Source organism: Rana temporaria, chromosome 1 (assembly GCF_905171775.1).
Source record: "Rana temporaria chromosome 1, aRanTem1.1, whole genome shotgun sequence".
Classification (NCBI taxonomy): Eukaryota; Metazoa; Chordata; class Amphibia; order Anura; family Ranidae; genus Rana; species Rana temporaria.
Window position 1 is genome coordinate 183,485,335 of NC_053489.1, and position 243,793 is coordinate 183,729,127.

The 243,793-nt window shown below is 43.2% G+C and overlaps 2 protein-coding genes across 3 annotated transcripts; one reads left to right on the forward strand and one right to left on the reverse strand.

Moving 5' to 3' along the window:
- Positions 1-5,292: 5,292 nt before the first annotated feature.
- On the forward strand, positions 5,293-45,258 carry VPS37B (VPS37B subunit of ESCRT-I). 2 transcript variants are annotated; one of them, XM_040347321.1, is made up of 4 exons: positions 5,293-5,640; positions 33,919-34,090; positions 36,287-36,369; positions 43,435-45,258. In XM_040347321.1, exons 1-4 carry the CDS (start codon positions 5,536-5,538, stop codon positions 43,933-43,935), a joined length of 861 nt encoding a protein of 286 aa, XP_040203255.1. In that variant the 5' UTR covers positions 5,293-5,535; the 3' UTR covers positions 43,936-45,258. The 2 variants fall into 2 exon arrangements, with proteins under 2 accessions (XP_040203255.1, XP_040203256.1); XM_040347322.1 differs by lacking the exon at positions 5,293-5,640 and adding an exon at positions 23,297-23,323.
- An 18,758-nt stretch (positions 45,259-64,016) lies between these two features.
- HIP1R (huntingtin interacting protein 1 related) lies at positions 64,017-243,578 on the reverse strand. Its single transcript, XM_040347324.1, has 32 exons — positions 243,329-243,578; positions 172,490-172,553; positions 169,066-169,208; positions 161,760-161,816; positions 161,130-161,210; positions 160,969-161,045; positions 156,837-156,898; positions 150,748-150,888; positions 149,372-149,429; positions 146,844-146,919; positions 145,959-146,105; positions 143,100-143,161; positions 142,916-142,988; positions 138,393-138,576; positions 136,068-136,156; positions 131,389-131,505; positions 125,818-125,919; positions 117,589-117,783; positions 115,419-115,566; positions 105,806-105,892; positions 104,804-104,911; positions 104,584-104,720; positions 103,805-103,915; positions 87,549-87,607; positions 83,437-83,467; positions 76,138-76,200; positions 70,703-70,803; positions 70,487-70,592; positions 68,907-69,030; positions 68,771-68,832; positions 68,149-68,343; positions 64,017-65,891 (listed from the first exon to the last, which is right to left on the reverse strand). Exons 1-32 carry the CDS (start codon positions 243,416-243,418, stop codon positions 65,844-65,846), a joined length of 3,198 nt encoding a protein of 1,065 aa, XP_040203258.1. The 5' UTR covers positions 243,419-243,578; the 3' UTR covers positions 64,017-65,843.
- Positions 243,579-243,793: the final 215 nt, after the last annotated feature.

Here is a 243,793-nt window from a genome sequence, read left to right on the forward strand (position 1 = left end):
CGTGTAGGAATAATAGCAGAGATATATTTGTTTAGATGTGTTTGAGTTTTCGCCCCCATCTTAACAGCACTGCCCATCATTACAAAATACACCCCCTTCTGTAGGCATCCGCCCCTTACACGTGCCCATCATTAAAAAAAATCCGCTCCTTGCAGACTTGCATCCGCCCCTTGCAGACTTGCACGAGCATAGAGAGTGTGTGGCACAAAGTCGGCTATTGTGTGCAGGTGCCGTCTACAGCTGATCATAAATTCCGATGTTCGGCGGCTTTCAGCGGCTCCGTACTGCGCATACAATGCGCATGCGCAGTTCCGGGCGGGCATTTCTCGACAGGGGACATTTCTCGACAGGACACCGGCCATAGATGGTGTGATTTTCTTTGCTGCAACACACAGTAATTATTGATAGCAACTATAGGCTGACAGGCTGATCGATCAAACAACTATGGGTACATTCAGCCTGGCCATACATGGTTTTAATCTCGACCACTTCCTGCTGAACCGGCCGAGATTGGAACTACCTATGGCTGGCTTAAAGCCAGCTTCATGTAAATAAAATAAAAGATCCACTCTTATAGTGGGGTCCCCTGCACTGCAAGGGTTAAACGCGTGTTATGTCCAGAGCATTGCTGAACAGGTTGTATTACGTATCTGTATTTTTGCTCCAGCACTCTCCTCCTCTGGGAAAAGAAAAATCGCGCTAACCACACCAATTGTAATCGAAATAAATAAATATGTGAAAAGGCAGCAAAAAACGTGACAAAGCACCAGTATATATGGAAAAGAAAATTTTGCGCCAATCTAGTTAATAACATTCAAGTCCATTGTGAACAACACAAATAAATAAATAAAAAGTCCAAAAATTAGTGAAGTTCTTGTGACAAACAACACCCGGTGCACCGATATTGATAGTGAGCCACCACCACACGGACAGAGGCTTACCAGATGGTAGGTAAATAAAAGCGTTGTTAAACAATCCACAGCAGGATATCCAGATAGCATGGACACGCACAGGTTGGGATCAGGGATACAGCTCATCCACGGAGGGATGTGGTTGAATCAGCACAGACAAAAACCTCTAAGACCTTTCCAGGGAGCTCAGCAGCATGTCATGTAGAAAAGAAAGCCGCACATGGTGTAATACGTCCAACGTTGTTTATTTAAAACAGGTTAAAATCTACTTACATCCATAAAATGTAACAGCAGCATAAAAGAGATGCCGGCCGGCATGGATAGGAGCCCTTCCTCCTCGTACAAACGCGATGACGTCACTGCACGCCGTACCCAGACGCGTTTTGTTATACGATAACTTTTTCAATGGAAAAGTTATCATATAACGAAACGCGTCTGGGTACGGCGTGCAGTGACGTCATCCCGTTTGTACGAGGAGGAAGGGCTCCTATCCATGCCGGCCGGCATCTCTTTTATACTCTCCTCCTCTGCCCAAAGCTCCAGTCTGTGGTCAGAGACTTGGTGTCATTATGTACAATATAGGGACATTGACCCAGTATTGTATATTTAGGAGGCTGGATGAAGTGCAACTGGCGCAACGTACATCTTTCAGAGGAGCTGCCAGGAACCAATCGCAGTACTGGAGGAAGCCTTATAGTTATTAACCACTTGATCACTGGGCACGTAAACCCCCTTAATAACCAGACCAATTTTCAGCTTTCGGTGCTCTCACAATTTGAATGACAATTACTCAGTCATACAACATTGTACCCAAATGAAATTTTCGTCCTTTTTTTCACACAAATAGAGCTTACTTTTGGTGGTATTTAATCACCGTTGGGTTTTTTATTTTTTGCGCTATAAGAGAAAAAAGACTGAAAATTCTGTAAAAAAAAAAAAAAAAATTTCTTTATTTCTGTTATAAAATTTAGCAAATTTCTTATTTTTTCTTCATTCTTTTGCATAAATATGAAAGATGAAGTTACACCGAGTAAATAGATACCCAACATGTCACCCTTCAAAATTGCACACGCTCGTGGAATGGCGCCAAACTTTGCTACTTAAAAATCCCCATAGGTGACGTTGCAGGGTATTGTGGGGTATTGCAGAGTATTGTGGGGTATTGCAGAGTAGTGTGGGGTATTGCAGAGTAGTGTGGGGTATTGCAGAGTATTGCACAGTATGGGTATGGAGTATTTCACAGTATGGGGCAGGGATAGCTGAGCTGGGATAGATGGCTGGCTGGATCTGTGACTGCATGTGTCACAGATCCAGCCCACAGCACTCGTGCTGCATTTGTTCTCTCCCCCCCCCCTCTCCTCTCACACTATACCGTTCGGTACAGAGAGGGGAGGGAGGAACCGGCGTCATCACATGACGCCGGTTTGTTTACAAGTGATCGCTCCGTCATTGGACCGAGCGATCATGTGGTAAACCGCCGCTATCAGCAGCGATTTACCGTGATCCGTGATGCCGGACCCGGCGGTCACGGACATTCCCATGTGCGGGGGCGCGCGATTCTGGGAGGACGTCCATGGACGTCGTCCCAGAGTTAAGCAACCACCTTGTAGATGTATATCGTCTATAGGGCGGTTGGTAACTGGTTAATACCAGGGGTAGGTAATCCAGGGCATATCCAATTGTCTCCTGGGGAATCAGGAGGATTTTTTTCCCCTGCTGAAGCAAATTGGATCATGCTTTAGGCTCCATTCACACTTGTGTGACTTGTCATGTGACTTCGGATAGCAAAGTCACATGACAAGTCGCAGACCATTCTTTTCAACAGTTTTCTTTCAAATTTGAAAAGGTGCTGGTGTCTTGTCGAGCTGGTTCCTCCATCGATATGGTTCCTGCCCCGACTGCGCAGGCGCAGTAGGAGGCCACGGAAATCTCTGAGCCTCAACAGCTGATTGTCAGCTTAGACGAGCTTGCTCCCCCTGCCTGATGCCTGCTTATACACGGCGCTCTATAGTACACGGCGCTCTAAACAGCAAGGGACGGATGTGATATTGAGCAGTGCTTTTTTGATTGGTTATCCACGCTGCTCTATACAGCAAGGGGCGGATGTGAGACGTCTATTTTATTTGAGAAAAAACATCTCCCAAAAAAAGGACTGCTCAGTATCACATCCGCCCCCTTGCTATAAAGAGCGGCGTGGATAACCAATCAAAAAAACACTGGTCAATATCACATCCGCCCCTTGCTGTAAAGAGCGGCGTGGATAACCAATCAAAAAACCACTGGTCATTAATACAATCCGCCCCTTTCTGTAAAGAGCGGCGTGGATAATCATGTAAAAAAACACTGATCAATATCACATCCACCCCTTGCTGGCCCTTGCTGTGTAGAGCGGCGTGTACTATAGAGTGTATAATCAGCCATCGGGAGCGAGCGCGTCTACAGCTGACGAACAGCTGTTCCCGCTCTGAGTTTTCCGTCGGCTTGGATAGCGCCTGCGCATACTCTGGAAGGAACCATATCGATGGTAGGAACCAGCTCGTCAGAACAACGGCACTACTTTGGTGCGACTTTTAGATCAGAAAATTTAAAGTTTGATCAAAATCGCATCAAAGTGGAAATTGTGCGACTTTGGAGACGTGCTAATGTGAATGAAGCCTAATTGTTTTTTTGTTTCCTTTCTCTGGATCAACTGTGGGTATAGGATTCTGTAAATGGAGATTTTCGATTTGTTTGTTCTTTTTTTTTTTTTCTATTGGTTGAACTTTTTCAACTTAAGCGGGGCTCCAGTCCCCCCATCAGAAAATTAAAAGTTAGCAGCTACAAATACTGTAGCCGTTGGCTTTTATTATTAGGACACTTACCTGTCCAGAGATCCCGCGATGTGAGCACCCCAGGCTATTTTGTAAAATTCAAAAGATGATGTAACGCTGAGAAAATAGATACTAAACATTTCATACTTTAAAACTGCGCACACCCGTGCAACAGCGTCAAATGGCGTAAATGTAACTATCCATAGGCGATGTTTTAAACACCTTTACAGATTACCACTTTAGATTTACAGAGTAGGTTCAGAGCTAGAATTACTGCCCATAATCTGACGTTCGCAGTGATACCTCTCATGTTTGGGGCCATTGCTGTTTGCGCCTGTGCAGGACCAATGCGTGCGTCCACCTTTGCGTGCCTTTAATAAGGCTTACCTATAGGTAGTGTAACTATCTGCTAATCCTGCTCTGTTTAGGAGATATTTACTATACATGCAGCCATGTGCCAAGTTTAACATAATGTGCTAGTATGTGGTGCATACTAGCACATTATGACTTTACTTTGCAGGGTACAAAAAAAAAAAACACCCAGTGGTTTACTACCGCTTTAAACTGTTGCTTTAATTTATTTTCACTTTCATTGCTGCCACAAGGGATGAAAACAGCAATGGGCACGTGACAGGTACTCTTTATGCAGGGACCCCGAATCCCTCCTCTGCACTTAAAGTCAAAACTTTCTTTTTTGTTTTGGACGGAGTGGAGAGGCATTAGAACACCTCTCAGTTTTTTTGGTTGTCCTCGTTCCTGTTAAGGAGATTCACCCTCTTTATTTGTCCTATTTATTGTTATCAGTGAAAGTAAAATAAAATGCCATACTTTGGGGTCAGTGCCGGCCCAAGACATTGTGCTGCCTTGTACCAAGAATGAAATGCTGCCCCCCCCCAAAAAATTACGCCCACCAAAATGCCCCCACATCCATTATTTTATATCATAACTAAAGTGGACCTATCGTGGCTCTATACATGTATATAGGAGTATAAAGAGGACCTGTTATGGTTGTTTACATGTATAGGAGTATAAAAAGGACCTGTTATGGCTCTATTCATGCAATTAGCCCCACAGTGGAGTGGAGAGCGGAGCTAGCGGAATGGAATGGCGGGCGGGCGGCAATTTGCCGCCCCCCTGAAAGTCCTGCCTGGTACAATGGTACCATCGGGTCCCATGGTAGGGCCGGCCCTGTTTGGGGTGTCCCCAGAAAAGCAATAGAATAGAAATCTTCCAATAGGGACACTGGTCATGGTGATTTGGGGGTCCCCAAGGAATCCCCTTAATTTGCAGGGATTTACCCTGACTTCCTGTTTGGCTTTGGGACAGGAAGTGAAGAGAAATCTCTGCAATGGGCTACAGATGGCAAACAAAACTCTGACAGGGGTCAAAACCCTCCATTACTCTGTCCAAAACCTAAAACAAACTTTTGCCCTTAGTTCTACTTTATAGACACCAGCCAATCACGTAGTAGTCTTGCCAGCCAAGCCCCTCCTATCTGTCTCAGTACAGGCATCACGTGTCCCATAGGTACGGAGTGACGTCACTCGCTGTGGCCGTCGTACAGTACACCTTCCCAGCTCGCTCCCATACCGAACATATGACTTAGACGGCTCGCTCGCCCCGCCCTCTCCTCTCAGTTGACAGCTGCCACTGTGCCGTGCACGCCTTTTCCGGTTGCGGGCGGAGCCCGGGAGAGTCGCTGGAGACATCGCCATTGTAGGCGGGCACCGCTGGGTGACGGGACCGGGAAGGAGCCGCAGGCCGCCGCCTCATTGGATAGCTCGCTCGGGGACCGGCTCCGGGGCAGCGTGACCATGGCCGTGGATGGCAGCAAGTTCAACCATCTGTCCCTCACTCAGCTCAATGAGCTGCTGGAGGATGACGCCAAGCTGGGGCAGATGGCCCAGGAGATGGACGAGGTAGGTGGCGGCACCAATGAGAGGGGGTGCTGGAGGAGTGTGGCTTCTCCTCTCTATTACTATCATTTATGTTCTGTATAGTGGGAGGTGGGTTACACCCGGTGCTGTCCCCATTGGGGAGATTCACCATCTTCTACACAGGTGACAAAATATTAGTGTTGTCACCGGGACAGGAAGTGAGGGGAAATCTTCTAATGGGGACAGCTGTGTGAGGGCTTGTTTATAGGAATTAGATCCTAGCCCTGACCCGTGTGAGTGAGAGCGCCAGGACGTTGTCACTGTACTGGTCCAATCACAAGTGCCCCATATGTATTCATGGTCCTTGTCTGTGTGGGGAGTGGCCCAAAAGCTTGTGATTGGTCCAGAACACTCATGGCGTCCTGGCGGTCTCGCTCGCGTGGGATCTGAACATGCAAAACATCCTGCCCAGGGAAATTGCGCAGGTTGTGAATGCTGATGTGTGTTTGCTCTGGGAAATTTCCCCTAACTTCCTGTTGTGTCTCTAGAACAGGAAGTGAAGGAAAATCTCCTAAGTGTTACGCAGACGGCATTGAGACATAACCTGACTGGTTTTAACTAGGGTTGTCCCGATACCACTTTTTTAGGACCGAGTACAAGTACCGATACTTTTTTTCAAGTAGTCGCCGATACCGAATACCGATACTTTTTTTAAATGTGTCCCCAAATGCAGCCATGTCCCCCCCCCCCCCCATATGCAGCCATGTCCCCCACATATGCAGCCATGTCCCTCACATATGCAGCCATGTCCCTCACATATGCAGCCATGTCCCTCACATATGCAGCCATGTCCCTCTAGCCATGTCCCTCACATATGCAGCCATGTCCCTCTAGCCATGTCCCTCACATATGCAGCCATGTCCCTCTAGCCATGTCCCCCCCATATGCAGCCATGTCCCTCACATATGCAGCCATGTCCCTCTAGCCATGTCCCCCCCATATGCAGCCATGTCCCTCACATATGCAGCCATGTCCCTCTAGCCATGTCCCTCACATATGCAGCCATGTCCCTCTAGCCATGTCCCTCACATATGCAGCCATGTCCCTCTAGCCATGTCCCTCACATATGCAGCCATGTCCCTCTAGCCATGTCCCTCACATATGCAGCCATGTCCCTCTAGCCATGTCCCCCCCATATGCAGCCATGTCCCTCACATATGCAGCCATGTCCCTCTAGCCATGTCCCTCACATATGCAGCCATGTCCCTCTAGCCATGTCCCTCACATATGCAGCCATGTCCCTCTAGCCATGTCCCTCACATATGCAGCCATGTCCCTCTAGCCATGTCCCTCACATATGCAGCCATGTCCCTCACATATGCAGCCATGTCCCTCGATGCGGCGGCGCGATGCGGCGGCAGCGGGGGGGGGAAGTATTCTATTTAGGTATCGGGGGTATTTGCGCGAGTACGAGTACTCCCGCAAATACTCGGTATCGGTACCGATACTGGTATCGGTATCTGGACAACCCTAGTTTTAACCCTTCCCTTCACTATCCAAAACAACATGGTTTTTGAAATTCCCCTCGTCCAAGTAATTTGTGGTGTCCGCAGATCACATTTGTGTTCATACAATGTGTACAAGTTCTGGAAACACTGACGTGTAGAATAGGTCATTGTGGATATTGCGTCCTCCTTCCTGCATACAGTTAGTGCAGTGAGGCAACGCGTGGCGGCTTTTACATCATTATTACTACTTTGTAGCACAGTGATGATGTGATGGTGTTTATCTTTTTTTTATTTGGGAGGGCGAGACTTTGTAGTGCCTATTCACACCAGCATTTTGGCCTGACAGCATGTAGATGTGAGAAAATCGGGGTCCCGGCGATTGGCAGCAGGAGGCCCCATTGAAAGCAATCCTGCAACTAAATGACGCCACTCTCAATTTCCTGCAAGTGATTGGCCCTGGACACAGACAGGCAGCTATTAACGCATTCCCTACATTGGTGATCGCCAACCTCTTGGACCTCACGGACCATAAACTTACAATTTTGAATACACACAATACTCTGGCTCTCTGCCCCCCTTCCCCTGTATCACACTACTGCCTTATCCAGGGGAATGGGGGAAGAGAGCCGGAGCATTGTGTGTGTGTATAAGGCATTAGTGTGATCCTGGGGAAGGGGGGCAGAAAGGCAGAGCATTGTGTGTATTCGGCAGCAGTGTTATCCAGGGCAAGGGGGGCAGAGAGCCGGAGCATTGTGTGTGTGTATAAGGCATTAGTGTGATCCTGGGGAAGGGGGGGCAGAGAGCCGGAGAATTGTGTGTGTGTGTGTGTGTATAACACTGCTGCCTTATAATCACAATGCTCTGCCTTTCTGCCCCACTTCCCCTGGATCACACTACTGCCTTATACACACAATGCTCTGCTTTTCTGCCCCCCTTCCCCAGGATCACACTAATGCCTTATACACGCAATGCTCCACCTTTCTGCCCCCCCTCCCCTGGGTCACACTACTGCCTTATACATGCAATGCTCCACCTTTCTGCCCTCCCCTGGATCACACTACTGCCTTATACACGCAATGCTCCACCTTTCTGCCCCCCCCTCCCCTGGATCACACTACTGCCTTATACACGCAATGCTCCACCTTTCTGCCCCCCCCTCCCCTGGATCACACTGCTGCCCGATACACACAATGCTCCTCCTTTCTGCCCCCCCCCTTTCCCCTGGATTACACTACTGCCTTATACACACAATGCTCTGGCTCTCTGCCCCCCTTCCCCTGAATCACACAGTGCTCCACCTTTCTGCCCCCTTCCCCTGGATCTCACTGCTGCCTTATAAACACAATCCTCCGTCTCTCTACCGCCCCTTCCCCTGGATCACACTGCTGCCCTATACACACAATGCTCCGCCTCTCTGCCCCCCATATTCTCTGTGCCAGCCCTTTTTGGGAGAGTCTGTTCCCTTCAGCAGGGGAGCGTGGATTCAGTGCACAGGAGCCTGCCGCCAGCTTATATCGCATGAGGGAATAGGGTAGTGAGGTGTGTGTCTCCACCTTGTGTAGTGGGTACAGGACTCTGCTCTGTAAGGGTGATGTACCCTGCTTAGTGCCCAATGACGGGTGCGGTTGCTGCTTTCTCAGTCAAGTCACCATTGCATGCAGTGGGCCCCTCCCCCTTGGGGCCCGTGTGCACCGCACACATTAGGAATACATCAGTGCCTTTCTTCCTCTATCCAAAACTAAAATAACATTTTTATATTAGAATATATTGGGGCAGTTCACACCAGAATGCCCACATTCCTGTACAATGCTGCATGTTTTTGTGGCGTGTAGTTTTGACAGCCCATTCATTTGAATAGGTTGCAAACTGCACTGGAACACGGACAATTAAGTGAAATCGCTACTTTTTCAGAACACGCCACACTAATCCGAAAGGTACTGTGGTACTATACGATTTAGTGGCATGCCTCTCCATTCACCTGCAGTGCGGGAAACCCACACACAGTTTTGGGGAGTGGGCCTTTATTGTACTATTGATCATCTTCTCTGTGTTTTCATTCAGACTAAGCCATCATGCATATGGGTTGGGATAGATGGGCTGTAAATACTCGGGGTGTTCACAGAAGTTCCATTCTATTTAGATTGTTTCTTTTTATTTTATATTAAATGCTGAAGCCCCCCTGGCAGAGTTGATTTGTCCTGTCTCCTGCCAACTGTTACTTTCATTGGACAGTTAGTAGGCAGACATGGAAAAATATATAAAAAGACATGCGATACCTAAAGAAGGAAGCAATATACGGATTACTATCATTAGAACTACTAACCACTTCCACTTAGGGATGTCTGCTGCGGGAGCGGAGTGTTTGTAGATATGTAATGGTTCCTTGATCAGACATAAAGCAGGGGTATACATGCATTGTGGATGCAAGATCTTCCCCTGCTGCTCTATTGTAGTCTGACAGGAGGGGCTCTCCCTCTCTTTAGAATACACTGATCAGTGCTGCAGCCATTGGCTGAATTCCTGCGCTTTCCAGCAGGACCTTTCATGTGAAGTCGGTCGTTGGACTGGCTTCTGGGTACGCACCAACCGGAATTCAGTACAGCCGTATATCTGTATGCTTATACCCAGCTTAACTGGCTGGATTGGATGAATATCTTCTTGTTCTTTGATTGTGGGCTACAGCACTATATTTAATGACGGTTCATCTGGGCTGAGTGCTTGTTCCTAATTTGTTGATATGGCCATGAGAACGGGGGGTGGGGAAATTATTGTTGAATCAAGCTGTTTAGTTTGTATTGGCTTGAATCCGTGTCATATCACAGGCAAGCTTTATTCTCTGAACGAAGCTTACCCTTCCAAGCTTTATTCTCTGCTGCAGGCTCAACTGATTTTTTTTCTTTCTTTTTCTCTCTTAAAAGCGAAGTATGGAGAAAGCTTTTTTTGGCCTTACTTCTCATGTGGGTCACGGTCAGGAGTGTACTTTCTTTTGTGCTCCTGAGACCCGTATTCCGCCCACAGCAGGCTAAAGTTGGCTGTTGGGTGACGTCACAGTGCCGCTCCAGGCTATGGGAGAATCCTGAACACATTGTTGGGAGCCACCCAGCTGGCTTATTGACGGCAGGCTTCAGGGGGTTGTAAAGGTACATTCCCCCCCCCCCTAAATAAGTTCCTTTACCTTAGTGCAGTCCTCCTTCACTTACCTCATCCTTCCATTTTGTTTTTAAATGTCCTTATTTCTTCTGAGAAATCCTCACTTCCTGTTCTTCTGTCTGTAACTCCACACAGTAATGCAATGCTTTCTCCCTGGTGTGGAGTGTCATGCTCGCCCCCTCCCCTGGACAGGAGAGTCAGGACGCCCACTAACACACAGCTCCTTTCTCTATCTGCAACTTAGTGGGCGTCCTGACTCTCCTGTAGTCCAAGGGAGGGGGTGAGCACGACCCTCACACCAGGAAGAAAGCCTTGCATTACTGTGTGGAGTTACAGACAGAAGAACAGGAAGTGAGGATTTCTCAGAAGAAATAAGGACATTTAAAAGCAAAATGGAAGGATGAGGTAAGTGAAGGAGGACTGCACTAAGGTAAAGGAAGCTATTTAGGGGAAAAAATTGTACCTTTACAACCCCTTTAAGCTCTAATGCAAACTGTTACTGGATAATTCAATTAGTTGCAGGCTGGCTGGTAAGTTGAGCTGGGAATGTTCTTTGATTTGGTTTTGCATGTGTTGCCCTTCCATGTGCTCCTTGCTGCAAAGGCCAGTTATAGGTGGGGCAGTGGCCGTTCGTTTGCCATACACCTGTATTGCATTTTACAGAAAATCACAAAGCTTCAGATTAGAAAGGAAAGGTAATGTTTATTTTTTAGATAGAGAGAGAGAGAGAGAGAGAGAGAGAGAGAGAGAGAGAGAGAGAGAGAGAGAGAGAGAGAGAGAGAGAGAGAGAGAGAGAGATCTATCAATGTTTTTATTTATTTTTTCACAAAAGTGGAGTTGCCCTTTAGGGTCAGGTTCACATCATTGCATCTGCAATTTTCTTTTTTTTTTATTGTGCATTTTTGATGCGTGTTAATGTGCGGTTTTATTGCACTGCCATTGAAATCTTTTGAGAAAACTTTGCACCAAAAAGTCACTGTATTATTTATTTATTTTCTTTTCCTCAACACACACCAAAGCATAGGTGTGAATGGGCCCCACTTAAAAGAATGGCAATCCTTTTTTCACACATTAATGTGCATTGGGAAAAATGACTTTAATCATACGGTGTGGATAGGTTCTTATGGTACACAAAGGTAGACTTGAATCCCGCATCGCACCAGTGTGATCCGAGCCTTAAAGGGTCACTAAAGGAATTTTTTTTTTTAGCTAAATAGCTTCCTTTACCCTACTGCAGTCCTGGTTTCATGTGCTCTTGGTTCGTTTTTGCTTTGATGTTGCTGTAAATCCTCTCTGTTCTGGACACTTCCTGGTTGCCTGTTTCCTGATAACCACAGTACTGGGAGATTTCTCACGGTGGTCACTAATCAAGGAGCTGTGTGTAAAACGAAACTGGATTGGTGCTGAGGAGTTTTAGACAAAGTATCACTGCTCTCTATTGGCTGACTGCCCTCTAGTGGCTCTCTGTACATCAGAGAACCAGCAAACAACAGCAAAAACGAAACTACACTGCAGGCACATTATATGATTGTTTTTTTATCTATTTTTAATAATTTTTAAAAGGAATCAGTTAACTATTATGTCTCTGTGCCCTGTAAACAGTCATTTCAGCTAAAAAAAATTTTTCCTTTAGTGACCCTTTAAGTCTATTGATCCCGGCATGATAGACTCGGCATGATAGACTCGGCATGATAGACTCGGCATGATAGACTTGTTAGTAGATAAGAGGATCAGCAAGGCACAGGCGACTATACAGCTCTTATACACTCATCTCTGACTTGTGTGCACCTGTCTTTACTGGCTGTCAAGTTCTTTGGCTACATTTCACTCATTTATTATAGATCTGATTGGAGATGTGTGATGAACTGTCTGTATTGCACCCAGAGGCCAATCAGGTTCTCAATTCTGTGTTTCTAGGGCAGCTTAGAAAATATAAGTGAGAATCCATTTGCTTGCTATGAGCTACCAAGACCTTTCTTTCGTACATTTACTTCTCATGAAGCCCAGTGGCAGTAAGCAGCATTCATTGCTGACTGTTGGGAATGCAGAAAGTACTTGGAGTATTTATAATTCCTTAAAATCGCACCAGCCACACAGGGCCCAGTTGTGTATAAAACACCACATTACTTTAGGGTAGGCCCAGTTACCCGTCAGTATTGAGTATTCCTCATGTGATTAGCTCAAAAGTGCATTAAATAGAGAATCAATATCGTATTATGTGACAAGTTCTTATTTGAACGGTGAACAAGAGATTTCTGCATATGGGTCCTAAATTTCCCCTTTAAAATAGTTTGGGATACTGAATAGACGGAATGTGGTCTATCATTGATCAGCCACCGGATGTTCCTTATTTTACCACTAAATGAAAGTTCATATCAGAGAAAAAAGTCCAATGCTATCATCAGACATTTCCAATGGTTCACGGAGCTCCATGTACGATTCCATACCCAAGTGAGAATCGTTTCTGGAGTTCTGTATACTATTAGAAATGTCTGAACTTCTTGCTCTGATGTGAACTTCCATTTAGTGGTAAACTAAGGAACAACTAGGTCAGCACAGTGATTTTTCGTATTCCTTTTCTTTTTTTTTTTTTTTTTATTATTATTATTATTATTCCTTATTGTCAAAAATACATCTATCTCTTTTTTGATGAATGTTGACCCCTTAACAGGCAGAATATAGTAAATGCGGCTTATTGCACTGGTGCATCCTAGCCCTTAGAAATAAAATGCAATTATTAGAATGTTTTGGACTGGGGATGTTACCCAGATTGTTTGGGTGAAATCATTCAATTTTATTCAGATATTTGAGGTTAGCTTGTCCTAGAAACCACATCTATTAAATTGTTTTGTACATATAGAACAATAGAAAAAAAGCGGTATTTTTTCATTTGTTTTTTACATATACAGTCCAGTGGTTGTGTGTCTAACTGCTTTTATAAATGCTTTAGGCCCCTTTCACATGCTAAGCCTGCCCGGGTCCACCTGTCTGTTTTTCAGGCGGACCTGAACTGACCACCCATTGACTCCTATGGGCAGGTGGATGTCAGCAGAGATGTGTGCTCTGACACCCATCTCCATCCGATCAAAACGGAAGTGTGATGATGCGTTCAGCCATTCGTCTGGCGGATCTGATGAAAATGGCAGGTCCCTCCCCGCTCAGTAAACAGAGATGGACCTGTCATCCGCTGGCTGGGCGGAGATCAATGGAGCGATCTCCCGCTGAGTGGATCCGCCCCTTGTGAAAGGGGCCTTGGAGTTACATCTGCACCCATTCCTGTGGTGTCAGACCATGAAGTCACATCTAATAGAAATCGATATAAACGCATGTGAGATGCACAGGTATGCTCTTGTGTTTGATAAACGCAGTTGTAGGAGCCAGACTTGTGAGTATAGACCCTTACAGTGCACCTGTTGCCAGACTATGGATATTAAAGTATTAAGCTGTAAAATAGCCTTACAACAAGTCATCCCTCCCCTCTCTTGCTGGGTGCAGTATGAAGGTGTTCATTCTCGGTGATCACAACAAAGACTAAAGTCTGGTTGCCTTTCTAACGGCTTGGAGACAGCTACTGGGTATAGCAGAGGGCCGAGAAGGCACTGTCACTTTGCCCTGAATGTTCACATTAGAGACGCTGCCATTTTCACCAGCCTATGGATAGAAGAATCTGCTCTGTGTTTCTATTTTTAGGGATTAGAAGGCTGAAGGGCTGCTGAGTGAATGCTGGAATGGGGGGACCAGGTGAACTGAGCGAGCATATGAGAGAGCTTGGTGGTTTTAAAGGCTCAATTTCTTTTTACTTTCATGCAAGAAATTTCTGTGTGCCCCCCTAATATTCACCTGAGCTCCCTCTCGATCCTGCAGTGTTCACGAGAGCTGGGTTTCTCCCTGATCTTTCATTTCTCATTGGCTTGGACAGGAGCGCGGAAGCCATTTGCTTCTGCTACTGTCAATCACAGCCAGTGAGCCAATGTTGGTGGGGCAGGGCTGTCTTAGGGATGCATAGAGCGGGGCTTGGGAGGGAGTGGCTTGTTATTGGGGCACTAGTTGAAGAGGAGGAGCCAGGAGTGTGGGGAATGACCCAAAAAGAGGAGGATTGGGGCTGCTCTGCACAAAGCAGGTAAGTATAAAATGCTTGTTGTTCATTTAAAAACATGAGCCTTTAAAGAGGAAGTAAACCCTCCGTTCAAAAATGAAAAAATAAATAAAAATCCTGCAAGACAAAGGCATAATCAGCTAGTATGCATAGCATACTCCGATAACTTGCCTCCGATCGAAGCCCCCGCATCGGTCCACGTCTCCCCCTCCGGCCACCAACATGTTGTCCCGGAGTTACTTCCGGGTCTTGCGGCTCCAGTGCTGATTGGCCGGAGCAGCCATGACATTACTCCCGTGCATGCGCACGATAACGGCACAGTACAACTGAAGCCGTTGCTTCAGTTGGCTTAAGTGCACATGTGCCGCATGATGTCGGCACATGCAAATTAGATATCCTTGTTAGCTACAGGTAAGCCTTAATATGGGCTTACCTGTAACATTAAGTTGTAAACAAGGGTTTACAACCACTTTATTATCACTTTTAATGTGGTTGTAAACCTTTCCAGTGACGTGACAGGCATTAGGAAACGCACAGATATGAAACCAATCCTCCTACATAAGTTGTACCTGTTATCTTCTCTACATCCATTTAAAGTCCAGTTTTTATAAAACTTGTCGGAGCTGTAGGAATAAGGGGAGCAAAGAGCTGAAGTTACAATCTGCAGAATTTTGTATGGAAATTGAAGGGAATGGAGCAAACCCTGCCCCCCCCCCCCTTCCTGTCCACACAGGACCAGTGCTGAGGCTGTCAGTCGGTGCCAGACCCTCCCTGTCACCTTTTTTTTTTTTTTCCTCTCTTGGTGTCAGGGAAAACTTATCAGAAGTGATTAATGCTGACAAAGGAAGCAGCAGACAGAAATGACACTTGGTGCTCTTAAATGAGACAAGTACACACTATAGCGGGATATGCTTTGTTCGTATTTCATGTTTGAGGTCTACAACCACTTTAAAGCAGAACTATACCCAGCTGTTTTCCAGCATTGTGTTCCCCTGGAGCTCCCTGGCAACTTTAAGGGTATCAATCCCCTATTTAATTGGCAGGCCCTATACGACGTCGCTCCTGTGCATGCGCAGGGGTTCAGTCACTTGACATAAAATGGCTAAAATCCTACACTAAGCTGCATGGACAGGCAGGTAAGGGAATGTAATGCAAAGGAGACATGGTATGTCTCATGGTAAAATATAGTACAACAGTGACATTGCCAAGAACTGGCCGTGCCTCCAAAAAGAGACAAGAAAACGGGTCAATGAGGCCAACGGCAACATTAAAGGAGCTGCAGGAATATCTGTCAATTACTGGCTGTGTGGTACATGTGACAACAATCTCCCATGTTCTTCACATGTATGGGGTAGAGTGGCAAGACTGAAGCCTTTTCATCCAAGCCCAGCTAAATTTTGCAAAAACATGTCTGAAGTCTCCCAAAAGCATGTGGGGAAAATGTTTTATGGTCTGATGAAGGTTAAACTTTTTGGCGCAAAAACATTGCACTTCACTTAAAAAAAAAACATACCCACAGTGAAGCATGGTGGTGGCAGCATCATGCTTTGGGCTGTTTTTTTTTCTTTCAGCTGGAACAGGGACATTAGTCAATGTAGAGGGAATTATGAACAGTTCCAAATACCAGTCAATATTGGCACAGATCTGAATCCCAGTGAAAATCTGTGGGGTGATCTTAAGACAGGGCTCGACAAATCCCGGGCGCCAGGATTTTTTTTTTTTTGTGAGCTGGGGCCATCTGGTGGTGGCCGTTGGTATTACAAGTTAAGCATTACAAGTTAAACAGCAATTCTAATGTTGTTTTTCACTATTTTCACTGCCATCTTCTTCCCTCTAATTAGAACCCCCAAACATTATATATATTTTTTATCCTAACACCCTAGAGAATAAAATGGCGATCGTTGCAATACTTTCTGTCACGCGGTATTTGCGCAGCGGTCTTACAAGCACACTTTTTTGGTGAAAAAATTACACTTTTTTTTAATTAAAAAATAAGACAACAGTAAAGCTATCCCCATTTTGTTTTTTATATTATGAAAGATAATGTTACGCCGAGTAAATTCATACCCAACATGTCGCGCTTCAAAATTGCGTCCGCTCGTGGAATGCCGTCAAACTTTTACCCTTTAAAATCTTCATAGGCGACGTTTAAAAAAAATCTACAGGTTGCATGTTTTGAGTTACAGAGAAGGTCTAGGGCTAGAATTATTGCTCTCGCTCTACCAATCGCAGCGATACCTCATGTGTGGTTTGAACACCGTTTACATATGCGGGCGCTGCTCACGTATGTGTTCGCTTCTGCGTGCAAGCTCGTCGGGACGGGGCGCGTTTTCTGGCTCCTAACTTTTTTAGCTGGCTCCTAGATTCCAAGCAAATTTGTCAACCCCTGTCTTAAGAGTGCTGTGCACAGGAGATGCCCTCGTATCTGACAGATTTGGAGTGTTACAAAGAAGAGTGGGCAAATATTGCCAAATCAAGATGTGCCATGCTGATAGACTCATACCTAAAAAGACTGAGTGCTGTAATAAAATCAAAGGGTCCTTCAAAGTATTTAAGGATGTGCACACTTGTACAACCATATTTTTTTATTTTTTACTTCCCTCCACCTAAAAGATTTCAGTTTGCGTTTCAACTGAGTTGTACAGTTTATAGGTCACGCTTAAAAGTGGAAAAAGTTCTGAAATTATTTATCTTTGTCTACTTTTACATCACAGAAACCTGTAGCCTTTTTTTGTTGTTGTTATCCTGTGTGTGTGTGTGTGTGTGTAAATTTTGTGTTTCATAGTCACTAGAGGCTCTACTTCTAGTAGTAGTTGGACAGTTGAGAACAAAGGGTATTTCATGGAACACACATTTAACACAAGCCATAAATTACAAATATGTTCTGTGTCCATGGAAGATCTTCATTTCTTTACAGCTTAATGTGTTTATGTGATTACCTAGTGACAGGTTTTTGTGTTGCCAAGTGTCAGGTGTAAGTGATCCTTCCTCAGCTATGACGTTAGGTGAGGCAACCAACTTGAATAACCTGAGTTGATTTCCCGTTTTCAAGAAAGATCGCGTGATCTGCTTGGTTGCTGTAAGTCATCTGCTAGCACAGTGTTGGGTAAACCCTTCTGTAATGAGTGAGTTCAAGCCTTCCATGCCATTACTGGAACAGGCTTGTTCCTGTTCTGTGTTTTTAATGACCTTGTGTTACATTGCTTCCTCATTTTGCTTTTTCATGTTACGCCATTACCTTTTAGTTCTGTAAAAATAAATGTCATCTATAGTAATCAAAAGATGAGACCACACTGTCTCCAGCCTTAGCCTAGGTTCACATTGGAGCGATTGGAGCGATTTGTCATGCGATTTGAGAGATCAAATCGCAATGACAAGTCGCAGCCTATTAGCGGCAATGGCACTGTTCCAATCGGTGCGACACCGATTTTGCCGCACCGATTTGCAAAAGTAGTTCCTGCACTACTTTTGTCGATTTTTCAGGTGCGATTTCTATAGACATCTGTGTATGAAGCCACACAAATGTCTATCAAGTAGCACCTGAAATCGCGCTAACCTTGCTACTTTGAAATCGCGCTACTTCAAGTAAAGTAGCACGATTTCAAAGTAGCATCAGTGTGAACCAGGGCTTAATGAGAGATGATGTGCCTGATTTCTACAGCAGGGAACCACCACACTGCTATGTACAGAAATTGGATGTGACCAGGACAGATCACCTTATTTTTGTACTGAGAAGCTGAAGATTCATCAGACAGTACTAAGGATTAGAGAGCGAGAGGCATGAGGAGAACTAGTGGCCCTAAAGCTCGGAACACACAGATGGAAATGTATTCTACTTAGTGGGGACCAACCAAATTTGGATCTGTGTGTATCCCCCTCAGTTAAAAGGAAGCCACGCTTTTTAAGTCTGCTTATTTCGAATGGGACTGCTGGAAAACCTACTTTGATTGACAGCTTGGAGCAAATTGGCTGCAGCGCTGATCAGTGTATTCTGACAAGGGAGAGTTCCTGCTGTCAGAATACAATATCGCAGTCAGGGAGGCTTCCTGCACCCGTGTGTACCTAATTTAAGATTGTAGTTGCCATTGCCCCTGCTCATGGCTCTCTAGATGTGCTGGAACTGCAACGTCTGTCATCTGGCCCATCTTTTGCTTTACTAAGGTACCGTATTTATCGGCGTATGACGCGCACTTTCTTCCCCCTTAAAATCAGGGGAAAATTGTGGGTGCGCGATATACGCCGATCCTGCTCTCTCTGGGCGCCGCTGAAATAGACAGAGCCAAGTGTACTGCGCATTCGGCTGGGCTCAGTCACGCTCGGCTCCGCCCGCAGGACCATGAGAGGAGCCGAACAGACAGAAAATACGGCTCTGTACAGCTCGGCTGAGGCGCCAAACTCAAAAATACACGCCGGGCAAGACAGCAGACGGATACCTCCAAGCAAGGCCGCCGAGAGGAGCCGGGCAAGCCGCAGATGGATACCCACAAGGCTGGATGGACTCTGCGCAAGTCTGCAGACCATCAGCGGCCTTGTCCGACGCCGGGGAGGACAGCAGACGGACACCGACAAGGCTGCACCTTAAAACTTCCCTTAAGCTTGGGGTGCGCGGTATACGCAGATAAATACGGTATGTCCTGTCTGTGTAGTAGCTACAAGTCAAATAATTGTCTCAGTATCTCTCCATTGTCCCTAGCACTGTACTCCATTATGTACCACCATATCTCTGTTCACCTACAACACCCAGCCTTTTCCAATGGTCCCAATCATTTCACTTTGAGGCTTCTCGCATCCGTCAGGCTTTGTCGCCCCTCTGAAAAACAATCTGCAGTAGAACACTTTTGCAGCAGGCATTTGAGTGACGGTGGGGAGGCGATAGGAACCCTCTTCACCTACTGTCTTTTGGTACAATAATTATTATTAATGCATGCAGAAATGACAACTGATCACCCACCCAGGGGGTACACAACATATATCAACAGATATCTTGTGCAACTAAACATTTTTTGGTAATGCAAAACTTCAACTGGACGACCTTGTGGTAGGAGCCGTAGGTCTGCATGAGCTGCTTAAGCCCGAGGGCCTAGGGTCATACCATGAGGAAGCAGAAGGGGTGAACCAGCAGAGCCGATCACCACAGGAGAGGATAAGAAAAGAGGGGGGGGGGAACGAGGGAGGAGAAGATGGGAGATAGAAGGAAGGGGGCAGGGTAGGGAGAAGGGTTACTACAGGCTTGTGTGGTAATATTACCAATTTGTAAGTTGGCCAGACTGGTCAGATTCAGGGTTGGGAGAGCATACAACCACCAAGGGGCTGACACTTCCATAAATTTGAGAATCGTGTTAAATACTGAACATATTTTTTGTTTATCATCGGGGTGGTCTGATTGATGTTTCACCGCTGCTAATAGGGTTGTCCCGATACCACTTTTTTAGGACTGAGTACAAGTACCGATACTTTTTTTCAAGTAGTCGCCGATACCGAATACCGATACTTTTTTAAAAATGTGTCCCCAAATGCAGCCATTGTCCCCCCCATATACAGCCATTGTCCCCCCCATATACAGCCATTGTCCCCCCCCATATACAGCCATTGTCCCCCCCATATACAGCCATTGTCCCCCCACATATATGCAGCCATTGTCTCCCCCATATGCAGCCATTGTCTCCCCCATATGCAGCCATTGTCTCCCCCATATGCAGCCATTGTCTCCCCCATATGCAGCCATTGTCTCCCCCATATGCAGCCATTGTCTCCCCCATATGCAGCCATTGTCTCCCCCATATGCAGCCATTGTCTCCCCCATATGCAGCCATTGTCTCCCCCATATGCAGCCATTGTCTCCCCCATATCCAGCCATTGTCTCCCCCATATCCAGCCATCGTCTCCCCCATATGCAGACATTGTCCCCCATATGCAGACATTGTCCCCCATATGCAGCCATTGTCCCCCATATGCAGCCATTGTCCCCCATATGCAGCCATTGTCCCCCCATATGCAGCCATTGTCCCCCCATATACAGCCATTGTCCCCCATATACAGCCAGTGTCCCCCCCATACAGCCATTGTCCCCCCCATACAGCCAGTGTCTCCCATATGCAGCCAGTGTCTCCCATATGCAGCCATTGTCCCCCATATGCAGCCATTGTCCCCCATATGCAGCCATTGTCCCCCATATGCAGCCATTGTCCCCCATATGCAGCCATTGTCCCCCATATGCAGCCATTGTCCCCCATATGCAGCCATTGTCCCCCATATGCAGCCATTGTCCCCCATATGCAGCCATTGTCCCCCATATGCAGCCATTGTCCCCCATATGCAGCCATTGTCCCCCATATGCAGCCATTGTCCCCCATATGCAGCCATTGTCCCCCATATGCAGCCATTGTCCCCCATATGCAGCCATTGTCCCCCATATGCAGCCATTGTCCCCCATATGCAGCCATTGTCCCCCATATGCAGCCATTGTCCCCCATATGCAGCCATTGTCCCCCATATGCAGCCATTGTCCCCCATATGCAGCCATTGTCCCCCATATGCAGCCATTGTCCCCCATATGCAGCCATTGTCCCCCATATGCAGCCATTGTCCCCCATATGCAGCCATTGTCCCCCATATGCAGCCATTGTCCCCCATATGCAGCCATTGTCCCCCATATGCAGCCATTGTCCCCCATATGCAGCCATTGTCCCCCATATGCAGCCATTGTCCCCCATATGCAGCCATTGTCCCCCATATGCAGCCATTGTCCCCCATATGCAGCCATTGTCCCCCATATGCAGCCATTGTCCCCCCCCCATATGCAGCCATTGTCTCCCATATGCAGCCATTGTCTCCCATATGCAGCCATTGTCTCCCATATGCAGCCATTGTCTCCCATATGCAGCCATTGTCTCCCATATGCAGCCATTGTCTCCCATATGCAGCCATTGTCCCCCATATGCAGCCATTGTCCCCCATATGCAGCCATTGTCCCCCATATGCAGCCATTGTCCCCCATATGCAGCCATTGTCCCCCATATGCAGCCATTGTCCCCCATATGCAGCCATTGTCCCCCATATGCAGCCATTGTCCCCCATATGCAGCCATTGTCCCCCATATGCAGCCATTGTCCCCCATATGCAGCCATTGTCCCCCATATGCAGCCATTGTCCCCCATATGCAGCCATTGTCCCCCATATGCAGCCATTGTCCCCCATATGCAGCCATTGTCCCCCATATGCAGCCATTGTCCCCCATATGCAGCCATTGTCCCCCATATGCAGCCATTGTCCCCCATATGCAGCCATTGTCCCCCATATGCAGCCATTGTCCCCCATATGCAGCCATTGTCCCCCATATGCAGCCATTGTCCCCCATATGCAGCCATTGTCCCCCATATGCAGCCATTGTCCCCCATATGCAGCCATTGTCCCCCATATGCAGCCATCGTCTCCCCCATATCCAGCGATGTCCCCCTTACCTGTGTCCCGCTGCCGCCGAGCGCCGACTGGTAATACGCGCGGGAACATAACAGCTAAAGCTGTAATGATTCGCGCTACGTATAGACACTCCCCCTTGCTCGGGATTGGACAGTTCACCCGAGCAAGGGGGAGTGTCTATGCGCGATGCGAATCATTACAGCTATTCAAAGCTGTAATGTTCCCGGCGTATTACACAGTCGGCGGCAGCGGGGATGCGGCGAATGGCGGCGGATCGCGGCGGATTGCGGCTTCGGTGTCAGCGGCGGCGGGAGGCGACGGGGGTGGCAAGTATTCTATTTGTGTATCGGGGCGGGGTATCGGCGTCTGAGTACCGCCGAAAAAACTCGGAATCGGTCCCGATACCGATACTAGTATCGATATCGGGACAACCCTAGCTGCTAACAATACAGAAGGTGTCTTCCAAGCCCTAGCAATGGCACGTTTGGTGGCAATAAATGGGTAAGTTGCAAGCTTCTGCTGCTACGAGAATAGGCCCTGAATTGGGCAATGTCTCTCCACCTACTGGTTTGACCCTTAAAAGAGACCCACCTTGCTACAGCCACATGCAATGGCGTATATGTAAATGGATCATGATCCATGGCAGTACTTCTGGTGAGTGTTGCATGCGGTTTAGTATTTCAGGTAATTGTATCCAACCCTGAGCAGCTGCATGCCTACTTTAGGTGGGCCGGGCCCCATGCTTTTACCCCGGGCTTCTTGTGTGAACAAGCTCCACAGTGTTTTATCTTCATGGAGTTAAAAACCTGGTTACTTTTCCTAAATGTGGCAATATCTGCTTCTGAGGAGGCCGCAAGGGAGGATGGATTGGTGAGATGGTTTATTGGACGATATCGCCTTTAATGGACAGTGACGGTGTCTCTACACACACACACACTAGAATGATCCATTATTTTCTCTTTATCATAGGATATCCCACGGTCACATCTCTTGTCTCTATAGAGCTACAAGTCCCAAATGCCCTTTCCTTGCTGTCTCTGTAGAATTACAGGTTAATCAATTAGTGGTGATGTGTCTCTTGTGTCTTGTGTACAACTTGAGTCCTAGCGCCTCTTGCTGGTGTGTGTCGTGTGTGTTTGGAATTAGACGTTCTAGTGTATCCATGTGTGGGAATCTTTTATAGGTGTGTGATGGATATATCTATCTCTAACTATATAAGTGTGTGTGTGTTATATATGTATGTATGCATGTATGTATGTATGTGTGTTTTGCATGTGACGAAGTTGTAACCATAATAAACTCCCTGGTTGCTAAATATGAAACAGTCTGTACCAGCACATAGAGGAACACCACAGCTTGTGCCCATTAAAGCACGGCTGCACTTTGCTTCCTCCTAGAAAGTACAAAGCGAGGTACTGAAAGTAACCGGTTCAGCAGGAACATGTTTACCGGCTGTCTGTTCAACAGAAGCCAGTCTAATGACCGCCTTCAGTCAAATGGTCGTGCTGGAAAACCTGCATCCGATCAGCCAATGGCTTAAATGCTTATCCAGGTATGCTGATGGGAAAGAAGAGGGGGGGGGGTTATGGAGGAAGTCCCTGCTGTCAGAATACATGAGCTCAGCGGGAGCCATCCCTTTATCACACGTTGTGTTGAGGAGATGATCTGCCCATTGGTTGGTTGACTGACCCCCCCCCCCCCTAAAAAAAATGAACGTGTGTGTGTGTGTATATATACCAAGCTTTGTGCTGGACTTGCACGTATCCTATAGTGTGTGTTGTGGTAAGAAATTGTCAGACAATGCATCTAAACATCCCAAAAATAGAGACCTGCACAATTTTTGGTGCCTGTCTGTATTGCAGTGCCATGCATTGTGGTGCCCTGCAGCGTGTGTTAAAGCTGCTTTGCGTTGGTTCAAGGGAGTCAAACTCAAGTTTCATTGTGGGCCGCATCAGCATTATGATTGCTCTCAAAGGGCCAGTTGTATCTACCCTGTTTCCCCAAAAATAAGACCTACCCTGAAAATAAGACCTAGCATTATTTTCCAAGAGGGCTGCCATATAAGCCCTACACCGAAAATAAGCCCTAGTTAAAAATGCTTGTAAAATCCTATAATCCACTATATTACAGTAGTATATAATGTACAATGTGTGTGTTTCTGTAATATAATTGCGGGGAAGAGAGCTCCGGCGGGTAACAGAAGTGCAGAGCGGCACTATAACAAATGTATTTGGCACAATTATATTACAGAAACACACCCATTGTACATTATATACTATTGTAATAGAGTGGATTATAGGATTGTACAAGCATTTTAACTCTGTTCACACTGGGGGGGGGATTCCTGACAGGCAGGGAGGGAGAGGGGGAGAGAAGACAGCACATTACATGATAAGACCTACCCCGAAAATAAGCCCTACTGTGTCTTTTTTTGGCATAATTAATATAAGACCCGGGCTTATTTTCGGGGAAACACGGTAGATGTTATGAACACTCCACCCCTCCTTACATCACAGTGCACCCTTCTTATCTTGTGCTGCTAAGAACAAAAGATGATCAGGACAGCCACACTCCAATCCAACGTAACTTTTTAATGTAAAAAAAAATGGAAATGGGCACTACAAGTCACATCAACGGAACCTAGGACAGCTGACGCATTTCACACTAACTTCAGTGTTTACTCACTATGAGTAAACACTGAAGTTGGAGTGAAACATATGTCGGCTGTCCTAGGTTCCGTTGCTGTGACTTGTAGTGCCTGTTTGCATTTTTTTACATTAAAGTTCCGTTGGATTGGAGTGTGGCTGTCCTGATCATCTTTTGTTCTTTTCCATGTGCATTGCTAGCACCCTCAGTTCCTAAGAAGAAGATTTTCACCCAGGACCTGCCTGGAGCGGCAATCTCTGTCTCCATCTTGTGCTGCTTGGTGCAAGAAAATGTGGGGTCGGGAGGAGGACCAGGGGCTGTATTCGGCAGTGAAAGACCTTGTTTATTAACTTTATGCCAACCACGTGTGGCAGCAGGGTGGGTGGCCTTAACGCCCACATGCTGCGTAAATGCATCCATTTTACATGGTAGATGCTGAAAGTGAATGAAGCCTTAGGTTGTGTGATAACTCGACTCCTGCACTCTCTGTCAAATGAATGTTCTATGCAAGAAGGTGGTAAGGTACAAACCAATCAACAGGGGAAGACACTGGCTTTGTATTCAGTGAGAATCATACTCGCTGACAATGATTGCATGCAAGTACAGCGGTGGGTGGGTGCAATCTCCTGGAGGAGGGGGACAGGTGCAGAGTGTTTCAGCTGCTGAAGTATTTCCCTATTCCATTAACGGAAGCTCGAGAAGTCTATGTTCTGGGCTTTTGTCCCTGGGTGCGTACTGGCATAAATGTTTGTAACACTTGGTACCCTGTCTATCTGCAGCAGCCATCAGCCTCTCGTAGAGATTGACAGGCTGTCGTCAATTGGGCAGGATGATGTAACTGTGCCCCCTTTCCACAGATCACACAAGATCCCACAAGTCAGACCTATGAGCCGGGACCAAACACTTTTGGCACCTTTTGAGGGGAGGGGGAGAGCTACCCGCTCCCACTTCTGGCTGACTTTGCAAGACAGGAGGGGGGTCCTCCTTCCCCATTCACAAAGTGCAGCGTGCTCTGTGCATGTGCAGTAGGGGACCGGCTGTGATGCCTCAAGGCTTCACTGCCGGTTTCCCTTAGTGGAGATGGCGGTGGCAGCACCTGATGGCCAATTGCAAAATCTGCTTGGATGAGGACACCGCTGGATTCCTGGATATTAATATTGGCTGTCCTAATATTAGGTCAGCAGCTGCAGTATTTGTAGCTGCTGACTTTTTTATTTTTTTTCTGAAGGACCCGGGAGCGCCTCCTTTTAAGGAACTCTCAAGTGACAGAATTTTCAACAAATTCTGGGACGGGGGTTATCTGTGTTTTGAAAGATTATGCTAGTTGATGATCCAAATATCATTGCATCACATATATTTTTATTTTTAACCACTTCAGCCTGTAAGGCTTTGCTCCCTTAATGACCAGACCATTTTTTTCGATATGGCACTGCGTCACTTTAACTGACAGTTGCGCGGTCGTGCGATGCTGTACCCAAACAAAACTGACGTCCCTTTTTCCCACAAATAGAGCTTTCTTTTGGTACTATTTGATCACCTCTGCATTTTTTTTTTTTTTTGTTTGTGTTTTTTTATGTTTTGTGCTATAAACAGAGCGACAATTTGAAAACAACTTATTTTTTTTTTTTTCTTTCTATTTTGCTATAATCCCAAAAAAATATGAATTTATTCATCAGTTAAGGTTGATATATATTCTACAAATTATTGGTAAAAAAAATCGCAATAGGCGTATATTGATTGGTTTGTGCAAAAGTTATCGCCTCTACAAACTATGGGATAGATTTAGGGACTTTTATTTTTTGTTTTTACTAGTAATGGCGGCGATATTGTGGCAGACAAATCTGACTCCAAATTACACTTTTTGGGGGCCAGTGACATATTGATCAGTGCTAAAAAATAAATGCACTGATCAATGTAAAAATGGTACTGGCAGGAAAGGGGGTTAACACTAGGGGGCGATCAAGGGGCTAACTGCGTTTCCTGGGTGTGTTCTAACTGTAGGGGGGGTTCCTGGGACATGACAGAGATCACTGTTCCTGATCACTGAGAACAGCAGATCTGTCACGTCTGACAGAATGGGGATTTGCCTTGTTTAGTCCGTTCCTTGTTCTGCCTCTCCTCACTGCGATCGCGGGTTGCTGGTGGACAGAGCCTGCCCAGCCCGCAGGCATACTTTCTTTAGTGGGAACGGGCGCCCTTCCGAGCCCCTGTACAGGTAGGGCGATTCGCACAGGGGACCCGACCTGCCGCAGTATATCTGCGTGAACTGGTTGGCTAGTGATTACCGTAAACAAATGTTCGCTAAATTGTGTAAAAGAAAGAAAAAGGAAAACAACCCCCTCCCCCACTAAAGCATGATCTAATTTTGTTCCAGTACGGGGATCGCGCGGTGTGCCGATCCGAACGCGGCGACCCGTTCAGATCACAAATCAATGATGATCCGTTGCACCCCTAGAAGTCAGTAGCTACAGTATTTGTAGGCGCTGACTTTTATTTTTCCCAGACCGGAATGTGAGAGATAACTGAAGCACCTAGAGATATCCGTGCACACCCCGGGATAACAAACTCCATGCAGACACAGCGCCTAAATGGAAATAGAAGCCATGATACAAATGTATAACCTTGCCTTCTTGGTCACATTACTTTATCAGCTCAGACTTGGTTCTGCTGGTGTTTTCATGTTGTCCATTTATTTCACAGATGTAAGATAGAAAGGTTCAGAGATCGGCTCAGAATTGCTGATTACTGTGCTATTTATCATCACAGGTTGAATGTAGTGTATTATGCAAATGCTTACAATGGCCTTTTTATCACCTTGCTGGGAAAAGGAAAAATATGAATGCCAACCACATGTAGATAAAACAAGAAATCCGATTAGTTTTGGGCAAAAGTTCCTTTGCAGTTTTAATAATCCACTTATGTGGGAAGGTGAGGACTTGTGTCATAAAATGTTACATGCGTGTGCTGTATGTGGTATTTAGGGACACCGTTGTGTCATAGGTAAGCTTTGAAGAAATAACGGACGTGTTCTGACGTTGAAGGCAGTCACTCACTCCCCAAGGTCTTCTATCAATACGTGTTTTCAGGGTCATGGTAGAAACGTGAAGTGTTCCAAATAAGATTATACAAAGTAAAGGGGAGTCTTTCCAATGGACATAAACTGCTTCCCACTCATTCTAAAAATGTTTTGGCCTTAACCACTTCATTACTGGGCACTTAAACCCCCTTCGTGCCCAGACCAATTTTCAGCTTTCAGCGCTGACTTATTTTGAATGACCATTGCGCGGTCATACAACACTGTACCCAAATTATATTGTTATCATTTTTTTCCCACACATAGAGCTTTCTTTTGGTGATATTTGATCACCTCTGCGGTTTCTATTGTTTGCGCTATAAACATAAAAAAACGGAAAATTTGGGGAAAAAAAACTATTTTTTACTTTTTGTTATAATAATATCCCAATTTTTTTTTTTTTTAAATTAAAATTTTCCTCGGTTTAGGCCGATACGTATTCTTCTACATATTTTTGTTAAAAATTGCAATAAGCGTTTATTGATTGGTTTGCGCAAAAGTTATAGCGCCTACAAAATAGGGGATAGATTTGTTTTTTTTTTGTTTTTTTTTTTTTACTTGTAATGGCGGTGATTTGCGTTTTTTGTTTTTTTTTTGTCAGACCTGCGATATTGCGGCGGACGTTTCGGACACTTTTGACACAATTTTGGGACCATTCACATTTATACAGCGATCAGTGCTATAAAAATGCACTAATTACTGTATAAATGTGACTGGCAGTGAAGGGGTTAACACTAGGGGGTGAGGAAGGGGTTAAATGTATTCCCTGGGTGTGTTCTTACTGTGTGGGGGAAGTGGACTGACTGGGGGACAGTCAGGGACACAGATCGGTCTCCTCTCTCCCTGACAGGACGTGGAGCTCTGTGTTTACATACAGAGCTCCACGTCTCTGCTGTGTCACCGACGATCGCGGGTGTCTGGCGGACATCACATCCGCCAGGCACTCGCATCGGCTCCCGGGCGATGCGCCGGGCACGTTGTTTCCCCGCGGCGCGCACAGGGAACAACAACAGGACGTCCACCCGGCACTTGAGAGCCGCGCTGTGGACGTCTTTTGTCCATAGCGCGGATCTCAAGTGGTTAAACCTGCCTTTATATCCTGTGTGAACTTCACGCTAGTTCAGTGGTGGTAACATCAGCCGGGGCTGGGAAGTAACAAACAAAATCCAAGTGTGAGTGTAATGATGATTTTTAGACCTTGTTCCCCCATCCATGTCAACTCTGATGATGGCGGACTCTTCAACACAACTATTTTCAAGAAGCTGCAACACCTGCGGCTGCCTGAATACCTGAACAGTGACTGCATCTGATTGGATAATTATCCTACCTGGCTCAATTGACTTTAGGGCTGGTTCACACCACAAAAATGCACTCCAGATCTGTTCTGGATGCGTTTCTGCATGCAAGTTTTTGGTGGAGTTTCCGGATGCATTCAAAATGCTTTTTTATATATTTTTTTTCCTTGTACTAGGGTCAGGTGTTTTTTTTTTTTTATATATATATATATATATATATATATATATATATAGTTTACTGTGTTCAGTACAGTCCAGGAAAAATGCAGCATGTTCTACTTTTTTTTTTTTTTTCCCCAGGAATTGGAAAGCATTAGAACTGACCACACTAGTGCCAGCTATGCCATTGCAAACCATATACAGTGGAACCTAGGTTTACGAGTAGCGGAGTTGCGGAGACGCTGGAGCGTTCAGAAATATTCTGTTTACGAAATTTTCCGTGTTCAGCCAAGCTGTCCCCGTGCCTTTTGAGTATTTCCGGTCCCACCTCTGGCCACATGCGGTATTGCATGCCATAGAAGTCAATGCGGAACAAATTGTTTCTATGGGGAAGCTTTCTTTGATATGCGAGTGCTTTGGATTACGTGCATTCTCCTGGAATGGATTATGCTCGTAATCCAAGGTTCCACTGTAACCTGCATCAAAAATGCATGGAAAGTAGAACACAACGCACTGGACTTCATGTGGTGTGAACTGGTCCTAAATCGACGCTGGGTGGTGAAGAAGGGATCGACCCATGGTTTGAATTTTGGTCCGTTCAGCAAGATTCCGAAGTGCAGAAATATATAACTGATGCAGGAAATATCTGAATTCTTCCTGGGGGATCGGGATGGAGTTTTGTTTTCCCCGCTGGAGCAACATTGGAATGCTGCCTTCCTCTGGATCAACTTGTGGCATAGGATTGTGTGTGTGTGTGTGTGTGTGTGTGTGTGTGTGTGTGTGTGTGTGTGTGTGTGTTTTTTATATTGGTACTAGAGGAATTTGTCTTATTTTTTCAACCTAATGCCCCTGTCACAACAGCAAATCAATCAGACCACCCATTGTTCTCTGCGGGGAGGTGAATGTGAGTCCGCTGTCACCCGCCCGCATCCAATCTGCTAAAAACAGATGGGGATATGTTCACCATCCATCCGGCGTATTGGATGGAAACGGACATGCAGTCTGTTTCCAACCAACCACCTCAGAGACCAGCGGGCTGTGTCTGCTCTGTATAGCGGAGTAGGTACAGACCTGTCGTCAGGCGGAATCGCTTGGATGGATTCTGGGGTGTGAAAGAGGTTCAATGGAAAAAAAACTAAAATGTCAAGAATCATACTTGCGTAACCGGAATGCTGCACCGGTCCCCCGCCAACTTTTAAGACTGAGAATGGAGTGATCAAACACCACTGATTGGTTCTCAAAGCTCCATGAGCAGACAGCTGGTGACCGTCGGTCCCTGCTGACTAGAGCACTAGGCTGTGGAGGAGGTGGGAGCAGCTGGCTTAGGCTCTAAGTGGCTGGCTGAGCCAGGTGCCGGTCCAGGCATGTGGGCAGATCCCAACCATATAGTGGCATTCTTTTCCAAGCCTGGACCGGCTCGGTGACGTCAGCTGGCAGCGTATTTCAGCCCGCTGTCTGCTGAAAATGAGTCACAGGAGTGCAGAACGATCTTTACTCCTATGATCCATAGCCAAACAAGCTTTGGCTGTACTTCTTTAATAAAATCTACACCTGTCCCTTTAGAAGTCCTAGTCATGGGATGCAGATTTATTTTAGTATCCTGTTTGCAGCTGTTTTGGGGTGAATCTTTTCTATAATGCACCTGCATAGGAAACAGCTGTTATCTACAGGAAGCACGTTGTAATGTTGATTTTCAGATGGCCTTATCGTTTTCTGTGCTGCTATTATACAGGATTAATATCGTGCCAACAGTTTTCACATTGCTTTATAAAATGGAGGGGGAGCGTACAATCACAATACAATTAAATACAAGAGGAATTTAAGGGCCCTGATCATTGACTTATTGTAAACCACTAAAATCCAGGATTTATAGTGTCCTCAGTTTATGCAGAGCTTTGTGATATAAAGGGGGACCTCAGTGTTGCAATACGGTTCAAGCCAAGAGGGTCAGGAGGGAGTTACTCCTTTGGCCTGGCTTCCAGACAGTTGAATTCACTCACCGCCTCATGTATTTCACAAATTGGTAATGCTGATTTCTCTTTCATGTTGAAGCTGGTATAATAAAACAAATAGAAAAATGTGTTGTCTGTAGCAACCAATCTGACTTCTGGTCTCATTGTCTAACCTGCAAACACGAGATCCATGGCCTTGAATGTTGTTCCTATGGGAAATGGAGCCTGCCTCTTCCAGTTGGTATAATCTGACCCAGCAGTGAGGGGGAGAAACGCCAGGCTGCTGGCAAGATAAAACTGAGCTCTCAATAATTCATCTGGCGGTGTTACAAAGGAGCTCAAGGGGAATGTCTAGCAAGAACCTGGGAACTCTTATTAACTTGTTCGCACATCATTTCTAATAAGCGCATCTTCAAAGTGTCCCGATTGGGAAGTCAAGCCACCTACTGCCTGGTGGTAAGTCTTAAAATATTGTGACGTGCTACCTCACCCAACTATTCCCTGTTGGGTTCCAAATGGTGAATACGTTTCAATGTAAACCAATAACCCCTCTACAATATCCCATAAATATCAAGGTATGCTAGAAAAATATAAACCTAAATTAATAACCGTTGATGGAGGTGATTGAACTTGATATGGCGATTCATCAATTCCAATCAATAAGTTCCCCTCTTTCTTTGTGCAAGTGTCTAGGTATCCAATAGCGATAATCCAAATGATGATTAAGGCTGTACACGCCCCAGTGCCCTCTGCCGGTCACCCTATGCACTCAACTCCCAAGGAGACCAAGCAATTGGGTCCAATGGCGCCTTCCCCTCTGCGGTTCCTCTGTATAAGGGCTCCCGAGCTCTTAAATGACATTCCTCATAAGTACATACCATAAGGGTAGGAAAGAACTTGACATAGTGTTTACTGTTTTAAAATGCTAGTTTTTAATGAAACCGTATAAAACTCATTTACAGATGCACACTTGAATCACTTGTGTGGTTGGGGTAAGAAATCCCTGTGGTTAGGGTAAGAAATCCCTGTATCACTGAAACATCCGCAGATCCTTGGACCTGTGTCTCCAGCGGCTTGCGCTCCTGCTTCCCGGTTTGTATGCAATGATGTCACAGGCTCCACCTCAATTTGTTTAGTCACTACACTCGTGACTATCAGGACAGCTCTTGATCTAGTCACAAGTGTGGTGACGAAACGCATTAAATTACAACCATCTGACTTTAAACCGCTTTTAAAGCAGAGTTCCACCCAAAAATTGAACTTCCGCTTTAAGTGACGGTAACCCCCCTGACATGCCACATTTGCAATCTTCTGGGACACTTCACTGGTCCCAGAAGATTGCCCGACCATTTGCCACAGCCAGGCGCCCACAGCAAGAATGCCAGTGTTGTGGAGAGGAGCGGAGCTTTGTACACCTGGATCGCTGGACAGGCGAGTGTCCGATTTATTAAGTCGGCAGCTACACTTTTTTTTGTATCTGCTGACTTTTAATTTTTTATTTTTTTTGCGGAGCTCCACTTTAAAGCATATTTATGCTTTTGACTTACTGTGTCTAAATCCAGGAACAAAAGTCGAACATACAGCAGCTTACCACTGCCTTAGATAATTATAGCTTAGTTTGTTTTTTATTTTATTTTTAAAAAAAATTCCTTCATTTCCAACTTTTTGATCTTGCCAGGAACACATTTCCTGTCCTAGGGTGACAACCATACTGTATCTGTAGTCTGCAGAAGTAGCTGGGAACAATGCTGATAAGTCTGCAGAGGAAGAGGGCACAAGAAGTTATCAGCTCACGAGACTTCTGGCTAAAACAGCTTTTTTTTATTTTTTTATTAGTCATTGACAAACCAATACAACAGAATGCTCATATGTGTGTTTGTATGAATACATATGTGTGTGTGTGTGACTAAACCCACAACAGTAAAATTAGTCTGTATATGCAGTAAAGCATGCATGTTATACTCACTGAGGAACCTAAGGGGGATTTGCATTGTGTAGAAAGGCTGTGTATTCCTGTTCTCTGATCCTCCCCTCCTTTTACTGTCCCCAATTCATCTCCTGATATAACAGTCTTGGAGTCACTCTGCACATGCTCAGTTTGGCATGTATTATTTGTTTTATTTTTTGGGGGAGAGTGCATGTAATCGGCACTGGGCCACTCGGCCCAGTCCAGACAGAGGGTCAGGGGTCCTGCTGCCTCATATGTCAGTCAGAGGAGAATGAAACTCCTCCTATAAGCTTTAACCAGATACTGATAGAAGTCACAAGACTGCTAATGAGGAAATGTATTTAGCCGTTTATTTTTACTAAAAATAATTGCATTGCCATGCTCTGTGTACTGTGGGAGATCAAATATAGTGAATGCAGGGTCCTGGGTTTAGCAACACTTTAACAGGCCATGATGGAGCAAATGGGACATGCATTGCATACTTTATATATTGGAAAGAATGACTGGAATTACTATCAGCAATAATCTATTTGACCGCTGTAGGTGAATGATGGTTTGTATTTTGTTTGAAGGCAGGAACAGAAACTGGTTGAAGTAATAGAACAGTGGGTGATTCTGTAGAGGGTGATTCTGTAGTGTAATGACGGGTTTACTGAACTATCACGTGGCCCATGCAAAGTCCTCTATGGATTGGGGTATGTTATACACGGCCCAAAGAGTGGAAAGTGTAACTTGTGCAAAAAGATCGGCATTCTGTATGCCAACCTCTTCAGAAAGATGTCTGCCTGCTGGTAGCACAACCTGCTCCATCCAATAAACCCTGCGCCCACTACTGGCTTTATTTACAGTATATGTTCCATATATAAGAAATAAATATATGTATGTAATAAAAAAAAATGTGTGTGTGTGTGTGTGTGTGTGTATATATATATATATATATATAATATCTCATACGTGCATACACTAATGTTAAACTGATTTGAGGCAATTCTTGGGAATGGGGAGATCTTCCTTTCTGTAATCTTACCACCCTGGCAGGGACCTCATTGATGTTGTGTGTTCCCTGTTTTGTAGGCTCAGAGTCTTCAGCTCAGTAAAGAGATGACCCTTGCTGGTAACCGGAGCTTGGCAGAAGCAAACCTGCTTTACCAGCCTAAGCTGGACAGCCTAAAAGCCACTCTGACCCAGAAATACCAGGAGCTGCAGACTGTCATGGAATCCAATCAGCTAAAGAAGACAAAGCTGGGTAAGTTAATATCCTTATAAAGACACGCGTGTTGAAATTTTTTCGAATTTGACTTTGTTGCTTATAGGCTTGGTTCATATCTATGCGGGTGCCAGAATCGCAGCAATACATGCAGTGAAAATGCGATGCTGTGAGAACATGTGGAGCTGCAATTTATTCTGAATGGCATCACCACGCATATAAAATCGCAGTGCGGGTGCCGGATCAGATGGTCAAAATTATCTTTTTCTGCAGGCACGGCAGCACGGTGAAATGAATGGTGCCCACGCAAACTCTGCACGAAAACGCATCGATATGAACCTAGGGTTATAGCTTGCTTGTAAATTCTAGTGTGTTTTAAGTGTAAAGGTATACTGATTTATTATTGCAGTGTTTACCTTTAAAGTAACACTATAAGGCCCCTTCCACACAGGGACGGATCCGCTTTCAGCCGTCTGCCAGCTCGGCGGGAGATCTCTCAGCTGAGCCGGCAGATGACAGATCCCTCTCTGCTCACTGAACGGGGAGGGGCTTGAGCAGTGCCGCTGTCTCCTATGTGGAGATCTCGATTTGCCATGGACGGATGGCGACGAATTGCCATGCGTCTGATTTCATCGGGTCGGATGTCGGCGGACATGTTTCTGCTGACATCCGACGCTCCATAGAGAAGAATGGAGCAGCCGTTCAGGTCCGCTGACAAAACTGACGGGGGGACCTGAACGGTATGACCGTGTGAAAGGGGTCTAAGTGAATAGAATTTTTCTAAAACCAAAGCCTATATTCTTAACTCAAAACTACCTTCTATTGCTCTCGGCCTCTTCCAAATCCCCCAAATTATTATTTATTTATTTTTGCCCCATGATCTGACTTCCTGTTAGAGGGTGGCTACATTTGTTCTCCATCTTCCCACCGTATGTAGGACCCGCTCTTGACTCACTCCCGTTTACCCCCGCCGCTCCATAGAGTAGAATGGAGCTTCCGATCAGGTCTGCATGAAAAATAGATATGCAGAACTGTTTGGAATGTTCGTGTGAGAGCAGAAGAAGAAAATTATACATTGTACAAGAATTTTATGAAACTGATCACTTGTACATCTAAAAAAAAAGTACATGTAAAGCCAGTTTTTGTTGGCGAGAATGGAGGAAGGTTAGACCCTCTGCCTAGTTTGTATTGCAGTTATTATGGCTGGGGGAACTCTCCCTCTTTGTCCTGGTGATCATTGTCACTGAGAAAGTGAGAAGTGTAAAGTTTTAGGGCTAGATTCAGCATTGATTTACGCCGGCGTATCTATAGATACGCCGCGTAAATTCAAAGCTGCGCCAGCGTATCTTCTTTCTGTATTCAGAAAGCAAGATACGCCGACATTAGCCTAAGATGCGACTGGCGTAAGTCTTACACCGTCGTATCTTAGGGTGCATATTTACGCTGGCCGCTAGGTGGCGCTTCTGTAGTTTTCGGCGTAGAATATGCAAATGACCTAGATATGCCGATTCACAAATTTACGTACGCCCGGCGCTATTTTTTTACGTTGTTTACGTTGGGCTTCTTCGGCGTAAGGTTGCTCCTGCTATTATGAGGCGTACGCAATGTTAAGTATGGACGTCGTTGCTGCGTCGAATTTTGAATTTTTTACGTCGTTTGTGTAAGTCGTTCGCGAATAGGGCTGAACGTAATTTACGTTCACGTCAAAACTAATGACGTCCTTGCGGCGTACTTTGGAGCAATGCACACTGGGAAATTCCACTGACGGCGCATGCGCCGTTCGGGAAAACGACAATCACGTCGGGTCACCAAGAATTAACATAAAACACGCCCCCTCATCCTCATTTGAATTACGCGCGCTTACGCCGGCCCCATTTACGATATGCCGCCGTAACTTAGGAGGCAAGTGCTTTGTGAATACAGCACTTGCCTCTCTAACTTACGGCGGCGTAGCGTAAATACGATACGCTGCGCCGCCGTAACAATGCGCGCCCCTACCTGAATCTCGCCCGAAGTCTTTACCAAAGCAAGAGGCGAAGGGACATCTTCCTATGGAGACTTTGGGGAGATTTTCTCTTATTTCCTGTTGTGTCCCCAGGACAGGAAGTGGAAGAAATTCTCAGCTGGACACAGCAAAAAGTATTTTGACAGTTTTTTAACCCTACTTTCCTACTCTGCCCAAAAAACAAAAAAATATATTTGCCAAAGTAAAAGATGTTTGTTTTGATATTACAGATCAGCAATCTGTGAATGCTTCATTGGAAACATTACTGGCACTCCTGCAGACTGAAGGAGCCAAGATAGAGGAGGAGACGGAGGTAATGCTACACTGCCAGTCTGTGCCCTGTTCTTTTTTTTTTTTTTTTTTTCCACCTCAGCTTTTTACCAAATTCTAGAGACTCGCTCATGATTTGTTGCTTCTTTCGTCTCTATTTGAGTTTGCATCATGAGTGGTATCTTTCCTGTATGCTGTCTTTCTCTTTTTAAATATTCCTTAAATGTATATATCTGTGTACATGCAGTATAAATGCCGACCCTCTATAGGGGCGACCAGATCACAACCCAACTGTTTTACCCCCAGCGCGCCGAGTTGGCTGGTCGAGACTAAATTAATCTCAAACAAGAAAGACACTCATATATATATATATATACATATACATACATATACATACACATACACATACCTACATATACACTTATCTATATATTTTTTTTTTTTTTTTTTTTTTTAATTGATTAACACCCACCCTCCCTCCCCTCATGGCTCCCAGGGATCTCCCGTTTGTCCCTGGAAAAAGATATATAAAAGAAAAAATAAATAAAAGAAGTGATAAAAAGAAGAAGGCGGCTTCGAAAGAGACTTGGCATCAGCTGTTCGGCTAGAGATAACTAGGGAAAAGGAAGAGAAAAAGTATACTAAGAGTAGAAGAGAGCCGGAAGGGGACGGAGGTATATAAGTCTCACTTTGGAATGACAGGGGATAGGGATTTTTGCGATATCCATTGCATATATCTAACGTCGATCAGACCCTAACTCTCTCTGCATAACTCCATGTTTTTTTGTATTCCTTCCATTTACCCCATTTCTCCCTATGTTCACTGTTCCTCTCCAAATAACTATCCTTAAGTTCTTCTAATCTATACGTTTCCTCCACTGCGTCTATCCAACTCCAAATATGTGGGCTTTCCGTCTCCTGCCACTTCTTAGGTATAAGTCTCTTGGCTGCATTTAGGAGGTGGGGGATTAGGGACTGCTTGTATTTTTTTTCGCCCTCTTGACTGCCATGAAAGAGGACGACCCAGGGGTCTTTCTTGATCTCCTCTCCCGTGATAATCTTTATTTGTCTCAATATTATGTCCCAATATGTTTGGATCTTGGGGCATAACCACCATAGATGTGCCATCATACCTCTTTCCTGGCAGCCCCTCCAGCAGTCTGCGGACTGCCCTGCTTTAAATTTATTTGCTTTGTCCGGGGTGATATACCATCCTGAGAGGCACTTATAATTTGCTTCAGCTGTACGTATATCTATTGCCGATGAGTGGGTTAATTTCATAATCCTCTGAACAGTATTTATCCCCCTCGTGATCCCTAACTCTCTTTCCCATTTATCTATAAAAGGTGCTTCATCCCGTGTTCCTAACTTAACCAATAACCCGTACAGTTTAGTGATTGTGCCCTTAGAATTCTTAGATTTACAAATTTTCTCGAGTGAAGTCAGCTCCGCCTCCGTCCGTAATGGGCGGGGGAGGTGCCGTACAAAGTGGATCAACTGGTAGTAATGCCACCTATCAAGATTCCAAAAGTCCGTTTTGGCTTTCAAATCTTCGTAGGTCATTATCTCACCGTTTTTAATAATATCCCCCAAGTGCACTGTGTCTCTCCTTATCCAGTTCCCTCCTATTTTTTTTTCCCCAGGTGGGAAATAAGGGTTTTCTTTTAGATTCATTAAAGGGGAGTTAAATTTCCCTTCTAATTGTGCCTGCATCCTATCCCACATTCTTAAAGTGTCCCGTGTTATGTCATGTGTTTTGTGATCTAGTGCTCTGTGTTGTGCAGGGATCCAAATAATATTATTCAAATATTTATTAGTTAACGCTTTCTCAATTTGCACCCACCTTTTATCTGTCCTATCCCTTGCCCACTCTACCGCACGCGATAAGACCGCCGCCTTGTAATAACTTTTGATATCCGGGGCTGCCAGACCGCCGAGTGGCTTGCCCTGTTTTATTATGGAGAGGGATATTCTATGCTTTTTATTTTTCCAAACGTAATTTAATAATAAAGTGTTAAGGATTCTCAGATATTGCTGGGGAAGAGCAATTGGGACCAATAAGAATTTATAGAGAATTTTAGGAACTACCACCATCTTCAACATGTTTATGCGTCCTATCCATGATATAGGTTTATTGATCGTTCTTTTTAATTCGTTCTTGATCTCATTTAATAAAGGAATATAGTTTATTTTATACATCTTCTGTGTTGTATTGGCAAGTTTTATTCCTAGGTACTTAAGTTCTTTAGTCCATGGGAACGCGCATACTCCCTTAACTGAATATACCTCCCTTTTATTTAAATTAATGTTCAGGATCTCAGATTTGGTTACATTAATTTTAAAGTTGGAGATAGCGCCATATTGTTGCATGACTCTAGAAAGCTTGGGGATAGATTTGACTGGGTTAGTTACGTAAAATAAGATGTCATCGGCAAAAGCCGATAGTTTGTGTTCTTCCCCTTCTACTCTCACTCCGTTAATGTCTGAGTCATTACGAATAGTGGCCAGTAGCGGCTCGAGGGATAGAATAAAGAGGAGGGGCGACAATGGGCACCCCTGTCTCGTCCCGTTTTTCATCTCGAAGGGTTCCGATAGTGTGCCATTGATTTTTATTTGAGCGGTGGGGTGGTGATATAGTGTTTTGATCCAGCGGGACATCCTGTTTCCTATTCCCATGACGGTGAGAGTTTCCATCATGAGCCCCCAGTCTACCCTGTCGAATGCTTTTTCAGCATCGACTGACAGGAATAGACCTGGGGGCTCGTTCTGCCTTATGGTCTGAAGCAGAAGAATTGCCCTTAGGCTGTTGTCTTTACCCTCTCTATTGGGCACAAAGCCTACCTGGTCGGGGTGCACCAATAAATGCATGACCCCTTTCAGGCGGCACGCCAGAATTTTCGCGAAAAGTTTGATGTCTGTATTTAACAGAGAGATAGGTCTGTATCCCGAGCATAGAGAGCTATCCTTGCCTTCCTTCAAGATTATTGCCACCACAGCCGCTATGGCCCCACTACTAGTTTCAAATTCCGACCCCAATCCATTGAAATATTTACAGAGTCTCGGTATCAGGATGTTACTAAATCTTTTATAATAAAAGGTGGAAAACCCATCTGGCCCCGGACTCTTTCCACCAGTGGTGGAATTTATGGCCCTTTTTATTTCTTCCTCAGTTATGGGTCGATCCATGGTCAAGCTTTCCATCTCCTCCAGTCTAGAAAGTCCTGCGTTATCGAGAAACTCTCGGGTCTCCTCCTCCCTTTCCCCTGCCTGCCAACCTGTGTGTTTTATTGTGTATAGGTCCTCGTAGTATTTTTTGAATGTATCCGCGATTTCAGAGGTTGCATAAACCAGTTTCCCGTCTTTACCTTTAATTTTCTCAATATAGTTCCTGGCTTTCTTTTTTTGGGCCATTTTAGCTAGAAGTTTGCTTGGTTTGTTTCCCCATATATACCTCTCTTTGGAAATGCAGTTTAATTTGTACCTTGCTTCTTGTTCCAAGATCTCCTTGAGTGCGTCTCTTTTTAAAATTAAGTTATGATATGTCACTTTTGCTCTCAGCACTTTGTGTTCCCGTTCTAGCGTCTCTATCTCTTTCCTCAGGGTAGAAGCATTACTTTTTCTCTCTTTTTTTTTTTTTGCGCCCTCTGCAATTAGGATCCCTCTGATAAAAGCTTTGTGCGTCTCCCACAGGGTTGCACTGGTAATCCCCTCTGTGTCATTTGTGAGGAAAAATTGTTTTAATTCTGCCTCTACCCTGCTTCCCCCTCCCTCATCGTGGATCAGGCTATCATCCAGGCGCCACGTCGGCCGCTGTCTCCTTTGTACAGCTAGTATAATTTTCATCGAGACCGGGGCATGGTCCGATACAGTCATGATTCCAATTTCTGTCTCAGTAATAGCGTCTATCAACCTGTGGTCCGCTAGGATGTAGTCGATCCTGGAGTACGTTCCGTGGGGGGGGGAGAAAAATGTGTAATCATGCTCATTTGGATGTTTAGTCCGCCAGACATCCACTAGTTGGCATTCATGGAGCTTATGTTTAATTCTCTGTAGATGCACATTTTTTGTCTCCCTCCCACAGAACGTACGATCTTCCGTTGGATTTAAAACAAAATTTAAATCGCCCATCAGGATTATACATCCCTCGGCAAAGTTGTTCAATTTTCCCAGAATTTTATTTAAATATTGGGTTGGATGCACGTTAGGGGCATAAATGTTGGCTAAGGTGTAAATAATATTTTCAATCCTTATTTTAAGGAACAGGAATCTCCCTTCTGGGTCAGTCATCCTTGCCTCCAAGGTAAACCCAAACCCTCTTGTAAACCCAATCGCTACTCCCCTTGCGCGTTTTGAGATGGAATCGCCGTAAACCCAAGTAGGGTATGCCGGGGAGTAGAGCTTGATATTAGCTTCCATGGTCAAGTGCGTTTCTTGAATAAACACTACATCAGCTCTAAGTTGTTCAATCTCTGCTAGAACCTTTAATCTTTTACCTACTGAATTTAATCCCTTTACGTTATAGGATAAAAATTTTACTTCTGTCATTTCCGATAATCAAGTCGCCTCCTTGAATGCACGGGACTTTTCCGGAAGATTCCCGGGATCTGTGCCCTGTTCTATGTATATAAAGGAGTGGTGGTGTTGGGAATGATTTGATAAATATTGTAAATTTAACAAGTACGGCTCAGTCATGACAGCCATGGCTCACCTGTGAGCTGAAGGTTCATGTCTTGCTGACAGTTTTCACTTGGATTAACATTTACAATGTTCTTTCTTGCAATTATAAGTGACCATATGCTTTGTGCACTTGGACACATCCGGCCTTTTTAGAAGTTTGTGCGTCGGTTACAAGCAGCTCCTATGGAAGATACTTCTGTATTTCACTGCTGTGACTGTAAAGCATCCTTGAAAAATGGGGGGGGGGGGGGAATAGTGGGATTTTATATGAAGCGCACAGCTGAGAATAAACGTACCAATAATTGTGTAGTAATGTTTAATGTAGCATGGGATCATACATACACCTAGGACAGCAAAACATTGATATATAATAATCTGTAAATATAATCTAGACATTACATATAGTACACAAGTATTACAACATGATACATATAGAAATGGACCTAAGGTATGTAGACCCAGAGTAAGAGCACGGTAGCACAGAAACGGGATGATATTGCCTGGAAGAGGTCACTATAATAAAAATTATATAGAATATTGCACATGAGTACCGTGACACAGCATAGCAGAAAAGCTTGATGCGTTTTGTGGACAATTGGCTACTCATCAGGAGCAGATGTGGATAAGGAGTATCTACCATAAGAGTGCCAAACTAGCATGATAATTAAAATAAGGGGATGGACAAAGGGGGGGGGGGGGACAAAAAATGGCAGCCACTCTTACCTACTCATAGTATATTGGGAAAAATATTGATGATAAAGATAAATGGCGGCACAATGGGGAATGTCATTCCCGGGAGCTGAGGCTGCAAAAACTGTGACGGGATGGTGGCACCAACACCAGTGAGTGGATTTTGAAAAAAAGATGATCCCCAAGTTATCAGCTGTGTTATGTAATTTGTGCTTTAAATTTGCAAGAAGTATCTGAAGATTGGTATGGTGTCATAGTAATTAGAACCATAATGGGGGGGGGGGGCAGTTTGCACTGGTGTGTGTGTGTGTATATATGTATGTATGTGTGTGTGTGTGTGTGTGTGTGTGTGTGTGTGTGTATATATATATATATATATATATATATATATATATATATATATATATATATATATATATATATATATATATATATAGCGCTGTGTGCTTCCATGTTAAGCATCCTTGCTGTATGAGGTGGTTAAACCTCTCTCCTTTCTAAGGCAGAGGGAATCCTTTTGTCTTTTTGTGTTGATCTTGATCATAAAATAAACAACTTTCCACCGAGTTCAGTGTACATCAAGGGTCTTGAATTAAAATGCACAGGGGTCCAGTCAGTAAATATTTATTTTAGCAGAGGTCTGAATCTACCCTTCACATCACATCATAGTCCCCTTTACATCAGAGCCCCCCCTTTACAACCTCTCTTAACATCATAGCCCCCCCTTTAATGCAGCCCCAGTGTCCTATGTTCCCTTCACATCGCAGCCCCCCTTTACATTGCAGTGTCCTTCACATCAAAGTGCCCCTTTATGCCATGGTGCCCCTGTCAATGTAAGCCTCACCTGCACTGTCCTACCATTTGGCAGGGCAGAGGCACTTCTCAGCTGTGTGAGCTCTCCCAAGTCAACAGCCTGGCCGTCACTGCCATCCTTACAGCAGGTAGGGGCAGTAGGAGCTGCAGATCTGGGCCAAGGGCGGGAGCTGCCTAACTTACAATGTTAACAAGCGGATGATTACTCAAAAGACTCTCTCTTTCTCCGTCCCAATCTGCAGCACCTCCTGGACCCGGCAGTTGTGGTGATGAAAGTGGCGGCCCGGCCAGATACTTGGGTGCTCACAGCTTATAAGTGGTGGCTGCGGCTGGACAGAACTGTCACTCAATCTGGCTATGGACCACAGTCTGCTATTTAGTGATCCCTGCTATAGATCATTGTATTTAAACAACATGAATGCATCACCCTGTAATTGAAGGGTCACATACAGGGGTCGATTTACTAAAACTGGAGAGTGTAAAAAATGGTGCAGCTGTGCATAGAAACCAATCGGCTTCTTCTTCTTTTTTTTTTTTGGGCAAAGCCTAATTGAACAAGCTGAAGTTAGAAGTGAATTGGCTACCATGTACAACTGCATCAGATTTTGCACTGCCCAGTTTTAGTAAGTTAACTCCACAGTTCAGCTTTTGTCTGAGGTTCTCCATGCCCTTTTTTTTTATTTGTTAATTTTTGCAATTTGGCAAGCTGCGAGCTGCTGAACGGAGCGGACAAAGCCCATGTGAAAGGGCCATAAAAAAACATTTGACTTTCCAGCACCAGGGTTCACATAATGGGCTCCAATGTGTGAATAGAAGTGAGAGATGGGGTGGGAGGAGCACAGGTTCACTTTTAGTAATGTGATAATTTGTTGTAAACCTGTATGTAAGCATAAACCAGCGAGTGCTAACATTTATTTCTCTTGTACAGAACATGGCGGAAAGTTTTCTTGATGGCGGCGTACAGCAGGATTCTTTCATCGATGAATATTTATCAAAGCGCAAATTGGCACATTTAAGACGTGTAAAAATTGAGAAACTGCAAGAAATGGTGCTAAAAGGACAGAGACTCCCGCAGGTTTCTGTACTTGCACAGCCGAAGCCCTTGGAGAATGTCCAGGCACCTCCAGCATCCTACCCATCAGGTTTCAATACCCCGCCAGCTGTTGTCCCAAGAAGAGCTGTCCCACCTCCCCCATCTGCTCAAGCTGGAATGTACCCAACTCCTTTTGCAATGGCTGCACAACAGCCTGTCCCTGGGCTCCCGTATGCAGCATCTCCAACTCCCCCTGTCCCTCCAAGAGTTGGCTATCCACCTATAGCTCAGATGCCACAGCCTGGTTACCCTAATCTATTTGCACCTCAGTATCCTCCGGCTCTTCCTCAAAGACCAACTCAGCGTCTCCCTCCCAACGCTGGCTTCATTTTATAGTAATCCAGTGTCATTGCGCCTCATTCAAACATTGGTGCTCCCAGTCTCGTCAGTTCATGTATGAAACGTGCACAAATTGGACCATGCAGCAATCCGCAGGACTATGGTTTCTTTTCAAAGACTAGGCGCTCATGCTTTTCCCCATTCAAAAGACAGACTTTCTCACTTTTGAATGAATGCTTTGTGGGGTTTGGTTTCAAAGTCTGATTTCATAGGTTTAGGTTGTGAAGCAGATGTACAAATGGAGTGACACAATTGCTGCACCACTGTGTTGCTTTATATTTTTTTGGTATCAATGCTGAAGTTATACATGTGAATGCTGCATTGGAATGAATAGTTCTGTTGTGCTGCAGCCATTGGTAATGTTAATCAGCTGGCAGTGCATGAGATTAGATGGCAACAAAAAAATGCACTGGTCCATTGCCAAACTCCTCAGGTTTCCAGCGACCTCCTGTCACGAGGTTCAAGCAGAGTGCTGAACAATGAGGATTGCACTGCATATCTTATACCTGTGATTCTCAGTGTCTTGTACCGTAATCACCCTAACGTTAGGACATTAACAGGATTATTCAGGGATTAGAATGTTACTAAAATCTGTTATGTGCAGACTAAATGCAAATTGAGTGGATGCAATTTTTTTTTTTTTCTGTGACGGCAATGCATTTTTATAAACTTTATGCACGTGGCTTTGATGTGCCTTAGACTAACTGCTTACTCTTGGACTATGAAGAAAGACTGCACAGTTTTTTTGTTTTTTAATTGCCCCTTAGCTTTGATTGCCAGTGAGGGCTTTTTTTCCGGTTGTAAGTTAGCATCTTTTGCTATATTGCAACCTCCAGAAGTGTAAAATAGAATTTGGTTTATTTAGTAACTTTCAAAATCTGCCATTTTATTTATGCAACTGTCATAAAGCTTGGCCTTTTCCTTAAAGCTGGCCAATCTTAATATGTAGTTAATGTTGGCATTTTATGTAATTTTTTTTTTCTTTCGCTTTCCAGTGGCAGCACACTAGGATTAAGTGCCACATTTAGATAGTTTTATGTAGGGTAAAGCCATATATTAACAGACAGGACTTTAAAATTGTTTGTGGCAAAAGTGAGCTTTGCGATCAGATGTTTTTTTTTCTTTGCACTACAGATGCAGCATAGCCTTCTGTAAAACTGTGCCCACCGTAGACTGTCCAAACGGCTCAATTCAAGGTGGTGTTTATAAAAAAAGGCTTTTTATACCGGCTTCTATTATTGGGTTTCTTTTCTTGCATTGTAGATTTAACACCAAATCATGTTAAATTTCCAACCTTTTTCTTTCAAAACATTTGTACAATAGAATTCATGTTTGGAATAATCCCTGGATAAGAGACTGAATGTGAGCAGAATTAAAGGATAAATTCACCTTTTGAAACTGGGTGTAACATGTAACTGTTGATCACAGGTACAATGCTTTGCAGGCTTCTAGTAAAAAAAAAATTAAATGCACTAAATAAAAATAAACATTTTTATATATATATATATATATATATATCACACATACAGTATTTATTGGCGTAAAACGCTCACTTTTTTTTACCCTGAAAATAGAGGGTAAACTGTGCCTGCGTGTTATGCGCAGGGGGCTGTGGAAAGTTTTTTTTTTTTCTGAAACTTCCCTCTTAAAGTTAGGGTGCGTGTTATACACCGATAAATACAGTGTGTGTATATTTTATAGATCTATCTAATATTATATATATATATATATATATATATATATATATATATATATATATATATTATTATTATTTTTTTTACCTGCAAAAAGATGTGCATTTTATTTTTGATTTTATTTTTTAAGGTGAACTTATCCTTTTTAAACAAAGACTGCTGTAATAACTTGGTCATCCGTAGTTTCTCAGAAGCCTCCAGAATCCTTCGCCTAGCTATTTATCATTGAAATGTTTTGGCATTACGCGTGGCACATCAATTATACCACATATGCACTACCTACCTTAAAACCAAAAAAGGGTTGTGGTGTCCACTGTAAGAGCATGTTTTATTACTAGAGACTCCAGTTACTCCATGCAGACACTACTATAGGACATGTTTATAATGTAAAGATTCTGTAAAGGTTTACTTGTCATAACTAATACGATTGTTAATTTACCTTGATATTTTCAATAAATTACAAATTTTGGACATGGATGTTATTTTATATGTATATCTCAAGTAGCTTGGGGGATGGGAAATCACTTTGAGCGCCGATATAATTAATGATTGTTCTGAGATTCTCTAACTGATATTTAGGATACACGCACCTCCATTGTCCAGGGTCACAAACACCATCTGTGTTCATTTCCAAGCATGTTGGCATCAATCCAGTCCTACAGTTCATAAAATTCTATGCTGTAATATCTGCAAAAGGCATAATGTTTATATTTACAGAAAGCATTTTTTCTCTCAAAGGGGGTTGTAAACCATTGTGTGTGTTTGTTTGTTTTTTTAGCTTAATGCATTCTATGCATTAAGGGGAAAAACCTACTGTGGTGCTGCAGCTTTGCTGAGCCCCCGTTTTACTCGCCTAACACAGATCTTTCTCTGGCCAGGAACGAGCACACCAGCTCTAGCTTGTGTCTCATGTCCTGATTGGATAGATAGCAGCGCAGCCATTGGCTCCCGCTGCTGTCAATCAAATCCAATTACGTGCAGGAGTCCACCTCAGGGGAGCCTTCTCCAACGTCTGCACTCGATACAGGGAGAAGCTGCCAGGGACCCCAGCAAGGAAGACCTGTGGAATTTCATCTCGTGTGGCCAGACCAATTTTCTTTATCGTACACCACGGGACACAGAGCCCAAGTCTTTACATGGTGGGTTGTATAGTTCACCTCAGGTTATGGAAACTGGCACAACCAATGAAGACGCGTTCCCCTCTATATAACCCCTCCCATAAGGGAAGTACCTCAGTTTTTTCGACAGTGTCGAAGGTGAAGGATGTGCTAAGAAGGAGCTCTGTGGTAATCCCTCTGGGGTTCAGGGAGCTACGCCACCGGGTCCATCCAAAGTGCTTATTAATTATGCCAAATGGATGGTACCCGAGCCTCGCAGAAGACCGAGGCGGTGCCTGTAATGTCTCTCTTTGGAGGACTGGGCTCTGGGATCCAGCACCTTTTTTTAATGTGCAAAGTAGTCTGGCAGAGTCTTCTACAAGGCCCAGGGAAGAGGTCTCCTTTAAATAGGAACCCATACCCTTGAAGGTTGGCACAACACTGCCAGGCGACCTGTCGTTTGTACGGTGGATGTCATTGAGAAGGCTGCTGTGGCCTTTCTCATTTTCCCGTAGGCGCAGGCGCACACACAGGGGCCCGCTTTTTACTCCTGGAGCGCGGGGAAGGAGGCGTGGACTCGTGAGCGGGCGCGCCGCTCTACTACGCATGCACGAAGCAGGAAGCTTTGAAATCTGCCCTCAGATGCCTGACAGACTCCACATGAGTGAGACACAGCTGCTTGGGGGCAGGTGAGTTCTCTGGGGTGGTTGGATTTCAGGCACCTACTCAGCATCAGACTGTGTTGTAGTTGCTTACTTTAGTTGGTTTGCTAAACTAGCACAGTAGTGTATGCACTGTCTTTGTACTTCGGCTTAGGAATATGTCTTCCCAGTAAAAGAGTTCAGGGACCAAGAAAGACAAAAAAGACACGCCACCTAAAACAGGAGGCTCTAGCCAATCTGGGCGGGTATTATCCTCTTCTGAGGAATCGGATGCACCCATACAGGGTTAGCCATTGCCTGTATCGGGTATAGCAGCCTCTCCTATTGTGCCAGCTCCTGCGTATGTCACTAAAGACACGTTGGCAGCAGCTCTAGACTATTTGGAAGGGAGGATCGCTACTTTAATCGCTAATTCCACAAAAAAGGATAAAAAGCGAAGCAGATCCCCTTCCGTCGTTCTAGATCCCTCTTCAGGGAAGTCTGATGGGACAATGAGGATGATATGGCACTCCTAGAGGATAAGGATACCGAGCAGTCGGATGATTTAGGTGTATCAGAGGAACCTTTTTCTGCCTCACAAGCTCAAATTGCAAGTGCAGTGTTATGCTGAGGCAGTATGTTCCACGTTCAAAGTATTCCTCCCGGGGCCAAAAATCAGATCTTTAAAGGATATGGTCTGCACGGTCAGGGAAAAGAAGAAACCATCAATCCGTCCCTGCATGAAATTGTTGGGGGAAAATGGTGGCCTCTTTCGAAGCCATCCCATATGCACAGTTTCACTCAAGGCTACTTCAGAACAGTATCCTGACAGCCTGGAACAGAAAGATCCAGGCTCTAGATTGGCCAATGCACCTGTCCTCAGAGGTGCATCAGAGCCTCAGTTGGTGGTTAAGCACCAAAAATTTACAAGAAGGGAAATCCTTTCTCCTGGTCACTTGGAAGGTGGTATCTATGGATGCCAGCCTGTTGGGCTGGGGAGCAATACTGGAAGAGGCTTCTGCCCAGGGAACTTGGGCCAAGCCTGAAAAAGGCTTACCCATCAATATTTTGGAGATTCGGGCAGTTTATCTAGCCCTTTAAAACCTGGACACGCAAGTTACGTGGCCACCCGGTTCGGGTTCAATCTGACAATGCTACTGTGGTAGCTTACATCAATCACCAAGGGGGCACCCGGAGTCGGGATGTTCAGAGGTTAACAAGATTCTAACATGGGCAGAAGCTCATGTTTCTTGCATCTCTGCAATCTTCATTCCAGGAGTAGAGAATTGGCAAGTAGATTACCTGAGCCACCATCGATTGTTGCCAGAGCAATGGTCTCTCCACCCCGACATCTTTCAGGATAGCTGCCAGAAATGGGGGACTCTGAAGGTAGACCTGTTTGCCTCCAGGTTCAACAGGAAATTAGTCAATTTTGTATCGAGGTCCAAAGATCCTCTATCCCTCGGGACAGATGCACTGATGATTCCCTGGGATCAGTTTTTTCTGATCTATGCATTCCCTCCAATTCCACTCTTGCAGAGACTTCTTTGCAAAATCAGGAAGGAATACCAGTTCTCTTGGTGGCCCAGAAGGTCCAGGTACACCAAGATCATAAGGATGGCAGTGGGGGAGCCTTGGATTCGCCAAGACCTGCTATCACAAGGTCCAATGTTCCATCCTTCTTTACGAAAGCTAAATTTGACGGACTTAATGCTAGGAAGCCGGCCTCCAGAATAATTTATCATAGAGTCTGGAAGGCATATGTTTCCTGCTGTGAATCCAGGGGCTGTAACCCTCAAAAGTTTTTCATTGGTAGGATTCTGGTCTTCTGTCAGCTAGAGGTAGATATGAGATTGGCCCTCATAAAACTGATAGGGCCGAGATTTGACCCTTAATAGTACTTTTTTTTTTTTTTTTTCAGAGACCGTTGGCATCCCATTCCCTTGTCCGGGCATTTATTCAGGGAGTGTTGTGGATAAATCCGCCAGTCAAACCTCTCTTGTACCCATGGGATTTGAATCTAGTTTTGTTGTGCTTTCAAAAACAGCCCTTTGAAACCATTTGTCATATTCCATTGATTTTCTTGAGTTGGAAATTGGCATTTTTGGTTGCTATCTCCTCTGCTAGGAGAGTTTCTGAATTGGCAGCTCTTTAAAACAAAGAGCCTTATTTAGTTTGTCACAAAGACTAAATTAAATTACGGCTCTATGCTATTTTTCTTCCCCATTTAAATCAAGATATTATTTTGCCTTCCTTTTTTTTTTTTTTTCTGAACCACGGTCAGCAAGGGAAAAATGATTGCACTCTCTGGATGTGGTGAGAGCAATGAAGATTTATCTGCAAGCAACTGCTCAGATACGTAAAACAGATGTTCTGTTTATTCTGCCAGATGGTCCAAAACGTAAAAAGGGCCAGGCAGCTTTGAAATCAACCATTTCTAAGTGGACTCGACAAGTGATCATTCAAACTTATGGTATAAGGAATAAAATTCCTCCTTTTTTAAGGTGCATTTGACCAGGGCAAAAAGTGCCTCATGGGCAATGCATCATCAGGCTTCGATGGCTCAGATCTGTAAGGCTGCAACTTGATCTTCAGTCCATACATTTACCAAATGGATATCAGAGGACACGAGGATGCCGTCTTTGGGCGTAGTGTGCTGCAGGCAGTGGTATAGGGTCTCAAGGCCGATGGCGGTCTGCTTGATCTGCGTCTCCCTCCCCTCATTTAGAGCATTGCTCTGGGATGTCCCAATATGTAAAGATTTGTGTCCTGTGGTGTATGATAAAGAAAATAGTATTTTTATTTTTTTATAACGGCTTACCTGTAAAAGCCTTTTCTTGGAGTACACCATGTGACAAAGAGGTCCCTCCCCCTCTTCTGGGATACTTACTGCTTTGCTACAAAACTGAGGTACTTCCCTTATGGGAGGAGTTATATAGAGGGGAACGTGTCCAATCACCTGAGGTGAACTATACAACCCACTATGTAAAGACTTGGGCTCTGTGTCCTGTGATGTACTCCAAGAAAAGGATTTTACAGGTAAGCTGTTATAAAAATCCTATTTTTCAAGTTTCCCACTTTTTTTTTTCCACTTGCATTACAGCTTTCTGATGGAGGACAGCTGCAGGCAGCACACACGGCTGGGAGGGGTGTGTATGCCCTCCTGCAGTGCCAAGACATCAAGGATCAGGGAAGAGAAGTGGACACATGGTAGACCGGGTGGGGGATGATCATATTTGTTATAAATGGCTCCAATCAGCATTTTGTCTGCTGCTGACCAGCGATTCACTGTTCAGCAGGAAATGCCGTTGGTTTTGTTTGCGGTATACCTCGCTAGCTTTGTCCTTGTTTGGGAGGTATTCTATTTTGGCTGTCAGAATAAGACGTGAGGACATCTCCCATATAGGGCCCGAACAACAATAGAATCTTGAGGGATTGTAAACTTTCTGTACTCTTGCTGGCTTTGTGTTTTTTCTTTTAACATATCAAGATTCTACAGCTTGCGTGTACTTCTCTTGCGTTTTTCATAAAAATAACAATTCATTTATTACTATTGTGATAGTACTATAAACCATAAAAATTAATCCTGATCCATGACATTTCATACCCTTATTAAGGTCGTACATCTCCATTAGAGGTCTGCATCTTCACTGGTTTCCCGATTTAGTGGATTTTGCGTTTGTGCTTTTTTTTTTTTTTTTTCCTCTCTCCCTTCCTCCCTCCTTCATACAAAGCATGGATCATGGTTCCTTTTTTTTTTTTTGGCTAAATGAAGCTTGTAGGCAGAACATACAAGGACCTTTTACACTGTTTATTCTGCACACACCCTCATTAATTAAGGTTAGATTATTACTGACATTTTACCACATTTGATCTAACACAAGGATATTAAAAAGAACAAAAGAGAAGTGATATTGCCATGTTTTATGCATTCCAGTCCATTGTAATTTTTTAATTAAACATTCTATTCAATGCATGTGCATGCCCAGCTTCCTCTGCGTGTTTTAGGCTGGGTTAACACATGTGTGGCCATATGTTCGGGCCTGAGAGCCGGTCCTGTATACTGGTTCAGGTCTGAATTTTAGCCTGAACGTGTACTGAGCTTGGCACTCAGTGCACACATCACTTTTTTTTTTTTTTTAAGCTGTATACCTTATTTGATAGTGGCACTCACATGACTGCCTGCCACTCTCCTCTCCCGCTCTGATAACTGCCCGAACCTCATGCTGTAATCATGTGAGCACTGTTATGAAATTACCGTATGTATTTTTTTTTTAAAGCATGTACAGTGGGGCATGTAAAGCACCTGTCTTATTCAAGCCACTGTCTTGCATTAAGTAGAGTACGCTGGCATGGCACGCCAGGCTGATGTCATTTGACCAATCGCGATGTAGCAGGTCTCTGCAATGATGCAGAAGTGTTCAAGGTTGCATCGCGATTCATTGATTATTTCCAACACCTCTAATCTCCATGGACCCTACACAGTAAGGTCCCTTTCACACAATAAGCCTGCTCAGATCCACCTGTCCATTTTTTTTCAGGCTGATCCAAGCAGGCCACCCATTGACTTCTATGGGCAGGTGGATGTCAGTGGAGATGTGTCCACTGACGCCTGTCTGCCAGCCGATCCTCTAAAAACAGACGCATGGCGATACGTTCAGCCATCTGTCTGGCAGATCGAATTGGATGAGATCTGATGAAAAATGGACATGCTGTCTATTTTCATCCAATGCCCCCATAAAAAAAAAAAATGCCTTGTTGATGTCAGAGGAGAATGGCTAAGACCAGTTTGAGATGATAGAAAGGCAATGATAACTGAAATAGCCACTCGTTACAACTGAGGTATGCAGAATATCAACACTGAATGCACAACACACCTTGAAGCAGATGGGCTTCACAGCAACAGAAGACCACACCGAGTGCCACTCCTGTCAGCTAAGAACAGGAAATTGAGGCTACAATTTGCACAGGCTCACCAGAATTGGACAATAGAAGATTAGAAAAATGTTGCCTGGTCTGCTGAGCCTTGATTTCAGCTGCGACATTCAGATGTTAGGGTCAGAATTTGGTGTCATTGAATGTTTCTCAACTCCAGTCCTCAAGTAACCTCAACAGGTCATAGTTTCAGGCTTTTCCTCAGATGAAACAGCTTTGATAATTAACCACTTGCCCACCGGGTTAATTCTGGCACTTCTCTCCATGTGAAAATCACATTTTTTTTGCTAGAAAATTAATCAGAACCCCCAAACATTATATATTTTTTTTTAGCAGACATCCTAGGGAATAAAATGGCAGTCATTGCAATACTTTTTGTCACACCGTATTTGCGCAGCGGTCTTACAAGCGCACTTTTTTTGGATAAAAATCACTTTTTTGAATTAAAAAATAAAACAATACATTTTGCCCAATTTTTTTATATATTGTGAAAGATAATGTTACGCCGAGTAAAATGATACCCAACATGTCACGCTTAAAAATTGCGCCCGCTCGTGGCATGGCGTCAAACTTTTACCCTTAAAAATCTCGATAGGCGACGTTTAAAAAATTCTACAGGTTGCATTTTTTGAGTTGCAGAGTAGGTCTAGGGCTAGAATTATTGCTCTCACTCTAACGATCGCGGCGATACCTCACTTGTGTGGTTTGAATACCGTTTTCATATGCGGGCGCTACTCGCGTATGCGTTTGCTTCTGCGCGCGAGCTCGTCGGGACGGGGCGCTTTAAAAATTTTTTTTTTTGGTTTTCTTATTTATTTTTATTTAGTTTTATAATTTTTTACACTGAAAAAAAAAAAAAAAAAATGTATCACTTTTATTCCTATTACAAGGAATGTAAACATCCCTTGTAATAGAAAAAAGCATGACAGGTCCTCTTAAATATGAGATCTGGGGTCAAAAAGACCTCAGATCTCATAATTAGACTTAAATGCAAAAAAAAAAAAAAAAAAGTAATTTTTTCAAATGACAAAAAAAAAAAGGTTTCTTTAAGAGGCTGGGCGGGACTGACGTTTTGACGTCACTTCCGCCCAGCAGAGCTATGAGGAAGGGTGAAGGAGATTTCTCCTTCAGTCCCGTCCCCGCTCAGCTGCCGGACACATCCGATCCCCTCCGCCGCTACCGACGGCGGAGGGCGCGGGAGAGCGGCGGGAGGGGGCCCTCTCCCGCCACTGATAACGGCGATCTCGCAGCGAATCCGCCGCGGAGACCGCCGTTATCGTGTACACCACCGCCCCCTGAAAAGATGAATATCTCGGTTGTGGCAGCAGCTGCTGCCGTTATCGAGATATTCAACTTTAAAAAGAGGACGTCTTTTTGACATGGGGCGGTGGTCAAGAGGTTAATAAGGCAGTGAAACTGATCAAATCACATGTGCAAAATAATAGCCTGAAAACATGACCTGTTGGGGGTACTTGAGGACTGGAGCACCATTGTCATAAAAATGAAAGCATGGATCCATCCTGCCCTGCAGCAACGGTTCAGGCTGGTGGTGTAATAGTGTGGGGGATATTTTCTTGACACACTTTTTGCCCACTTCTGCTGCTGTCCACCTTTCTTCTCCCCCTCTGTGTCCCCTTCTCTTTTCCTCCATCTCCCTCTTCCGTGCTGCTGTCCCCCTCGATCTGTCGGGATGGAGAACGGCGGTAGGAGCTGGTAAACCCAGCTCCTACCTTTTCTGTAGGTGTACCTAATAAAGTGGCCAGTGAGTGTATATCTAAAATGGTACCTAAATATCAAAAAGTATATACAGTTCTAATAAAGTTAATTGAAAGTACAAAACGTAATATATACTACCAGCAGCCAAGACCAACCAAAAAGTGGTCAAAAGAATGAAAATGGGCATGGCTAGCTGGCACTCTTTGGTACATGTGGGGAGAAAAGGCTGGTCGGTGTAGTCTGATCCAATAGAAGAGTTACTGTATCTCAAATTTTTGAAAAAGTTAAAGCTGGTTCAGATAGAAAGGTGTCAGAACACACAGTGCCTCACCGTTTGTTGTATATGGGGCTGTATGGACAAAACTTACTAGAATGGGCACATCAGCATCAGAACTGGAGCACAGGAGCAATGGAAGATGGTGAAGAAGGTTTTCTTGTAAAGTTGATATACAGGTGAAACTCGAAAAATTTGAATATCATGCAAAAGTTCATTTACTTCACTAATGCAACTGAAAAGGTGAAACTAATATATGAGATAGACTCATTACATGCAAAGCAAGATAGTTCAAACCTTGATTTGTCATAATTGTGATGATTATGGTTTACATCTCATAAAAACCCCAAATCCACAATCTCAGAAAATTAGAATATTACATGCAATTAACACAACAAGGATTGTACAGTGGGGATCAAACGTTTGGGCACCCCAGATAAAAATTTGTATTAATGTGCATAACGAAGCCAAGGAAAGATGGAAAATCTCCAAAAGGCATCAAATTACAGATTAAACATTCTTATAATAGGTCAAAAAAAGTTAGATTTTATTTCCATCATTTACACTTTCAAAATTACAGAAAACAAAAAAAATCGCATCTGCAACAGTTTGGGCACCCTGCAGAGTTAACCACTTAAGCCCCGGACCAATATGCAGCCTAAAGACCCAAGGTGTTTTTACAGTTCGGGACTGCGTCGCTTTAACAGACAATTGCGCGGTCGTGCGACGTGGCTCCCAAACAAAATTGACGTCCTTTTTTCCCCACAAATAGAGCTTTCTTTTGGTGGTATTTGATCACCTCTGCGGTTTTTATTTTTTGCGCTATAAACAAAAATAGAGCGACAATTTTGAAAAAAATGCAATATTTTTTACTTTTTGCTATAATAAATATCCCCCAAAAACATATATAAAATTTTTTTTTTCCTCAGTTTAGGCCGATACATATTCTTCTACCTATTTTTGGTAAAGAAAAACGCAATAAGCGTTTATCGGTTGGTTTGCGCAAAATTTATAGCGTTTACAAAATAGGGGATAGTTTTATTGCATTTTTTTTTTTTTTACTAATAATGGCGGCGATCAGCGATTTTTTTTTGTGACTGCGACATTATGGCAGACACTTCGGACAATTTTGACACATTTTTGGGACCATTGTCATTTTCACAGCAAAAAATGCATTTAAATTGCATTCTTTATTGTGAAAATGACAGTTGCAGTTTGGGAGTTAACCACGGGTGGCGCTGTAGGATTTAGTGTACACTTAGTGTGTGTTTACAACTGTAGGGGGGTGTGGCTGTAGGAATGACGTCATCGATCGAGTCCCCTATAAAGGGGATCACTCGATCGATGCAGCGCCACAGTGAAGCACGGGGAAGCAGTGTTTACATACGGCTCTCCCCGTTCTTCAGCTCCGGGGAGCGATCGCGACGGAGCGGCTAGAAACAAATAGCCACACCGTCGTCCCGGATCGCTCCCCGAGGGGACCCCCGACCCACGTCTAGGCAGGCACGTACAGGTACGTTGATGTGCCTGTCCGTGCCATTCTTCCGACGTATATCTACATGAGGCGGTCGGGAAGTGGTTTAAGGAACACTAAAGGCAAGATTTTTTTTTTGGGGGTAAAATAACAAACATGTTATACTTGTTATACTTGTTATACATGCTCGTTTTGCACAGAGTGGCCCCGATCCATGTCTTCTGGGGTCCCTCTGTGGCTGTCTCTGCTCCTCCTCGCAAAAGCTTTCCACCTTCATGCGAGCTCCCTCGCATGGTGGAAAGCTTTTGCGAGCACGCTCCCATGATACAGCGGCGGTCATTGGATGTGATTGATAGCAGTGCAGCCATTGGCTGGCGCTGCCATCAATCCGTCCAACCTAGCCAATCAACGGCCAGGCTGGGAACCTAACAGGATGACGAGGACGCGCCCGGGACTTTCGAGGGGTGAGGTAAGTAAAACTGGGGGCTCTAGGGGTAAACATTTACCTTTACAACCCCTTTAATATCTTGTACTGCCCCCTTTGGCAAGTATCACAGCTTGTCAACGCTTTTTGTAGCCATCTAAGAGTCTTTCAATTCTTGTTTGAGGTCTCTTTGCCCATTCTTCCTTACAAAAGTCTTCCAGTTCTTTGAGATTCCTGGGCTGTCTGTCACGCACTGCTCTTTTAAGGTCTATCCATAGATTTTCAATTATGTTGAGGTCAGGAGATTGTGAAGGCCATGGCAAATCCTTCAGTTTACGCCACTTGATGTAATCCCCCGTGGATTTTGAGGTGTGTTTAGGATCATTATCCATTTGTAGAAGCCATCCTCTCTTTAACTTCAGCTTTTAAACAGGTGACATCAAGTTACCATCCAAAATTTGCTGAAATTTTATTGAATCCATTTTTCCTTCTACTCGTGAAATGTTCCCTGTGCCACTGGCTGCAATACAACCCCAAAGCATGATTGATCCACCCCCATGCTTAACAGTTGGACAGAGGTTCTTTTCATTAAATTCTGTGCCCTTTCTTCTCCAAACGTATCTTTGCTCATTCCGGCCAAAAAGTTCTATTTTAACCTCATCGGTCCACAGAACTTGTTTCCAAAATGCATCAGGCTTGTCTATATGTTCATTTGCAAAGTTCAAAAACTGTTTTTAGTGGCGAGGACGTATAAGAGGTTTTCTTCTGATGACTCTTCCATGAAGACCATATTTGTACAAGTATCTCTTTATAGTGGAATAGTGTACCACAACTCCAGTGTCTGACAGATCTTTCTGGAGGGATCGTGCAGTCAAACGTGGGTTTTGAATTGCTTTTCTCACAATCCTGCGAGCTGTTCTGTCTGATATTTTTCTTGGTCTTCTAGATCTTGCTTTAACTTCCACTGTTCCTGATGACTGCCATTTCTTAATTACATTCTGAACAGAGGATATTGACATCTGAAAACGCTTTTCTATCTTCTTAGAGCCTTCTCCAGCTTTGTGAGCGTCAACTAGTTTCAGTTTTAGTTTTCTAGACAACTGCTTAAAAGAACCAATGGTGCTGATTGTTGGGGCAAGGTCAGATGAGTCTGGGCATTTAAAACCTTTGAGATTGACATCACCTGGTCTTCCCAGACGATGATTGAGAACAATCCATGACACTGGCAGGTCTCAGCTTTGCAAAGGGGGCAGGGCATGCTATAAATTCTGCAGGGTGCCAAAACTTTTGCAGATGCCATTTTTTGTTTTCTGTGAAAGTGTAAATGATGGAAATAAAATCTAATTTTTTGACATATCATAAGAATGTCTAATCTGTAATTTGATGCCTTTTGGAGATTTTTCCATCTTTCCTTGGCTTCGTTATGCACATTAATACAAATTTTTACCTGGGGTGCCCAAACTTTCAATCCCCACTGTGCATAGAACAATATCGGACCTCTAAAAAGTAGAAGCCTGCATATATACTCAGTACTTGGTTTGAGCCCCTTTTGCAGCAATTACTGCCTCAATACAGTGTGGCATGGAAGCGATCAGCCTGTGGCACTGCTGAGGTGTTATAGAAGACCAGGATGCTTCAATAGCGGTCTTCAGCTCTTCTGCATTGTTCAGTCTCGTGTCTCTCATCTTTATCTTGGCAATGCCCCATAGAATCTCTATGGGGTTCAGGTTAGGCAAGATTGCTGGCCAATCAAGCACAGTAATTCCACGGTCATTGAACCAGGTTTTGGTGCTTTTGGCAGTGGGGGAGGTGCAAAGTCCTGCTGGAAAATGAAGTCAGCATCCCCATAGAGCTTGTCTGCAGAAGGAAGCATGAAGTGCTCCAAAATCTCCTGGTAGACGGCTATGTTGACCCTGGACTTAATGAAGCACAGTGGACCAACACCAGCAGATGACATGGCTCCCCAAATCAACACAGACTGTGGAAACTTCACACTGGAGTTCAAGCATCTTGCAGTGTGTGCCTCTCCATTCTTCCTCCATACTCTGGCTCCTTGGTTTCCAAATGAGATTTAAAATTTGCTCTCATCAGAAAAGAGGACTTTGGACCACTGAGCAACAGACCATGTCTGTTTTTCTTAGCCAGGTATTATTTGTTGTTCAGGAGTGGCTTGACAAGAAGAAAAACTACATTTGAAGCCTATGTCCAGGATCCGTCTGTGTGTGGTGGCTCTTGATGCACCGACTCCACCCTCAGTCCACTCCTTGTGAAAGTCCCCAACACTTTTGAATGGCCTTTTCCTGACAATCCTCTCCAGGCTGCCGTCATCCCTGCTGCTTGTGCACATTTTTTTCCCACACTTTTCCCTTCCACATAACTTTCTATTAATGTGCTTTGATACAGCACTTTGGGAACAGCCAACTTATTTTGCAATTACCTTTTGAGGCTTTCCATCCTTATGGAGGGTGCCAATGATGGTTTTCTGCACAACTGTCAGATTAGCAGTCTTTCCCATGATTGTGATTACTACTGAACCAGACTGAGAGACCATTTAAAGGCTCAGGAACACTTTGCAGGTGTTATGGCTTAATTAGCCGATTAGAGCGGGATATTTTGAGCCTAGAACATTGCACCTTTTCACAATATTCAAATTTTCTGATATTGTGGATTTGGGGTTTTCATGAGCTTTAAGCCATAATCATCACAATTATGAAAAATCACAGCCTGTACTATCTTGCTTTGCTTGTAATGAGTCTATCTCATATATTAGTTTCACCTTTTAAGTTGCATTAGTGAAATAAATGAACTTTTGCACGATATTCAAATTTTTCGAGTTTCACCTGTATCTTATGGTGAAGTTCTTGCCCTGCTTAGTTTTGTATTGGAAGCAAACACTGGGATTGAACTATGCCAACCCCTATATAGTATATGAACTAGTTAAACAGAATTGGTCTCAGGAGCGAGCCCTGGTGTACACAGCTCACAACTCCAGACTATTCAGATATTATGCCATTTTGCATTACCATCTGTACTCGCTCCTTAAACCAGTTTTCTATCCAGTTCCCCTGGTGACTCGCATCATCTGGCAAGAAGCTTGATTACAATGGAAGGAATGTGTGTATCGTGGAATTCCTTAACAATTCACATGGTTTGCCACCCAGAGGGATATATCATTATTTTGAGAAGAATTAGATACACCTTCATTCCACTATATGCTTTCATTGCTATTGGCACATATACTTATTTCCAAATTGAACTTTATGGACTATTCAATTCACTGTTTGATTGTACATTGATACATATTCCATTTCTTGCATAGTAACCAGAAGCACACTATTATTTATGTATATATCCAGGTGCATACAACATCATCAATACCAAAAAAACTCAATTTGTAAATTAATTATTTGAGTAGTATTGTATCAAATGCCTTATTGAAATCTGTAAACAATACAGCTGCAGGCCTTCCTCTATCCAAATTACAGCTAACCTCATCATAAATTGTTAAAAGTTTGGTCTGGCAAGAATGGTTCTTCATAAAAATCGTGTTGGTTGCTACTTTCTTTGATATCATTCTTTCTAACAGTTTTACTGTTGATGTTAGGCTGATTGGTTTGTAGTTTCCATGTATATGTCTTGGGCCTTTTTTAAATATTGGCATCACATTTTTTTTTTCTGGTATCATTCCAGTTAATAACCTGTTCCTAAAAAGTAGGAACTATGATCTGGCTATAACTTGACTTAGTTCTTTGAGAACTCTTGGGTGTAATCAATCCACATTGATGATTTGTGCACATTTTTTTCTAGTCTTTTTTTGAATTTTTTTTTAGTTTAATATACCTTTTTACATTATTATTATTTGGCAAGCCAAGTTTAACTTTTGTTCTTTTATAATTGTTGCCCAGTGCAATGCACTGATAAATGCCATTGTTTAATATGTCCTTGAAGCACTTGCATGTCTCTTCAGTGTTCTTTGTTGCAAGAATTTAGTGTCATGTATTAATACAGCATAGCTTATTAAAATTTGCCCTTTTAAAATTGAGTGTTCTTGTTCTACCCTCATGTGTCCTTTTTGTATAATTTATGCCAAATGTAATTACTCAGTGACCTTCGGGCACTGGGTTCCATGTTCAGCACCTTCCACATACTGTTCTTAAAGACAAGTTAGCTGTGGATCTTTCCAGGTCAAGAGTTGCTGGCATTACATCTGTGCTTTCAATCTCTGAAGACTTCCTGTATAAGTTGGCCAATCAGTGTAAAGAACAACGAGTTGTGAAGTGATGGTTTGAACTGATCTATGGTTAGTTTATCAAGATGTTTGGAACAACCTATCTGCCAGGTTCCTTCAAAAGCTGTGTGCAAGTGTACCTAGAATAATTTATGCTGTTTTTAACCACTTTCCGCCCGCCCTATAACAAAATGACGGCGGCAAAGTGGTTTCAATATCCTGACTAGACGTCATATGACGTCCTCAGGATATTGAGGCGCTGCGCGCCCCTGGGGGCGCGCATCGCAGTAATGGTTGTTGCAGGGTGTCAGTCTGACACCCCGCAACACCGATCCAGGTAAAGAGTCTCTGACGGAGACTCTTTACCACGTGATCAGCTGTGTCTAATCACGGCTGATCACGATGTAAACAAGAAGAGACTGTTTTCGGCTTTTCCTCACTCGCATCTGTCAGACGCGAGTAGAGGAGAGCCGATCGGCTGCTCCTCTGACAGGGGGGGGGGGTTTGTGCTGATTATCAGCACAGCCACCAGGGATGCCAATCAGTGCCCACAATGGATGCCAATCAGTGCTCACAATGGGCATCTCTGATCGGCAGGCATTGTTGTTTGGCACCGATTGGCATCCATAAGTACAATACAGTACATCCGTGCCACCTATCAGTGCCCATCCATGCCAACTATCAGTGCCCATCCATGCTGCCTATCTGTGCCCATCCGTACCGATCTGTGCCCATCCGTACCGATCTGTGCCCCATCAGTGCTGCATATTAGTGCCCATCAATTCCACCTCATCGGTGCCCATCAGTGCCGCCTTATAAGTGCCCGTCAGTGCAGCCCCATCAGTGAAGGAGAAAACATACTTATTTACAAAGTTTTGTAACGGAAACAAAAAAAAGCATTTGTTTTTCAAAAATTTCGGTCTTTAATTTTTTTTGCAGAAAATAAAAATCCCAGAGGTGATCAAATACCACCAAAAGAAAGCTCTATTTGTGGGAACAAAATGATACAAATGTAGTTTGGGTACAGTGTAGCATGACCGCGCAATTGTCAAAGTGCAACAGCGCTGAAAGCCGAAAATTGGTCTGGGCAGGAAGGTGTATAAGTGCCCTGTATGGAAGTGGTTAAGGCAAATGGTGGTCACACCAAATATTGATCAGAGATGGATTTCTATTCTATTCACTTTCCCTTTTGTTAACCAACACTTATTTCTGAAAGCATGCTTACTTTACAGCATTTTTTTTTTTTGCACACCTTAAAATAACATGTCATACTTGCCTGCTCTGTGCAATGGTTTTGCAATGAGCAGCCCTGATCCTCCTCCTTTCAGGTTCCCAGCTGGGACTCCTGGGCCCCTTCCTCCCGTGTCGAGTGCCTTAATAACAAGCCGCTTGCTTGTGTGTGCTCGCTCCTGAGCCCCGTTCTGTGCGTCATCCCCCCCCCCCCACGCATCATTGGCTGTGATTGACAGCAGTGGGAGCCAATAGGAGGGAGAAATCTGAGAGTGCATATGGCTGGATCAGGATTGGCCTCATATGTATTGGGTGGTTAGGGGCTGCGAGGGGAGCTGTATGCAGAAGGTTCTTTACCTTACTGCATAGCATGCAGTAAGGTTAAAAAAATAAATAAAAAATTCTGCCTTTACAACCACTTTAACCACTTCATTACTGGGCACTTAAACCTCCTTTGTGCCCAGACCAATTTTCAGCTTTCAGTCTGACACATTTTGAATGACAATTGCGCGGTCATACAACACTGTACCCAAATTATATTTTTATTATTTTTTTCCCACAAAGAGAGCTTTCTTTTGGTGGAATTTGATCATCTCTGTGATTTTTATTTTTTGCGCTATAAACATAAGACAGAAAAAAAAAAAAAAAAATTTCCCTCGGTTTAGGCCGATACGTATTCTTCTACATATTTTTGTTTAAAAAAAAAAAACGCAATAAGCGTATATTGATTGGTTTGCGCAAAAGTTATAGCGCCTACAAAACAGGGGATAGATTTATGATTTTTTTTTTATACTAGTAATGGCGGCGATCTGTAATTTTTTTGTCAGGCCTTCGATATTGCGGCGGACGTATCGGACACTTTTGACACAATTTTGGGACCATTCACATTTATACAGCGATCAGTGCTATAAAAATGCACCAATTACTGTATAAATGTGACTGGCAGTGAAGGGGTTAACACGAGGGGGTGTGGAAGGGGTTAAATGTGTATCCTGGGTGTGTTCTGTGTGGGGGGAGGGGACTGACTGGGGGAGGTGACTGATGCGGTGTCCCTATGTACAAGGGACACAAATCGGTCTCTCTCCCTGACAGCACGTGGAGCTCTGTGTTTACACACAGAGCTCCACGTCCCTGCTGTCACCGCCAATCGCGGGTACCCGGCAGATATCGCGGCCGCCAGGCACACGCATCGGCTTCCCAGCGATGCGCCAGGCATGCTGTTTCCCCACTGCGCGCCGCCAGCGGCGCGCACGGGGAATGACAACAGGACGTCCAAAGACGTCCACTCGGCACTTGAGAGCCGCGCTGTGGACGTCTTTCGTCCATAGCGCGGATCCCAAGTGGTTAAGCATGTGAACTGCACTATGTATGAATAGTACATTTATTTATTTTTGGTAAAAATGTAGAGATCAACCCAAAGATTAAATATGCTATAAGAGAATTGTGAGTTCCATCAGTTTAACAAATAAGTGTAAAATGGAAGTTATGATTGTGGATTTAACTAAAACATATTTGAGCATACATTCTATGTGGGTGAATATTCCAGGTCCATGTGTTTTGAATTAATGATCGATTCCCCACCAGAGAAGGTTTAGTGAAAATCACATTCACTGACTTATAAATAAACTCTATATACAGCAAGTAGTTAAAGTGATTAGTCGTGTATCTTTAGTGGTAAAACCAATATGTCCACCATTCTCAATCCTAAGAGGAAGGAGCCTAGCTGATCAACATTTAAGTGCTTAATCTGGACATAGCAGTAGGTCACCAATCCACTCCAATCCTTTTATTGGTAATCTGGCGATATGGGAACCCTTCTTTTCTACCGGATTGGGAATACATTACCAAAAACATGTCCGCTGCAGGCTTCTTGCTGTCTTTGATGCTAAATTATCACAAAAATACACATTTATAACTGATAATTTTTGATTACCTGTTTCATTACCTTAAAGGAGTAATAAAGTCTCAAGGTTTTTTTACCCAATGCATTCCATGCATTAAGGATGAAAAACCTTCTGTGCTGCAGCTGGGCCAGGAGCGTCGCCAGGGAACCCCAGAAAAGGAGGATCGGGCTGCTCTGTGCAAAACCCTTGGCACAGAGGAGGCAAGTATAACACACTCGTTATTAAAAAAACAAAAAACGTTCCTTTACAATCATTTTAGGATGTGTATACCTTTGCCGCTCAGAACATCCAAGTTTGAATCCTGATTTGTTATTACCAAATCCAGGGTCTCCTCCCTGCTCACTGGATAAAGGTGAGAAATCAGGGTCACCCCATGCATCATGTCAAAAATAACTGGAGCATCACATGTAATTTCACACAAAGCACAAGAGACACTTTATATGCAACAAAAACAAGGATAATTTAAAGCTATTCACATCATTTTATTGCTTTTTTTTTACATTTACAAAGATACAAAACCCAAGATATATGCAACACAGAACAAAGCTGATGCATGAAAACATGATAAATCTATGTCCTAGTGGGCAATTAAAAAGGCAATACTTCAACAAAAGACCAAAATGAAGCACTAAAATACATTCTGCTCTGTCTGTATACCTAAAAAGTAAAAAGAACTTGTCTGGTGAGATTAATAGCCATGAAGTTGTGCCCTTGTGCGATTCTTTATGTAGCATAAAAAGTTATATAAAAAGATCACGTGCATTGAAATCTTGAGAATGAAGTCACTGTCTCTTGGATTTAAATAAAAGTAGAAAGTGTACTCAGTTCAGAATAGAAAATGTCTAGGTAAATAAATAAAATGTAAGTATTACACTCTCCCCTTTTGAAAGCTGCGAAAACAAAAGATTACAAACAAAAAAGGCAAGACAGAACATTGTAGATCAAACGTGTCGTACTAGAAAAATATTTTATCCTTACAGTTACAGCCATCAGAAGTGATTGCAATGCATTCTAGAAGCAGTGGAAGACTAGGAACTGGAAAACTTAATTGGTGGAGCTGCCAATCACTGGTGGTATTGCATTGTTCTCTGTCTCCACCACTCATAATGCAAAATAAAATCAATTAAAAGTAAGATTTTTTTTATATATACATACAGTCATTTGATTTTAAACATCTACACATAATAGTAGTCTCTATTTTGTAACTTTACAGCTCACATTAGGATTCTTTGTTGATTCACAACAGAGGTTGTGGTTGAATAGGTCTTTGCGTATACCCCATACCATTGCCAGCTCTTGGAATTTCCAATTTGTCACATAGTCCTGCACCTTCCTTTCTACAGGCTGATCACTGCAAAAACAATGGCTGGGCCAAGCTTGATGCATTAAAACGGAAATTGATGGCTCATGCTGCTGTCCTAAAGCTGACTAATTACCAGATATTTTTCCTAAATTTAACCTGTTAGATAAGCAAAACTTAACATTAATTATGTAATCTGAGGGCAACCCTATTGGATATAAACTGAACATATTGTTTAGGAAGGCCTTGTGCTACCCAGTTATTGGTTAAAAATTGCTACTCATAACATATCAGAACCAAGGAAGCTCTAGCTGGCCTAAGGCCAGCTTATAAAGAGAAACAATCACAGCTGGGCTTAAGAAAATCGGAATATTCAGTCTTTAGCCGTTATAGCATAGAAATAGTCATGAAGGATTTCTATTTGCCTCCTTATTTACACTTTACTTACTTTAACTCTGATAATTTGGCTTCAGAGCCCGAGGTGCAAGGTCACATTATGTCTGGCTGTTGGCTGTCAGCTGCATGACCTAACACACAGGATGCTGGAGCTTGGAAACAATGGAGATCAGTTAGCTGAGCGGCAAGAACTGACAAACATTGACCCCCTAATGTAAGCTGAAGAGAGGGACAACATAAGAGAAGGTAAATAAGGGGGCAAGTACTGTATAATTCTTGAACAATGATAATTTAAGGCTTGTCTATATTTTCTCTTAAGCCCGATCTTGACTGTCTCTCTTTAAGAACATGTAAAACACTACAATAAAATAAAACTAAATAAAACATTGCTCTTCTTTCTAATATAAATAAACAGCTGAGTGGGGAAGAAGCAAACCCAACCACCCAGAGCGACTATCTGTATAGAACACAGATGTAATGGCTAGAAAGTGCCAGCAGTACAGTATTTCCTGCACATTCCAGGGATCATGTGATGATGTTCACACTGCGTGGTGAGCAGAAAATGCACATCTCGTCTCCGTACAGTATCAGGCTAGAAGTTTATGAGGTTTGCTTGATAGACGCCATCATCCTTATCAATCTAGAAAAAGAAATAGCAAAAAATCACACCTAAATAGCAAAGATCACACCTGACATGTTTGTTTTTCGTCCCCATTCCTACAGTCACAGCCAGACAATCAAGCTGTTTAACCACGTCAATACCAGGCACTTACGCCCTTCCTGCCCAGGACAAATTTTCAGCTTTCAGCGCTGTCACAATTTGAATGAAAATTGCGCGGTCATACAACACTGTACCCAAACAATTTTTTTTTATCATTTTCTTACCACAAATAGAGCTTTCTTTTGGTGGTATTTGATCACCTCTGCGATTTTTATTTTTTGCTAAACTAAAAAAAAGACCAACATTTTTGAAAATAAATTGTGTTTTTTTTTTTAGTTTCTGTCATAAAATTGTGTTTTCACCGACGGGCACTGATATGCAGCACTGGTGAGCACCAATAGGCGGCACTGATGATGAGGTACTGACAGGTGTTACTGCTGGGTTAGTGATTGTCACTGTGGTGGGCTGTGATTGGCACTGTGGTGAGCAATTGCATAATTATTGGGGCACTTATGGGCAGGTGATTTGTACATTGGAGGGAGTTGTGCTGATAATCAATGTGCTGATTATCAGCACAGACCCCCCCCCCCCCCCTCCTCTGACAGGGAGAGCCGCCGATCGTCTCTCCCTGTCAGCGTGAACCGAGAAATGCCGTTTACTGTCACTTCCTGGTTCACGCGATGATCAGCTGTGATTGGTCACAGCTGATCATAGCTGACAGAGGCTTCTTATCACGATCGGATATGCGGGGTATCAGACTGACACGCAGCGATGCGTGCCCTCGCGCCAGCATGTTATCCTGCTTGACGTCAATAGATGTCCAGTCAGGATAACAGAACCACTTCCCGGATGTCATTTTGCTATTGACCAGGCGGGAAGTGGTTAAAGCACAATAGAATGTCCTTTTTGTCTAATTCAGCTATAAGCCCTGAGTGATTTGTTACATGATTTCATAAAACAAAATAAACAGAACCTATTCCAAACTTTGAAACTCGTGAAATCTAATTCGCAACCTTGGTTCCAGAAACCATTGATAATTACAGCTACAGGGGCATATAGTTATTTTCAGGTTCTGTGGCTCATGTTGCAGGAATCCATCATAATTTTGTCTGTCAGCATCCATTCTGCTCTACTTCTCAGCGCTCATTGGAGCGGCTCACTGAGACAGCTATCAATCAGGACAGCTGGCGGATCCAGACTTGGAAGTCGTGATGACACGGTGCCTTGACGCTGAAAACGGGTCAAGGAGAGCAAAACTAAATTGCACTCCTGTGACCCTTAGGAGAAGCCCAGCCTTAAAAGCTCAGGCTGGACTTCTCCTTTAACCTGACATTTCATAAAAAAAAAAAAGCGTACACACACACACACAATACAGTGCAAACGCTCTGTAGTTAGTTCTTCAAGATGTTTGGAACATCCTACCTGCCAAGAGCCTTCAAAAACGGTGTGCAAGTATACGCTGGATAATCAATTCCGTTTTTTAAGGCAAAGGGCGTTCACACCAAATATTGCTTTGAATTTCTCTTTTTTTCGTTTACTTTTTATTTTGTTAATTGATAAAAATAAAACACACACATATTTCTGAAAGCATTCTTAATTTACCAAACTTTTCACATCTGCCAAAAGCTTCCCCACTACAGTGGAACCTTGGATTACGGGAAACGTTGTCGGCCAAAAAAGCTATTTTTTTTTCTCTAAATCCTGACTGGCTTTGCAAGTATTGTCTGGCAATACTATCATTATTCAAGCCGCTGGGGGTGCAGTCCCGATATGGCAAGAGGTTTGGGAGCGCCAGTGAAGCTCAGAGACCGCTCGGAGACACTGAGTCTCCGAGTGGTCTCCGCACCGCTAGCCACATGCGGTGCTGCATACATAGACAAGCAGTAGCTGTGGAACTGATTAGCATCATTTCCTATGGGGAAACCCGCTTTGATATACGAGTGCTTTGAATTACAAGCATTTTTCTGGAACAAATTATGCTTGTAATCCAAGGCATGTAAACAAATTATTATATATTATTTATATTTTTGCATATCAATTTTTTTTGGGGGAATCACAATTCAAAACATGAAAAAGGCTAGAATTAAAAACAATTGTCCATTGCTTCTTTATATAGGGAACATATCTGCCATAAAATGTGCATGTAATAGTGAAGGGGAGTAACAGATCCAACAGCAACATGGTGGCAGTGAGAGTAACATTCAGAAATACAGCCTACTATTGTGGTACACCATACCTTGTAATCTCCCTTGGGCGGAATGTTGGGTTTCTGTGGCAGTTGAGGCTTCTTCAGAATTCCAGGTTTCTGTGTGGGTTTTACTGCTTCATCTGTATCATCATACACTCCTGCCAGGGCATAGTGCTTCCTCCTCAACTCCCCAAGTCGTATCCTTTCATTCTGCAGCATGTTTTCCAACTCAAGGACTTTAACCTGGAGTAATATAAAAAAAACACAGTATTTAAACATCAAAAGCTGTTCTTAAATTGTGAAAAGCTAAAATGGTCCCAACATACATCAATTTAGGTACTGTACTTTATAGCACCAGACGCACCGTGACCCCAACAACTAGCTGGTAAAGCTGGTCATACAGTGCTGGATCTATAGGTGTGTTGTACAGTATAGAAAGGAACACAAGGCAAAACAATGGACTATGTGAAACATCCTTTCATGGTTATAAAAAAATTGTAAAGAAAAAAAATAAAAATAATCACATCTCTGAAAATAATACCATTTACACTACACTTTCCATCCTGAAGCATCTGGAAGTTTTAAATTTTAGCTTATGCAGCTAAAATTTGAGAAAGACCTGGCCAGTCTTTCACAGAAGTGATAACAAAGACAAGCAGTTAAGTTTTACCTGGGTTTCCATTTCTTCTTTCTTTAGCTTAATTAGAGACATTCCAGAGAAGTCCATGGTATCTGCAGGAAACATGTTATTACTCAGATTTTAATTGCTGGAAGCACCTTATTAGGTCACTCTCTAATAAACAAACCTTTATCTTCAATCTGTTCTTGGCCTGACTTTGTTGAGGCCATCACATTGGCTGCCATCTCATTCACATGGCGGGAGCACTGCTGCAGTTTAGACAGGTTCTTGCTGTTTCCATCTGCCTTCACCTATAGTGATACAATACATACAAAGCTTTAAAAACCATTGCAAGGAAATTGTGCTGAATCATTCCAGATGACACAGGGTAATTTAGGTTTAATTAAAAATACTTCACCTAGCCTGTAAGTTATTACTGCAATACCGCAGAATTTTGACTTGTATGCAAAGTCTATCTTTCAGCACAGTACAGGACACAGACTCTATATTCAAAGACCCTGGGTTATAGACTGGCTTTTGAGGACACACCCCCTAGGTGCACCCTATAACTCTTCCCCATTCCATGAGTCCTCAATTTTTTTTTTGCACAAGCAATGAAGAGTATAATAAAGTAGTGTAAAAAAGGCCTATAATACACTGCTTAGCGCCACTTGGATAAATACCTATACACAACCTAGAGTAAAAGAAAAAAGATCTAAATCTTAGGTTAACTGCTAAATGAATAGCAGACAACCTAAACAAAAGCAGCTGTTTAGAAAGAAAAGCATATATAAACAAGTACTCTAACACTTATTGAAAAGGTAAGTCCATTCAACAAAAATAAAGCACAACAGCGCTATTGTGCTTTATTTTTGTTGAATGGACTTACCTTTTCAATAAGTGTTAGAGTACTTGTTTATATAAGCAATGAAGAGTAATGCAAGAACAGATGGGAGGCTGGCTTGTGTCCTGTACTAATAAGAAATTAACAAGCAAGTCAGAATTTTTTTTATCTTAATTGTACAGTACAGGACGCAGGCTTGATATTCAAAGACCTTGTGTTATAGGCTGGTACCTTCAGGTGACTGGACAATGGCAACGTTTTTAACGCCCCCCTGAGCATCCCCCTACAACCATACATTATTTTGCAAGTCCTCAGTTTATTTTTTAGCAAGCAATGCAGAGTAACACTGCAATAGGGGCCAGTGTCCTGTACTGTACTCCGACATTTGGAATGTACAGTAAGTGAAAAAGAGGAAATTTGATTTACCAGTGCAGTCCATATCTTGCAGTAAAGTACAGGATACAGGCAAAGTATTCATAGGCACTGGGATATGTTTGCAAAGCTTTTCGAGTGCACACCCCCTGGGCACCCCCCCCCCCCCATAACTCAACCCACTTTGTGAGCCCTCAGTTTTGTTGCAAACATTACAGAGTAACCAAGGAATGAAAAGGAGGGTGGCCTGTGCCCTGTACTGTACTCTAAAATACGGAATTTAGAGGCAAGACAAAATTGTGAAGGATGGGGAACGACTCCTTACAAGAGAGCAACCAACTCCGACACATCTGATAGACCGTGATATCAACCAAAAAGGATACTTTGTGGGAGAGGTACTGAATGTTGACCAGTTTCTGCTGAACTGGCCGATATTTGGATCTTGTGTACCCAGCTTTATTGTTAGAGTATTTTATGTGTGACCCAAGATAATTCCTCTTCTTCCAATACATCCCAGGAAGATAGTTGGACACCACTGGCTTAAGTCTTACCTTGGATGCAGCCACCAGCTGTGCTGTACTGGCAGCAATTTCATGGGATCCAACAATAAGTTCTTCAAATTTGCCTTTACGAAGAACAACATTGTCTGCGGATTCCCTAAAAAAAAAAAAAAAAAATACACTTAAGTTGATTGTCACCTAACCCAGTGTATCCCCCATAGTATTCAAACACAGAAATTAAGTGTTATTATTGTCGTAGATTATTACACTAGCTGGGTGGCACCCCATCCCACAGCCTTTGATGCAGATATTAGTCCTTCTGTCCAGCGCGAGTTCTTGGCATAAAATTCCTGTGTTGTTGCTCCTCCCTGGACAATAGATATGAAAGTGACAGTAAGCTCTTGGAAATAAAGTCATCATGTCAATTTCTTCTCATACATCTGTGCACATATAAAATGGCCAACTTAAATCCGTATAGAGCATTAGCTTCAAAACAACAATGCCCTCTAAATATTACATCTTTAGATGCTAAACACATTGTAATCCCCCGCACACCAATTACAATGTAATATGAATGCACTCTCTAGCTTTATTCTAGTTACACACTGTATACTGTATGTATTAGTTGTATTTATACATGACTATTTTGAAAATTACTTGAAGTGGATTTAAACCCTCTCCTATACCCAGTGAAGTGACAAGCATTAGATAATACACAGGGATGACACAAATCATCCTACATAAGTTTTACATTTATAGCTGCTGTCTTCAGCCTTATATATTCTTCAGAAAGTGCAGATCCTGTTAGAGATTTTCTTACCTATTCAGCACTGGGAGTGGATGCTTGGCATACAGCCAAGACAGCTGATTGGAGGAAAGGCTCACCCCCCCCCCACTCCACATAGGCAGAGACTTGCAGAGCTGTGAATAGACAAGCTCTCTGCTAATCTATTTATAGCCCCCACCCGACACAAAATTCAGTCTGGTTAAGAACGGAGCAGGAGAAAGTCACAGGACTTAAGAAAACACTGCAGATATATGTGCGCAGCTCAAATTTAATGAATCGGGTTTACATCCACTTTACGTTAAAAATTAAGATGTCAGAATGTTATAAAAAAAAAGGTATAAAGCACAGACAGACAATGACCAAGTGGTTAACAATCTTGCCTTGCAGCGCTGGGTCCTGGGTTTGAATGTTATCTAGGACAATATGTGCAGTGAGTTTGAAGTAAAGTTGGCCTTTTACCCCTACATAACAGAAGGTAAAAATCTTAAAGCCTGAACCCAGTTTTGCAACTTTGGCATGTGTTGGTAAAACTGTACATATCACTGCAACTACTTTGTGTGTCTATGTGAATTATACCTTGGTTTTGGGATTTTATTTGGTCATAAATGTTAATGGTTACAAGTTCTAATTTTTTTATTATAAAACAAGAAAAGTAAAAAAGTGTCCCAAAATATTGAAACATATATATATTTCAGCTGTATATTTCTTGGCATTACCATGACCCACCAGAAAAAAATAAAAAAAGTAATCAGAAAATTAATTCTCCTACTCATAACATTCACAGCAATCCCACATATGCAGTATGTGTGTCATTTGTTGTTTGTACCCCTAGCAGGGACCAAAAACCATAGTGCTAATTTTTTTTTTTTTTTTTATCTTCATCTATCTATCTATCTATCTATCTATCTATCTATCTAAGGCACTGACGCCAACACTAAAAATAGAAAACTTTATTTTTCAATCCTACCTAAATATTGACACTAATAATGGATACCAACACCAACATAGATCAAGCCATGATCAAACAAGTTTATTATTTTTTGTTTACAAATTCTTCTCTTCTAGTAAGGAGCAAAAGATTAATTTAAGCTTTTTCTCTATCTAGAGGAGAAAGTATAGGGGAGAGTTTTATGGTATTAATTGCTATGATAGTCAATCAAAGGCTATCACAGCATATTTTTAAAGCTCCTGACCATTACCATGACACTTTGAGCTGTAGGCAATAGCTTGGTCTCCATATGGAAGCATGCTGTGGAGCACAAGGCACAAACACAGGTGTACATGTATGCATTGCCATGGAGGAAGGCCCTCCTCTGCATACCGTGATCAGAAGAAATGTGAACCCCTTGTAACAAACTGGTTTTCTGTGGTAATTTGCCATAAAATGTGATCTTATCCCAATCTAAGTCACATCAATAAACAAAACACAATGTGCTTAAGCTGATAACACACAAACAATTCTAATTGTCTCATATCGTTATTAAAACACACCTTTTAACCACTTAAGGACCGCCCCACGTACATTTACTGCGGCAGGGCGGCCCTTAAGCGCAAAATCACGTACCTATCTGTGATTCTCGTGCACTAATCTGAGGCTGCATGCTCGTACCGCTGGGACCACACTCCCACTGTGATTGGACACAGGGAGAGCCAATCAGCGGGTCCAACGTCCGCAATGGCCACCCCCGATCACTCGCTGGAGAGACAGGATGGTCTGCATATGTAAACAAGGCAGATCGGCCTTCTGTCAGACAGGAAGCGAGACATCTGCGATTCCTGCTAATCAGGAACACAGATGTCTCTCTTCCTTGAGTACATCCATCCCACCACACAGTAAGAAATCACTCCTAGGAAACCCTTTGGTTGCCTCTGATGTTAACCTCTTCCCTGCCAGTGAAATGTATACAGTGTCAGTGCATTTTTTTATTTTTTTTTAGCACTGATCACTGTCACTGGTCCTCAAAGTGTCAGATTTGTCAAGTCCCGCTAAAAATCGCTGATCTCCCCTATTACTAGTAAAAACATTTACAAAAATAAAAAGGCCCTAAATTTATCCGATAGTTTGTAGACGCTATGACTTTTGCGCAACCCAATCAATTTATGCTTTTTGGGTTTTTTTTTACCAAAAATATGTAGCAGATTGGTCTAAATTGATGAAGAAATGACGGTAGATTTTTTTTTATTGAGAATGTTTTATAGCAGAAAGTAAAAAATATTTTCATTTTTTTAAATAGTCTGTCTTTTTTTGTTTATAGCTAAAAAAAAAAAAAAAAAAAATTTCCTTTTTTCCCCCCCACAAATAAAGCATTTTTTGGTGGCATTTAATCACCTCTGCGGTTTTTATTTTTTGCACTATAAACAAAAAAAAAAAAAAAAACAGAACGTCAATTTTGAAAAAAAATTATATATTTTTTTCCATTTTTGCTATAAAACATATCCAATAATAATAAAAAAAATAAATAAAAAAAAAATTTCTTCATGAATTTAGACCAATACGTATTCTGCTACATACTTTTGCTAAAAAAAAAAAAATAAAAAAAATCCCAGTAAGCGTATTTTGATTGGTTTGCGCAAAAGTTACTCCCAGATGACAATCCCCCTAGGCATAGAAACGCCTACTCCCGCGGGGAGAAGTAGATTGCCAAACCTTAAATTTTTGTGCACCCGTGAAATGGCATCAAACTTCATTACTCTATATTTTCTATAGGCGACACTTCAGAAGCCCCCTATAGGTATCAGTTTAGTGTTACGGAGGAGGTCTTGTGCTAAAATTCTCTCACTCCGGTGTGCGCGGCAATATGTAATGTGTATCGCAATTGACGTTTTCACACGTAGGCGCCCCGACGCATGCATTTGTGTGTGTGTGTGTGTGTGTGTGTGTGTGTGTGTGTGTGTGTGTGTGTGTATGTATGTATGTATGTATGTATGTATGTATGTATGTATGTATGTATGTATATGGGAGGGGGTTGTAATAAAATAAAAAATAACTACATTTTTACTTCGCCTTTTTGTCCCATATGTGATGTTTTTTTGGTGACAGGTTCTCTTTATCAAGATATGCAGGGTCTGAAAAACCCTGTATGCCTCCCCCTGTGCTCCACTAAACGTTTTGCAATGCAGATCTCATTGCAAAACATTCATTTCTGGCTGAGCTAGGCAGGGACACGGAGAGCTTGACCCGGAAGTGATGTCAGATGTGGCTTTCCAGGTCGGCATCCGTCATGGAGTTCCTGGGGCAGCTTATGGGCAAGCGGAGCCCAGTAAGCATGGGGGGGGGGGGGGGTCAACAGTGAAACATGGGGGGGGTTCACTGGAATCGGGAGTGAGCGAGAGCAAACCAGGTGGCAACGCCGCGGCACGAATGCTCTCACCTGACAAGCAGGAGTCGAGATGCAATACCCCCTGCTGTCAGGTCCGTATGATGTACAGACCCGGTGGCAAAAGGGTTAATGGGATTGTTCAATAAAGACATGGGTAATAAGAATTGTGTATTATCAGTTTAACCACTTGCCCTCCAGAAGGTTTACTTTCTTCATTACCAGGACATTTTTTGCGATACGGCACTGTGTTTGCTGTACCCAAACAGAGCTTTCTGTTGGTTGTATTTGATCACCTCTGCGGTTTTTATATTTTGCGAAATAAACAAAAAAAGGCAGACAATTCTGAAAAAAATAGAAAAACAATTTTTTTTTTATTGGATGTGTGTTACAGCAAAAACAAAGTATATTGATTGGTTTGCGCAAAATTTAGAGTCTACAAACTATGGGATATTTTTATGGAATTTGTATTTATTTTTTTACTAGCAATGGCGGCGATCAGCAACTTATAGCGGGAATGCAACATTGTGGCAACCAAATAGGACACCAAGTGACACTTTTGTGGAACAGTGACACCAATACAGTGATCATAAATATGCACCGTCACTGTACTAATGACACTGGCAGCGAAGGGGTTAACATAAGGGGGCGATCAAAGGGTTAAATGTGTTCCTAGGGAGTGCTTGCTGTGTGTGTGTGGGGGGGGGGGGGGGGTGCTTTAACTGTGGGAAGACAGAGATCCGTGTTCCTGTGTAGCAGAAACACATGATCTCTGTCTTCCCTATGAACAAAACGGTGATCTGCCTTGTTTACATAGGCAGACCGCCATTCTGCCTCTGTCTGGAACAATCGGCAAGCCCCGGCGGACATCGGGTCACCAGTGGTGTGCAGCAGACCCGGAAGTGCAGAATCTGTACGCAATTCTGTGCAGAGGTACCGTTGCCCCACAATAAATGTACGTGGGGTGGTCAGCAACAGGTTAAGCACATTGTGTGTCTATTGTTGTTACTTAGATGAGATCACATTTTATGGCAAATTACTGAAGAAAAACAGTTAATTCCAAGGAGTTCACATACTTTTTCTTGCCAGTGTATGTGTGTGATGTCAAGGTCAAAAAAGTTAACCATTTCCTGTCCGGCCATAGTACATAAACGGCCAGATGGGAGTAGCACCTTTGCAGGTTTGACGTACCCATATGTCTGCTACTTATTATAAATCTTGGATCGCCTACTTTCCAAAAAGTGGTCATTTGGGCAGTATTTGTACTGTCCTGCCATTTTAGGGACTCAAGAAAAGAGAAAAAACGGATACATCAGGACTAAACGATTTTCAAATAAATATATATACACCATAGATTGTAGACTAACTTTCACAAAAACAGAATAATATACCCCGATTTAAAAAAAAAAATATTTGCAAAACTTTATAACAGAATTTTTTTTTTGTTTTGGTTATTTCCAAAATGTTCCATATTTTTCCTTTCATATGGAAAAATGTAAAAAACCCTGTGATGATTAAATAACACCAAAAGAAAGCTCAGAATGTGTGGTGGTCAATATATCTACACTATGTAATTACAATAAATAAACTAAACATACCCTTCCACTCTCCACAATCTCCTTTTGCAGATCGGTAGAGGTTATCACGAGCAGTCGAATGGCCTGTAATGGAAAGAAGCAGATAGCGCCATTTACATGGAATTTTAATACATTAACATTTTATATAACATACGTGTGTGTGTATGTGCGCAAAGGCAATTCTGAGGCATTTAAACAGTGACACCTAGAGGTGTATTTATAAAATACATTTGCTATTCATGCTGCATTTGTTCTGTGCCAATGTCAAATTGAAATGGAATTTACTCTAGGTCTGAGATTGTAAAGAATGCTGTAAAAGAAAAAGCTGTACCAATCTAGGACCTAACCCTTGTGGGAAGTCCCATAAGTTTGCAACATGATAGGTGGAGCCAACCCAATGTGATCATCATGCTGAGCGTAGGAAGCTGCCATTGTTCCTCATATAGCAATGCCAAGCCTATCTCAATCATTCTATTGAGGCAAGTAAAGCAAAAGGAGGAGAGAGAACAGCCTTGCCAATCCTTTAAACAGCTCAGGAATTTATTCAGGATATAAGTATAGAACAATATTAAAAACTTGCGCAATAAATGTTGGAGCACTTGCAGAGTACTAGAGCGGGTGGGAACTGCCACATGCAGTGTCACAGGAGCACAGGAGGGCCATCAGAAAGTCTCTACTGAGGGATCCACGTGTGTTAGCCACAGCTGGAGCCTCGATAAGCCTCATGGAGATGTCAGCCAACATCCTTGCGGCTTCGCTTCCTGGTTCCCTACTGCGCAGTTGCTGTCTTCTGGAATCTGTGTGTCTCACAGAAGACAGCAGAGGGGACGGAGGAGGGGCCAGACATGGCAGAGATCCCTGCGGATACTGCGACGATCTATGCCCGGAAGTGGGAGCAAAAACATCAATGCTTAGCTCTCCTGCCCCCCTATACAGTGCCTTGAAAAAGTATTCATACCCTTTGAAATGTTTCTCATTTTGTCATGTTACAACCAAAAACACAAATGTATTTTTAATGGGATTTTATGTGAAAGACCAACACAAAGTGGCACATAACTGTGAAGTGGAAGGAAAACGATACAACGTTTTCAAAATGTTGTTACAAATATCTAAAAGGTGTGGCGTGCAATGATTTTTTTTTTTTTTTAAACCTAACACTGCTTTAAACTTCTCCACAACTTTATCCCTGATCTGTGTGGTGTGTTCCTTGGCCTTCATGAAGTTGTTTGTTCAATAAGGTTCTCCAACAAACCTCTGAGGGCTTCACAGAACAGCTGTATTTATACAGAGATTAAATTACATACAGGTGACTTGATTTCCTAGGTAAGCGACTCTGAAGGCAATTGGTTCCACTAGATTTAGTTAGGGGGATCCAAGTAAAGGGGGCTGAAAATAAAGGCACGCCACACTTTTCAGATATTTGTAAAAAATGTTGAAAACCCATTTGTCATTTTCCTTCCACTTCACAATTATGTGCCACTTTGTATTGGTCAATCACATAAAATACATAAACGTTTTTGGCTGTGACATGGAAAAATGTGGAAAATGTCAAGGGGTGTGAATACTTTTTCAAGGCACTGTACTTACCTGAGCTCAATTTTGATCCAACGATGTACACAAGAGCAGCAGCACTCTCCCTCCTCATTGGCTCAGAGACAGCATCAGAACCCATTGGCTCCTGCTGCTGTCCACCACAGCCTGTAAGGAGGGAGCAGGGGGTGAGGCAAAGCCACGCTCTCTGTGCAAATGGACACAAAAGGGCTGGCTCAGGAGCGAACATGTATGAGTGCCCCCAGAGCAAGCTGCTTGCTCTGGGGGCACTCGGCAGAGAGAGGCACCAGGAGCACTAGTAGGGGACCCAAGAAAAGCAGGATCAAGGTTACTCTGTGCAAAACCATAGCACAGAGCAGGTAAATGTTTGTTTGTTACTTTAAAAATAGAAAAAATTGGATTTTTGTACCCACCGTAAAATTCTTTTCTCTGAGTTCATGGACGGACACAGCAGCAATCTTGACAAGGTGGGTATTAGCCTTCATTTAGGAGTGACTAGGCAGAAAACTTGTTAGAAAGTGTTAAACAGATTAAACATTATACAGTACCGCCCAGGGAGCGGTCCCTCTGGGTACAACCCCTCTCCCTACATCTCGCAGCTCAGTTCGTCAAAAAGCAGTACAAACATATAAAGCAGGGGTGGGTGCTGTGTCCATCCACAAACTTCCCCCCAAAACAAAACGGAGCTCCTCAACTGAGGAGTTGCAACCTTAAACAGACGCCTGCAAAACTTTGCGGCCGAAGGAAGCTTTCGAAGATGCACACATCAACCTTGTGAAATTTAGTGAACGGACGACCAGGTCGCCGCCTTACACACCTGGGAGACAGACGCTTGATGTCGGAAAGCCCAAGAGGCACCTATTGCCCTGGTCGAATGCGTCGTAATAGGAAAGGGAGGCGCCCGCCCCTTTATGGCATAAGCCTAAATCACGATCTGTCGGATCCACCTAGAGATGGTGGCCGACAAGACCGCCAGGCCCTTCTTAGGACCAGCCACCGAAACAAACAATGAGCCTGACCCCTGGAATGGAGCAGTACCAGACAGGTATACTCTCAGAGCTCAGACAACGTCCAAGGAATGCAAAGCCGCCTTAGGATGCGACGGACGAGGACACAAAGATGGCAGTACAATGTCCTCATTGAGATGAAAAGCCGAAACGACCTTTGGAAGAAACGAAGGCTGCGGACGCAGCGCCAACTTATCCTTGTGAAAGACCAGATAGGGAGCCTTGCACGACAAGGCTGCCAGCTTAGCTGACGTGATAGCCACCAAAAAAAAAACACTTTGAGAAAGTGTCAACAAGGGAATTTCCCTAATTTTTTTGGTGGGTTCTGAAGCACCGAGAGGACCAGATTCAAGTCCCACAGAGGTAGTGGAGGCCACAAACGTGCTCAACAGAGAGTGAGCCACCAAGGGTTGTTGAAAGAAGACAGCCAGGGCAGAAATCTGCCTCTTAATCGTGCTTAAGGCAAGCTTTTGGTCCACCCTATTCTGGAGACCAAATGAGTACATGGATGCCACCCCATTTCCTCACACATGGATATGTAGGCCTTCGAAGTGCGGTGGTAAATCTTCCTAGAGGAAAACTTCCGAGCCCTCCTCATGGTAGAAATCACTGAATCCGACAGGCCTCGGTCTTAGTACCTGGCTTTCAATAGCCATGCTGTTAAAGCCAGCAACTGTAAATCAGGATGAAGTATGGGTCCTTTCGTAGTGGTAGATGCCAAGGGGCATCTGCTACTAGACGCACTAGGTCGGCATACCATGGAATCCCCTCTGCCTCTACTCTGCGAAGCAGATGAGGAAGGAGCTTCATGGGAGGGAAGGCATATATTAGCCGATACTAACTCCACGGTTCCACCAACTCGTCTGTCACGTCTGCCCATGGGACTCTGGCCACAAACCTCAATACCTTCCGATTGAGACGAGAAGCCAGGAGATCTACGTCCGGCTCGCCCCACTTTTGGCAAAGGAGCTGAAACACATCCGGGTGTAGAGACCATTCTCCTTGGTCCAGCATCCGGCGACTTAGGTAGTCCCCCTGCCAGTTTTCCACGCCCGGAATGTACACGGCATACAGGGCCGGTACACTTCTTTCTGCCCACCTCAGGATGCAAGCGACCTCCGATGCTGCAGCCGAGCTTCTTGTTCCTCCTTGGAGTCCAGCAACCTTGGGCCGACTGAACACCCCAGACTCCCCCCCAAATGGTAAGGCTGGTGCCCGTCGTGATCACCATTCAGTGAAAAGGAAGGAACGACTTCCCAGCAAGAAGTGCCGGTGATGTCAGCCACCAAACCAGGGAGAGCCTGACTAGGTGGCTCAACCTGATCTGACAATCCAGGGACAATGGGCACTTGTCCCATCTGGACATAATTTCCTTCTGCAACACTCGAATGTGAGATTGAGCACACAGAGCTGCCTCGAAGGAGGCTACCAAGAGACCAAGGACTCGCATGCAGAAGCGGAGTGACGACCATCTTTGGGATGTCAACTGGCACACCGCAGTCCAAAGGGTCTGCAACTTTTCCACAGGGAGAAAAACTCTCACCTCTGAGGAATCCAGAACCAACCCCAGATATACTAGGCGTTGAGTCGACCCCAATACTGACTTCTGAATGTTCAGCACCCAACCAAAGTCTCGGAGGGTCTGACCGGTTATAGACACGCTCTCCTCCAATTCTGAGTTTGAAGTGGCCCTCAGAAGAAGATCGCCCAAGTAGCCCACGATAGCGATGCCACGCTGTCTCATCAGGGCCAGAATCGGGGCAAGCACATTGGTGAACACCCTTGGCGCCGATGCCAGACCAAAAGGGAGAGCCACAAATTGATAGTGGTCCTCGCCGTCCGCAAAGCGCAGTAACCTCTGATGCATGGTTCATATGGGAACATGCAAGTATGCGTCCTTGATTTCCAAGGACGCCAGAAAGTCCCCTGGATGGAGTGCAGCGACAACAGAGCGAACCGTTTCCATCCGGAATCTTTGTACCTTCACAAAGCAATTGAGGGCCTTCAGGTCCTGGATTGGATGAAACCCATTCTTCTTTGGTACTATGAACAGATTTGAGTAAAACCCCTGAAACCGTTCCTGTACTGAGACAGCAATGATCACCCTGCATGCCAGCGGATCCTGAACCGCCCCAAACAGGGCTACCCGACGAGTTGGATGAAGCTGGGGGTTGGAGGGAAAAATCAGTTCGGTGGGCAAGAGAGAAAGTATATTGTACCCTGAAGAAATTACTTCGGAAAAAAAACACCGGTCGGAGAGCAGCGACGTCCGAGTCGCGAATTCGCGAAGCCGTCCCCCCACCCGAGAGACTGGCGGGGGCAGCCTTCATGTGGATGCAGATTTGTCCGCAGGCTTGTTGGGCTTGCAAAACCAAGAGCGCTTCTGTCCCTCAGCAGGCGCTTTACCGGCCTGGGATTGCACTGGGCGGATGAAAAAAATGCTTGTGCGTGGTGAAGGAGGGCCCTTGCCTATGGCGTGGCTCCTTACCTTTTTTGGATTGTGGGAGCAGTGTGCTCTTACCTCCTGTGGCATCCTTAATAATGTCATCCAGAGATGCTCCAAAAAGTCTGTAGCCCTTAAAGGGCAAATCCATCAGGGCCTTCTTTGAAGATTGGTCCACAGACCAACACTTTAGCCAGATCAGACGGAGTAACACCACCGCATAAGACCGAGGCTCTGGACAGCAAGGGAATCCTATCCAAAGCTGACTCGCAGATAAACTTAAGGCCCTGTACCAACTGGTTGGCCAGAGCCACCTCGTCCAAAGAAGCCCGTCTTTCCTTTAACCCATGGTGCAGCAATTTTGCCCATTCAGTGAGAGTCTGAGACACCAGGGCTCCAACCATAGTTGGCCACATTGCCGAGCCCACCACCGTGTATAGGTAGCGGGTGGCGGCCTCAGCCTTTTTGTCCGCAGGGTCCTTGAAAGCAGGAGCCCCTTCCACCGGAATCGTAGTTATCTTATTCAATCTGGACACAGGGCGGTCCACTATTGGAGGAGAGGCCCATCTTTTCAGGACACTCTCCTCAAAGGGGTAACCGACCGTTAAACTTTTAGGGACCGAAAAAACCTTCTGTGGCTTGTCCCACTCCTTGTACAATGGCTTGTCTAGATAAGACACACAAGGAAACACCCTAGCAGTGCGGGTTGGCATACGGAACCCAAAAGGGACCGATATCTCTGTTGCGTCCGCAGACTCCCCCATTTTTTAGTGCATCTCGCACTGCGGTGATAAGATCACCTACCAAAGCCCTCTCGCGCGCTGACCCGGAGTCTGTCCGACAGGTCTCGGTCTGCATCCTCAGATACGTCAGAACCAGGTCCATGAGCCGTATCTGGGCCCGCATCCAAATTGTCCCCAGAAGATGGCAGGGGAGGGGGTGCTTTTTACCCCCCCCGTGTTCCCACGCGCTGCTTCCACCTTGGAAACAAAGGCCTCCAGGATCGCCGACATAGCGTCCACTGATACAGCGGGTGCAGAGGCACCAGTTGCCAACTCGGGTGTTTCAGGGGGAGAGGCGTCCGCTTCTAACGCCATGCTGACCCACACGCCTGATACCCACAGGGACTCCAGGCAAGGAAACAGCCCACCCTCCTAGCTGCCACAGAGACGAGGGCCCCCCCCCCCCCCCCAGAGGACTCACCACCCTAGAATGGTTACCGCACAGCTTCTTCCACAGCCGCCTGTGTCAGTCTGAGCCTCCACAGCGTGTGCCTGTTGATTCGTGCTGGTTAGAAGCACACTAGAGGCCAAAAACTACCACAAAATGGCCGCCGAGTGGCCGTACTGTAAATCGGTGCGGACCACAAGAAAATGGACACCGAGCGGCAGATAGAGACCAGACCCTGGCAAAATGACCGCCGACCGCATGGAGGGAGAACACACACACACACACACAGGTATGTAAAGACAATACTATTAATGGTAGTCCACTAGCACCCCAGGAAGCGGACCCGCAGCGCAGTTCCCCGCCCCAGATGGAGCCCCCCAGGTAGACCCCCGGCCCCCTGCAGCTAGCCTAGCTATCAGAGACCAGGGAGAAGGGAAGGAAGGGAGAGAAGAAAGGAAGGGTGAAACCCCCTTACTCGACCTCTCCGGGAATGCCCAGCTATGTCCTCCTGTCGGACCAGGGGACTACTACTTACCCATCCTCTGAGGATTATGCTGGAAGCATCCCAGACAGACCATCTTCCGCACAGTTACGGAGGGGACTGTTGGCCCGGCACGCTGCGACTCGGCCATATAGACCGGTCATATGCATGCCCTGGAGCGGGTAGCTCACCCTCTACCCGTAGAGCGACGGGGCATGTCATGGATGACCCAGTGCGTAGCCAAGGTCGGCACACAAAAAACAAAAAAAATAGAAAAAACTCCAGTAACGTGGACCCAAAAGGGAGCCATGTCCTTCTATACTAGGCAGAAAAAAAACTGAGCTGCGAGATGCAGGGAGTGGGGTTGTACCCAGAGGGACTACCCCCTGGGCGGTACTGTATAATGTTTGATGTGTTTAACACTTTCTAACAATTTTTCTGCCTAGTCACTCCTAAATGAAGGCCAATACCCACTTTGTCAAGATTGCTGCTGTGTCCGTCCATGAACGGAAGAGAAAAAATGCTTAAAACAAATCTGTTGAGATTGCGCAGTGAGAGTGAAATCAGTTTTGTAAGAATTATTGTCACAATGTCTAGAAGGCAGTGAAACGCACCCAAGAGTGAAATTACCACTTTAATATTTCAAAATGTTTTTAAACAAATCTCACCTTCATCAGGTCTGTACATGAGTTGAGGATCCTGTCCAAAGATATAAAACAAAATAAACAAAACACAAATGTTAAATTGTACTAAATTTCGAAAGCAAACCTGTTAAAAGTCCTGGTCCTAGTCCTAGTTTAAACATGAACACGAGTAAAATTTACATTCAGTGAATTCAGTTATTTTCCGTTAAAGCCATGTGTCAAAGAGACTAACCGATCCCGACATGCTGGGGGTTAAATCAGAGGCAAATTCGAAAAGTGGAGCTCAGTCCCACCGTTTTCCTTTTTTGACATGGAGTCTACTTCTCACTTTTAAAAGATGAAGATTGAGACTTGCCACCAAAATCTGCATCTACAAATTAAAATGCAACTTGTGGCAAAACTTTGTTTTGGATAGAGTGGAGATTGGTTAAAACGCATGTGAGTGCCTCCATTAGGGAGATTCACCCTCTCCATTTTTCCTGTTTACCATTATCATTAAAAGTGAAACTAAACGAAAACCTAAAATGTTGGGTTGTCCCCAGAAAAGTAGGAAGGGAAATCTTCCAATAGGGACAATAGTTCTGGTGACTTTGGTGGCCCAAGGAATTTCCAACTTTCAGAGATTCCCCTCACGGACGTGTTTTGCCTTTGGTATAGGAAGTGAAGGAAAATCTCACAATGAGACCAAGATGCAGAAAAATCTAAAAAACTGACAGGGGTGATAAACCTCCCTCACTCTAACCAAAATGAAAAAAAAGTTTTGCCTATAGTTCAAGACTTGCATACAATGACATCTGGTTATATTTATGGACCCACTTATTGTTTGACAAGCCTTGTTCACTGAAGGTACTGTAAATGCTACTCATATGTGTTTATTATTTGCTTAGACCCCTTTCACACTGGGGCATTTTTCAGGAGCTTTAGCGTTAAAAAAGCACCTGTAAAGAGCCTGAAAGAAGCTGCATCTGCAATCCCAATGTGAAAGCCTGAGTGCTTTCACACTGAGGCGCTGCGCTGGCAGGGCATCCAAAAAAGTCCTCCAAGCAGCTTCTTTTCAGCGCTTTAGGAGCAGTGAATACACCGCTCCTAAAGCCCCTTTCCCATTGAGGGAGCTTTTTTTAACGCCAAAGCGTTTTTCGGGCACTGGCAGTGTGAAAGGGCTCTGAAAGCACTTGGGCTTTTACATTGGGATTGCAGGTGAGGCTTCTTTAAAGGGCCACTAAAGGAAAAAAAATGTTTTTGCTGAAATGACTGTTTACAGGGTAGAGAGACATAAAAGTTAACTGATTCCTTTTAAAAATGATTAAAAATAGATTAAAGTCAATCATATAATGTGCCTCTAGTTTCACTTTCGTTTTTAAACTGGTTTCATGTTTCTGTGAGGTAAAGAGACCCACAGAACAAAAACAAACAAATCCAGGGCAGTGTTTTGTTTTTAAAATGAATCTGATTGGTTCTGAGGAGTTTTAGACACACAGCTTGGACCACAGTGAAAATCTGCCATGAGATTTTTCATAAGGAGCCAGACAAGCAGGAAGTGTGGAGATCACAGCAGAATTACAGCAACTTCAAAGCAAAAACTAACAATGAGGACATGAAACCAGTACTGCAGTAAGGTAAAGGAAGCTATTTAGCTAAAAAAAAAAAATTCCTTTAGTGATCCTTTAAGGAGCTTTACAAGCTTTTTAACGCCAAAGCGCCTGAAAAACACCCCAGTGTGAAAGGACCTTATGCAAGCTGTGCAGGTTTGTGGCATTTACTATAATCAGAAAGACACCGCATGAGAAGCCTCTGTATTGAAACACTTCTGGGTCAGCATTTCCACCTACTGGAGCCAGGTTTTGTGACCCTATACCACTTACAGCATTCAAGTAAAATTATGCATCAGGGAAAGGTAAATTTACTTTCATCGATCACCAGAAATAGTATAACCAGTTTCCCTTAATGAGTAGAGAGGGAAGGTTGGGGGATGATTTGGAATATAGAGGAAAATACAATTTTATGGATACACATGGAATAAGTACACAGTTAATATAGTAGGATTGTTCACATATTTCACAAGGTTGAAATCTATGTGGCTTTAGATGCTAAATGGTGGTGGGTTTTGGTTGGTTGGTTTTTAGCGACTTTAGGCTATGAATGTGGTGGTAATTGAATATTTATGGGGTTGGTTATGACTGGTCCCTTTTTAGGGTTTTTGTTTATGTGCCCCAGTTGTGTGTGTGATGGATCTGGAGGTATGGGCTTCTGTGTATGCTAGTGGTTTAGCTGTCCTCTATTCCACCCAGTTATTATAGATATGCTTCTTGAAAGTTAGCATGAACTATACGATAATATGGTGATGGACCTGCCACATTTTGGTATATTTTTTTAGATTTCGATTATAGATTCTCATCTTCTGATACCTACTTTATTCTGCCTTGGATGTGATCCAATGTCTACCAGATTAGGCCAGCAGCTCTGACACTGCTGACCATTTGGTCGGTTGATGCTTTGTTCCCCTTCCAATGCTGGTAGCTATATACAGCTGATGTTCTCGTAATTTGTGAGCACCAATGTTGATGCGCTTGTTTTTGAGAAATGCAAAGAATACGTTGAAAATCCTTGTAACTCTGGTTATATTGTTTTTTGTAATTTGATGGCTAAATATAGATGCATGTAGAGCGAAGAAGCACAATTGTAGCTCCGTGAAACACGTCAGATTACTCCATACACCAGAACTCTTCAAGTTTTATTGGACTCAAGTATCTTTGTTGGCAATGTGCCATATGTTGTTTATATTATCACATCCTCTGATGTGTTTTATGAATTTTTGTACAATAAATTAATATTTTAGATGAATGTGCTCACCTCAGTGGCAACATCACATCCTTTAAAGTCCTCTTGCGTTTATGGGAAAGTATATCTTTACCCACCCTCCTGTATTCAGAAAAAGGAGATATGTCATCCACCCCCCCCCCCCCCCCTTTTATTTTTTTACATGATTGAGATCATTTTGTTATGGAAAAAATACACAAATGTAGGTGAAGGATGGGAGATGGTTGAAGAGGTAGATAGGGTATGGGGCGTAGGCAAGAAAGCCCAGTGGGTCTGAGAACTCTACTGGAAAAACCCAGATGAACCAATAAATAAATACAAAATTAAGTTATCTTCCTTTCTTGTCCTATTTAAAAGGAAATTAACAATGTATTATAAAAAAAGTTTTTGGAGCTCTTGGGAATGCACCCTCTTGTACGACTGTCTCTCTCTGTGTGCTCCAGAGGAGCACACAGAGGGGAACAGGGGAAGCCCACGAAGGAGCACACAAAGGGGAGCTGGAGGAGGACACAAAGGGGAGCCGGAGGACACAAAGGGGAGCCGGAGGAGGATACAGGGGACACTCAGGAACGATCGGTGCAATGGCGGGGGAAGTTATAATCACTGATCTCCCTGTGTGGCTTTCAATAAAGCAGCTGAAAGCCGTGAAGGGGAGAGGAGGAGAAGCATGTGTCAGCTGCTTTATTGAAAGCCAAACAGGGAGATCAGTGATTATAACTTCCCCCCGCTGATTATCCCTGAGTGTCCAGGTATCGGACTAAGTATTGGGAGCATTTGCAGGAGTACAAGCATGCAAATTCTAGTATCGCTGCCGATACCAAGCATCGGTATCGGGCAGTGGCTGCTGGTGCTCAAAACTTTTTGAGGGGGGACGCAAACAAACAGAAATTACGATTTAAAAAAATAAAATAAAAATCATATGCAGCCACTGTGCCCATCATATGCAGCCACTGTGCCCATCAAATGCATGGTGCCACAATGCAGCAAAAAAAACTGCAAATGAAGCGTCCCGTCTGCAAACTATGCTTCCCATAGTGCACTTTATTTTAAAGGGCATTTTTTCCCTGACTAGTTTTGGGGGGGGGGGGGGGGGGGGGTTTGTCGGCCCTGTGGATGGACCGCCACTGGTATTGGGACAACCCTACTTACAATTGTTTTGTTAACCAGTGTTAACCTTCTGTAGGTGGCAGTATAACCAAACTGTATCGGAATTCCTGTGTCCATCAATGAACAAGAAAGAAAATCAACTTTAGATATACTTTACTGTGGTAGGAAATGCTCATGAGACTTTTGTGAATCAGACTGATGCAATAACTGACCTTTCATTTACTTCTAGCTTGACTCCAGAACTGTCTTTCCGAGCTTGGTTCATCATTTCCTGTAGGGGGACACCACATAAATTTTGGCAAAGCATTTTATTTACACTAGCAAGGTGAAAGGACAGACACCATCAAAATGCAATAAAACTGGAACAAAAATAAAATGGTTGGGTTTAAAAACATTACTATACTGATCAATAAAAAAGTAGGTAAAATAAATAAGGACCCTGGTAATCTTACCAACCTTTCTAGTGTTTAGCATTTTATTGGGAACCAATTTAAATGGGTAAAGTGCCTTAAAATATAATGAGAAAACTCAATTTCCAGACTAGACACACCTTGTAGTGCTGTAGTAACAGGGAGGTTATGCAATACAAAGAGGCTTGATGAATCAGGACAAGTTATCAAGAAGCAGACATGTAGAACCAGAAAGGGCACTCTGACTAATGAAAATAAACGTCAGCCACAATATGTACTTGAAGTCTTTATTTCTCATAGTCAGATAAGAAGCAACCACAATGACTAGCAATATGAAAGACAGTTGTGTAGTTCTAAACATTACAGAAAAAAAAAAAAATCTTGATATGCAGTTTTATTCCCTTCAGCGGTCCCCAACCTTTTTGGCACCAGAGACCGGTTTTATGGCAGCTAATTTTCCCACAGAGCGGGGGTTGGTGGCGTGGTTGTGGTTATGTTGGATGGGTCAGGAGATAGGATATTTATGGACTCTGTCCTCAGCCCCCCGTCACAACAACCCCCCCTTTACAGCACAGTTCTCCTTTTATATCAGTGTCCATAGTCCCCCCCCCCCTTTTAAAGCAGTCTCACAGAGACCTCAGTTCCCTTTCACATCACAGTCCCCCTTTACATTACAGTCCCCTTTACATTAATGTAACAGGGACTGCTCTGTAAAGGGTGCACTGTAATGTAGAGGGGGTACTGTGATATAAAGTGGACTGCACTGTTAAGGGGAGACTCATGTAAAGGATACTGCCCTGTAAAGGGCGATTACAGTGCCCATATCGATCACAGCCTCCTCCATCACAGTGCCCCTGCAGTCACAGAGGTCAGGATTATTTTTATATAGTTTTTTAAAATGTCCCTTGAGTGTTTAAATATACTGCTCAAAAAAGTTAAAGGAACACTTTTTAATCAGAGTATAGCATCAAGTCAATTAAAGAGGGGGGTTGTTAACCAGTTTCAGCTGCTTTGAAATTAACAGGTGCACTAGATGAGCAACAATGAGATGACCTCCAAAAACAGGAATGGTTTTACAGGTGGAGGTTACTGACATTTTTTTCAGTACTCATCTTTTCTGACTGTTTTTCACTAGTTTTGCATTTGGCTAGGGTCAGTGTCACTACTGGTAGCACGAGGCGATACCTGGACCCTAGAGAGGTTACACAGGCAGTCCAACTCCTCCAGGATGGCACATCAATACGTGCCATTGCAAGAAGGTTTGCCGTGTCTCCCAGCAGTCTAAAGGGCATGAAGGAGATTCCAGGAGACAGGCAGTTACAGGGTCATACAAAGGTCCTTAACGCATCAGCAGGACCAGTATCTGCTCCTTTGTGCAAGGAGGAACAAAATGAGCACTGCCAGAGCCCTACAAAATGACCTCCAGCAGGCAACCGTCTGAATGCCTCTGAACAAACAGACTTCATGAGGGTGGCCTGAGGGCCCGACATCCTTTAGTGGGCTCTGTGCTCAATGCCCAGCACCGTGTAGCTCGATTGACATTTGCCATTGAACACCAGAATTGGCAGGTCCCCCACTGGCGCCCTGTGTTTTTTTTTTTTAGAGATGAGAGCAGGTTCTCCCTGAGCACATGTGACAGACATGAAAGGGTCTGGAGAAGCATCGTCCAGATGAAGCTACGCTATTTGCCATAGCGAAACGTGTTGACGTCATGAGTATCACGTGATGCCACCTACGCAAGCCCGGTTCCCATTGTGTCAGCTGGCCGTGAGAAGGAGACAGGAGAGGCAGACGAGTGACGCCGAATCGGTGCAGGTGGCTCAGTTCATTTCCATCAGACATACCACTGGAGACAGCACTATAGGACACAAGTGGACCGGTCACCAGTAAGATCCTTCCTAGTGGACAACTGCATGAGAATGGTAACATACAACCCCCACATGCACGCAATATACAAGCCAACCATATGAAGTTTGTTTTTCTGATCTGGTCAAACATAATATGCTCTCCTTGTATCTTTGAAGCCGCACATGTAATCACCTGCTAAATTGCATCTTGCTGGCCTTTGCCGACCTTATGTGGTCAATATTACAGCAACTTCTCAGGTGCACCGCCACTTTAGATGAACTTTTCCTGCTGTTATAAAGCACAGTCATGGAGTACATTACATTTAAATACCAGGACCTGAATTACTACTATGAGTTTTAAGCAGAGTATGAAGATTCATCTCATGTACTAGTGTCTACAGCAGAACAGGATTTATTGGTTCTCCCTGCTTTATATTTCATTTTGAACATTCCTGCTTCCATTCATTTGATCAATTCAGCTACAGCCATTCCTGTCCATACCAGCCGGCTCCCCTTCTTCCTTTCCTCCTTCCCTGTTCCCCTTTCCCACCCCCCTTCCCTGGCCCTTGGCCACATATGGAAGTATGTCTTTCTCCCACTGAGCATTTAATATCCAAATTGTTACTATAAAGGCAGAATCACGCCAGGCATCCCTTCCATATGTTGTTACATGGTGTCCGGATGGATCACAATGTTTTATGTTGTATGTCATGTTTATGTTTAATGTAATTTGGTGTTTAATTCATGCGTCACGGAGCCTTTTGTGACATCCTTTGCATACATGTGAAGCGGTGTCATACTTTTGGCTGAAATCACAAATTTTGCCATTTCTCGTCTTATTAAAAAATAGGATTTTTTGTACTCACCGTAAAATCCTTTTCTCTGAAGTCCATGGACGGACACAGCTCCTTAAATCTTGACAAGTGGGTTATGTTCCCTGTTTACAGGAGAGGACTAGGCAGAAACATGTTAAATAGTTAAATACATGTTACATTAACAGAGTTGAACAGCCCCGCCCAGGGGGCGGTCCCTCCAGACATAACCCTCCTCACTGCAGCTTGCAGCCTCAGTTCGTAACACGCAGTACAAACCTAAAAAGGAGGGGTGGGAGCTGTGTCCGTCCATGGACTTCAGAGAAAAGGATTTTACGGTGAGTACAAAAAATCCTATTTTCTCTTATCGACCATGGACAGACACATCTCCTTAAATCTTGACAAGTGGGACGTCCCCAAGCAGTGTCAAAAAACGAGGGGTGGGAAAAATATCAGTAAAAACAATTTTAACTTCACCCCAAAACAAGCAGAGCTCCTCAACGGAGGAGGTGCAACTTTAAACAGCCGCCGGCAAAAACTAGCGGCTGAAAAAAACATCATAAGATGCACTCACACCAACCATGTAAATTCTGGAAAAAGCGTGAACGGACGAGCAAATCGCCGCCTCGCACACCTGCGAGACCGACGCATGATGTCAGGAAGCACCAATTGCCCTGGTCGAAAGTGCCGTGACCGAAAAGGGGGGCCCGCCCCTTAGGAGCATAGGCCTGTATGACGGCCTGCCTGATCCACCGAGAAATGGTGGTCGACGAGACCGCCAGGCCCTTTTGTGGACCAGACACCGACACAAAAGAGAGTCAGAAGCTCCGAAATGGAGCTTTAGTATACTGGTATACCCGCAAAGCGCGTACCACGCCTAAAGTATGAAAGGCCGAAACCTCCTTCGGAAGAAGGGAAGGTCGCGGGCGCACCATCACCTAATCCTTATGGGGGATCAAGCATGGCGGCTTGCAAGACAAGACCGCCAACTCAGAAACCCCTCTAACAGAGGTAAAGGCCACTAAAGGGGCCACCTTCTGAGATAGTGTCAAGAGAAAATCTCTCGGTTTCCAAAAGGAAGGTTCCTGAAGAACCGAGAGCATCAGAGTCAAAACTCATGGGGGAAGAGATGGGCCAAGAGGGGAAAGTATATGACAAACCCCTTGCACACAAAAAAAGGGGACCCACCAGGGAACGGGCCGCAAAAAGGCCACAGCCAAGGCTGAAATCTGCCCCCAAACGGTGCTTTAAGCAATTTTTAGATCCAATCCAAGCTTTAAAAACAGCAGGACCCTGGACACCGAGAGTACGCCCGTGGACGTCACTCCATCCCTTCGCACCAAGAGAGGTGCGACGGTAGATCCTCCGGAAGAAGACTACGGTGCCCTGTTGAGATGACCGAGTCAGACAGACCCTGGTCACCTAAAGTCTGGCTTCCAATAACCATGTTGAGCAAGTCAGTGACTGTACAACAGGAGGAAGTATGGGACCTTGAGACAGGAACCTCCTGCCCTGGCAACCGCCAGGGTGCCTCCGCTACCAGGCGCCCGATATCAGCGTACCAAGGACGCCGAGGTCAATCTGGAGCGATTAGAATCATCGGGATCTCCTCAGCATCCACTCTGTGGAGCGGCCGAGGAAGCAACTACCATGGAGGAATGGCAAAAAATCACCGATACAGACAACACAGGGCCACCAGCGCGACTGACGCGTCTGTACAAGATCACTAGACCTGGCCACTAACTTTGACACCCTTGCGGCGGAGACAAGCTGCCAGGAGATCCATGCCATGTGAGGCTCACCTCCTGCAAGGGAGCCAAAACACCCCAAGCACAAAGACCAGTCGCCCTGGTCCAGCATCTGGCGACTCCAGTAGTCCGCCTGCCGGCATACCTGATGGTAGACTGAAGCCACGGCCGTGGCGTTGTCCGGCTGAAACCAGATTGGTCGACCACAAGGAGAAGCATAGCCTGATCGCCTAAAATAGTAGGACAATGAACAGTAGACAGCACCTGGTATTCCCAGGCGGTCTCCCACCAGGCACTAGCCAGGCCCGACCCTGGGTAGCTACCGAGACCAGACACATTCAAGAAGGTGTGGTCATAGGTCCACGCAAGTCCAGCGACTCAGGGCCGACTGGACCCCCCAGTTTTGTGAACCTCCAGGTTCACAACCCGTGAGCTGGCATCCGTCGTAAACACCGACCACTGGAAGGAAGAAACAACTTCCCGGACCAAAGAGTCGGGAATCTCTGTCACCAACTCAGAGAGACTGACTAGGTGGCGCACAGGAATCTAATGGATTTCAGAGACAAGAGATTTTTACCACCTGGACAGTAGTTCCCCTGGAAAACCAGGGTGTGGAACTGGGCATACAGTACCGCCTTGAAAAAGGCTACCCACAGACCCCGAACCAGCAGGCGCCCGGAGAGAAGACCGATTGCGTGATGCCAATACCTTCACCGCAGACTGAAGAGTCTGCAATTTCTCCAGGGGAAGAAGGACCTCTGCCACTGAGGAGTCTGGATCAACACTAGATACTCCAACGCTGAGTCGGAACCTAGCATGCCCATGATTTGAACCCTGGGTCGCACACATGGAGGGCAGGCTTGCTGCCACTGAGCTACACTTTCTGGCCTAAACGTTTAACATCCACCCGAATCTTTGGAGGGTCTGAATGGGAATAACCCATCCACTAGGTCGGAGACAGAAGCAGCTCTCAGAAGAAAGTCGTCCAAGTAGCCAATGAGGCAAAGCCTCGCTGTCCCAACAAAATTCAAATAAGTGCGAGCTCCTAGCTGAAAACCCATGGTGCTGACGCCAGATCAAAAGGGAGGGCCACAGGCTGACAGAGACCCTTCTCTCATCACGAAGCACAGAAAAAAACACCGACATGTGCAAAACGTGACATGCATGTATGCGTCCCTGATGTCCGAGGACGTCAGGACATCCCCCGGATGAAGCGCAGCTACCACCGAACAAATGGATTCCATGCGGAACTACACGACGTTCACAAAGGTATTTAGGGCCTGAGGCCCATAGAAAACCCCAAAACTCTCGTCCTGCAGGAAAGGTAAAATTACCTCGCAGCTTAGCAAATCCCACACTGCCCAAGGCAGACCGACGGGCCGGGAGAGAAAGACACAAGGACAGAACTTTGTTCTGTGGATAGGAGGAAACCCTATCTAGTACTCCGAAGAGACCACCTCGCAGACCCACTAGTCGGAGAGCAGGGAGGTTTCACTGAATTGTGAACCTGCAAGCCGCCCCTCCCACCTAGAGACAGGGAGGGAAGGCTATATACATTGGCAGGATTTGGGTGCCGGCGTGATCGGCTTATGCACCCAGGGACAGATTAGTCCCCCAGCTGGGCCTTTGACGGCCTGGGAGGGTTGCCCCTAAATAATACACACACATAGTGTGTATGTATATTATGTAGGTGTATGCACACATGTCTTTGGAGGAAACCGGAGTACCCGGAGGAAACCCACGCAGACACAGGGAGCGACAATGCAAGCTCCAGGCAGATTGGCGTCAGTGTGCAGATTCGAACCAATGACTTTTTTGCTGCCAAGTAATGGAGTTAAGCACTACACCACCGTGTGCATAAAACCATTCTGAAACAGACGCCCTGGATAACAAGGGCGCAGCATTCAATGAAGCATCACAGACCTATATGAGGCCCTGGACCAGCTGGTCCGCTAGGCTAATAACCTCAGGAGAGAGTCGGTGCTCCTCCACTGTCTGGTGCAAAATGCTCACTCTGAGTTGTATACAGCACTAGGGGTCAGGACTACTCCAGGATGGCCGCCGAGCGTTCAGAACGCGGCCACAGGAAAATGGCCGGCACACAGCTGCGCCATAGCGCGGCTACGACAAAATGGGCGCCAATGGGAGTTTTCAATGTAATTGAAAAACCTCCCAAAAAATGGCGCCAGCGTCGACTGAGTCCCCAGTGTAGTGGCCACAATAGGCCCGCAAGCCAGACCCCAGCATGGTAAACATGGAACGGGTCAGTACTTCGGATCTTCTATCAGTCAGATCCATACAAGCGGGGGTTCCCGCCCGGCGGTGAGGGACTACAAAAGCCCTCAGCGGCTTTTCTCATTCCGCATCTCAGAAATTATCAAAGAAGGGCACAGAAGGAAAAAAAGGGGATTTTTAATACAGCTTACCTGTAAAATCCTTTTCTTGGAGTACATCACGGGACACAGAGCGGCATATTCATTACTATGTGGGTTATATGGAGTACCTTCAGGTGATGGACACTGGCAATCTTAAACAGGAAGTCCCCTCCCTATATAACCCCCTCCCATAGGAGGAGTACCTCAGTTTTGTAGCAAGCAGTATGCCACCCAAAATGTTCCCCATAAGAGGGGTGGGAGCTCTGTGTCCCGTGATGTACTCCAAGAAAAGGATTTTACAGGTAAGCTGTATTAAAAATCCCCTTTTCTTTTCCGTACATCACGGGACACAGAGCGGCATATTCATTACTATGTGGGATGTCCGAAAGCAATGCTTCCAATGAGGGGAGGGGGACATCTCAGCCAGGAGATTCAATTCAGAAAGTATTCTTTAAATCATAATAAATCCAAATTAAATCCAACAAAAAATAATTATTCTGATTAATTTAATTAATTCATTAATTAATCAATGGTGCCCCGAGTCTAGAGGATCTCAAATCGCAGCCTGCAGCACTGCCTGTCCAAAGGCTGCATCGGCCTTTCGTCTCACGTCCAATTGGTAAAATTTTGTGAACGTGTGGACCGATGACCAGGTTGCCGCCTTGCAAACCTGAGCCATAGAGATCTGGTGGTGTGCTGCCCAGGAGGCGCTCATGGCCCTAGTAGAATGGGCCTTAACTGATAAAGGAGGGGGCAACCCCTTCAAGCCGTAGGCCTGACCGATTACCTGCTTAATCCATCTAGAGATGGTAGCTTTAGCTGCTGCCTGACCTCTCTTAGGTCCTTCCGGCAGAATGAACAATGTATCCGTCTCTCGAATCTCTTTTGTAGCATTAAGATAGGCCTTCATGGCCCTGACAACATCCAAGGTGTGCAGTAACCCTTCCTTTCTAGAAGAGGGCTTTGGAAAAAAGGATGGTAGGACCAAATCCTGGTTCAAGTGAAAACTGGACACCACCTTGGGCAGAAAAGACGGATGTGGACGGAGAACCACCCTATCCTTATGTAGAATGAGGTAAGGTTCTCTACAAGACAAGGCTGCCAGCTCTGAAACTCTTCTAGCGGAAGCCATAGCGACCAAAAATACCAACTTCCGAGTCAGTAAAACTAACGGAACCTCTGCCAGAGGCTCAAATGGCTGTTTTTGCAGTGCTGACAACACAAGATTCAAATCCCACGGACAAACCGGAGACTTGATGGGGGGATTAATGCGTAAGACCCCCTGTAAAAAGGTTTTAACTAAAGAGTGCGTGGCTAACGGCCTCTGAAACCATACTGATAAGGCAGAAATCTGTCCTTTAATAGTACTTAAGGCCAAACCCTTATCTACCCCTAACTGGAGGAAACGCAATACCCTGTCAATGGTGTATTTGCGTGGAAGCCATCTCTGGGACTCACACCAGCTTACGTAGGCCCTCCAGACCCTGTAATAAATTACTCTGGAGACTGGTTTTCTAGCCTTAATCAGAGTAGAAATAACTTGGCTAGATAGGCCCCTTCCCCTGAGGATCAGGGATTCAGCCGCCAAATTTAGATGCCGTAAGGCAGGGTGGAGTATCGGGCCTTGAGAGAGTAGGTCTGGCCGAAGTGGAAGTGTCCATGGTTCGCCCACTGACATTCTCACGATCAGTGAGTACCACGACCTCCGGGGCCATGCGGGGGCTATCAGAATGACTGGTCTGTTCTCCACCCTGATCCTGCGCAGCAGGCGGGGCAGCATCTGTAACGGGGGGAAGGCGTACAGCAGATTGAACGGATGCCAAGGGCAAACCAACGCATCGGTTCCACAGGCCAGAGGGTCCCTTGATCGGGACATGAACTTGCTCAGTTTCCTGTTGAACCTTGATGCCATGATGTCCACATCCGGAGATCCCCATTTCTGGCAGATCTCCTGAAAGACTTGGGGATGGAGGGACCACTCCCCTGAAACCAGCTGCTGGTGACTTAAGAAGTCCGCCTGTAAATTGTCCACCCCTGGGATAAAGATCGCCGAGATGCATGGTACATGCGACTCTGCCCACAGGAAAATTAAGCTCACTTCCCTTTGGGCGGCTCGACTTTTCGTGCCCCCCTGGTGATTTATATATGCCACTGCCGTGGCATTGTCGGACTGCACTCTCACTGGACACCCTAGAAGTTTGGACGTCCAGGCCTTTAAGGCTAAACGGGCCGCCCTGATCTCCAGGACATTGATTGGCAGCCCTCTTTCCGACTCTGTCCAAACTCCCTGCTGGACTTGCCCATCCAGGACCGCTCCCCAGCCCTTCAGGCTGGCATCTGTGGTTACCAGTTTCCAGATGATGGGACTGAATGACTTCCCTTTTAGGAGGTTCTGAGGCTTTAGCCACCAGTAGAGACTTTGCCGGACCCTTGATGGAAGGATCAACGGAAGATCCAGGCGTTGCGGATCTTTGTTCCATGCAGACAGGATGGCTGTCTGCAGGATTCGAGTGTGTGCCTGAGCGTATGGCACTGCCTCGAAGGTGGCCACCATTTTTCCCAGTAATCTCATGCACAATCGGATAGTTGGCTGCCTTTTGCTTAGCACCAACTGGATCAATTCTTTGATCCCTTTGAATTTCTCTAAAGGAAGAAACACTTTCTGTTGCTCCGTGTCTAGCAGCATGCCGAGGTATTCCAATCGTTTTGTGGGCTGTAAAGCCGACTTTTCTTGGTTTAAAACCCAACCGAATACCTCGAGGTACTGAACTGAAAGGGCTACCGCTCGACCCAGGCCCGGAGCAGAGTGATCTATGATCAGGAGGTCGTCCAAATAGGCCAGGATCAAGATTCCCTGGGTCCTTAGATTGGCTAAGATGGGGGCCAGGACCTTCGTAAACACACGGGGGGCAGTAGCCAACCCGAAAGGGAGAGCCACAAATTGATAGTGGCGCCCTGCGATTGCAAAGCGTAGGAATTTTTGATGACCCTGAAAAATTGGAACATGAAGATAGGCGTCTCTTATGTCTATTGAGGCCAAAAAATCGTTCCGCTGCAAGGCTGCGGCGGCAGACCGTATGGATTCCATCCGAAAGGACCGAATCCTCAGGTAAGAGTTTAGAATCTTTAGATCCAGGATGGGCCTTACATCGCCGTTGGGCTTTGGCACGATGAACAGATTGGAGTAAAAGCCTAGCTTGTGCTCCTGAACTGGTACCTCTACGATTACCCCTTGGTTTAGAAGACGATCCAAGGCTGTTAGCAAGGCAGCCCTCCTTTCCGGATCGCTTGGAATTCTTGATTCCTGAAAATGCGGAGGGGGAAACTCCCGAAATTCTATTTTGTAACCAGTCGCCACCAGGGAAAGAACCCATTTGTCGGGGATCCTGGCTTCCCAAACTTTTGCAAAGAATCGAAGCCTGCCCCCCACCCGATTGAGTGGGGGCGCCCCTTCACAAAGCGTACTTTGGAGCAGGTTTAACTGGCTTGCGGGCCCATGGTCGCTTGCCACCCGCGGCCTGCCCTTGCGACTTATTACCAAAGTTTGACCGTGCGGGAGGCCGTCGATACTGCCGGGGGCCGAGGGCCCTGGGGCTGGGGATTGCTGCCGCTTAAACGCCGGACCCCGAAATCTCTTTTTGACTGGTAAAAGAGTACTCTTGCCACTAGATATCGTCTGTATGTATTTATCCAGATCTTCCCCAAAAAGCCTTCCTCCGTGGAAGGGAAAACCCGCCAACAGCTTTTTACACAGAGTCTCTGCCGACCAATTCTTTAGCCACAGGAGCCTTCGCATATGCACCAAGAATAGCGACAGACGGGAAGCTTGTTGGATGGAGTCCTTTATGGCATCCACCGCGAAACATAGAGCCCTGGGAAGGTCGGCCAGATCCTGTGCCTGCTGAGCCGGGAGCTCTTTTAGCATCTGCTTAGTCTGGTCTTTTAACGCCTGACAAACGCCAATTGCAGCCACGGCCGGTTGCACCACTGCCCCTGCTGTAGAAAAGGATGCCTTCAAAAGGGTTTCCAACCGCTTGTCAACCGGATCCTTGAACATCTGTATGTTTTCTACTGGGCAAGTTAAAGATTTGTTTACGCAGGAGACCGCTGCATCCACAGCGGGAAGCACCCATTTCTTTGAAAATTTTTCCTCCATGGGGTACAAAACAGAAAACCTTTTGGGAGGCACAAAAATTTTATCGGGCCGGGCCCAATCTTGAAAGATCAGGTCTTCCAATAATGGGTGAACCGGAAACACTGCGTTACTTAATGGTGCTTTTAAGGAGCCCAAAGAAGACACGGCAGGAATCTGAGGCCCTGGCGAGGGCAGCTTAAAAGCCGAGCGGACCATGTCCGTTAAAGACTGTACCCACAGATTCTCTGCTTGAGAGACCGAAAAAGGTTCCTCAATAGTGGACTCCTCAATGTCTGAACCTTCTAGGACTTGCTCCGTTTGGTCCTCCTGGGATTCTAACTCCTCAGGGGAGAGAATCTCAGCATCAGAGGACACCAACTTAGGGGACGGAGATCTAGTCCGCTTTTTGGCTGCCAGAGAATTAGTAAGCAAAGTTGTCAGCCTCTGTTCTAACCCCTGTAGGGAGACAGATAACATATCCCGCGTGACAAACACTGGGTCGGGCAGATTGGGGCCAGCCACAGCACCCACCACACCTAATGGCTCCTCAAAGGCGGCATCTTCTAGCTTATTAGGAGAGGACAGAACCGGCCTAGTTAGATTAAGATCCTCAGAGCTAGAGGGGGAACCCTTCTGTTTCTTTGCCTGTTTAGCACCTTTAGTCCCCGAACCTTTAGGGCCCATGATACAATACCGAGGTACTCTGCTACTAACAACTGACTGTTGTAGCAAGGAGAACAAACAAAAAAATATATATATAAGTAGCTTAAGGCACGAAACCTTATAAGCTAATGGGAAGGTAGTGCACACCTTTCCCCTGAAAGAAAACCTTTTTTTTTTTTTTTTTGTGTCTTTTTTTTTTTTTTTTAAATAGTTAATCCTTTTTTTTTTTTTTTTGCACTTTGAAGGGACTGTGTAATTGCCAGACTGCTGCCAAAAGACCCTTTGGCTAATAGAGAAAATCAGGGAAAAAAAAAAACCTCCTATTTTCTCCCCTTAGTCAGTGAGGAGCTTAGCTCCAGACCTAAACAGGTCTCTTTTACCGCCACTAGGTGTCACCCCTTTCCTCCGCTCTGTCCACGCTCTGTGTCCCTCCGGTCAGCAGACGAATCCTACACTGACCGGAGGACAGAACTGCTGCTGATAACAGCGAGGGGGGAACGCCCCCCTCTCCCCGCCGACGTCGCGACGCTCCCCGCCCCCTCAGCGCGCATCTATATCATGCGCGCGCGCGTCCCAGAGGGGAAGCATGTCTATGAGGAGAGGAGCAGCACGCCGGCGGCGCAAGAGGACCCAGAGCTGCAGGGGAAAACGCACCCAATACAGGCAAGTCCCTGGTCTTTAAGCCGGGAGATAACGGGGGGTGGGCCTGCCCATGCTTTCCCTAGAACCAGGCAAAGGAGCCTCTACCCCCCAAAACCATGCGGGACAGCCACAAGCAGACACAGTCCGTGGGGGAGGGGGTATACTAGAAATGGGAGGTGACCATCCTGTCTAGCAGACATAGTGGTAGTAGTTGCCCATGCAGAGCATCCCAGGCTAAACCCAACTAGTCTTCCCCCTGAGGGACCTGCCGACGAACCAAGTTCCGCAGGCCCCCCTCTTACCTGCTCCACGCTGCAGGGCATTGCAAAAAGCAAGAGGCCCAATCTTCCCCCATCTCCGTGGGGTATGTACTAGACCTTCAGGGACCCGGGTCCGGTGGAACACCACTGCCCTGGACCTATATAGCATCCTGGCAACAGTGCCTTTTGGGCTTTAGAAAGCTCAAAGTTCTGGGCCCAGGATCCAGCCCCTAGTGAAGAGGCATTATAGGCGAAACCCCACGACTTGGGGCCCGGGTACTGTCCACTTTGGCTCTGAGGCACTTTGGACAGATCCGGTATAGTCTGCCTAGTCTCAAGGACCTGGAGGCAAACTTCTTTGTGACCAACACCTAAGACACTGGCGAAAAAACTGAGGTACTCCTCCTATGGGAGGGGGTTATATAGGGAGGGGACTTCCTGTTTAAGATTGCCAGTGTCCATCACCTGAAGGTACTCCATATAACCCACATAGTAATGAATATGCCGCTCTGTGTCCCGTGATGTACGGAAAAGAAACCTACAGCGGTCTGATTTGTGTGATCCAAAAAAGACCGAGCCCTCGGCGGAAACCCAGCTGCACTATGCAGCTTAGGAGAGTCCCTTGCATCAGTAAAAAGCGCACCCATAAATGCCTTATTCTGTCTTATTTTTTTTTATTTTATTTTTTTAACTAGGTACCTGGTCCATGGCTCCATAACAGAGCATTCCCCAGGGGATAACGGGGGAAGGGGGCACTCTTTTACCGCCCGCCCGCAGTCCACCCCCACCCTGGCACAAACTGTATCCAGGACTAACAATAAAAACTCTGTGGGAATCCCAGGTGCTAACACCTGCTGCCACCACCAGCATGTGGGGAAGGACCCAGATACTGACTCCAATATTTACATAGTGTGTATATAATATGCACACCTGTACATACAAATAGACAAAAGCTCCTAGAGCCCTATTCAGGGCCTCTCACCCACTTGCTGCGCTGACCAGGGGTAACCAGGGGACTCCCTCAGGAGGAGACTGCCCAGCGCTGCCTGTGAGGAAAAGAACCGTGAGGTAACTTTTGCAGGGACCTGTGTTTAAACAGGAAAAGCCTCCTAGGGCTGTTTTATTTAAGGATAAGACACAGATACAGCATAAAAAGCAAAACCGTTACAGGTGTCACCAATCAGTCAGCGTCTGCTGAAGTATAATCATAAACATCTGTGCTCATCACAGGGCTTTTTACCTCACAGGAAAGCCCAATACAAAAAAGAAAAAACACAGGCCAGATAACACAGTCCCCTCAGGAAGGCCCCCCTCCCCCCCCGACAGCGGCAATGTTAGCAATGCAGCAAGGGAAAGGAGCAGAGAAGTAAGGGGAAGGGACCCCCGAACCCCAGGAATGCCCAGCCGTACCAACCCACCGAAGCAGGAGGGACTGTACTTACCCGTCCAAGCGAGGACTCGCTGACGCATTCCTGACAGAACTACAACCGAAATGGAGGTAGCTGTCGGCCCGGTCCACTGTGAGTGAGACAACACCACAGCCCAGTCATACGTGGACCTCGGAGCAAAGCTCACCGGCCACCCCAGGAGTCATGGGGTATGGCGTGGCAGACCAAGCCTCTTTGCAAAGGTGTGCCCACGCTTGCTGGTCGGACTGAGTAGACTACAAGGATCTATATTATCCAGCCTGTCTCTCAGCTGACAGTTGAAAGAAGATTCTTGAAGAAAAAGTAAAATAAAATTTCTCCTCCTGTTTCTTCCTTCCAGTGGTCGGTCTGGCCCAAAAGGGAGCCATACGTCCTTCTCCTTTGCTAGGCAGAACGAAACTGAGGCTGCAAGCTGCAGTGAGGAGGGTTAGGTCTGGAGGGACCGCCCCCTGGGCGGGGCTGTTCAACTCTGTTAATGTAACATGTATTTAACTATTTAACATGTGTCTGCCTAGTCCTCTCCTGTAAACAGGGAACATAACCCACTTGTCAAGATTTAAGGAGCTGTGTCCGTCCATGGACGATAAGAGAAATATATATTTTAATGTGTTACTCTACTATGATCCATCTGTTACCATAGTAACCCTATCCTGGTGTCCTATACCAGGTTATGTGTTCACTTGTATTTCAGGGAGTGATCTATGAGTGACCACCTCATTTGAGTGTACAATTTTTAGCTACACGTTTCTTTTTTTTGTTTAGTCTCCCTGAGTACACGTGACAGATGTGAAACGGTCTGGAGAAGCCATGAAGAACATTATGTGGCCTGTATCATCGTTCAGCATGACCGGTTTTGGTGGTGGGTCAGTGATTGTCTGGGGAGGCATATCCATGGAGGGACACACAGACTTTTACTGGTTAGACAATGGCACCATGACTGCCATTAGTTATCGGGATGAAATCCTTGGACCCATTGTCAAACCCTTAGCTGGTGCAGTGGGTCCTGTGTTCCTCCTGGTGCACAATACCTGGACTCATGTGGCGAGAGTATGTAGCCAGTTCCTGGAAGATGAAGGAATTAATACCACTAAATGGGCCCCACGCTTGCCTGACCTTAATCCAATAGAACACCTCTGGGACATTATATTTCAGTCCACCCAACGCCAAAAGGTTGTACCTCAGTCTGTTAAGATGCTCAGTGATGCCCTGGTCTAGATCTGGGAGGAAATACACCAGGACACCATCCATCGTCTCATTAGGAGCATGCCCCAACATTGTCAGGCATGCATACAAGCACATGAGTTTGTAATGAAATTTCAGCAACATGGACTAGCCCGCTGCATCATTTTTTCACTTTTATTTTAAGGGTATCTTTGAATTCAGCCCTCTGTATGTTGAGAATTTTAAATTTCCATCAAACGGTGTGGCATCCTTCTGTTCCTAACACATTACCCAGTCCACATCAGTATAGATATCCAGCATATTTTTCTCAATTGAGATCTGAAGTGTTCCTTTAATTATTTTGAGCAGCGTATATTACAGGAATAAAAGGAAATATTGTATAATAGTAAGCTACAAAGAATTTAAGAGATTGAAGAATTTCTAAAATGTAATTTATTTTAAATATATTCTGTACCCAGCACTGAGGTAATCAACATCAAGTTTTTTTGCATGTGTTTTTATCATATTTGCCATTCCTTTACCTGGTAAAACTTAGGATGAATGTGTAGATGTTTAATGACAAATTTTCCTTACAATTTTCACTTTGTATATGAGTAAATAATTTATAACAGAAAGTCCAAATAGAGGGTTGCAGCATATTAAAAAAAAAAAAAAAAAAAAAAAAATCGTATTTAGGTTCAACAAAGGATTTACATGTTGGCAACAGTTTAGGGTAATAAGCCCTTCGTTGTGCCAAAAAGGGGCCTGTGAAGGGCTTATTGCCAGAAATGGTTGCCAACATGTATTGTCATTGTTAACCCTAAATAAAAAAATGTATACGCTGCAACCCATTTAGACTTCTTCTACATACTGAGCCTGAAGGGCAGGGCTCTGGTTGCTGGAGTTCATTTTATTAGCAGGTGCTGATCACCTTTTCTTCTACTAATTATTAATTTATATATACACATTAGAAATGCAGCTGACTCACCTCAATTCTTCGAACAGCATCTTCAATGGCAGCATAAGTAGATGCCATCTCCTTATCCACCATGTCACCCAGCTCTTCCTGCCTGATATCCAAGCCCTTTGGCCTCAATTCCTGGGAAACAAAAAGTTTCATGTAACCAAGCGGCTTTAAAAGTAAGTAGAACACTGGAATTCAAATCTTGTAAGGTGCCAAAATTCTTGCAAAATGTGTTTATTATTGCAACTGATGAAGATAATTTACATGGGTACAGAAGAGATGGAATGACTGCATACAGTGTCTTCTAGTGGAATCCCCCAAGGAATACACATCGAGAACTCAGAGGCTAAATACTCAAAACCTGGCATGACTGTGCAAGATATTTGGGGAGATCAGCAGATTTGAATCTAGCTGGTGGTTGTGATACATCAGTCTTTCTGCAGATTACAGACTACAGGGAGCCAGCAATTGCAGTGTTTTAGAATCCTTTTTTTTTCTGCATCACATTCAGGTGTTCGAGAATAAAAGATTACTCACAAAAGGAAGTGGGGTGGATTGGTACATTTCATCAATGCATGAAAACCTGAACTACTGAGCAGGTAGACTGTATGGCAGTGATATACATTTTTTAATCTGGCATAGTAAATAAGCTGTGGATCTAGTAAATTTTATTTTACTCTTGATTTTATTGTATCTTCAACAATTGAATACAGTATTTAGGATAATTACAGATCAAACTAATACAATTTAAATGGCAGCACATCTTACTAGTAAAAAAAAAAACTAAAAAGATAAATATATACCTCTCCCAGTCCAAGTATATTCTGTAATGTCCTTCTAACTTCCCCCAGCTCTGCTTCTTTTAAGGACTGTTTGTCTTTCAACTCTTTCAGATACTGTAAACTCTGATTTCCACACTCCCGGCAGCTGTCATTCAGCCCTAAAACAAAGATATGCCTAATATGTATAAAAAAAAAGGGCAACATTACAAAAAGATACCATATCAAGGAGAGATGAACTTACGGTCTCCATGGTCTGGTGGAGCCAAGTGTGAGGTAGCGCTGCCATTTACAATGGTGTCTGCAGTTAAATGGGCAAATTGTGCAAGAGCTCCAACTAAATCTGAGGCATCTGAAGGAGGGAATCACATTGTCATATTAAAAACAAGCATCAGGCATAACCTACAGAAAAATGGCTACAGAGCTATGGTGCACACTAACATGTTGAATACTCTGCATATAAGATAGGACTTGTACAATGCAGCTGAATAAATCAAAAACACAACTGACTAAACTGTATCATACTGTACTGTAGTTGCATTCACTACACATAATATGGAAACGCTGTGTACGGCAGCAGTAAGGCCTGCTTCCTGTCTGCTGCTGAAACCAACATTTTGAATTGCCTGTAAATTACATATCTTTGAGTACAATACAGGACATATGCCAAGCATTCATAGACCTTTGGTTATAAGCTCATACCTTCAGGTGATTGGACAATGAAAAAGCTTTAGAGAACACACTCCCTTGGCCTACCGTATAACCCTACCCCACTCTGAGTCCCCAGTTGTAGGGGAGGTGCTAAATGGGCATGTCCTCAAAAACTTTTCCAGGATCCAATCACCTGAAGGCATGACTGTATACCCAGGGTCTACTCAACGTGTGTCCTGTCCTGTCCTGTAAGATATTGAGTCAGCCTGAATGCTTTTTTTGCCATTCAGGAGAAGCCTTGTGTTTTTTATCAGTGAATACTAGGCTTCCTTTGATTGACGGAGGCTGAGTAATGGGCAGACATCTTCACAATCTCCACCTTAACCAATCACAAGAAACCTTTGTTTATTGATTTTTTTTTTCTGGCAGCAGCACACCTATACTCTATGTAGCCGATGTAACTACAGTATGATACATACACACACGGGCCCGAATCACTTAGTATTGGAAATAATTTGTGTGGACAGTGTATGGCCAGCTTTAGCCACGAATGACAGAGTCCGCTTAAGAGAGACAACTGAACAATGGAGCCCACCTGTCATATTCTGTACATATTTAGCATGTCCATTTTCCAAGGAAGATAATGACTCTAGAGCAGCTTGGGATCTGTTCACAAGGTAGTCTGTGAAGAAAACAGATTTATTTAGTAGTTCATTTTGAATTCAATATGAGAAGACAGAAGTACACTATTAGGATAAAGGTATATTTGTTTTATTTAGAGCACTAGAACCGTTTTCTAGAAGTTATTGCTAAAATGGCGTACAGGCTGCAAATCTATCCATCATGCCTCAAACAAACCCTCTGCTCAGCTGTTGTCCAAATCTTACTGCTCAATTTTTAATCTACGTCATACGACGCTTCCTGCTCAATTTTTAACCACTTCCATACCGGGCCAATTCTGGCATTCCTCCCCTACATGCAAGAATCAATTTTATTGCTAGAAAATTACTCAGAATATATATATATATATATATATATATATATATATATATATATATATATATATATATATATATATATATATATATATATATATATATATATATATATATATCAGAGATCCTATAGAATAAAATGGCGATCATTGCAATTTATGTCACACAGTATTTGTGCAGCAATTTTTCAAAACGCATTTTTTTTTTTTTCTAACCTATACACTTTAATGAATGAAAAACATTTTTTTTTAGAGGTTACCAGTTTAGAGATACAGAGGATGTCTTGTGCTAGAATTCTTGCTCTCACTCGAACGTTTGTGATGACAAAAAGCCATTTATGTACCTACTTATGCGTTCCCTTCTTTTTTTACATTGTCCCTTTATTTTTTTGATCACTTTTATACCTATTACAAGGAATGTAAACATCCCTTGTAATAGGAATAAGGCATGACAGGTCCTCTTTATGGAGACGTATGGGGTCAAAGAGACCCCATACATCTCCTCTACCCTGGAAAGCATGAGATAAAAAAAAAAAAAAAAAAATCTGTCAGTGGCGGAAGCGACATCGTGACGTCGCATCTGGCCTCCCATGGCCAAGAAATAAACAGATGCAGGTGACAAGATCGCACGTACACTTGCAGCATCGGTTTAGAGTCTTGTCATTAATTTTGTAAAGAAATAGAACCACAGTTCAAACAAAATAAGAAATAGGTTTCTTATAACTAAATATATTAGTCAATTCACACTGGCGCACTTAGGCCTCATGCACATAGGCAAAAAAACATCACTTTTACAAGTGTACAGCATGTTTTTTTTAATATACCTTAAAACGCATTTCTATATTAGCCTATGTGGCCATGCACATTGAGTTTATTTTAGGTCGCTAAATGCTGGTTTAAAAATAATAATCTAAACGCAGCAAAGCTGCATTTGGGAAAGAACTTATGAGCATAATATATGCTCATCCTAAACATACATAAACATGCACGTACATTTCAGTGGTCAGAATAAATTCATATTCCGGCAAGTAGAATGAACGCACACGTATAATTACGCACCAAAACAAGCATATTTTATGCTTTATTTTACTGCCATCTCCAAGCAGAAAGATCCAGTATAGCTAGGGGTAATTTAATACGCCCATGTGCATGAGACCTCAACTGTACACCTGTGTGAGAGCCATGTTTTGCCAGCATGGGATGTACCAATGTTTTTTACATCCATGTGCAGACAATCCCATTCATCTCAATTGAGATGCAGCATCTGCATGGATACAGCAGCTGCTGCGAATCTGCCATCAATGTGGTTGCATGTCCCCAAATGCAGACAATGTGCGTTGGGGGGACCCACACAGATGTCAAATTGGAAGCAGCCACCATGTCCATGAAGACGCTATGTCCTAATTGACGTGAAAGGAACTGCCTGCACACGGATGTAGGTAACACTTGTGTATCTCATGCAGGCAAAACCCGGCCTTACAGTACCAAGAAATAACACCAAAACATTTTTTCTAGAAGGAAAAAAAACTGCGCTAAATAGAAAGATGGGTGACAAACCCCAATATTTGGTAAGTGAATAACTAGCCGCCAGTACCAAAAAATTTGTGATACAAAAAATTCCTAAAACATGTGTAAAATATAGTACAGCGCTCAAAAAACAAGTGAAAAAGATCTAAAATAAATTGATCCTACATAAACAATATTGAATTGTGAAATGAGAAACACTTCTCACACTAATACATTAAATAATGCAACAAAAAATAAGTGAATATAGAAAAGTCCCACTGTGTAGAATAGAACGTCCAAAAATTATGAAAAATAAATGGAGAATAAGTGAAAAAATAATTGAAAAAATAAGTGAAAAATAAGTCCTTGCAGGATAGGTGACCCCTTGAAGGGAAAATCCGAATGGACACCAATAGAGGAGAGAGAGAAAATTCATCCACCAGGATGTGGTAATGTAGTCTCCTTACCCTGTCAGTTTGATCACCATTACAGTGATCTCAGCGCACCTGGGGATTTTAGGTCTCCCTCTGGACCCTCTGTAAGATGTGTGAGGTGGTGCCTATGGTCTCGGATGATAAGGAAATAAAAAGGAAGAGGACCATAGCGTAATACCGTAAGGTTGAGTTTAATAGGCAAAGATACTATGCACTTACAGATTCGATGGCATCAAATTGCGATTTAGAAGCACATCTAATGGAGACGCGGCGGCTTCTCCTGTGGTATAAGCTCCGAGCTCCTTCGTCAAGAGCGTGATGACGTCAAGTCTGCAAGCCACGCCTACGCGTTTCGTCACCATGGACGTCGTCTGGGATTGGCTGCTGGACTCGCGTCATCGCGCATGCCCTTATATAGTCCCAAAGCGCCATATTGACTAAGGGCAAATGGAACCAAAGGTGTTGGAAAGCTGACAGCGTTAATGACTCAGCGATGTCAGCTCTTTATCTTTGATGCCAGGCGGAAGAAACTACCGACAACAAACTGGACACCATCTCCCATTCTGGGACAAATCATCGTACCTAGCTCCAAAGTCAAAAGTCTGGGAGTCACGTTTGACACCTTCATGACAATGGACGCACAAATAGGGTCCGTAGTCAGCGGGGCGCACCATTTGATGCGCCTACTACGCAGACTGATTCCATTTATTCCTAAAGAAGACGTAGCAGTCGTGGTGGGAACAATCGTGAATTCCAGACTGGACTATGCAAATGCCCTTTACCTCGGGCTACCCAAGTACCAAATCGCTCGTCTCCAAGTCGTACAGAATACGGCCGCCAGACTGGTGACTGGGAAAAAATCTTGGGAATCAATCTCACCTTCACTGAGATCCCTTCACTGGCTGCCAGTGAAGGACAGAATTGCATTCAAAGCACTCTGCCTGACACATAAGTGCATCCATGGGAAGGCTCCTATATATCTATGCGACAAGATCAAACTGCACAATTGCAGTCGCATTTTGCGTTCCACCGACCAAAATCTGGTCAAGGTTCCTATAACCAAATACAAGTCCAAAGGAGAAAGAAGGTTTGCTTTCCAGGGCCCCAGGCTTTGGAATGCTTTACCAACCAGCATTCGGTTGGAGCAAAACCACCTGTCTTTCAGAAGGCAGATCAAAACCCTGCTTTTTTGAAAGGCATGAGACTTAATCAACAAGCGCCCAGAGGCGATTCAGTTCGCATGTGCTGCGCTATATAAATTTTTCATTCATTCATTCATTCATTCATTCATTCAGCTATAATGGAGCAAAGAGAGGAGCCTATTCGGAGGAGAGATACCGACATCTTGTGGAAAAATAGAAGAAGCGCACAGAGTAATATATCCAAAGGAAGAAAGAGGAAAACCCACCGCTGACTCCTTACAGATTAACTTTGAATTAGGATCATATATCGCAATATTGAATTTAGATATGCAAAAATAATCAAACATAAATATATTAAATGCAGTAAAGTGCATAAAGGAAGAACAATTATTTTATATTTAAAAATGGTCTTATATTTAAAAATAAGATCTAAAAATATAATCTAAGTATTATTTAAAAAACAGTTAATGTCCCAATCAACATTTAACCCATGAGGCACATAGGATCGCATATCAAATATCCATCTTATCTCGAGCTTGGATATGGAGCGAACCCTATTAGTGCCTCTCCAGTGTGGGCGGTTTGTCAGTTATGACATTTTGCATAATGCTTGGATAGATTATGCTTAGGAAACCCACGCCTTATATTCCCTACATGTTCTTCTAAGCCAGTGGTTCTCAACCTGGGGGTCGGGACCCCCTTGGGGGTCAAATAAGGATTTGCCAGGGGTCACCAAAGCCTGGGCTGTTCCTGGAGCCTGCGGCCGCCAACTCAGCCTCTTCACAGCCGCCCATTTATTTCATGGCATAGCTGGGGGGCAGGGACTAGAGGTCAGCTGACTGGTGAGGAATGTGAAGTAGGAGGGGCTGGAGGAGACCCTATCTGCCGATTTCAGCAAAGGTGTCACTGCTACGAGAAATCACAAAGTCGGAGACACAGTGAGTAACACTACCTTGCCTTTAAAAGTCCCCACTACAGTTCTCAGATCAGCAGATGACCTTGATCAAGAGCACCTAAGTTGGCTGATCCCAACTCCCCGCCAGCACTGCCACTGATCCCATACTCCCCACCAGGGAGTAAGAGAAGGAATAAAAATAGAGAATACATGGAAGGGAGAGGAAAAGAGGGGGATAAAGAAATAGGGAGAGAAAGAATAAGAGAAAGAACAAGAAAGAGGTCTAGAGAGGGATGGGGATAACAAACAAGAAATTAGGATAGAGAGAGATATAAGGGAAAGAAAGGAGAACAAAGAGAAAGAGTGGTACATCCTAAGATGCACTAGGGGTTTTAATACTGTACGAGTGGAAGGGACTCAGTGAGCGCTAAATGTCCATGGGTTAGGGGCGCAAATTACTTGTCTTACCTTGGGTGCCAACAACCCACGATAAGATTTTTTTTTTACCGTTAGGGGTCCCCACAACTTGAGAAATTTTCTCAAGGGGTCACGGCACTAGACAGGTTGAGAACCACTGTTCTAAGCAGACATGCAAAGCCCTCTTCGTGCGGCCAATATATTGCTTAGAGCATGGGCACTGAATGAGGTATACCACGCATTCACTAGAACATGTAATAAAGGAATCAATGTCATAGACCTTGTCTGTCTGTGTAGATTGGAAACTTTCTAGTTTAAAAACTTTCTAGTTTACGTCCTTTGAAAGAGTTTAACATATTTTGCATTTCCGACATGGGAAGAAAGTAACCCTTCATAGTTTGAAAAAAAGAGACTGTTTGTGGGGGGTCAATGATATTCGGGGCCACCTTATGGCGCAAGGCAGGTGCTCCCCTGAAGATGACCACAGGACGATCAGGAATGACAGGACCTAAAATTATATATATTTTTTAAATATTCCAGTGTTTAGCAAAAATCTTTTTAACTAAAAAATGCTGATTGGAATAGCCTGTGATCATTGAACAGCTAAAACGGTTATCCACAATTTGATTGGCTCTACCTGTTCTTACAAGCATCTGGTTGCGGTCCATGTCATTGACCATGTTGATAGTGCTTTCAATACTTGTTTCTGAATAACCTTTTTCTAGAAATCTCTGCTTCAGAATTTGTGCTTGTTGTTGATAATCCACAAGGGTAGTACAGTTTCTCCTGATTCGTTGAAACTGCCCTTTAGGGACAGCACTAAGCCAGTTAGGGTGGTGACAACTCGTCAGTGGGATAAATGCATTACGGTCAGTTTCTTTAAAGTATGTAGTAGTGGTCAGAACCCCTTCTTTGACTGTGATGTTAAGATCCAAGAAGTGGATTGGAGACTGACTACTTTCATACTTAAGACAGATACCTCTATTGTTGTCATTTAATCTGGTGAGGAAATTGTCCAATGAACAGAGGTCACCTTCCCATAGTATAAGAACATCATCAATGTATCTTTTCCAAAGACGCAATTCTTTAGGGGGGTTTTGATCTATAACACCCCTCTCCCAATATGACATAAAAAGGTTGGCGAGGCTGGGGGCAAATTTAGCCCCCATAGCCACGCCACACCTTTGTAGATAAAAAAGCCCCCCAAACCAAAAGTAATTACGGCTGGTGGCAAAAATTAAAAGGTTTATAATAAAATCTTTCTGTACAACAGATACGGAATTGTCCTGTTGTAAATAGAATCTTACTGCCTCTAGGCCATGTTCATGCGATATGATGGTATAGAGGGATGTAACATCCGCCGTGGCTAGGATGAATCCCTCCTTCCAGTCAAAATTGGTTAAAAGATTAATGACTTGGGTAGTATCACGTAGGTATGATGGTGTTGCAGTAACCAAGGGTTGCAAGAACTCATCGATATACTTGCCTATTCTAGCTGTAACGGAATCTATACAGCTTATAATAGGACGACAAAGTGGATTTACCATGCTTTAATGCACTTTGGGCAAATAGTATATGACTGGTACTCTAGGTGCAGAGGGTACTAGATGAACCTTCTCTTTTTTGTTTAAGATACCTAAAGAGTAACCTTCGTTAATCAGAGATGAGAGCTCTTTCTTGTATTTAACTGTAGGGTTACAGGCCAACTGAGTGTACGTATCAGTATCAGATAAAAGCCTATTCATCTCTGACAAATAATCTACTTTGTTTAAGATAACGACACCACCGCCTTTATCGGCCAGACATATCACGATATCGTTACGTGCACAGATTTGTTTTAAATTACTCTGAAATTCATATTTTTTTTAAACTTATGAATTTTTAAAGCTGTAATGTCCTTAACCACTTGCCTACTGTGCACATACACCCCCTTCCTGCCCAGACAAAATTTTAGCTTCCGGCACTGCGTCGCTTTAACTGACAATTGCGCAGTCGTGCGACGTAGCTCCCAAACAAAATTGACGTCCTTTTTTTCCCCACAAATAGAGCTTTCTTTTGGTGGTATTTGATCGCCTGTGTGTTTTTTATTTTTTGGGCTATAAACAAAAAAAAGCGTAAATTTTGAAAAAAAAACCCGCAATATTTTTTACTTTTTGCTATAATATCCCATTTTAAAAAAATATATATAGATTTTTTTTAATCTCAGTTTAGGCCGATACGTACTCTTCTACATATTTTTGGTAAAAAAAAAAAAAAAAAAAAAAAAAAAGCAAAAACCGCATAGTGACTGGTTTGCGCAAAAGTTATATTGCCTACAAAATAAGGGACATAATTATGATTTTTTTTTTTTTACTAGGAATGGCGGCGATCTGCGATTTTTTTCGGAACTGCGACATAATAGCGGACACATTGGACACCTTTGACACATTTTTGGGACCATTCACCTTTATACAGTGAACAGTGCTATAAATATGCATTGATTACTGTATAAATGTGACTGGCAAAACCCCCCTAAAGAATTGCGTCTTTGGAAAAGATACATTGATGATGTTCTTATACTATGGGAAGGTGACCTCTGTTCATTGGACAATTTCCTCACCAGATTAAATGACAGCAATAGAGGTATCTGTCTTAAGTATGAAAGTAGTCAGTCTCAAATTCACTTCTTGGATCTTAACATCACAGTCAAAGAAGGGGTTCTGACCACTACTGCATACTTTAAAGAAACTGATCGTAATGCATTTATCCCACTGACGAGTTGTCACCACCCTAACTGGCTTAGTGCTGTCCCTAAAGGGCAGTTTCAACGAATCAGGAGAGACTGTACTACCCTTGTACAAGCACAAATTCTGAAACAGAGATTTCTAGAAAAGGCTTATTCAGAAACAAGTATTGGAAGCACTATCAACATGGCCAATGACATGGACCACAACCAGATGCTTGTAAGAACAGGTAGAGCCAATCAAATTGTGGATAACCGTTTTGGCTGTTCAATGATCACAGGCTATTCCAATCAGCATTTTTTAGATAAAAAGATTTTTGCTAAACACTGGAATATTTTACATTTTAGGTCCTGTCATTCCTGATCGTCCTGTGGTCATCTTCAGGGGAGCACCTGCCTTGCGCCATGAGGTGGCCCCTAATATCATTGACCCCCCACAAACAGTCTCTTTTTTCCCAAACTATGAAGGGTTACTTTCTTCCCATGTCGGAAATGAAAAATATGTCAGATAAACTCTTTCAAAAAACGTAAACTAGAAAGTTTCCAATCTACACAAACAGACAAAGTCTATGACATTGATTCCTTTATTACATGTTCTAGTGAATGCGTGGTATACCTCATTCAGTGCCCATGCTCTAAGCAATATTGGCCGCACGAAGAGGGCTTTGCATGTCAGCTTAGAAGAACATGTAGGGAATATAATGCGTGGGTTTCCTAAGCATAATCTATCCAAGCATTATGCAAAATGTCATAACCGACAAATTGAGGGGACTTTGTTTGTCCCCATTGAAAAATTCCGCCCACACTGGAGAGGCACGAATAGGGTTCGCTCCATATCCAAGCTCGAGACAAGATGGATATTTGATATGCGATCCTATGAGCCTCATGGGTTAAATGTTGATTGGGACATTAACTGTTTTTTAAATAATTCTTAGTCAGATTATATTTTTAGATCTTATTTTATATATTTTTAAATATAAGACCATTTTTAAATATAAAATAATTTTTATTCCTTCTTTATGCACTTTACTGCATTTAATATATTTATGTTTGATTATTTTTGCATATCTAAATTCAATATTGCGATATATGATCCTAATTCAAAGTTAATCTGTAAGGAGTCAGCGTTGGGTTTTCCTTTTTCCTTCTTTTGGATATATTACTATATATTGTGCACTTCTTGTATTTTTCCACAAGATGCCGGTATTTATCTCTCCTCCGAATAGGCTCCTCTCTTTGCTCCATTATAGCCGACATCGCTGAGTCATTGATGCCGTCAGCTTTCCAACACCTTTGGTTCCGTTTGCCCTTAGTCCATATGGCGCTTTGGGACTATATAAGGGCATGCGCGAGTCCAGCAGCCAATCCCAGACGACGTCCGAGGTGACGAAACGCGTAGGCATGGCTTGCAGACTTGACATCATCACGCTCTTGACGAAGGAGCTCGGAGCTTATACCACAGGAGAGACAGGAGAAGCCGCCGCGTCTCCATTAGATGTGCTTCTAAATCGCAATTTGATGCCATCAAATCTGTAAGTGCATAGTATCTTTGCCTATTAAACTCAACCTTACGGTATTACGCTATGGTCCTCTTCCTTTTTATTTCCTGATCATCCGAGACCATAGGCACCACCTCACACATCTTACAGAAGGTCCAGAGGGAGACCTAAAATCCCCAGGTGCGCTGAGATCACTGTAATGGTGATCGCACTGACAGGGTAAGGAGACTACATTACCACATTTGGGTGTCTTCCTGGTGGATGAATTTTCTCTCTATCCTCTATTGGTGTCCATTCGGATTTTCACTTCAAGGAGTCACCTAGCCTGCAAGGACTTATTTTTCACTTATTTTTTCAATAATTTTTTCACTTATTCTCCATTTATTTTTCATAATTTTTGGACGTTCTATTCTACACAGTGGGACTTTTCTATATTCACTTATTTTTTGTTACATTATTTCATGTATTAGTTTGAGAAGTGTTTCTCATTTCACAATTCAATATTGTTTATGTAGGATCAATTTATTTTAGATCTTTTTCACTTGTTTTTTGAGCTCTGTACTATATTTTACACAATGCAATATATGTCTCTACGGTACCTGGTGAACTGGTGCAGCGGATATGAAGAGGGTCATCAAGCTTAGCCACAGCATCTTGAATGATATTCTCAGCCTCTTTTACTGTTCCCTGAATTATTTTGAACTGGTCCTCCAACATTTTCTGGTACAGTTTCTGCTCATCAACAGTCTAGAAAAACACACAACACTAGTCTAAAAATATGGCTGTTTAACCATCTCTGTTCTCCTCCACAATGAGTATGTACGATGTGCAGTCTTCTGGTTAACAGACATTCCATATCTATGAACTCCTACACGTCCGATAGTATATTTATATCACAGTACTTACAAAAACCAAACACAAATTTGTAATAGTACCTTAATTTTTTTTCCCAAGGCATACAATAGACTTTTGTTATATTTTAAAATAGCTCCTAGCTCTTGTCCAAGGCTATACTCATGTCCCTGGAGCCGAAAATCTATCTAAAAGTGCACAGGTGGCCACGTTTGTCAAATCTGGAGTGCAAGGTTAGGGCTTTATTTACAAGACCAGACCATATCTGCTTTTATGTATACCGAAATAAGTGTTAAGAAATGTCACAGCCATTCACTGGGAAGATCAGTGCGCCGCCATCTTCTCTTCTTATGTCAGTGGGAGCTGGCTGTCTCCTCCGGGTTTTCGCAGCCAGTCCACTGATAAAGTGCGGACAGGTCCTTTCTCTCCTACCCCACTGTGTGGAAGCCAATGCTTCCTGGGATATCTGCTATGGATAACCCTGGAGGCTGCAGGAACAGGGTGATATCTTTCTCACCTCTGTGAGAATGGGGGCAGGGTCGGCCGTGAATAATAATAATAATAAATATATATTATATATACATACACACACACACACACACACACAAAATGCACACAGGAGCATATTTTTTTTTTTTAAGCAAAAAAATTGCGTTCAGGAAGGCAATTTAGTGGCATTTGAAACGCCAAAGGCTTGTAACAGCGTGTAAATGCTGTAATTCGTTTTTATGAGAGAGAGAGAGAGAGAGAGCGAGCGAGCGAGAAAAAGAGATCTTTCTGCATTGCAGGCAGGGGGGTCTACCGATTTGTAAAATATGTTTGTTTGCATATTTGGTTTTCAAACATCCTGTGTACATGAAGCCTAAGGGTCCTTTCACACGTACGGACTGTATGTCCGCATTTTCATCCGTCCGTTTGCGGATGAAAACGGGACATACATGGGTCCCTATGTGATTACGGGTGTCAGCGAATGACTATCCGCTGACACCCGTAATTGTCCGCCTCCGCAAAGATACGCATTTGCGGATGGAAGAAAACCCTATTTTTCTTCCGTCTGCCGGATCGGATGAACACGGACATACGGTCCGTGTTCATCCGATCCTCCATAGGTGAGAGCGGAGGAAAGACAGGGCGGTCCCTGCACAGTGTGCGGGGACCGCCCTGTCAGCTGCCAGCTCAGCGGGGATTTTACGGAGGATCCCCGCTGAGCTTTTGAGGGCACACGGAGCGGATCATTACTGATCCGCCCGTGTGAAAGGGCCCTTAAAAGGGGCTGTTAACCTTGTTTTGTCAACTTAATAGTGTCCTGCCCCCCAGCTTTACTTACTCCAAATTTTCGTGAGCAACCACCCACCAGAAGCCCCCGCTGCGCTCTCCACAGCTTCCTGACTCTTGATTGGATAGTTTGTTAGCAGCACAGCCATTGGCTGCGCCGGGGGGGGGGTGGCAGGCTGAGTCATACATTCGGTGGCTATGGACACAGAATGAATGAATTGGGAGTGCGTCCGTAAGGTAACCCCCTTGGGAAAGAGCTTGCCAGAGGGGGTTATCTAATGCAGGGAGGAGCCACAAGAGCCACCGTGGGACCGCAGAATAGGTGAATCGGGGCCACTCTGTGCAAAACGAACTGTACAGTGGAGGCAAGTATGATATGTTTGTTATTAAAAAAAAAATAACACGGGAACCTTTAGTATCACTTTGAGGGGAAAAAAAAAATCAAGGTTACGTGTTGCTGTTAAAATAAAGGCAAGATAAGTTCCATTTAAAGGTGGTATAAACTGCCTACTTGTATATCTGCATCACACCTATAATGATTTTTATAGTACAAGATGTCCTTGTAAAAGTTTATACTATAACCACAGTAAGGGAAAGAGGCATTGATGAGATGCTAATTATAGGGTTGCAAAGTTACATTACCTTTTTGTCAAGTTTTTCATGCAAGTCTCGTATTTCGCTTGCTCTTTTCTCCTGCTCTTCGCTAAATAATGACTCTGTCTCCTGAGCCACATTCTTGACTGATAGCAGTTCAGACTCTTTAGAGGTCAGAAGACTGTGCAATGAATCCTTCTCAGCTTCAAGAGCTGCCAATTTTGACATCAAGTGAGATTCAGACTAAAAATTCAAAGACAACCAAAGTACAGTTATATTTTTTCTTCTAAATAACTTTTTCTTTAAAGTTTTATCGTTTTACAAACAAAATAAAACACCAATCCAAATAGAATAATATATACTTTAATCGAAGTGCACAATAGTTGTTATACATCTCCACAAGAACGGCTAAATGAGAATCAGCATCTGTACAAAGGCACATAACAAGCCATGAACCAAGCAAGCATTAAGTGCAGAAATAGAGTATCCTTACTGATGATAAACATTAACGTGTTGAGGTATATGCCTGGAATACATCACAAAGGCTGTAAAACTTAGGATCCATACTCTTGCCAAGCCCATACCCGAGAACAAACTATTTTTTTTTTTTTTTTTTAGAAATACAAAAAAAAAACTGCCAACCCACTGTGTGTTGCCACCAATATCCGCTATTACGGCATTGCATACATTATCCAATTACATTTTGACCAGCAAGATGGTTAACATCGTATTATCTGCAAGGACACAAGAACCAAAAGAGCTTGGAATCTGTAACCAAGGGTCCCATAATTTGTTGGGCTTAGGAGTACTGGCAGTGTAAACTTTGGTCCTTTTGAGTTTTTCCAATTTTGGGCTTACACACGGTCGAACTTTTGACCAGCCAAAATCACATTGGAATTCCGACAGAACTCCATCAGAGTAAAAGAGAACATGTTGGGGCAGATTCACGTACCTCTGTGTATCTTTCCGCCGGGCGCAGCGTATCTAAGATACACTACGCCGCCGTAACTTATTTTTATTTTTTTTAATCCACAAAGAATCCGCACCGTAAGTTACGGCGGCGTAGTGTATCTTTGGAGGCGTAATGTCGCGGAATTCAAATGGCTGTGATGGGGGCGTGTTTTACGTAAATACGTTGTGACCCGACGTAAAAGTATTTTTTTTTTTTAACTGCGCATGCGCCGTCCGTGGGGGTATCCCAGTGCGCATGCAAATTACCCCGGAAAAAGCCAATGCTTCCGATGGTGACGTCATTCTACGCAAATCCCTATTCGCGAACGACTTACGCAAACTACGTAAAAATTTTAAATTTCTATGCGGGAAGGACGGCCATACTTAACATTGAGTACGCCTCAAAACAGCAGCTTTAACTATACGCCGGAAAAAGGCGAACGCAAACGACGTAAAAAAATGCGCTGGGTGGACGTACGTTCGTGGATCGCTGTAACTAGCTAATTTGCATACTCAACGAACGCGGATTTCGACGGAAACGCCACCTAGCGGCCGCCGAAAAATTGCAGCTTAGATCCGACGGCGTACTAAGACGTACGCCTGTCGGATCTAGCCGAGATGCCGTCGTATTTTGTTTTGTGGATACAAAACAAAGATACGACGCGGGAAATTTAAAATTACGTCGGCGTATCAATAGATACGCCGGCGTATTTCTTTTGTGGATCTGCCCCGTTATCTCTATCTAAACTTAATGGAATTCCTCAGAATTTCCGATGAAAAAAGTCCAATAGGGCATACACACGGTCGGAATTTCCGATGGAAAAAAGTCAGTCAGACTTTTTTCATCAGAAATTCCGATCGTGTGTACAAGGCATTAGTGTCTATAGATCTTTATATTGGAGGAGACCACTCTAAACTGTTATGTGGAGACCACTCTAAACTGAGTTAGTGCCCGTAGATTCTGCTAAGGGAGGCATTCCTGGGCTCGCCTTAAGGGGATGGCTTTGTGAACCTTCAATACAGAATCATAGCATTTTTGTGCAGCTTGGTAGATGATTTTTAATGTATTTTTAGGATATCTTTTGAATAAATAATTTTTTATACAGCCATTTATGTGAATATATGGAATGCCTAGAAAGACCCATCCAGACTATAGTGAAAAGTCTGGATGGCAGCACTCCCATAAAATCACCTTTATTAATCCACAATAGAAAAACGACAATCCATACAGCAAATGGGGCTACAAATACAGCACAGCCAAAGCATTTCACACCTACCCAGGTGCTTAGTCATGAGCTAGGACTAAGCACCAGGGAAGGTGTGAAACACGTTAGCTGTGTTGTATTTGTACTCCCATTGCTGTATGAATTGTCGTTTTTCTATTATGGATTAATAAAGATGATTTATTGGGAGTGTGAACATCCAGACTTTTAACTAGGATTCCTGATGCATGCAGGGCCAGCACCCTTTCCATGAGCAGAGGTAGTAGAGTACAGGGATTTAGTTACCTGGAGCGGTATATTTCTTCTTCCCATTCAGACTAGTTATGTGTTTAAGCTGGATACAACCCCGACTCCAAAAAAGCAATCAATTTCAAAATGACCTTTTATGATTTGTATCTTAAAATGGTACATTTTCTCAGTTTAAACAATTGATATGTGTTCTATTTTCCATTGTGAACAAAATACACATTTCCAAATCATCAAATTCTGCTTTTATGTAGATTTCACAACGTCCCAACTTTTGGAGAATTGGGGCTGCAAGATCATACCAGGAGTTCAGCTTTAAAATGGTAGTCTTTTTTTGGCACTTGTACCTACAGGTAAGTCTATACTGTAACAGGGCTTACCTGTAGGTACAGTGAATATCTCCTAAACCTCCATGGTTTAGGAGATATTCACACTGCATTTGGCCGGTGATGTTACCAGCGTATGCACTCTGAAGGGACATACCTGTGCCGACCCTTCAGAGTTCCCTGCCACAGTCCGTGACTCCCATGCACAGGAGTGACTTTATAATGCCACGGCCAATCAGACGTCGAGCACGGAATGAAGACGGGTGAAGATGGAAACCCTATCAGCAGCGACAGCACGCCGCTAGAGGGCTTTGTTCTAAGGAAAATATTTCATAATGTGTTAGTATGCACTGCATACTAGCACATTATGCAATTGTCTTCAGGGTTAATTAACAAAAAGGTACAGGATCATTCAGAAAACAAAATTGTGTTTACACTACAAACTAAAAGGATGTCTAGCAAATAAGTTTAAGGAAATTTTGTTCATTTGCTTCACAAAAGATGTAAAACTAAATTCTTGGGTATAAATATAAAACCAAATTGTGGAGACATAATTTTGGGGACATATATTGCATATTTAACCACTTAAGCCCCGGACCTTTATGCAGCTAAAGGTCCAGGCCAGGTTTTGCGATTCGTCACTGCGTCGCTTTAACAGACAATTGCGCGGTGGTGGGACGTGGCTCCCAAACAAAATTGACGTCCTTTTTTTCCCACAAATAGAGCTTTCTTTTGATCACCTCTGCGGTTTTTATTTTTTGCGCTATAAACAAAAATAGAGCGACAATTTTGAAAAAAATGCAATATTTTTTACTTTTTGCTATAATAAATACCCCCCAAAAACATATCTAAAAAATGTTTTTCCCTCAGTTTAGGCCGATACGTATTCTTCTACCTATGTTTGGTAAAAAAGAAAAAAAATGCAATAAGCGTTTTTCGATTGGTTTGTGCAAAATTTATAGCGTTTACAAAATAGGGGATAGTTTTATTTTTTTTTTACTACCAATGGCGGCGATCAGCGATTTTTTTCGTGACTGCGACATTATGGCGGACACTTCGGACAATTTTTACACATTTTTGGGACCATAGTCATTTTCACAGAAAAAAATGCCTTTCAATTGCATTGTTTATTGTGAAAATGACAGTTGCAGTTTGGGAGTTAACCACAGGGGGCGCTGAAGGAGTTAGGGTTCACCTAGTGTGTGTTTACAACTGTAGGGGGGTGTGGCTGTAGGTCTGACGTCATCGATCGAGTCTCCCTATAAAAGGGATGACTCGATCGATGCAGCCGCCACAGTGAAGCACGGGGAAGCCATGTTTACATACGGCTCTCCCCGTTCTTCAGCTCCGGGGAGCGATCGCGAGGGGGCGGCTAGAAACGAATAGCCGCGCCCTCGTCCCGGATCGCTCCCCGCGGGTTTCCGACCGCCGCATGTACCGGGGGGGTCCTGATCGGACCCCCGACCCCGGGAAAGGCGGGGACGTACATGTACGCCCAAATGCCTGTACGTGCCATTCTGTGGACGTACATATACATGCAGCAGGCGTTAACCGGTTAAATAAATATCCATTGACAATCCGAGTTCCAATCTGATACATGCCAAACATGTCACCTAAGCAGGGTGCGGAGCAGAAATTCAGGAAGAAAACAAAATAATAAATAATCCCCATCAATTAGAAGATGACATCCACTGCTAGCAAAAAAAATGAGGAATGCTGTTGAGTGGAAAGGATTATATGGGGTCCTAACAGTTCGCCAGTTGTCCAATCATCTTGAAGGCAGCAGCATATAGCCCAATGTCCTGTACAATTAAAGTTTATTTTTTAATGCAGGTGTGTCTCTTTTTCAGAAGTATGTGCGTTTTTCTGTTGTATTTTTACATTGACACAATCCCCCATCAATGCATGTCGGTTTGCTCCACAAAGACACGTGTCTCAGCAGTTATTGATGGCACCACCAGCAAGTAGGTTTCTACTGACAATTTGGAAGTAGAGACTAAAATGATTTACCAAGAGCGTTGCCAAGTTTTCTACAACCCTATAACTTAAATACTATACCATACAGGAGGGGATATGCCACATAACGACTAGCTGCACACACATTATCATTCTACAGCATTTACAGTGGGGATCGAAAGTTTGGGCACCCCAGGTAAAAATTTGTATTAATGTGCATAACGAAGCCAAGGAAAGATGGAAAAATCTCCAAAAGGCATCAAATTACAGATTAGACATTCTTATAATATCTTTATATAGTAACATTTTATATTTTATATAGTGACATTTCCATTTTATGTAATCTTTATGTAATTTTATATATTTATATATACTATGTATACTATGTATATTCGTTTATATATATAGTTTTAACTATATGCATTTGCACTTTTGAGATTCTGTGGCCATAAAACAAAAACAGCTGGTTCAGTATTTATTATACCACAATGTTTGTTTGCCCGAGATTTCAAAATGTGCATTTAATATGCAATCATTTGCCTGAAGTTTACCACTTTAGGGGAATGCAGGCTAGTGTTGTAGCACTAATTATAATGATATCTGCCCTTCACCCCGACTGTTGCAATGAAGCACATGATGGGTTAGTCCCCATTCACATCTAGGCGTTTTGTCGCCTGTAGTGCGACGCCGCTGCCGCCAGAGGGATGAAAAGACATTGCCCTCTATGGAGATGGTTCACATCTCCACGCCGAACGCCTGCAAAAAGGTCCCGGACCTTTTTTTCAGGTGGCGTTCGGGAACCATCTCCATAGAGGGGCACATCTAGGCGGACAATCGCCGCAAATCGCGGTACAAAACAACGCTATTTGCCGCCGCAATTCGCGGGACAAAACACCGCAAATTTGTCTGCCTAGACGTGAATGGAGCCTTAATCTGGTAGCTGTGTGTTTTCCCTCATTGAGGGTGAACGGCTGAATGCTGCATGCAGCAGCTCTGCATCACCTCATCCTGATCTACACACTCTTGTAAGCGTACGAATAGATCGCTAACACGGTACGGCGTGACGTGCATTTGTTGGAACGCCCCGTGTTCCGATTGGCTGACGGGCGAGTACCTGTAGGAACGCCCCTTGGTGTTCCGATTGGCCGTCAGATGGATGATGGGAGATTATTTATATCCGGTCATGTCGTGAGTGTAGCTATACCCTCCGCAGAAGTCGCACGAACGACGAAATTAGTAAGGGTTACAGCTTTACGCTATAACCGGACATGATATTTACACTTCACTGAGGGATCCGAGAAGGAAGTTTTCCACCTGTATACCAGCTGGGGACTGTGGTCAAGCACGCTGCTTCTTTGCAAAGGACTGGGTGAAGTGATTTTACTCTGCTCATTTTGATTTTACCTTGTGTACGTACAATTTATGGGGGGTGCCTGATGGAAGGGATGAGTATTAAACAGAATCACGCTATGTTGGCAATTTTTGTGTTTATTTATTACATCTGAGGCTGATCCTATAAGAAGTGATTCCCTTATGAGACGGACATGACAGCAGTCTTCATAGCTATATCTTCGATTACTGTGAAAGGTTTGCTTTGTTTGAATCTCTGGTGAGTTTGAACCCCTGCGGGGTCTGTTTTCTCAACACGTGGTGGATTGCGAGTGCGGTGGATGGTGCACAATCTCTATCTCCTATATCACCATTATTGGACATTTTATCTATGTGAAAACTGTCTTCAAATCACCTGGGACGGATTATCTGTCTAGTTGTACTATATGGTGCTGTTAGTCACCTTACATCTAACACCAGCGCTGTTTGGTATTTTGCATTAAGAGGGATTTTCCTTCAACTATGTGTTAAGAATACTTTTCTATATTCTTATAATATGTCAAAAAAAGTTAGATTTTATTTCCATCATTTACACTTTCAAAATTACAGAAAACCAAAAAATGGCATCTGCAAAAGTTTGGGCAACCTGCAGAGTTAATATCTTGTACTGCTTACAGATCTTGCTTTAACTTCTCTGGTTCTTGATGACTGCCATTTCTTAATTACATTACGAACAGAGCATATTGACATCTGAAAATGCTTTGCTATCTTCTTAGAGCCTTCTCCAGCTTGTGAGCGGCAACTATTTTCAGTTTTCTAGACAACTGCTTAGAAGAACCCATGGTGTTGATTGTTGGGGCAAGGTCAAATGAGTCTGGGCATTTGAGATTAACATCACCTGGTCTTCCCAGACGATGATTGAGAATAATCCATGACACTGGCAGGTCTCAGCTTTGCAAAGGGGGCAGTGCATGCTATAAATTCTGCAGGGTGCCCAAACTTTTGCAGACGCCATTTTTTTGTTTTCTGTAATTTTGAAAGTGTAAATAATGTAAATAAAATCTAACTTTTTTTGACATATTATAAGAATGTCTAATCTGTAATTTGATGCCTTTTGGAGATTTTTCCATCTTTCCTTGGCTTCGTTATGCACAATAATACAAATTCTTACCTTGGGTGCCCAAACTTTCAATCCCCACTGCAGGGCTCAAAATTTCAAGTCCTGAGCAACTAGCCAGGCCTCAAGGATTACTCGCCACCAATTGCCCCACCCAAACCCTACCATGTCCCGCCCCTAGACACGCTCTCATAAATTATCTCATGAAATGACACTTAAATGTTTTATGCAGAATTAAGTTATAAAAATAAATATTAACAAATTTATCCATGCCCAGAAATGCAGCCTGCCCATGTCTACCAGTGCAGATTTGTGTCCCCAGTGCAGCCACGTGTCCCCAGTGCAGCCACGTGTCCCCAGTGCAGCCTACCTGTGCTGGGTAAGAGAGGAGAAAAGGGAGGGGCCGCTGCCTGGTTGTTCAGAGTGCGGGGAACATAACAGCTTTTAATTCAATAGCTGTATTCCCCGCCGCGAGCCGTCATATACAGCCCCTCCCCCACACAGCTATTGAATTGAAAGCTGTTATCTTCTAAACAACCAGGCGGCGGCAGCATTGGTAGCAGTGGCCGCGACTCTCCTCTCTCTTCCCCTAAGATCACTCCTTGCTCCCCCCCCACTGCTCCCAGGCAGCCCACACTCGCCAGCCCTCAAAATCCACTTGCAAAATGCGAGCAGGCGAGTGGAAATTTTGAGGGCTGCCCACTGAATATAGCACCAACAGTTTGAGCAGTGTTTTACTACATGAACATGCCTGCATTACTGTAAACCAGTGTTACTTAACGCCAGTCCTCAAGGTGCCCCAACAGGTCATGTTTTCAGGATTTCCTTCAGATAAAATGGCTGTGGTAATTACTAAGGCAAGTAAAAACACCTGTGCACAATAATGGAAAGCCTGAAAACATGACCTGTTGAGGTGCCTTGAGGACTGGAGTTGAGAAACACTGCTGTAAACTGCAGTGTGTGTGTGTGTGTGTATACACAGCTGTGCAAAGCTACACAGCAATATTCTGAATGAGATTTGCTTGCTAGAGCTCCTTTAAACACATAGCTGATACAAACACTAACAGTAGCCAAGACAACGTCATAGACCAGAACTACCAATCACTTATGTGTGACATGAGTAATGTACCTGTTGACTACTTCCCAGAGACTCCTGCAATCTTGTCAGCTCTTCCTTTCTTGATTCAACCTCAGTTTTCAGCTGTTCAATCTGAAAAGTTTGTTCTTCCAACTGTAAAAATGTGAAGAAAAGCAAACATTTAAGCAGATAAGTTTAATGTGTAGGCATTTTGGATTTTCCATAAAGAAATTGTAGTAAATTGAGTAGATTACAAATTAAATTAGAACTGGACAAAAGCAAATTATATACACACACACAGACACACACACATATGCACTGCTCCAAAAAAATTAAAGGAACGCTTTCTAATCAGAGTATAGCATCAAGTCAATTAACCACTTAAGGAACGGAAGGATTTACCCCCTTAAAGACCAGGCCATTTTTGCTATTCGGCACTGCGTTGCTTTAACTGACAATTGCGCAGTCGTGCGACATTGTACCCAAACAAAATGATTGCTCCAACAGTAACTCCCGGAGTTACTTCCGGGTATCGCGAGCTCCGGCGCCGTTGTTGGCTGGAGCCGCAATGATGAAATTCTCGCGCATGCGTGTGGGAGCTGCCAGAAACATCAGACTAGCTGAAGCAACGGTACGAACATGCCATTGCTTCAGGTGTGCATTTGCCGATGACGTTGGCACATAGTGATACAGGTTAGGGGATATCTCCTAAACCGTGCTTGTTTAGGAGATATCCGGGGTAGCTACAGGTAAGCCTTATTATAGGTTTACCTCAAGTAAAAAATGGATTGTAAGGGTTTACAACCACTTTAAGAATGAATGTGAGCACCACGCGTCTGTAAAGGAGGCTGCGGGTGGTTGCAGTTGTGAGAACAGGTGCAACTACCAGCACAAGTCTGAACCAAGCCTAAGGTAAAAAAAAAAAACTGTAGACCCACTTTTAGTCTATCATTAACACAGCAGTTTTCATTCCAATTCCCCCTCTTTAATATTGCTTTATTACATCTTGAACCTGCCAAGAGATTCATTGATTTTTCCCTTTTTTTATTAGAGCAACAATGCTGTTCATTGTGAAATAAATCCCCTGCAGCAATGCCACCCTTTGAACAGCATATTTTATTTTGAACAGTTTTAGATGGATATAAAAATGACTCCGAAGCTAAAATTTTATTTCAAATGACAGAACTACCTACACAGAATAAATAAGATTCTTCACCTGCTGCCTGCACTGTAGAACATTGCTCTGATCTAGAGACATCAACCAAATTCTCTGCAGAAAAACAACAATACTTCTCAGTTTCTCAATGTGCTCAGTGGTTCCTTCTGCTGACCTCCACCTCGCTACAGGTCAAAAACGAAGTAGGGGGTTGACAAGAGGAGCCACTTAAACCTAGCAGAGGACTAGGAGATTGACAATCCCAAACATGATCAGTTACGACAAAGACTTTAAGAGATATCTTTAGATTGGAGTGGTGTTTCGTGGCACAAAAAGGGTTGTATTCATTGTGTCCATCCAGTCTTGAGATACAGTGATGAAAATAAGTATTTGAACACCCTGCTATTTTGCAAGTTCTCCCACTTGGAAATCATGGAGGGGTCTGAAATTGTTATCGTAGGTGCATGTCCACTGTGAGAGACATAATCAAAAAAAAAATCCAGAAATCACAATGTATGATTTTTTTTAACTATTTATTTGTATGATACAGCTGCAAATAAGTATTTGAACACCTGAGAAAAACAATGTTAATATTTGGTACAGTAGCCTTTGTTTGCAATTACAGAGGTCAAACGTTTCTTGTAGTTTTTCACCAGGTTTGCACACACTGGAGGAGGGATTTTGGCCCACTCCTCCACACAGATCTTCTCTAGATCAGTCAGGTTTCTGGGCTGTCGCTGAGAAACACGGAGTTTGAGCTCCCTCCAAAGATTCTCTATTGGGTTTAGGTCTGGAGACTGGCTAGGCCACGCCAGAACCTTGATATGCTTCTTACAGAGCCACTCCTTGGTTATCCTGGCTGTGTGCTTCGGGTCATTGTCATGTTGGAAGACCCAGCCTCGACCCATCTTCAAAGCTCTAACTGAGGGAAGGAGGTTGTTGCCCAAAATCTCGCAATACATGGCCCCGGTCATCCTCTCCTTAATACAGTGCAGTCGCCCTGTCCCATGTGCAGAAAAACCCCCCCAAAGCATGATGCTACCACCCCCATGCTTCACAGTAGGGATGGTACTCATCATTCTTCTTCTTCCAAACACGGTTAGTGGAATTATGACCAAAAAGTTCTATTTTGGTCTCATCTGACCACATGACTTTCTCCCATGACTCCTCTGGATCATCCAAATGGTCATTGGCAAACTTAAGACGGGCCTTGACATGTGCTGGTTTAAGCAGGGGAACCTTCCGTGCCATGCATGATTTCAAACCATGACGTCTTAGTGTATTACCAACAGTAACCTTGGAAACGGTGGTCCCAGCTCTTTTCAGGTCATTGACCAGCTCCTCCCGTGTAGTCCTGGGCTGATTTCTCACCTTTCTTAGGATCATTGAGACCCCACGAGGTGAGATTTTGCATGGAGCCCCAGTCCGAGGGAGATTGACAGTCATGTTTAGCTTCTTCCATTTTCTAATGATTGCTCCAACAGTGGACCTTTTTTCACCAAGCTGCTTGGCAATTTCCCCGTAGCCCTTTCCAGCCTTGTGGAGGTGTACAATTTTGTCTCTAGTGTCTTTGGACAGCTTTTTGGTCTTGGCCATGTTAGTAGTTGGATTCTTACTGATTGTATGGGGTGGACAGGTGTCTTTATGCAGCTAATGACCTCAAACAGGTGCATCTAATTTAGGATAATAAATGGAGTGGAGGTGGACATTTTAAAGGCAGACTAACAGGTCTTTGAGGGTCAGAATTCTAGCTGATAGACAGGTGTTCAAATACTTATTTGCAGCTGTATTATACAAATAAATAGTTAAAAAATCATAAATTGTGATTTCTGGAATTTTTTTTTTTGATTATGTCTCTCACAGTAGACATGCACCTACGATGACAATTTCAGACCCCTCCATGATTTCCAAGTGGGAGAACTTGCAAAATAGCAGGGTGTTCAAATACTTATTTTCCTCACTGTATATGTGACACAGAACAGATCTGTCTGGCAGGCAGGATACCCGATTTTGAAAAGGTTATGCACAGAGCAGCCCGATCCTCCTCTTCTCAGGTCCCTCACCGGCTCTCCTGGTTCCTCCTTCCTGTTGAGCCCCCCCCCCATAGCAAGCAGCTTGCTATGGGGGCACCGAGCCGCAACTCTGTGTGTATTTTACAACTGCCTAGAGTTTAGCTTTAAATAATACATTTGACAGTTCCTGATACACATACTGTACAAACATAGCTAAACATAACATAACCCACATCGATACATGATCAACCCCCCTCCTACACAAGGAAGTGGTCCACAGATCTGGGCAGGGAACTCCATACAACGGATTGGCAGAAATCGTACTACTTCACTCACAAGTCCTCTGTCTCCTGTTACTCTCAGGAGAAAAATGTTAAGCTCCTCTCTCGATGGTACAGGGACCCTCAATCTCTACATAAAATATTTCCATCTGTGCCCCCTGTATGCTGGAGATGCAGTTCGGTAGATAGTAGCTACCTCCATATTTGGTGGACTTGTCCGGCCGTTCAGCCCCTCTGGTCTCAGGTATTTGCCATATACAGCAAGCTCTATGATCGAACCCTGACACCTTCACCAGAAATAGCTTTACTGTCCATGTTGCCTGGCTCTATAGCTTCACAGAAGGGTACCTTGCTGCGTTTCTTTTTGTTGGCCGCAAGGCAGCTTATTCCTCAATCTTGGAAAACTACTACTACCCCTCCATTGTCCCTGTGGGTTTCGGTGGTCAATGACATCATGCAAATGGAGGAGATGCTGGCCTTAGATTCTGACACTCATGATAAGTTTAGGACCTTGTGGCTCTTGTGGATCGACTACTCTACCTCTGACTCTTTAAAGGCGTTACTAACGCCTCGAGTATAGCCCTGCTGCTTAATCCACATATATTTTACACAGATGAAGTGTCGTAGTCCGCTCGGTTCTCGGTCCTCCCTTCTCTCCTCCACCATCCGTCTTTTCCTCCCTTTCCTCTCTTCTTCCTTACATTCTCTCCTTTTCTCTTTCCTAACAATCAGATGTAGTTTTACCGATTTATGTTTCATCAGCCCTCTTTGTTCTTCTAACTCATGCATTGATAGCCACCTGAGGTAGGAGGCGAATTCATCGTAATGGGCTTTCGTTATATAGCGTCTCAGACAAGTTATACGGTTATGATCCTTTCTGTATTGTAGATATTGGTTAATTGTCTGTATTCTATCATTCTGTTAAAAAGCAATAAAGACATATTTACCTCTAAACACAACATAACCATTATTGAATTTCTTACTGAGGAAATGGGTAAAACATTTTAAACGATAAAATTAGAACATTACGTAGAAACATTTTTTCATTCTAAAACCTCGTACACACGATCGGAAAATCCGATCGTGTGTACAAGGCTTTAGAATGAAAAAAGATGTTTCTACGTAATGTTCTAATTTTATCGTTTAAAATGTTTTACCCATTTCCTCAGTAAGAAATTCAATAAGAAATTGTGTGATGACAGGCTGCTGTCGGAAAATCCGACCATCTGTATGCTCTATCGGAAAATTGTTGACGGATTTTCCGACAACAAATGTGGGATAGCATGCTTTAAAAATTTTCAACAAATGTGTGCTGTCGGATTATATGATTGTGTACAAAGTACAAACACGCATGCTCGGAAGCAATGCTAACCATAACACATTAGCAGAAGTTGCCCAAAGGGTGGCGCTAAAGAGTTGAAAAACCATGTAGTTTCAGGTTTGTTGGCCGACAATTCTTTGCCGTTTGTATGCAAGACAAGTTCATGGCCAACGCCCTTCGGACAAAAGCCCTGCGCTTTGTCCGCAGAAAATCTGATCGTGTATACCAGGCTTTATAGTGAAAAACAGACAAGCCGTTTCCCAGGCATGGATTATTGTTGAAAGTTTGGTTAGGAGCATGTGATTGTTTCTAGTTACAGGAGCTTTAGACTTTTATCAGTGTACCCGGACAAGCTGCCAATTCAAAGTAGTCAACTGTGGCTTAGTCAGCTTCAGTGACAATTTTAGGCACATTGATGCAATAAAAAAATTTAATAAAAATATCGAACCATAACTGTGCTAGTAGCGTGTGCATGAGCAAACCAATGATGATGATTTTTTTTTATTTTTATGGTATATGCAAAACTGTTACACAAGGCATGTGTTGCAATGCTCTCTTAGTGAAAGTCAGTTTGGGGGCCAAAGTCTTACAATTTCTTGCAATTTCTGATACTAGAGAAGTCACTGCAATAAAAAAAAAATCGGAAAGAGAAGGTCAAAAAGATGAAACTCTCTGAAGTTAATAAAACTTTAGAATGAAGCTGAACACAAGGATGACAATTCCCCATCTTGCAAACAGTTAAAAAGCAAGTCGTAACCAGCATCTGTTATCACTCTAGCAATGAATTCAAAGTAGCAGGCAAGTGGGAACAAGCACCTATTGATTTAAAAAATACAAGTTCTTTTAATTAACCTTTATTTCAGATTCTCGCTTTACTTGATCCATCTGAAACTCCAGCTGTTCTTTAATACCCGCCACCTCCTCCTGGTTTTGCTGCGATACCGTTAACTGCTTGGCGGTGTCGGCATTCTGTATAAAAACAAGATTACACAATCTTGATATTTAATTTTTTCAAGAGATCCGATCACCAACCTAAAAAAATACAGGTAAAAAACACAGGAAAAAAATCACTTCTTAACATGGTGATGGAACAGGAAGGGCACGTAAGATAGGATTTTTTGTATAAAATCTTTTTCTTGGACTTTATTAGGGGCACAAGGATATTGAGCAAGTGGGGAGAACACTGCTATCATCAGGAGATTGAACACTAGCAACCAACCAGAGCCGTGGAACAGCTTAGCATACCCCTCCTACTTTTGGAATGCCTTAGTTTTGTAGCAAACAGTAATATGGGCAGATAAAAATAGCAGAGGAGTGGGACCCATGTACTTCTGTAACATAAATGGAAAATGTAGGGTAATTTTACCAGTAGTGGAGAGGTAATATAACATACATATATATATATATATATATATATATATATTTATATATATATATATATATATATACATACATACATACATACATATATACCACACACATATATATATATATATATATATATATATATATATATATATATATATATATATATATATATATACACACACACACACACAAAAAAATTATAATAATAACAAACACCAACAAAAAAAAATATTAATACATTTTTTGTTCAGGTTTTGGTGTTTATTTTTATATATAATAATTTGACATTTTTAATGGTTAGGGGTTAATTATCATTTATTACATATTCATTTAGATTTATGATGAGGTTTAGTTATTTGTGTATTTACTTTACATTTATTCATATATTATTGCCATTTTTTTTTCATTTGTGCAGAAAAATTGTGCAAATTCATGCAACAAAACACGTGAATGTGCACAAAATTGCTCACATTAATTTCTATGGAAATAAAAATGTGCCAAAAACACGCAAATCTTCCCAATTTGAGCGACAAAAGCTCCAGAACTTGTCTGAGATTCAGGCGTTTGGCTTCAGGCTATTTGGAGTGGACATATGAACCATCTCCATAGAGAATGATCTATTTGTTTTCTCCTTCAGCATTTTTGAGCTTCAAGCAAAAAATTGCTGGTGAACCCTGGGGTAGCAGATGCAGGTTTCACCAAGTTTAAACATGTGCACTGTGCTGTTCACAAGGACTGCAGTGAGTTCAGAAGTTATCTCTGAAGACCGAAACTTCTCCTGCACCCGCTCGATAATAAAAGATAGGGAGCTCTACTCTGTCTCTTACGCCAGTACAGACTCTGAAGAAAGTGGTTTGGAGAACAATTGTGACCCCTGCATTTGGAGGCATTAATCATCACTGCAACTTTTTCCATAAATTGCAACATGGCAGTGGAGAATTCCTCCCTGGTTGAGCAGGAGGATGTGTTTGTCAGAGTTGAAGCTCTGAGCTTGTATTAGGTCTTTTAACGTTATTGGAAATGCTTTAATTTATTTTTAACAAAATAGGTTTTCATTTACCTGCTCTATGCAATGGAATTGCACAAAGCAGCCCAAACCTCCTCTTATGCGGTCCTGGCTCCTTCAGTCCGCCGAGTGCCCACATAGATCGCAGCTTTAATGGCCAAAGAATATGAATTGTAAGTTAAAGTATTCCCCAGAGGAGCAGCCTTTGCAATTTTGATCTGCCATTTTGCAAGCTAATGAGGTGCATGTCCTTTTCGGGAACTCATGGATCACTTTGAAGAAATGGTGTTACGGTATTCAAATCCAAATGAAAACATGGACAAAAAGCACCTGGTCCATATAGCACAGTAAAACCCCTCACAGATTTTTTGACAGGCAGACCAAAATGTTGGTAAAAAAAATATATTTTATAACATGATAAAATAGTACAAATCAAAGAGTGAGTAACTTGTATAGCGCTGCAGTGGCGAACTAAATCGCCTCAAGGCGCTTTGCATCCAGTGTCGTCCTGATCCTTCAGAAGAGGTGGGTCTTTAGTTTTTTTCCTAAAAGCCCAATGATTTTCTTCCATGCGGATGGTCGTGGGTATGATGAACATTATATAGTATTAATGCAATTGTGAATATAAGATCGTAATGGATAACACCCAAAATAAAGCATTCTGCATGTCTGGCACATACTGTCCATGGATACTGGTGTAGGGCTGCAACGAACGATTATTTTCATAATCGATTAGTTGGCCGATTATTGTTTCGATTAATCGAATAATCGGTTAATAACCTTAAAAAAAAAAAAAAATTGCTGCGATTTGAATATTTTTTTTGGCCAATTTGTTTTTGGGCAGATTAGAAAATACAAATTGCCACAAAAATGTTTTTCTGCAGCTTCTCCATTGAAGTATATTGAACCAAAAAAACAAAATAGCACCATTTTGCTAAAAAAAAAAAAAAAAAGTCCTTGCCCTTTCCAAATACACAGCAGCTGAAAAAATCATGGATGTGAAACCATGTAAATGAACGCAGTGTGTTTCTGCAAAAAGCACAGAGGTGTGACCCAGGCCTGAGATGTTTAGTAACATAATGGGGTTAAAAAAACTAAAATTAGTACAAAAAGAGCAAATAATCGCTACTGTAAGGTGTTCATTTTTTACTGTGGGACAGTGAAAGTAATATTTTCAGTAGAGATTTGCTCTTTTTGTACTATAAAGGGCTAATTTTTTATTTTTGTTAACCACATTATTTTACTGGCCGATTAATCGATTATGAAAATGATAATCGATTAATTTCATAATCGATTAGTTGTTTCGGCCCTATACTGGTGGGCTAGCTGTCGTACACACTTTCCATGTTTCAGACCAATTATAGTCCTTCGGAAGGTTTTGTGTCAAATGGGTAGCAGTAGTGCTACAATATCAATATATCATATTGGTAATATAGCAACATAAAAATGCATATAGAGCAGAGAAAATGCACTCCTGTATCTATGTATGGCATAAACCGATCATATGTGACACTTACAAAAATATAAAAACAGAGATTGCATATAACTGATAAGTGATCAGTTGTTTCCCAGAGAGGGCAGCGCAGACATGCACCAGATGGAACCACGAGGACTGCGAGGAAATGAGCCCAAGTCTGCACATACAGGGATCCCAGGCAACGGAGCAAAGACTCCCACTATGTAATGCCAGACAGCCAGTTAGTAATCGGTCATTGGAGAGAGTTTATTATGATGCTTTTATGTATATATGTATGCATGTATATGCGAATCCCAGAGGGAGAAGGGAATTTAATAAATTGCTGTTACAGAGTAAACCAAGATGGATTTACCATCCCAAAGCCATCCTGCCACCAGGCCTCAATGAAGCGGTTAACTTTAAACCTTATCCGGCTTCCAATCAGGTGTATGTGAACTAGATCTATAGCTTATTCTGTACAATCTATATGTACATTCCATCTCATATTGTTCCATTTTATTTTTTATGTTTCTTATTCAATATTTTTTCATTTATCACTTTCTTTTTGGTGTTGTACGCTGTTTGTACTGGTCAGATCGGCCACTATGGGATTTATAGTTTGCTGTCCTATGTTCATTGCCAATGTGGCAATGTGTGGATAAAAGAAATTTAGCGTGTACAAATGTCATATGTATTACCACCACTAGGGGTCAACCCTTTGCATATGCTGTGCAATGTCTATGAGTAATGGATGATTCTATGTCCCTGGACTGTGCATGTGTGGACATTAAACCAGCCCCCCACCCAGAAGGCGCCGGAAGACTGGGCCCTCTGTGCACTGTCCGGCGCGCGTTGGTCCATGATGGACGCTGGATGCCCAGATTTAGGCGCCAGCTTTTACATCCTGCCTTATCAGCTGTCCCCTATTATTCAATTGGGAATTTAATCATCAAGCCCTCCCGCTGGGTATATCTGCTCCTTCCTGTGTGGTCATTCCTACAGCACACTCTGGGAAACTCATCAGTTATATACAATCTCTGTTTTTTATAATTTTGTAAGTGTGACATTTGATCCGTTATATAGATACATGAACGTACTTCCTTCTCTGCTCTATATGCATTTTTATGTTACGATATTACTAATATGATACATTTATATTGTAGAACTACTACTACCACCCATTTGACATAAAAGTTCTGAAGAGACATGCAAGGTGTCTTCGCCAGTATGTACAACAGCTAGCCCACCAGATTTGTAAGATTTTATGATGTTCTAATAAAGGTCTCAGGCTTACAGCCAGCAAGGGACAGCTGCAGCATCAGACTGAATGATGTAGCAGGGAGGTAATATATAACTCTGTACATCTAAGGGTCTGGTATGAATTTGGGGGGGGGGGGGGGGGCACACCATTTTTTTCTTTAATTATGGTGTTTTTTGCAAAATTTCTTATTTCCAGCAATACTGGCAACCCTGTTGACAGCCGATGAGTCATCCGTTGGTAAGGAAGGCGGTGGCTGGCTTCCCGGCCCGCTCCTTAACAAGCCAATGTAAAATTTGCATATGAACTACATCTAAAATCGTAGCTGAAACACTGAACAGCTGCTTAGGAAATTTTCGGTGAAAATGGAGGGGAAATTCACACGGGACACCTAGCCTTAACCATTCACATGACACACACTAACAACAACAATGTACTGCTACCTTTCTTAGGAGTCCTGCGTGGACATTAATGAGCTCGTTGTGCTTCTCCTTTAATTTGTTGTAGCGTACTTCTGTTGCTTGTACCTTCTCTGTTAACAAAATACAGGCACAATAAATAAGAGATAAGCAAAACTAAAGACATGTTTCTAATGACAGACGGGAGGGCTCCTATCTGGGCTAATTATCTGTCTAACACCACATATGAAGTCACTGGATAAAAATGTAACATATCCACTATAAAAAAAGATTGCATTCACATTGCTTAACAAAAACAAGACAGACAAAGGCATTCTCACAAAGAAACTTCTAGAAATGGATGCTCATCAAAAAAAAAAAAAAAATGGTTACTTGTGCTCTCCTGGGACCCACAGAATCGTCACAGAGCCAGTCCATGCTCTGGAAGGATCCTAATAATGTCAGGATCCACCCAGATGCCAGACTAAGAGCCGGCACAGCCTCTCAGGGTGGCTCTTTGAGCCTGAGCCAGCCTCTTCTTCCTCCCTCCCCAGCTTGGAGCTCCAGTGCCACTCTAGCAAACGAACCTTAATTTGTTATTGCATGAGAACATCTTGACCAGTTTACATAATCATTAAAAGACGTGTCATGTCCTTTTATACAAAAAAAATATATAAAACAAAAATATATAGATACTGCATACTCCTACAAGTCAAACAAGATATGAAATATTTACAATATAAAGAAAAACATAAAAAAAAAAACAAGGAGTGGTTACTCTGCAACAAAAGAAAAATCTGACAGAGCTCTTTAAAATGATAAAATGATTAAAGTATTTAAACCCTCACCTTGTAAAATAACTTAAATAATAAATTCAGTTTAAAACAGAAATGTAAGGCAATACGTTTTTGGGTATCAAGAGTAAAAAATAAAATTAAACAAAAGCAAATGGTTTTTAGCTGCATAAGAGGTTTAGAAAGGTGGGGAAAGAGACTACAGGGGACAGAGAAACAGCAGGATACTGAGCATCCCAGTGATTATCTATGCAGGGGGTGTGTCAGCACACATCTAACCAATGAAGTAAAGACAGGCTCTGCTCCCAAGTAGAATGCAAAGAAGAAAACTGACCACACTTGGATGGATGTGTGTCCATGCCCTGGTGAGGTCAGTTTCAAATAGGAAAGCAGGGGGACTAGCAGGATCACCAGGTATTTCACACAAAGGAAGCAATACAAAGAAAACAGGACACAATTCAAGTGCATGATAACACAGACGCATCACAAATATGAAATGTTGGGGTAATATACAGTAATAAATGTCAGCTTTATACCACAGCAGAGCAGTGTTGGAAATGCTACCATACAATCAGTTCAATAAAGCTTTCATTAAAAAGTAAATGTGAAGCGTAAAAATTGTCACTTTGGAGAAGATCTCTCCTCACTTCCTGCTGTGTCTCTGGGACAGGAAGTAAAAGAAAATCTCCATGACAGAACACACGCAGAAAAAAAAAGTCAGTGTTGTGAACCAATTTCTACATTAAATTGGATGTAAAGGATAAACTTCAAAATCTTGTAATTAGAAAAATTCTTCAGTTTAAATAAAAAAAAAAAAATGAGCTACTGAAAACATGCAGAAAAAATGTGCATGTATGTCTATTGTATTTTTAATGAAAGCAACTACAGAGTAGTCTAAAGCTAGCTACACATTATACAATTTGTTTTTGTTCTTGTTCCATTTCCTTTACCGTCAACTATGCAGGTCAAGGGCCTGCCTGATTGCATACAATGTATGACCTCATCTATTTTTGGTAAACCTCATATTACATATTTAAGGAAATTGTACAAGAAAATTGTATAATGTGTAGGCAGCTTAAGGCCTTTGAAACCCTTGCATACTACATTATGTTCACAGAACAGCCCATAAAGAATACGTTTTTTATTCAACATTGAGGAGGCATGGTCCAGCATTAAAAAAATAAAATAAATGTTTTTCATTTGAAAGAATTGCTGATTTTCAAAACCCCAATGGGTTTGTGTATCTTTATTTTCAGTAAAATAAAAATATGCACGCTTGTAGAGCATAAAATTCTACTTCCATTGACACCGATAATGAAATGGCTACTTAATCTTGACAATGCGTTTTTCAGCCCAGGCATCAAGTACAGTTTAATCATGTTGCTTATTGCAGCCTCCTGGCAGATGTTGGTGAAATCCCAATGGTATAATTAAGCCTCTGCATTTATAGAAGCCTTTCAGGAATTGGCTATGAAAGGTCATAAGCAGCACACAAACTGAACAATTTGCCATGTATTGCACTGTATAGATTAAACACTTCTTGTTTCTGATATACTGGCAGTTTGTAAAGACCTACTTTCCATTTCTACATGCAGTCCTTGGGTTTTGTCGCTCTCTTGCTTCAGTTTCCGTAGTTTCTCCAGCTCATCCCGCAGCTGCTCATTGTCCACCAAGGCTTTCTGCTTTTGCTTCCGCTGCTCTTCCACCTCAGCTTCCAAAGTGTTTATTTGACCTTTCAGCTGCATGATGTATTTCTGGGCCTGTGACATTCAGACACGTTTTTAAATGTATTTTATTGCCATCAATGTAAAGAGTTAAATTATTATTCCTTGACTCTAAAATACTGTCCTATCTTCTAGGAACATCAAATTCCCTGAAAAAGTTAAATGGGCTTATGTCATGGAATGAATCTCGTATACTCCGGTATCAAAATTAGACCCCTACAACAAAACATGGGTAATATGGAGCGACAAAATTTCAAAATTTGGAGTGGGAATTGAGGGAAGTAACAGATTTACATCCACATATCTCTCACTGCTCTTACCTTGACATGAGAGCCCGGTGTCACCCCAAATTAATTATGGCATTGTGCAGACACAAAAGGTGCACAGATATGATTTGAGATAGAGGACTCTACAATTACCTTCCTGCTCCTATATTCCATAACACAAGCTCCAATCACCCATAATTATACATTTTCACATTTCTGAATTAGAATACTGTACTTACATAATAAAACTTGAATGTCATTTTTTTTTTTTTTAATAAGATCTACATTCAATGAATAAAAAGCAGACCTAAAAACACTAATAGGTGGATTCAGAAAGACTTAGGCCGGCGTATCAGTAGATACGCCGGCCTAAGTCTAAATGTGCGCCAACGCAAATTTAAGCGTATTCTAGTAACCAGATACGCTTAAACGCTTAGGCTAAGATACGAGTAGCGTAAGTGTCTTACACCGTCGTATCTTAAAGTGTAATTTTTAGGCTGGCCGTTAGGTGGCGCTTCCATTGTGGTCGGCATAGAATATGTAAATCACTAGATACGCCGATTCACGAACGTACGCCCGGCCGACGCAGTACAGATACGCCTTTTACGTATAGCATTTTCAAGCGTATAGTTGTTCCATCAAATAGCTGGACTAGTAATGTTAAGTATGGCCGTCGTTCCCGCGTCGAAATTTGAAAATTTTACGTAATTTGCGTAAGTCATCCATGAATAGGGCTGGACGTAATTTACGTCCACGTCGAAACCAATACGTCCGCGCGGCGTACTTAGCCGCAATGCACACTGGGATATGTACACGAACGGCGCATGCGCCGTTCTTAAAAACCGTCAATCACGTCAGGTCACACTTCATATACATAAAACACGCCCCCCACATCCTCATTTGAATTAGGCATGCTTACGCCGGTCCCATTTACGCTACGCCGCCGTAACTTAGCCGGCAAGTACTTTGTGAATACAGTACTTGCCTTGCTAACTTACGGCGGCGTAGTGTAAATACGATACACTACGCCACCGCAAAGATGCGGCGGGCTTTCTGAATCTAGCTATAAGGCTCACTTCACACCCATGCACTGGTAAAGTTTGTTAGTCTTTAAAAAGAACTTTGGATGGCACCCCAATGTACTATGCAAATGCACCTCAACACATAGATGGGCTTAAAAAAAGGGGTACCTGTAAGATTTTTTATGCTTTGTGGTGTATTGGCAGCTAAATTCAAAAGTTAAGGGGTGTGCCCTAATGGTCTGTTCACTAATGTGCAAAATAAAGCACTTAAAACCCACCGGAGCAGCCTTTCTCAACCGGGGAGTCACAGCATCCTGGTTGAGAAAGGCTGTCAAATACCACTGAGCTCCCGCTCTGCCGAACTGTACATCAGCACAGCAGGAGCTTGGCTGGGACAGTAAAGAGAAAGCAGTGGAAGGGGGAAGCAGCCTGGGCTCTTCACCTCCCCCTACAGGGAAGTACACGGCAATGCAGTAACCCATGTGAATGCAGGTACTGTACTGCAGTTTTGTAAAGGATGTGTGTGCCTTCTAGGGCTTGTTCATATTAGCGCCAAGGACTGCTGCTCCTCCCAAGAATAATGCTGGGATTGCTTTTTAGAGGAATTTGACTGGTAGTGAAGAGGCGATATGTCGCCTCCTCATAAGCCCGTTGCAACCCCCTAAATGCAGCATCACCGTGCCGCAACTGCTTGCAGTGGAGCCCCCACTCACCTGGGGGTATACTTCAAACTACGGTCAAAGCATGTGTACATTCCTGGTTGTTGCCACTGCAGCTAAAAGGAGGGAGCAATTGGGGGTGGGAAAAACGTAGCTCAACTGCATGATTCTACTGTCCCCCAACCTCGCATGCAAACGAGTCTTTGGTTCACATTTGTACAGCTGTGTCTTGGATGTAGGGCAGCCCATCCATTTCAATGAGTTTCCCCTGACCCACAGAAGTCCCTGACCCTTTTTTTTTCTAATTGTCTCACAGCGAAAATGCACTGTGTTTGCCAATGCGTGAGGGTACCATTAACAATGACAACGCTACACATCTGCAAAAGAGAAGCGCATTTGTCTGCATGTTGGGAATGCACGCGATTTTGTGTGCGTTCCCCAACATGCAGTAATGTGAGCCAAGCCTCAGACTGGGGTGCCTTGAGACTGAAAACACTTTGAGGGCGCCCTGACTGGAAACATTGCACCAGACAGATGTGAAAGGGGCCCAAAGCAACACCGTCAGCCTTTAGATGATAAAAGCACTTCATAAACTCTTTTGAAAAGTGCTTTTTAATTAGAGAAAAAAAATGCAAAACACTTTAAAATTATCCCTAAAGCATAGGTGGCAAACACAAGGCCCACGGGCCGAATCCGGCCCTCCATGCCATTTCATGTGGCCCTTGCACCTCTCCTGCAGCTACAGCCCTCCTCAAGACCCTTACTTTCTGCTTTTAAGCAGCTTCTTCCCAGCAGCAGCATAAGGAAAGTGGGGTGCACTGTGATGTAAGGGAGAGTGGGGGACCCAACTTCTGATGGTGGGGTGGCTCTTGGCATCTAATGTAAAGGGCAGGGGATGCGCTGGACATCTAATCTTACAGATACAACCGGCCCTTTTGAGGGCAATCATAATGCTGATGTGGCCCAAGATGAAATGGAGTTTGACACTCCTGCCCTAAAGGGTTTGTAAAGGTAAAAAAATGTTTTCCTAAATAGCTTCCTTTACCTTAGTGCAGTCCTCCTTCACTTACCTCATCCTTCGATTTTGCTTTTAAATGTCCTTATTTCTTCTGAGAAATGCTCACTTCCTGTTCTTGTGTCTGTAACTCCACACAGTAATGCAAGGCTTTCTCCCTGGTGTGGAGAAAGCCTCTTGAGGGGGTGAGCGGGAGTGTTAGGACACTCTCTACTTTGCAGATAGAGAAAGGAGCTGTGTGTTAGTGGGCGTCCTGACACTCCTGCTCACCCCCTCCCCCCTCAAGAGGCTTTCTCCACACCAGGGAGAAAGCCTCGCATTACAGTGTGGAGTTACAGACAGAAGAACAGGAAGTGAGGATTTCTCAGAAGAAATAAGGACATTTAAAAGCAAAATCGAAGGATGAGGTAAGTGAAGGAGGACTGCACCAAGGTAAAGGAAGCTATTTAGGGGGTTTTCTTTTTTTTTACCTTTACAACCCCTTAATGTCAAATAAGTACAATAAGAGGATAAATAACGTTGAGAACGCAGTTTAAAGCGGAACAAAACTCTCTCAAGCAACATTAACCATTTTTAATCCTTATGCTATAAGCTTTTGTAAATAAATAGGAAGCTGTATATTTGTTTACTTGTTTTTTTTTTGTTTTTTTTTAATCTTACATTGCGTGCCGTTTATTGGCCTAGGCCAAATAGTGTTGTACATCCAGGCACCATTCTGCATTCCTAAGCTAAATGCAGAAGTATTTCAGAAAGGAAATGCTATAAGAATCATCTGCCCCTACTCAAGATGGCTGTGGTTAGAAATGCTAGGTGGTGTTTTTCAAAACGATTTCTCAAAAAAGTAAAGCAGAGAGACATGGATGGATGGGTGAGTTTTCTCCGAATACTAAAAAAACATTTAAATAGCGTTTTTGGATTGTAGCGCTTAGATAAACTTTAATTCAGCTTTAAAAATGATTAAAATTACACAAAATGCTGCTATTCAAAAACATCTACATAAAGGCTGTTAACATCCTGAAGGCTAACAGAGTCACGCTGACTTACAGAAAAGGCTTACACAAAAAACACACATGCACTGTACTGCCCGCTTTGACTGGAGCACACATGCACTTTGAAAACTTGTTAGAGACTCGGAAAATACCTAAACAAGTCATACAATAAGGGTTCACTTGTTTGTGAAATACATTTTTCACTGTAAACTTCAAACCTGTGTAATTTTATTTAAAAAAGGCATTTTAGATCACTAATCTAATATACTTGCATGCCCCATCTTGATGAATAAAGGCACAAATTCATTGTTTTGTAGATACAAGACACCCATCTTCAAATTGTTATTTGCCACTAAAAGAGCATCATAAGAAACATCTAAAACAGCTAGTTTAGAAGCAGTTTAGATAGCTTTTTAAACCTTACCTCCAGTTTCATTTTTTCCAATTCTGAACGAAGCAGTTCAATTTCTTTTTTAAGATTTTCTATCTGAAGGTCCCTTAGAGGGAAAAGGGAGCATAAGGCATAAAACTGGTAAGCAGCAGGCAAGCAATAAAACAGTATTGGTCAATGAGCAGCAACAGACAAGAAGTTTACATATAATCAGTACCTGTCATCTATCACAAGACCATTCGGGGGCCCAAAAGTTTGTTGAAAGATGTCTTCTACAACCTAAAAAACAGTGAATCAATAAGGCAGGTATAAATGTCTTTTTGCACACGATTTTTTAAAAACCAGTGGTGTCAACTTGGTTGATACAATATATTTCTTCCTATGTAGCCAAACTGGGATAACACCTATTGTTGCATTTTCTCGAAATCCGATTCCATGTTGGCCATTCACGTCCTGCTGGAAAAATGTTTTTTGATCAGCACTGATCAGTGTATTTTGGTGGAAGGGGAGTCACAACGTCAAAATAAAATGACACATCAGAGAGGATTCCTGCATACATCTCGATTGGGTGAATCATTCAGCTGGCCAACTGAACAATAAAAACTGAACCATGTGTGCTCAGCGTGACTTAAAGTGGATGTAAACCCACTCTCATCCTTTCTAAACTACTGCCATAGTGCTGATCTATAAGGATATAAACGCCTCCTGCATGTATCCTTACCTTTCAAATTCCTCCCATCTGTCTGTTATAAGAACTGAAAAACTGCAGATTCTGTGGGTGGGTCTGTTGTCTGGAGCTCGATGGGTGGAGTCGTGATGTCAGTGGACTCCCCGCCCTCCTCTACACTCCGCTTGTCAACATGCATTTTGTCCTGTGTATTCCTTACACTGAATTCTGCTGTGATCACTAACATCCAGTCAAAACCCAGAAAAGTAACCACATGACTTCAGAAAAGGAGTGGGGGTGCGAATTAAAAAATAATGCCTGTCTCCAGGCTAGTGCATTAAATATATAAATAACCTGTCATTCACAGCAAGGGGGCGGAACGGACCAAGGTTTTTCTCTGTTAGTCCGTTTTATCTCACTGAACAAAAAAAAAAAAAAAAAGAGGATTGCTCAGAGCTGGATTAACTCTTTGTGGCAAGACTGGGCACAGAGGATAGGAAATCTTTTACTCTACAGTACATCGTGACACCCAAAAAAGCATGAACAGGCCGACTTTAGATACATGCGCACCGCTGTCTTTTCAAAGAAGCTTGTATACTGTCCGCCAAAGGCACAGTAGGGCAGATCGCCGCACCAACTCTATTTTTAGATCCTGGTCTCAACTGTGCGGTCTATATTTAGATCCTGGATCTATTTTTAGATCCTGGTGATCAACTGTTTAATCTAATTTTAGACCCTGGTTTCAACTATGTGATCAATTTTTAGATCCCGGTCTCAGCCAAGTGATCCAGTTTTGGATCCTGGATCTATTTTTAGATCCTGGTTTCAACTGTGCGATCTATTTTTAGATCCTGGTATCAACTCTGTGGTCTATTTTTAGATCGGAGTCTGGATTTAAAAATAGAACAAAGATCTAAATATAGACCTCATAGTTGAGACCAGGATCTAAAAATAGATCAAACAGTTGAGATCGGGATCTAAAAATAGATCCAGGATCTAAATATAGATCGCACAGTTGAGTCCAAGATCTAAAAATTGATTGAGGACCTAAATATAGATTGTACAGGCGAGACCAAGATCTAAAAATAGATTACATTTTGCAAACTCCATACTTTTATTTTAAAGGGATTCTAAAGGCAAAAGTTTTTTTTACCTAAATGCATTGTGTACATTAGGGTGAAAAACTTTGTGACCAGCTCCTTCCCCCTCCTCTCCTGTATATTCAACTGATCCCAATCTCAAACCAGTGCTGTGCCTGGAAGCAGCAGCACTGCTTTCTTCTCTTCCTCATCACAGGTCTCAGATGCTGTCAATCACAGCCAGTAAAGAGGGACCGGGAGGCCAGGCCAAGCACATAGTACAGATAATGGATCGGGCACTCTAAAGGCTTATAGACTGGGAGGTAAATTAAGGCATTACAATTAAATTTAAAGTAAAAGTCTATAAATACACAATCCTGTCTGAAACTCTGCAGTGTATTAGGTCTTAACTTTTTTTTTCTTCTTTCTTTCCTGATAGCTGGTTATTTAGATTTACCACCGATATTTAGGAATATTTGTTTTTTAAACTATACATAGCAACAAAATGTGTGTGGGGGGGTGACCAGGATGGGCATGCGAGAGGACGCTTCTCCTCTCCCACAGCTCCCGCAGGTGATCCATCACTGACCCTTCCCCAGTCTACCCCCTAACGATCTACCGATATACATTGCGGACCCTTCTGACTCTGCTAAGCAGGCTTGGCAGTCAGCCCAATCTGCCTATGAGCATTTGCTCTCTTCCTCAGCCAAAAAGAGTAGGTTCTTCTCCAAGCAAGCGTTCTTTGAAAAAGGGGGAGAAAACTGGTTGCCCATTGGCGCAGATTGCCACCTCTCAGCAGCATTTCCCTGCAATAGAAGCAATCATTTCCTAAACATGCAGTCCCCAGCTGACAATGTTGTCAGTAGGACATTGCTATCATTAGACGCCACAAAGGCTTTGGATGGCATTGACTGGGCATATCTAGAACGCTTTGGATTTGGCTCACAGTATATTACAAGGAAAAATTCTGAACGGGCTTTTAAGGTGTTCTATACCTATGCAAAAATCTCTCTCTCTCATGTGCTTGCTGTAGCTGAGAGATCAACCACCATGAATCTCCCCCACCAGATGGGTTGGAGACATTTTCAAGCTCACTTCAAAAACTCTGCTGCCAATAAATAGAGCATTCAATACACACATTCCTATCGGTTGTTCAATCTGTACACTTTCACATATTTTTTAACTGAATGCTAGGAATACCAAGGCTGCCACTTATTTCTTTGCACCAACTTTTATTAACGATCTAAGAACAAATAATCGAAACTGCAGAAGGACATTTTAATGCAAGTCAGTTGCAAGTGGAAAACCCACAATAAAAAACTGTATTCACCTGCTGTTCCACTGGCTGGGCATTGCTGATCTCAATCAGAGATTCGGTTTGTGGTGGTTCTTCCTCCTCTGGAACTTCATTGGCCATTACTACCACAGGCTTCACGTGTTCTTCTATTGCTGAGGCTCTCAAAAAGTTGGGTGGGTTCTATTTACATGAAAACAAATGACATTGCTACCAGATTTTCATATACAAGAGACAACAGAAAAATACCTTACAATAAATATCAAGGATATACTAAATAAGAGTGGAAGCAATATCTGCTTCTGATCATGTACGTTCTCAGAGTGTCTAGAAGACAGAAAGAAATCTAGGTGCTGTAAAACGTGCACACCTGCGCTGATGCTTCTATTTACGCTAAAAAGGTACAATTTTCTATGGATTTTTTTGTAAGGAGTGTACGAATACATTCTTGTTATACATGTAAAATCTCAAGTCCGGCTGCTTTTTTTAACTGTAGTGCAGAAAAATGAAAATCGGGGCCATTGTTATGCTGTCTGGCAGGGGTACTAGGATTAGGACAAAAATACAACAAAGGGCTGTAGTGACTCTAAAAGCAACATCATTTCTGCCCTTTGTTGTAGTGATAACTGCAGCTACAGAACCAGTTTCTCAGTTGGCATTAAAATGTATTTCCCATAATCAAAAATGCTAAAACTAACAGCAGAGCAGTCATAAAATGCATATTCTTTAGGGGTACAATATACTACAAATGACATTTGCCTCGACTTCCACTTTAAAAGTAAAACCCAGCCAGCTCGCTGACAACCTTCAAACAACGTGCTCATCACATGCTGAACAAGTTCATAGCAGTAAATACTGGATCAACCCGTCTAGCAAAAACCACAAATACAATTATGTGAAACAAGTGGTCATTAGACTTACATCAGGAAGGCGTGGTATCTGAATAAGTCGTTTGAAGTATAACATGTCAGATGCTCGTTTGAAGAAGTTTTTCAAGCTGTGGGAAAAGGAGAAATAGTGATACTATATGGTAATGCCTTTCCCAAAGTTGAATACATAGAAATGATTTCAACTAGTGAGCTGAAGGAAATATTTTTAAAGTATCAGTCCAGCCAAGGCAATGCTTTATCATCATTACATGGAGCCTGGCAGGATTCTCTTTCAAATTTTCATGCCATAATTTCTCTGTTGTTCTCCACCTGAGAATTTTGGGTGTTCTCACCCTCCTTGCATGTTCTGTACCCTCTGGGGGCATTGTCTCTCAATAGAAAATAAGTAAATACTTCAAGAGTTAAGACCCATGAATTGAAGTGCAGATCTCTCACAACAAAGCAGAGAGATAAACTGCTAGCAAGTTTAACTTTCTTTGCATTTACCAAAAAATTAAATATACATAAGAACCTTACAGAAGGTGAATGTTCATAACTGTAAAAATGTAAAATCATGCTAAAGGCAAAATGTTTCATTTAAAATAAAAAAGAGGTTATAATTACTTGCTCTGTGACGCGATACTGCACAGAGCGATCCCTTACATCTGTTTTTGAAGTCCCCTGCCAGCACTCTCCACCCATACTTCTTATGAGTGGCGCCTTAGCAAGCCAAGTACTGAGAGGGCACCAGTGGGGGGAAACCCTTCCGAGCCAGACTGTATGCATCCATAGACACAGGCAGTGTGGCTCGGCCATGTTCCTCGCTACCAGCATTCGACTGACAGCAGCAGGAGCCTATTGTTCTTGCTGCTGCCTGTGGCTTCTGTGAGATCAGGAAGTTAGGGGAGCGGTGCTGAAGATGAACACAGCACTGGATCGTGAGCGGAGGCAGGCAAGTGTTTAGGGGCAAAAGGCAGGTGGCGGGTTGGGGGTGTGGATGAAGAGCTAGTGTAATGTGCATTAGGGTTTTATCTTTGTAACCGCTTTAAACGTTCTCACCATCTTAAAGTGGAAATTTAGGCAGAAAATTAAGTTCTGCTAGATCACGTCAGGCTGGCCCTTTTGCAGATATAGCTATGTGAAACATTAAACATAAGTGTCTATACTGTTTAAAATCCAGTAATACGCAGTCTCACCCTGCTCTGCACATGCTCAGTTTCTCTCTATTTTTAGGCACTGTGTCGAATATGTAGAGGCCGACCTGCTAACAGCCTAAAGATTTAAAGTGATTGAAAAAGTCTATTTTTTTAGTTAAAAATAAAAAAAATTCTACTTACCTGCCCAGTGTAATGGGTTTGCACAGAGCAGCCTGGATCCTCCTTCTCTGGTCCCTCTTCCATGCTCCTGGCCCTTCCCTCCTGTTAAGTGCCCCCACAGCAAGCAACTGGTGGCTAAGGCCTTATAGGCTAAAACGCGTCAACTGTTCTCATTGTTCACTGTTGCTCGTTAATAAATACGACTGTTTTTTTTAAGAGCAACGATCGTAGTGCGGATCATCTTTTCCTCCAAGCTATAGCTCCCCGTGTCCATTCAGACACAGAGCTGTGGCCCACCCCAGCCCCGCTCCCTTTCTCTCCTCATTGGCTGTCTGACTGATTGACAGCAGTAGAAGCCAATGGTGTGGCGCTGCTGCCAATGAGGTGGGGAGTCTTGGGCAGCCGAGACACTCCTGCAACATCGCTGGATAGAGAGGGACCTCAGGTAAGTAATTAGGGGTGCTGCTGCACACAGACAGCTTTTTATCTTAATGCTTAGAATGCATTAAAGCAGAGTTCCACCCAAAAATGGAACTTCCGCTTTAAGTGATGGTGACCCCCTGACATGCCACATTTGGCATGTCGTTTTTTGGGGAGGGGGAGCAGATACCCAGTTTTTTTGGGCACCCAGCTCCCACTTCCTCCCCGGGCTCCACGGCAACGAAAGGAAGTTCACCTCTCCCCCCTTGCAATCTTCTGGGATTGCCTGACCATTCACAGCGAGCAGCGTGGATCATGCATGCACAATGCGCGCACAGCTGGGTGCCCACAGTTAGAATGTCGGTGCCGGGGAGAGGAGCGGGGCTTTGTACACCCACATTACTGGACTGTGGGACAGGTGAGTGTCTGACTCACTTTTTGTAGCTGCCAACTTTTAAATGGGTGGAACTCTGCTTTCAGATGAAAAACCTTTTGCCTTTACAATCACTTTAATTCTGAACAGGGGCTCTAGGGTTCAGCAAAATGGCAGCCTCCAGCAAGAAGAAACAGGAACAATGCTGGAGGCAACTTACATTACACACTTCTTTTGGTAGCATAATTATTCATGTGGAATGTATGTTTCTTGCTAAAGATCCTTATTTTAATCAAGTTATGAGTAAAGTGCTGCTTTTGGTATTAATGTAAAAATAGGATGTTATAATTTAATATATTTAATAATTTAGAACATTCAGAAAAAAAAAAAACTGTATAAGTGGTCAAATAATATCAGCCAAAAAAAAAAAAAAAAAAAAAGGATCAGTAGAGTTGGAACAGTCATACCCACCTGTGGAATTGCTCATGAAATCTGTCTCTGTGCCCCTGTAAAGTATCTGGAGGCAGACCTAGAATAAAATAAGAACAAACAGTGCATGTATAAGATGTCCTCTATAGCACTGGCAAAACATGTTTTTTTAAGCAGGGGCACTTCATCTATCATTTAAGTCCCTGTAATGCCTCGTACACACCGCCGGACTTTCCGAGAAAAAAAGTCTGACTGCCTTTTTTTCCCCTCGAAATGTCCGGCTGTGTGTAGCCTCCATCTGACTTTTTTTTGTCAGAAGTCTGACAGACCTTAGATGGAGAACCTGTTCTCTATCTTTCCGTCAGACTTCCGACGGACTTTGCATGGTTAAAAGTCTGACTGTGTGTACAAGGCATAACAGTCCATTTGCTATTTGAAAGTTTAGAGAGGATTAAAACTTTGGCCATCTTTCTGTCCCCCTCTACTGGCCACACCTACTGAACAGGCACACACACCTGAGCAGTAAATGAGTTCAGGCACTGTGCATAGTTTATAATATATAAGTAGTATAGATATGGCTAGAGAGGGAGGTGTTGTGGGGGGGCTGTATTCCATTTCAGTTGTGCCCCCCCCCATCCACCATGGAAGCTGTACCCATTGGGCTCCTTCTGACATCACCATGCTGCACACAGTCTGAACACAGGCAGCACAGCTCCTCTCTCCCTCCTCCTATCACATGGCACACAGCTCAGATCTATTCTCTTACAGACAGCCTCTATCTGCAAACTGTGTAGCTGCCTGCTATGCTGCACAGACCTTTTTACCTGGAAGATTCACAAGTCAGAACTGCAGCATAGCAGGCAGCTATACAGTGTGCAAATAGAGGGTGTCTGCTGTAAGAGAATCGATGTATGCGGTTTTGGAGGAGAGGGAGAGCAGACAGTCCAGACAGAGCCTGATCAAACAGAAGAGAAGAAAAGGAGGTGGATTTCCGTCAAAATTGTCAGCATAAGAATCCCTAGAAGGCTGTAGCCCTTCCCGTTATTTACCTTGATTTTAACAGAAAGATTGCACTTCCAAAACACCCTTGTACATATCAGATGTCCCGATACCAGAAAACTTCTCACATATAGGCCTGGGGCTTGTATCCTCGCAAGTCAAATCCCATTTACCTGTTCTGACTGCCCTTTAAATACCACGTATGAGATGTAAATGCATCAACATTTACTAAAGTCAATCATATGGCAAATGTAGCCAAACAATTCAGAACACGCTTTGTAAACACACCAATATGGAGGGGACAATAGCTGATGTAGTCTACCAGCTCTTACTTTAAACCTTTTCACCAAACTCACAATAACAAGGAAGGAAGACATTATGAGAACATTACAGAGAGTAAGAGACACAAATCCACTTACATGAATGCAACTTGAACATCAACTTGACGGTGTAGTGATAAAGATGACTGCAGTCCTGAATCACCTGTATAAGAGGAGCCAGCTTACATTGTCCGGATGCCATCTGGGAGACCGCAATGGCACTGTTCAGCTGTCTGATAACTGATCATGGAAGACTCTGTTACTTCATGCAGCTTACATTATATAAAGGTACTCACATTTAAGTACACTAAGCCCATGAAGGAAAAATTCAGTCACCCACATCTCTGAGCACCATATTGACAAGTGTGGCCTCTGGAAGCCCGCTAGGCCACGCTAAGAGTGAATTACATTAAAGCAAGACTTCAGGTAAATAAAAAAAAGTGTGCTCTGTAAAAAATACGCTTTCACTAAACTTCCAACACTGTGAATGAGAGCTGCGGCTCTCATAAACAGAAGGAATTTGGTTGTTTACCCTTCCCTCCTCTCCCCTTGTTGATTCACTGAACATTTTGTATTTTGTGAAAGGCACAAGGGGACAGGAAGGTCAGAAAAACGAAAGAACGGCTTCTGTGGAGTGATAGCACAGGAAGTTTAGTGAAAGCTATACTATCCAGATCAATGGCAGCGATCCTGGAGAAAGAATACAGCATTTGAACCTTAACGATTTGTTACAGATCAAATTAAATAAAAAAAATAAAAAAAAAATACTGGAGTTCTCAATAAGATAAGATTAAAAGCGGAATTAAACCCAAGAATAAATGTAATATATTGTAGTTTACCAATAATTAGATGTGGTGCCTGCATTTGTTTATTTTATCCTCTGTTTTCATCTGGTGACCTGGCCTATAAACACACTGGATCAAGGAGCACATTTGAACAGCAAAATTGTCAATCTGGGGGAAGGAATGTTGGATGGACTAGCAGATTTAAATACACTAACAAATTGAAGCCAAACTCCAGCCAACACTGCAGTTACAAAAGTTACAGCAACTTTCTGATAATTGTAAGCACCCCTGTCAGCGATAAATGGTGGATCTCAACCTTCTTAACGGATACATTTAGAGGACAGCTTGTTCTGTTGAAAAAAAACAGACATACTGGCTGGATCCCTGGTTGAAAATAAAATAAATAAAACCTAAAAAACAAAACTAACACAGCCTAATCATCTAAGGATTGGTAAGCTGCAATATAATAAAATGTTTGCTATGGATTTTAATACCACTTTAATGAAATTGGCAAAAGCTACTAAAGAAAAAAGTACCCATTTTAACTCGGTTATAAAAAAAACTGCACTGTTTTGTCTACAGAAATATTAATTTTAAAATGTCATTGCAAATGTCACAAAGAAAGGAGATACAGCCAATATATTACTGGGACAAAGGGAAACCATCAAGGAGAATTTAAAAATAACTCTTCAGGCTGTTACGCCCAGTTACTGACTGGAGGCGTGCATCTTCTATCATTTCCTCCAACATATACCTACAGACAACTTACAGTTGTTATCTTTCAATGCATTAAGTAAAGTCAGTGTTACTACTGCAATGTTATCTGTGGTGACATTTGTCTCATATCAATGTTTCTTACAGCACGTAGAAATTGTACATTAAATGCTGAAAGTAATGACACATCTTTCTTAGGAACTATTATTACAATGCAAAACATATATGTAAGCTGTATCTATGTAAGCAGATCTACAGATTTGATCTTGGGATTAAAGACTAAGTTCACCTTTTTGGGGAAAAATAATAAATGCACATATTTTTACAAAAAATTGGCATCTATTCTTTTTTCTCACATGAGCCTGAAAAGCATTGCACCCCTAATCAGTGGATCTTCCTCTGTCCAGTGCCCCCATGCGAAGCCATGTCCAATGGGAGCACTTGTGCATGCTTGCTCCTGAGCCCCGCTGTTGGGTCCATTGACACAGACAGTGAGACTCAGCCTCGTTCCCCCGCTGCTTGGTCACTGGCTTTGATTGACAGCACTGGGAGCCAATGGCTCTTGGTGCCCCCAGCAAAACCCAGCGAGACCCGAAAGTGAGGGGAGAGAAGAGCTGCAGATGTGCACAGCAATGGGATGAATGAGGGCTCAGGCAAGTAAAAAGGGCGGGTGGGGGGTAGTAAGGGGGAATTCTGGTGCCTAAACATTTTTTGGTTAAGCTTTAGAACCACTTTAAAGCTTTGAGTTACTTTGCCAGTGTTCAATCAACTAAACGTGCAGCATATAACCCCCAGCCATCATGGCTGACAGCCTGTGTCCTGTACAGTATTCCAAGAAAAGGATTTTACAGGCACATAAGAAATCCAAAATGGCAAAAAAAAGTGCAACACAAGGCCTAGTAGCACAACTCAGCGCCTTAGCATGCAGTACAATCTGATGTCTGATTAAAAATCAGCCTAAAAATGAGTCATATGGGACAACTTAATATCTCAATATGTCAAATATTAGAATCGCAAAATATGTTATCATGCTCAAATAACAGAACAAAAATAATAACTGTGTGATCAGCAGCTATTTAAATACAATGTCAGTTGACACCGTAGCAAAACATGTATGAGTGATCAGATAAACAGAACAAAAAAGTTCGAAATGAGAAACAGCGCTAAATATTGGTTAAAATGTCCAATTACATAAAGTGCATTCGTTAGGTGCCGGTTTTATAAATCTCAGATGTGCAGATAGTCCATAGTAGATCCTACACCTTTTCCCAGACAAGTCACCACGCGTGGGCCACACTCCCCTTTGGGGTATTCACTCACCAGAAAGTAAGGAAATATGGACATTGAAAGGTATCTTTACATCGGATCATCCGTTCCAAGATGGGGGTCAGTGAGGGTAAAACTCCATATAAAATATAAAAGGATGCCAAACATAGTGTGAACCCGTTTAATTTATAAAAGTAAAGAAATCCCCTCACACAGGATCCCCGCTCAAAATGCACGTACCATACAGTAGATGACAATACACATGTTGGGTAAGTGCAAGCAGATTCCGACCAGTGTCCGTATCCCCAGAGATTCGATCCACACTCGAAACGCCGAGTCCCTTCCTGGATAGGACGCTAGTGGAGCGCACAGATGGAGCGCACTCGTCACTTCCGGATCGCCGCTGTAGTCCCGCCCTGACCGGTTTCGTTGTCCAATCAACTTCCACAGAGGGCGTGGGACAGCGGTATCAGTGTCCTTATTATATAGAGCTCACCATCCACTCAGTGAACGGGAGCGGCGCATTGTTTCATAGTAATCATGGTAAAACCCGCCCTGAAGGCGGAAGTCAAGGACTATACATATTATACAGCGCCAAGGACATAAAATTATCTTGCACAAAACAATCTCCAAACTACATCGGCACATAGTATATGCCTCAATGTCGCGGAGATAGTATATGGTTTAATGGGAATAATATAATGGACCAAATATTATGTTTAATAAGATAGCTACACTGGGGTCACAGGTCATCAGTCGGAACCTCTTCCTGCAAGCATAATCAATATAAACACATAGTAAAAACAATAAATGGAGACCCTGAAAAACATTCAATCTGTGTAAATACAGTGTATCCAGATCTCCACTATAGTAATATATATATATATAAGTAATATATATATAAGTAAATGGTCATAACAGCAAAAATTCAGTATGTTACTAGATAAAAACCAGAAAATTAAAAAATATATCTATATATATATATATAAACCTAATAGTCACTTGTTCCTTAGAGAGGCAAAATACAGTGATTAGTCCTTAGGTAGAAATATTAAAATCATCATAAAATATATATATATATATATATATATATATATATATATATATATATATATATATATATATATATATATGTAACACAAATAATAAATTGTATCACTGGTGGGTTCAATAACTGTAGTAATAATACACTATATATTAATATATATTAAAAAAGTAAAATATATATATATAATCATAGATAAAATGACTAAATGTATAAAAAAGGAGATGTCTAAAAAATATTATAAATAAAGGAAAAGGTACCAATAATAGATACTGGGCAATATAAGAAATTAAAAATCACTTATAAAGCAGTTAATATCCAGTTCTATGTTTAAACCTCTCGGAGCAAGAGTATCGAGACAATGGATCCATTTCGTTTCAAGTTTAGACATCTCAGCCCAAATTGGAGGGGTTGCAACCGGATAAGAGAGTTATCTAAACTTGAAACGAAATGGATCCATTGTCTCGATACTCTTGCTCCGAGAGGTTTAAACATAGAACTGGATATTAACTGCTTTATAAGTGATTTTTAATTTCTTATATTGCCCAGTATCTATTATTAGTACCTTTTCCTTTATTTATAATATTTTTTAGACATCTCCTTTTTTATACATTTAGTCATTTTATCTATGATTATATATATATATTTTACTTTTTTATTACTACAGTTATTGAACCCACCAGTGATACAATTTATTATTTGTGTTACATAAAATATATATATATATATATATAATTTTATGATGATTTTAATATTTCTACCTAAGGACTAATCACTGTATTTTGCCTCTCTAAGGAACAAGTGACTATTAGGTTTATATATATATATATATATATATATATATATATATATATATATATATATATATATATATATATATATATATATATATAGATATATTTTTTAATTTTCTGGTTTTTATCTAGTAACATACTGAATTTTTGCTGTTATGACCATTTACTTATATATATATATTACTTATATATATATTACTATAGTGGAGATCTGGATACACTGTATTTACACAGATTGAATGTTTTTCAGGGTCTCCATTTATTGTTTTTACTATGTGTTTATATTGATTATGCTTGCAGGAAGAGGTTCCGACTGATGACCTGTGACCCCAGTGTAGCTATCTTATTAAACATAATATTTGGTCCATTATATTATTCCCATTAAACCATATACTATCTCCGCGACATTGAGGCATATACTATGTGCCGATGTAGTTTGGAGATTGTTTTGTGCAAGATAATTTTATGTCCTTGGCGCTGTATAATATGTATAGTCCTTGACTTCCGCCTTCAGGGCGGGTTTTACCATGATTACTATGAAACAATGCGCCGCTCCCGTTCACTGAGTGGATGGTGAGCTCTATATAATAAGGACACTGATACCGCTGTCCCACGCCCTCTGTGGAAGTTGATTGGACAACGAAACCGGTCAGGGCGGGACTACAGCGGCGATCCGGAAGTGACGAGTGCGCTCCATCTGTGCGCTCCACTAGCGTCCTATCCAGGAAGGGACTCGGCGTTTCGAGTGTGGATCGAATCTCTGGGGATACGGACACTGGTCGGAATCTGCTTGCACTTACCCAACATGTGTATTGTCATCTACTGTATGGTACGTGCATTTTGAGCGGGGATCCTGTGTGAGGGGATTTCTTTACTTTTATAAATTAAACGGGTTCACACTATGTTTGGCATCCTTTTATATTTTATATGGAGTTTTACCCTCACTGACCCCCATCTTGGAACGGATGATCCGATGTAAAGATACCTTTCAATGTCCATATTTCCTTACTTTCTGGTGAGTGAATACCCCAAAGGGGAGTGTGGCCCACGCGTGGTGACTTGTCTGGGAAAAGGTGTAGGATCTACTATGGACTATCTGCACATCTGAGATTTATAAAACCGGCACCTAACGAATGCACTTTATGTAATTGGACATTTTAACCAATATTTAGCGCCGTTTCTCATTTCGAACTTTTTTGTTCTGTTTATCTGATCACTCATACATAAGAAATCCAGTTTTCTCTTAGTGAAAATGTCTCTTGTCCTTCCCTCCAGTTGTCTGTGCTGTCATAGCCAAGTTAAGACTCAGGAAGGCAAAGAAAAGTGACTGTAGCAGACCGAACGGCTTCAATAGCAACTTTTGGAGCAGCTCTGCACTAGAGCAGGGGCTTCTGGTATCGCCTGGATCGTCGCGGTACAGAGTTTTTAGGCTCTGAAATGAGGCTCAACTGGCTAAACCACTGTGGAGTCACAGCAGAAAATCATCAACTCGGAGTACTAATCTACAAGTACTATTCTCAATAAACAGGATGATACATGGGGCAAGAAGATGGATTATTAGGTATGTGCTGAAAATCTACTTACCAGCCTCAGCAAGTTTAAGCTCACAGTCCATATAATCAAACATTTCTACTGTTAGCTGGAATCTGTTAAAAACACAGCAAATGTTAAATGACAGAAATAATAATTAACTTAAATGTAGAACTGAGGAAAAACTTTTTTTTTTTTTTCCCCATTTTTGATACAACTAAGGGAGGGCAAAATCCACTGCCATTTTCCTTCCATCTTTTGTCCTATTGGGAAGATTGCCCCCTAACTTCCCGTTACATAACCACAGAAGGAAACAATCCATCCAAAAGTGAGTAAAATCTCTGGTAGTCACCAGGATCACCATAATTGGTGTACCGATTTGAAGATTTCCCCTCTATTCCTAATCTGGTGACCACTGAAAATTTGGGGATTTTATTTTATTCTTGGTAATAATGGTCACCAAATCAAAAAGGGGATTACATTCTCCAACGGGGACACAGACAGTAATGAAAACCTGACAGGTGTTTCAATCCCGAACAAAAGCCATTCATTCCCCTTCACAGCTCAGCGCTCCAGTGAGAGCTGGAGGGGAAGACCAGAGAGACAGTTATTGACAGTCACCAGCTCTCTGCTCATGGAACTGAGAATCGACAAATCTACAGTCTTTGAGTGCTTAGTTCTCAGTCTAATGCAACTTTCACACTGCAGCTGTTTTCATGCGTTTTAGCTCTAAAAATAGTGCCTGAAAACTGCCTCTCGTGTCTCCCCAGTGTGAAAGGCTGAGTGCTTTCACACTGGGATGGTGCACTTGCGGGACAGGAAAACAAAAAAAGTCCTGCAAGCAGCATCTTTGGAGCGGTTTGGGAGCGCTGTATACAATCGCTCCCAAAATGCCCTGTCTATTGAAAAAAGCGTCTGAAAAGTGATTCAGAAGTGCCGCAACACAGGCAGTTTTAACTCCTTTGGCCGCTAGCAGGGGTTAAAAGTGCCCTGAAAAGCGTTGCTTAAACAGCGCTAAAATGAGCGGCGCTTTAGAGCCAACGTGGCGCGGCTACAGTGTTAAAGTAGACTTAGAGCTGGCGATTTACATGCTGCATCCACCTGGGTGAGTTTTCTTTTTTTTCCCCCTGTTATCCCATACTTCTCTTTTAAATTGACACTAAATCTATTTAACTTTGTACTCTTTACTAAACAAAATTACCTTCTGTCACGCTCAGCCAGCTCCAAATATCCAAATACATTTTACCTTTCTGTTTTTGCTGCTGTCATACGACTTCATGTTGGAGAGTGGCTACGTTCTTTCTCCATGGTCCCACAGTGTGTAGGAACGTAGCCACCATCTCTTTTTTTCCTCAGAGAAGTATGAGCTACTATGGGATTTTTAGTGTGCAACTTAAAGGCGAAGTTGCACCCAAAAGTGGAACTTTGCGTTAATAAATCCTTACTTCCATATTTTTTTGGTGGGGAGGGGGGGGGGCGGGTTACTATTTTTTACAGGTACCCAGCTCCCACTTCTGCTCCTGGTGCCGCGTTGTTGAGCAGACGTTCTCCTCTCCCTCCCTGCAATCTTCTGGGACATGTCACAGGTCCCAGAGGATTGCTCGACCATTCACAACATGCAGCGCGACTCGCATACCTGGTTGCGAAGTCGCAAGCTGTCACAGCTGGGTGCCCACGCTTTCAATGCCGGCGCAGCGGAGAGGAGTGAGGCTTCGGGTGGCCACATCACTGGACCGTGGGACAGGTGAGTATGTGTTTATTAAAAGTCAGAAGCTATCCTTTTTGTAGCTGTTGACTTTTAAATGGGCGGAACTCCACTTTAAATGAACCAAAGAGTTCAATTATGCCTTTGATCAAAGCTGCTAAAACCAAGTGGACGAAACCTCTCCAGTACTCAAGATCTCCAGGTTATGCAATGTAATTGGACACAATCCAACTACAGTATATCTCATTTCTTTATTCTGCAAGATCACAGATTCTTTTAATGTATGATACTCTCTAGTTGTTATTTTTATTAGGTACAACATGCAAAGGATGTACACATACGGGACCCTGTGTTGATGGCATCAGTTTGACATGAGTTATAAATGTTTCTGAGATCATTCAGAATTGATAGGTGCAGTTGACTTCATACAAACTAGGGATCGACCGATATCGTTTTTTCGGTGCGGAGAAGATGCCATTTTTTTCGGCCAGCTCTCAGGCCGATAGCTGATATTATGTGCCGATATTCTGTGCACTTAAAATTTTTACGCTTTTTTTTTCCCACCGTTATTGCCGTCACAAGGAATGTAAACATCCCTTGTGACAGAAATAGGCAGCGACAGGTACTCTTTATGAAGGGATCGGGGGGTCTATAAGACCCTAAACCCCTCCTCGGCACTTGAAAGTATTCAAAACATCAAGATCTGCGTTTTTGAATACAGTAAAACATTGGTTTGAGAGTAACCTGGTTTGAGAGCGTTTTGCAAGACAAGCAACATTTTTTAATACATTTTGACTTGATATACAAGCGATGTCTTCATACAAAGAGTAGCATCACAACTGAGTATAAAAAAAAAAAGAAGAGAGGTGCCTCCACGTGTAGCAATATGGTTACATTTAATTAAGGTACAATATTTAGCAACTCACATGATTGAGGATTAAAAGAGGCACATCCAAGTATGCAGACATCCGGGGTAAAGCTGTCCACATAGATCGTCCTCCGCACCGCCATAGACATCATCCCTTCCACTCTGTGCTCCACGAGTGCTTCAAGCCTCACTTTCAGATCACTCTACTGCAGGGTAGTCTTCCCGGTCACAAATGCAGACAGACAGTGGTGAGAGCCGGCAGTGCGGACGTCTGCATACTTAGATGTGCCTCTTTTTAAACATCAACCATGTGAGTTGCTGAATGTTGTACCTTCATTAAATGAAACCATATTGCTACACTTAGAGACACATCTCTTCTCTTTCATATTCTGTAGCTCCTGATGGATTTTGCTTCTAATCCCCTTGTGGAGACTGTCGTTTGTGGATAGACATTTTATAGTTCCACAACCACCAAATCACATTGCAATAATATTTTTTTTATATGGACTATAAGCTGAAGGATTTATGAATAAATGGTTGTGGAATGAATCATGTGAGCTTCCATTATTTCTTTTGGGAAAATTTGTTTTGATATACAAGTGCTTTGGATTTCAAGCATGCTTCCGTAATGAATTATGCTCGCAATCCAAGGTTTTACTGTACTTTTTTTTTTTTTTTTTTTAAACTGGCGCCTTTAAGATGCCAGTAATCCAGGAAGTGTTGTCATTATAATCGCTTCTGGGTTACTAGATCCGAGACCCGAACAAAGCAGATGCTTCCTTTGGGACTTCGGACCTCCCGGTGGGAAAAGAGAGCCGGGGCGAGCGCCAGAAGGGGGGGAAATGTCCCCTCCCGCTGATTGTAAAACAGCCAAGCAGCTACTGAGCCACATCGGTTATTACAATGAAGCCGACTGTCCGCTCTAATGAACGGTACTGGGGTGATGCCTACTGCTGCATGCATCAGCCCGGTAAAACCCCTTGAAGCAATATCGGTCTAGTTTGAGACCAATACGGATTCTTCAGAAAATGCCGATATCGGTGTGCAATAAAATCGGTCTTACCGCTAATCGGTAGACCCCTAAAACAAACACAAAACCCATATAAGCAAAGTTCACTTTTTTTTTATAAAACACAACCATTTGCAGGGTAAAAATTATCAATAATTATCATAATTTTTTACACAGGGGCCTGCAAAGTATTGCACCAGCAATCAGTGGATGTGAGGCTACTACAGACATTTCCTACAGCTCTCTGCCTGAGTTGCAGGAAATATCAATGGAGCAGTGCATTGAGAACTACAAGTCCATCTGCCAAAGTGGCTGGCGGGACTTGTAGTTCATTCATTCACAGATCATTGTGAAAGAATGGCAGTCCACCCCCAACAATTTTAAATGTGATAGCAGCTGAGGGAAAAAGAAATCCCCACCTGCCATCACAGGGGGGCTGGTGCATAGCAACATATTACACGCTAAATAAAGGTGTACCATGTTGCTAAAAGTGAACCTAGCCTTTAAAGCAAACAAAAGGCAGTCAACACAGGCCCATAAGCAAAGTAACTATTCAAACATGCACAGGAAGATTAAATGCTACCCAAGAAAATAAGCAACCTACATGTTGTTGACATCTGTGCCAGCTGCTTTTTCAAGAACATCATCTGTCACTTCCAGGTTTGGAGGGAACTCCGGATGCTGAAGTACAAAAAAAAATCCAGAATTCTAGCAATCGGTTAATAAAAAAAAAGCCACAAGTATTACAAAGCTGTGTGATCATACCTTTGTGTGAAAGCTAATCTTATAAAGCAGCAGTTTTGTATAAAGAATTACAAGTTGTCCATATCGATCATGTAAATGTCCCTGGTGAAAAATACAATTGTTATAAAACCACAATTTCACACAAGAAAAAAAAAAAAAAAGTGTCATTATTATAAAAAACTTGCAGAGAACTTGACAGTCATACAGTCTGAAAACTAGCATCAGCCAGCACTAATGTATACCCTTAAGCTGGGTATATATGTTCAGTTTTTTTTCATTCAACCAGCAGGTCAACAACGAGCAAATCACCGTTTGCAACCATTGTCTGCAAGCACAGATCGAACAGATTTTCAGCAAGGCTGTTTGAAAGAAGCCAGCCATTAGACCAGCTTCTGTTAGACAGACAGTAGTACACATGTACCCAAAATTGTCAGCCGGTTCCTGCTGTGTGTAGTAGGCTTTAAAAGAAGACAATCTCCTTAACTACAATCCCCCACACAACAGTTAGAACAAATTAAAGCTGGCCACACATGACAGCCAGAACACTGTATTTTGACAGTGCCATCTGCCGATTGGCTGCAATCACTGGTTGATGGACACTTTTTCAAACATGTGCCATACCTTCCCCTCTCCAAAAAGAGCACGACTCACCCATAAATCTCCAATCTCTCGGATATTACTTCGGTATCGCTGACAGTCTGCTAGAACCTACAAAATAACACATTTGGTAAAGTTAGCATGTTATTGAGAGCAGCTAAAATTTTGGTCTAGCACAAACTGATCTGTAATTATGTATGTGTCATACCTGGAAGATCCCAGAGAAAACTGGAAGCTGTTATAGTAGGCACTGCTATTACAGTAATCCCCGCTAGTGTATCATGCCTAGTGGCTGCCCTGATGCTTGGTACACTATCTCACTTGGCATGGAGGCCATTCACAGAACATTTTGCTTTTTATCAATGCATGCAAGGCTTTCTCTGATTGGACAAGGAGGAGATTGCGACATAACGACCCTGCCTCATCATCTTATCTAATCAGAGAATGCTTTGCTTTCGTTGATAAAATGCAAAGTGTTCTCTGAATGGTGCAAATGCTGAGTGAGCCATTTCCTATTTCACTAAGCAACCACTCATAGCAGGACCCAGCCTACATTGATTTCCAAGCTGGACAATATGCAAAAAAAGAGATTTTTAATACAGCTTACCTGTAAAATCTTTTTCTTGGAGTACATCACGGGACACAGAGCGGCATTCATTACTATATGGGTTATATGGAGTACCTTCAGGTGTAGACACTGGCAATCTTCAAACAGGAAATGCCCCTCCCTATATAACCCCCTCCCATAGGAGGAGTACCTCAGTTTTGTAGCAAGCAGTATGCCTCCCAAAATGGTCCTCAAAAAGAGGGGTGGGAGCTCTGTGTCCCGTGATGTACTCCAAGAAAAAGATTTTACAGGTAAGCTGTATTAAAAATCTCTTTTTCTTTATCGTTACATCACGGGACACAGAGCGGCATTCATTACTATATGGGATGTCCCAAAGCAATGCTTACAATGAGGGGAGGGAGAACATCTCCAAGACAAAAGGATTTAATTTAGAGATATACTCAAATCATAATAAATCCAACTTATTTGAGAAAAATAATCTTAAATTTTAAATTTAACTCAAAAAAAGAAGAGGAGCCCCCGGGATCCGAGGGTCTCAAACTGCAGCTTGCAGCACTGCCTGCCCGAAGGCAGTATCAGTATTCCTTCTTACGTCCAACTTGTAGAATTTTGTGAATGTGTGGACCGAAGACCAGGTTGCCGCCTTGCAAACTTGAGCCATAGAGATCTGGTGGTGTGCTGCCCAGGAGGCGCCCATGGCTCTAGTAGAATGAGCCTTTAATGATACTGGAGGAGGCAACCCTTTCAAGCCGTAGGCCTGAGTGATTAATTGCTTGATCCACCTAGAAATGGTGGACTTTGCAGCTGCCTGCCCCTTCTTGGGCCCATCCGGTAGAATAAACAGCACATCTGTTTTTCGGATTTTCTCTGTAGCTTTAAGATAGGCCTTCATGGCCCTGACAATATCCAAGGTATGCAGCAACCCTTCCTTTCTGGACGTAGGTTTAGGGAAGAAGGATGGTAATACCAAATCCTGGTTCAAATGAAAACTGGATATGACCTTCGGTAGGAAGGAAGGATGAGGGCGAAGAACGACCTTGTCCTTATGAAATATAAGATATGGTTCCTTACAGGATAAGGCTGCCAGTTCCGAAACTCTTCTTGCGGAAACTATGGCAACCAAAAATACCAACTTCCTTGTCAGTAGAACCAAAGGAACTTCAGCCAATGGCTCAAACGGTTGTTTCTGTAAACTTGACAGGACAAGATTTAAATCCCACGGACAAAGCGGGGATTTAACTGGAGGTTTAATACGTAAGACCCCTTGAAGGAAGGTCTTAACCAGCGAGTGGGTGGCCAGCGGCCGCTGAAACCACACTGACAGAGCAGAAATCTGTCCTTTGATTGTGCTTAATGCCAATCCTTTATCCACTCCTAGCTGGAGAAAACTTAAAACTCTATCAATGGTGAATTTGCGAGGAAGCCATAGCTTGGACTCACACCAGCCTACATAGGCCTTCCAGACCCTGTGATAAATCACCCTAGAGACCGGTTTCCTGGCTCTGATTAGGGTAGAGATTACCTTCTGAGACAGACCTCTACCCCTGAGAATCAAGGATTCAGCTTCCAGGCCGTCAAATTTAGATGCCGTAAGGCCGGGTGGAGGATCGGACCTTGCGATAGCAGGTCTGGCCTTAGAGGCAGAGTCCAAGGGTTTCCCACTACCATCCTTAGGATTAGTGAGTACCATGCCCTTCTGGGCCATGCTGGAGCTACCAGGATGACTGGTATGCGCTCCACCCTGATCCTGCGCAGCAGGCGGGGTAGTAACTGGAGCGGGGGAAATGCATAAAGAAGTTTGAACTGATGCCAAGGGCAAACCAGAGCATCGGTTCCGCAGGCCATCAGATCCCTTGACCGGGACATGAACCTGTCTAGCTTCTTGTTGAGTCTCGATGCCATGATATCCACGTCCGGCACTCCTCAACTTTGGCAGAGTGCTTGAAAGACCTGTGGATGCAGAGACCATTCCCCCGACCATAGAGTCTGGCGGCTTAAGAAGTCCGCCTGAAAGTTGTCCACTCCGGGAATGAATATTGCCGATATGCAGGGCACATGAGCCTCTGCCCATAGGAGAATCAAGCTCACTTCTCTCTGAGCGGCCTGACTCCTGGTTCCCCCTTGGTGATTTATGTATGCCACTGCCGTGGCATTGTCTGATTGCATTCTCACCGGGAACCCCTGCAATTTCGACGTCCAAGCCCTGAGGGCTAGTCGAACAGCTCTGAGCTCCAAGATGTCGATGGGTAACAGCTTCTCTGGCTTTGCCCAAATACCTTGGCGAGTGGAACCCTCCACAATTGCTCCCCAGCCCGTTAGGCTGGCGTCTGTGGTCACTATCTTCCAAGCCACTGGGCTGAAAGACCTTCCCTTCAGTAGGTTCTGAGGATCTAACCACCAACACAGACTTTGCCGGATTCTTGATGAGAGTGGCAACGGGATATCCAAGGCCTGTGGCCTTCTGCTCCATGCTGACAGGATGGCTGCCTGCAGGATGCGAGTGTGGCTCTGGGCGTATGGCACCGCCTCGAAGGTAGCCACCATCTTGCCTAGTAGTCTCGTACATAGGCGAATAGTCGGTTCTTTCTTGCTTAGAACCAGTAGGATTAACACCTTGATGGCCTTGACCTTCCTCAGAGGTAGGAACACTCTTTGTTGTTCTGTGTCTAATCTCATGCCGAGATATTCCAATTGCCTTGTGGGCTGGAATGCTGACTTTTCCCGGTTTAGGACCCAGCCGAACCTCTCGAGGTATTGGACCGTGAGGGCCACTGCTCGCTCCAAGCCGGGAGACGAGTGGTCTATGACTAGGAGGTCGTCCAGGTATGCTAGAATCGTGACCTCTTGAATCCTTAGCTTGGCTAGGATTGGAGCTAGAACTTTCGTGAACACGCGGGGGGCCGTAGCCAACCCGAAGGGAAGCGCCACGAATTGGAAATGACGCGAAGCCACCATAAAGCGTAGATATCTTTGATGTGGCTGATAAATTGGAACATGAAGGTAGGCATCCTTTATGTCTACGGACGCCATGAAGTCGTCCTTTTGGAGTGTGGCAGCTGCTGACCGCACGGATTCCATCCGAAATGAGCGGACTTTTAAGTATGCATTTACCATCTTTAGGTCCAAAATTGGCCTGACATCTCCATTGGGCTTTGGGATGATGAATAGGTTGGAGTAGAAACCCAGTCCCTGTTCCAGGACTGGTACCTCTACTATTACTTCCTGGGAAAGTAGATGAACTAGAGCCGATCTTAATGCGGCTCCTTTCTCCAGATCGTTTGGAATCCTCGACTCCTGGAAATGAGGAGGAGGAAACCTTAGGAACTCTAGCTTGTAGCCTGTGGCCACGGAAGACCGTACCCACTCGTCGGGAATGCTGGCTTCCCAAATCTCCGAAAAGAGTCGCAGCCTTCCCCCCACCTTCGTGGGTGGGGGCGCCCCTTCATAAGGTAGACTTGGGGGCTGGTTTTGCTGGTTTGCGAAACCACTGCCTCTTGCCTCTAACAGCCTGTCTTTGTGATCTGCTGTTGAAGCCGAAGTTTGTTCTTGCAGGAGGCCGTTGATACTGCTTAGTATTAGAGGGCCCCTGTCCAGGGGAGGACTGTCGTTTAAACGCAGGCCCCTGAACCTTCTTCTTAGTTGGCAAGAGAGTACTCTTGCCGTTTGAAATGGTCTGAATGTATTTATCTAGGTCTTCTCCGAAGAGCCGACCTCCATGGAAGGGGAACCCTACCAGGAGTTTCTTGCATGGGGGCTCAGCCTCCCAGCTTTTTAACCATAAGAGTCTTCTCATATGGATAAGAGATAACGATAAACGTGACGCTTGCTGGATAGAATCCTTGATAGCGTCTACCGTAAAACAAATGGCCTTAGGGACATCCGAAAATTCTTCTGCCTGCTCGGCAGGAATAAGTTCAAGCATTTGCTTAAATTGATCCGATAAAGCTTGAGCGACTCCAATCGCAGCCACGGCTGGCTGTACTACTGCCCCTGCAGCAGTGAAGGAGTTTTTAAGTAGTGCTTCCAAGCGTTTATCCACTGGATCCTTGAAAACCTGTATGTTTTCTACAGGGCATGTTAACGATTTGTTAACACATGAGATGGCTGCGTCTACTGCAGGAGAAGCCCATCTCTTGGAAAACTTTTCTTCCATAGGATACAAGACAGAAAATTTCTTAGGTGGTAAGAAAACCTTGTCTGGTTTGTTCCAATCTTGGAACAAGACTCCCTCCAATAGAGGATGGATCGGAAACACCGCACTGCTTTGAGGCGCCCTCAGTGAGCCCAAAGCTGAAACCGTCGATACCTGGAGATCTGGTATAGGCAGGTTGAATGCCTTATGGACCAAGTCCGTCAAGTCTTGAATCCACCAGCTCTCCCTCAGGGAGACTGCCCCAGACTCCTCTGTATCCGGATCATCGATCCCTGAACCTACTTGGTCCTTGTCCAAGAGGTCGTCCAATTCCCCAGAGGAAAGGACCTCCTCTTCCGAGGGTCCGCGCACGGGTGACGGAGATCTATTCCGCTTACTACCCCGCATAGCTGCGGCTATCATTTTTCCCATGCTTTTCTGCATCTCATTTAAAGAGGTAAGTAACACCTCCTCCGTGACCATCTTAGGATTGGGTTGACCCGCGTCAGCTCCAGCCCCCGATCCCGATGGCCCAACGGCTCCCAGTGGGGAAAGCAGCGGCATAGCTCTATCCGAGACCTCAGACCCTGTGGGGGAATCCCCACCTTTTGTACCCTCTGATTTGTTCTTTGATGCCATGGTACAATACCGAGGTACACCTGCTACTTATTGGTACCTGGGACTTATAAATAGTTAAATGCCCAAACACCTGTTTGGGGAATAAAAAATGTTTCCTCTTCCCCAGATGACACTTTTTTTTTTTTTTTTTTCAAAAGAAAAAAACTTCTTTTCCTTTTTTTTTTTTTTTTTTTTCAATCTAGGCAAGAAAAAACATTCTATCCCCCTGAGTAGTATTGCCAAAGAAAAGACTATGAGATGGAAAAGAAAAAACAGCCTATTCCTAGGCTAAACCACAATCTTCTGAAGACTGTAGTATTCTTTCCGGCCACTGTGTGTCCTCGGCGCCCCGTGCTTCACTCCAGTCCTTCCTCCCTCAAACCATAGTATTGAATGAACTGTGGTATCTAAGGAAGGGCCGCCCCTTCCTTAAATCACTGACCCGCCCTTCCCCCCCAGCAAAAACGGCGCCAAATGCGCCTATAAACACGTGCACGCGCGCCGCGCGCGTGCCCGCCGACGGGGGGGGTGTATGGGAGGAAGGGCCTCTCTGTTCCTGCAGCCGCAGCCAGAAAACACACGAGGAGGACAGCGTTTTGCCTGCCTTGCAGGCATGAGGAAGAGGACTGGATAGAGCATCGCCTGGAGGCTTGCAGGTAAGCATAGCTCTCTGACACACACATACATTTGTACACAAAAGGCCCCACTCACAGCTTTTCCAATACTACCAGGGAGGTCACTTTTTTAAGGGGAATAACAACATACAGAGCCATCCTATCTTCATGATATGTGACTGGTTTGCCAGATGCAATGCATAACTTTTAGGCATGTCCCCTGTGACCTCCCAGAAAAAACTTGCTAAGAGCCAAGTTCCGCAAGTTTTCCCCTTACTTACCTGCTCCATGCCGCAGGACTTTGCAAAGCAAGAGGCCCAATCTTCCCCCATCTCCGTGGGGATGTCTAGACCTTCAGGCCCTGGGAACCTTCTTCTTCCATGAAGGATCCACTGTCCTGGACCCATACAGCACCCTGGCAAACAGAAAACATTAGGCGCCCAAAGGTTATCTAAGTTCTGGGCCCAGGGTCCAGCTCTCTAAAAAAGAAAGCATTATGGGCTATACCCCAAGGGTTTGGGGTCCGGTTACTGACCACTTTAGCGCTCAGGCTTTTTTGGACAGAACCGGTAGCTCACCTAATCCCAAGGATGCGGAGGCAAGCTAAACCATGACTAACACCTAAGACACTGGCGTAAAAACTGAGGTACTCCTCCTATGGGAGGGGGTTATATAGGGAGGGGCATTTCCTGTTTGAAGATTGCCAGTGTCTACACCTGAAGGTACTCCATATAACCCATATAGTAATGAATGCCGCTCTGTGTCCCGTGATGTAACGATAAAGAAAAAATAAACTTAAACTTTAGGATAAAGATCCAAATATGTACGGTACGTAAAAAGATCTTCTAGATATTGTATTATAAATAAGGTTTTCTTGACAAGTAGGATATTTGTTATGCTAGAGGAGTTTTTAGAAACCTAGGAGGAGAAAGGAAAAAATAGGGAGGGGTTCAGGCTGAGAATGCAATGTCCTGCTGACCATCTATGGGTTATATTCCTGATTTGTACCTACTATACCATGTACTTATGTGAAAAAGTATCCTGTTCTCTTTGTATTGCTTCCTTTGTGTGAAATACTTGGTGATACTGCAAGCCCCTCTGCTTCCTATTAAAAAAAATGACCACATTATGCAGGAGAGCACATCATGGTCAGTTCTCTGGCTTTGCTGGGAACTCTGTCTGCTCTCCTCCAATAATCAGACTTGTCCTAAATGGTGACAAAGGCAAGCCCTGTGTAGCAGAGATTGTTAGTGGTATATAACGCTTTCTACTAAAACGTATCACCTAGGTCAACATCACTGCAATATAAATGTATTATGTTTATGTTTTATGTTGATCAATTAATTCAAATACAAACTTTAATATCACCTACACATTTATGCTTTTAAACGTTGTCCAGACAATTAGAGAATTACAAAAACAACTCACATTCTGATGACCATCTCGAAGCACTTTATGAAGGACGTGACAGAACTTCCAACTCAGGATAGAGCTGCTGGGCAACGGCAGGCCAATGGCATATGACCAGAAAGTAAATGCCCCTTTCTCATGGTGGGTTCCCAGAATAATCCCTACATTGTTATTAAGAAAAACAAACATTTCTGAAAGCCCCTACTGAGGAACTATGCAGGCTGCCAATTTCTTTCTAAAAATACCAGTTTTCTGGCTGTCATGCTGATCCATAACGTCTTTACTTTCGGAGTCACTGATCCAAAAAAAAAAAAAAGCACACACATCTGGAGCTTGACTTTACTTGCTGCATGTTAGTTCTGGGTCACTAACTCAAAAAGCACTGAAGACCATGGTGGTTAGACAGCTAGCCCATCCACAAATGACAGCCCCTTTGTTTCTTTCAATACAAATTAAAAAGGACTTTAAAGGGTTAGTTCACCTTTTCCAAAAAACTGCCTATGCAGATGAGGGGCTTCTGTAGATAGAAATAATCTGTGTAGCTTTGGCTGCCCCTTGCTGTAAGTGTAGGCAATTTACATGGCTCCCGAAGCCTGACTGGAATACTCCCAGGACATTGCTAAGTGAGGCCTAGTCGTTACTGCTCACCCTCCACCATCACAGGAGAGATCTCTCAAACACTGAGCTCAGAGATACTGCATCAGGGGAGAGAAAAAAAACACGTGAGGGGGTTTTGAATTAGAGAAAAAGCTCACTTCTGCAATGGTGTAGGTGAGCAGTAATACCCAGGACTCACACAAACATTCTAGCAATGTCCTGGGTGATTTCTAGTCAGGCTTCAGGAGGTATGTAAATGGTTTACACCTATTGCAAGAGAAACTTTAGTCAGAGCTAAACAGTTTTTTTTTTTTTTTATCTACTAACACCCCTTACCTGCATAGGCAGTTTTTTGTAAAGGTGAACTAGCCCTGTAATGTTACGAATACAATTTTGGCAGAAAATTTCAATTTAATTTTAGTCTTAGGCCCCTTTCACACTTTTACAACTTGTCCCACGATTTGGGACTGTAAGGTAGCATGACAAGTCGTTCCCCATGATTTCCAAATGACAACCATTCATATTAGTACGACTTCAAGTCATTTCGACTTCAAAGTAGTCCCTGCACTACTTTGGTCCAACTTTGATGCCAGTTACAGTCATTCCCTGAAATTGTGCGACTTTGAAGTAGCAGTAGCGTGAAAGGGGCCTACTGCCACGTACATGCGGTCGGAATTTACGATGGAAAAAGTCAGATGAGATGGGATACTCCGACCGTGTGAATTGTGAAGAGGTGGGCGTGTTTTATGTAAATTAACCATGACCCGACGTGATTGACGTTTTTCACGAACGGCGCATGCGCCGTCCGTGGAATATCCCAGTGTGCATTGCTCCAAAGTACGCCGCAAGAACGTATTGGTTTCGACGTGAACGTAAATGACGTCCAGCCCCATTCACGGACGACTTACGCAAACGACGTAAATTTTTCAAAATTCGACGTGGGAACGACGTCCATACTTAACATTGGTACGCCGCATGTACGCCACCATATAGCAGGGGTAACTTTATGCCGGGAAAAGCCTAACGTAAACGGCGTATCTGTACTTCATCGGCCGGGCGTAAGTTCGTGAATTCGCGTATCTAGCTGATTTACATATTTCTAGGCGTAAATCAGCGTACACGCCCCTAGCGGCCAGCGTAAATATGCAGTTAGGATCCGACGGCGTAAGAGAATTACGCCGGTTGGATCTAATAGAAATCTATGCGTAACTGATTCTAAGAATCAGGCGCCAAGATACGAACGCTCAGTCTCAGATACAATGGCGTATCTGGAGATACGCCGTCGTATCTCCTTTGAGAATCTGGGCCACTGTGTCCTTATAATAAAATGATCACAAATTTCACAAACCATGGGAATTTTGAGGGTTAAAAACATCTATAAACCATATATATTCAGATGACCTTACCATGAAGCATTGTTATTTTCCCATGGCCGCTAATCAGACTTTCAGGGAAAGTCTCATGCCAATTGGTGGTGGTGGAAAAGTAACTCCAGTTCATAGTAAAGAACACATACATTCACTGGCCACTTTATTAGGTACACCTTGCTAATATAGGGTTGGACCACCTTTTGTCTTCCTAACTGCCCTAATTATTCGTGGCATCGATTCAACAAGGTGTTGACACGATAGGATCACGCAGTTGCTGCATTTTTTGTCAGCTGCACATCCATGATGTGAACCTCTAGTTCCACCACATCCCAAAGGTGAGCTATTGGATTGGAATCTGGTGACTGTGGAGGCCATTGGAGTACAGTGACCTCATTGTCATGTTCAAGAAACCAGTTTGAGATGATTTGAGCTTTGTGACATGGTGCGTTATCATGCTGGAAGTAGCATTCAGAAATTGGGTACACTGTAGTTATAAAGGGATGGACATGGTCAGCAAAAATACTCAGGCTGTGGTGTTTAAAGATGCTCAATTGGTACTAAGGGGCCCAAAGTGCGCCAACAAAATATCCCCCAAACCATTACACCACCACCACCAGCCTGAACCATTGATACAAAAGCTGCATGGACCCATGCTTTCATGTTTATGCCAAATTCTGACCCTACCATGTGAATGTCGCAGCTGATATTGAGACTCATCAGACCAGGCAATGTTTTTTCAATCTTCTATTGTCCAATTTAGCGGACAGGAGTGGCACCCGTTGTGGTCTTCTGCTGTTGTAGCCCATCTGCACCAAGGTTCAATGTGTTGTGCGTTCAGAGATGGTATTCTGCATTGGTTGCTTATAAAGAGTGGTTTCCTTTCTATCATCTCGAACCAGTCTGCCCATTCTCCTGACATCAACAATGCATTTTTGTCTACAGAACTGTCACTCACTGGATATTGTCTCTTTCTCGGACCATTCTCTATAAACCCTAGGAGACGGTTGTGTGTTAAAATCTCAGTAGATCCGCAGTTTTTGGAATACTCAGACCAGCCCGTCTGGCACCAACAATCATTCCACATTCAAAGTCACTTAAATCCCCTTTTCTTCCCCATTCTAATGCTCGGTTGGAACTTCAGAAGTTGTCTTCACTATGTCTAGATGCCTAAATGCATTGAATTGCTGCCATGTGATTGGCCGATTAGCAATTTGTGTTACCAAGCAATTGAACAGGTGTACTCATTAAATTAGCTGGTGAGTGTAAGGGCTCAGGTGTTGCAAGCAATTAAACTTCACACCTCCACTGCACACAGAGGCAGCAGTTTGGAACAATTCTCACAAAGTAATTGTAGTGTCACTTGGAAAATGTGTGTGCATGCGTTATAGTGCTATACATGCCAACTCAAAAAAAAAAACCACATGCAACAGCTAATTTCAAGAACAGAAGAAGGAACCATTATATGTAAAGGATACGCCGGGCATGTTTCTCTTTTACTGGAGCTTCCTGAGCATTGATAGCCTTGCTGATGCTGACGGCCTGTAAAAGATGAAGGAAACCAAAAAAAAATAAGTTTATAAATTCTTACAATAACAGCAAGTTTCAATATTAGGTAGCATTTTTTCTGTAATAAAAAAATAATTATCCCACATCAAAAACCTCATAGAGAAAGCAAATCAGAACTCACCAAATGGATAAAACTGCTATGGGCACAACTGCACAATAGGATTATTATTTAGGCTTTCATTCATCTATACTTAAGCCTGCTACACAGCAAAGAGTGGCCTATTTAATAGTATACATACATAATTATCAATGCAGTGTAATAAAGAAGAAAAACCAAACCCAACATTCAAGAGCTGAAATGCTACTAAAAAGTTAAAGATTGTATCCCCACAGAGTGGTACTGTGGATACGAAAAATAAATAAACTTGCCACATCCCGATAAATTGGATTTTAGAAGATAAGTTGGCAGAGGATGGACTTTATAGGCATAAAACAGATATGTATTTAAACCTATTTATTACAAAAATCAAATAGAACAGGTAGCATTAAAAATTCATTGGCTATTCATAAATATGCCTAAAGACAAAGATAACACACCACCTACTAGTATCGGTACCGATACCGAGCATTTGCCTGAGTACTTGTACCCGGGGCAAATGCTCCGATACTTCACCCGATACCTGGGCAGTCAGGGTGATCAGTGCTGTGGAGGAGTTACAAGCACTGATCACCCTGTATAGATTTAAAAGTCTGACAGCCACAGCCGGTCCTCTCTCTCAAACCCCCCGTCGCGACTTTCAGCAGTGATCGGTGCTTCTCTCCCACACATGATCACCGCTGACTGTCCCCTATCCTCCAGTCCCCATCCGTCCTTCTCCATGCATCTGTCCCCCCTCTCTCCTCCGTGTCCCCCTCCATGCATCTGTCCCCCTCCATGCTGCTCCGTGTCCCCTTCCGTGCATCTGTCCCCCTCTATCTCAGGATGGAGAGCGGAGGTAGGTGTCGGTAAACCCGGCTCCTTCGTTTTCTGAATGGACAGAGTCCATTCACATAACTGAAACATTGTAACCTCCTGTAATTACGATGTCTCTTTCATTTTCAGTGCAGCTGAGTCTGCTGAGAAAGGGACTCGGGAATGTGTGTCCCTAGCCCCTTTCTCTGTCTCAAAGGGGAGATGTCAGAGGTCTGTTAAGACCCCTGATATCTCACCATATCCCCCCAACAGGGCTGATTAAAAAAATAAAAATAAAATTGCAAAAAAATAAAAATAAAAAAAATTGTAAAAAATAATAATAATAATAAAAAAAAACCCACTGGCACTGTCCCCAGATGCCGCCCCCCCCCTCCAAAAAAAGAAGAAAGCATTGTAAAAAAAAAAAAAAAAAAAATACAATAATAAATACTGACACGTGCCACTTTCACATGAGATTAAATTAAAAGTATCGGTATTCGGTATCGGCGAGTATTTGAAAAAAAGTATCGGTACTTGTACTCGGTCTTAAAAAAAGTGGTATCGGGACAACCCTACCACCTACATAGCATATATATTTATAGTATACTTAGGATGAGGGACCAAAAAGGTCACTTTTCAGTTGTTGGATACAATGACATAAAAAATGATGAAAAGAGTTGAAGCTGTCAAAAACTGCGTAAATGATGACATGGTAAATGAAAAATTGACAGCCATATTATCAGACACCCATGATAAGTTCTTTGGGGTTTGGGAGCCCTGGGTGGCTTACGGCCATCCTTCTAGATTCCACCCATGGCTCATTTCACTCTAGTAGGTCTCTGCCCCCTCGCCCTGCGGACTCCCCCACTCTCCTCCCTCCCCTTATTCATTTTCTTTCTCTGTTTTTCACCCCTATTCTACCACTTCTTCTCTCTTCTTTCTATCCCCCTTCTTTTTTCTTCCTCCTCACCCTTATCTGTATCTTAGATCAGTGGTTCTCAACCTTGCTAGTGCCGTGACCCCTTGATAAAAATTTCCCAAGTTGTGGGGACCCCTAACAGTAAAATTATTTTTCGTAGCGTGGGTTTTCAGCACCCAAGGCAAGACAAGTTAATTGCGCCCCTAACCCACAGACATTTAGCGCTCCCTGAGTCCCTTCCACTCGTACAGTATTAACACCCCTTCTTGGACATTTTAGGATGTACCAACCTTTCTCTTTGTTCTCCTTTCTTTCCCTTTTATCCCTCTATCCTAATTTCTTGTTTTTCCCCCCATCCCTCTCTTTAGCCATTTTTCTTGTTCTTTCTCTCATTCTTTCTCTCCCTTTTTCTTTGTTCCTCCCTCTATTTTCCTCTCAGTATGTATCAGTGGCAATGCTTGGGGCATTTCTGATCATCCAACTTAGGTGCTCTTGATCAGGGTCATCTGCTTATCTGAGAACTGTAGTGGGGACTTTTAATGGCAACTCTAATCACAGGCAGTGTTACTCACTATGTCTCTGACTTTGTGGTGTCTCGTAGCAGTGACACCTATGCTGAAATCAGGAGATAGGGTCTCCTGCAGTCCCTCCCACTTCACATTCCTCACCAGTCAGCTGACCTCTAGTCTCTGCCACCCAGCTATGCTGTGAACTGAATGGGTGGCTGCGAACAGGGTGAGTGGGAGGCCGCAGGCTCCAGGGACAGCACTGCTGGGCAGAAGCAAATAGGCTGGGAAAGCAGTGCGAGCTTCAGGAACAGCCCAGGATTTAGTGACCCCTGGCAAATCGTCATTCGACACCCAGGTTGAGAACCACTGTCTTAGATTCACCAGGCTCAATCCTGGTAGTGATGGTTACATGTTTTTTTGATTCATTGTATTGTCTAAGGTCCCTAAAGATGACAAGGACCCGGAGCCGGTCCCATACATTTACCTTTGGGGCCTGAACATATTCACTGTGACTTGGAAAGTCTATTTTCAGAGTTTTTTGTATTCCTTCTTTTTGTTTTGTTCCATGTTATGACCATCATTGCTAATGTATGGTAATGTTGTACTGAACTTTAATAAAACCCTTTGTACGAGAAAATAATGAAAAAAGAGGCAGTGTGTCATACACAGCTCAGCTCGACATGTTGGCGCGTATTCCCAAAACGCTTCTTCAGGAGCTTATGGCGTATTCGTTTTAAAATGCAAGGGTAGAAAAATGCACAGAGAGCAGGGACAACTGTACGGCTGAATATGTAGAGATAAATCCTTTCGTAACTTCTATGTCAATCTGTAAGGCACATTCACAGAGACCCAATAGGATTAATAATGACCTATAGGGCAGTATATTGCAGCTTTCCAATCCTTTAAGAGTAAATGAAAACTTTGCTGCAGATTGCTACCTTTTGTTATTCTGAACTGCCATTTGTTTGTGTCCCTGTGTAAAATGAACGTGAATGGGAGCGAGTTTATAATTATCAGCCAATACACTTGCAGGGTTCCAATGAGCAAAAAGTGACAGGGTCTGCATCTCATGCGATACAATTTCCCTATGGGAGTCTCATCAAAAATTGACATTTTTGCTGCAGAAGATGCCCAAAATCTGACTGCAGACTTCTTGGAAAATCAGTAAGCCAATCACACAAGCAGGTTACCATATTGCACCACAATTTACCGAAAATTACAGGGCTGTACACCGAAAAGGAAAGGTAAACAAAATATGTCCCACGTTGTGCAGATAGGATCTCAGAGATCTTCACTGCGGGGTGCCTGTCCTCTTCCCGTCTCTGAACCTCTGGCGCTGCAATGGTTAACAGCTTTGGGATTTTGGCCAGAAAAGCAAGACAGATGGCCTGACGAAGACACAGCCACTTCCGGCCCCCTCCACCATTAAGAAAGGTTTTTGTTTCGTTGATTACACAGTCTGTAAAATGATCAGTGAATGGGGAGAGGGTCTAATCGGATACAGGAAGAGGATGGGGCATCCTTTCCGTGACAATTTGTACAGGACCTAGCAACCTGCACAACATGGAATATGCAGGTACAGGTAAATAATGTGACTAACTGGAAATATTTTTATTTAGCTAAACTTCAACTTATAGGCATTAAATGTTAATATTAGATGATGGGACATAATTAGGCGCTGTAAAGTTAAGCTTTAGGCATTTGTATTTTGGCACCTCCGCTTAAATGTACTGCTCAGGGCCTAAAATCAAAGTGGTTTGTATGGAACCACCCAGTCTTGTTTTATTGGCATTGTCTGGGCACTGGAGGAATGTGACTAATAGGAGGTCACACCTAGACGTTATTTTTAGAGGAGTAAAACTGGTTACGCATTGCAGCATCCCAACAACCAAGAATCATTTAAAACCAATTCAACCTTTAGGACATACAGTATAACCTTGTCAACTAGTCACACAGAAATCCACACTAGAGGTCGACCAATATATCGGCCGATTTTTGGCACTTTTTCATTAAATCGGCATCGGCCGATTGTTTAAAAAAAAAAATGATTTACTTCAGCGCGACTTGCATTGACTTTTATGATACAGAAGTCATTTGAAAGTTGCCTGAAGTTTCCGGTGGAGCGACTTGTCTGTGGGCAGCCTGCCAAGTGTGAGAAAAGAATACAATGTTTCTACTTATCAATGAACTGAACTCCGTGTGTAAAAGTTCTCAGTTTAACCATTTAAAGACTAAATCTTTTCGGACACTTGTTGCTTACAATTAAAAATCCTGTATTTTCTACTAGAAAATCACTTAGAACCCCCGAACATTATATATTTTTTTTTAGCAGAGACCCCAGGGAATAAAATAGCGGTTGTTGCAATATTTTATGTCACACGGTATTTGCGCAGCAGTCTTTCAAACGCAATTTTTGGGAAAAAAATACACTTTAATGAATAAAAAAAAATACAGTAAAGTTGGCTCGTTATTTTTTATTTATTTTTTATTCGTCCAAAAGTTTTGATTACCTGTTTTTGTGCCTGCTTCCTGATTCCCTTACCGAAGATGGCCGGGGCAGTACCCGAGAGCCGAGGGAGAGATCGGCTTCGGGTGCCAACATCGCAGGCGCCCAGGACAGGTAAGTTACATAGTTACATAGTTAGTCAGGTTGAAAAAAGACACAAGTCCATCCAGTTCAACCACAAAGTGACCATATATTAAAAGTCAGCAGCTGCAGTATTTGTAGCTGCTGACTTTTAATATATTTTTTTCGGCGGAACTCCGCTGCTTTCACACTGGAGCGGGCAGACGCTATTCGGCTGCTAGCAGGGCGCTTATAACCCAGCTAGCGGCCGATGAAGAGGTTAAATGTGCCCGTGTAGCACCGCTGCAGAAGCGCTTTGCAGGCGCTTCGGCAGCAGTGCCCATTCATTTCAATGGGCAGGAGTGGTGGAGGAGCAGTATACACTGCTCCAAAGATGCTGCAAGACTTTTTTTTATTTTTTTATTTTTAACGTCCTGCCAGCGCACGGCCTCAGTGTGAACGCACTTGGGCGTTTACACCGAGACTGCAGGGGAGCCGTTTTGCAGGCAGTTTGCAGGCGCTATTTTTAGCCCAAAAGCGTCTGAAAAACACCCCAGTGTGAAAGGGGTCTAACTGTTAGATTTTATGTGGTAAGGTGGAAATTTTTTTCTTCAAATCGGCATCATATATCGGCCATCGGCCGCCGCAATTTCTAAATATCGGCATCGGCCAGAGAAAAAGCCACATCGGTCGACCTCTAATCCACACCACAATTTATACCATATACACAGGAAAAGTCATGTCCTGATTTGGACTACATGACAACAAAACAAAGCTCAAAGCTTTGTACATCTTTTTTATGTATCATAATACATCTGAGCTCAATACCACCAGCCAAAACATTTGCCCTCTCAAGAGTGGGGAAAGCACTTAAACCCATGTAAGGTTTTTATTTTTTACCAGAAAAAAACAAAAAGGAACAGAAAAAAACGCTTCTAAGTGCAGTAGTTACAGGTGCTTTATTGTCTCAAGGAGATAAAAACACTTACTAAAAACAGTATGTGTAAAGGCTCATCAAAGTCATGAAAATCACAGAGTTGTCCAGCAGGCTGTATCCATGTGAGGAGTCTCTGTGTCAGCCCACAGCATTGATTGCTCTTCCTGCTTTCACCCTCCATGGTTCTCCACTGGTGGCCCAGGATCCTCTATATCAGCTCTGCCGCCGACTGCCTGCAATTAGCGCTGTGCAGTGCCGACTTCCTGGCGGGCTCTGCAGGTGTGGGTTTGCGAACACGCCTAAACTCATCCTGATTCACCAGTGATACCATTACCTCTCATCTTTATGTCACTGGAACAGGAAGGCTGCTTTCACACCAAGGCCTGAGGCACTTTACCGTTGTTTTTGCAGAGGTTTTAGGCTGCTAGCAGGGCGCTTTTAACCCCCACTAGCGGCCGAAAAAGGGTTAAAAATGCCCGCCCAAGCCAATATTTAGCGCGATCACTTTTTAAAATGACAATTGCATGGTCAGCTACACTGTATCCAAACTAAATTTTTATAATTTTGTTCACATAAATAGAGCTTTCTTTTGGTGGTATTTGATCACCTCTGCGGTTTTTATTTTTTGCTAAATGAATAAAAAGAAAAATGTTTTTTCTTTGTTTCTGTTATAACATTTTGTAAATAAGTACGTTTTCTCCTTCACTGATGGGCACTGATAAGTGGCACCGACGATGGGCACTGATAGGCAGCACTTATGAACATTGATAGGTGGCACTGAAAGGCTACACTGATGGGTACTTATGGGTGGCAGCGATAGGCTGCACTACTGAGCAATGATAGGCAGTACTGATGGCTGACACCAATAGATTGCACTGATAGGCATCACTGGTGGCACTGGTAGGCATTGTGGATGAGCACTGATTGGCAGCTGCCTGGTGGTCTAGGGTGGCATACCTGGTGGTCCTGTGTGGTGGCCATCCCTGGTGGTCCTGGGCGGGCATAAACAATCAGCACAGACCCACCAATCGGCTCTCCTCTACTCGCGTCTGTCAGACGCGAATGAGGAAATGCAGATAAACGTGATTGGACACAGCTGATCACGTGGTAAAGAGCCTCCGTCAGTGTGGCGGTGTGTCAGACTGGCACGCCGCACCAACGGTCGCTGCATGCCCAAACTACAGTTATTCTGCTGGACGTCATATGGCACCCAGTCAGGATAGCTGAACTACGCCCGGACGTCATTCTGCTATAGGCTGGGCAGGAAGTTGTTAACCAAACCCACAACAGTAAAAATCAGTCTGTATGTGCAGTAAAGTATGCTTGTTATACTCACTGTGGAACCTAAGGGGTTAATTCTCTGCATTTTATAAAATGGCTGTTTGATCCTGTCTTCTCTGATCCTTCCCTTCTTCCACGGTCCCCAATCCATCTGCTGATAGAACAGAGCCTTGGGGGCACTCTGTACATACTCTGTTTAGTGTGTATTACGAGGGTGTTTATTTTGTTGTGATCGGCACAGGCCCAATTAGCACTGTCCAAACAGAGGGTTAGGAGTCATGCAGACTCATAAAAAACAGTCCAGGGAGAATGAAAATGCCTCCTACAAACACTAACCAGTGCTCAGCCAGACACTGATAGAAGTCACAAGACTACTGTATACTACTGATGAGAAAAAAGGTATTTAGCAGTTTATATTTACTAAAATTGCTTTTCAATGCTTTGTGTACTGTGGGATACCTTCCATGTGTGGCTTGAAAGCCATTTACATATGTGGGTGGACCTACGTATGTGTACGCTTCTGTGAGCCAGCACATGGGGATGCTCTCTTTTTTTTTTTTGTTTATTTTTCTATTTTGACACTTTCTTTTTTTTTTTTTTTGATCGCTTTTATTTCTATTACAAGGAATGTAAACATACATTGGAATAGGACATGACAGGTCCTCATTACAGCGAGACCAGGGGTCTACAAGTCCGCAAATCTCGCCTCTAGCCTGGAAATCCTGAAAAATAAACGATCTTGGCTTCCCAGCCGAGGCAACGGAATGTTTTCAAATGCAGAGGCTGGGCGTGACGTCACAACGTCGCGCCTGATCCTCCAAAAGGTCATATATAGACTACTGGGGGCCATCTCTATGGAAGCACTGGAGAGATATTGTAAAAACAATCAAGCGACTGAATTGCTATGATTGTTTTTACAGTACAGGGAAACGCCGGCTGTAAAAGAAGAAGATATCTGAATGATGCCTGTAACTGCATCATGAAGAACAAGGAACACACCAGGCAGGTCCGAGATACTGTTGTGGAGAAGTTTAAAGCCAAGTTTGGATACAAAAAGATTTCCCAAGCTTTAAACATCCCAAGGAGCACTGTGCAAGCAATAATATTGAAATGGAAGGAGTATCAGACCACTGCAAATCTACGAAGACCTGGCCGTCCCTCTAAACTTTCAGCTCATACAAGGAGAAGACTGATCAGAGATGCAGCCAAGAGGCCCATGATCACTCTGGATGAACTGCAAAGATCTACAGCTGAGGTGGGAGACTCTGTCCATAGGACAACAATCAGTCGTATACTGCACAAATCTGGCCTTTATGGAAGAGTGGCAAGAAGAAAGCCATTTCTTAAAGATATCCATAAAAAGTGTCGTTTAAAGTTTGCCACAAGCCACCTTGGAGACACACCAAACATGTGGAAGAAGGTGCTGTGGTCAGATGAAACCAAAATCAAACTTTTTGGCAACAATGCAAAATGTTATGTTTGGCGTAAAAGCATCACAGCTCATCACCCTGAACACACCATCCCCACTGTCAAACATGGTGGTGGCAGCATCATGGTTTGGGCCTGCTTTTCTTCAGCAGGGACAGGGAAGATGGTTAAAATTGATGGGAAGATGGATGGAGCCAAATACAGGCCCATTCTGGAAGAAAACCTGATGGAGTCTGCAAAAGACCTGAGACTGGGACGGAGATTTGTCTTCCAACAAGACAATAATCCAAAACATAAAGCAAAATCTACAATGAAATGGTTCACAAATAAACATATCCAGGTGTTAGAATGGCCAAGTCAAAGTCCAGATCTGAATCCAATCGAGAATCTGTGGAAAGAACTGAAAACTGCGGTTCACAAACGCTCTCCATCCAACCTCACTGAGCTCGAGCTGTTTTGCAAGGAGGAATGGGCAAAAATTTCAGTCTCTCGATGTGCAAAACTGATAGAGACATAACCCAAGCAACTTACAGCTGTAATCGCAGCAAAAAATGGCGCTTCAAAGTATTAACTTAAGGGGGCTGAATAATTTTGCACGCCCAATTTTTTTGTTTTTTATTTGTTAAAAAAAGTTTGAAATATCCAATAAATTTCGTTCCACTTCATGATTGTGTCCCACTTGTTGATTCTTCAAAAAAAATTACAGTTTTATATCTTTATGTTTGAAGCCTAAAATGTGGCAAAAGGTCGCAAAGTTCAAGGGGGCCGAATACTTTCGCAGGGCACTGTATATCAAGGGCTAACGCCATCTCCCCAGTATGCGTGATCACTTGATAAGCTACTGTTTTTTAGAATCCTGGCCCATTGTTTACTGGTTGTCTACATTATGTTTCATATACACTCTGTTTCTGTAATAGAAGAAACTTCTTGCTATGACTATGTATAACTACCTGCACAGATGTGTACTTTAAAAAAAATTTAGCGTGAAAAAAATAAAAAAATTAAAACTAACTTCAACTTCCTAAAACTCAGCAAGCAGAGGATCTCTACAAAAAAAACGTGTCCCTGACCTCATTTTCAACAGACTGTTTTTGTGACATACACTCATTAACATTCAGGCAACAAAACTCTGTCTGTAAAGCTTAAAAGGTGAACTCCAGGCAGTAAAATGTTAACTTAAAGTGATATTAAACTCTTTTTTAATTTACATTATCCCTCATATTTCTGTATGTGAGACATGGCACTGTGATTATAATTTAAAAAAAAAACACTTCTATACAGGGAGTGCAGAATTATTAGGCAAGTTGTATTTTTGAGGATTAATTTTATTATTGAACAACAACCATGTTCTCAGTGAACCCAAAAAACTCATTAATATCAAAGCTGAATATTTTTGGAAGTAGTTTTTAGTTTGTTTTTAGTTTTAGGGGGATATCTGTGTGTGCAGGATGACTATTACTGTGCAGAATTATTAGGCAACTTAACAAAAAAAAAAATATATACCCATTTCAATTATTTATTTTTACCAGTGAAACCAATATAACATCTCAACATTCACAAATCTACATTTCTGACATTCAAAAACAAAACAAAAACAAATCAGTGACCAATATAGCCACCTTTCTTTGCAAGGACACTCAAAAGCCTGCCATCCATGGATTCTGTCAGTGTTTTGATCTGTTCACCATCAACATTGCGTGCAGCAGCAACCACAGCCTCCCAGACACTGTTCAGAGAGGTGTACTGTTTTCCCTCCTTGTAAATCTCACATTTGATGATGGACCACAGGTTCTCAATGGGGTTCAGATCAGGTGAACAAGGAGGCCATGTCATTAGTTTTTCTTCTTTTATACCCTTTCTTGCCAGCCACGCTGTGGAGTACTTGGACGCGTGTGATGGAGCATTGTGCTGCATGAAAATCATGTTTTTCTTGAAGGATGCAGACTTCTTCCTGTACCACTGCTTGAAGAAGGTGTCTTCCAGAAACTGGCAGTAGGACTGGGAGTTGAGCTTGACTCCATCCTCGACCCGAAAAGGCCCCACAAGCTCATCTTTGATGATACCAGCCCAAACCAGTACGCCACCTCCACCTTGCTGGCGTCTGAGTCGGACTGGAGCTATCTGCCCTTTACCAATCCAGCCACGGGCCCATCCATCTGGCCCATCAAGACTCACTCTCATTTCATCAGTCCATAAAACCTTAGAAAAATCAGTCTTAAGATATTTCTTGGCCCAGTCTTGACGTTTCAGCTTGTGTGTCTTGGTCAGTGGTGGTCGTCTTTCAGCATTTCTTACCTTGGCCATGTCTCTGAGTATTGCACACCTTGTGCTTTTGGGCACTCCAGTGATGTTGCAGCTCTGAAATATGGCCAAACTGGTGGCAAGTGGCATCTTGGCAGCTGCACGCTTGACTTTTCTCAGTTCATGGGCAGTTATTTTGCGCCTTGGTTTTTCCACCCGCTTCTTGCGACCCTGTTGACTATTTTGAATGAAACGCTTGATTGTTCGATGATCACGCTTCAGAAGCTTTGCAATTTTAAGAGTGCTGCATCCCTCTGCAAGATATCTCACTATTTTTGACTTTCTGAGCCTGTCAAGTCCTTCTTTTGACCCATTTTGCCAAAGGAAAGGAAGTTAACTAATAATTATGCACACCTGATATAGGGTGTTGATGTCATTAGACCACACACCTTCTCATTACAGAGATGCACATCACCTAATATGCTTAATTGGTAGTAGGCTTTGGAGTCTATACAGCTTGGAGTAAGACAACATGCATAAAGAGGATGATGTGGTCAAAATACTAATTTGCCTAATAATTCTGCACTCCCTGTATACCTTTTTGCTAATCGATATACAGCTGTAACATGGTCCTGTCTGCAGGGAAACATAAAAACATAAGTAGAAGGGGCATCTGCTGCTGGTCACATGTCACATGAGTCAAAACAATTAAAGTGGTTGTAAAGGCAGGTTTTTTTACCTTCGTGCATTTTATGAACGAAGGTAAAAAAAAAAAAAAAAAAAAAACCCTGTTGTGTAGCAGCCCCCCCTTAATACTTACCTGAGCCCCATCTATGTCCAGCGATGTTGCAGCAGTGTCTCAGCTGCCCAGGACAACCCTCCTCATTGGCTGAGACTTTAGAATAGGCAAAAAGACAGCTTGCACAGAGCAGGTAAATATAAACCTTTTTTTAATTTTAAACTTACAATAAATAAATACGGCCTGTATAAACTTAAAAGTGGTTGCAAAGCCTTTTTTTTTTTCGTTTTTTTTATAAATGGTTTATAAAGCTCATCTGTCTTGTCTCAGCTCATAAAACCATAAATATTTTTCTAGCTTTTTCAAGTATTGTGTTGTTGACAATAATTCAGCCCAAGGTCTGAAATTTCATTCTGGGCATACCTGGATTTTCTGGAATTAAAAAGCCACCTTAATTATATTTAGTTGGCTGAACCTCTGGTAAAACTCAAAACTACCCTTTGCTACCCCAACACTGCTAGAGTCAAATGCAAATTATTGTCTAGGGTACCTTTAAATGCAGTTTTATTGGCCTTATCCCTAATTCCCGAAAGCTTCTCTCCTCTGTGTGACCAATGCTCAAAGACTCTTCTCCACTGGAGCTCCATTCCTCAATTGTATTCTGATGTGTATATACAATACAGTCTTGCATTTTAGGTGAAGAAACCAAGGGCCTGTGTACAACCCGGAGTATGGGTATATCGTGGATAGGATGGACAGATTGCTGGGAGGACCCAGCTGTCCTGATATACATTGGTACAAGTCTGAGTATCCTAAAAAAGGATATCAAGGACTTAGGAGCTATATTGAAGAAAAGGACCTCCAAGGTGGTATTCTCAGAAACACTGCCTGTACCTTGAGCCACACCAGAGAGCCAGCAGGAGATTAGGGAAATTAACAAGTGGCTGAGGAATTGGTACAGTAAGAAGGGGCACCTAGGGGCTGCACCCGAATGGGGAGGGTGCAGCTCTGTTGGGAGAGAAATGGCAAGAAAGTTAGAGGGACTTTTAAACTAAATGTTGGGGGGGGGGGAGATGTTGTGATAGCGAGCAATGAGCAAGGTGTGGTGGGTAATATTGGGGGTATAAGTGGTAGGGTGACAAGGTATAAGTGGTAGGGTGACACAAGGCGAGTAATTTGGTAAATCCCAAGTGCAGCCTCATAGCAATAAGGAAATGGTATGCGACAGGACAAAATTATAAGGCTTGTACACACTAGCTAAGAAAATGGGAGAATAGGAGCTTCTAATTTACGAGAAGGATTTACATTTTGTGGGAATACCAGAAACTTGGTTTAACAGCTGACATGACTGGCTGGCAACTGTTCAGGGGTATTCCCTATATCGTAGGGACAGGTAGGTTAGTAAAGGGGGGAAGAGTATGCCTGTACATCAAGAATGATTTGCAAGGGAACGTTAGGGATGACATTACTAATGGAGCAAGGGAGGAGGTGGAATTTTTGTGGTTGGAGCGCCAAAGGGAGGAAACTAAGGGGAAAGTAATAGTTGGCATATGCTACAGGACCCTAACCTGAGGGATGACGAGGACTCTGACCTCGTATCACAGTTAATGGAAACAAGGCAGGGAAATATTATAATGGGGATTTCAATTATCCAGACATCGACTAGGCAGAACGAACTGCTCATTCATCTAAGGCTCACCATTTCCCAAATATCTTGCAGGACAATTTCAAGAGTCAGTTGGTGAATTCACCAACAAGGAGATAATGAATGCATTACTAGACCTACTGATTACAACAAACACCACAGACCTGATCGCAGATGTGGGAACACGGGGCAACTTAGAAAGTCCTAAGACCAAGATACAATGAGGAAAAATGGGAGTGCATTAAGAACATATTAAATAAAAAAGGTATTGGCCAGTGCATTCCAAAAGGCAAAAAATATAAAAGAGCCAAGATTAAACTTGGATGCCTAAACTATAATGTAAAAATGCACAAAAGAGGAAAAAAAATTATTGTCAATGTCAGTATTCCAAAACTACAAGGAATGCAAAAGGAGTGTAACAGCACTATCAGGGATGCTTAAATAGACCTCCAATGGTACATAGAGGAGAGTAAAAAAATCTCAAGAATTGTTTTAAATATAGTAACAGAAAGTGAGGCCAGAGCATATTGGCCCCATAGGAGATGATGAAGGGAATTTGGTTACAAAAGACAAGAAGAAGGCATCAGTTTTAATATGCTTTCTCCCCTAAGTTTTTCAAAAAGGAAAAGGGGGGGCTATAGTAACCAGGGCTGTGGAGTCGGAGTCGAGGAGTCGGATTCGGGGGAAATTTGGGGTACCTGGAGTCGGAAAACAATGCACCGACTCCTACTAAATTTAGATTGGAATTAAAAAAAGCAAGTTTAAATGTCCCAATTCACAAAAAGTTATAATTAATGACTTCTCTACTGTAAGAATAAAAACCAATGCATGCAGTGCCTCACGTAACCGCAAAACGAACATGTTAAGTGACCGTGAAGAAGCATGCTTTTCATGTGCTTCACTATAATGGCACGCAACGCACAATTAGGAGCTGCAATACTTATACTTTCCATAGTGTTGTGTTCTGCTTTTACAGGGAACGCATGTTAGAGAACCAGTAAGTGTCCAAATAAAAAAATTCCAACAGGAGTTTTATAAAGCACTAAAAAGAAGTTGAAAAGCATGATCGCTCATCAAAACTTACTGTTGAAGAAGCCATCCTTGTTTATCCAGAGATCGTTAGTGATGTGGCCAGAATAGTTACTGCAATGCCACCCACCCAAATATAGATAAGCTTTGTTTTTGTTCTAAAACAACCAAATAATGTGGTTTGTATTTTTGAACTGGTAAAGATCCTGTTCCTGATGTTTATGCCTGCTGCTACTATCCAGCCACTTGATTGATTAATAAAAAAAAAAATAATAAAACTTTGTTTTCATTGTGTTTGTCTTTTGCTTAAACTGTGCAATACAGTAGACTGTTGGCTTCCCAGCCAGTAGTCCTGTGGTAGGTTGCGTTAATACAGAGGAGTCGGAGTCGAGAATTCGGAGAGTCGGAGTCGGAAGTACATAAAACTGAGGAGTTGGAGTCGGAACATTTATCTACCGACTCCACAGCCCTGATAGTAACCAAGACTGTAATGTTACCAATGCATCACAGGATGCAACCTTGTGGACAACAGAAGACATTGTCAGATATAGACTTGAGAAAAACTTATTTGGTATTTTTTTCCAGTTAATTTTAATTTTTTTTTAGATTTACAAATTAGAATTGAAAAAACAGAATACAAAATACATTCAAATAGCAGATATCATACCAACAACAAAAACGAGAGAGAAAGAGAAAAGAGAAAGAAAGAGAAAAAAGAGAAAAAGAGAGAGACCTTAAAAAGGGCCCAAAATAATTATATTATTTCCCCCTAAATATGGAAATGACTGATGTATCATTACCTCCATGTTTAATCTTGGCCCTTTCCTGTATAAAATAAGTGACCATCTATTTTCTACAACTTATATACCCATTTACCTACTTACACTTCCTATCCCATCCTTCAGTCCCTGTTCTATAATTTGTAAAGAATCTATCCAACTCCAAGGTTGGTTCTAGCGTTATATTAAAGGATGCAATACCTGGTAACACTAAACCTTGTTTCCACAAAAAAAGTACCATAAATAAATCACCAGGACCAGTGAACTCAGACAGGTGATAGCTAGATCACCGTTCCTAATTTTTATCGGTAAAACGGACGCTTTAAACGTGGGTTACTATCTGTCAATTTAATTTGTTCAGGAGAGGTTGTAAAAACGTCCCGTGTACATGAAGCATAAGAATGTGGAACTCCCTTCCACAAGCAGTGGTATCAGCCGGAAGTGATCATTTCAAAAAACTATTAGATGGGTATCTTAACGATCGCAACATACAGGGGTATTGGATTTCTTATTGACATAAACACACGATTGACTGGTACTTTTATTCAACCTTACCAACTATGTAACTATATGAGGTGTGTCTAAAATGTTCAGTGAATGGTCCAATATCTCAATGGCAACATGGACAGGCACATGCGCATGCACATGACTATCAAGAGACACGTCGAGAAGCGCCCCCTAGCATGAAGTACATGTGACTGTCAGGGTAAACTTGCTGTGGGCAGTCGAACGTAGTCCGTGTGAAAGGTAGGTTCACAGTGCAACAGACAACGAGAGAACAATGAAGTTCTGCTACAAATTGGGGAAAACAGTGACTGAGACTCACGAAATGTTGGTGCAAGTGCACGGGGCGGAAGCTGTGAGCAGAACATGCGTTTACGACTGGTTCAAATGCCACTGAAAGCTTGTAAGACAGGGCAACACCACAAGGGCACAGCTGGTAGAAAAGGACAAAGCGTCATCACCCTATAACCGAAAGTGAACAAGGACCTTTCTGACAAATCACCTGGTCTCCTTTATTAAAAACTGCAGAGTAAACAGAAAATATTTGATATTATTTGTTTATTACTAGTGTATGTGCTAAAGTTTATATGAGATTTTAGTGTCCGGTTTTAAAAATACTTTAAAAAGGTAACATTTCTAAAGTCATATTTAAACTAACCAAGTAACAGGTTTCTAACATGGCTTTCCAGGCGCAAATGTACAATTGTTTGCAACGTATGCAGACAGACACATCCACTGTATTTAAGGAAAAAGGATACCTGATAAAAGGAAGGCACAGGACACAAAGCACACATCTGTGGACAAAAGAATAACGACTTCTGTACACATTTGAGTGTCAAGGGAATCCAACCTGTCAAAGTATATGGAGAGTAGAGCCAAAACAGTAGTATACATTTACAAGGAATCATTTCAATGAGCTTGTTTGAAGGCTTTGAGCCCAGCCAAGAAGAGGGAAACAGGGCAGTTTTGTGCTTGACAAATACCAACATTACTGGTATGTAGCCTGTGCTGAGGTAATGAATAATCTTAGCGTGCAGGCTCACTATTAGGCCGACAATACATACATGTACTACAAAAGGATCATTCATGCCAAATATACAACACTATCATTTACTTTCCGAAGAAGGTAGAGTATTTCACCGATCCCATTTAGATTACACCCTTTTTAAAACTTACACCTAATGCTTAAATACAGGCATACATTAAAAAACAACACACAAAGTATAGATAACTATTCTACAAAAAGTTAAAGGGTCACTAAAGGATTTTTTTTTTTTAGCTAAATAGCTTCCTTTACCTTACTGCAGTCCTGGTTTCATGTCCTTATTGTTCGTTTTTGCTTTGAAGTGGCTGTAATTCTGCTGTGATCTCCACACTTCCTGGTTGCCTGTTTCCTTATAACCATCATACTGGGAGATTTTCACTGTGGTCTAAGCTGTCATTACTGTGTGTCTAAAACTCCTCAGAACCAATCAGATTAATTTTAAAAACAAAACACTGCCCTGGATTTGTTTGTTTTTGTTCTGTGAGTCTTCCCGACTCACCTCTCACCCGGAACTTCATGTATGTCCTTTAAAACCGAAAGTGAAACTCGAGGCACATTATATGATTAAATTCAATTTTTAATCATTTTTAAAAGCAATCAGTTAACTTTTATGTCTCTATACCCAATAAACAGTCATTTCAGCAAAACATTTTTTTTCCTTTAGTGACCCTTTAATTAAATGGGCTTTTAAAAGGCAGTATCTGAACCCCATATGAAAGAGTTAATTTACGGGGAGCAGCACTAGGAGCCAATCAGGCTTTGTAGCAGTGCACATGTGCTGACATTCCCAATAGGAGAAGAAAACAGAGAGGTCACACTGCTGTCACCTTATTGTGCAATCAGCTGGTTTTCTCTGCAGTGGATATTTGTGAACAAGCAATCATTTTGTAAATTTCTAAAGACTTTACATATACAAATCTACATCATCTCTGAGACGTAAAAGTAATTATCAAACAACTATGGATCACCCCTGGAGAATGTCGTTTTTAGTCTTATATTGTTAGAGAAGAAACTTTGTCATTTGTAAAAAAAAAATAAACATGGAAGTTACCATCTGGAACCTCATTCTAAAAAAAGCAGTGGCCTTACAGACGAAAAATGGTTTCCGGTGGGTGGAAAGACAATGAATGAGGTAGCATTCCAGTGTTATTACATTGGAGGAAGTATTCACTGCAAGAAGTGCAATATCGAATGACAACTGACAGCTCTGTGTTCAGTTTTACACGCATCACATAAGGTGCACTTAATGAAAAATGTAAAGGGTCAGTTCACCTTTACTGGCCGATTCCAAAAATATCCCCAAGCATCCTGGGTGACATGATGTGCTCCATGGCAGGACAAACAGAGTGCTAGAAGCCTGTCCCTGGAAACTAAAAGCACTTGGCTTTGTTCCCTACCCACGCATGCACAGTCTGTTCTCATGCAGCCCAGTTTTCTGAAATAAAGAAGACTACACATATGTGATTAGGGACTGGAGCCGAGGGATCATTCAGAAGTTTTTGGGGGATGCTCATCGAATGCTTGGTACATCCTACATCTGCAGGATGAAGGGAGGGCAAAGAAATTATTAACTGAAAACGTAAACATTATTTTACATGCATGTTGTACTGAGGACGGTATAATGGTTTGGGTTGTTTTGGGTAAAAGTTAGCAAAGATACACTAACCCTTTAAAAACAAATGTATTTGAACATCACAAAAACAAACACCGACAATGAGTCCCGATTCACACCAGTGCGCTGTGCGATATTGCATGCGATTCACACTGCAGTACAAATCACATGCGATGTCTGTGCGATGCAATTTCAGCCATACAGATAGTATGGCAGAACTGGCAGAACTTGCATCGCATTCAGACCAAACTCGCATGGGACCCTTTTTTTGGTTTGCAGCAGAATTGGATCGCATGGGTGTTCACATCCATGCAATCCACGTCTGAATCGACAGTTCACACTGCGATATGCAAACTGATTTGGGGGTGTCATTAACTTTCTATTGACACTCCCTGCAGTTTGCATAGTGCAGTGTGAACGGGCTTGCGAGGCAAAGGTGCAATGCAGGAACCAGCAGTGGATTTTCAGGGTTCCTGCATTGTGTGAACCCAGCCTTACAGTATTGCACTCTTGTGACCTAAAGTCACAGAGCTGCTGCAGGCTCTGGAAGGATCCCAACAATATTGTCAGGATCCACTCGGATGCCTGATAGGCTCTCAGCCACTTGCTGAGCCAGCTGCCAAAGTCAGGTGCTCTCACCCCCGTCCAGCGATAACTGGAGGACAGTGGGGCCAATGAGTGTGTGACTGACAGTTACCACTCTCTGCTCCGGGAAGATTGAGATCTGAGCGATCAGCTGTCATGTGATGTTCAGTTCTCGGCCTTAGAGCCAGTGGGGGACAGCTGCAGCATCAGACCGATACTGCAGCAGCGAGGCAATCATGTTTGCTTGTTTAGTGCCCCCCCAAATTCCCATACGCCTTTAAAGATTGCCCGCTTTCTATGGGCGCACTCACAGAAGTGGAGGAGCCGAAACCATTGCAGAGAGCAGGTAGGTATGACATGTTTGGTATTTTATTTAGAAAATGTAAATATTTTATAATCGCTTTGCAGTAACAACATATATGACATTTCTGGCAGATCAACAGATTGCTTTCTGCACTTGCAATGTTTTGAAGTAAAAGAAAAAAAAAACATTGTGGAATGTATTTCATAGTTCTAGTAATGTTTTTTTTCCCCCTAGACAGACTTTATTTTTTTAAGACACTCAATGGTGCTTGACAAGAAAAATAGAAACTTTCCTCCTCGTATTCACCTTCTGTAATCTAGGACATGCCGTGATTTAAGACATACATCCAGTCTTATTTGTGAATCTATTGATCTGGCTTGCCAATAAGTGACTAGTTATCAATTTTTATCTTTTTCAGTTGCAAAGACTTGCAAGGTTCAGCAGCTTTCTTGTAAGGGGCTGCGGACATGCTGGTTTTGGACAAGCCCCCCCCCCCCCCCCCCCCCAATCCTCTTTTCCCCTCCTTATGTATTTCCCACTCCCATCACCCTTTCTGCCAATTGTTTTGCAGGCTGCCACAATATTACCTACATTACCCTACAGTCTACATATTTTGCTCATTACCATACTGTTGGATATTTTTGTATTCTCAACGGCTACCTTTTTCCTTCCTAACATCTTAACTATTTAAAAAAAAAAATGTTTTCTTGCGCTAGGTTGTCTATATTTTATAATCTTTTTCTCAATAAAAATGTATTGAAACTGAAACGGCATGAGCACCTTACCAAGGCCTTCCAAAAACGTATTTCCCCAACTTGGTCAAACAGCTTCATGCATGGGAAAAGCGGCTTTCTTATTGTGAATTTCCACATCATTTACAGCCAAAGGATAAATCAAGTTCTCTAGTACAATAGACCTTGGCAAACTGCCATAGTATTCTCCATCAAAACACTACAATGATGTAAGGGGTAGGAAGTGGCACACAAGAAAATCAAAAGCGTGAACCATATACAGATTTGTTCAGGTATTCCATAGGAAATAGTGCCTGAGGTAGATAAGAACAAACCACAGGAGGATGTCTAACATTTTCTAAAAATATTCAATGATCAATAACATTTCAAAAGACAATTGTTCCTAACCCATTCATGGTAAGAGATCTTAAACTTTCATGAATTTAAAGTGAAGTTCCACCCATAAATATAACATTACATCAGTAGTTTTAAAAAAAATTCATTAGTCCTTTACGATTTTTTTTTATTTTTTTTTTAGATGCCTTCAAAGTGTTGTTGCTAGGCAGAATAGTTAATCTTCCCACTTCCTGCACCTAGGTGCTTAATGCTTCCTAACCTACACCGCACAGACTCTTGGGAATGTAGTGGGTGTAACTTTCCAGGAGTCTGTGCACTCCCCAGTCTCAAAGAATCATGTGACTTGGACAGCACAGGTGCTGAAACCTGATCTGACACTGCTTGTGCAGCACTGAGCATGTGCGAGATCTGCAAGGCTGAACTCCAGGAAGTCATACAGTCTGGCTTCATGATGCCCACACTTAAGATGGCCCCAGTCAATTTCTATTTTATAAAGTGTCTAAATGCTGTAACAACCTAACAAAACGGACCTTAGTTTACAGACTAACTTTACTAGAATACATTAAGCTTGTGTATTACAGGGGTATTTATATTTAAAAAGTGAAATTGTGGCCGGAACTCCGCTTTAAAAGCACAATACACTTTAGCTGTCGCTATGAGGAGAGCTTCTTCTAAAAAAATTATTTTGGAATTCTATGCAGCCTTCCAAGACCCCACAGCACAAGCTTATAATAGAAACATATTGATGATGATGTGACTGCAAAAGAGGTTCTAAGCAGCCACAAATCAGTTTCCCTAAAACTGATAGATCACCCATCTTTTTATACTTAAAGTGTTTGTTACCCGAAAAAATAAATGGATCCCGTTCCTTTAAAGCAGTGTTTCTCAGCCTTTTACGGTGGAGTACCCCTGCAGATCTAAAATGAAAAAACAAATCCTAAGTACCCATCTCAAGAAAGTAATTTCTAGTGTTTGGGTGTCATGGTTTGTGTGCGATCAAGTGCAGCCTCAGCAGTGCAGCCTATCGGTGTCCATAAAAGGATAAGAACCTGCAGCCTTTACAACCACTTTAATGGTTTGGGGGGGATAATATACAACGCTATTTGTAATATGCAGCATGATGGAAGGGGTTAATGTATTGCCATTAGTGACCAGTGAATTGATTAACCCCTTTGTGCTCCATTAGTGGCACCAGTGTCAGTGTTTATTAACCCCCTTCATGCTGCATCATAAATGGGTCAACACTGCCACTTATGCAGCACAAATGGATGAATTGCCAGCAGCTCTGCAAATGTAAAACTGTGTAGTAGCGTCCGGCGGCTATATACAGCATGCTGCCCCTACATCAATGCAGCCTTTTTAGTCTGCAATAGAGTGGCGATTGCCACCCTGCCCCCGGCATAGGTGGCGTACCCCCTGCCCTTGGTGCATACCTTTTTCATAGCAGCACTCACATGACCGGCCACCTCTCTCCTCCTCTCCCTGGCTGTAGTCAGTGGGGGATTTTCAGCCCTGCCCGCTATAGCCGTCAGATCGAGAGAAGTGGGCAATCATGTGAGCACCCAGCGGCATGATAAAATAAAGTATATAGTGGCTTATTTAAAAAAAACAAAAAAAAAAAAAACACATTTACAATAACAGAGGGGATTGTAGAAAGAATACTCCAGTAGCTTAAAGCAGAGGTCCACCCAAAAATAGTACTTCTGCTTTTCGGAACCCTCCCCCACCCTCCGGTGTCACATTTGGCACCTTTCAGGGGGGAGGGGGGTGCAGATACCTGTCTAAGACAGGCATTTGCACCCACTTCTGGGTACAGAGTCCCCTGGGAGTCAAGCCTCCTCCCCCCCCCCCCGTCTCCTGGGAAACACATTGGTCCCAGGAGAGCGGGGACCAGTGAGGACGGGCCGCTGCAGTATTTGTAACTGCTGGCTTAAAAAAAAAAAAAGTGGACCTCCGCTTTAACCACTTATCTGACACCAATTTGGTTAGCAAGACAAACCATCCAAAAGTGTAATGGAGCCCCAATCTCATTTTTTTAGTTCACTGGAACCAAAATATTAAAGGGTTAGTAAAGGAATAATTTTTTTCCTTTAAAATAACAAATATGTCATACTTACCTCCACTGTGCAGTTCGTTTTGCACAGAGTGGCCCGATCCACGTCTTCTGGGGTCCCTCGGCGGCTGTCTCGCATGGAGGCGAGTAATTGCGGGCGCGCTCCCGTGATACAGCCAATGGCTGCTCTGCTCTTAATCGATCCGCTCTAGCCAATCAGCCGCCAGGCTGAGCGGCGAACAGGAACTCGAGAAAGCACACGGGACTTTCGAGGGGTCAGGTAAGTAAAACGGGGCCCTGGGGGGGGCGGCGTCATCAGATGTTTTTTCACCTTAATGCATAGATTGCATTAAGGTGAAAAAAAAAATTCTTTACAACTCCTTTAACCTTTTTGCATGACATCAAGGGTTCCCCCCCGGTACAACTAGACCCTTGTCTATGCTTGCTGGGTCCTCCTCTTTTTAGAAGTAAGCATCTATAATTTTGTATGGGCTGCTGTTTACTACCACAAAGCCGGTACCTAAAAGGTGTGGATTCAAGCTGGGGTGCTTGCCTTACAACAATGGAAGCGGAGGTTAAACTGGTAGTAAAATATCATTATTATTTATACCTACATGTACAGTAAACATCTCCTAAATGTGCACTGTTTAGGAGAGATTTACTTTAGCAGCGCCGGTGATGTCGTGCCGTGGCCATGACTCCCGTCTCATGGCTTATCCAGTCAAACGACCTGCGAACCCAGAAGGAAGACCGGGTGAAGATGGAAGGCCTGTCAGCAGTGACAGCGTGCCACAGAGGGCTTAGTTTTCAGGCAAATCTTTCATAATGTGCAAGTATGCGATGACATTAATTTGCAGGGAGAAGATTTTTTTTGTGTGGTTTAATAAAATGCTCTCATATAAAGAAACTATGACCGCATAGGTTGTTGCCCAAAGGCAATTTGGTAATTTGCCAATTGTCTGTAATACATTCCTTTTGTGTATGTTAGATCGCCCAGACCTTGTTTGAGCTATTGCTCTGACTGAATGCATACACCGTAGGTGAATGTATTTATCAGCATTAGTGTTATTTGATGTCTATTTCAATACTAATAAAAACTATTTTGGATTAAAGAAAAATGCTGACTGCAGAAATGATCACAGAAATTGTCTAGCAAACAGTTATATCAGTTCATTCAAGAACTTGCTTTCAGACATCAAGAATGCAGCAGGATGTATATGTATATACAGTACATCAGGGACAACTAGAAAGTATACTGTATGTACATGTGTTGCATGGTGTGTACAGTGCATGTACACTTTAGCTGGTGGAATTTATGGGATTGTTAGGCTTCGATCACACAAGGCGATTACATACGTGCATAGGGTTTTACCAGCACAGGGATGCACAGGTGTTGCATGCATCTCTATTCTGCTAGTCCCAGTGCTGTCTATTGGGATGCAGAAGCTGCAGACACAGCCGATGCTCCCAATGTCACAAGTGTGTAGGTAAACAGCCCCAAAACACACCCAGGGTGCGTTTGGGACATGCACCCATAACCACAAGGATGTCATACTGGAACACAGTAACTGGGTCCGTGCCAGAATGGGACTGCCAAAACATTAAAGTGATTGTTATTTTTATAGGAAACAAAACAAGACTAACATGTTCTACTTACCTGCTTTGTTGCAGTGGATTTGTACATAGCAGCCCAGATCCTCCTCTTCCCAAGTCCCTCTTCTGTGATCCTGGCCCCTCCTTCCAGTTCAGTGCCCCCACAGCAAGCAGCTTACTATTGGGGCACCCAAGCCGAGTCACAGCTCCCTGTGTCCATTCAAACACAGAGCCCCCCTGACCCAGCCCCTCCCCCCTCTCTCCCCTGATTGGCTAGCTGACTTTGACAGAAAATGACGTCCCCGCTTTGCCTCAGCCAATCAGGAGGGGGAATCTCGGACTGCTGAGACACTCACAGACATCACTGGACAGAGGGACCTCAGGTAAGTGTTAGAGGGGCTACTGCACACAGAAGGCTTATCATCTGAAAGCGGAGTGTCACCCAAAATAACATCTATATACGAGCACACTCCTTACACTACCAACATGTCCAGTAGCCACATCTTTTTTTTTTTTAGATACCGTATTATGGCTATGTCAATTTCGGCTTCCGGGTACTCACTCCCACGGGAGTAGGTGTTTCTATTCTGAGGCGCAATGTAACCTGGGAGTTCGCCCAGATGTGTCATGTCCTTTCCGAAAAAGTTCCCCCCCGGTGGATAAGGACCCCCTGTACTGCGCAGGCGTGGCACGAACCTCAACGGAGTTTCCGAAAGTAGCCAAACATGTAGAGCTGCGAGTCAGGGCTCCTAGTCATTGCGCAGGTGCCGTGTAGAGCTAACTCGCTACTGTTCGGCTACTTTCGGAAACTCCGATGCATAGAATTTATTAAGATGAAAAACCCTCTGCCTTTACAACTCCTTTAATGCATGCAACATTTATGCATCCCTGTGCTGGTAAGACATGGCCCTGCACAGGATACAGGATACAAATCTAATCACCTTTTGTGAACAAGGTCTAACAAGAAATAAAACTACAGACAAGTCAGGCATACAACATGGATTCTGCCCTAACCCAAACACACCAAAGTTTATTTAAATGGTTAATACTAGAGTCTAAGTTTTACTGTGTAAAGGAAACACAAGTTATACAGAATCAACATCTGTTTTAGATGCAGCGACTTATTATACACACACACACACACATTACTGAATTATTCATGTTGATACTTCTTGCACTTCAATCATACAGGATACAAACAATTGACACGAATGGTCTGTACATCTAAACAGTGCGACTCCACACAAAATGTCAACGCAGTCAAAAGGCGTCTAGAAAAATGCAATCTGACAACCATGTCTGGTGTGGTTTAATAATACAATGCAAACCGCTGTGTTGCTGCTTAATCACCCACTGAGACAATACACAGAGACGACTTGTAAATCCAGTGCCACCTTGTTATTTTTGGGTAAAGCAAAATAAAACGTATACCATTCCAATGTTAAATGACACACCTAAAATGACGTAAAAACTATTTTCTTTATTTGCTTCAAGCAAAATATTCAATGTGATTACTGGTTTATACTTTTCAAAGTGAACATTTAAGGACGGACTTGAAAAGTCCCAGGAGCTAGGTAGCCAACATACATTACCTGTACGGTTGCTGAAATCTATTAGCAATTTACTGTATATACTCGAGTATAAGCCGACCCGAATATAAGCCGAGGCACCTAATTTTACCACAATAAACTGGGAAAACTTATTGACTTGAGTATAAGCCCATACGGTGTCCATCTGCATGCCTCACTGTGCCCATGTCTCACTGTGCCCATGACTAGACTGACGTTTAACATGGGAGTCTATGGAAGGGGTGCGCGGCTTTGAAAAAAAAAAAAAAAAAAAAAAAAAAAAATCGGTGCTCCCCAGCCGTAGGTCCTCCAGACAACAAACTTTGGACACTTGTAGAGGAAGAGTGGGGCTACATGTGTGCCAAGTTCCGGGTCCAGGGGACCTACGACCGGCCGGTACCGGGTCCGCAAATTCACCAGAGAAATTACCGTTTAACATGGGAGTCTATGGAAGGGGTGCCCGGCTTTGAAAAATCAGTGCTCCCCGGCCGTAGGTCCCCTGGACAACAAACTTTGCACACTTGTAGAGGAAGAGTAGGGCTACATATGTGCCAAGCTTGGGGTCCCCAAAGTCCAGGAGATCAGGCGCAAAAAGGTGACTCGAAAATAAGCCGAGGGGGTCATTTTCAGCACAATGAAAATGTGCTAAAAAGCTCGGCTTATACTCGAGTATATTATTATTATATTATTATACAGGATTTATATAGCGCCAACAGTTTACGCAGCGCTTTACATCATCAGGGAAGACATTATAGTTACAATACAATTTAATACAGGAATGATCAGAGGGCCCTGCTCGTTAGAGCTTACAATCTAGAAGGGAGGGTGAAGTGGAACAGAGGGTAGTAGATGTGGGGGGGTGATAAGGTGGGCAAAGTTAAAATACAGTTGTTAGATGTGGGTAGGATAGGCTTCTCTGAAGAGGAGGGTTTTCAGGGATCCTCGAAAAGCTAAAAGAGAAGGAGATAGACGGATAGTTTGGGGTAAGGAGTTCCATAGGCTTGGAGAGGCTCTGGAAAAGTCCTGTAGACGAGCATGGGAGGAGGTGATGAGAGAGCAGGAAGTCTTGAGAAGAACGAAGAGAGCGATTAGGTTGGTATTTGGAGACTAGGTCAGAGATGTAGCAGGGGGCAGAATTGTGGATGGCTTTGTAGGTCGTAGTTAGTATTTTGAATTTAATTCGATGGGCGAGCGGAAGCCAGTGGAGGGATTGACAGAGAGGAGTAGCAGAGACAGAGCGGTTGGTAAGGTGGATAAGTCTGGCCGCAGCATTCATGATGGATTGAAGGGGGGTTAGAGTATGCAGCGGTAAGCCAATGAGAAGGGAATTGCAGTAATCAAGGCGAGAGATGACCAGGGAGTGAATTAAGAGCTTTGTGGCGTCATTGGTTAGAAAGGGGCGTATTTTGGAGATGTTGCGGAGGTTGAGGCGGCAAGATTTGGACAGTGATTGAACATGAGGCTTAAAGGACAGTTCAGAGTCCAGGACTAGTCCTAGGACCCTGACATGTGGGGATGGGCTGATAGTTGTGCCATCAATTTTGACAGAAAGATCAGGGGAAGAGGCACGTGGGGGAGGAAAAATTATAAGTTCGGTTTTGGATAGGTTGAGTTTGAGGAAGTGACGTGACATCCAAAGTGATATATCTGATAGTAAATTAGTGATACGTGAGGAAGATGAAGGAGTGAGTTGAGGGGCAGAGAAATAGATTTGAGTGTCATCAGCGTAGAGGTGGTATTGGAAGCCGTGGGAGGCTATCAGCTGACCCAGGGAGGAGGTGTAGATTGAAAATAGGAGAGGTCCAAGAACAGAACCTTGGGGGACCCCAACAGAGAATGGAAGAGGAGAGGAGGAAGTAGAGTTGTAAGTAACGCTGAAGGTGCGGTTGGATAAGTAAGTAGAGAACCAGCGAAGAGTAAAGTCACAGAGACCAAAGGTGTGTAGTTTTTTGAGGAGGAGTGGGTGGTCAACCGTATCGAAGGCGGCAGAGAGGTCCAGGAGTAGGAGCACAGAATAGTGTCCCTTAGTTTTGGCCGTTAGTATATCGTTTGTTAGTTTTAGGAGAGCAGTTTCAGTGGAATGTTGAGGACGAAATCCAGACTGAAGGGGATCAAGAAGGTTATTGTCAGCAAGGTGTATGCTCAGTCGGTTGTAGACTAGACGTTCAAGGAGTTTGGATAAAAAGGGGAGCAAGGAGATGGGGCGTAGGTTGTCAAGATTGGATGGGTCCAGTGAGGGCTTTTTAAGTATGGGGCTGACTAGTGCATGTTTCAAAGAGTTAGGGAAGATGCCAGAAGAGAGGGAGAGATTGAAGATGTGGGTAAGAGAGTGTAGAATAGAGCAAGAGGGTGAACGTAGCATTTGTGAGGGAACAGGATCTAGAGTGCAGGTGGTAAGATGGACGTTAGCAAGTAATTTAGCAACCTCGTCTGTAGTGGTGGGGTTGAACGAGGGAAGTAGTGACTGTACCTGTCCGCATGAGGTGTGGAGGATGTCTGAACAGTAGAGATCTCCTTGCGAATTGTATCAATCTTCTATTTGAAGTGATTGGCAATCTCCTGGGCGTTGATTGAGTTAGTGGGTGGAGGCAATGGAGGACGAAGGAGAGAGTTGAAGGTAGAGAAGAGTTGACGGGACGGGAGATATATATATATATATATATATATATATATATATATATATATATATATATATATATATATATATATATATATATATATATATATATATATATATATATATACACACACACAGTATTCACCACCTAAGTGTCCCATAAACATAAGAACAAAATTGAATATGTTGCAGCTTACCAGTCCTTAGATGTGGCTGCATTAATTTTCATTTTTACAGCCACAAACAGTTTTAGTAAGAATAAAAAATATCTGCCGATGACGCTGGAGTTGAAAGCACAAACAATTGTATCTTCTGTAAAACGACTAAAGCCAGCCATAGACTGCTCCTGCTGAACCAGACGAGATTTGAACCATGTATGGGCAAGGCTAAAAGTACCCAAGTTGATGGGCCAGCTTGGGTACAACTAGCATGTCAGATTTTACATGCATTTTTTTCTTGTGGCTGTTAAAGCTGCTAGCAATAACCACTGTGTTTTTCTGGCAGGGACGGCATTCCCCACCCGCTCCAGACCTAAATCCAATTGAGAATCTGGGGCAAGACTTGAAAATTGCTGTTGATCCTGTGAACTTGTTACTCAAAAGACAAAAAATATGTACATGTGTCTATGGTTATTAATTAATGTGCAAACAATTAACAAATAGTGTGCAATAAATACCAATACAGTGCCCTGTGCCAAACTATAACATATGAATCTCTCAATCCATCAAAAAATGTAAAATAAAAAGAAAAAGATTTCAAATATGCTACTGTTACAATCCACAGATTAAATGTGCCCCAAGAAAGCAAGAAAAATGTATTGTATCCGAAAAAAAATATAAAAATATATATGTGCTAAGGAAGTCCTTAATAGATAATTTCTTGCAGTGTTTCCACCTTCACCGCAAATAGTGCCTACACCGTCACCGGATAAATTGGCCACTCACCAGATGGACCCAGGAATCTGCCTTTGGTTCATATGGATAACCAGTCCCTCTCTCAGGTTTATCAGCAATCACTCCCAATGATTTGGCTGTAGTCTCGTTCTATATCCACTCATGTAACATATAAAAGACTATCATAGTGTAGTATATCAAAGAATTTATTATGATTAAAACATATATAGTTATTCCACTCACATGTAAAAGTCCCTGGAAGCTGGCACTGAGCTAATCCAGCCGTAAATAGGAGTATACAAATGTACGAGTATGTCCTGGTCCGCACGTGTGATGCCTCACTTTGTCGCCTGCGTTCCTAGCCTCGTTATACTCAGACTGGACATATATATACATTTTTTATATTTTTTTCATATACAATACATTTTTCTTGCATTCTTGGGGCACATTCAATCTGTGGATCGCAACAGTAGCATATTTGAAATCTTTTTGGATTTATTTAAAACATTTTGATGGATTGAGAGATGTTATAGTTTGGCACAGGGCACTGTATTGGTATTTATTGTACACTATTTGTTAATTGTTTGCACATTAATTAACCACTTGACCACCAGGCCTATTTTGGCACTTCTCTCCTTCATGTAAAAATTACAATTTTTTTGCTAGAAAATTAATCAGAACCCCCAAACATTATATATTTTTTTTTAGCAGACATCCTAGGGAATAAAATGGCAATCATTGCAACTTTTTTTTCCCCTCGCACGGTATTTGCGCAATAATAATTTTTCAAACACCTTTTTTTGGGGGAAAAAAAACGGTTTCACGAATTAAAAAACAAAACAGTAAAGTTAGCCCAATTTTTTTGGTATAATGTGAAAGATGATGTTACGCCGAGTAAATAGATACCTAACATGTCATGCTTTAAAATTGCGCAGTGAGCAGTTACCACACCTGTGCTCTCCGTTGAACTTGGAGAACATGCAGGTGAACGAGGCCGGTGTATAGCGTGCTGTGTGCCTATCCAAGGAAATCAATGCCAGCTAACTGGGAGGTTAGTACGGGAGTACGGGAGTACGGGAGGCTCGTGTCCCTCGTAACCCGTAGCTCGGAGCCTGCAGTATGTCACTTATGAGCCTATGATCCACTGCCCGTGAGCCGTCTATTGGCCGCAACGGAGGCTTCTCATTCCCGCCCCGTCTCACCCCGTCCATTCCACCCCTCTCATTTCTCTCATTTCTCTCACTGCTTGTTCCCACAATCCCTCTCATCGGGGCCCGGCGCTGATTCTGCTTTGCTGGTATGGCGGGCTAAGGAGTAGTCCAGACGTGGCGCGGTGCACGTCGAGAGCTGGGTCTGTCGGGAGGAGAAGCCACTACAACCACTACAACCTGAAGCAGAGTGCAGAGTGCAGAGTGCACGCTAGCAGCAGCAGCAGCAGCATTTGCGAGGAACCGACTCGCTCCTCTCCTGGATTTCTCCACATTACCTGCTGTATTACCTGCTACACTACCTGGGGAACGCAGAACGCGGCTCATGGACAACGGAGCATAGTTGGGAATATTTCAGCTAGTACTGTGTATCCCAGGTTCCAGGTTCCGTGAGTAGTGACATAAGTTATAAGGAGTAATATATGGAATATATAAATGTTTACAGGTTTTCAGGCTTCACAGAGATCTCTCCTCGCTTGATCGATCGTTCTCTGTTGCTCCCTGCTGCTTCCCGTCGGTCACTGCATGCGGCTTGCCCGCTGAGTTCTGCGGTGGAGCTCTGCTGGATGGTCTCGGGCGGGGGAGTGAAGGAGCCGTGCGGACAGCGGGTAGCTGAGTGGAAGTTTTAAAAGACTTTTTTCTTTCTGCTGTACTTTCTGCTGCCTGTAGCTTATAGCACGGAGTGTAGTGCTGTTATCAGACCCCCCTCCCGCAATACTTCTCGCACTACTTCTCGCAATACTTCTTGCACTACTGCCATTGCCCCCTTGCCAGGAATGGTGCAGCGAGGGGGTGCAGGGTATTGAAGGAAAAAAAAAAAGAAAGAAAAGACCTATATAAGTATCTTGTTGTTTTTTTTTTTTTTTTTTTTTTTTTTTTTTTTTTTTTTTTTTTTTTTCCCAGCGGATACCTGAAGCTAAAATAAACTATCCAAGACAGCTCTAAGCATAAGAAAGGCTAACAGATCTCGGACCACGCTGAGGACAACGGGAGGACAGAGGATTTTGGTTGTCGCACATCTGGCCCTGTGAGTTATAATAATAAAAAGTCCCTATGGAGATCTGGAGCCGTGAGTAATGCTATAGTGGATACTACAATGGATGCTATAGACGGTATCAGCCGATAAATAATTGCAAATGCTAATTAATGCTAATGCTAATTAATGCTAATATTTTGGAGCAGAGAGCAGGAGAGATCTAAAAAATGATTATGAATATGACATTGAATAATTTTTTTTTTTTTTTTACATAAGTTCGGAGTTACGCATGTATAAATAATAGAATGAGGGGTAGATTGCCTAGAGGGGCTACAGCAAACCCACCAAAAATAAGTGCAAGCCCAAATTCAATTAAAAAATATATGTTAAAAAACACAGTTAAAGATACACCGGAAAAAATGGCTTCCACAAGGAAAAAAACCACAGAGAATTTGCAGAAAATGGGATTAAGAAGACAATCCCAGGGGTTAGAAGGAGCAAGATCTTCTACTATAGCAGACGAGGAAGACGATGAGGTGGAAGAGAATGGATTGACAGAGGACCAACTTCCAACCAAAGGAGAAATTGCAAAAATGTTTGCTAGGATGGAAACGGTAATGAACAAAATGGAATCTTCTCTAAAAGGAGAAATGGTACTTATACATGAAGACATGAACCACATCCTGAGGAGAGTAGAAGAAACAGAGGAGAAAATAGATCTACAGGCAGCAGAAGTCAAGGAACTTAAAGATCAGATGAAAGATATACAGAAAGAACAAAGGTATTTAAAATACAGACTGGAAGAGCAGGAAAATCGAAACAGAAGGAAAAATCTGAAGATTAGGGGACTCCCGGACGAACAAGTTGAAGATCTACAGGAAAAAACTGATAAAATTTTTGGTCAGATGTTGGGCAAAACTGCAACAGAAAAAATAAAAGTAGAAAGAATTCATAGAATAAGAAAACCTGCTGGAGTTGCGGATGAACTACCAAGAGATGTAATTGTGAGGTTCCACAACTTCCAAGACAAAGAGCGAATCCGATTACATCTGAAAGCCAACGGTCCTGCTAAATTCGAGGAATCAACGTTGCAGATTTTCCCTGATCTGGCCGCTGAAACACTGGCAAGGAAAAGAGTGCTAAAACCATTATTGGAACAATTAAAGCGACAAGATATCCAATATTTTTGGGGCTTCCCAGCATGCTTGGTTGGAAAAAAAGAAGGACGCTCTGCTACGTTAAGATTCCCTGAAGACACAATTTCTTTTTGTAAAAAGCTAAATATTCCAGAGACTGAGATACCGGGATGGTGGGAAAAAGCCCAGAGGGGGCCCAATGACGATCAGCAGCCATGGAAACAGATCTTAAGAAAAAACAAATAGTATATTTTATAAATAAAAGGGGGAGATGAAGGGATCGGAGGGAGAGGGGGGCAGTGGATGAGTGGGTGCGGAAAAGATAGAAAGAAGACAACAGGGGGACAGATAAGGGTATTGGACTTACTGGCCTAGATCATTTCGATTAGAGAAAGGAAGATAGTAAAGAAACGAGATGACGGGGGCACAGGAACCCCATTAGGGGAGGGCATCTGCTCGCAAACCCGCCTACCTAAAGCTCAACCTCGGGGGGAGAACCGTAGGGCCACATGGGTGAGGGCCACGGATCTATAGACCTAGGGAAGGTCATTTTCCCCCAATTTAGGGGGGGTAGAGGGAGGGGGGGAGGGGTGGAGGAGGGGGGGATGGGTTGGAGGGAGGAGGGGGGAGGGAGGGGGGGCAGAAGGGAGGGAAGTAGAGGGGCCAGTAAAATTTTTGTAATAGACTATAATTTTATAGTTTTGGATGCCAAAAGTTAATATAATATCATACAATGTCCGAGGGTTAAATGCGCCAAGCAAAAGAGAGAACATACTGAGAGAACTGATATTACTGAAGGCAGATGTCGTCTTTTTTCAGGAAACCCATCTGACTAGGGACTCCAAGTGTAGGGTCCGATCAGATGAGTTTCCTATGTGGTTCTATGCGGATTCTCCTATAAGTCGTGCCAAAGGTGTAGCTATAGGATTCTCCAGGAATGTTAGATTCGTACTAGAAACAATGAAGATAGATCAAGAAGGGCGTTTCCTTTTTTTAGGGGGGAATCTGAATGGGGTAAAGATGTCCCTGGCGAATGTGTATGGGCCGAATAAAAATGCGGTTAAATTCCAGTCAGGAATATTGGACGAGTTTATGAACTTTAAGATAGGAGATGGTATCTTGGGAGGAGATTTCAATACATGGTTAGATCCCAAATTAGATAGTACGTCTCATGCACAGGGCTCTGGAATTAGGGAGAGGAAAAATCTAAAAAGGAAAATGTTCCAACACCAATTGGTTGACGTTTGGAGATCCCAACATATAAGTCAAAAAGACTATACATACCTCTCCCCTGTGCATGGGACGTATACAAGAATAGATTATTTTTTAATAGAACATAAATTACTGGAGGTCACTGAAGATACAAAGATTGGCATTACAACTTTTTCTGACCATGCACCAATTCTATTACAATTGAAGATAGGAGAGAGGGCTTGTGGGAAAAGAAACTGGAGACTTAATGAAGATTTATTAACGGACGAAGACATAGAGAAGAGATTAAGGAAAGAAATAGAACAGTTTTTTTTAGAAAATAATACAGAAGGAATGTCCGAAGCAATTATATGGGAAACGCATAAAGCATTTATCAGGGGAATTCTGATTAAGGAAGGAGCAGAAAAGAAGAAAAAAAATCATCAAAAAAAAGTAAAAATAGTTAAAGAAATATTCGACTTAGAACAATTGCATAAAGAAACGAGACAGAGAGATCTCCTGCTGAATCTCAACATTAAAAGGGAGGAATTAAAGGGACTAATCGATCAGGAAACCCGAATAGCCTCAAACCTAGTTAAGAAAGAAAGATACCTATGGAGCAATAAGACAGGGAAATATCTGGCAAATTTGTTGAAGAAAAAAAAAATGGCTAATTATATAGAAAAAATACAAACAAATACGGGAGAGATAAGATATAAGACATCAGATATAGTTAAAAGTTTTTTAAAATTTTATGAAAAATTGTACTCAATTAAGGAGAAGAGTACTAAGGAGGAGGATATATTAAAAGAGGAACAAATTAAAACATACTTGAGAAAGGCAGATTTAACAAAGATCGCGCAGAATAAATATAATAATCTTGAGAACCCCATAACAGAAGAGGAAATAAGCAAAGCCATTCGAGAGTTACCAAATGGGAAAAGCCCTGGCCCCGATGGTTTGACCAGCTCATACTATAAAAAATTTTCAGATATATTAACTCCCAAATTATGCTCTTACTTCAATGGTATTGGCGAAAAATGGGAGATGATGAAAGAGTCGTTGGAAGCGATTATATCAGTAATCCCCAAAGAGGGCAAGGATGATTCTTTATGTTCTAGCTATAGACCGATCTCCCTTTTAAACATCGATTTAAAAATCTTCTCCAAGATTCTTGCAATAAGGATGGAAAAAGTGATGCAGGACATGATACACACGGACCAAGTGGGATTCATTTTAGGTAGGCAAGGAAGGGACAACGGGATTAGAACCCTATTAGCGATAGAAGAGATCAGGAAAAGTGGAGCCCCAGGTCTACTCCTATCCATAGATGCCGAAAAGGCCTTTGATAGGGTAGACTGGGGCTTCATGCAAAATACTTTAGAATCAATGGGCTTTGGCCCGAGATTGAGAGGATGGGTAAGATCTTTATATAATAGACCGACAGCGAGAGTCAAAGTTAATGGGTGTTTATCAGAGCTATTCGAAATGAAAAACGGTACCCGACAGGGATGCCCCTTATCACCCATGTTATTCACGTTAGCATTAGAACCCCTCCTAAGAACAATAAGACAAAATTTGGACATTGCGGGGTTAATATCTGGGGGCGAGGAACATAAGATTGCTGCCTATGCAGATGACATATTATTTTATGTTATGAAACCCAGGACCACGCTACCTAAACTGATGGAAACAATTAATGAGTATGGTAAATTATCCAATTTCAAAATTAACCCCGCAAAATCCGAAATTTTGAGCATCAACATTCAAAAAAAAGATAGAAGTGCCTTACAAGAAGATTTTAAGTTTGCTTGGAAAGAGGAATTAACATACCTGGGAATTAAGCTAGCAATCTCTATAGAGAGTTTATACAAAATTAACTTTATGACGTTATTAAATGAGGTTAAAACAGAGTTAAATAGAATTGCTCCGGGGCAATTGTCCTGGACTGGAAGAATAAACATATATAAAATGACAATCTTGCCAAAGATACTTTACAAATTACAGATGCTTCCGATACCAATTCCCCAAACCTATTTTAAAAAATTACAATCACTCCTTGTAAGATTTATTTGGAGGGGGAAAAAACCACGGGTTAAAATGAATATACTGATTAAAGATAAATCACAGGGAGGGTTAGGGGCACCGGACATTAAAAAATATCACCAAGCAATTGTAATAACACGCATCATGGAATGGGCTAGAAATAATATAGAAAAAAGGTGGGTACATTTAGAAATCACGACGAGTAAATTACCACTGGGAAAACTAATCTGGGTACCGGCACAGTATAGAGGAATCAATTTAGAAACGCACTATATCACGAGATATGCTTTAACTATATGGGATCAAATTCACAAAAAAAATAAATGGGAATATAACTCACCCTTACTTCCTTTAACGGATACAAAGTATTTCTTACCAGGAGAAAAAAATAGGTTTGGAAAATGGATATTACAAGAAAATATAAAACTAAAAGATGTTATGAGGTCTAACAGGCTTTTAACAATTCAGGAACTAAAAAATAAACAGGATATGATTCTTATTAATGAATGGCGCTACATACAACTAAAACATTTTTTTGCTAGTCTGCCCCAACCAGTTAGAGCAGAAACAAATTTGCTCCCTCTCGAAAATTTATGTGAAGAAAAAACAGAGAAGGGCATCATCTCTAAAATATATCAGATATTAAATGAAACAAAATCACAGAATGTTCTACCATTTATCGCAAAGTGGGAGGAAGAGCTGGGAACCCGGGTAAATGATTTTGAGATCAATCAAATAATAACTAGGGTCCATGAAACCTCAATAAATAATGATACCAGAGAATTAAACTATAAATGCTTGGTTCGATGGTATCTTACACCAGATAAATTACATAAATTTTCTGAATCTACCTCACAACAATGTTGGAGAGGGTGTGGTGAAGTTGGCTCAATGGCGCATGTTTGGTGGAAATGCACCAAAATTAAAACGTATTGGAGGGAAATAAGGAAAAAGATCCAGGAAATTACAAATAATGAACTCCCAGATGACCCTTGGGTATGCGTATTACATGGATCACGAATTCCCACAAAACAATATTTGAAAACTTTGGTCCCACAACTCTTGAACGCAGCAAAACATCAGATAGCGCGGAACTGGAAGAAAAAAGAGAGCCCCTCACTGAACGGGTGGTGTAACAGAGTGGAGGAAATTTATAATTTAGAACATCTAAGATTTAGAGATGAGGTGAACTGGGAAGAATTTGTAGAGAAATGGGAAAAATGGAAAAAATTTAAATACACAATAGGTTTCGCTGATGCTATGGATATCCAGTGAACTAGGGGGAGACAGGTATGTTTTTTTTTTTTTTTTTTTTTTTTTTTTTTTATTTTTTTTTTTTCTTTTTTTGGACACGACTTAGATAGGCATGTACTGATAGGATCGAAGTGGTAGAGACCATCCGGGTCCAAGAGATTCCGGGAGGCCTCTCGCACACAGACAAGCAAGAACCAGGGCGCAAGGGACAGTGATATAATTAAGAAAGGGGAGCTTGGGTATAATATTGGCTCCGAAACTATCAAATTAACAAATAGATACTGGCAGGGGAGGATGAGGGAGGGGGGGGGGGGATGGGTAGTTTTTCCCCACACAGATCTCGAGAGTGACGTAGTTTCCCTGAAAATTAAAGTGAAAATGGAAATGGAGGGAAGGTAATTTTTCTTTTTTGAAATATTTAAAGAAAGAAAAAAAAGAAAAAAAAAAAAAAAGAGAAAAGAAATATATAATATAAAATAGAAAAGAAAAGAAAAGAGGAAAAAAAAAAAAAAAAAAAAAAAAAAAAAAAAAAAAAAAAAGGTATATATTATATACATATCAAATAAAAGATTATTATCCACTTATGATGCGATACCATAGAGGAGATGATATCGGCATGTGAAGTTTGGGCCAAGAGTCTGGTCCCCTCCTCGCCTAATAGATCCTTTTTATCTTTGGTGGAGTCTGAAGTGGGAAAAAAAAAAAAAAAAAAAAAAAAAAAAAAAAAAAAAAAAAAAAAAAGAAAAAAAAAAAAAAAAAAAAAAAAAAAAAATAAATAAAATTGCGCACACTCATGGAATGGCGCCAAACTTTTTTTTTACAGGTTACTATTTTCGAGTTACAGAGGTCTAGTGCTAGAATTGTTGCACACGCTCTAACGCACGCAACGATACCTCATATATGGAGTTTGAACGGCGTTTACATATGTGGGCGGGACTTGCATGCGTGTTCGCATCTGCGCGCAAGCTACCGGGGATAGGGGCGTTTAAAAAAAAAAAAGTCTCAGGCACAAGTATGTGCGAGTGATACTTTCCACAAATATCCACCCAACAATTGTAGGTTAATGGCCCTTTAATATCAATAAGTTGGAGTCAAAGGAGTTGTAGGTGGAATTATTTAAGTTTTCACGTCACAATAAAACTGCCCAGTATATTTAGGTCCATGAAATTTACAATTTCCAGTTCAAGGAAGGCTTTTTCCTATCTAGCTTGCCAGCACCACTTTTAGGTTAATAATTCAATTCTCCTTCTGCATGGTGCAATAAACACTCAGTTAAACGGTCTACTAATGATGTGTTTGCCTACTAGTAAAACTATAAAAAAAAAAGAGTCTGAGAAAAGACGAGCTTTGTGATCCAAGGGGGACAAAATCATACGGCCAACAACTAACCACACCTGCTATCCCCACCACAAATCTGATGGTATTGAAGTCAACACAATAAAAACAATGCAGGATCCCTGCACCCACTGCCAGAATCCAAGAGGTCTCTCTATAACCATTGTACCAAGTGCTTTCTTTTTATTTAGTGAGACACCTCTGTGGATATTTTTATATTTTGGTAACTGTACCTTTGCAGTGAAATGGACTATACGTTGGACTCATGTACGAAGACTGTATTTTTGCTTATCTGTTGCAATCCTCTAAATAAAAAGTATTAAAAAAACATTGCAGGAGATCCATGAGATATGTGGTATAGGACTAATCACTCAAACACTAAAATTGTGCAATAATTAAAACGTAATGACATTATAAAACAGTGATTGAAAATGAGCACACTAATGCATGTGGCGCACTTGTAAAATTCGACTTGTCTCTATAGTAGTCACGTGTACTGTGAAGTGTAGATCTTTGTGGGTGTTGCTAAATCGAACAGTATTTTTTCTTATAATTTTAATGCTGTGCATAGCCAACGCCTGATAATAAATACATAGGAAACCTGTAATGAATGAAAGAAATAACAACATTTTGCTTTTCAGTTCCTTAGGGATAAGTTACATTGGTCCAGCTTGGAACAATGCAAGTATGCATATTCCATACCTGCGGGATGGGATCCCTGTGGAAGCTGGAAATCAATCTTTAAAGGAGTTGTAAAGGAAAAAAAATGTTTTTACTGAAATGACTGTTTACAGGGTATAGAGACGTAATAGTTAACTGATTCCTTTTAAAAATGATTAACAATAGATAAAAATCAATCATATAATGTGCAAAAAAAAGAGAAAAGTTCGCGCTAAAGTGTAAAAATATTAAGTGAAAAAAACACATGAATGTTCAGAAAAAAATCATAAATTGATAATCATATAATGTACCTACAGTTTCAGTTTTGTTTTTGCATGCCGTTTTCTGCTTCTGTGATGTACAGAGAAACAGAGCCAATACAGGGCAGTGATGGTTTGTAAAATGAAACTGATTGGTGCTGTGGGGTTTTAGACACACAGTAATCACACCTCCTTGATTAGTGACCACAGAGAGAAAGCTCCCAGTACTGTGGTTATCAGGAAACAGACAACCAGGAAGTGTGGAGATCAGAGAAGAATTACAGCAACTTGAGATCAAAAACGAACAATGAGGACATGAAAACAGCACTGCATTAAGGTAAAGAAAGCTATTAAGAAAAAAAAAATCCTTTACAAACCCTTTAAGTTGCCACTATTACAGCGATAGCCACCTTCTTCTGGTCTCTTGGCAAGTGGCTGCTCTGTTGCATAGTAACCACATGGTGTTCCCATCTTGCCATGGGCACCATTCACAGAACACCTTGAGTTTTTCTCAATAAATACAAGGTATTCTTTGATTAGTCGAGGTGGAGAGGTAGGCAAGTGATATCAATTTATGTCACCAAATCAGAAAGCAGTTTGTATTTACTGAGAAAAATGCAAGACATTCGGTGATTGGTGTCTCTGCCGAGTGAGCAACCCACTATGGTTAATATGCAGCAGGGTAGCCATTTGGCAAGGGACCCAGAAGACAGCTGCGATCACTACATTGATTTCTGACTTCCACAGGGATTCCAAAGTTATGGCATATCCATATTTCCATTGGTCCAAGCTGGACCAAAGTGTGTGAATGTAAACAGATGCAGGACTAGGAGAGCCTTCTAAGCTACCAGAGCCGCTGGGGGACCCCAGAAGTCAAGGATCGGAGCTACTCTGTGCAAAACGAACTGAACAGTGGAGGCAAGTATGACATGTGTGTTATTTTTATTTATTTTTTTAAAGGAGGGTTTTACAACCCCTTTAAAGCTTTTTCTACAGTGTCATTTGGCCCCCTGCATCAGCTGAAATAGCTTGCTGATCCTGCCTGGTCCTGCCGCCCCCCCCTCCCTGTAAACTAACCACGGTTTATCATGGCTGTTGAACCCTCAAACCATGATCAGTTTACATGCCTCCCTCATCCACAGCTCTCCTGTCTCCTCCTCCCTCCCCTCCCTGCCTGTCAGTTGGTGACAGAGCCCGCCCCCCTCCTCTCCTGCTGCTTGAATAACTAACATTTATACATCAGTGCTGTCTCCTATGGCAATGGTCCCCTCGGTGTGCAATTTATTACAAATCATGATGAAAATACCAAATTTCACAGCGGCAATCACATGACCGGCCGGCTCTCTCCTCCTCCCCTCCCGAATCTAGGCCCTCCCGCTGCATCTGTCAGAGGAAGAAAGGAGGGAGCTGGCCGGTCACATGATTGTGGATCGCCGCTGTGAAATTAGGTATTTACTGCATTTTATTTTATAAATCACACACAGAGGGGGACACTGCAATAGAAGACAGCGCTAATGGCGCATAAATGCTAGCGTGAATTAACAACCACTTTAAGGCTCCATTCACATCTAGGCGGACGAAATCCCGGCGTTTTGTCGCCGCAAATCGCGGTACAAATAGCAGCGTCTTGCGGCAACAAAACGCCGGTATTGTCCGCCTAGATGTGCCCCAGATTGACCCCCTCTATGGAGATGCTTCCCATCTCCTAGCCGAACGCCGAAAGATGCCTGAAAAAAAGGTCCGGGACCTTTTTTGAGGCGGCAGGCGTCCGGCGTGGAGATGTGAACCATCTCCATAGAGGGAAATGTGTTTCCAGCCCTCTGGCAGCAGCGGCGTAGCGCTACAGGCGTAAAAACGCCTAGATGTGAATGGGGGCTAAGATAAAAATCTATGTGCAGCAGCCTCCCTCAGCCCCCCTAACACTTACCTAAGGTCCCTCTCCGTCCAGCGATGTCATTGGCTGCCGCTGCTGTCAAAGTCAGCTAGCCAATCAGGGGAGAGAGGGGGTGGGGCCGGGTCGGGGTTCTGTGTCTGAATAGGTTTCCCTCCATGGCAAGCTCAACAGGAGGGAGCACAGAACAGGGACCTGAGAAGAGGAAAAATCCACTGCAACAGAGCAGGTAAATAAAACATGTTTGTTATTTTTATAGGGGAAAAATGACTTTACTTCAATGCAAACAACGCATTAAAAAAAAAAAAGGTAAAAAAAAAAAAATGCCTTTAGAACCATTTTAAGGCTTAGCATGTTGGGCCAATTACTTATTGCAACTTCAGATTTTATATAAAAAAAAGTGGGTAACTTTATTGTATGTGTGCACTAAACATTACTTCAGTTTACTGTACTTTATTGGAATTTTGCATTTGATAAAAATGTGTGTCAACATTGTGTGAAGTAAAAACTGCAGCTACCTTCATTTTATTCTCCAGAGTATTTGCTTTCAGAAATTATAAAACAGTTTTGGGGAGTTAAATTAATCTAGACTTAAAATGCACAAGGGAAAAAAAAGTCAGGTAGCAAAGTGGTTAAACTGGGGAGCCGTAGGAAGCACTTGCTGAAAGTCACTCCCTTGCATATACCTGACCTACTGAACTGCATGAACTTGTTAGTACTATAGGGCGTCACTGTATACATTTATGACCAAAACAACTCTGAATCAGTATCATGCACTCGAACAGCCAAATTTACCATTCCCAAAAAAGGTTTGTTTTGCAATCTCAGACCACAACTACTGAATTACTAGAATTCATTAGCAGCAATTTCAGGATTTCATTTTTTTAATGCACATTTTATGAAAAAAAAATTCGCAACAGACATTGATACCAATAAAAAGGTCAACAAAAAAAAAAATCCACATTCTTATTTAGCCTATCGCTCAGGTCCAAAAGGAAAAAAAAAACCTCCCCGAGCTGGCACCCTCTTGGCTGAGATTTGAACCATGTATGGGCATGCTAAATGTACCAAGTGGATCGATCTACTTAGTTTCAACCAGCCTGCTGGATCTTACATGCAATTATCGCTAGTTGATATAGCCGCTAGCAACATTCACTGTCTTCTCCAGGCGAGGACAGCTTTTCCCTCCAGGAAAATATGACTGTGTTGATGGCGAAATTGAATGAATTTCTTACATGCAATCTCATATTTTCTTGTACCTCTAGATGCCCCTGAATAAACGTATATGGTTTACATACATTTGTTTTAAAAATATAATTAAAGTGTTTGTTACTCCAAAACGTCCTATTCCTGATATGTGCCTGCTATACCATGTACTTGTTTGATAAAGTCTCCTGTTCTCTTTGTTTTGCTTCCTTTATGCAAAATCCCTGGTGTTCCTGCCAGTCACTCTGCCTCCCTATTAAAAACTGACCACATTAGGCAGGAGAGCACCTCGTGGTCAGTTCTCTAGCTGTGCTGTGAACTCTGTGTACTCTCCAATGATCAGACTTTTCCTGACATGTCCCCGCTGCACAGCCATTCATTGGGAAGCTCAGTGTGCTACTGCCTCTCCTCCCCCAGCTCGTATGCAGCTGAGAACAGAGGGAATGTGATCACTTATAAAAAATTATATATTATATATTATTATATTATATATTTATATATATATATATATATCACATCACACACACACTTTTTTTTATATCAATACACAAAATGTTTGGCCTTTCATTTCTATTTTAAAATGAATTGGTTGTTTTACAATTTGATAGTTCACAACCACTTTAATATGCAGAATAACACATTTCCAATATCTTATCAACTTATAACATCTCCAGAAAAGATGCATGACATTTTCAAAGGTATGTCCACATCTAGTACACTTATGAATAAAGATGTTCTAAAGGGCCCCCCCCCCCCCCTTATACTTACCCGAGCCTGATCCAGCAATATTAACGATAGCAGAGGCTTCCGCTGCTCTCTCCCCTCATTGGCTCAGACACAGTAGCAAGAGCCATTGGCTGCTACCCGGCTGCACTCATAGCCAGTGAGGGAGCATGGGGTGGGGCCCAAGTCACAAGGGACACAAGGAGCTGGCTCGGGAGTAAGGACGCACAAGTGCCCCCATAGCAAGCAGCTTGTAACGTTTGTATTTGTAATCACAGACCGAAGACAGAGCTCTCAGCAACCTCCTACATGTAATCACCATTAACAACTGGTCAGAAGTTTCAAAGTGTGTGTGTGTGTGTGTGTGTGTGTGTGTAACTCAAGTTACTGCAGTACAGAATATATAGTTGCAATGAAAATGGCTGGGAAATCGAATCTTGCAAATACAGTATAAATCTAAAAATTCAGTCTACTAAGCAAAACAAATAACTAGATGCCTCTAAACAGAGTCAATGTGGCCCAATATATAGCATATACTGTATAATAGGATTATCCCACCTGCTTATAGCATATCTATCATGTAAAAAGAGGCAGTGGTTGGAGGTCTCCAAGAAGTAACTACAGTGTCAAAGATCCTGAGCAACCCAGGTTTTAATGGGAAAAACAGCAGAGCCTATAGAAGCTGAGAGGCAAGGCGCATAGAAGGAGTCAGAAGCCCGCTTATGAAATATCAAGGACAAGTCTCAGGAACACTTGTCACTTGTACCGTTTTGTAGCACTGGAGTCATCACAAAGCACGAGGCTGAGTGGGAGCCATCATTCACCAGGGCACATGTCACCATTTTAATCTTTAGTAATCATATCATCTTCATAAATCATTGTGCACCAAACAATGATTTTGCTTAAATGCTGCTTTGTATGCCAACAGCAAAATGCAAATTGCAAAATTGACATTCTGTACATTCCTGAAGATTAAAATTGCAGGGTGCTTTTGTGTTTGGAATTTGGAGTCAACCCGCTCTGTGTATGTCTGAAGTCTTACAAGACTACAAAGTCTGACGGTAACATGAAATCAGGCAGTAAGCCCCAAGGACCTTCATTATAAACAATAGAAAGCAACTTACACAGGCCATGGAGAAAGCAGCAGTACAAACTATACGTCAACAGGTGTTTATTACATAAGATTGGATTACTCCATCTGATAATACTCATTCTTCCTCACAAGATATCTTCCTTCATTGTATGGCTCAGCAGTCTCCAAAGTGCGACCCCTTTGCTTGTCTTTATCTGGCCCTTGCAGCACTACTCCTCCCACTGATATGAGGTACTATTCCTCCCCTCACTGACACCAACGATGGGGTACTATTCCTCCCCTCACTGACTCCAACAATGGGGTACTATTCCTCCCCTCACTGACACCAAACGATGGGGTACTATTCCTCCCCTCACTGACACCAAACGATGGGGTACTATTCCTCCCCTCACTGACACCAAACGATGGGGTACTATTCCTCCCCTCACTGACACCAATCGATGGGGTACTATTCCTCCCCTCACTGACACCAAACAATGGGGTACTATTCCTCCCCTCACTGACACCAAACAATGGGGTACTATTCCTCCCCTCACTGACACCAAACAATGGGGTACTATTCCTCCCCTCACTGACACAAACGATGGGGCGCTATTCCTCCCTTCACTGACACCAAATGACGAAGTACCATTTCTACCCCCCCAGACACCAACAATGGGGCACTTTCTACTCCCACTGACCAGTCTGGCCCCTCTAAAGTCTGAAGGACAGTAAACTGTCTCTTTATTAGAAAGTTTAGAGACCCCTGCCTTATATTATGTCCCAATAACGTCTGTGGTAAATATGGTGGCCCGGCCATAGATGGTTTGAGTCTCGGTTCAGCAGGGACCAGCCAAAACTCAAACCATCTATGGGCAGGCCGATTGTACCCATTGATCGGCTTGGGTACGACCAGCATGTTGGCTTTTCAGCATGTGATGGCTGCCAACAATAATTACTGTTCTCCCAGCAGAGACGGCTCCCCGTGCTGACTGTTTCTTTCCTTCAACTAATGTACAGATTTCCCATCCACACATTTGAATTGTATGGGGCTACTGTGGTGTTATTGTGTTTGCACAATAGGTGGTCTTTCCTGTTGTCACAAAATTCAGTGTTGCCGGCTATAGCCAGCAGCACTGATTGTTTGGGAAAAAACCAACAGGGTGGCTGTACAGAAGTCAAATCGATAGATACATTGCCTTGAAAAAAGTATTGATACAGCTTGAAATTTTCCACATTTTGTCATGTTACAACCAAAAACGTAAATGTATTTTATTGGCATTTTATGTGATATACCAACACAAAGTGGCACATAATTGTGAAGTGGAAGGAAAATAAAGGTTTTTGATTTTTTTTTACAAATATATGTGAAAATTGTGCATGCATTTGTATTCAGCCCCCCTGAGTCAATACTTTGTAGAACCACCTTTCACTGCAATTACAGCTGGAAGTCTTTTTGGGGATGTCTCTACCAGCTTTGCACATCTAGAGAGTGAAATAATTCACTTTAATTCCTTTGCAAAATCACTCAAGTTCTGTCAGATTGGATGGAGAGCGTCTGTGAACCGCAATTTTAAAGTCTTACCACAGATTCTCAATTGAATTTAGGTCTGGACTGTGACTGGGCCATTCTAACACATGAATATGCTTTGATCTAAACCATTCTATTGTAGCTCTAGCTGTATGTTTAGGGTCATTGTCCTGCTGGAAGGTGAACCTGGAAGGTGAAGGTCAAGTCTGTTGCAGACTAACAGGTTTTCTTCTAAGATTGTCCTGTATTTCGCTCCATCCATCTTCCCATCAACTCTGATCAGCTTCCCTGTCCCTGCTGAAGAAAAGCATCCCCACAATATGATGCTGCCACCACCATGTTTCACAGTGGGAATGGTGTGTTCAGGGTGATGTGCAGTGTTCGTTTTCTGCATCTGACCAGAGCACCTTCTTCCACGTGTTTGTCGTGTCCCCCACATGGCTTCTGGCAAACTGCAAACGGGACTTCTTATGGATTTCTTTCAACAATGGCTTTCTTCTTGCCACTCTTCCATAAAGGCCATGTTTGTGGAGTGCACAACTAATAGTTGTCCTGTAGACAGATTCTCCTACCTGAGCGGTGGATCTCTGCAGCTCCTCCAGAGTTACGAGTTACCATGGGCCTCTTGGCTGCTTCTCTGATTAATGCTCTCCTTGCCCTGCCGGTCAGTTTAGGTGGATGGCCATGTCTTGGTAGGTTTGCAGTGGTGCCATACTCTTTGCTTTTTTTGGATGGTGGATTGAACAGTGCTCTGTGAGATGTTCAGAGGTTGGGATTTTAATTTTTTTATAACCTAACCCTGCTTTAAAATTCTCCACAACTTTATCCCTGACCTGTCTGGTATGTTCCTTGGCCTTCATGATGCTATTTGTTCACCAAGGTTCTCTAACAAACCTCTGAGAGCTTCACAGAACAGCTGTATTTGTACTGAGATTAAATTACACACAGGTGGATACTAACTAGGTGACCTTCTGGAGGTAATTGGTTCCACAAGATTTTAGCTAGGGTTATCAGAGCAAAGAGGGCTGAATACAAATGCAAACCACACTTTTCAAATATTCATTTTTAAAGCACGTAATTAGAGCCAGAGGCTCTAAAGGGCTTTAAAAAAAAAAAAAAAAGGGTGAGCCCACCCAGTTGAGGGACAAAAGCGAATGAATATACACTATCGTAACACTGATTCTACTCCCAGCCAACCAGGAAGCAGGTCATGGTCCTGTTAGATATGGAAAATTGTGCAATCTGGGCGCTATTTACAAGATAGCTGAACTAAACAGGCATCAGTGCAGAGATCCGGGTACGGCGTGTGTTCCACGCTGGACCCAGAAGGCAGAAGTAGCGTCAATAGTTACGAAACCGGAAGTATGTCAACGCACTAATTCTTCCCTCTATGGAATGCACACCGACCAGCGGCGGACCCGGATCTTTGCACTGATGCCTGTTTAGTTCAGCTATCTTGTAAGTGGCACCCAGATTGCACAATTTTCTATATCCAACAGGACTTTACTATTAGTTCCTTCTCTTTCCCAATTTTTGAGCATACTCTGAACGTCCAACATTACCTTTATGGAGAGGCTTCTGAGAAATTAATCCAATTTTCATTATCTAGATCAGTGTTTCAACTCCAGTCCTCAAGGCGCCCCAACAGGTCATGTTTTCAGGATTTCCCTCAGATGAAACAGCTTTGTTAATTACTAAGGCAGTGAAACTGATCAAATCACCCGTGCAAAATAATGGAAAGTCTGAAAACATGACCTGTTGGGGCGCCTTGAGGACTGGAGTTGAGAAACACTGATCTAGATCATATAGATCACAGTGCCTTTGACCCCGACCTGCAAAGCTGAGGGTCCATTAATTTTGGTGAGTGGGGTCACAAAAGGGGAGTGTGGCACACGACACCTGGAATTCTTTAGCACTTATGTACTTTATTTTGGAGCACCCAGCACTTTGAAATAGATTGTTTGTTAAGGCTTCATTTCCACTGGCGTTTTTACAGCCACTGTTAGGCTTTTTTACAGCTAAAAACGCCTGTCCATGTTTATTTTGTAAAAAAAAAAAAAAATTTGGTGAGCTGCAGCTTTAAAAATGCCGCGGTCGCGTTTTTGAGCGTTTTCGCGCGTTTTTTTAACGTCTGGCGTTTTTACAGCTCTACTCTGGAGCTTCAGAACGCCCTGGTCCTGCGTTTTTTTTTACAGCTCAAAAACGCCTATGCCATTTGCAGCTCAAAAACGTCTATGTGGGCATGATGCCATAGAATAACATGGACAGGCGTTTTTAAGCTGTAAAAAACGCTCAGAAAAGTGGCTGTAAAAACGCCAGTGGAAATGAAGCCTTATTTGTTTTTATTATGGAGGTTTTCGATGGTCAGCACTGCCAGTGTTGATGTATTTTTTGAGTACTTATATTTGCACTTTTAGCAAGTGTGGGTTTGTTTGTACACATATCCTGCAAGCGCTGTTCATATATTATCTATTGAATTTGACATGTCATACAATTTGGGGTCTCAAAAGTCGGATGCCATGGCGCAGTAGTGTGAACTGAGCCTCGGGAATCTTCTGATTCAAAGATTTTTCACAAAACTCGTATAAGAAAACAAGCTGGCAAGCCAAACAGATGAACTTGTGCTAGACCTTAATGAGTGCACTCCCCAACTCTGGCTACTAGTGGATATAAATGGAGTTTTGATGCTCCAATGCTCCTCTGGCTGAAGAGCTTTCAAAATCTATCACAAATTGACAGAGGATCTCACAGACAGACCCATCTAGTACAGCGGGGAAAGAGAGAGAGAGAGAGAGAGAGAGAGAGAGAGAGAGAGAGAGAGAGAGAGAGAGAGAGAGAGAGAGAGAGAGAGAGAGAGAGAGAGAGAGAGAGAGAGAGAGAGAGAGAGAGAGAGAGAGAGAGAGAGAGAGAGAGAGAGAGAGAGAGAGAGAGAGAGAGAGAGAGAGAGAGAGAGAGAGAGAGAGAGAGAGAGAGAGAGAGAGAGAGAGAGAGAGAGAGAGAGAGAGAGAGAGAGAGAGAGAGAGAGAGAGAGAGAGAGAGAGAGAGAGAGAGAGAGAACGCCTCTGGACCCTTGAGTGAGCTAAATGCTCCGTTGACCTTCACATGTTCCCACTCCTGGACACAGCAGCCCATAGTGGAATGGTTTAAGCAGCACAGCCAGGTGTGGCCAGCTGGGTAATAGACAAGCTACAGGCTAGTAAATCAGCAGGAAGGTCCCAGTCATACTTGCAAATGGAGCCGTTAGCGATTACATGTAGGAGACCCAACGTTAATTGCTGCGGGCGGAAGCCCCGTTAAAAGCAGCGGAAGACTGACAGCTTCCACAGCCATTCACATGCAATTACTTATGAAGTGATTACCAGTGATTGCTTGGCCCTGACAGTCTGCGTCCGTCCAGAGGTTATTTGCAGGCAATCACTGCTTGATTAATTACATGTGAGCAATCACCATTAGCCGTGGGAGCCGTCAGCCTCCCATATCCATCAATGGTGCTTCTGCCCAAAACTAAGCACCAGGAACCACACCGGGTAATCAATGACCCCATTTGCAAATGTAAATGTGGCCTAACAATTCTGATAGCCATGACCCATGCATCATCTTCTCCCCAAAGTGTAGTGCAAGTATGCACAGCGTATATGAGGAGGACACCACTGCTCTGAATGCAGTAGCAGTGCAGCAACACTGTCTCCTCATAACAGGAACCTACAGGAAGTGGACTTCACTAAAAGAAATCTGTAGCTTTGCACCTACAATAAAAAGGTGCTACATTTTTTATTTTATTTTTTATGGGAGGTCATAGTTCCACTTTAAACCTTTTTTTTTTGTGGTATGCTGTTGCAGCAGATTAGTGCTAGAACTACCAGACATGCCATTTGTATTTCCCCATCTATAGTCCGTTTTATTCTCTTCTTTAGGATGGTTTATACTCAATGAAACAGCTATAAAAATGGAACAAATAAAATAAAAACAGGTTCCACAGGTCTAAGTAAAACTCGATGAGACCTAGGTATGGTATAAATATCAACTTGCAATCAGAAGGGCGAGTTACACATCTGTGGAGCTGGTCTAATTCTGAATGTAAAAAGATTCGTTATTTCTTGCATGATATGCAAAAAAAAAAAATGGACAAACTATGGGCAGAAAAACGGTGCTGAAATAACGCTAGGGTAAAGCTCCAAGGTACACATATACAGATGTGTTAAGTTTATACATAACTAGAAAAGAACAAATCTGTCCTTGGGAGCTATTTGTCAATTCATAACCCCACATTGAGATAAAGCCCTATCTTAATACCTTAACAAGATAATTTATTTCAGAGTGTGCAAATAACTGTAGTTGCCATTGTAGTCAAAGGTGTTATTTTCGGGTCTGGATTAAAGCCCATCCCAACTATGAATATGCAATAATAACATTCACTTTCAAGGTTACAGGTGTTATCCCCATGCTATAATAACTGAGGTATCAAAACCCCCAGAAAACACACATTTCACTGGAAAACATGCAGCTTTCACATTCTTGGGTGTTAATCATGCCGTTTACACGTATTTGTAAAGGTGCCTGTGTATAAACAAATGATCTTCTAGATTGTAAGCTCTAACGAGCAGGGCCCTCTGATCATTCCTGTATTAAATTGTATTGTAACTATAATGTCTTCCCTGATGTTGTAAAGCGCTGCGTAAACTGTTGGCGCTATATAAATCCTGTATAATAATAATAATAATAATATACACAGCCAGCTACAAGAGGATGGATCTTTGGTACTAGTTCACATGAACATTACCTTGTAAATGCAAGTCTGAAAAACATTGTGTACAGCAGGCATTTCCCAAGTTGGTGCAAGCTTTAAAAAGAGAAGTTTGGGGTTATAAAGAAAGAAAAAAAAATACTCAACTCGCCTCCATGCTGCAACTGTCCTATGTTGACTCGAAGACTGAGAACTGAGCAATCACACAACCGCTGATCACTCAATTCTCGGAATGCTCCGTGTTGGAGGGCAGTGACCATCAATCACTGCTCTCTGCTTGGCACCTTCAGTGCTCACTGTAACCTTAAAGTGAACATCATCATTGCATATTCCTAATTGGCATGAGCTTTAGACCACAGTCAGCTGTCAATCCAGAATGGGGAGTGAGCAGGCACAGCTGGCGCTCACCTACATGCTGGAAGGTGGAGTCAGTTGTTGAGAATTCCACAGCCTGTAGCAGCTTTGCCATATCGGCTGACTGAGTCACTAGAGAATAAAAGTAAAGCTGTACTCCTGCAACCCACAAGAGAAGGCCCACTTTTTTTTTTTTTTTAAAACCTCCTTGTAAAAATGTATATTTATTTTCAAACATCAAGTATCTGTGTTGTTGCTGCTTTCTCTTTCTCCAGTCTGTCTTTTTCAAGACAAACTCCCATCAAAACTACACCCCACAGATTACTGCCTAGAGCCATGATGGAGAACCCTGGCACCCCAGATGTTTTGGAACTACATTTCCCATGATGCTAAAGCAGGGTTTGACAAAATTTGTTTGAATCTAGGAGCCAGCTAAAAAAGTTAGGAGCCAGTTTTTTTTTTTTTTTTTTAGTATTAGGGTACTTTCACACTGGGGCGTCGCAGGCCGTGGCTCCCGCAAATGGGCAGGGGTGCTTTAGGATCGGTGTATTCACGGCTTCTACAGCGCATCAAAGATGCGTCTGGCAGGACTTTTTTTTACCGTCCTGCCAGTGCACTGCTCCAGTGTGAAAGCCTTCACACAGCGCCTGTTTCATGGCACTATTTTTAGCGCAATAGCGCCTGCAAAGCGCCCCAGTGTGAAAGCAGCCTTATTCTACAATGAGCCCGCTCGGGGGATCTGTCAGATTCAACGTCTGTGTCATATTGCCCTTGTTAAGAAGGCTGCACATAGGGGCTGGCGCTGACACATTTCAGGTATTTCTCCAGTATTGGGACAATTTATGCAGAGGGCTGCATGCCATGCTCTAATACGCACAGCAGGGCTCCAATTACATTGACAGTATCCACTTCAATGCTGCACAAGGAAAATTAAATATGCAATAAAAAGTTTTAGGACTACTGGGCTCAGCAAGCCTACTATGGGAAAATATAGAATAAGATCAAGCAATAAAAAAAAAAAAAAAAAAAAAAACAACCTGCAAGACTCATCTACACAATGGGGGTTATTTACGAAAGGCAAATCCACTTTGCACTGCAAGTGCACTTGGAAGTGCAGTCGCTGTAGATCCAAGGGGGACATGCAAGGAAAATAAAAAAAAACAGCATTTTAGCTTGCACATGATTGGAGGATAAAATCAGCAGAGCTTCCCCTCATTTCACATCTACCCCTCAGATTTACAGCGACTGCACTTCCAAGTGCACTTGTAGTGCAAAGTGGATTTGCCTTTCGTAAATAACCCCCAATGACACGAGCCGGATACATGCACAGAGCAGGCAGCAGGTGTGTGTGGAGCTGTGATAGAAGATCTTGGAGCAAACGGTCACAGTCCACTCTGTGTGTATATAGAAGGAGCTGTCATGTCTTACTGCAGGGGACAGCTCTCATGTACAGCAGGTAATACACAGCCCATCTCCACTACTAGCCTGTGGCAGCACCTCACATTCTGAGAACACCTCAGCTATACAGTGTACACTGTGAGGTCTGCGCCGGTCCTAAGTTTTTAGGTGAGGCCGCGGCTTCGGCCTAGTCCGCCGCGATCCTGGGAAAAGGCTGCGGACTAGGCCGAAGCCACGGCATTGCCCAAAACATCCTGCCCACAGTGCGCCACAATCCTTTCCCAGGATCAAAGCGAGCTGCGGGCAGGATTTTTTAGGCGAGGTCGCGGCTTCGGCCTAGTCCGCGGCTTCGGCCTAGTCCTATGTAAAAAAAAAATAAATAATAATAATTCTTTCCCCAGTCCTAATTACCTCCTTGCACTCCTCCCAGCTGCTGGCCCGGCTTCCCAGCATTTCAATGAACTGCTCCCTAATCAGCACCTCTTCCACCCAGAGGAGCAGAGTGCTCTTGTGCCGGGAAACCACCGACTCCAGAGCCCCCATGTCCCTGAGCCCAGTTGCCGCCTCTCTCAGCCGGGCCTGCTCCAGTATTATCCTGGGTGAGAGCGACAGCAGCGGGGATGATGAGCCGTCAGGGATCCCCAGTTGGATCTAGCCCTCTAGCCGCTTGCTCCTCCAGCCACTGCTCTCTTACTGCTCCATCCCCGCTGACACCGATAATGTCCACCTTCCCAGCCAAGACCCCACAGCCCACGTGCCAGGACACTATTTCTAGTCGCCATGGCGACCGGAATTTGTCGAGCCCTGTGGTAAAGCACTCTGCAGTGTAGTGGCGCATCATGGGAAATGTAGTTCTAAAACATCTGGGGTGCCATCACTGGCCTAGAGGGTGACTTTGTTGCCTTGCAGGAACACCCTGACCCACCCGCATGGGGCACTACCAAAGCAACCAACAGCCGCCAACAGGCACACATTCACATAGGGGCTGGCCAGGAGGAATTATGGGATGAGTGTACACTTTAAAGCTCCTGTCACCGCACATATTCTAGCTGACTTTAGCTTTAACACTGCTTACTGTACATACTGCTCTTCAGACAAACATCTTAATGTTGAGGCCATAATCAAATGGGCATAGAGCAGTGGTTCTCAACCTTTTAGTGCCGTGACCCCTTGATAAAATTTCCCAAGTTTGGGGGACCCCTAACAGTAAAATTATTTTTGTAGCGTGTGTTGTCAGCACCCAAGGCAAAACAAGTAATTTGCGCCCCTAACCCATGGAAATGTAACGCTCCCTGAGTCCTCTCCACTCGTAGAGTATTAAAACCTCATATGGTAGCTTTTAGGATGTACCACTCTTCCTCTTTGTTCTCCTTTCCTTCCCTTTTATCTCTCGCTATCCTAATTTCTTGTTTTTTCCCCCATCCCTCTCTCTAGCCGTCTTTCTTGTTTTTTTCTCATATTCTCTCTCCCTTTTTCTTTCTTCCTCCCCCTTCCATGAATTCTCTATTTGTATTCCTTCTCTAACTCCTTGGTGGAGGGGGAATGGGATGAGTGGCAATGCTTGATCAGGGTCATCTGCTGATCTGAGAACTGTAGTGGGGACTTTTAATGGCAACTCTAATCACAGGTAGTGTTACCCAATGTGTCTCCGACTTTGTGGTGTCTCGTAGCAGTGACCCCTAGGCTAAAATCAGGAGATGGGGTCTCCTCCAGCCCCTCCCACCTCACAATCCTCACCAGTCAGCAGACCTCTAATCTCTGCCCCCCAGCCATGCCGCGAACTGAATAGGCAGCTGCGAAGAGGCCCAGTGGGCAGCCATGGGCTCCAGAGACAGCCCTGCTGGGCAGACGCAAGAAGGCTGGGAGAGTGGTGCAGGGTTTAGGAACAGCCCAGGATTTGGTGACCCCTGGCAAATCATCATTTGACCCCCGAGGGGGTCCCGACCCCCAGGTTGAGAACCACTGGCATAGAGTAAGGTGAGACAAGACAGCCCATAGGAGTAAATTTTTTTTTTCCTTTCAACCAGCAGGTTGAGAAAAAAATAAAGTAATAAACTGTCCCGATTCTCCCATCCATACATTTAAACTGGAGTTCCTCCCCACCTCCGGTGCCACATTTGAGGGGGGGGGGGGCAGATTCCCATTTGTGTGAAGGCGCCGCTGCAACCTACGTCATTTGCGGCCCCTCCACTGCCTTCTGGGAGACACACACAGGTCCCAGAAGACAGCGGGACCATTCAGAAAGCGTAGCGCGACTAACGTATGCGCAGTAGGAAATGGGCTGTGAAGCAAGAATGCCAGCGTCTGCACCGGAGCCGATGGACATATAAAAAATGTTTTAATACAGGCGGGGACTCCTCTTTGGTGGATGAGGGAATCCTCCCTGCTGAGCTATTGTATTCTGACAACGCAGGAGACTTCTCTGGTGTCAAAATACACAGATCAACATTGCAGGCTTTAGACAGCAGCATTGATCAAGTGGGGAAAATTCGACAGAGTCATTGTACAGAAGTTGATCGGCACGGTGTCCATACATGGGTTGAAATTCAGCCTGTCCCTGCTGACCCAGCCAAATTTTGATCCAAGTATGATTGGCTTATGTGTGCAGAATGCACTGAAAATAGCAGTGTGCATGTTCTACCCTGAGCTGGTGAAGCCAAATGGCTTTCTATTTTCTACTGGAGCCTTTGTGCTGGGTAGCAGAAATAAAATCCAAAAATTACCCAACTTATTTGATCATTCTGCCAGTTCTTTGGCCATACTGGTATAAAATGATAGATAAAACGCTTTTCACAAAATACACTAGTTTGGGGTTATGGAATGTGGCCAGCTTAGATGTAGACAGTACCCAATACATTTATTGGCAAATATAATAAAGACGACTCCATCACGTCTCCATACACAGGTTTTTCTTCTTTATTTATTTTGAATTAGTCATTTTGAAGTAATGCAGTATAAAAGCCTTTTGGTTTCAAAAAGGACTACAAAACAGAGCAGAGCAGTACTTACCAATATTATTATGAGGCATAATTAGTATTGGACCAATCATTTTGGTCTCATGCACACTGCAGCTCAGCTTTAACAGGCATTTTTCTTGTGCATTTTCAAGCTTCTTTGAGCTTTTTCGAGCTACCATACACTTTTTCGCACATTTTTGGTCATCTTTTCTGCTCGAAAGCTCCCCTCAGAAATGTTTGGTTTTGGGGGGGTTCTGCCTGTAAGAGCATATGCCTGCTAACGCCTGAAAAAGCCATAGTGTGCACATTGGCTAACATGGAGAGGAGTTTCCAAGCAGAAAAAAAATGAGAGCTCAAAAAAGCTCAAGAGCCTGTAGGCTCCTTAATGGACTCTACATTTATGCCTTTTGATTGCGTTCTTGGGACTGTTGCTGGTTCAGCCCCCTCAGGGCCATTTCCTTCCCTTTACACCCCCCTTTCTTTATGACTTATATTTCACAGACATTGCCTGGTCCCCACTACAACAGTTCTCAGCTTTCTTGCTTCCTTTATCTTTAAATTGCACAATATGTTGCTATGTGACATCATCTGTTAGAATTTGACTACGCAAATATCGATTGGACCCCTGTGTTGGGATTGATCCTCCTGTTCACAATGTTTATTCCTGTATTTCTCCCTGCTTGGAGCCAATCATTACCAGCAATAGATGGTACTTTTGCATGTAATGGCTTTTGTGTTGTTCAATAAAATATTTGAGTGAAAAATACTTCAAGCCCAACCCCAGCTAATGTTTTCTTTCTATTTCATATAGCAGAGGTCTTGAATTAAAATTGACAAGAGGTCTGGTCAGCAAAATTTCCTTTCATCAGAGGTCCGAATCTCGTTCGCAATATAAAACATCACGGTCCCTCATACATAATTTTCAGTGTACCTTTCACATCGCAGTCCCCTTTACATCAGTCTAGGGCCAATACAACTAATCGATTAATCGACAACTAATCGATTATGAAATTAATCGATTACAATTTTCATAATCGATTAATCGGCCAGTAACATAATGGGGTTAAAAAAAAACTAAAATTAGCCCTTTATAGTACAAAAAAGCAAATCGCTACTGTAAATATTACTTTCAGAGTCGGTTCACATAGCAGCGGCACGACTTCGGGAGCGACTCTGCAAGTCGTCCTGAGGACGACTTCAGAGGCGATTTGCAAAGCGACTTCTGTATAGAAGTCAATGCAGGTCGCCCTGAGCCGCCCCCGAAGTCGTACAGGAACTTTTTTCCAAGTCGGAGCGACTTGCGTCGCTCCTATTAGAACGGTTCCATTGCATTGAATGTGACGCGACACGTCAGGCGGCTGAGCCGCCTGTTGTGTCGCCCCAGTGTGAACCGGGTCTTACTGTCCCACAGTAAAAACTTAACCCCTTACAGTAGCAATTATTTGCTCTATTTGTACTTATTTTTGTTTTAACCCCATTCTGTTACTAAACATCTCAGGCCTGGGGTCACACCTCTGATTTTTGGTGCTTTTTGCAGAAACACTACAGTTCATTTATATGTTTTCCTATGGGACACGTTCACATCCATGATTTTTTTTCAGCTGCTGCGTATTTGGAAAGGGCAAGGACTTTTTAAACGCAAAATGGTGCCATTTTTTTTTTTATTCAATATACTTCAATGGAGAAGCTGCAGAAAAGCATGTAATGTGTTTTTGCGGCAATTTGTGTTTTGTAATCTGCCCAACAACAAATTGGGCTAAAAACATAAATGCAAATATTTTTTTTTTTTAAGGCAATTATCCGATTAGAGGCGCATTGGTCACGCTATCTCCTATGGACGGACTTCCGGTTCCGGTTTTGCTGGTCCTCGCATACACACAGGTGGAACGCACGCCGTTGTATCCTTCCTGCAGCGTGGACCTCTCCCCCAAATCATCCAACGCAGACCAGCCTCAGTGCCGGGTAAAGGCACTTTGCAAGTAAGGGGCCATTTGGCGTTGCCCGTTTTTTAACCTTGATTTTTATTAAACGTTATTATACTATGGCGATCTCTTCTTTGGCTTATTTTATGTGAGGCTGGATGCTGGATCTGCTGATATCGACTTTTAAGGAATCTGATGATATATGAACCCATGCTTATTTCGATCTCTTTTTGATTAAGGAGATCAATATTTTGTGGTAAGGTGCCATCCATGAGCACTTGTTTGCGGTGATTAATTTATATTCCTTGGTGGAGGAGGAAGTCTACACAGATTTATGGACTTATCCTGCAAAATCTTTTTCACTATCATTTGGACTGTTTATGCACAATATTTTGTTTGATCTCCTATATTAGGAGTCTTATACATTTGTTGGACACTTATATCACTCATTTATTATTTTATATATTATTGTATAATATTCACCTCTATCCCACTATTATTTATTTATTATTTAATTTATTTAGGTGTTTGAGGTTGATTCACTGATTTTCATAATCCTTCTCACATTTATTTTTATTTATTTAATTAGCGCATCCTTTTTTTCCTTCACACATTCTCAAATACTGTGGTCACCCCTCAGAATTTTTTGGATTGCAGCTTTTTTAGTACTTATTAATTTAAATATTGGCGCGAAATTTTACCCCCCACAATTATCCGATTAATCGAAACAATAATCGGCCAACTAATCAATTATAAAAATAATCGTTAGTTGCAGCCCTACATCAGTCCCTTCAGTCTCCCTTCACAACACTGCCCTCCTTTACACCACATTTACCCCCTACAGCGCCCCTTTACACAACAAAGTGCCCCTTTTAATGGAGCCCTCCCCTGCACAGCACTATGGTACCTTTGGTAGGGCAGAGGTAGTAATAATTCTGGGGTGTTCTCTCCCGGGAAGGGGTATTGAATACGTTTACAAGTGCAGGTTCTCGTGCACATGCACGGTATCGGCACTAATACCAGTATCGGTATCAGTGCAACCCTGGTTTTTATTTTGGTCATTGGCCTGATTGGGGGCCAGAGAAAGTAATTACAGAAATCTCCCTAGTGGAAACAAATTCATTCTTGGTAGGTACATTTCTTGTATGTGTGTCATGAAAATCTTCCCAACAGTGCCATAGGAAGATATACAAACCAGACAGATATTCTAACCATTCCACAACTCTAAACCCAACAAAAACAAAATGACAAAAAAATATATATATATTTTGCCGCCGTTAGGCTTTCAGTCAAGCACAAGGTTTACAACAACCTGAAAAAATGTGTGTGCTACCTAAAGAAAAGTAACTACTTAAATATTCCGTTCAATCTGTATACACATTTCATTTATAGGAGTCAGACAGGTGCTGGCACCCATCCCAAGCCTTCTTTTACATATGCATCTGCCCCGCGCTATGTGCAGGCAGCCTATGGAGATGTATGCAGACACAGCCGCATGTCAAAATCTGACAGGTGAGTGAAGTGAGTGTATGGACCCAAAGTCCCAAACACATTATTATGCTGCTTGAGAAGTCAACCGTGTCATATAGTACAGTTAGATTGAACCAAAAAATGAATTTACACAGCAAAAAATGTTAAACAATAAAGGCATGGTTCGCGATTTCCGACACGACAATGAAAAAAGCATTGTGTTGAACGTTCGCTTTTCACATCAATGCAACTCAACTGGGGAAGTGTCCTGTGCTATTTGGTGTGAATTTTGTGGCCCATAGATTTCAATGGAAAAGCATCCAAAAACACACGTATAAGCATTTTTGTTGTAGTAGTAGTAGTAGATCACACCCACACAATAAAATCACATCTAAAAAGCAGACACTAAAATCACATCAAAATCACAAAGCACTCACATACAACCTGCAAGACATATTCGCACCTCAAATTGCATTTAAAACTCATGGCACTGGTGTGAACCTGGCCTAGTGTGGCTTACAAATCGCGCAACTTCAAAACGCACTGTCAAGTCACACTTAAGTCGGTTCACACAGGGGCAGCACGAGCGACTCAGCAAGGCGATCTGCACACGACTTCAGAGGCAACTTGCAAATATTGAAGTCAATGCAGGTCGCCCTGAAGTCGTCCCAAAGTTGTACAGGAACCTTTTTCTAAGTCGAAGCGACTTGAGTCGCTCCTATTAGAACGGTTCCATAGTACAGAACGGATCAGGACTTGTCAGGCGGCTAAGTCACCTGACGAGTCGCCCGTGTGTGCACCGGCTATAAAAGGGAGCCAGGGCAAAATCATGAATAGACATAAAAACATTGTAGCAGGGCCCTCCGATTCCTCTTGTACCAAATTGTATTGTAACTGTAATGTCTGCCTTCATTTTGTAAAGTGCCGACGCCAAATAAATCCTGTGTAATAATAATATATACTTGCTGAATGCCAAACAAAAAGGTATCAACAACATTCACAGCAGTAGACAGATTTATCCTGAAAGACATTGCATCCAAAAATAAATAAAAAGACTACATTCTTTAGAAGGATTTCAGTCCTGCACATGCAGAACACTTTTCCACACTGGAAGTTAGAATTCAAGATTATACTTATGCGTTGTGGGAAATGCATCAGTCCCTTCCCGCACCACAATTGCACTGTTTGCGATCCGTTTGCGTGCACCGGCTCGTATGATGTAAAAATAACATGTGATTGGGATGCATGGCGTCTCCAAAACAGGTGCATGCACTTGTTTGGTGTAATATGAGCCCATTCAAAATGAATAGGCTCAAATCGCACCGCACTGAGTCACATAGTTCCTGTGCAATTTCACATGCAGGGTTATAGTGTGAACTGGGTCGACCGCAAATTTAGATCCTCTTGTGTGTCTTCTTGTAAACATTCAGGGAACACTGCAGAAAGGCTTATTCAATTTACTCTATATAAAAACATGGCAAATGTATGGCAGCACATTTTACTAAAATCAAAACCTTGCAGTGATTGTCATTTAAACCGGACACCAGAGAAAGGAAACTGTGGGGGAAAGCTGATGAGAATAGTGAGCTTTATATACTGCAAAACTGTGAGAGGATTACAAGTGTGAACTGTGAATAAGGCACAGATCAGGTTTCTTCAGTTGTCAGCTCAGAGCCTGTCCCTAAGGAGATCTATGTGGTAATAATTACTTTATGATGCTATTCTGAAAACAAATGGCTTTAGTTGAGCTCCTAACCCTGTGCTCTCAGGGGAGACACTTACTGCACACAACATGGCAATCTTTAGAACATGTTACATATTAATTTGATTTCATTTCTGGGAGTACTATTGGACCATCGGTCATAAAACCACCATTATAGGTATTTCTAGGTTATTGGGTGCAAGATCATTTCCCCACATGAGAATGTGAAAAGCACACAGGAGCACTGTGCAATAGATATCCGTGTGCTAAAGAAACCAGATCCAAACACAGAATTACTAAACGATTCAAAGATGTCAGACAAAATTAAGTCTCACACAGGGGGAGACTTACACAAAACTGGAGCACAGAGTCTGGAGCAGAGGTGCATAGTAACCAACTTTAACTTGTTCAATTAAAAGGGGTTGTAAAGGTTGATCTTTCTTTTTTTAAATAACAAACATGTCATACTTACCTCCACTGTGCAGTTCGTTTTGCACCGAGTGGCCCCGATACACATCTTCTGGGGTCCCTCTGCTGCTGTCTCGGCTCCTCCCCACAAGAGCTAACCCCCCTCTGGGAAGCTCTCTCCCAAGGGGGTTAGCTTGCGAGCACGCACCAGGATGTATCACTCGGCACAACCATCCCCCCCCCCCCCGGCGCGCTGCGTTTGATTTGATTGACAGTAGCAGGAGCCAATGGCTGTGCTGCCATCAATCATCCAATGAAGAGCCACCTTAAGCTGGGGGAAAGCATTGCGCCCACGGAGATTCAGGGCTCAGGTAAGTAAAACGGGGGCTGAGTGGAGAGTGCAAGGTGAAAAAACACAAAGCTTTGAAACCCCTTTAAAGTGGAGGTTCACCCTATAAAAAAATTCTAACACTACATCCAGCCCAGTTCTGCAAATAAAATTACACAGACCTTTTTTTTTTGTTGCCGTAGATAGCGTTTAGCCTTAGAATTCTCCGCGGCTTCCGGGTAGGGAATCCCGCGGGAGTGGGCGTTCCTATTGACATGCCAATTGATTGACATGCTAAACGACGGCGCATACAGCGCGTCACGACTTCCCGAAAGAAGCTTGGGTCGGCTCGGCTCTATTCTGCGCCGAATAGAGCCGAGCCGACCCGAGCTTCTTTCGGGAAGTCGTGACGCGATGTATGCGCCGTATAGCTGGCCCGTTTTTAAGCTGCAAAAAAAAAAAAAAACAGGACCAGTGCGTTCTGAAGCTCCAGCCTTAGAGCTGTAAAAACGCTCAAAAATGCTCCAAAAAAACTTGCAAAAACGCTCAAAAACGCTTCCGCAGCGTTTTTGAGCTCCAAAAAAATGAAAAAATAAAAAACATGGACAGGCGTTTTTAAGCTGTAAAAAAGGCTAAAAAAGTGGCTGTAAAAATGTCCATGGAAATGAAGCCTAAAATTTCAACTACAGTGAGGGAAAAAAAGTTTTTGATCCCCTGCTGATTTTGTACATTTGCCCACTGACAAAGAAATGATCAGTCTATAATTTTAATGGTAGGTTTATTTTAACAGCCAAAGACAGAATAACAACAAAAATATCTAGAAAAAACGCATTTCAATAAATTGATTTGCATTTTTATGAGTGAAATAAGTATTTGACCCCTTCGCAAAACATGACTTCGTACTTGATGGCAAAACCCTTGTTGGCCATCACAGAGGTTCCTTGTAGTTGGGCCCCAGGTTTGCACACAACTCAGGAGGGATTTTGTCTCACTCCTCTTTGCAGATCCTCTCCAAGTCATTAAGGTTTTAAGGTTGACATTTGGTAACTTGAACATTCAGCTCCCTCCACATATTTTCTATGAAATTAAAGGTCTGAATACTGGCTAGACCACTCCAGGACCTTAATGTACTTCTTCTTGAGCCACTCCTTTGTTGCCTTGGCCATGTGTTTTGGGTCATTGCCATCCTGAAATACCCATCCATGACCCATTTTCAATGCCCTGGCTGAAGGAAGGAGGTTCTCACCCAAGATTTGATGGCACATGGCCCCGTCCATCGTCCCCTTAGCAGAAAAACACCCCCAAAGCATAATGTTCCCACCTCCATGTCTGACAGTGTGGATGGTGTTCTTGGGGGTCATAGGCAGCATCCCTCCTGCTTCAAACATGGTGAGTTGATGCCAGAGAGCTTGATTTTGCGCCACAACACTTTCACCCAGTTCTCCTCTGAATCATTTAGATGTTCATTAGCAAACTTCAGACGGGCCTGGGCATGTGCTTTCTTGAGCAGGGGGGCCTTGTAGGTGCTGCAGGATTTCAGTCCTTCACAGCATAGTGTGTTACCAATTGTTTTATTGGTGAATATGGTCCCAGCTGCCTTGAAATCATTAAAAAGATTCTCCTGTGTAGTTCTGGGCTGATTCCTCACCGTTCTCATGATCATTGAAATTCTACGAAGTGGGATCTTGCATGGAGCCCCCGACCAAGGAAAATTGGCCATTATTTAGTGATTCTTCCATTTGCGAAAAATCACACCAACGGTTGACCAAGCTGCTTGGCAATGGTCTTGTAGCCCATTCCAGCCTTGTGCAGGTCTTGTCCCTGACATCCTTGGACATGGTGAAGAGATCAGAATCTGATGGATCGCCTCTGTGGACAGGTGTCTTTTATACAGGTAACAAGCTGAAATCAGGCGCACTCCGTTTAAGGCACGATTCACACCTATGCATTTTTAGTGCTTTTGCTGATTTTTACTACAGTCCATTTAACATTGTTTCTTATGGAACGTGTTCTGTAGTGCAAACCTGCAAAATGCAAAAAGCATTAAAAATGCATTGGTGTGAATCAGGCCTAAGGCTGGGTTCACACTGATACTACACAACAGTCATCCGACTTTCATCCTACTTCGCTCTGACATCGGTCCTACATCCATCGGACTTGAATGAACAGGATACTACTTTGATCCGACTTTGTGATAGTCTGACTTTTCCTTTGACCAATCAAAACAATCCCAGTGTAAGATAAATTCATTTTACTGCTGCTGTAATCACAAGTCGGATGGTAAGGACAAGGATCCTACTTTGATCCGACTCCAATGATATTCAATGGGCTGAAGTAGAATCAATTTCGGACCAAAGTAGTACAGGGAGCATTCTCAAAGTCGGACCGACTTGCGTTGGACCAGTTAAGACGTCTCTCATAGGGAAACATTGATTTTTATACGTCATGCAACATGAGCTCCCAATGTCGGAGCGTGTGTCAGACAAGTGTGAACCCAGCCTTAGACCCCTTTCACACCGAGGAGTTTTTCAGGCGGTTTAGCGCTAAAAATGGTGCCTGAAAAACTCCTGCCCTGCAGTCTCAGTGTGAAAGCCTGAGTGCTTTCACACTGAGGCGATGCGTTGGCAGGACCACTCCAAAAGTCCTGCCAGCAGCATATTTGGAGCAGTGAGAGGAGCGGTAGGTTTACCGCTCCTCCACCTCTCCTTCCCATTGAAAACGTTGGGCAACCACGGCTATACCGCCAGCAATGCGCCTCTGCAGAAGTGCATTACCAGTGGTATTAAACCCTTTTTCGGCCGCTAGCAGGGATTAAAACCACACTGTCAGCGGCTGGGTACTGCCGCAATTCCGACGGTATATCGCCAGTAAAAATAGTGGCACTATATCGCCACCGCACTTCCAACCCCAGTGTGAAAAGGGCCTAAGAGGGGGGTCCTAATCTCAGTTCGTTACCTGTATAGAAGACATCTGGGAGCCAGAAATCTTGCCGATTGATAGGGAATCAAATACTTTTCACTCAAATACTTCATTGTTAAAATAAACCTACCATTAAAATGATACAGATAATTTCTTTGTCAGTGGGCAAACGTACAAAATCAACACGGGATCAAATACTTTTTCCCTCACTGTATTTCATCCAATTTTTGTGTCTCCGTTACAACATTACATGTGATAATGATTGTGTTTACATGCAAGGACAGAAATCTGCTGCTCAGTTTTATGTGTTTTTTTATTGAGCAATTCTTAAAGGGTGTTCCCGCTTATTATCCCACATTACCATACCATTTAGGCATGTGCTTGCCTCCATATTCAGTAATTATAAGTGGCTTAGTATACAATGCAAAACTACTTCATGGATGTAACTGTATGCAAAACAGAGCAATGTCACAACACTATGACAAAGACAGAAAACAATGCTGCTCAGGGATAAATAAATGTCTGACAAGGAAAAAACAAATCTAAACTGACAAATCCTTAAAATAATCTGTCACAATATTTTCATTTTATAATTTGAAGAGAATCTGTTGCATAAACATCTATGATGGCAGCCGACATTCCCTGACCTGGTGCACATACTGGTTCTAGGACAGTGAATGAAATCTTACTAGCTCTACCAGTGCTGTTATATATATACATGCAACAATAAGTCAATGATTTATCATAGATTCAATTTTTTCGAATATACGGATTAAAGACACAGAAAGAAATGGTTGACTTGGACGAGCACAAAGTGCTTGGCTTCTGCAGTTTCAGCCAACAGGTACAAGATAAGCCCTGTTGCATTCCATCAGTATGACCTTCTGTATATAGAGACACCCCTGGTGCCACTATTATATCTGAAAAGCAAAATAAGCTACAGAAATGTCAAATCAGCCTTCCAAGACTGGAAAATCTGCCATTTCTTTGTAAAGCAGACACTTGATGTTAGTTTTTGCTATGGGTAGGCTCAGCTCTAGGATCATACTAACAGACCCCTCCAGCTTTGTAAGACAATATTTAAAAAAAATTGTATCTTATAGGTGAAGAAATTTGTTCTATCGTCTACTATAAGAATTTCTAGCTGTGCTAAAATAGAACTGAACCCTCCGATTACTTATTACAGGTGTTTAGATCAGTGTTATTTTCATCAGCTGCATCTTTTCAGTGACGAAAAATGAACAAAAAGAAAATTCAGGCTTAGTCAACTAACAAAAGCTATAAGGAAAATCAATTCCAATTTTTGTCAAAACGGAACGAAAATGTGAGGGAGGGACATTTACCCAATAAAGACCCAGAAGTGACGACATCCATGGAGCCTCCACGGAGGTCACTTATTGTGTTCTATCAGATTACCGCTAGGGAGGGGCTAGAAGCACAGAAGAGGGACCTGAGAAAAGGAGGATCCAGGTTGCTCTGTACAAATCCACTGCAACAGAGCAGGCATGTATAACACACATATACATACATACATACATACATATATATATATATATATATATATATAAAATAACAAACGATATATATAAAATAAACGAGACTTTACAATCACTTTAAGCATTAGACCCCTTTCACACTGGGGCGCTTTGCAGGCGCTATAATGCTAAAAAATAGTGCCTGTAAAGCGCCCTGAAACAGCCGCTGCTGTCTCTCCAGTATGAAAGCCCAGAGGGCTTTCTTACTGGAGCGGTGCGCTAGCAAGACGGTAAAAAAAAGTCCTGCTAGCAGCATCTTTGGAGCAGTGTGTGTACCACTCCTGCCCATTGAAATCATAAGCCATAACGCCGGCAAAGCGCCTCTGCAACCCTATTCAGGCCGCTAGCGTGGGTTAAACGTGCCCCGCTAGTGGCCGAATACCCCCGCAAAGACAGTAAAGCGGCGCTAAAAATAGCAAAGCTTTACCGCCGACGCCCCCACCGCCCCAGTGTGAAAGGGGCCTTACTGACCTGTATTTGTATATGGGTCTACTTACAAAGTGAGCGAGCAATTCAGCTGGTGGAGGATCACTTTGCTTTTGCGGTGGAGCACAATGTTTAGGAGGGTGAAGAGCCTTTAATACACTGGATTTGGACTTTTGGGGACTATTACTTTCAAATGGTGGATTGGTTGTTTTCTTGGCACATCTTTATATTTTTTCTTTTGAGTTTAACACTATACAATCTACTGGAATCATTTATTAGATTTCCCAATTTTTAATAACACAGGCATTACACGTAGAGTTCTGCTTATAGGAGGGGTTATGTTTGCATCATTTTTGGGATCACTTTCATGTCATAAATCACTGTGTTTTCTTAAATATTGATATTTTAGCAGCACAAACACAATTATTTTTCAGTTTACATGTGGGAACACATTCAGTGGTTACAGCAGCTATTTGTGTTTTTTGTTGCTTACACTTTAGGCAGTGCGCATCATATATAATAGGCATTATATATAATGGGCTACTACTGCTGTCTCAGCCAATGAGGAGTGAGAGTCCAGAGACAGCCGAGGCTATTGTGCACAGCACTGGAGGGGAGGGAGTTCAGGTAAGGATTGGGGGGCTCTATACACAGCAGGCTTCTAACTTCACACATAAAATGCATGAAGGTAAAAAACCTTCAGCCTTTACAACCACTTTAAATCTGGGTTAATAAAATGCTACACTATAATAATTTCTTTGGTCCATTGTGTTGAGATCCTTTGAAGAGAGGATGACACTTTTAGGACACTATTAGAGGATCTGATGGAGAGGTTGATTGGAGGACTCAAATACCCCAAAGTTGACCTTTATTTCAAGGTCATTGGGGTGACGATGAGTTGGCACTTCTCACAGTGATGGTGGCATTTGGTGTTCCATTGGAAGATCACACATTTTATGATGTGGGATGGGTCACACCTATTTATTGACTTTTTAGTTAATAATGATGCAATAAGGTTGTAATAGCGCTGGTTCCTATTTTTGTTTAAGGGTTACATGGTTTTCACTAGAAGGAAGGCAGTTTTATTGTTTATATCACAGGGGAGCAGGCAACTTTGTATATTTATTATTTGAATAAAATGTAACTGAGATTTTATTCGACTAAAATGTACTGGGGTTTTTAGTTGCCTAAAATACGACTAAAACTAAAATGGCATTTTAGTCAAAAGACTATGACTTAAAATCGAAATTTGACATGAAAATTATTATTCTACAAGATTTATATAGTGCAGACAGTTTACAACATAGACAGTACAATTACAATACACTAGGAATCAGAGCGCTCTGCTCGTTAGAACACTGGTTTATACAACACGAAAATGTACACAGCACTTTTACTGTAGATTCACATCATCTCCTGCCCCCAAGGAGCTTACAATTCCAACCTCACATACTGGGGCCAAAGCCTCCCATGCAGGGCGTTCTGTAGTTGGGATACCAACCAATGACCCTTGTGCTGTAAAGCTGCTATACCAACTACCGAAACACTGTGCTGCTCCAGTAAAATGACATTCTTGTATTGCATTCTCCCAATAGCTGGATCACTCAGTCTCCTGTTTTATGTGCCTCCATGATCCAGACCTGGGCGCAGAGCTACTTACTGTGATGTGACAGGAGTGATAGGACTAAAGTTTCCAGCAGGCAAAGCACATGAGCTGAGGTGGGCATGTATATTATGAGTAAGAGGTGGTTGTGCTCTAGTCTAGTGCATCCTGCTGTGCACTTAAAGGTGGGACATGTAAGCAAGGTGAGCCTACGCTTGTGGTTTGTAGGAACAAGTGTCCCGGGTGACTCTACTGCTCCTATTAATGATCGGCTGTCAACCAACAAGAGGAGGGGATAGACCTTCTGTAGAAGGAAAGGAGAGGTGGTATGGATGCACCGCTGACAGTCTGCAGGAGTACTATGCTAGGCAGCAATTTCTTGAAATAAAACATAGAATTTATAAACACTTTAATGCTGATTAGTTTTAGGATTAAAGCACAAATGAAAAGATTACAAACAGCAAAGCCTACACATTTTTAAGGATCACATTCATTTCAAGCTAAAAAAAAAAAAAAAAAATACTGGACATTTTGTTTAAAACAAGCCAGATTATAGAGACTCTTATGAGGAGTTCCTTCACACCCTAAAAAATCTGAATTCCTTCACCCGTTCTCCCATCTGTAGAGTCCAGAACAGAGCCCTCCATAGAGCTCTGCTCCTGTGTCCTCATCTGTCTGTCCTCCTGTACAGCCCAGAACAGAGAACTTTCTGTTATGTGCCTATCCTGCCTTAACCCCTTCTGACTAGAGTACAGCCAAGGACAGAGCCCAAGTATCCTGCATTCCTTCCTATACAGCCATGGACAGAGCCTCACTGATGTCTGCCTATCCTACCTTCACATGTTCTCTCTCCTGTACAGTCCAGAACAGAGATCTCCATCATAGACCCGGGTGTTACCTTTTCCTCATTCTGTGCAGTCCAGCACCGAGCTCTCCATGATGCCCAGTTATCCTGCCTTGACATTCCTGCATCCCCTCTCCTTCTGTACATCCCAAAACAGAGCACTCCATGGTCCCTGGCTATCCTGTCATCACAGAGCCCTCCATGATGCCCAGCTATCCCGACATCCATGGTGCTAGGCTATCCTGCCCTCAATGGTCCCCGGCTATCCTGCCCTCACCTGCTCTCCATGGTGCCCAGCTAGCCTTCCCTCACCTGCTCTCGATGGTCCTCAGGTATTCGGTCCTCACCTGTGCTACATAGTTCGCGGCCATCTTGCCCTAACCCGCTTTTCATGGTCCCCGGCTATCCTGCCCTTACCTGCTCTCCATAGTCCTCGGCTATCCTGCCCTCACCTGCTCTCCATGGTGCCCAGCTAGCCTTCCCTCACCTGCTCTCGATGGTCCTCAGGTATTCTGTCCTCACCTGTGCTACATAGTTCGCGGCCATCTTGCCCTCACCCGCTTTTCATGGTCCCCGGCTATCCTGCCCTTACCTGCTCTCCATAGTCCTCGGCTATCCTGCCCTCACCTGCTCTCCATAGTGCCTGGCTATCTTTCCCTCACCTGCTTTCCCCGGCTATTCTGCCCTCATCTGTGCCAACATAGTTCCCAGCTATCCTTCCCTCACCTGCTCTCCATGGTGCTCTTCTATCCTGCCCTCACCTGCTCTCCATGGTGCTCTTCTATCCTGCCCTCACCTGCTCTCCATGGTGCTCTTCTATCCTGCCTTCACCTGCTCTCCATGGTGCTCTTCTATCCTGCCCTCACCTGCTCTTCATGGTGCTCTTCTATCCTGCCTTCACCTGCTCTCCATGGTGCTCTTCTATCCTGCCCTCACCTGCTCTCCGCGGTGCCCGGCTATCTTGCCCTCACCTGCTCTCCGTGGTGCCCGGCTATCCTGCCCTCACCTGCTCTCCGTGGTGCCCGGCTATCCTGCCCTCACCTGCTCTCTGTGGTGCCCGGCTAGCCTTCCCTCTCCTGCTCTCGATGGTCCTCAGGTATTCTGCCCTTACCTGTGCTACATAGTTCGCGGCCATCTTGCCCTCACCCGCTTTTCATGGTCCCCGGCTATCCTGCCCTTACCTGCTCTCCATAGTGCCCGGCTATCTTGCCCTCACCTGCTCTCCATAGTCCTCTTCTATCCTGCCCTCACCTGCTCTCCATGGTGCTCTTCTATCCTGCCCTCACCTGCTTTCCATAGTCTTCTTCTATCCTGCCCTCACCTGCTCTCCATATTCCTCTTCTATCCTGCCCTCACCTGATCTCCATGGTGCTCTTCTATCCTGCCCTCACCTGCTTTCCATAGTCTTCTTCTATCCTGCCCTCACCTGCTCTCCATAGTCCTCTTCTATCCTGCCCTCACCTGATCTCCATGGTGCTCTTCTATCCTGCCCTCACCTGCTTTCCATAGTCCTCTTCTATCCTGCCCTCACCTGCTCTCCATGGTGCTCTTCTATCCTGCCCTCACCTGCTCTCCATGGTGCTCTTCTATCCTGCCCTCACCTGCTCTCCATGGTGCTCTTCTATCCTGCCCTCACCTGCTCTCCATGGTGCTCTTCTATCCTGCCCTCACCTGCTCTCCATGGTGCTCTTCTATCCTGCCCTCACCTGCTTTCCATAGTCCTCTTCTATCCTGCCCTCACCTGCTCTCCATGGTGCTCTTCTATCCTGCCCTCACCTGCTTTCCATAGTCCTCTTCTATCCTGCCCTCACCTGCTTTCCATAGTCCTCTTCTATCCTGCCCTCACCTGCTCTCCATGGTGCTCTTCTATCCTGCCCTCACCTGCTTTCCATAGTCCTCTTCTATCCTGCCCTCACCTGCTTTCCATAGTCCTCTTCTATCCTGCCCTCACCTGCTCTCCATGGTGCTCTTCTATCCTGCCCTCACCTGCTCTCCATGGTGCTCTTCTATCCTGCCCTCACCTGCTCTCCATGGTGCTCTTCTATCCTGCCCTCACCTGCTCTCCATGGTGCTCTTCTATCCTGCCCTCACCTGCTCTCCATGGTGCTCTTCTATCCTGCCCTCACCTGCTCTCCATGGTGCTCTTCTATCCTGCCCTCACCTGCTCTCCATGGTGCTCTTCTATCCTGCCCTCACCTGCTCTCCATAGTCCTTGGCTATCCTGCCCTCACCTGATCTCCATAGTCTTCGGCTATCCTGCCCTCACCTGATCTCCATGGTGCTCTTCTATCCTGCCCTCACCTGCTCTCCATAGTCCTTGGCTATCCTGCCCTCACCTGATCTCCATAGTCTTCGGCTATCCTGCCCTCACCTGCTCTCCATGGTGCCCGGCTATCCTGCTCTCCATGGTGCCCTTCTATCCTGCCCTCACTTGCTCTCCATGGTCCCTGGCTATCCCGCCCTCACCTGTGCCCCATACTGCCTGGCTATCCTGCCCTCACCTGCTCGCCATGGTCCCTGGCTATCCTGCCCTCACTTGCTCTCCATGGTCCCTGGCTATCCTGCCCTCACCTGTGCCCCATAGCGCCCGGCTATCCTGCTCTCCATGGTGCCCTTCTATCCTGCCCTCACTTGCTCTCCATGGTCCCTGGCTATCCCGCCCTCACCTGTGCCCCATAGCGCCTGGCTATCCTGCCCTCACCCGCTCGCCATGGTCCCTGGCTGTCCTCCTTGCCCGCTCTCCCTGCCCTCACCCCGGAGCAGAGAACACAGCGCTGTTCTGTGACGTCTGGCTCGGCTCACACACCTATCTGTCATCTCACCTGGTTCCTGTCAAACTGCTCCCTCTCCGCCTCCAAGCCTCCGCTGCGCCGGCTCAGCACCCGGGACGGAACGTTCTTGATGCTGTTCATGGTGTAGTCCCGACACACTCAGCCCAGAGCGGCCTCCCTCAAGTCACCTGTACAGCGCCGCACACTTCTCCTCTCTCCCCCCGCAATGCACCGCGATCTACCTGGCAGCCAGCCGCTCCCGCTGAATTCTGGGTAATGTCTCTCACAGCGAAACGAGCAGCAAGGGGGGCGGGGACCGACGAGCGTCCATAGGACGAGATCTGACGTCACGACGCAGCGGGGGTGGCTGGTGTCACCTGGACAAATATTGACATAGAGCGGAGCCGTGGTGTGCGGGTGTCCTGTCCCTTGTGCTTACTCTCTATGGATCATCATATGGCTCGTCTGTAGTAATGGGACCCTGCATAGTGTGCACATCCCCGAGGGACCCAACCA

What these genes read in the sequence shown, in the direction of transcription:
- VPS37B (XM_040347321.1), top strand. Translation starts at nt 5,536, where the DNA reads ATGGCCGTGGATGGCAGCAAGTTCAACCATCTGTCCCTCACTCAGCTC. An exon ending in TGGCCCAGGAGATGGACGAG is followed by an intron (nt 5,641 to 33,918) that starts GTAGGTGGCGGC and finishes CCTGTTTTGTAG; the next exon opens with GCTCAGAGTCTTCAGCTCAG. An exon ending in GCTAAAGAAGACAAAGCTGG is followed by an intron (nt 34,091 to 36,286) that starts GTAAGTTAATAT and finishes TTGATATTACAG; the next exon opens with ATCAGCAATCTGTGAATGCT.
- HIP1R (XM_040347324.1), bottom strand. Translation starts at nt 243,418, where the DNA reads ATGAACAGCATCAAGAACGTTCCGTCCCGGGTGCTGAGCCGGCGCAGC. An exon ending in GAGAGATTGGAGATTTATGG is followed by an intron (nt 161,211 to 161,759) that starts GTGAGTCGTGCT and finishes ATTTTTCACCAG; the next exon opens with GGACATTTACATGATCGATA. An exon ending in TGGAAAAAATGAAACTGGAG is followed by an intron (nt 138,577 to 142,915) that starts GTAAGGTTTAAA and finishes TGAATGTCACAG; the next exon opens with GCCCAGAAATACATCATGCA.